Source organism: Mirounga angustirostris, unplaced genomic scaffold, assembly GCF_029215605.1.
Source record: "Mirounga angustirostris isolate CCGP_5_RB_7025 unplaced genomic scaffold, mMirAng1.0.hap1 SCAF_5, whole genome shotgun sequence".
NCBI lineage: Eukaryota > Metazoa > Chordata > Mammalia > Carnivora > Phocidae > Mirounga > Mirounga angustirostris.
In genome coordinates this window covers 15,447,181-15,735,538 of record NW_026991713.1, presented here as the reverse complement: position 1 = coordinate 15,735,538, position 288,358 = coordinate 15,447,181, and the positions used below count along the sequence as shown (strand labels likewise).

At 43.1% G+C, this 288,358-nt stretch overlaps 2 protein-coding genes across 7 annotated transcripts; both read left to right on the top strand.

Moving 5' to 3' along the window:
- Window positions 1-48,350: 48,350 nt before the first annotated feature.
- Window positions 48,351-141,167, top strand: RFX4 (regulatory factor X4; the record flags this gene model as incomplete). Its single annotated transcript, XM_064590237.1, has 16 exons — window positions 48,351-48,358; window positions 49,815-49,938; window positions 66,297-66,358; window positions 70,477-70,690; window positions 72,285-72,362; window positions 78,668-78,831; window positions 97,883-97,983; window positions 99,967-100,025; window positions 101,807-101,951; window positions 106,267-106,361; window positions 106,790-106,907; window positions 117,860-117,979; window positions 118,319-118,480; window positions 130,592-130,754; window positions 132,461-132,599; window positions 140,781-141,167. Coding segments are annotated over 16 exons (2,025 nt in total), but the record flags the coding sequence as incomplete, so codon positions are not given.
- Window positions 141,168-152,700: 11,533 nt separating this feature from the next.
- RIC8B (RIC8 guanine nucleotide exchange factor B) lies at window positions 152,701-253,919 on the top strand. Of its 6 annotated transcripts, XR_006790559.3 has the most exons (13): window positions 152,701-153,222; window positions 162,340-162,387; window positions 188,393-189,001; window positions 199,427-199,521; window positions 211,346-211,574; window positions 212,526-212,621; window positions 217,893-218,037; window positions 228,480-228,624; window positions 236,070-236,189; window positions 239,354-239,437; window positions 243,650-243,788; window positions 244,444-244,620; window positions 250,468-253,919. XR_006790559.3 is itself a non-coding variant. In XM_064590672.1 (11 exons), exons 1-10 carry the CDS (start codon window positions 153,139-153,141, stop codon window positions 239,391-239,393), a joined length of 1,611 nt encoding a protein of 536 aa, XP_064446742.1. In that variant the 5' UTR covers window positions 152,701-153,138; the 3' UTR covers window positions 239,394-239,437; window positions 250,468-253,919. The 6 variants fall into 6 exon arrangements, 3 of the variants coding, with proteins under 3 accessions (XP_064446742.1, XP_045728625.1, XP_045728627.1); XR_006790560.3 differs by lacking the exon at window positions 239,354-239,437 and having other exon boundaries at window positions 152,702-153,222; XM_064590672.1 differs by lacking the exons at window positions 243,650-243,788; window positions 244,444-244,620.
- Window positions 253,920-288,358: the final 34,439 nt, after the last annotated feature.

Below are 288,358 nucleotides of genomic sequence, written 5' to 3'. Positions count from 1 at the left end.
GCGGTTCTTGGGAGCTCACTGTCAAGGGTGGCAGTGGGTGTCTGGCTGCCATGGAACCTCAATGTCACTTTGGCAACAGGTTGCTGACTGAGGACGCCCACGGGCGCTCCTTCCTTCAGGGGTGCCTCGGTGCACTCTGTGCCTTTCGTCTCAAATCATTTCCCGAGCTTCTAAACTCAACCTGGCACCACCACTGGGGAGGTACCCCCGCCTGCCAGTTACTTTGGCAAATCTGACATCTTACACACATGATCAGGGCTTCGTATCTATTTACTTACAGGCATGATTTTCCTTATAATAGGTTCAGCATAAAAAGCTTGGTGTTAAAATAAAACAGCACCTTCCATCTGCATAGCGTGTTACAGTTTGCAATCACAGATACAATCATTAACGGGGGGAGTTTGCAATCATCGACCCAATCATTAACAGCTCTGGGTCTGGAATCCCAAAGGCTTGGTGAGAACTGGCTTGGCCGTAAGCTGGATGTATGAACTCAGCAAGTGAGGTAAGCTCTCTGAGCCTCAGTTTGCTTGCCAGTAAAGTAGGGCCATGCATAGTACCCACCTCACTGGGTATTGTGAGGATTAAATGAAGTAAAGTGTTGAAAAGGGTCAGTACAGGGCCTTGGCATGTCATAAAAGCTCAGTAAACAAAAGGTGCTTTGAGCTCCATGTGCTTCTCCTTGCGTTCCCTTAGTAGCTTCCAAGACTTGCCTTCTCTCCTCCCCCACCCTGTAAGGATCCCATAGGAGAAGAAAGCAAACTTTTATACAACACTTCCACTGTGTTCAGTCTTTTCAATACATGACCTCATAAACCTGCGAGCTAGGCAGGTCTTTCCCAGTTTATTCTTCTGTTTTTAATTTAAGATTTTATTTGTTTATTTGAGAGAGAGAGAGCACGCGCGTGAGCACAAGCAGGGGGTGGAGCAGAGGCAGAGGGAGAAGCAGACTCCCCGCTGAGCAGGGAGCCCAATCCCAGGACCCCAAGATCATGACCTGAGTTAAAGGCAGACGCTTAACCAACTGAGCCACCCATGTGCTCCTTTCCCAGTTTATTCTTAGTGAAACTGCCACTCAGTGGCTTCAGTCACATACATTGGCTCATATAGCAAGAGGTATCCACCCTGAGGTTAGTTAGGGCACCAAAGCTGATCATGCTTTCTTTAAACCAGGCCATCTCTACACAGGGTCATAAGGAAGGGGGATGGTGGTTTCCCTCCCACATAGAGCTGACTGTCGTAACTGTGCCTCATGGTGGACTTACCCACGTGCGCTAAAGTGCACACATATTTCTGTCCTTATTTTACATGTTTACTTGACGCTTCCTCCTTTGTTTCTCAAGATTTCCCCCTGTGTCATCACTATTTGGGCTTAGCCCAGGGCAAAGCATTTACTAGGGTGTCTTGCACAAGTCAGTGCTCAATAAATATTTACTTAAGATGTAAGTCAATCTGGGGCACCTGGGTGGCTCAGTTGGTTAAGCGTCTGCCTTCGGCTCAGGTCATGATCTTGGGGTGCTGGGATCAAGCCCTCTGTCAGGCTCCCTGCTCAGTTGGGAGTCTGCTTCTCCCTCTCCCTCTGAAGCTTTCAGTTTTCTTCGTTGTGAAAGCATCTACACTGTACTTTCCAGGGTTAAGAGAATATAATGAGATCATGCACGTTAAGCAGCCCCCCACCCCCCGTGCTCTCTCTCACTCTCTCTCTCAAATAAATAAAATCTTTTTTAAAAAAAGGATATGTCAATCCATCCTTCATATTATGAAGAACGCTGCATCTCTTTGCTTGCTTTCTAGGAAACGTGGCTCACGGCTCCATGCAGGTAAGTACTTGATTAACTATGGCTGAGCTGGCCCTCTTCGGAGCCACTTCTAGGTGCCATGCATGGTTGCTGGTGCTATTCATTCCTTTTCCTCCACCCTCTCCTCATTGATCTGCAATTCTATGCCAAGCTCCATCCTAATTTTAGGGAACTAAAATTATGCAGGTGGGGTGAATAAGGTACAGTCAGCTCTTTTTTTTTTGGGTACAGTCAGCTCTTAAGGAGCTTATATTCTTTGTCCTAATCCTCTTGGTAACTTCATGGGGTAGCTTTTTGTTTATATATAGGAAGGAAATTGAGGCTCATGAGATTAACTAATTTGCCTAGGGTTGCAGAGCTTAGTCCCTTGTAAGGGGAGCAGTAAAATTAGTGTCCTCCCGGCTTCCAAGGTTCTTTGCTCACCAAAAGATCTAAGAATCAAACCGAAAGAATGCTAACAGAAGGGACTAGTGCAGCATGCCTTGGGGGTGGGCAAGGTGTGAAAATTATAATAGCTAAGACTTTCACAGTGCTTATCATGTGAACACTCTATGTGTTGTTCACTTGAATCTCATAGAAACTCCATGAGGTGCTGTTATGACCACCCCCCTTTTGCAGATTAAAAACAAAAAACAGGTTCAAGGAGGTTGAGTCCCTCACCCCAGGCCACACAGCAAGGGAATCAGACTTCAACCTGGCAGTTGAGCTCCACGGGCTGTGTGCTTAACACCTACAGTGTCGTTAAAACACACAAAGTGCCTCTGACATAGACAGGTCCTTGGGAATCATGGTGGTTCCGTGGTTCTAGAACAGGCGCTATGCTAAGAGCTTTCCACACCTCATATCATTAAGATGAGGTGGGCAGATAATCATGCTCCACATTTTACACAAGGGGACACTGAGGTTTGGAGACTTTGCCTAAAGTTCAAAGGCCAGAATTCAGGGCACTCATTTCTGGCTAGTTCCTAAGCCCATGTGCTTGCTTTTCCTCCTCCTAGGTGACTCTCAGGAAATAATTCTAAAGAGAGAAAAAATATGCACCAACTTGTTCATGAAGACATTATAAAAATAGGTATATTAGCTCAAGGGAACACTGGGCATCTTTGAATGATAACTACGAGGGCTAGCAAAACAGGAAAAAATCTGCACAATGGAATGTTAAGGGGAAAATGAGTAGAAACTGTATGTTCGTCCACTGGAGATATAGTTCATATATGTGCACATGTGGACATTAGACGGGGAAGCACCCAGAAAAAGGACAAGTATTCACATGTGAAAGGGGTGGGATTGTGGATGAATAGGTTTCTCCTTTCAACATTTTAAAATGTAGTTGTTGTTTTTTTTTAAAGATTTTTGAGGATCAATTAACACAGGAAAGAAAAAAGCATTTTGCTGAAGAGAAGGATGTCTTGGGGATTTATCTCCAAAGTTCGGACTAGTTTGAAGTCCGTTTGGGTCCTGCTGTCGGGAGTGGCTGGCTCCCGAGGTTCTGGGGGGAGGCCCCATCCCCCCATAGAGGGAGTGAGAAGAAATGCGGAGGCGGCAAAGCAAACACACAAACTAGAAAAGGCAGTGATGTCTAGAAGCAAATAACGTCAGATGCTGTGCACAGCGAGGAGCCTTGGCCCCAGTAAAATTTTTTCAGATTTGTATATGTTTTAATAATGTTGTAATCATAGAAATAGAAACGAAGGAAACGTCTGCCAGCGTTAGGTAGTGGTAGGTGTGCTCCCCCGCAAAGGTCGAGGGAAAGTGAAGTTTTTACAGCCTGTTGATGCAGGTGGGCACGTTAACTCCGGTGTTGCCAGGGACATTTTCAGAGCAGAGATCTGCTTTTACGTGGAATGTGTCTTCAACAGGAGATGGCACCGAACACCTTAGCTTTAATTTCTTCTAGTCTCCGGGGACTGTTGGTGAGTCTGTGATCTCTGAGCTGACGCCACTGGGGCACCTCCGGGGTTTCCTCGTTAATTCTTGCCTGTTGCCAATAATGACGCCTTCATTCATCTCGGTGACCGCTTTAGAGTTTTCTGTGCTGAGTTTTCCTGAAGTGAGAAGGGGCAGTAACATTACTGAGCACCTGTTGTGTGCTTGGTATTATGTTAGACACAGCTTAGTACTCGCAATGAGACCTGAAGGCCTATGTGACTTCGGGTATTCTAGTGTAAGGTAACGGTTAGGTGTAACTGCTGACTTGTTTTGAGTCGAATTGTCGTTCTTTAAAGATATTCTTTCACCTGTGGATTCTTCTAAGTTCTATTTTTGTTGCTTGCTTGTGAACAGTGACTTTGTGTTTTTTTGTTTACTGTTGTATCTTCAGAGCCCAGAACAGCGTCTGGTAGTAGTTGTCCAATAAGTAATATTTGAATGAAAAATTGAAGAAAAAAATAAGTTAATAGATTAGATTCAGGGTCAAATCCAGGCCCCCTGCTTACCAGCTGTGTGATTTGGGGCAAATCATCCTGAAGATGACGCTGCTGGCATTGGGAGGCCACGTTCCAGGAGATGACATCAGTGTCACCTTGGACTCAACTGCATTCTGCCGTGATTGAGACCCCGGCTGGTGAGGAAGACACTCAAGGCCATTGGCCACATGGACCGGCTAAGGGAGTGAGTGTCGTTAGCCAAAAAGAAGGCAGAGCTCTTAGCTTTTTTCATCCAGGTCTTTCTCCCTGGCCCTGCTTCCCCCATCCATAAAAGGAGATGATAATTCCTATGTATGAAGTAATTACAAGAAGAGGATGTGAGCAGTTCAGCAGAGTGGTTCAAAATGGAGGCTCACACAGTGGTAGTTATTGTAACTACAACAGACAGAGAAACTGAGGCTCAGAAAGGTAGTATGTGGTCAAGTTCACAAACCAGTGAGACAGCGAGGCTCAGCAGTCAGGCCTTCTCATCCTTGTCTCTGTATTGGATCCCCCAGCCGACAGGTGGGGCTTCCTCACTGCGGTCAAGAGTTGGGGGGCTTGGCCCCGACACTTGCTAGTTTCCAGGTCTGCAGGAGAGGCTCCCCAGGGTCCAAATGGGGAGCCAGCATGGCCAGCAGGTGAACTTGGGGAGTCCAGAGAGGCCCCTAGAAACACAGAGTGAGTAGTTTGGGCGGATGGGAGAGCACCAAGGCTGAGGAGGGTTAAGGAAGAGTGGTGCTGCCTAGTGGCAGAAGTAAGACGGCCTCGTGTTTGGTTAGCACGTCAGTCTCCTCAGAGACTCTCGTCCGTCATCGGCCTTAGAGGAGTCTCACCGTGGCCTTCCGAAGCAGGAATTCTTATTTAATTGAAGTGGAAACTGAGGCACACCTACAGTGGGATTTTGGGGGAGGGTTATTTTTTAAAGGAATATATTAGAATTGGGGAAGACATGAAAACACGGCTCAGTTTTTAAAAAATATTTTATTTATTTATTTATTTATTTATTTATTTATTTATTTATTTATTTATTTATTTATTTATAAGACAGAGAGAGCATGAGCAGGGGGAGGGGCAGAGGGGGAAAGAATCCCAAGCAGACTCTGCATGAGCGCAGAGCCCGAAGCGGATCTCGATCTCAGGACCCCAAGATTGTGACCTGAGCCGAAACCAAGAGTTGGACACTCAATCGAGACACCCAGGCGCCCCCATGGCTCAGATTTTTAAGGAAAAGAAAAGTGAAAAGGTGAACTGGCGAGGGTGTTTTTTAGCAAGCACTGCAAGGAGAGTGAGTGGGGTTATTGATTGGGAGTCTCATCACCATAAAGGGTTAAATTGAAGGAGGAAGTAAGTCCTGTCTCCATCTTTGCAGGGAGATAGGCCCAGGCCACAGGGTGTTGAGCAGATAGTAAGTGGGCTGAGGTTTCAGTGCCCATGGCATCTGAGCACCCTGGCCCCTGTGCGCAATGAGCACCCATTAGCTACAGGGACAAAGACGACCCAGTGGGCACATCCTGAGGCCGGGGGTTGGGATAACTGTGCACCAAGCCATTCACACTCCTCGTTGTCCTGGCCACACATCCGTGTGGCGCGTACCTTCCCCATCTGCGCTGCCGTGACTGAACGACATAACCCCCGTAAATGACCAGGAGCCCAGCACTGATGCTCTGAGAGGGAGCTACGGTGCTGATGTTGGTGAAGATGTGGGAGGCCACATTCCAGGATATGTCATTACTGTCACCTCAGACCCACGTCCTCACGCTGTGATTGAGATCCCAGCAGGTGAGGAAGAGATGTAGGGACATGGGGACCCCGGTGTCCTGGACCAGCTAGAGTAGTGAATACGGCTGGGTGGAAAGAGGGCAGAGTTCTTATCTTTTCTCATCTCGCTGCCTCTGTTCTCAGCCACTCAGACTTCATTAGACTCTCTCAGTGGCCTCCTGTCCAGGGGGACCGTTAAGTCCCGGTTTGCCCGGGACAGTCCTAGCTTACACATGTGGTCCTGGCAAAATTATTAATAATGTGGCTTTTCAGTCTCCAGAGTTTGTGATAATCCTGTGGTCTCCTGCTTCTCTTTCTCTCCCCTCTGTGATTGTGTTGTTTAGCAGCACCAGATGGAGCTGCCCACAGAACAGTTTTTGGTTTTGTTTTTTAAAGATTTATTTGTTTATTTTAAGAGAGAGTACGCACACATGTGCAGTGGGGAGGGGCAGAGGGAAAGGGAGAGGATCTCCAGCAGATGCCCTGCTGAGCCGAACCCAACCCAACTTGGGCCTCGATCTCACAGTCTTGAGGTCATGACCTTGAGATCATGATCTGAGTTGAAACCAAGAGTCAGACGCTCAACCAACCGAGCCACCCAGGCGCCCCTAGAATGGTTTTGCTTATGTGGCACTCTACTCAGCAACTTTTAGAGGTTCCCCATCACCTGTTGAACAAAATCCAGGCTCTTTAACTTGGTCCTAAGTACAGAGGCAGGGTTTTTTTTTTAATTTTTAATTTTTTTAATTTTTTATTTTTTACAGAGGCAGGGTTTTTATGTGCACATGCGCCATAGCATCTTACAGAGTGCTAGTCAAACAGAACGGCCTCACCAGATACAGGCTGAATTAGTCCCCGAAAGCATGTGGGCCTTTGCACTCAGGCTGCTCGTCAGTGTCTTGAATGCATCATTCTTCGGCCAGCTTCAGGGCCTTTGCACATGATGTTCCTTCCGCCAGGAACACTCCTCCCACCTGTTTGCCTGGGGTGGCAACATAATGCCTTCAGAGTCTCCAGCTGTCAGGTTAATGCCGCCTCCTCCGAGAAGCTTCCCTGACTCACACATTAGATCAGACTCCATTTTATTCTCTTCTGCGGCTCTCTCGGGAATCCCATCTCAATTAACAGCTGACTCTCGCGCTAAACTCTAACCTCCGCTGAGGACAGAAACGTTGGTTTGCTGCTGTGCCCCTACCGTGTAGAGCAGAGCCTGGCCCATGGAGCCCCACAGGTACCTCACCAGCCCTCGGTGGGGTGAATGAACGTACGGCCCCTAGTAGGCTCCGCTTTCTGAGCCACTGCAGTTCACATCACCTGCTTCAGGCCCTTCAGCAGCTTCTTAGCACATTTGGCATAAGTGTGGGGTTCTTACTAGGGCCAGCGAGTGCCTACATGCGTTCGGCCCTTCCTACCTCTGACTTTGTTTCCTGTTGCTCTCACCCGTCCTCCCTCTCCCTGCCACACTGGTTTTTAAACCCACTCCCTCCTCAGGTCTGTGCCCTTGGTCCACCATCCCCTCTTCCAGCAGGCCCTCCGTGTCCCGCTACCTCAAACAGCACCCCGTCTGTCTTTATCCCATTCCATGGCCTCCTTTTCTTCCTAACACTCCTTACACTCTCAAGTCATCTTGCATGTTTGTGTCTGTCCATCTCCACCACAGATTACACGCTCCCTGAGGGCAGGGACTTTGTCTGCAGTGTCCATCACGAGAACCTCAGTGCCTGGCAAACAGTTGGCGCTAAAGCAACGTTTGGTGAGCGAGGGACAGAATACAAGCCGGGGCAGGGTGGGGTGGCCCCCTGGAGGCAACGCGGGGACCCCTTCCTGGAACCCAGCGGCCCCTGGGGCAGGGCCTGTGGTGTTGCCATGGCAACCCACTGACCTATTGCCCCCCCCCCAAGAGGCCACAGCTGCCCGCTTCCTGGGCCCAGACTTTCCATGTGTTCCCGAGTGTCACCACGGTGGGGAGCCCAGGGCAGAGGGAAACCGGGGCCGAGAGAGAGAGAATGATGAAGAGGAGATCACGCCCTGGGGCTGGGGGAGACAGGAGCAGGCCTTGTTGGCATGGTTCCGCTGGTAATGGCCGCGCCCGGGGGAGGGGAGACGGGGGCGGGGGGCACCGTGGCACCTCCAGGACCGGGGGTCTGGTCCTCCCTTGGTAGCTGGGAGTGTGACGTGTCGACTTTTTGATGTAGCATTTCTAAAGCTGTGAGTTCCCAAAATAGGCCCCAGCACAGGGCCCTGAAAGACTGTTGATAGAGAGAGTATGAATAACGCCTTCTATCAAAACCCGGTGGCACTTCGTAAGTCAGGCAGCATTTTCTTGAGGTGTTGCATAAGTCAGGAACTCCCTGTTCTCATCCAGTTCCTCAGAAACAAAGCTCGTCGTATCACTCCCCCACTGCTTAAAAATGACGGCTGGCTCGCGGGGGCCTGTAGGCTTCTCGGCCTGGTGGGTGAGGCCTTGGCAATCCGCTCCTCCCAGACTCTCCCACCTGTCCCCCGCCACTCCTCCGGTCCCCGGTCAGCGGGCTCGTCCCCTTTCCCGGAACCCACTTTGTGCTTTTGTCCGTGACCTGGCCCTCCTGCCCTCTTCCGTCTGGCAGGTGCCGAATCCTTTAAGGACCGGGTGAAATGCCAGCTCCTACGTGAAGGCCGACACGGAAGCTCCCTCCTCTGTGCTTGCGCGGCTCGCTATTAGAGTAACAGACCAGTCCCGGTTCCCTGCCGGCTTCTTGAGGCTGTGTGCCCCAGTGAGGGCACACCAGGCTTAGAGGCAGCCAGACCTGACCCGGCTCGGCCACCAGCCAGAGGGCTGCCTTTACCCAGCGTCTCTGAGGCTCCAGGGCCTCCTCCCGAACCAGAATCATTCAAGTCTCTGTTTCAGAGTTGCTGTGAGGAGTGGAGGGGAGGCATGTGGAGCAGGGTGACTGGTGTGGGGGGAGAAAGCTCAGTAAATGCTGGACATGGCCTTTACTGTCTGTCCTCACCACTCGGCTGTGAGCTTCTGCTGGACAGAGACCACGCTTTCCTCATCGTTCCACGGCCCACAAAGCCAAGCCTGCTAAGTGCTTCACCTGCATTATTTCAGTTAATCTTTGGAGAACCTGGAAGGTAGGGCTTTTGGAAGGGTCAGGAATCATCCCAACATTACATATCTATTAAGTGGCAGGGCTGGGATTTGAAATCCAGGTGTTCTAACTCCGAACCCCACATTCTTCCTGGCCTGCCTCTGTCTGCTCTTTCATCTTGTACTGTCTCCCCCTTGGTCACTCCATCAGCCACAGGACCTTCTTGCCATCCCTTCACCCATGATCACCAGCCACCCATGATCCCACCTCAGGGCCTTCGCCTCTGCGGTCCCCTCTCTGTGGACCTTTGCAGGCCTTACGCCCTCACTGCACTCAGTCTGCTCAGATGCTGCTGCTTCTCAGAGGCCTTCCTGGGGGAGGCTCCCTCGTCCCTCGTCCTGTTCTCTCACCCTACTTTACTTCCTCACAACCCACCCCCAGCAGCCAGGAGCCTGACACTGAGCCAGGTGCCTGGGGACGAAGCATGGCAAAGGTGGACAAGGTTATTAGAACTTAACATTTTTAAGGTGGGAGAAATAAATAATAAAACAGGAATAAATAAACAAGATATTCTCAGGTCCTGAGACCCTGGTCCACCAGAGATATCTTGCTGTAATATATTGGCCCCCTGTTGAATTGTATGCATCGTCTCTTCTGTTGCAACTTTACACTGAAGGCACTTGATAATGATGTGCAAAATGAATGAATGGATGGGTCGCTAGCCTAAGATAGAATCACCGGTCTGTGCCCAGTATGATGTGGTAAGCAGAATAAGCATAGGCTTTGGAGATGGAAGGTCTGGGTTTGAATTCTGGCTTTAATCCCTCTGACTGTGTGAGCTTGGCTCGGTCTAGACCCCAGTTTCCTTACGTTTAAAGTGGGATGAATTTCAATCTCATGAGGTGCACTGGGAACCTCAGATTAGGTTCTTGTGTCAGTGTGCCCCGTGAGCTTCGAAGATTATCTGGCTTTGGACCACCATCTTGGTCGGGTCCTCCCGCCAGACGGATACACGTTCCTGAAGCTGCTCTGAGCCTTGGATGTGCCATGTCCCTGATGCAGTTACTTCCTGGTTGTTCTTCGCTGCAGCAAAGGGAAAAACCAGGCCTTCTAGAAAACCCAATCTAAAGTGGGGAGGCATGAAGATCTGCCTCTGAGGAGTGCAGGTTAAACTCCTTGGAAAGTGAAAATCCACAAGGCAGGATTGGTGTCCTCCTTCCTGCTCGTGATCCCAGATGAGTCAGGGGAAGTGATGCTTTGCAGCCCAGAAGCAGAACTCACACCTGTTGGGCACTTAGAGCAAGCGGGGTCCTTACTAAAAGATCAGATGATTTATTTTTACCGAACAAGAATGAGGCAGTGGGGAGCGGGGAGGCAGCCAAGCGTGAGTTGAGCTCTCCTCCTCCCATGTCCCAGGTCAGGGTGTGGGTACGGCAGCACTGACCGCAGCCTGCCTTGTGTTAGAACTTTTGCTGCAAGCCTCGGTTTTCATGTCTATTAGTAGAGAGATTAAAACGTACCCCATACTATTATTCTGAAATCTCTGTAATGTAAGCCTCATTTGTGAAAATATCTTGGGTAGTACCTGGGACACAGTAGGAACTTAATGTTTTTCAAAAAAAGTAGTGCGTTCAACAACGTATATTTATTGTGCCACATATACGGGGACAAGCACAGTGCTAGCTACTGGGTACAAGGTGGACAGAAAGGACAGGCTTCCTGCACTCATGAGTATGGGTAGTAGCATCTGCATGGCTTTCTAGATGACAACTGCAGGGCAAAAGCCAGTCTTCTTTGTGTCTACATCACTCACAGCTTTTATTACAGCTTCTTCAATCCAGAAGTTACAACGGAGACCCTGGCTGAATTTTGCTTTCTTTATCTAGAAAATCACCTTTGATGTGTTGTATGATTTCATGCCTTGTGTGGTAAAAAAGAAAAGATCAGGAAATTCTATAGACATGCGGATCTACTTCTATGTTGTGCATTCTTTGATGTCATGTGTGTCAATAATGTAACATTTCTTGGGACCTTACTATAGGAACAGCTTCATACCAGGTGCTAGTGAGAGTGAAAAGAAATAGAATAACGCGGGGGTGACTGGGTGGCTCAGTCGTTCAGCATCTGCCTTCGGCTCAGGTCATGATCCCAGGGTCCTGGGATGGAGCCCCGCGTCGGGCTCCCTGCTCCGCGGGAAGCCTGCTTCTCCCTCTCCCACTCCCCCTGCTTGTGTTCCCTCTCTCGCTGTGTCTCTCTGTGTCAAATAAATAAATAAAATCTAAAAACAAAATAGAGAGATAGAGGACTTCATTCTTAAGATATTTAGGATCTAAACAGAAGGGCTTTGTTATGTATAACAAAGCCTGGCAAATAAATATATGAATGAATTTAGCAAAAATTGTAATATGTACATAGAGTTTCAGCAGCAGTTTGAACGCCAGGCAGACTGATCAGCGTTGCAGTGTTGGCACCGTGTGCTGGAGAGCGTATGGGACACAGGAGGAGGAGAGCTCAGCCCACCTTGGAGAGAGCATTTTGGTTATGATCTAAGTCTGAATGGCAGTCCTGCCTCTTACTAGCTGGGTGACTTTGGACAAGTCACCTCATCTTACTGAGCCTTAATTTTCTTGATAGCACCGTCCTCAAGCTTGTTATGAGGATTAAGTATGCTGGTGTATGTAATGTATTTGCGTAATGCTTGGCCCATAAAGACCCAATGGACGGCGACCTTTGTTATTATTATTAAATCACATAATCTACAAGTAAATAAGTTAGATGAACACAGCGCTTTATCAAAAGTTCAGTATACCTGTCATTCTGGTTGAGTAATTCTTGATCTTTGCAAGACCAAAATTCATTGTTAATAGTTTTCAAGTATATAAATTTTCCTGCAGGTGACCTAAATAGAGGCCTTGCAATCATATGGAGCAACCTGACTTAGGGGGCATGAGTTGCAGATGCTGCTGTTGAGATCCCCACTGGGGAAGAGGATGAAGGTCAAAGAGTACCTGTGGATCCAAGGCCCATGGCCTGTTTAGATGTCTCAGTGACATCTATGCAGTCTGGAATGTGAGACCTTTGAATGCTCTAAGAACTCCAAATGTCCAGAACAGCAGATGGTTCTGCCATATTTGGCACAGCTCGGACCATGGTCTGGACCCTGCAGGGTGCATCCTGGGTGCCACAGGTGCAAGTGGATATTGGTGAACTGGAAGACAGTCCGATGCAGGTGAACTGGATGGCAAAGAAGTGGGAACAACTCCCTCCAAGCAAGAGCTGAAATAATTGGGGGTACTTTAACCAGAAAAATGGCGCCATGCTGGCTGTCTTCTGATCTCTGCCATGCGCATGAGAGAGCACCCTGACTCTGTGTTGCCCCAGGGAGAAGAATAGCCGAGTGGATACAGGCATAGCTATGGGGTCAGAGACCCGAGTGGGTGCTGTGGGTGGAGGGAAGTGTTCCTTGGTGAGATTCCTTCTTTCTTTCCTGGCACTTCCATTCCCCTCTCTCTTCTCATCATCCCGCACTCCTCTCTCTCCAGTGTTGGGCAACATGGGGCGAGAGGCACAGCCATCTAGAGAGTTCTTCCTTGGCTTGAGCTCTTGTGGGCTGGTGGTGCACTCTCTTGGCCTTGGGTGTTCAGAGCCATCTCCCCTCTGGAATGTTAGCACGAGTTCTTCGGAGGGCCCCACCAATCCCTGGGGAGTCTCACCTGCAGGAACTGGCCCTTTTGAGGACTCCAGTGTTAACAGGCCTGATCTTGGCGCAGGCGAATGGGTGAGGGGGAGACTGTTTCTCTTAGTTCCCTGTGTCTGCTGAAAAGGGTGTGTGTGTGTGTGTGTGCATGTGTGTGTGCACGTGCGTGTGCATGTCCACACGCATGTGAGAGTAGGTAGATGTGAATAGCTAACTAGGAAGACCAGGGCTGGCCCAGAACAATAGCAGGTGCTCTCGCTGGTGTGCTCTGGTGGAGGAAGAGGCTGCAGATTTCAGGAGCCGCTGTCCAAGACCAGCCACGCCTGTTGCCGAGAAAAATGGGCCAGAACTCGAGGGGATTAGAAGATCCGAGTGGAGATATTCTGGAGAGTCCTGAGAAGAATTCTGGAGATTTGTACCCCGATGCATCTTTAGAAGCGATGTGATGACAGGCACCCACCTTGTGCCATCACCCCTTTGACAACCTCGCAAGCCCTTTGTTTCTATGTTGTGCACTTGGTGTCTTTGGATAGGGGTAGCGTTTTAATGTTTTGAATTTCTCTGCCCCTCAGTGTTTCCTCAGAAATACCATCTTTCCATTTCCTCTTAACAAGCTGTCTCCAGCTCCTCCCCTTGGCTATTCCCCCCCTACTTATTTACAATTTAGGGAGCAGCTTTTAAAAGAGCAGTTTGGGGTGCCTGGGTGGCTCAGTTGGTTAAGCGACTGCCTTCGGCTCAGGTCATGATCCTGGAGTCCCTGGATCGAGTCCCGCATCGGGCTCCCTGCTCGGCAGGGAGTCTGCTTCTCCCTCTGACCCTCCCCCCTCTCATGTGCTCTCTCTCTCATTCTCTCTGTCAAATAAATAAATAAAATCTTTAAAGATAAATAAATAAAAATAATAATAAAAGAGCAGTTTATTGGGACATAAAATATAAAACAAAAACCCAACATTTCTCCCTGCTGTTCGCGTTGGCTTCTTCCCGGTCCCCCTGCTCCCCGCCCCCACCCCACCCACCCCATGGCTCACTTGCCAGTGTGCCTCCTTTCTAGACTATGTCACCTAAGGTGTTAACCAATGATCTTGTCTCTTTGAATTATGAGGAGTCACATGACTTAATCTCAGTTTCAGTTGCTTTCTAGGAAGAAAAATGGAGATTGAAACCTTTCCTTCTGGGAGTTGTCAGGATTCAGTGAGATAACATATGCAAAGGGCCTGGCAGATTAGAATAGGGGCTCAGTTAATGCCAGCTCCTATATTATAAAGACCACAACGGGGGACAGCACCGTGCGGAAGCACAAAGCCATAGCTCTGCTCTAACACCACGTAGGCATTCCTAAAAATCACTATATTCTGCAAAACAGCACGTTAAAAACCAGTTTGCTAGAAAAATAAATGACGGGCATAACACTCAAAAGCTCTTTCAGGGACACATAAAAAAAACAGGAATCTAAGAAAAATGATAGCACGGTTTTGCACATGTTAATTCAATGTTTAAGAGGTGCAGAAAGATAATTAAGTCTGGCACTTCACCTTGGAAAAGGCCTGAAGTTTGCTTTTGGAAGCAGATGTCAGAAAGGCTGCCACTTGTGAGTTATGGTGGGTGGTAGAACGGGGGCTAGCCGGGCACGTGTGGCTCATAACGCGCGTGGTGAACCCAAGTAGCTGGTAGATGCCTGGGGTGTGAGCATGTGTGAATTTTGCATGGGGTTTGGTTCGGCTACACGTGGTTTTCTGCATTCGCCTGATGTTTCTTAGGGAAGAAATTGAGTGCAAGCAAACACAAAGTTTGCCCTCTGCTCAGATCATTCCCTAATGTATTACTTGCATGGGAATATGCTTATTTTCAAAACAAGCATTATAGGAGGACTGACTGTAGTTAGTGGATGTTGTTGAATGAATGAAGGAAGGAGTGGTAGCTGTTCTACCCAATGGATAATAAACATCATGCTACACTGTGGAAAGTACTTTTGTAGACTTTGGAACTAGATTAAGAAAACAGAGTCTTTTGGATTTTAAAAGTACTACATAGCTATTGTATAGCTTTTAAGATCTCCTCCCACAGTGGCTTCGGACCTGTGCTTGGAAGTGCCCCTTTGGGGGTCACTGGGCAAAGGGAAGGGAGCTACCAAGTTCCCTGCCCTCCTCCTCTAATTCATCCAGAACCCTCAGGGTTATATCTGCTTTCCTTTTTGTTTTTGTTTGGATAAAGGGTTCTGCTGCTAATTTAGCAATCCATAAACCACCACCAGTGGTTTAGTTGACCAAACTTTGTTTTACAAATGACCTCTCAGGAATGTCTCTTCGATGCAAAGAAAGATAATCCTCAGTTGGTACTATTGGGCTGTGAATACTCCAGAAGTAGTAGAATCTGACCAAGAAATACTCAAGGGGGCTTCAATCACCGTTTTGTCTCCTCAGCAATGGTGCCCATTGGGCTTCGTGGAAAGCCCAGTTCCAGCGGGGCAGGTCTCAGATGAAAACCAATTGGCAGTTGAGTCGAATGTGTTTATGATGTTCATGTCTCTTCACAAACACCAACAGCAATTCTGCAATTCTGTGATTTTCTTTCTTCTTTCTCTCTTTCTTTCTGTTTTGTTTTTTTGTTTTTTTTTTAGAGAGCTGGATTGAAAGATGTCTCAATGAAAGTGAGAACAAACGTTATTCCAGCCACACATCTCTGGGGAATGTTTCTAATGATGAAAGTAAGTGCTTGAAATTCATTCTTCCACCATGTCCTAGACACGGCCAGTGTCCTTGTGGGAGGGATGGCGCTTCTCGAATGCTAGGCTGGGGCAAGTCACCTGGAGCAAGAGACTCTGAAGCCATTTATGGAATATGCTAGGCCCTCCCTGGAATATTCTGCAATGGGGAGTGCAGTGGAGTCATGTAAACACGAAAACGGAGCCACCGTAAACACCTGCTGTTTACACGTTCATATTGTCTGAGTCCCCAAAGACCCCATTTACAGTGATGCTCCAGTTGGGCAAATGTGGACCCTGAATGTCTGTGAATGGGAAAGGCCATTCTCTGTGTCCCCGTAGATGCGGGATTAAATTAGTGTGTCATGGGATTGTTGTTTAAGAGTGAGGAATGTCCTCGCTCTTTGAAAGTAAAGATTTCTCCCAGATCTTGGACTAGAGAATTGGGAGTTAATGGGAAGATATAAACTGCTGTGTTTACACCTTTCCCTGGGTTATGTCAGTCCGAAGACTGATGGGGACTGTGTTTGCCCCCTAAGCACTGAAAAAGGGGGCAGCTCCTTGTAAATGTAATTTCCAGCAGGGACAGAGTGTCTTTCTCCCTTGGCTGGTAAAGTGCATCCCCTTGGTGCAGTTTTCTCAGAGCATGGCCCAGGGACCACCTGCTCCATAATCCCCCACAGTGTTTGCTGGACATGCCAAACAGCTTTCTTCCAGAGTTCCTTCTGGCATTGTCGTTCTGTCATCACGATTTTGCATCATTTTATAAATTTATAAAATTGAGGTAAATTAAACATAAAGTTCCTAAATCTTATGTGAATGGTCTGATGAATACCTTTTGTTCTCTCATTTTGTATCTACCTGTGTAACCACCACCCAGAAAAGAGATAGAACATTTCTAGCACCCTGGGAAGTTCCTTCATGTCTCATCCCTGTTAATAACTACTGTCCTGGATTTTATCACTATCGTTTGGTTTTGCCTGTTTCTGAAACATTATATAAATGGACTTATAGAGTCTGTATTCTTTTGTATATAGCTCGTTTCACTCAATGTACTGCCTGTGAGATGCGTCCACGCTGTTGTACGGAGCAGTACTTTTTCATTGCTGTATAGTATTGCGTTCTGGGTGTATGTCACTGTTTACACGTCCATTTAAATGTTAATAGTATTTAAATTGTCTCAAGTTTTTAATTATTTCTTAAGTATCTCTGAGCATTCTTTGTCTTACTGTGTTAAAGTATATATAACAAAAAATTGACCATTTTAATCGTTTTAAGTATACAATTTGGTGGCATTAAGTACGTTCACCTTGTTGTACAACCATCACCACCATCCGTCTCCAAAACTTTTTTCATTTTCCCAAACTAAAACTCTAACAGTAACTCTCCATTCCCACCTCCCCCCCATCTCCCGGTCCCTGGCAACTACTATTCTACTTTCTGCCTCTATGAATTTGACCATATAAATCACATACTGTTTGTTTTTACATAACTGGCTTACTTCACTTAGCGTAGTATCTTTAGAGTTCATCCATGTTGTGGCATGTATCAGGAATTTCCTTCCTTTTAAAGGCTGGATGACATCCCATTTTATGTGTATGCCCCATTTGGTTTATCCGTTCATCCTTTAATAGACGTTTGGGTTGTTTCCACCTTTTGGCTCTTGTGAATAATGCTGCTATGAATATAGGTGTACAAATATCTGTTCCAGGTTCCTGCTTTCAGTTCTTTTGAGTACATACCCAGGAGTGGAGTTGCTGGGACATATGGTAATTCTATTTTTAATATTTCGAGGAATCACCATACCGTTTTCCATAGCAAGCTGCACCATTTTACATTCCCACCAGCAAAGCCCAAGGGTCCCAGCAGCTCCATGTTCTTGCCAATAATGGTTATGTTCTATGTGTTTTTTTTAAATAATAACCATCCCAATGCGTGTAAACTGGCACCTCATGGTTTTCATCTACAGATGAAATTCCTTAGTGATTATCGGTGTTGAGCATCTTTTCATGTACTTATCCATCATTCATATATCTTCTTTGTAGAAATGTCTGTTTAAGTCTTTTTACCCATTTTTAAATTGAGCTGTTTATTTTTTGTTATTGAATTGTTGGAGTTCTTTATATATTTTGCATATAAACTCCTTATCAGATATATGATTTGCAGATATTTTCTTCCATTCCATGGGTTGCCTTTTACTCTACTGGTTGTATCCATTGATACACAGAAGTTCTTAATTTTGATGTAGCCCAGTGTATGTTTTTCTTTTGTTGCCTTCGCTTTTGGTGTCATATCCAAGAAATCATTGCCAAATCCAACACCAGGAAGCTTTTCCTCTATGAGAGTTTTATAGTTTTATCTCCCATGTTTAGGTCTTTGATCTATTTTGAGTTAATTTTTATATACAGCATAAGGTAAGGGTCCAAATTCATTTTTTTGCATGTGGATATCCAGTTTTCCCAGCACCATTTGTTGAAAAGACTGTTCTTTCTTCATTGAATGGTCTCAACACCCTTGTTAAAAATTGTTTAACCATATATGTGAGGCTCTATTCCTGGTCTCTCTATTCTATTCTGTTGGTCTGTATATCTGTCCTATGCCAGCACCACACTATTTTGATTACTGTAGTTTTGTCTTAAGGTGTGTGTGTGTGTGTGTGTGTGTGCGTTTGTGTGTGATCTTCTTGTCTAACTGCTCTGACTAAGCCTTCCAGGACTATGTTAAATAGAAGTGGCAGAAGTGAGCATCCTTGTCTTGTTCCTGATCTTAGAGGAAAACCTTTCAGTCTTTCACCATTGAGTATGATATTAACTGTGAGTTGTTTGTATGGGCTTTTAGTGTGTTGAGATAGTTTCCTTCTATTTCTATTTTGTTGAGTGTTTTTATCGTGAAAGGGTGTTAAATTTTGCCAAATGCTTTTTTGGTACCCATTGAAATGATCATGTGGCCATTCTGTTAGCATAGTGTACTACACTGATTGATTTTCCTATGTTGAACCATCCTTGCATCGGGGAATAAAAAACTGCACCTGGTCATGGTGTACAGTCCTTTAACACGCTGTTGAATTCTGTTTGCTAGATTTTGTTGAGGACTTTTGCATTAATATTCATGAGGGCTATTGTTCTGGAGCTTTCTTTTCTTGTAGTGTCTTTGTCTGGACTTGGTATCAGGGAAATGCTGGCTTCATAGAATGAGTTGGGAAGTGTTCCCTCCTCTTCTGGTTTTTGGAAGAGTTTGAGGAAGATTGGTGAACATTCTTGTAGATACCGCTTTTGTGATCTCCCTACTCACATCCTTTGCCTGTTGGTTTCTTTTTAAGTTGTGTTGTCTTTTCCTTAATGACTTGTAAGGATTGTTTTTATATTCTCAGGAGGAGGTATTTGTCAGATAAAAGTATTGCAAACATCTCTGTTTGTAGTCTGCCTTTCATTGTCTTAGTGGTATTTTTTGGTGAACAGAAGTTCTTAATTCGAATAACGTCCAGTTTATCAGTGTTTTTCTTTTGTAGTTAGTGCTTTTTGTTTTGTATTAAGAAATCTTTGCCTACCTCTGGGTCATTAAGATATTTTTCATATTATTATCTAAAAGTTTTATTATTTTACCTTTTACTTTTATATCAGAAGTCTATCTGGAATTTTTGTATATGGTGTGAGGGAGGAGTCATAGTTCTTATTTTTAATTTTTGACTGATAGAGCACCTCTTGTTAGAAAGAATCCTTTACCCACTAGCTGTAAATCAGGAGATTGTATACATGTGGATCTATGTCTTGACCTTTATTCTGAACCATTGGTCTGTTTGTCTGTTTTGGGGTCATAAGATTCTTTAAGGTTGTTTTGGTTAATTTAAATTCTTAACATTTCCATACAGATTTTAGAATCAGCTTGTCAAAGGTCACAAAAAATCCTGCAGGGATTTTGACTGAGATGACACTGATTCTACAATCAGTTTGGGAAGAATTGACATCTTACCAACATCAGATTTCCTGTCTATGTATGTGGCCTCAGACCTCCATGTATTAAATGGCCTTTAATTTCTCTCAGCAGCATTTCATAGATTTTAGTGTAGAGGTTTTGTGCATCCTTCATTAGATTTATTCCTAGGTAATTGATGTTTTTCAGTGCTATTGTAAGTAGTAGTATTTAAAATTTTTTTCTAATTGTTAGTTGCTAGCGTATGAAAATGCAGTTGATTTCTTAGGTAATGACCGTGTCCAGCTGCTTTGCTAAATTTGTTTATTAATTATGAGTTTGCTTTTAAAATTTTTTCTATGGACATAATCATATCACCTGGGAATAATGATAGTTTTCCATCTTCTTTTATAGTCTTTATATTATTATTTTTCTGTGCTTTAGAGACCTTAGTGCAATGTTGAGTTGAAGTGGTGATAGTAGATATGCTGTCCTGTGCCTGACCTAAGGAGGAAAAGCATTTTCTGTTCCACCATTGAATGTCAGGCTTACTGTAGATTTTGTTTGCAGGTATTCCTGATCAAGTCCCTGGTTTGCTGAGAGATTTTTCTTGAACGTGTGTTGACCTTTATTAAATGCTTTTCTGCATCTGTTGAGATGATTTTATGTTTCTCTCCTTTATTCTATTAATATGGTGAATTACATGTATTAAATTTTGAAAGTTACGCCAATCTTGCATTCCTGGCATAAATGGCAGTTGGTCAGAAGTATTATCTTTTTTCCTATTTCTGGGTTAGATTACTTGTTTTGTTAAGAATTTTAGTACCTATTATTTATAAGATTTTATTGGCTTCTGATTTGTCTTTCTTACAATGCCCTTCTCAGTTTCGGGTGTCATTCAGGCCTCCTAAAAAAAGGTGGGAATTTCTTCTTTTTTGTTTCTTCTGAAGAGTTTGTGTAAGATTGGGATTACTTATTTCTTAAATGTTAGGGAGAATTCAACACCGAAGTCCTCTGGGTTTGGAGTTTTCTTTGAGGATTATTTTATTTCTTGATGTGTTACTTTTAGCAAATTGTTTTTTTTTTTTTTTAAGATTTTATTTATTTGACAGAGACACAGCGAGAGAGGGAACACAGCAGGGAGTGTGGGAGAGGGAGAAGCAGGCTCCTTGCTGAGCAGAGAGCCCGATGCAGGGCTCGATCCCAGGGGTCATGACCTGAGCCAAAGGCAGACGCTTAACGACTGAGCCACCCAGGTGCCCCACTTTTAGCAAATTGTTACTTTTAAGGAATTAATTCCATCTAAATTTTCAAATTTCTTTATATGACACTGCTTAAACTTTCCTTTTGTTACTTTTTCTCATGTATTTAGTACCTAGAGCAATGTCTCCCTATCATTTCTGATACTGACAATCTATGTTTTTCTGTTTTCCCCAGTCAGTTCTGCCAGTTACCAATTTTATTAGTCTTTTCAAAGATGCAACGTTTAGCCTTATTGTTTTTCTCAACTGACATCTTTTCTCTATTTCATTTATTTCTGCTCCTCTTCTGTATATTGCTTCCTTTCTTCTACTTTGAGTTTAACTTTTTGTCTTTTTCTAGCTTTTGAGACAGACTTTTAGATCATTGAATCTAACCCTTTCCAAGACAGGCATTTAAAGTTACAGATTTTCCTCTAAGTGCTGCCTAAATGTATCCCATAATTTTTCTGATATCATACTTTCATTATCATTCAGTTAAACTCACATTCCAATTTCTATTGTGATTTCTCCTTTTTCTCCTGGTTTACTTAGAAATCTATTGCTTCATTTTCCAAATATTTGTTTATTTCCTAGTTATTTTTCTGTTATTGGTTTCTATCATAATTCCACCTTGGTCAGAGAACATATTCTGTATGATTTCAATATTTGAAATTGTCTAGACTTGCTTTTTGTCCTGACAGATGGTCTCTTTTGGCAAATGCCCATGTACACTTGTGAAGACTCCGTATTCAGCAGATATTGGATGAAGTCAATTAGATCAAGTAGTTAATGGTATATTTTTTCATCTTCCTATTTCTAACCTTTCTGAATTGAATATTAAGGTTTTTAATACGTGTTTTTAAACCAGTCTGATCATCTGTATCTTAAATTGTAATATTTAGATCCTTTAAATGTAATGCACTTAAATTAAATTACATTGTTGGGCTTAAATCAACCAACTTACTATTTAATTTTGATTTGTCCCATCTGTCTTTATTCCTTTATTACTTCTTTTTTGCTTTTTTGGGAGGGATGATGCAGTTTAAGATTTTTTCTTTGATGTTTTCTTTGGCTGACTTCCCAGACATACTCTTTTCAAGTGGTCCTCTCATGTCCACCTCACGTTACCCCTTCTTTCCTTTCCAGCCCAGTCATGAACATGCTCACACTTTAACCCCATTTACCTCTGTCCCACCCTTTGTACTATTGCCTTAATGTATTTTACTTCTACATTTTTAAGCCCCATAAGACATTGTTATTACTGTTTTAAACAGTCAATATTTCTTTCTGTTTATTCACATATTTACCCTTTCCAGGGCTCTTGATTCATGCCAGCAGGTCTGTGCTTCCACCTGGGATCATTTCTACTTCAAGCCAAATAAACTCCTTTGATAGTTTGGGTAGTGCAGTGTCATGTAGCGGAAAACATGAAAAACATCTTTATCACCTGTATTTTTGAAGGACATTTTTGCTGGATATAGAATTCTAGGTTAGAGAGGTTTTTTCCTCCTTTCAATACTTTAAAGTTGTCATTTCATTGCCTTCTGGCTTCCAAAGTTAGTCTTCAGACTTATTTTTACCCCTGTGAATGCAATGTGTCGTTTTGTCTCTGGCTGCCTTAAAGAATCTGTTCTTTGTCTTTAGTTTTCAGTGCTTTGACTATAAGGTACATAGATACGGTTTTCTTATATTTTTTCTTCTTGGGGTTCACTGAACTTCTTGAATCTTTGGGTTGTTGTTCATCAAATTGGTAAAATTCTTGACCATTGGCTCTTCAAACATTTTTTCTGCCCCATTCTGTCTTACCTGCTTGGGGCACTCTAGTTATGGGACTACTAGACCTTTGATTGTACCTCCTATGTTTCTTTTTCTTTTTTTTTTTTAAAGATTTTATTTATTCATTTGAGACAGAGAGAGAGAGAGCATGAGCAGGGAGAGAGGCAGAGGGAGAGGGAGAAGCAGGCTCCCCGCTGAGCAGGGAGGCCGATGCGGGGCTTGATCCCAGGATGCTGGGATCATGACCCGAGCCAAAGGCAGATGCTTAACCATCTGAGCCACCCAGGTGCCCCATGTACCTCCTATGTTTCTTAAGCTCTGCTCTGATTTGTCCATTTTTCTCTCTTTATACCTCAGTTTGGTGTTTTCTATTGACTCCCTGAACTTTCAGTTCTCAAATCTCATTTTCTGTTTGGTCCAGCCTGGTATTAAGCCTATCCAAATGATCTTAACTTCAGATGCTATATTCTTTCTTCTATGGTAGATGTCTGTTTGATTTTTCTTTTTTTCCCCCAAATCTCAGTTGATATTCCCCTTTTTTCATCTGTTTTGTCCATCATTTCCCCTATTTTGACCATCTTTTCCTCTGTCTCCTTAAGCATATTAACCATAGTTATTTTAAAGTCCCTGTCTGGTAACTGTGATATTTGAGTCATCTCTGGATTAACTGCTATGATCTGGTTTTTTCTTTGGACTTCAGGGTTTGGGTCCTGTTTTTCAGGATGCCTTCTAGTTTTGATTTGATGTGGACATTATGGACACAAAGTTAGAGAGGCTTTGGGTGAATTATGTTAACTTCCTCTAAAGGGTGTTAAATTTTGTTCTAGCAGATAGATAGAGAACCAGCAGGTCTCCTTGATTCTGTCAAGCCTTGGTTAAGTCTGATCTGTTTTAGTCTTGTCTATGCTACTAGGACGGGGTCTCTACTCCAAGCTCAGAGTTTTCTGGGTCCACAGCTAAAAGCTCTAGGTGTTTACCAAGTTCCTTCTACCTGATCCAGCTTGAACTCCAACCTCTGACTTCCCCCACTAATCAGTGATCAGTTGATCAGTTCTTCAGCCACTAAGCTGATGTGTTCTCCTTGGGTTTTGGTTTCTCACTCTCTGCACGAGTGAGTGGGCTAAAGATTCAAGGGGAATTCCAATGCAGGTATGTTCCCCTCTCTGTGGCTCTTCTCTCTGGAACATTGCTCCTTAGAGTTGAGTCACTTTGTCATCCCCAACTCTGACTTCAGCCCAACAGACCACACTCTTTGCTTGGGTTCTGTTTCCTAGTGTGGCAGTTGAGAAGCATCCGCAGGGAAAATCCAGGGTGAATGTGGAGGGCACATCCTGTGCTTCCTTTCTCTCAAGGCCTGTGACTCCTCTATTCCTGTCTGCATTGATTGCTCTCCAATGTCTTCCAATAGCTGTTCTAGCTTTTACAGTTGTTTCGGTGAATGAGTTAAGCCAGTGCAAGCGATCTCACTATGGAGAGACTAGGAGTCTGGTTATCATCAATTTTAGACAGGGAAATTTAGACTTGAATTGGTGAAGTGACTCTCTAAGATTGCACAGTGAGTCCATGCCAGGGCTAGGTGTAGAATGGGGCCACCTGACTCCTGTCTGGATCAAAGAACAAAGAAGTTGCTGCCCACATGTTGTTTTTATTTTCAAAACACAAAGATTACATTAAAAAATATATCCCCTGGCTGTGAATCATGTGTATATATTTTTGGAAAATCTAGGAAAAAATATATGAGGAAGAAAAGTAATTGCCTCTCATTTCACCATCCAGAGGCAGCCACTTCTGATGTCCTTCTAGCCTTTCCTCCTCAGCATATATTGTTAAGCAAACTTTTATATACATATATGTTTATAGTTACAGGTATATATGGTTGTCGTCTACTGAGCTACAAGTGCTCTAAGTCCATGACCTCATTCAAATCTCAATGGCCTTAGGAGGTATCTTATAATGAGCTTCATCTTACACATTTGAACACTGAAGCTCAAAGGGGTTAAGTAATTCGCCCAATGTTACATAGCTGGTAAGTGGTAGAGCTAGGATTTGAACTTGGGTCTGTCCGTCTGCCTTTGAACATTAGTCATTTTGTCTTTGTACCGTTTGGTCTCTCAGACAGCAATGCTTCAAAGACTTGCTGTTGAGGATTTCATAGCTTGTTCACAGGAATACGAGACCAGAGCTAAGAGTGCTCATCACCCCTTTTCAGTGGCTGAAGGGTAGACCAGCTCTTCTCTGTGTCTTGTCGCATCTTCTATTCAACTGGAAGCTCCACGAGGGCAGGAATGTTGTGGGGTTCACTGTTGGAATCCCAGGGCCTGGTACATAGAAGTTTTAAAAAATAGAAAAAACCCCCTCAGATTTAGTATTTTAAGAATGCTTTGGATTATGAGAAACCTGACAGTGGTTTAAACAATGTAGATATTTAGTATCTTATTTAACTAAAAGATGGGAGGTAGGGGATTCCAGGGTTTATTTATTTAACAGCTCAACATCATCCAGGACCCAGACTCTGTGTGTCTTTCTACTAAGTCCTCCCAGATTGTTGGCTTTTGTCCTCATGTTAGAACCTCATGGTCACAAAATAGCTGTTTTGCAAGTGCCAGTTGGCTTTCCTCTTATGTGTCGTCCTCTTATCAGAAAACAACAAAATCTTTCCGAGGAACCCCCAGTAGATTTTCCTTAACATTGTGTTGAGAATGCTATCATCTGTAGCTGAAAGGGAGGATAGGTGACCAAAAATTTGTCAGAAGAATAGAAAAAAATAGAATTATTCTTAATGGTTGTACCACCCCAGGCTAAATCCAGCCCGCCTCCTGTTTTATACAGCCCAGGGCCTATGATGTTTTCATTTTTGTTTTGTTTTAAATTTTTGAAGAGTAGAGAAAAAAATGAAGAAGAATATGTGACAGACATCATCTATGGCCCCCCCAAACTTAAAATGTTTACTATCTGGCTCTTTACAGAAAAAGTTTGCCAACCCCTGTCTTAGACAAATCAGGATTTTCTTCTGGGGTTGTCCCATCACTGCTCCGAATAAACCTGGGGTTTTATTAGCAAGCAGGAAAAAAATGCAAGATTGGCTACTGAGTGGCTGGCAAAAGGGTTGGCCACAGTGTTTCTCTCTGAACAAGGCCAGGAAGGTAGAAATGCTTTCCCTGGGTGGTGAGAGAGGTTAACGTTCCACCAGCTGAGAAAGATTTTTTCCACTGGCCTGAGTAATGGCCGGACATTAGCACCGGAAGTCCTGGTGAAAATGAAATGGAGTGGGAGAATAATCCATTTATTAGCCTAGAATCAAAAACCTGAGTCTCCGGGAAGGGAAGTTATTTGCTCAAAATCATACCCTTGGGTAGTGCTAGAGTCAGAACTGCTACCCACATCTTGATTCCTATGCAGTGCTCTTTCTATTATGCCCTTTTTAGCAGCTCAGAAGACGGGCATTTAATTGATACAACAAGAGCTTCAGTGAGCACGAGGAAATGGGACATGAGACATTTTGATAGAATGCAGTTGGGAAGAAAACCCTGGATCCGCGAGGTCAAGCTAAGGCTTGCCTGATGAGTGAGAGTCTGAACAGGAGTGGATGGGTTATTTATCATAATTCAGGGTGTCACAAATGCCCATTTCCAACCCGAACAAATTGCATTTTCTTTCGAGCAGATGTTAGTAGGTTTTTATGTTTCTGATGGCATATTCACCAACAAAGAGGAAGACTTTGAATGTAAAGCATTTTCAGGTCAGGACTGGTTGGAGCATCATGTCCAGTGAGGAGAGCCCAGGAGTGTGAATTGAGCAGAATTGTATGGGTAGAACAGAAGTTCCTGTAGAAGATTCTCTGAGCACTTACTACGTACAGGACTACGTATAAAAACCAAAGTTATACCAGGAAGGAAAAGGCAGAGAGCCGATATTAAAATAGAAAATAAATGAAATATTATTCAGTATTCACTAATATATTGAGTATTATAATAATATATTTATTCAATACTAAATATACTCAGGATCAGGCAGTATGCTAGGCATAATCACAACCACGATTTCCTTTAATCCTCTGGGAGGGAGGTGTTCTCACAGACAGAGGAGGAAGCAGATTCCGAGGTTGTGGGACTCATTCAGTGTCATAGCAAGTAAGTGGCAGCGTTAAGACCCAAACTTAGTAGCGTCTGATTTTACAGCTTTCTCTCTTCCTACCACGTAAACAGCCTCTTCTGTGGTTCTGTGCTCTCAAGGAATTTTTAATCTAGAAGCGAAGCTCAGGCCCACTGTTGAATAATAATACAAGGCTGTATGTGATCAATTCCATTTGAATGAGGCGAGGTGTTCTACCTTGCCTCCCCAGGACTGGTCTGGGCTCCAGCACAACCTCATTGGAAGCTTGTTAGAGATGCTTGTTAGATTCTCAGGCCTACTCCAGACCCACTTGCACATTCTCTGCATCTTTATACAACCCCCAGGTGACTGGAATGCATGCTGAAGTCGGGCGAGGTCACAGCCTGGAAGGTGACTAGGGAAGCATCTTGGAGGAGGTGGCATTTGTGTTGGGCCTCAGAGGATCCATGTGGTTCCTTCAAGTGGTAACGGTCAAGGGCTGGGAGGCAGAAAGCCACGAGGAAGGTTTTGAGCTTTGAGAATTTTCCAGAATGGCTTGAGCAGAGAGATTGAAAGATCGTGGGAAACCAGGCTAGGGAAGTGAGTTTGGGCCATATTATTGAGGGACATAAATTCCAAATAAGGGGTTTGGAATGTGATAGCTAAGATGCCTTTGAAAGGAGGTGGGTGGAGGAGAGACAAATCAAAGTGGCATTTTCAGAAGGTTAATGTGGAGATTCCGTGCAGGTGGATTAGAGCCAGGAGGACACTTTGGGGGCTCCCACCTAGTTTGAGGGGATGAGGCTATAGTGCAGGGTTGCATTAGTAGGATGGAGAGGATTGGAGAGACAAGGGCAATAGGATGGGTCCACAGGGCAGGAAGCCAGTGGGATTCCCTTGGGACTCCTGTTGCCCTCCTTGGGAAAGAGAACAAGTTCAGTGTGACCCAGATGTGCCCAAATCCCCCCCACCCTTCAGGTCACTATTCCCTTAATGTCTAAGTCAGTGACTCCAGCTTCCATCCTATATCCTACATGGGAGTCCAGAGTCTGCCCTTTATCTCTAAGGATTACCAGACTGCGTGTGTTGGGGTGGTGGGAGTGTGGGAAGGGGATTCTGTTTCTCCAGAGATAGTCCACACCGTGTCCTGTTCCCTCCCCTCTTTGTCAGTTCTTCCCGGCGGCCATTCTCTCTCACCTGCCTCACTAGGCATGCAGACCTTCTCCCGTCACCCTCCCTGACCCCTCACCAACTCATCACTGCAGTCACCGATGGTCTGCTGGTGACGGAGGATTTTTACAGCCAAGGAAGAGGAAAGTTGGCATTCAGTGGCTTGCTAGCCTACAACCGGGGTCACAGCGGGTCACAGCTTCATGTGACTCATCATTATCCTATTAAAATCTCCTCACATTTCAGGGCTGTATCGTATCTCCCTCACCCCATTCCGCTCACTTAGCATGTCAGTTTATTATCCAATTTGAGATCTTCTAACTTCCTAAGATGGGTTCCAGAGAAGAGGAAATGTAGCGAAACTTTTTCGTATTCCCACCAAGTCGTGGACAAAAGCCCCCTGCCAATAGCAGAAAGGCATTCTGACAACTTCTAGAGCAAGGGCACAGACTCAGAGTGGGAGGTCCTGGCGGTGGAGGGGGGGGCAGAGCATCCAAAGGAAGTCCTCCCATGATGGCTTTTAACCATTTGATTGCCCTCATGGGGTGTCTTCTGCAGTTTCACTCCTAGCTGGGAAGCCAAGTGCAAGACTGCTGGCTGTCTGGCTGAGGAGGCCGTGGTTTAAGACAACCCCCCAGAATCCTCCCCTTCCTCAGCCATCCATTCTGCCATCACAGGCTGCCCTTCCTGTCCCCCCAAGTGTCTCTAAGTCCTCTCCTCTTGTGGAGAAGGAGCCAGTCCATCATCTTGCTTGGGCCCCTCTGCCCTTCCACTTGGTCCCTCCAAGGGCCGTAACCACCTGAGGGCAGGGGAGCATGCCTAATTGTGTCACTTACTAGAATAGGGCCTGGTACATAGTAGGTGCACAATGTTGGTTAGGTAAATGGATATTAGGAAAGCAAAATACTGTAGAGTCATGCCAGGTTATGAGTCTTTGTAATTTGCTTGCAGTTTATGGCATTCCAGGACCACTTAACCATAGGAATAGATTCTTCCTTCAGATGCTCCCTCCCCAGTAGAGGAGTTTTTAATGTGTCCACACTTAGAGTATTTCATATGTTCAAAAATCAAAATGCCTTAAAGGTACTCATTGAGAAGTCTTGGTCCCACCACCCCTGTCTTCCCACCTCAGCTCCCTAGTGGTGCATGCTTTTATTTGTTTATTGTGTATTCTTCCAGTATTTCTGGTGCTCTTTTGGTGTATTCTGCCAGCATTTTATTTCTTTATGCAAATAAAAATTCAAACATATATTCTTTTTTGTGACTTTTTAAAAAAGATTTTATTTTTAAGTAATCTCTACACCCATCGTGGGGCTCGAACCCACAACCCGAGACCAAGAGTCGCATGCTCCAGTAACTGAGCCAGCCAGGCACTCCTTTTTTTTGCCACTTTCTAACACAAACAAAGGCAGCAGCCTATATGCATTTTGCTGTGACATGCTTTTTTTCACTTAATAATAATCCCCGGAGTGTTCCATATCAGTAAGAGCAGAGAGCATCTTCATTCTTTTCTGGTTTTTAATCTTTTTTCCACAGTCATGTAGCATTCTGCTGTGAGGATGTATCATAATTTAGTTCACCAGATGAGCGCTGGGCTGTTCCTGAACTTTGACCATGACAGACAAGTTGCAACGAATAACCTTGCGTTTGGTCATTTCCCACGTGTCCACGTGTAGCCGTAGGATCTGTTCCCAGACGTGGGACTGCTCTTTATCTGAAGGATAAAGAGCATATGGGATTTCAGGAGATTCTGCCAGATGACCTCCTCATGGGGGGAGGCACCATTTCACAACACCCACCCCCACGAGGAGGGAGGTCACCCGCTCCCCACAGCCTCACAGCAGAGTTGTGTGGTCGAGGTTTGGATTGTTGCCAATCAGACTGAGAAATGGTATTTTAGTGCAGTTTTCATTTTCACTAATTGAGATTAATCATATCTTCACATTTCAAGAACATTTGTATTTTTTCCATCAACTGTGTGTCAGGTGCTTTGCCTATTTTTTTTTTTTCTCTTGGTTCTTAGTCTTTTTCCCTCTGGTTTTAGTGGTGCTCTCTCTGCAGTGGGGAAATGAAATCATTGTCTGTGGTATGACTGCACTTTTCCCAGGCACGTTTTTATCTTTCTACTTAAGGTGTAGGTACCCCCCCCCCCCCCCCGCAACATAGAAACTTTGGATTTCTTATGTAGGAAAATTTATCAATATTTTCTGTTATGGCTTTCGGGTTTTATATCAAAATTAGAAAGACCTTTTCTTACTCCAGGGTTCTGAAGGAATTCACCCAGCGTAGGTAAGAGGAGGCAGGTGTGGGGCCCCCTCTGAGCAATGCTGCCAACATCACAGTTTTGTTTGGGACTTAGCCCTGTTCCCACGGGGAGAAGGGTTTCCTGCCAGGGGCTGGTGCCCACTGCCAAAGGCCTGGTCCAGGCACCACGATCATCAGCTGGTGTCATTTGCAGTGGCTGGGAAGGGGTTGGATAAGGGGAAATGAAATGTTTGGCAGGCCCATGTTCCCAACAGGTGAGGTCTGGCCAGGTGCAGCCAGGTTAGTATAATGAAAGGAAATAGAATTAGAACTTTGAAGTGAAATTCGAGACTCGCATAAACTTGAACCTTTCCTGGGATTTGAAAAGAAGTAATTAATTTAGAAACTTTCTCCTTCAATATTAAACTCTGCCACACTGGCTCCAGGCAGGAAACATTCTAGAATGGGTTCCCAAATATTGTGAATTCAATCAGCAGATATTAGGCAGATAATATTTTCCCTAAAATATTTAGTGCAGTACTAGAGGTCGGAAGAGAGGGTGAGGCTCATAATATTTGGGTTTGGGAAGTTTCTACGTCAGCTAGACTGGGTCCTCTCCTGGCTCCACCAGTAGCTGTGTGACCTCAGACAAATTGCTTCCCACTTCTCTGAGCCTCAGTTTTCTTCTCCTATAAAAGGGGATAATATTAATAATCAGGCCTAAAATTGATTAAGCACAAAGTGTCCATCAAGCACTGTGATGTTTTCTGTGTGGTAAGCCATTCACTGTCTTGGGCAGCTGTGAAAAATGCAGCGAAGTAAAGAGGGCCTGGCACGTTGTGAGTCCTCAGTAAAGGTTCTCTGGTGGTATTATTATTTGTATGCTTATGAAATCAATGGGCTGGCTGAATTTAATCATGATATTATCTTAGCCATTCATTCCTTCATTCCGCAAATACTTCTTGAGCCCCGACCCTGTGTGGGTGCTGGAGACACAGTGGTGAGGCAGTGCGTGCCCTAAAGAGCTAGCAAACGAGCAAGGCAGACACACTGGTGGGCGAGCAGTGACCACCCCCGTGAGGACTTTGCTAGGGACCAGGCAGGGTGCTGTAGGAGCATTGAGGAGGAGCAAATAGCCCTGTCCCAGAGGTGCAGCCCCATGGATGGGATAGGGATCCAGGTGGCTGGCCCCTCCAGAAGAATGACAACTCTAGGGGCGCCTGGGCGGCTCAGTCATTAAGCGTCTGCCTTCGGCTCAGGTCATGGTCCCAGGGTCCTGGGATGGAGCCCCGTGCTGGGCTCCCTGCTCAGCGGGGAGTCTGCTTCTCCTTCTCCCTCTGCCCCTCCCCCTGGCTCCTACTCACTCTCTCTCTCAAATAAATAAAATCTTAAAAAAACAAACAGGGGCACCTGGGTGGCTGAGTCGTTAAGCGTCTGCCTTCAGCTCAGGTCATGATCCCAGAGTCCTGGGATCGAGCCCCACATCGGGCTCCCTGCTCCGCAGGAAATCTGCTTCTCCCTCTCCCACTCCCTCTGCTTGTGTTCCCTCTCTTGCTGTGTCTCTCTCTGTCAAATAAATAAATATTAAAAAAAAACAGAGTGACAACTCTTATAGTAATAAGGAATACTTAGGGTAGCATGTATCTTGTGCCAGGAGTGGCTAATTAATCCTTACAATCCGTGCTGGGTGCTATTATTACCCCTGTTTCTCAGACAAGAAACTAAGGCACCAAAAGGTTGTTGGAGGTCACACAACTAGCTAGCGAGTGGTGGAGCCAGTGCTGGAGCCTGGAAATTTGGCCTCAGAGTTTCATTTGGGAGGTGGATCCAGAGAGGGGAACAGAGGTGCTCACCCTTGGGAAGTGGACTGAGACTCCCTGGAGCGTGTTTGGAGACATGACTGCCAAGTGGGGAGCAGGACAGAGCCGCAGTGAGCGGCATCTCTCCCGGAGGCTTTTAAAAAGACGGCTGCTCTCTGGCTTTGGTAGGATGAGCAGGGTGGCTGTTGCGGATGGGTGGCCCCACCTGCGCCATGAGCGCCTCCGGGAATCTTGCTGGCCTGATATTATGGCGTGAATCTCATTTGGCTTGGGGAATTTTTGCCTATTAAAAAGCATTAGGCAGAACCAGTTCCTAAAGTTTCTATCAACTATGGTTATTTCCTTCTACCTAAAATGTTCTCTCCTGTCCTTGTCAGCTCCCTAGGCCCAACTCAGTCCCACATTGGTGCTGCTGTAACATCCTGGACTTGCCCTTACGTTTTATTTGCTGATAATTTGAGCTTAAGAGAGCAGAGACCCTGTCTGTCTGTTCTTGCCCTTTCGCCCCTGGCACAGGGCTGGAACCTAGCAGACAATCAATATTTGATGCATGAATGAGCAACCAGCACTTTTGGTGAATTGGGATTGACAGCCACCAAATAGGAGGGGCCTGACTGTGACATACACCCTCTCCTGGGAGGCAGAGGCTGGCTGTTCAGACCCTGAGCACAAAGTCACTAGTGGTCCAGCAAGGGGCCTGCAGAGGTGGAAGGCACCTGTTTGATGATTGATAAACCAGTTCTTGGTTAGTACCCTCAGTAGCCACCATATGCTGAGCATGGGGTGAGATCCAACCTTCACTCACTGGCTGCTAGAACACCTGCAAGGGACTCAGACTCACCAAAGCTCCGTGTCCTTATTTATAAAGTTGGACATAAGACTTCTTCATAGCACGCTCGGGAGGAGACCAATGAGATGACATACAAAAAGGGATGCACATCCCTGGCTTAAATACTTGGCCAATAAATGCTATTAGGGTTGTTATGGTATTCTTTTTTTCATGTGTCTAGTTTTTAACATACTATATTTAATTTTCAAGCCATCCTTGTGATCTAAGTTACGATTCTCATGTTTTAGGGAAAGGACCCTCAGGCTTGGATGAGTTAAGGTACTGCTCAGGGTTCCACCCAGAGTTAGGGGCAAGGCTGGGATTCAAACCTAGGTCTGCCTTGCCCCCAAAGCCAGTTCTCTTTCCATTCACTGGTGTCAGAAATAGGCCATGATGAAGGTTAATTGGGGGAAAGCAGCTGACACAACAGAGACAGGTCTGACCTGCATGGGAGGCACTGGAAGGTCTCCCCCAACAAGGGGCTTTTCTGGCTGTGGCCAAATAGACCCCTAGCGTGCTGCCTTGGGCCCCGGGGTTTCGTCCTCCCAGCCTTTTCTCATGCTGCCTCCTCCTGGGACACCCCTCCCTCTGAGTCCTCTCAAACTCTGACCTGTCCTTGTAACGGTGAAAGACACAGGCCACAAGCCAGGGTACTCTATGTGACCCTCACTTGTTTTAAGTTAGGGATGTGCGTGTCCTCGGGTGTGAACAAGAACATTGAGAACAGACTGGAGGTAAATAAGATTAAAACAGTAGTTCTCTGTGTTGGGGCTTAGATTTCCATTTTCTATTTTCCAGAGTTAAAAAATGAACATGGATGACTTTTGCGAACAGAAAACAAAGTTATTTTAAAAACCCGGACTGTGTCTTCAAGGTGCAGCTCAAATGCTGTGTCTTGGGAGGTTTGGGAGCTCTTAGCCTCTGTTAAGTTCATGTCCTCATTGCCCCATCAGCCTTTCAAGGTAGGCATGATGATCATCCTCAGTTTAAGAAACTGTCTGGAAGCTTAAAGAGAGTCATTAGAACGTCAGAAAAGTCCCTTTCAAGCTCCCTTCCCGCACCCCACAGGGACCCGAGCTGTGGCCATCTCACTCCTGGGAGGGTGGCATGATCTGATGGGTCCCCATGTCTTGGGCTGTCCCTCACCTTCTCTACCTTCCTTCCCCTGACTTGGTTCCACCTTCCTTGCTCTCTGGCACACTCCGAGACTTAGCGCTCACTTACCACTGCTTCCAGGAAGCCTTCTTTGACAGCCTCGGCTTTCTCAGGCAGGCTTGCCCTTGCCTACCTGTCACAGCATTTATCACTTCTGACTGAACTTGGCCTTTCTCGCCATTGTTTGTCTTTCTCTTTCTTCAACCAGACTGAAGGACAGGAATCTAATTTCTTTATCCCCAGTGTCTAGCTGGAATAAATTAGGTATTCAGCGAATATTTGTTGAATTAATTAATATGGTCATTTCAATGGCCCTGTAAAGTGACCGTTTACAAATGAAGAAAAATGAGGGGTTTGCTCAGTCACGGCCAGTAAGTTTTGACACTGATTCTGCATCATAGATCTTTTGATATCTGGTCCAGCTTGGCTGAAAAGCTAAAATTTAAAGAAGCAGGGAGGAAAAATTCTGCCAGTTCTAAGGGGAATGGAAACATTAATCATGGTCCAGCATAAGCTAAGTGGTATATTTAGGTTGTTTGTATGCTTTTCCTTGTTTAAGAAAAAACTCAGTCGATCACATTTTTTAACATAGCATTTTCTTTTCAATTATTTGCTTAGTATAATTTCTAGGAGTTGGGATGTGAAGTCAAGTGACTAGACATTTTAGATGGCTCAAAATATTATTGCCAAATTCCTTACCAAAAACTTTGTACCAGTTAACACTACCTTCAGAGAAGTATGTGGCTGTCAATTTTACCATTTACGTACCAGCATTGGGGATTATCATTACTTAAATTTTCGTTACTTTCAGAGATGTAAAGTTGTGCCTCATTATTTTCTTTTTATTTCTTTGTGAACAACTGAGGTTGAGTATTGTTTTCTCTATCTGTCTATATTCTTGTGAGACTCATGTGTTCATGGTCCTTATTGTGCTATTTATTTTCTGAAGATAGTTGAAGGCATTTGTGGAAGGCAGACACAAATATTTAATCAAGTGCCAAGTGGAAGCACTGTTAGGAGGGAACACAGAGATGACTAAGATACCATTCCTCCTTCTTAAGTAGGGTACTGAAATTGAAGAGGTGGATGTGGCTAAACGGTCCAACTGAGAGACCAGTGATGGGTTGTAGAAGAACAGTTAGAAGAATGCCTGACTTGGAGAATATCAGGGAGCGCTTCAAAGAGGTAGTGTCATTTATTCTAGGCTGGAAAGGCTGAGAAACATTTAGAAGGAACTCTAGGCTGACAAAGCAGTGTGAGCAGGTGTCAAGCCCATGATGTCCTGGGACACTTTGTCCCTGAGAACATTTCGTGTGTTTGTATCAGTTAGGAAGGCTTTGGTGGCAGGGAAGAGAATATCCAATGAAAAGAGGTTTTATTAACTAAGAACATTTTTATTATCTCACAAAAGAGGGAGGCAGCTGTTTTGGGGGTTGGCTAATCAGGCACAACATGACACACAGAACCCCCAGTCCCTTCCCCTTTCCTCTCTGCTACCTCAGTGTGGATTTCATCCTTAGGCTGCTCTCTTCCTAGTTGAAAGCTCACTGCCTCCCTATCATGTCTGCTCAGCCGTGTTAAAAAACAGGCCAGGCCAGACTCTGTCACCTGTTTGTTGCTTTTGCATAAAACAGAAGATACTTGTTTTCTCACAGTTTTGGAGGCCAGAAGTTCAAAATCAAGGCCTCCAATTCCTTTTTATTAGGGAAAAATATCTTCCCCAGAAGCTTCCAGAAAGTTTTTCTAAGTCTGAGAGGCCGGCACCATGTCACTTGCCACACTTACCTTATCAGTGGCTTGATGGGTAGATTTAAATTAATCAACATTCAGCTCTCTAGGATTCGAGGGGAATCACCCTCCTTGAACACATGGTCCTCTATAAATTGTGGTTCTGTGAATAAGCAAGAAGCTGAGTATGTATAGTTGTTGAATAAGCAACAGCAGTATCTGCCACAGTGTTTATGAAGAGACATTTTATCAGAATTATACCTATCTTGATAAATTTTCATCAAGAAAATATTTTCTGAACTCAACGTTATAGGGTAATTTATTTAAAAATTTGTTTTCGCTAAGCATACTTCACTTTCTTCCACTTTCATTTTTGTCTCACTGAAATCTTCAGATCATTTTCCATATAAAATTTACGCCACATATTTATTTCACTGACCATTTTACACGTTCTTAATAAATTTTGTTGATTATAGTTGTAGGTTTTCACATCATTAATTTTCTTTTGAGACTATAATCCATACCGGTCTTCTTGGGTCAAATCTTGTGGCCCAAGAAATCTTATGTTGACTATTTCTATCAACAGGCTTTATTAGGAATTGGATAAAGCTAATTATATGTATTTCTCAGCTAATCCACAATGAAACTGGGAGCAGTTCTTAGATGCAAAGATGGATCTGTTGTTCAGGTTGCTGTGTTGCGGAAGTCCGCAAACCAGAACCTCACAATCCAAATCTGGCCTGATGCCTGTTTTCGTAGGGCTGTAAGCTAAGAATGGTTTTTACAAATGATTATTTGTAATCTCTTCAATGGTAGAGAATATGAACTTTGAACCCCAGTTAAGAAAAATGTTGCCTCCTCCCTCAAAACAATGTCATCATTCTTATTAGACCTATATTACGAAAACTGTACTCAATTACTACTATTATATTTTGAATTTTACCAATAAAACTTTGTGGAAATATATTTACTCGTTATATAAATATGACATGATATTTTTGATTTTGCCTCTTGGTCCCCCAGCCTTAGAATATTTAGTATCTGGCCCTTCACAGAAAAAGTTTGCTAGCCCTTGCACTGTGATTTTGCTTATCCTGATTCTCCTGGACACTTACACTCCCCCTCCCTTACCCCACACTCTTCCGCGGGGTTAGCAGGAGCAAATGGTGTGTTCTTAGAGTCCGAATCATAGAGGCAGGTGTCCAGCTGCAGCTGGAAAAATAGTAAATTGGGTGAACACAGTCATATTGCTCAGTGATGAAGAGAGAGCTCTTCAACTCTAACGAATTACATCAAAGAAAAATGCAAAGTGCTCTAAGAGTTTTCTGTACAAGTCAGTTTCCCCTTTTGCCTTATTCACGAAGATATCTAACATGTTGGAAGAGCCCAACTGTTACTGCTTTCAGAGCATCAGTATTTGAGGTTTCCTCAAATGCTTGGGAGCACTGGGATGCTTGGGAGAATTGAGAGGCCCTTTACTTTTCCTACTGAAGGTCACTCCTTTTTCTTTCTTTAACAGATGAGGAAAAAGAAAACAATAGAGCATCCAAGCCCCACTCCACCCCTGCTACCCTGCAATGGTAAGTTCATTTTCAGCAAGTCCTCTCTTGATGGGGCGCTCACGCAACTGTTGCTTCCTACGCACAGAGCAGGGTGTCACTGGGAAGTTTGACATTGTCATGAGAACTTGACATCCAATAGCCCACATGCAATCAATTTAATTTGCAGCTCTGTGTAAAATACTCAACTTAGAGTCACACTGGAGATTTGTTTTTCATATTTATTGTATTTGGGGGTAGATTTTGTTTCCCATCATCAAGACACTGGCAAGGACTGCATCCCACATGGGTGTTATTTACTGAGTTAATGGAATGCATTGTTACGATTAATAACGTTGCAGCAAATTATAGAAACATAGGTCTGTTCGCCCCTACCAATGAGTCTTTAATGAATTCATACCCAATTGCAACTATACTACAATTATTTTAATATTAATAACATGAACAAGCATTATCTACTTCAGTGGCTTTCCTTTTTTTAATATTTGGAATTCCTGGACTTGGTGAAATACTTAATGGATGTTGTTTAAGTGGTTGCTCTCATGTTTGAGGTTTACAGGTAAATTCTCCTCTAAGAGCTTCACTTAGAAATTGTGTTGTGGCTTTGAACACCAGAGCTGTCCACGCCTGAGATTCATCCCTCAAACATTGTGTCAGTTAGGGCTATTATCCCCCTAGCAGCCCAGCCCAGCAAACTTGAGGGGATTAAGGAAGGAAGGGGAGGGAAAAAGGAGTGGGGAAGGAAAGGAACGAAGAGCTATTACATGCCAGACTCCATGCTAGGCACTTCCTATATGTGCCTCATGCCTGGTCTCATTCTCACGATTCTCTGAAGTTGGTATTGTTATGCCCATTTCACAGATGAGGAAAGTAAAGCTTAGACAGTTAAGTCATTTGCCTGAATATACACAGAACCATGAAGTGGCACAGGCAGGAAATTGGCTGGGTCTCTTTAACTGCAAAGCCCCTGCTTTGGAGGAAAGGAAGAGAAAGAAGACTTGGGAAGAATGGAGAGGAGAGAATAAATGAGAAGAGGAAGCAGATGGGCTTTAATGAGCAAATCGCATTAGATTCTCCTGACTAATCCATGCACAGCTGGGAGGAAAACAGCATCGGGGGAAAAGCGTTCAGGAGCGTAACTCAATCTTCTCTAACAAGAGAAGATTGCCTCGCTTGGCTGCAAGGAGAGCAAGGGTTGTTTGCAGGAGCTTGATTTCCAGACTTTGGCTTGTTTCCCTCCTTTTGTCCCTGTATTCTTTTTTTTCTCATTGCATTTGCTGCTTTTTTGCTTTCTTTAAAATTCTACTCTATTTCCCTGGTCAAACCTCTGCCTGCACCCTTCCCCCAAAATTGTGGCCACACAAATTCCCATATTGCCAAGACATCTAACGAGGCATCTATAAAAAGGACTTTGGGCACAGGAGTTTCTAGAAATGTAAGGAATCAGCAGACATTCTGACTTTAATAACCTGAACACGTTGCACATTTCAGAATAAAAAATGTGAAAGAGAGTGAAGAAAATTACCTTGTTCATGCCTGTTTCCCTATGATTCGCGACATCTGCCTGGCAACAGTGAGCCGGTAGACAGTGCAGCCTCTTAAGTCAGACTGCCAGGAATGAACGCCCAGCTGTGCCACTTCCCAGCTGTGGAAACTTGGATGAGGTCCTTAACCTCTCTGTGCCTCAGTCTACTCACCTGTAAAATGGGGGGAGGGGAGAGAAAGAATCCCAAGCAAACTCCATGCTGAATGAGGAGCCCACCGTAGGGCTCGATCCCACAACCCCAAGATCACGACCTGAGCTGAAACCAAAAGCTGGGTGCCCAACCAAGCCACCCAGACACCCCAACATTTCTCTTTATTTTATTTTTGATTTATTTTTATTTTTTTAAAGATTTTATTTATTTATTTGACAGAGAGAGACACAGCGAGAGAGGAAACACAAGCAGGGGGAGTGGGAGAGGGAGAAGCAGGCTTTCCGCTGAGCCGGCAGCCCGATGTGGGGCTCGATCCCAGGACCCTGGAATCATGACCTGAGCCGAAGGCAGACGCTTAACAGCTGAGCCACCCAGGCGCCCCTTTGATTTATTTTTTATTATGTTCAGTTAGCCAACATATAATGGATCATTAGTTTTTGATGTCATGTTCAACAATTCATTAGTTGCGTATAACACCCAGTGCTCATCACAACACGTGCCTTCCTTAATACCCATCAACAGACATTTCTCTTAAATAAAAACAGAGTCATGCTTCAAACCGTGGTGGAAGACACGTGACCGCCTATATAAAGTTGCACATGAGCAAAATTTTTAGAATGTAGTTTCAGCACAAATGCTTTGTCTCTCAAAAGGAACTGGATGCGCCCTCCATTTCTCAAGGGAAAATGACATCATTCAGACTGTGTACCCTTTCTGCTCGGGCCACCAGCGAGTTCAGAGCTAAATCTCATGTTCATGTATTTTTCCATCTCTTTCCCTTGTCTGACTTTCTTCTCTTTCTTTCATTAGCGTTTTAGAAAAAGGCAAGACACAAATTCAATAAACAGTTATTTTGTTTCTATTTTATTTACACAAGTGATATGTTTCCTCGTTCAAAAACTAAAACATCGTTGACAAGGCTAACGTCCATTCTTCGTTGCAGTTCCTGCCTCCTCCTCTAGAGAAGCAGTGCTTGTGTGTTTAGTCTCTTGTCTATGCATTTACGTGTATGTGCACCAACACAAGTTTCCAGTTGTGATTTTTAGAATTTCGTATTTCCTCCCTTCCAAAAGGAATGCAGACATTGCACTAAAGATACTGTCCTACAACCTGTCACATTGTATTGATCCACAGCTTGCTCTTTCCTCACTGGAATGTCCTGAAGCCATACCCACGTTAGTCTGTGAAGAACAACCTCATTGTAACTAACCGCTGCGCACGATTCCATGTAAGACAGCGGCAGATAGATTTTGCCACTTGCCTCTTGATGGACATTTAGGTTGTGTCCAAATCTCATCTTCGCCCAAACAGCGCTGCAGAGAACTTCTTCATACCCACCCCCTTGCACACTTGTGGGAATATTCTCCATGTTGGTGTCAAGAAGTAGAAGTGTTGGGTACTCAGAAAATGTTAATGGGAGGGCGCCTGGGTGGCTCAGTTGGTTAAGCGACTGCCTTCGGCTCAGGTCATGATCCTGGAGTCCCGGGATTGAGTCCCACATCGGGCTCCCTGCTAGGCGGGGAGTCTGCTTCTCCCTCTGACCCTCCCCCCTCTCGTGCTCTCTGTCTCTCATTCTCTCTCTCAAATAAATAAAATCTTTAAAAAAAAATGTTAATGGGACTAAAATTTGCCTGCTCAAATGGCTTGCCATTTTGTATCTTCACCCACAGTACAAAATTCTTTAAAAAAATAAATAAGGGACACCTGGCTGGTTCAGTTGGTTAAGGGTCTGACTCTTGATTTTGGCTTTGATCATGATCTCAGGGTTGTGAGATTGAGGCCTGCATCAGGCTCCGTGCTGGGCTTGGAGCCTGCTTGGGATTATATCTCTCTCCCTCTCCCTCTGTCCCTCTCCCCATTCCACTCTTTTCTCTCTCTCTCAAAAAAAAAAAAAAAAAAAATAGCTCCACACCATTGCATCTCATTCTCTGAGGCTTGTGCATCCTTCATGCCATCCCCTCTCTGCAATGGCAGTGTGCAGCCCCTCTGGACCACAAGGGGGGCAGGCCCAGGAAAGGACACTGGTCTCCCTGCCAAGGCCGCCTGAGTGTGCTGAGCTCTGTTGGGACGTTTGGCTTGTTTGGGGAATTGGGTTAGGAGCTACTTGCTTCTCCACCTTCTCCCTCCTTGCCATGAGCCCCCTTGCCATCGCCCTCGAGACCATCCCCGTTCTAAGAACAAATAATACAGTGGCCAAGCAGCCTAAAATAATTGGGGCCACGTGATCTGGAGGCAGCTCCCAGCAGAAAACAGGCAAATATTGTCAAATGCCTTCTGCCAAACACTTTCCAGCATCCTCGGTCATGAGGGTTAGTAAAACCCAAGCCGCTGGGGATGGTGAGCGCTGCTGGAATCCCGGCCACACAATAACCTCTCTTTTAAGCAGAGGATTTGGAAATGGAAAGCAGCCTGTTTCACCATCCTGGCCCGCTCGCTGCCAGCACATGTCCCCACCCTCTCACACACCTCCCGTGTCCCCTTTGTCCCTTCCGGCTCCTTGTGTGCCAGTCAGGGCTCAAGGCGTCCTCCCTTTCTGCAACTTACAGAGGGAGGGAGGCCCTTCCCCAGAGAACGAGGATAGAAGACCAAACTGTCCCCTTGTTGGGGGGCATTTTTTTCTTTCTTTCAAAAAAATTAAAATGAGGTCTTGGGTGATGGGTGGCCTTTCAATAGTTCAAATTAATATGAAACAAAATAATTTTTGTGTTTCCCTTTAAAATGCTCCTGGAGGCCAGAGGTAGAAAGTTGGGCTTGGTTCTGTTCAAAAAGCGTGTTGAAGTTTTAGACCAGGTCACAGCTCCTAGACCAGAGTCATCGAGTGTGACCTATACCTGACGTTTTGTACCCATTTCTGACTTGATCCTTTATTCAACAGCGACATAATATTATTTGCTTGCATAATAGGAGTTAGGCCACCTGGTTCCAGAAAGGGAGGCGGAACAGTTTTAGGTCTGAAAACAGCCAGAGATGTCAGATAATGCCAGGAGGTGTGGCGGCGGCCTCCGCTGCAGATGGAGAGACTGAAGTCAGGGCAACATGAAGCGCGGGTCTCAGAGAGTGAGATGCTGTGGTGTGGAGCTAGGAGCCTTTTTTTTTTTTTTTCAAGTATTTTGTGCTGTGTTTAAGATATGATATGGTAAAGCCATCTGAGTGGGCGATTTTGTAGTCCCACTAACGTTTTCCCGTGTACCCCCACCACTTTCACTTCTTGACCCCAACATGGCAAACACTCCCCCGGGCATGCGAGGGGGCACATGAAGATGTTCTTTGTGGACCTGTTCGTAATGGTGAAGTAGAGATGCGTAGAGACAGGGAAGAGATGGAAAGAGAATATCGAGGGGGGATGGCTTATGGCGGAGAATGGTGCCCAAATCACCTCAGCTGACCGTGGTGGCCACCAGAGCTCTGGGCTGCCTGCCCCCGGGCCCGGCCCTGAAGGAAGCATTAGCAACAGTGCAGATCTGTGACACCGTGCTGTTAGATGGTGCCACATTTTTGTCCAAAAAAAGGAGGGGGGACTTAAACCAAAAAATGAGCATAAGGATTCTAGAACCTGGCTAATCCCAGGCTTTTCTGGAATACCAACCCAGTAGCTTGTAGGCCAGACACAGGTTATGGATTAGATGACTCCAGGTTCGGGTCCAATTCCATCATTACAACACAGTGTTAAGTCCCTGAGTCAGTCCATTGCTCAGCGTCAGCCAGACCTACCGGTCAGGCGGGCTCGCACCAGGCGACATCGCCAGCCAAGCTCTCTTGCTCCTCGTGAAGATCCTGTAGAGTCAGCGGGACTGTCACCCCTGTTTAAAGAGGAGGAACCCAGGGCAGGCAACTGCACACAACAGAGGGTCACAGTTTCACTCTACCTGAGCAGGGGAATGCCTGACCCCTAAGAAGGCCCCCGAAGGGGAGGCAGATTCAGCTGAGGTCCTGGGGGAATTACCAGATCCACCTGAACACGGGTGTCTGGTTCATGTGTCTATCCAGCAGCAAATCGTGGACTTACGCTATTGAATAAAATGGATTGGTTTTGTTTGTTTGTTTGTTTGGGCTTTTTATAGCATCAGCCTCAGACCTGGCCAGAGCCAGAGCCCACCATTTCATATGTATTTATTGTCTGGTGGTGTTCTCTCTTTGGTTCCCATCTTCTTCAGATCAAGTGTCAGCTTCCTAAAGGTAACGGCAGGGATTGCATGTTGGTGTTCAGTGCTGTCTTCTACAGTGCCTGGCACATAGTAGGTGCTCAGTAAATGTGTGCTGGCTCACTGCCCCCATGAGTGTCAGTCCATAGCACCTAGTGAGGGCTTTAGAAGCCTCGTACCTGAGTTCACACTCCAAGCCAAGCTTTTCCCAGCACAGTGACTTTGGGCATGTCACTTCACCTCCCTGGCCCTCCCTTTCCTCCTCCATGTCATGGAGTTAATGTTACCCATCTTGTGTAAGTAGCGATAGCAAATATAAATATCCCTGACACAGTGTAAGCACTGGAAAATATAAATCAAATATGTTCATATGAATCAGGGTTTTTCTTTAATCACCCAGATCTTAAGATTAAAAAAAAAAAAAAAAAAGCTTTTCTGACCTTAGCAAAAGTCTGATCTGCACAAAAGCCTGCTTTCCTTCCTTCCCACCACCTCGCCTTTTCTTCCTTCTGAAGTGTTGGCTGACTGTGTTCAGGGCTAGGAACTATGCTAACATAAACAGGGAATCAGTTTGGTTCCTGCCTTCAAAGGACTCTCAATCTATGATGTAAAACCTTCCTGGAATATTCCACCATAACCTAGAATAATACTAACAGGTATGCTTATCCAGGCCCCCCTCTGCCAGCCGGTGGGCTGCAGGTTGTACGGGGATTCTTGTTTAGTCCCTCTGCAGCCTTGGGAGATGGGTACTGGTCTGTGTCATTTTACTGAGGAAGGAGGCAAGAATCTGAGAGTTCAAGCAGCACCGCTGAGACAGAAGCATTTGCAAGGGGGCGGAGGCAGGACTTAAACCCAGCGAGCGCTGTCTCTGAGCCCAGTGCTGTTTCTCAGGGAAGGCTGTTGGAGCCTCAAAAGGATGGAAAGAGCGGTGGCAATCCGCAGCAAGTGGTGCGAGCTTTAGGGGCAGAGGCTGGGCACCAGGAGGTGCCCATCGCAGTACTCTGCATGTTGTCGAGTGAATGAATACATGAATCTGGCAAGTTGGAAGAACCAATGAAGAGGCCATCCTCAGAGGGGCTGGGTGGGAATTCAACATAGTGTCAGGGGAGAGAAATTCGAGCTGAGCCTTGGAGGGGAGGCACAGCAGAGGGGGGTCCCCTGGCAGGGTAGGAGCACCATGGAACAAGGCAGAGGCATGTGGCAAGATCAGTGGCCGCGTTGGCTGGAGAGAAGTGTATGTGTAAGAGGAGTGGGTCAAGAGAAGCCTGGAGAAGTAGTCAGGGGTCAGATGTGGGGGCCTTAGCTGCCGAGGGAGGGAATTGAGGCTTTTCCACGGACACAGAGGGGAGCTACGGATGGCTTTAGATTACCGTGTGGCCTCTGATCGCTTAGCGAGTTTGTTTTCACAGGTTCTTCAGTCTCGGATGGCTCTGACAACCTCAGTAATAAGTTAATATGTTCAGCCAAGTTTTTAAAAATGCTGCTGTCTAATCTTCTGGCAAAATAGAAGAGAAAGTTTCTGTTATAGACATGTCTGCAAGGACCTGGGGAGTGGAGACTCTGAACCGAAAGCTCATGTGTACATAGAAGAGAACAGGTTGAAAAGGAGAACAGCAGGGACAATTATGCTGGGTGCTGAAACATTTACTCTTCATTGTAAGGTGCTGATACAAAGCTTCCGCCCATGCCCCGGGATGCCACGGGCCGAAACCTTGTGAGGAGGTCTTTTTCAGACTGTATACCGCAGATAATGACTCCTGTTGGCTCCAGACTGAGTTCATTATCTTCGCATAATAGGATGGGCTCAATTCAAATATGATCAAGTTATTAAATAGAAGATCAGAAAATGGAAGAAGTGGGGAATTTTTTTGGTGATCATTAAAAATATCCAGGTATAATGGAGTATTGTTCACCATGTCAGGCTAATGATGTCCTCTACAAGTAAGGAGAAAAAGGGGAAATTTCATCAGATATGAAGAGAAATAATTAACTGCCTTTCTTTCTGCCATGCCTTGGTCAGCGAAGCGGACATTCCAATTAGCAACTTCAGTATACATGCGGACCCTCTGGATTTTGTAAGGGGGTTTGGGGAAAGGTATCATGATGCTCTTTCTGTGGAAACTCATCAAGCATCAAAGTTGCCCTGAATGCCAGTTACATCTATTCATTCGTAGAGCTTATTAAAATGCTTCATAGTCATAAGCCACCCAGATACCTTGAGGCGAAGCAGCTCTGGTAAGAGGAACAAAACATGGGTAGAAACGTACTTACTTAGAAGGCTCTGGCCTTTGGCAGGTAACTGCTTAATTAACTCAGGCTGTGTGAGCTGCGACTTATACCCATGCAGATTCGAATAGTTTGTTGCTGCTATGGGTTCATTTAATGGGATGTATTTTAACCTTGGTCTTCTATTTTAATGCTGATCCCTTGGCCATACTTAGTGAGCAAACAAGCCACAGGAACATCAAGTAGAAACTGAGGCACAGAGGGCTTAAGTAAAGTAGCTAATGGGAAAGGGAGCCAGGAATTTACCTGGGAGCCCTACTCTTTAATACCACATTATTCCCGCCCCCCCATAATTAACTCCTTTGCCCTTCTTAGTCATGAGGAATGGGGCCTCCAGCCATGCGCTCAGCCCAGTCAGGCACCTCAGAGCTTGCCTGGGTTGCTCCCATCCATCTCACATCTGGCAACATGAGAACCACACCCTAAATGTTGTCTCTGTCCCCATGGCCACTCCTTCAATTCATGCCCCATCGCTTCTTGCCTGGACTCTTGCAGGAGCTCCTAACTGGTCTCATTTGTTCATTCATTCATTCAACAGATACTACTTAGTCAGCCACCATGTGCCAGGCCTCACTAATCAGCCTTGGCCTCCTACCATTGAGGTGCCACAACAACCTTTCCAAAGAATGAATCTGATCAGGCCACAACCATGCTTAAGAAAACATAACTGGCCCCCTGTCATTTTAAAGGATCACATGGCTTTCATAAGATGAACTCTGAATGGCTTGAAATGCATGCATTTTGAATGTACCCGTGGATTTTTCTGGCTAAAATTAACTTTAGGAAATTGTTAGCAAGGATAAGCAAAAAGAGATATTTTTGCCCTCCCCACAGCTTGTCCTGCACAAAGTTGCAGCTGCCCAAGTTGTGTGTGTGTGTGTGTGTGTGTGTGTGTGTGTGTGTGTTGGACTGGAAAATGTTCCACCATAGTCCAGAGAGTTGAAATCAAAGCTTGGAAAGGAAATTGCTTAATAAGACTCTCAGCAGTCTGAGATGAAACCTATGAAACTTGCGTGTTTTTTGTTTTGATTGTTATATTCTTTTACAGTCAACCCATTGCTGCCTAATAGAACATATTAAGCTTTAAACTAGTATTAGTGCCTGTTGTTATTGATGACACAGTGATGACTTCTGCAGCATCCCAGAAACACTCTGCTCTTCCTGCCTCTGAGTCTTTATTTTTTCAGTTCTCTGAGTTCTGCTCCATCACCCCCTGAAAATAACACTTTTGTAGTAACTCTTGAACTCCAAGGGTTGCCAAACTCCTATGCCAGGCCGTATTCTCTTGTGGGCACTGAAAGTTTCTCCATACCCCCTCCCCCATTGTTTCTTATTTTTAGAGGCTCCTCTGCAAGCCCCTTCTCTGCTCACACCATTGTCTGCATCCTCCAAAGCACATGCTGTGTGTCTCTCATCCTCACAGTTCTCCTCACCTGGAACCCCCTCCATCCACCAGAGCAAGGATACTGCAGTGGTTTAGAGTAAGACTGTGCCAGTTACTGGCTGCATGACCACGGGCACATGAGTTCCACTCTCTGAGCCTCAGTTTTGTCATCTAAAACATAGGTGTAGGGCACCTGGGTGGCTCAGTTGGTTAAGCGACTACCTTCGGCTCAGGTCATGATCCTGGAGTCCCGGGATCGAGTCCCACATCGGGCTCCCTGCTCGGCGGGGGGTCTGCTTCTCCCTCTGACCCTCTTCCCTCTCATGCTCTCTGTCTCTCATTCTCTCTGTCTCAAATAAATAAATAAAATCTTTAAAACATAGGTGTAGGGCGCCTGGGTGGCTCAGTTGGTTAAGTGACTGCCTTCGGCTCAGGTCATGATCCTGGAGTTCCGGGATCGAGTCCCACATCGGGCTCCCTGCTCGGCGGGGAGTCTGCTTCTCCCTCTAACCCTACCCCCTCTTACGCGCTCTCTCTCACTCTAATAAATAAATTAAAAAAAAAAAAACATAGGTGTAGTACCTACTGTATATGGTTATTGTGAGGATGGAAAGAGATACCAGATACCCAGTGCCTGGTACCCGGGAAGAGAGCAACAGATGCTAGTCATTGTTATTGTCACAAAGTTCAAATCCCAATTCATCCACAAACCTTAATCGTCTCCTCTCATCTACACAGGAATCTCCCCACCGTCGACTGCACCTGTCGTACTTAAGTATTCCTATTTCTGTGCGTTATTTGCCCCCATTAGGCTGCAAAGTGAACTAGGGCATAGGCGTGCCTTACATCAACACAAGAGCCTACAGGAGCCAGACAAGGAACAGAAAATAGATTAGGTGTCAGAAAAGGAGGGAGGAGTGGGGACTCTGGCCAACTCAAGGGCACACCTACCTCTGGCCAATTATTGTCATACGGGAATATGGGCTCAGCGTTGCCAGATCTCAGCCTTTTCAAAAGAAGCTCGATTCTTATGTGAAGTGTCCTGAATTTTAAAAGTTGAGCCAACACTGTTTTCAGGTCAAACAAAGCATGTCTGTGAGACCCCCCCTGTTTGTGAAAGCTGTCGTATTCAGATGGCCCACACAAGTTTGTGCATAAGCTGGTTATTTGGACCTCTGAACTCACTTTTATAGAGGAACAATGCTGTGAATGGCATGCAGGGGTCCAGGCTAAGCTAGAAGGCTGATTCCCATTCATAGCAGACCTGAAGCTTAGGACAGTCCTAAGAAATCTAATCTCTGTGTGAAAGCATTTTCCCACAGGGAACCACATGTAGAGTTCTGATGTACGATGTTAGGGACACATGTACTAGAATGTAAGCTCTTTCAGGACAGGGCCTTTGTTTTGTTCACTGCTATTTCCTTAATGTCTAAAACACTGCCTGGAACTCAATAAATATTTGTTGAATTAAAGATTACCTGTTTCTTTATCCATCTGCCCACCAGTAATCTGCTCCCTGTATGCAAACAAGGACTGTCATGCTCACCATGGCATCCCCAGCACTTGGCAGGTGGTAGGAGATTACTAAGTATTTGTGGAATGAATACAGGACTACAGTGATCTATCCATCAAACACTTACGGCGCACCTGGTGTGTGCCGAGGACTACGCTGGGCTTCCAGGATGCAGGAGTGAATCAGACACCATACCAGCCTCCAGGAATTAGGTCACGCAGAAAGGATTGCAAAAACTGTTTCCTGGAACTCTTCTAAAAATGGTCAGGAGTTACTCAGCTGTCCCCTTCCCAGAAGAGGGGGGAGTGGGTGAGATGGTGAGACCATTCAGCACCAGGCGTCTTCATTCATCTGAGCATGCCTGGGGTTGAATTCATCGGTAGGGTCTGGATATGAAATGATTGAATTGATTTTCTTTCAACCGCATGTAAGAATGAGCCAAAAAAACGCTGCCCTTTCAAGTGGGCACCTCAGGAGGCCGCGTCCTCGGTCCACCTCACAGTTACGACAGCCCTGGACCATTTCTTTGGCAAGTGCCCCCAGAGAAGCTAGAAGCCATTTGAGGATATTTATTTCACTGCTTTAGAATCATGCCTTATTTTTGCTCCCTCCTCCCCCCCCAAAAATGTTTGGGGTGAAAGGGTTATTCTAGCCACTTTATCCCTCAGACTTGGTTCCAAGTGACCTTGGGTTGTTTCCTAAAATCCAATTTGTGATCAAAAGAGAAATATTTTCTGTTGGTGAGTTAATTGAGCAGCGTGTGCCCCAGGCTCTAAAAGCGGCAGGCCCAAAGTGAAGTCCCCAAATTGTTATGTGCCCCAGAAGTTGTACTGGAAGAAGTGCTCGATCTTCCAACGTGTCTGTGACAAAGGGGGCAGGATTCTTTCTGATGCCTACCCTCTGGTGTTTGGGTTAATGGGGGGCGGAAGGGAATGATAAACTGTATCTAGTTTACTTTTATATGCCCATGATCTAGCACAGATTCTGGACATATAGGCCCCCAAAGAGGTTTTATGGAGAGGAAAAGTGGAGGATAATGAGGTCCAACATTGAAGTGTTTATCACATGTCTCACCGTGCTGGCTTAGGTCACACGTTACATCTGATTGTCATGTGATTGAAGGCGATCACAGCCAGCACCTCCAAAAGGAAACTGACATCTAAGGTTAAATAACTTGCTCGAGGTCATCAAGCCAGCAAGTGACAGTGCTGGGGTCTGAATCCCATGGGAAGCCCCCACCCTGAGTCCCTAACCAATATTCATTGAGAAGGTGATGGGCTTGGAAGCATAATGATCCCAAAGAGACCAAAGGGTTCAGCCCCTGCTGTGGTCACAAAACCTCCCTTCAGTCAGTGGGTTCCTGGCTGTCCAGCTGTCTGCCTTCTCCTTGGGCAGTTGTTTTCCCAGGCCACCCCACTGCACTGCTCTCATTAGCAAAGAGGCTCCAACACTGTGACCCCTATTAAAAATGGCTGTATGAGCGAGTGTGCAGTTCGAAGCTTGGCTGAATGGGGGTGCCTACAAGCTCCTGTGTCATTTTTTGGAGTTTGGGGGAACCTGATCCACCCAGAATGTGGTCAGACCAATGACAGCCCAGAAGAGAGGGACTGGGAATTTGAGCCGAAAGTGACCCAGGGTCATACCCACAAGGGCCACGAGTCTGATCCTGCTAACCTACTAACTCCATGCCTGACCTCAGGCAGGTTGCTTTGTCCTCCTGGGCCTTGGTTTCCCCATCTGGAGGAAGAGTTCTCTCCAAGTCCTCCCCTGGAGGAGGACTAGAAGGCACATACCCTTCTTGCTTGAGGTTTGCTCACTGAGCATTTATTCCGCAGGCTGGAGGAGAACTATGAAATTGCGGAGGGGGTCTGCATCCCGCGCAGCGCCCTCTACATGCATTACCTGGACTTCTGCGAGAAGAACGACACCCAGCCTGTCAACGCAGCCAGCTTTGGAAAGGTGAGTCCGGCCACCCCTGGCTTATTGCTTCTCCTCCCCTCTTCTAAGTCATTTATGCACAGTTCCTAATATTTTTAACATTTTCATTGCTTTTTTTCTTAAGTTACTAAAATAAATAGTTTAGTAACTTTGCTATACTACTTTGCTGTAAGAAGTTCAAACACTTATTAACAAGATAATAGCAAGCCGAATACCAAAACGAAGTAATACCAAAGTATTAGAAATTCCAAACGATTTGGACAGGTCATAAAGTAAAAAGTGAACACCTAACTTGAATTTCCTCGATACTTAATTTGCAGAAAGTGGCTTCTTTCCTCTGAGAGGCCAGTATTAAACTCCCAGTCGTGTTACGTGTGTGTCAGTGAGCCTGCTTGGCTTTGTAACATGAAAGCCTTGGAGAAACTGGAAAATGGCCTTACATCATTAGCGTGGAGGTCTGCAGGTCCTCTGTAGGGAGCGGTACTATTTGTAATATTACTGCAGGCCTGGCTGCTGTCTGTCCATCTCATAATAAAAATATATTCCACACTTCGGGCTATGTCCACAAAATCTTGTTACCGCTGATCATTCAGGTGTAACAGACTGAGGAACGCTCTTGGAGTGCTCTTCTAAGACTAATCTTTTGTCTCTTCGATAGATAAAAATATAGGTTTTCGGGTGCCTGGGTGGCTCAGTTGGTTAAGCGTCCGACTCCTGATTTCAGCTCAGGTCATGATCTCAGGGTGGTGAGATTGAGCCCCGTGTCGGGCTCCGTGCTCAGCACAGAGTCTGCTTAAGATTCTCTCTCTTGGGCGCCTGGGTGGCTCAGTGGGTTAAGCGTCTGCCTTCGGCTCAGGTCATGATCCCAGGGTCCTGGGATCGAGTTCCACTTCAGGCTCCCGGCTCAGCGGGGAGCCTGCTTCTCCCTCTGCCCCTCCCCCTGCTTGTGCTTTCTCTCTCTCTCAAATAAATAAGTAAAATCTTTAATTAAAAAAAGATTCTCTCTCTCCTTCTCCCTATGCCCTTCCACCCTCTAAATAAATAAATCTTAAAATTATATATATACATATATATAGGTTTTTATACCTCTAAAATACCCAATTTAATTTGAGTCAGTACATCCAAACTCTTCCTTCTTTTATTAGCTTCTTTTTCCCATGTATAAGTTCACTGCATCTGCTCACAAAAAAGTGTGTTTTGCACCAGATTCCTTACCAGTTTTCTGAGTGCAGGCATAACAAGGAGTAAAGTGGCAGAAAGAGGTCAGTGTATACGTTTCACGAATTCCCTTTTCAGAACTTTTAACTCTGAGTAAGCAAGTTCCAATACTTCGGCTTCGTGTTTAGAGAAAAATGTCACTGGTGGCAGCTTCCTCCCACCCCCCACCCCACCTCCCCAGCTTGCAAGTGGGCTGAGGTGAAATGGGCATCAGCCGGGAGGCTCTCCCCCGCCCCCCCCCCCATGGCCTGGCTGGGATACTGTCCTTGATAAAGTGAGTGGAAGGCAGCAACTGTTTTGCTGCAAGTAAGATCTGAAAAAGAGCCTCTTTTTTTTTTTAAAGATTTTATTTATTTATTTGAGAGAGAGAATGAGAGACAGAGAGCACGAGAGGGAAGAGGGTCAGAGGGAGAAGCAGACCCCCCGCTGAGCAGGGAGCCCGATGCAGGACTCGATCCCGGGACTCCAGGATCATGACCCGAGCCGAAGGCAGTCGCTTAACCGACTGAGCCACCCAGGCGCCCTGGAAGAGATCCTCTTTCCAGCAGTGTGGCCAAGCTCCATCAGCACAGGCTTCCAGTAATACCATATTGACTTTGGGTCCCAGAATTAATTTAGACATCGCAGAGAATGCTGAAGATTCAAGCCAGACTGGTCTTGTGCCTGATTTGCTGTTGGCCAGGGTAACGAAAGCTTGGAGTCACTGAACTTTTCTGAGCTCCCATTTCCTTACCTCTACATGGGAGTAATCCCCTCCCCGTATTACTCTAGGGATAAAATGAGACAGTGTTTATGAGAGCATTTTTAAAATTGTGAAGGGTTCTACCAATAGAAGAAGGCACCATTATCTAAAACTGGCCTCACTCCATCCTGCCTCCTCTGTTTCCTACTGTGCTTTTTTTTTTTTTTTTATTCATTTGAGAGAGAGAGAGAGAGCATGAGCAGGGAGAGAGGCAGAGGGAGAGGGAGAAGCAGGCTTCCCGCCGAGCCAGGAGCCCAATGCGGGGCTTGATCCCAGGACCCTGGGATCATGACCTGAGCCGAAGGCAGACGCTTAACCATCTGAGCCACCCAGGCGCCCCCTTACCGTGCTTTTCTTTGTAGCACTTATCACTGTCCCAGCTGTTACCTATATGGTATAGCTAATATATTACATGTTATATGGATAGTTATCCATATGTCATTGCCTATTATTCTACCACTATATATTACAGATAATATATATTATATGTAACTATCTTATACATATGACATAACTAAAATATATACATATATATATATGTATGTCTACGTTAGTTGCTTGTGTTTTATTTGCCGCCTCCTCTAGAATGGAAGCTCCACGAGGACTTTTTTGTTCACTATGCATCCTCAGCTCCCAGAATAGCCCCTGGCACATAATAGATCTTCAGATATTTATTGAAGATTGAATGACTTATGTTATGGCTATTTGCCAAGGACGCTGGAATCATTTGACACATGTGAATTTGTTTGACCTGTATGATGCCCATATGAAACAGGCATTATATCCATTTACCATTAGCCTGTTTGCTAAGCAGGGATGAACTTGTTCATTTATCAGTGGAAACTGATTGTATTTTCTCATACTTTGAAGGGCCAGCTTCAGAGTCCTCTGTTTAGCCTTCCTGCTCTGTCCTCTGATAACATCACAGGGAAGCCTCACAGCATCCAACCATCATTTTGGTCTTGGTTGGATAATTAAAACTCATCCTCAGCTATGAAAAAAGTCCCATTCAGTCCAGTTTAAAACCTCCATCTGTAGGCACCTGGGTGGCTCAGTTGGTTAAGCATCTGCCTTCAGCTCAGGTCATGATCCTGGGGTCCTGGGATTGAGCTCCGCATCAGGCTCCCTGCCTAGCTGGGAGTCTGCGTCTCCCTCTGCTTGCTGTTCTCCCTGCTTGGGCGTGCTCTCTTTCTCTCTGTCAAATGGATAAATAAAATCTTTTAAAAAGACAAAAAACAAAAACAAAACAAAAAACCAAACTCCATCTGATGCAGAAGTCAGAGCCTCTCCCTTCCTGAGGCTCAGGATTTGCTCTGTGGAAGAGGGGCATGGTGGGCTCTCCCTCTGTCCTCTGACTTCTCCAGGGCTGAGGCAGAGGGACATTGGAGGAAGGTGGGAAGAGGAAAGTCAACGGGAGTCATTTTGACTAGCTGGTGCTCTGTGAGGGCTCCTCCAGCTAGTGACCTCTGCTGGGCTCGCCATCCATCTCCTGGGGGAGGAGTCCAGTCATGGGTTTGGGGGAGCCCCATGGATGTCCATCCACACTGGCTAAAGGGATGGGCTCTGCAGCTGACCTTCCCTTCCGCCACCCACCCCCAGGTTGCTCTTGTTTCTCCACTAAGGATTCACCCCGTGGCTCTGTTTTTGTGTTGGAGGGTTTTGACCAGCTCACCGCATACTTCGTATTACACTCTGACTCTCAGAGACACACAGATGAGCCTCCACAAATGGAACTTGTGTATGGAACAGGCTGAACTCAGCGGTGTAAATACAGAAAGTGACTTTGCTTTCTACGATGTTATGGCCAAACCTCCTTCCCTGACCCCTGATGGTTTCATGGCAGGTTTAATAGCTTTTGGGTTATTGATTATAAGAACAAGCCTCTTTTCAATAATTTAGAGTCTTTTAGACATTAAAGTCCAGTCCAGTACTCCAATCAAAATCTGCAGCCTGAAATCCACTTGAAAACGCCTCCCTGACCCCCTCAGCCTTGACTGCATGTGGCCTGGGGACCTGCAGTGGGGAAGGGGAGAGCCTGGTCTCTCCTTCCTCTCTTCCCTGAAATTTTCCGCCTGCTGCTGGTGTCTGCAGGCTTGTCAGCTTGAGAAAAAAATACTTCCATAATGGTAACCCTAGTTTTCCAGCAAAAGCAGTAAAATAAATTTTACAGTGGAACTGTAAATTGAAACAAACACAAGATTGTAGGGATCAATTGGCCTAACACGTGACATCAGACCCAGCTAAATTGCCCAAGCTTATTAATAGATGATTCTTGGGGCACCCGGGTGGCTCTGTTGGTTAAGCATCCTACTCTTGGTTTTGGCTTAGGTCATGATCTCGTGGGTCATGAGATGGAGTCCCACGTCAGGCTCCAAGCTCAGTGGGGAGTCTGCTTGAGATTCTCTCCCTCTGCCCCTTCCCCCACTTGCTCACACTCTCTCTCTAAAATAAATAAGTAAATCTTAAAAAAATAGGTAACTCTTTTTAACAGATGTTAGAAGTATTTAGCCATGTCTAATTATGAATGCAGCATTCACAGACTTTCTATAAAATTAATAAAAATTGCAAACACAATTTAGAAAAAATTCTAAGACCTGGCATTGTTGTAAGCATTTTACATATATCAGCCTCCTCCAAACTACTCTATGAGGTAGGAACTGTTATTACCCCCATTATAGAGATAGGTAAACTGAGCCCCAGAGAGGTAAGATAATTTGCCCAAGGCCACACAGCCAGTAAGTGGACGTGAACCTGGGAAGTCTGGCTCCAAGAGTCCATGCACTTAAACTTATCTCATTTACCCAGAGCATTTATTTTGGGGGTAGGGTGTGTATGTGTGTAGGCGGGAGGTGGGTCTGTGTGGAGAATAAAACAGTGGGCCTTCCGGCTTTGGTGTAGTCATTAGCAGCCACCTGGCAACCTCTTAGATGATGGAATTTGGGAGTGAATTCCTGGCCTCTCTGTCTGTCAGGGGCAAGTGTGCTGGTCATCACAGGTGAGAAAGAACCCCTCAAATCTTGCCCCACCCAGGGTTCTGGGCACTGGGAACCCCACCGCCAGTATTCCCTATGCTGCTTCCCCCTCAACACTTTGGTTCCCCCAGTTATTAGATATTCATTGACCTCATCCTGTTGTGGCCCCAGCCCTGTGCGGGCAGGTGGAACTGGAGTGAAGAAGACAGTCTGTCCTCGAGGGGAGTGGGCTGCAGAAGGGACAGGAAACCACAGAACACGATGGCGGATGTGCCCCTGGGCTGGAATGCCCATGAGTAGAGCGGCACAGAGGGGAGACTGCTGCCTCCTCGGGGTGGGGGATGGGCGGCAGCCTGAGAGCGAGGTCACTCTGGGAGGAGCCCCAGACACCCAGGGTCATCCTCTCCCCACCTCAGCCCTTTGAGATCCACAGAAGCTGAAGAGGGTGTTTTAATGTCACCAAATACTTCTTTCTCCTGGGGCTCCACTGGTCTTTTGGAAACTCTTAGCAAAAACTCTACCTGCACAAAGATGGAGCATCTTGGTGCTTAGCAGCAAGCTAAGCTTTTTCAGAAACAAAAGAGGGCCTCAGATCTCTGAGCCAGAGCACATCTGTGACATACAAATGGATTGCTTTCCAAGCGTCTGTGACATGCGTTGCTGAGAGGTTGAAAGGCAAAAACACGTCTTCTTCAACAAAACTTTGTTGAGGTTCCACCGTGGGCTATAGGCCAGGAGTTTCCAATAATGCCAGGTGTGGAGTCCTGAACTTGAGGATCTATCACCTTTACTCTCTGCACCTCAGTCCCTCCATCTGTCACATGGGGAAGTTAGTCTACAAACATACGACAATCTCTCCCATATAAGCTGGAAACACTTTGCAGCTAGAAACCGTAATGGCAGCATCTCGTGTACTCCTCACACGGCCCTGGGAGCTAGATGCTGGTTTTGTTCCTTTTGAAAGACGACATGGCTGACTCCAGGCCGCTGGAACCTTCTCCGTGAAGTAAATCCTGGGTGGAAATCAGAAAGTGGATCAGTTAGGAATTGTGTTGGGACTGTGGGTTAAAAAAAAACAGTGACATAAATGAATGGTTTTATTTTTCTTCACGTAGAATAAGTATAAAAGGTGCTAACCTGGTGCTGGCATTAATAGCTCTAGAAGAGCATCAGGGACCTGGGGACCTTCTCTTTCTGTGCTCTGCATCACATGTAGCAGATGGCTTCCAACTTTGCATCACCTCATGGTCCCAAGTGGCTGCTGGACCACAGAGGCTATATTCCAGGCAACAAGTGGGAAGAAGGGGGTAAGAAGAGAAAGGTCAAAACTGCAGCCATATCAGCTGTCTTCAGGAGCTTTCCCAGAGCCCGGCCCAGTGATCTCCCCTACATCTCGCCTGCCGCCCTTGGTTATCAGGGAAGCAGGAAAATGTAGACCATTGCCTCCTGGAATAAAAAATTAGAGTTTGGTTAATAAGGGAAAAGGGGTAAGCAATGAGCCGTTTTATCCACATAAGGGCACTTTAAAAATCCATTGTATTCTTTAAAAAAAAAATTGAGATATAATCGACATATATTAGTTTGTGTAAAACATAACGATTTGATATATGTGTATATTGTGAAATGATCACCAAATAAGCTTCATTAAAATCTATCACTACCCATAGCTAACGATTTTTTTTATTGTGATGAGAACTTTTTTTGGTGATAAGAACTTTTAAGCCCACTCTCTTAGCAGCTTTCAAAACGTACAGCAAGTATGAACTGTAGTCACCGTGCTGAACGTGGCGTCGCCAGGATTTACTCATCTCCCAGCTGGAAGGTGGGGCCTTTTGACCCCTTTGCCCCATATGGCCCCTGTGTATCCTTCTATGCGTCACAACTATGAAATGGAAGCCAGGATCCTGAAAACATGTACGGACTACTCAAATGAAGAGCCCAGGGGAAGCAACAGAGGTGGCACAACGTGATCACTTACGGCTGCGGGACGGTAACGGGATTTATCGGTCAGCATTGTCGAACGTGTCAGCAAGAGGCAGATTCGTGGACGGGCACTAGACAGCTATGACACAGTGTAATTTGATTCGTGGAGAGGCCAGTTAGCCTCAAAACTGCATGTCCCCTGGAGACTTGTTGATGTCTCAGAATCCTCAGTTCCCTTCCTTGAGTCTGTAACAATGCAGCTAGAACAGAGCAGGATAATTCATTAATCCATATCGGTTACTAAGACCTCAAATTAAAGGAGTTTAATCTACTCAAGGGACTTAGAGATTGGTTGGTGAGACCCAAACCCCTTCCTTTTCTAGCTGAGGAGATGAAGAGAGGGACTGAGTGGTTTTCCCAAGGTCATACGTGCCGTGGCAGGGCTGGGGCTGCGGGATGGGGGGCACTGGGTGCCCGCTGCCGGGTGGGGACACCAGGAAGCAGTAGAGAGGCTGGAGAAGGGGAAGCTGGGGTGCCAGATGTATAAATTGAGTTTATTTATAGCCTGCCTTTTCCCCACGAGGACTTGAGGTAATTGGCAGTTTGGGCTGTTGGGTGGCTCTTCCTTGAGTATTTGGCTCCTTCTTCACGGCTGGCCATGCTTGAGCAATGCTGAAAAACGTCCAGCGTGTTCTGGGGACCCGTGCTTCGGGCAGCTGCATATACCTGGAACGAAGACGGAACCAAAGTTTGCTCTGGCTTTGCGAGCCTGCCCTCTTTCCTCGAGAGTCCTGACAGGCTGCCCTGGCCCGGGGTCATGCGCACACCCATGTGGGGCCACCGACAAAGATGAAGGTGCTCTTGAGGCATTCGGATCCTTCAGGAACAGTCTCTCTCCAGTTTTCAAAGGAAACCATTCGGTACATCGATAGCGTTTCCTATTCAGCTTTAAATTCTCGGGTATGTTTTTCTTCACCTTTAGTACCTGCTGTGGAGTGTCCTTGTCAGGAGGTCTGATTTCAGCCCAGATCCCATAGTTTGTTATTTCAGGTGTCTCGCATGTCGTGCCGCGTGAGAGCTCAGAAGTCAGATTGTGTGGGCTCGGGTCCCAACTCTGCCATTTACCCGCTGCGTGAGTTCAGACGATTTCTGAATTGCTCTGAGCCTCCGTTTCCCCATCCACAAAATGGGACAGTGACGGCAACCATGTGGAGAGTTGTTGACATGATGACTGTCAACGGGGCTTCCTCGGCTCAGTGCCCGGTAAATATAAACACTCAATGCACGTGAGCTGGAATTATGATTTCGGTTTACCATGGCAACATCTTATGACTTTAATATATGTTTTTAATATATCACCACTAGCATCGATGTTTCGACTCTTCCTTCTGAACAGTTTTGAGAACAATTGTTCTAAAAATCTCCTGCCTCGCACACATGCTGTCTTTGCCACCCTCACCCGCTCTTGTTATCGCCCTCAGAGTTTTTCCAGTTTTGACTTAACCTGGAGCTTACATAACTCACCTCATTCTAACTAAATTGGTGTGTGATGACTGGCTTTTCTCATACTCACACGCGTGACACATCACCCAGGCAGCCTCAGGACGACACCGGGCTCACCTCTGGAACTTGGGACTTCTTGGAATTGTCATCCGTGGTACTTCGCAAGGGGCAGCAGAGTAGCTGTTACCCTCCTGGCCTTGGGGGTTTCCACAGAATCCTGCATCAATCCATACACATGATTTGAAATTCCATTTCTGTTTCAGTGCACTAGTTGGGAATTTCTTGCGAATGTTTGAAATTGCTCTTGGGGAACTTGCTATGGACCTGCAGTATCCTACCCTCATTGACCCCCCCTCCCCTCCCCAGTGCCTGGCACCCAGTAGGTGTTACAAAAAACTGTTGAATGGCCAGAGTTGCATAACATAGTGTAACCACTCTGGCAAACACCCATTTTAAAATGAAAGTATTGAGGTGGGCTTTTTAAAAATCCTTATTGATAGCACCAGACTTAATTATTTTCCTTCTCTGTTAAAGGGATGACATCTCTTGTCAACAAAGAAAGTGAGTCCGCATCTCACTTTCAGACTTCAAGTTGTGACGGTATTAATCCCTTTAGCCAGTCTGGTTCCCTAATCATTTCTTTCTTATGTTCACAAAACTGTGTGTGTGTTTTAAGAGAAGGCACAAGACTTTTGCAATACATGGTTACAAAACAGCAACTTGTCATTGTACTGGATTTCTCATTTCTTGCTGTTTGAGGCGTCCCTCTTCTTTTCCCACACCCAAGTAACCTCTGAACTAAGACCCACAGCTCTTATTTTTTAACTGTTTTAAGCATACTTGACTCCTTATATACACATGAGTTTGTCTCCTTCAAAGTGTGGGAGGATGTGCACTTATCCCATTACCTTGGAACTTTTTTGGATCAGTTCTTGTTGGTGGCAAATCTTTGCCTACTGAGGGTGGATTGAATTTTTGGAAACAACCAAAGCCTTTTTTCAGAGCCGTCCCTGATGACTAAGTTTGGAGATCAAGCTGGATCAAGATCATACGGTTTGAGGTCAAAATCAAACAAAGCCTGTCTGTAAGAATAATGAGATGGAGTGGCTTTCTGGAGTAGCTCTAAAGGTGTCCCTTGAGGCGGCATCTAGAGGGGATGTCAGGGGTCTCACACTCAGTTGGTGGGCCCCTTGCTGGCTCCCAGGGGTGCCTTCCAAAGTGAAGAACAGGAGAGACAGTGGAACTGGGATCCCGTTTCGCCCACTGGCTGGAGTCTGTGAATCTGAGCAGCCTTGAATGGACGTAGATCCCAGGACCTCATCTGTGAAACAGGGATCTTCATGCTTTCCTCCAGTGTCACTTTTAGGATAAAATCAATATTGTGTGTAAAATACCTCATCTAGTGCCTGGTCCTTGCTGATGCTCAGTGGGTGGTGGCTCCTCTTTCTTTTCCCCTGTCTTAAAGGAGGGCGGTGGTTTGAATATGCCCTTTCAGAAACATGTGCCTAAAACTCACGTTTCTTAAAAAACTACACCCTCAAAATGAGGTTAGGGTAGCCGACGTGCGGAGTTTCCTTCAACTGGAGCAGTCTGTTTTTGGCCGGGGAGAAGTGTGGACAGGAGAGATGGATAACCTGGCCACCACCACTGAGAAGAGTCCCGGCAGCTCCCGGGAGGGGAGTTCTGCTGAGCTGCCCCGCTTCCCAGCTCGAGCCCCACGGCGCCCCCAGCCCAGCCTGGCTGCCTAGGCTGAAAGGGAGAAGGGTGGGATTCCCGAGTAATTAAAGGGAATTTGGAAGGCTGGGATGTTGCGGAATGTTAGATCAGTAGCTAGAACAGCATGTGGTGTTCTTTAGGCAGGCTTCATTGAATCCATACAAAAAGAGAAAGAGGGGCTGCCTGCCGTCTGCTCATTTATCAAACAGCGAAACTCAGCTTTCACAGCTCCACAAAAGTGTTTGACTGTTTGCTGAGTCTTGCTCCAGAAATTAAAAGCTGAACAGCCTTAGTGGGGCTGAACCGACTCTGCATTTTGAGACTCAAACCAAACTGTGCTGGGCTTTCAGATTCTGGGACCAGCTGATTATTTGGTGGAAAGAGAGGAGAATAATTTGTAATTTGCAGCCCATAAGAAACACTTAAAAAAAAAAAGCAACAGCAAACCCACTTCCCACAGGTTTTTGTTGCAGCTGGAAGGAGGAGGTGCAATCTGTAACAGCCCTTTCTTTGCTGGGAGCGGGAGAAGTCTTGGTCAGAAAGGGATGCAGTAACAGCAGTGTCTCCACCCATCCCCCACCCCGCCAACTCAGCCACTGGCCCTTGCTCGTAGTTCTCTGCTTGAAATTACCTTTCTCTCTCTTGGAGGAGGAGGAGAGGACTCGGCCTTCCAGTATTTCTAGATAAAAAGTATTTTCACAAAGAGAACTAAATATTCCAACAGCACAAATATATTGTTGGGAGACCAGGATTTACCATGGAAGCCTGAAAAAAAAACGAGTCGAATGAGGATCCTCCAAAAACCCATCAAATGGGTAACTCTGTCAGTGAAGAGAATGGGCTAGAAGAGGTTGAGGATCGCGGAGACAGACGGGGGTGTTACCACAATGTGGCCCCCTCTGCTCCAGCGCCCAGCCCGTCAGCGGGTCACTGTCCCCCTGTGCCACCAGGAGAGCCCACTGAGGTAGAGCCTTGCTGTAAGCCTGTGAGGTTAGCTGAGCAAGCGTTTTATCCCCATTTTACAGACAAGAAACCTGATGCTCAAATGGAAGCTCTCTTTTGACTCCTCAGTTTAGCACATTTTTTCCAAAGTGATAATCGCCTTCTACACTTCACAGAAAGCAACTTTATGGTATCTTTTACGAACCTTGAAATGTTTCTCCCCTTTAATCAAGCAGCTCCACACTTGAGAAACTATTATGAGCGGAGAACTCCTAAAACGCTAGCAATAAAAATAAAAATCATTATGCAAAAGGTACCACTTATAGCATGATTTATGTCCACACAACACTGGAAACAACTTCCGTGGTCAGCCAAAGAGATACTTCACTTTACTCTCTCATTTACTGAATCAACGAATTAATGTGCTGAGCTGTAATGTCTCCTCCCTGGACTACACAGTGGCCTTTTGATGGCCTCCCTGCTTCCACCCTAGGCCCCGATGGTCCCTTCTCCACCCAGCAGCCAGAGCCATCCTTTGGAAAGCTAAGTCAGACTTGTTCCCCACTCCCCTGCTTAGAGCCCTCTGAAGTCTCCCCATCTCATTCAGGGTAAAAGCAGAAGTCCTCACAAAGGCCTACAAGGCCCCACGTGAACTGTTCTCCATCACCCCCTCCTGGCCTCCTGACCTCATCTTCTGCTCTCCTGAGTACTGGCTATGCTCCGGCCACATTGGCCTCCTCGCTCTTCCTGACGCACATCACACAAGCTCCTACCCCAGGGTCTTTGCACTGCCTGTTCTCTGGGCTTGCACCCTCCCTCCCCTAGATATCCATGAGGTTCATTCCCTCACTTTCTTCAGGTCACCACTCAAATGCCACATTAGCACTTAGCCCCTCTCACCCTAAAGAAGAACCCCCCACCCCTACGTCCCCTGTTTCCCCCTCCCCGCCACTCCTTTTGTTCCTCTCTGTAGCATTTACCTGATAGAAGATATATTGACTCTGTAATGTATTCATTTTTGGTCTTCTCCCACTAGATGTAAGCTTCCTAAACAAAGGCTGTTTCTGTTCAGCTCTGTGTGGTGTCCCTCAGCCTGGTCGAGGGTCTGGCATACAGGAGGATCTCAGTAAATATTTGTTGTTGAGTGAATCCTAACTATGTACCGTCAGGCAGCCAACTGTAGCTGTTGAGGCTGCAGCTCGTCAAACATGGGGGAGAGCAGTGGGAGACAAGGCTGCAGGGCCAGTTCCTGTGAGTCCCATAGGCCTATGCAGGACTTGGTGGAGCTGAGAGGAGTATTGGCTGGATAAGAGGATTCTATGGACTGTGTAACTACAGTCCCTTAAACCAAACAAGTGGCTCAGGGAAGGTTTTGGAAGGACATAAGGTATAAGCTAATATTTCAAAGGTGAGTAGACATGAAGCAGACAGAGGGCATGGGGAGAAGAGGGTTCCAGAAAATGAGAAGAGCCTGCAGGGAAAGCTGTAGTAGGAGAGAGCACAGTGTATACATGAAACTTGAAACAAGTTCCATATGGCCGTGGGGACCAGGAGAGGAGGAGGGGAGAGGTGAGCTGGAATGAAGGCAGGGCCAGTCCAGCAGGACCTGGTGGGTCTGGACTTCATCTAGAGGCTTCATGGAGAAGTGGTCGTGGTGCCATGACTGGATGAGGGGCAGTGAGGGGACCATGGTCACAATCTGGGCATAAGACCATGGCTTTGGGACTGGTAGTAATGGATGTGGTAGAGTCTCGGTATGTTCAAGATGGAAGGAGGATGGTCACAGACTGGAAGTGGCAGGTGCAGTCATGGTTTGGAGAAGGAAGAGTGCTTACTTGGCTGAGGAATCAGGAAAGGTGCACGGAGGAGCCGCGTGCATGCTGGGTGTCTGGGGATTGCTGCAGGGGGAAGGTGCAGAAGCACGGAGCCCAGAGAACTGGCCAGCACCAAGTAGTCTGATCTGGATGGAGCATGGGGCTCACGCAAGGACCTTCTGAGAGCAAAGAGTGAAACAGAGTGGGGAGTTGCACAGTGCATCCGAGCTCCAGAAGAAGGAGCCTCCGCTGAGTCAGCTGGCTGTGGAGAATTGTCAGAGGCCTCTGAGTAGACAGGTAGTGATCTGGATTGTTCCCTCGGTTAATCTAGCGGGGGACTCCAAATCATCCAAACAGAATGACTTTTGCTTACTGAGTAATTTTATTAAGCAGAAGAAGTTTAATTGTCAGATTTCCACTTTACTGGATGCAGGTAGATTTAATCTAAGAGGAGACACCTGCGGATATCATCTGCCTGAGGATGTCACAGTCCTGTCAGCTGTTTCTCACTTTCCCTGGGGGATTCGGGGCCTAGCTCTCAGCTGCTGTTCATAGCAGAGGCCACCAGAACATTGCCAAGAGCGTCAAAGTGAGACAAACTGGAGTCTTCATTGAAGAGTAGACGGGAACAAGAAATGCCTTCATTCCTCACCTAATGTGTAAATGCAGGAATATGACATAAAAGAAAAAAGGTTGCTGTTAAAAGAGGGGATGAGGGAGGCTTTAGGACACTTTCATTTATTCAGAGGTAATAGTATTGTCTTGATAATGATGAGTCACACTGGGTGCCTTTGAATCCCGGGTCTGCATCTTGTGAGCTGTGTGGCTTTGTGCGGGGATCCTAGCCTCTCTAAGCCTCAGTTCGCTCATCTGTACAGAGGGAATAGCAATGGAGCCTGGGCTGTTGTAATGCTTAACTGAGATAATGCATGTAAAGTGGTTGGCACAGTGCCTGAACCAGGACCTGAGCCCAAAGAATGTGTATTAAGGTACAGGGCCACAGACTCTGGTCTAGAGATGTTCCAGAAAGCCCCCAGGAAACAAGGACAGATTTCTGGAGCTGTTTGCCCAGGCCCAGAGCTCAGGGAACATGGCGGGGGGTGGGGGGTGGGGAAGGGTGTTGAGTAACGGGATTTGAGGCTGGGGTGTTGGGCTTGAGCAGATCACAGAGGGCCTCAAGGACCAGCCTGAGCAGGCTGGATTTTTATCCAGTGTAGGCTGTGAGCAGGCATCTGGCATTTTCAACGAGGAAATGAAATGATCATATTTGGATTTTAGAAAGGTGGTGCTTGGCTGGGCAGGCAGTTAGGAGGCTGTGTCTGTGGTCTGGATGAGGGGTTGTGGCGGGCGAGGGCAGTGGCTGGGGGGACAGGGAGAAGTGGCCAGGCTCAGTGGGCATCTTCGTCAGAATCAATAGGACATGGGGTTGTGCGGTGTCGGGAAGGGTGGAGTTAGGGTGAAAGAAACCAGGGCTGTATCAATACAGATGTGATGCCCTCCAGGATTTCAGAGGATGACCTCATTGCTTCCTGCAGCATCATCACTATCAGAGAACATTTTTTTTTAATATTTTATTTATTTAATTGAGAGAGAGAATGAGATAGAGAGAGAGAGCATGAGACAGGGGAGGGTCAGAGGGAGAAGCAGACTCCCTGCCGAGCAGGGAGCCCGATGCGGGACTCGATCCCGGGACTCCAGGATCACGACCTGAGCCGAAGGCAGTCGCTTAACCGACTGAGCCACCCAGGCGCCCTCTTATTAGATTTTCTAACCATCCTTGTAAGCAATGCATGTTTGTTTGTTTTCTTAACCCATTTTCAGATGAGAAAAACCTGCCGGAGACAGCTTCCGAATGTACAGAAATGGCCCATCTTCATGGCACCCATTCCAGATTCTCAATTTCTCTCTGATTTGTCCACTTCCTTCCATCCCACTGATGCCGACTTAGTTGAGGCCACCATCACCTACCCCTCGGATCTGGGGAGGAGTGTATAAACCCCCGAGTCCCCAGATGTCAGAAGATGAACCTAAGCACAGAGAAATTCAAAAGCACATCCAAGTTAAAATAACTGACAGGGTCTCAGTAAATGTCTGTTGTGACTGAGCAAATCCATCAATGAGAGTGTCAGTGTGGATGGAAGAGGATGTGGATGGATCAGAAGAGACTCCTCCACATCTCTGAGAAGGCACGCGGTGTTCATGCCCCGCCAGTGGGAAATCAGCAGTTGGGTCTCCTCTCATGAAGGGCAGCCTGCAGGCGGGCTCTCTCTGCCCATGCCTGCCTGCTTGGTGATGTACTAGAGGAGGAGGGAGGCTGGAAGAGTTTGGTGAGATGAGAAAAGTCCCTCGAAGTAAAAGGGAATGAGTTGTCAGGACAATCAGTGGTAATAACGGGTAATGTTTATTGGGCCCTTACTAAGTGCAAGGCTTTGTTGCAAATTATCTGCTTATGTTTACTACTAGATTTTACAAGAATTCTCTAAGGTAGGGGTTATTATTCCCATTTTACAAATGAGGAAACTGAGTCATTTGAATGTTAACTCGCCTAACTAAGGGTCCCCAGCTGACAAGTGGCTAAGTTTGGATCCCTCTAATCCAGGTAGCCTAGCTCCAAAGCCCTTCCACGGAACCCCCACATCATTCTGCCTCTCCACAAACATCATCTCTGTAAACACCAAGGATGAGGCCTGCTGGCTGTGTCTTCACCTTGGCAGATGGCTTTCCTTCCAAGTTTCTTGCAAATCTGCATGAATATCCTAGGCAACACTGCAGATGAGCCGAGCATATCCCCGGCCACGGGTTGGGCTTCATCCTCCACTCAGCAACATGATGGAGCTCCTCGCAGGTGCCAAGCCTGGTGCTGGGTCCCTGCTCTCGGGGAGCTTACATTCAAGTAGGGGAGGCAGAAAATAGGCACACAGGGAGCAAGTGCACAGGATAATTTCAGAGTGTGGAGTGAGAAGAAGACTGGTCAGAGAAGGGCTCTGGGCAGATGCCTGAACATTGTAAGCAAAGGAGCCAATCCTGTGGGGATGTGGATGAGGCTGCATTCCGGGGCGGAAGGAACTACCTTACAAAGGCCCCCGGTGGGAGTGAGCCTGGGGTGCTTCAGGAATAGGGAAAAGAATTTTAAAAAGCCAGCGTGGCTGCAGTCTGGTGAGTAAGGGTGAGTCACAGGAGAGGAAGACCAGGAGGTAAGAGCAGGGACCGGTGACATTCCAGGCGCAATGGAATCCATTGGAAGGCTTTAAGTGGCAGGGCTGACACATTCTGCATCAGCCTGTGCTCCCCCCACATTGTGAGCAGGAGGGCGAAGCACGGGGCAGCCAAGTGAGACCCCTCAAAGTCCAGCGCCCCACTGTCACCCCCGTGCTCACCTCCCCCAGCTCCCAACACTGGTATCTTCTCCAGGGTCCCGACTGACTCCCAGTAAGTCATTGCAATCAAGGACGTGTGTTTTCCATTTTCTTTGGATTGCTCTTTGTAAAATGCAGTGACTGCGCTCCCAAATTTTCCCGATGGGTAACTGACTCTTGTGTTGACTTACAGATCATAAGGCAGCAGTTTCCTCAGTTAACCACCAGAAGACTCGGAACCCGAGGACAGTCAAAGTAAGCACCGGCGGCCGTCCCATCCGCAGAGCACGCATCTCTGAGTCAGGGGGGCACCCCCAGTCTTCTATCCTGAGCTCCGTTCACAGGCCTGGCGGGAGGTCTGGACCTGGCACGGAGGAGCTTTAGACCTTGGGGGCCCCTCTCCCGGGACCCCTGAAACAGACGCTGTGGGAAGGCCCAGGGCCATCGGACCCAGTCAGCTGCTTTAAGGAATCTGACTTTATGCCACCCTGCCTTTAGGTGTTCTTGTCAAATGGTCTTGGGCATCACTTAAAAGAGCACTGGGTGGCTTCCTGGGCCATCTCTAGGTTCCTTGGATTGCTTTGCTGAGCACATTTTCTACTCTGATAGTATCCAGTCGACCAGAGAAGCAGCCTGCACCAATCCCTGCAAGGGAGATGGGGTGGAGAGGTCCAGCCAGGCGCTGGTACACAGGGCGTGCTGCCAACCAACCCGCCCGTGTTTGCTTTCACACTTTCTGTGTGTCTCATGTACAGTGCAAGGTACGGATCACCTGCCCTCATGGAGCGTGTACTCTGGTGGGGAAGACAGATCCAAACGAGATACTCAGATTGTGACAAAGAGGCTTGTCATAGAGAATAACAAAAGGAGAGTGGCCTAGTTTAGAAAGGGTAGCCCGGGAAAGGCCTTTCTGGAAGAGTCCTGAAAAGTGAGAAGGATGAGTGGACCCCTTCTTCTACGTGGGAGTTGGTGGGAATGGAATCTCTTCACTGTACAGGCTTCACTAAAATCTGGATTTATAAGATTTGCCTCAAAGCATGTTTCAGAAATCATTGGACGGTAGCAGGTGTTCCATGGAAAAGCTCTTTTGGCCACGTACGTTTGGGAAGCACGGAGTTCAGTAGGTTTCTTTATGCAGGACTTCTCAGAACCTTTATTATGTTGATATACACGGTGACTCCACTAGAGGGTGCCTTATTATGTAGCATTTCTAAATATTTTGACCATGTTGAGTAGCAGACCAGCACATACGGACTTGCAAAATACTGACACTTTACAAAACAAAACCAAAAACGACCATACAGGACTCGTAAGACTTGAAACAAAGGGTTTTACTTCAAAAACAGCATGTCCCACAATATCCCCTCACTCCCCCTGCTCCTGCCATCCCTGGGCAGCATTCCCATCCTCCCAGGGTGGATTTCACTTTGGAGCTAAGTTAGGAAAAAAAAAAAAAGTAGATGATCAAACTGGGAAAACCCCTTTTTGGTAAATCTCTGACAATAACAAGACTCATTGTGTTTGTGTGTGTGTGGCTTGGAAGCTCTGGGGGCAATTTCCAATGAGCTTACAGAAAATTTTGAGCAGGGGACATTTTGGAATACATTTCTAAGAATTTTCCAAGGTGACTGCTCTGAAGAACAAATCTCATCTCATCTATAAAGAAAAAAGCCAGTATTTGTTTAAAATTGAGGCTTCAGCCTTGGTAAGAGTATAGATACAAAGCCACACCCCTCCTTACTTATTTGCTGGTAAGCCCAGTGGTTGGCCCACGATGGGCAATTCAGTCCACAGATTCAAGAGAGTGGTTGGAAGAGTATTGAATGAATGGAAATGAATGGGTCTTTAAAGAGTCGCTGGCTCCAATACATTGTTGCTTATCTCTAAGATAGAAGAGTAGAAATAAGACTGCAAAAATAGATACTACATAATAGAGACAGGGAGGAAAGATAATAAAGATAGAACAGAACCATTTCCCCATCCTTTATAAACTTGGAGAAAGTTTCCTTCTGCCTACATGTGAGAGCCTGTTTTTGTTTTTTTTCTTCTTCTTTAACCCAGAAGTTGGCAAATTGGACAGTATCTTCTTTAAAAAATCGGTGGTGTCAATTTGACAGTATTCCCCTCCATAAGTACCAACCCCTTCCCCCAAGGTTGGTCACACCTCCAACCAGTTGAAAGGTAACAAGAAGCTCTAGTCTCCAACCTGCCACTCTGGCTTAGAGAGAAAAATCCCTCAACAAATTTACCTTGACAGAATACATGGGGGTGGGGGGTGGGGGGGGTGACTGTGGATTGTGTTGACGTGTCCTACAGAACTGAAACAGAAAAACCGAGAAGTGATCAGAGCAATAGCTTCGCTGCAATTGCTGATTTCAGCAACACACACTCTGGAAAATCAAGAAGTGGTCTGATCTGAATATGTTATCACTCCCTTGATCTCAAGAGATTATAAAGGGGAACTTTGTTAAGGTTCGAGAGGCGTGTCTTAACTGCCTGGCTGGCCACCTGGAGGGCACTCCTGGAGCTCACGGAATTGGCCCCTCCCCCACCCCGAGGGCCCCTCCCCGATGGGCAGGCAGTTATGACAGTTGGGAAGTAGAAGGTGCAGAAGACAGAGAGCAGCTCAACACAAAGAAGAACTTTCTGATCACTCTCCCGACCCAAAATGAACTGGGCTGCCTTCGGAGGGCCTGAGTTCTTCATCCCAGGAGGCATTCAGATAGAGACGGGATGCCCACTAAGCAGAAATATGACAGAATGGTATCAGAGGAGTAAGGGGGGCAGGGAGAGGGGAGGTTATGTGTGCTCATCTCCCTGTGAAGCCTCTCCCATAACTCAGAATGCTTTCTCGCTGGTATTCTTTTATGACTACCACCAGCCATATCTCCATGAGCAGCAAGGAGTAATTAATATCTTGTACAGCATTTCTGAAAGCAAGGTCCATGAGTTACTTCCAATAGCATTGCTATGTGACTATAGAAACCTACTCTAGACCTACTAAATCAGAATCTTTGGGGGGTGGAGCCCAGGAGTCTGTATTTTAATGTTTTGTAGGTGATTCTTAGTAGTAGTGAAAGTTTGAGAATCACTGGCTCAGTGGTTAAAGCACTTTAGAGGTTCAAATCCTGCCTCTACTCAGTGGGTGATCTTTGGGTGGGTTACTTAAATTCCCTGGGCCTTAGTTGCCTAGTCTGTAAAATGGGGCTAATAGTTAATTCCAGCCTTACTGGGGTTTTGTGAGATTAACTAAGATAATGTGTGTAGAGTACTTAGCACTACGTTAGCTGCTGTGATGAGCATCAATTTACAACAGTAAATAATGGCAGTCTCTCAACGATTGGGGATCATAGAGTGGGGAATATGATGCAGGTGCTCAACCAAGCAGGCTAGTCAGTCTCAAACTGACGTGGATCAGAATGACCTGTGGTGCTTGTCCCAGGGCTGATTCTTGGCCCCCCGCCCCGTTCTGAATCAGTTGGTCTGGGAAGGGTCTAGGCATCTGTATTTTTATTACGCTCCGTAAGTGACTCCGGGTTTGCAGTCACATCCTGCAGTGTTTTCTGCTGGGCAGCATAGTGCCTTTGTGGTCAGACAGACGGGTGTTCAAGAACCTCTTCTAAAAAGCTGGATGACCTAGAGCAGATTTCTTAAGCTTTCTTCCCTCTTGCTCCTCTGTAGAAAGACTGTACTAATCCCCATTTCCTAGTAGTAGTTTTCAAATTCATGTAGGCAAAGCAGTTTGCAAAGTGCCTAGTGTGTAGCAAGTGCTCAGTAGTTTCTGTAGCTAAAATCTAACAAAATGCAGCCTCTATCCCTCCTCCGTCTTCATGGACAACGTTGCTATTACTAAGCCCATTTGAGTTAATCAAGTTTCGGTCTTTTACACATCCAGTGCCAACAGAGACCCTGAATATATCTTTTTAAAGATACAGTTAAGACTACCATTTATTGACTAAGAAAGACCTAAGCCAAAGTACCGTTAATGGTTGCAAATACCCCCTTCTTCTTGGGTCTCCACAGAAAAGGACCCTTGAGTTCTGTACCTCTGAGATCACATTGGCTCAATACAAGAGATTAAATGCAAATGGAAATCTTTCTCATCCCCCCTTTCTGCTTTGTAAAGTATTTGACTTAACATTTTCTGTAGGAGGCAATTTTGGTTATTTTTACCTGCCTGATTGATGGCTGGCAACTTGCAACTTTGGTTTAATTCTAGATTTCTGAGATGTCAAGTCTCCCAGGAGAGTTAACTCTTCTAGCCCAGGGAGGATGGGCCCAGCCATCCTTGGCCTTGGGCACCAACCCCCTGTGCCAGAAACCCCACCTGATAATGGTGCATGTGGGTCTCTCTCTCTCTCTCTCTGGCCCAGGTACCATTACTACGGCATTGCGGTGAAGGAAAGCTCCCAGTATTATGATGTGATGTATTCCAAGAAAGGAGCCGCCTGGGTGAGCGAGACGGGCAAGAAAGAAGTGAGCAAACAGACGGTGGCATATTCACCCCGGTCCAAACTTGGAACGTTGCTGCCAGAGTTTCCAAATGTCAAAGATCTAAATCTGCCAGCCAGTCTGCCTGAGGAGAAGGTGACCACATCTGAGGTGTTGCTGGGAGTGGGTGGCTTCCCTTTCTCTCTCTCTGACACAACACACACAACCTCTCTCCCTCTCTTTTTCTCTCTCAGTACGAAATGGTGAGTTTAAAAATATAAAGATAGAGGGGTGTGTGGGTGGATCAGTGGATTAAGCATCCGACTCTTGGTTTCAGCTCAGGTCATGATCTCAGGGTCGTGGGATCGAGCCCCGCATCAGGCTCTGAGCTGGGTGTGGAGTCTGCTTAGGATTCTCTCCCTCCCTCTCCCTCTACCCCCCCCCCCACATGCTCACTCTCTCTAAAAACAAAAACAAAACTAAAAAAAATATAAAGATAGGAATCTGAATAAAATATGGACTTTAGTTAATGATAATGTACCTGTATTTATTCATTAGTTGTGAGAAATGTACCATCCTAATGTAAAATGTTAACAATAGAGCTAATGGATGTGAGGCATATGGGAGGTCCCCATACTATTTTCGGAACTTTCCTGCAAATTCAATACTCTCCTAAAATAAAAAGTTTATCTACCTATCTAACCTCCCTACCTATCCATCTATGATACTACACTGTCTCATTTCACGAAGGAAGAACCCCTTTGCTCTAGATTGGTTTTTTAGAGGATACAGTTTATTTCCCCATGTGCTGCAGAGGATGTTGTGAAATCATAGTCCCATAGACAAGACTTTATAGGTACCGTGAATCAGATAGGTTAGGTCATAGGGTATTTGGAGAAAATGACTGGAAATACATCTCTCACATACCTGTCGTGAAGCAGCCCAGTGCACCAGTAGATGTAGAGCTTCTGCTGTCACTGTAACTGAGACGTGAGTCCTGCTCCCAGGAATCTCAGGCCAAGGGGGAAGATGGATGCTCATGCATAAGCAAACTAAGTTTACATAAAATGAATGCATGTCTACATGCAAAAAGGATATCTGTAAATGCTTGATTTAAATTTAAGAACTAGCAAAAAAAAATTTTCCCCTCAAATTTGCTTTTTTTTTTTTTAATCAGTAAGTTTCCTATATTATAGCTTTAAAAGTCTTGGATAAATGGAGCTGGAGATGAAATTCTTTTGCAGAGCAGATTCCAGGAAATTTCTGAATGTCTTTTTGTCATTTTTGGCAAACACCTCTTCTTAAAAGTACTCACTGGGTTTTAACTTTTCAGTATCTTAGCTGATGAGGAGAATTTAATTAATATACCCTACTGAACTCTACTATGGGCCAGGCGCCGTGCAAAGTGCTGAATACACGAGCATGAATAATATGCCATTTAAATTTTCCCAGGGCCCATCGTCTCACGGGTGGAGAATGGGGGAGAGAGAAACCCATGTTTTCCACTGGATCACAGGGCAGGTGCTCCGATGGAGAAACATGCCCAGATGCCATGGGAGCACAGAGGAGGGAGCTCAGGTCAGAGAGCACCACGAATGAAAGTTAGACTTACTTGGGTCTTATAGGATGAGTAGGTGTTAAGCAAATTTCATCCCCTCAACAGGGAATAAATGACTTGAAAATTGAAATTCCAAGGGAGGGCAGCAGTAATGTGTATTAATTATGCTTTTATTGTTGACACTCCCCACAGGTCTCTACCTTTATTATGATGTACAGAACACACTGTCAGAGAATACTGGACACTGTAATAAGAGCCAACTTTGATGAGGTAGGTCAGTAAGCGTTGAGCTGTGGAATACTCTGTATTAAAATATTGTAGTAGGAGGAGCTCCTATTTCGCAAGCTCCTACCGGGTGCCAGACCTTTGGAAACCCCTGATGTGCATTAGCTCACATGATCTTTCCAGCGATCCCAGAGAGCAAGCACTGTCCTTACCCCTATTTTACATATCTTCTGTGTGGACAGTAGTGGCCTGGCCTGCTCCTTGACCTAACTCATGCCCTGCCTCCTGCCCCGCTGGCTTGCGAGGGAGGTGGTTTCATGGGGTTATCGTTATAGCCAGTATTATAGGTTCAGAGAAACTGAAGGAAAGCTTTCCTATATTTTGGATTTAATCTTTTCCTGAGGCTCCATTTTCTTTTTATTTTAAAATAGTACAGTTAAAGGATGGAGAGGAGAAATAAGAGAGGATGAAGTACCAGTTACATAACCGGAGAGACAATAAAATCTTGCCTAAAATGCCATCCAAAAGAGCCTTCCAGAGGGATGGCAAGAAGCCACACATTTCACCCGATAAACCTGAGGCCTTTCTGTTTCCAGAAAATGCCATCAGGCCAAAAAAAAAAAAAAATCTAAACCCCTCCTCTCCCACCCCCTGGCATAGGTTGTGGACATTGAATTTGAGGACGATGCAGGCTCCAATGGGGCTATAAAAACCAGGAGCTATTGGTGGACAGGATCCCGGAGATTCCCTAATGTGTGTTTTGGGGGGGTGCACTGTGGGAGAGGGGAGGGTACAAAATGGCGTAAAGCACAAAATGCTCTCTCCCCCACAGTCTTGTGCCTTTCTGCTGCCATGTCTCACAACGGTGAACATTCACTGTGTGCTCCACTTAACTTGTGTGAGCTCACTGACTGTTCCCTCATAACCTGGGTGCTGGTGGTTGCCTGCAAGCTGGCACTTGGCTCACAGACCACAGCTCCAGAGGAGATAGCAGGGTGCTGGTAGAGAAGGACTCTTGATCCTGCTCTTGGCTTTTATTCACGAAATTGTTTAAACCTCCCAATTCCTTGAGCAGCCATTGAAGTGGTTTTTTTTTTAAAAGAAAGAAAAATCACTGCTTTCTCTCATGTTGTGGTTTGGCTATGTCTTACATCCCAAAGATCACTGAGATGAGAGCAGATGAAGGTTCATCCTCAGTTCAGACAACACCAGCTTCTGTAACAAATAACCCTAAATTTTAATACATTAGAAGTTTATTTCTCACTGGTGTCATGACCTGGTGTGGACGCTCACAGGGGGAAGGCTGGTTCCTGGGGGTAGTTGAGGGACCCAGGCTCCTTCCATCATGTGGCCACACCCTGTCCTAGAGCCTTGGCATCCTCTTTGTTCAGCTGACCAATGGGGAAAAGGATTACAGGGAAGACATACCCACTTCTTAACCTTGTCAGCCCAGAAATAAAGCACATCATTTTTGCCCGTGTTCCATTGACAAAACTGGTGTCATGGCCCCACTTTGACGGAAGGGGATCCAGTCCCTCCCTGGGCAGCACTTCACTACCACGGAAGAGGAGCTCGGAGCTGTAGGGGCCAGCTGTCTCTCTCCACTACAAGTACTAACCACAGAACTAGTGACCATCCCATGTACTTCATTCACCTCAAAACTCACTCTCATCATCTCGTTGCACTTAATTCCACGCGTTAATCCCAACACTTACTGGGCACCTAATGGCCATGCACCTGTTATAAGTCTCAAGAATGGGGCAAGAAGAAAGACCCAGTCTGGGGGGTGGGGGAATAGGAATGCACACCAGAAATTCAGATGCAGAGTATATAGTGAGGACTGCAGAAACCTTCAGGAGGCTGAGTGCTCCTGTGGGGAAAGTGCCAGACTCGGAGCCCAGGCTCTGCCATGAAGGCCTTTATTGTTTATCCTAGAAATGAAGATAAAAATATTATCCCTGCCTTTCTAATGCATAGGGTTCCTGAAGGGAGAATATGAGACAATGCCTAGCAAAAACCCTTTGTAAACTCTAAAAGGTCATACAAATGCTTGCTCTTATCAGGTATGTCAACCAGAGAGTTAAAAGACTTGCTCAAGGTCACACATTCGGTTAGGGCCAAAGTCATGACTGCCTCTTTTGTCACCTGACACCTCCAGTCCAATATTCTCTCCACTCCCTTAGCAGGGATATTTGGTGGCTGTTTTTTAAATGGGTAATCAAGATGTAGTTCATTCTACTCAGCCACAAAAGAATGAAAGGGGATATTTTCCCTTTGATGGGCATGGCTTTCTCCCACAGCTGAGAAAAGTCATGGGTAAGTGAATGATGGGTGCATCTGGTACACCTTGACATTGCAGTTTGCTTCAGGTCTTCAAGATCTTTAAGGGTTGAGGTCATAACTAATGCTGGGATCACATTCTTAAATTATCTTGTTGGCTGGCTCACTATTTGTCTCTTACCAACACAGTGTAAGCCCTTGAGGGCAGGGACCTTGTCTGTCTTGTTTGCTCCTGTATCCATGTCAGCCATACTCTTGGGCTCTCAGTAAATATTTGTTGGGGAGATGAGTGCATGGATGGATGGGTGAAGGGTTATAAAAATGTCACGGCCTTGTAGCACAGTGAGGCAAGTACAGAGAGCCCCAGTCTGCACAGAGGGGACTCCCTGCAAAGCCTTCTCCAGACTGCATTGCATAAAGAGCTGTCAAGTCCAGAGAGTCTTGTGTTTGAGTCCAAATCCACCACTTACCAGTCTGTGACCTTGAGCAAGGTACATAACCCCTCTGAGCCTCAATTTCTTTGGCCATAAAATGCAGATGATCATTTTATCTACATAAGAATTCATGGAAGTGTCTGATTTTGAAATCAGAGCATAAGAACAGTAAGTATTTTGGTGGCTAATGTTTTGTTGACATCCTTTCAACACAGTAGCAACTAAGTATCCCTGACTGGAAGTTATCAGATGTGTTTCCACAAGGTGCTAGTATATTTGGGATGAAGTAAATACGGATATGGAAAAGAAATAGAAAACCTACATAGGTATTCTTAAGGAAATTGTCTCCTGATGCTTCACTGAGCCAAGAAGGAAAGGGCTGGTGGGAGTTCAGGGGACTGAAGCAGATAATCCAGAAAACTTTAAATAATGCTTTTCCATCCTTTGCCTCTGATGATTTCACCACTTACACTTACAAGGAATAAGGAAACCTCCTCCCTTCTGGCTGAAATCAGTTTCTGTTTGTTAGATGCCTACATGCTGCCAGGCATTTTGCCTCAGTGATCTTATTGGGTCCTAGTACTGGGTAGACATGATCTCTATTTTATAAAAGCTGATAGCTTTCATATTTAGATATTTAGGCCTAAGCTCCAGACTCAGTTGAATTGACATCCAACTTAACGTGGCCAAATCAGAGCTCTGACTTTCCACCTGAATTTGTTTTCTCCATCTCACATTGCCATCACCACTCACCCAGTTGCTCAAGCCACGAATCTTGATGCTTCTTTTTCCCTCACCCTGCATATCCAGCCCCTTGGGAGGTCCCACCAGCTCCACCTCCTGCGTAACACTGTGTCTATTCATTTCACACTCAACTTCTAAGTCTCGGCTCTTGACCTTTCCACTCTTCTCCCTCCTTTTCCTTCTCACTCCAAGGAAAAAGTACCTTAGGATGTTAAATGGCCTGAAATGTGGAGGGTAGAAAGTGAGGTCAAAACTGACCAACACCCCCCTCTCCAAAGGCTGCTTAGGAAACTGAGGACTGATCAGTGCTCCCTGTGCAAGTTGAGCAGGCTTAAAACAGACAGATGCCTGCTAAAGACTGATTTTCCACAGATTTGTTTTAACCTACACAGCCGCTGATCTTTTCCAGAATTTCTGCTAGAAATTGACTGCTCACATAAAAAAAAAAAAAAAAAAAAAAAGGAGTAGGGCTGCATGCAAGGAGAGCTAAGAAAGACAGATGAATTCAGAAGCTACCAAATCGTAGGAATCAACTGGGCAGAGGTTCTTAGGTGGTGTTGGAAGGGCAGGAAGGGAGGTCCAGGGCCCGGCCTGAGGCTGATGCCTGGGACAAGCTGGGATCAGGGAACAATGGAGGGTCCTCTAGAAAGAAAACACCTTATCCAAGAGCCCCGGCCATCTCCAGGCCCAGGCCAAACCCAGCAGTCAGCCACCAGGTGTCCCAATGACAGAACAAGAGCCTTGACAGGTGAGCAGAACCACAATGGGGATCCTGGCTGGGCGACACTCAGAAGCTTAGGCAAGGTGTCACAAAGCTTAGGGGAGTCTGCAGATTTCTTGGGGCTGGTAGTGACAGTGTCTCCGTGATGTAAATCACCACCACCACCACTAACCTTTATTAAGCATCTACTGTGTGCCAAGCACTAAAATAGGTACTTTTTAGGAATCTTTACCAAAACCTATGCAGTAAGTGCTACTTTTACTGCCATTTCACAGGTGAGGAAGCTTACCTATCTCTAAGCTTAGAGATATTACACCCCTGGTTGGCAGTGGGGCCAGGGTTGGAAGTCTGGAAGACAGTCTTCACGCATCTGCATTTTCTGTTTTAATTTTCGATCTGGCTGAATGCTCTGCGATATTTTCATTATTGTGGAATAAATGGAACTGTGACCTAAGTGTCACAGTTTATAAACCTGAACTTCATTCACCACTTTGATCATGTTTTTGTTCAATTACCATGTGCCCCCTAGGAAGTCAGGGGACATGATTTCTCCCCATGCCTTATCTCCTAAGCCTCCCACTCAGTGCAGGCCATGGATGTCAGGGAAGTCTGTCCACAGGAGGCTGAGCTCAGGTCACCAGACTTGAGTCAGAGGTAGCCTGGTCAGAGGAAAGCAAGACCCTACTCCTAGAAGGGGCCTGAGGGACACTGCAAGTCGCCAGGGCAGGGGTAGAAAACTGGGAAGTGGGCAGCCATCCAAGGAGAGCTATGGGTGTCAGGAATGGGGTAGAAGGCCTGTTACCATGAGAAGAACAAACTAGTCATGAGACTGATCGGCCGAATGACTGAGACAGACATGGGCTCCATCTCATCCATTCCCTGACATGCTGTCTGGATTTGGACATGTAAGTTAATATCTCTACAGAATGGGAGCAAGGATTCTCAGCTGTAGTAATATTACAAGTATTCCATGAGAGAACCTATGTGAAGTACCTGGCATGTCATAGTCCCTCGATAAATAAAGCTAATGCCCACAGTAATAATACTACCTCCAAAGTATTAGACAAGGGGTACTAACATATCTTTTGCATTGGATCAGGGTTGATTTAGGGAACCAGGAATATGGGTGATGCTACATGTGAGGGTTCAAGAGTACCCATCTGTGGGGAAAAGAAGGACACATAGTCCAGGAACCAAGTCGAGCCTATGAGAATTCACAAAAATTCAGTCATTCGTTCCCTATCTTCAAGATGAGCCACTCCTCAGTGTTAGCTAAACTCTAGGTCTTTTTTTTTTTAATTCTAGTTATTTTTAATAGTATTATATACATCAGTTAACCATCTTTGCTGTTCCCCTTCACTTCCCTTATCTTGTCCTGCACCCCAGGCCCCCACCTGCTCTCTCCCTGACCTCTAGCTCACGCACTAGAAGCTGGAGGTATACAGGCCACCGAAGAGTTGTCTGCCTTAGATACGGGCTCTGCCGCGTGCTCCTCAGCCCCACAGCCAGGCCCCTGCTGTCGTATTGATAATGCACTCTCGAGTGCCGCCTATTTCTGTTCTGTGCTACCGGTTGGGGTGGGAATGCCCACGTGGCTTACCGCCCGCATACCACTATCTGGCATCCCGTAGTGGCAACAACCAGGGCTCTTTGGGGAATGGAGGAATTTGGATAGGAAGAGGTCCTTGCATTTTCTTCCGGGTTTGGTACACACATTTGAATCGGGAGACTTGTCTGAGACCTGTAATTTCCTCCCTTCGAGATACATGCCTTTTACCAGCACCTCATACATTGCTCCCTTCTTTTTGAGAACACCCAAGGGCCCCCAAAAGGCCCAAAGAATAGTGAGCGCTAGCACTCTGAGTTTGTTAAGAGCAATATCCCACCTTCCCTTCCTTAAACTTCTCCCGGACCATGGTGAGCATGAAGGGGTCACCGGGTTAATGTGCTAGTCCTCTCTCGCAGGGCACAGTCAACCCCAGGCTGCCAGACCAGGTGGTTCTGCAGCGGAAGGGTGTAGCGCACAGATGGGCAGGGGGAAGGTGGGGGCGGGGCCTCCTCTCCCACCGCAGGGGGAACGGACGACCCCACTGCAGGCTGGTGAAGTCCCCAGGCTTTGTTGGGAGGGCCCCGGGTAACCTCACGCTTCTCCTTTCTGTGGGTCAATACAGGTTCAAAGTTTCCTTCTGCACTTTTGGCAAGGAATGCCCCCCCACATGCTGCCTGTGCTGGGCTCCTCCACGGTGGTGAACATCGTCGGCGTGTGTGACTCCATCCTCTACAAAGCTATCTCGGGGGTGCTGATGCCCACCGTGCTGCAGGCGTTACCTGACAGGTGGGCATGCTTCTTCTCGTGACTCGTCCTTAGCACGGATCGTTCTTGCCTCTCTCTCACTGAACATAATCAGCTGCTGTCAGGGGTTCTCCCTTGTAAAGACCGTAGACATTGGGCTTTTAAAAATTCAATTTGATTTACAGTTTTCAATATAAATAAAAATTTGAACATTTCGAACCATTTGTATGGTTCAAAATTCAAAAGGTGTAATGCGGTATATAAAAGTCTCCCCCCACCAACTCCTGTTCCCCAGACACCCCAGACCTCTCCATAGAGCATCAGATAGAGTCATTTTCTTGGTACAGGGTGAGGGTGAGGGGGCACAACCAGATCTGCTGGGCACATATAACCAATGCATATATCATACTCTTGTTCTCTTTCTCACTGAAATGGTGATATACTCTATTATACTGTTCTGCACCTTGTTTTAAAAAAACAATCTTGGAGCTTATGCTGGGGCTTCTGTGCCCCTCCAGATCACTCCCTGCCGTGCCCCATGCTGCCCCTTGTCCTGGGGCTGGAGCCCTCACAAGGCTCCTTTTCCTGTGGCATCCAGCTGGGGTCAGCCAATGGGGAGATCAGAAGGAGAGAGGGAGAAGAGGGAGATTGGGAGATGGACTCTGTCTCCATCCCTGGGAGGTCACCTTAGGCTGGCTGTGGCCATCCACAGGCCTCTGGGGCCTTCCAGCATACCACCAGATCCAAATTCTTCCAGAGTACCTTGTGCTTAGGTTGGAAGCTCGTCCTTCGGACATGGGGTGGATGAGAGCCTCCTGCCTCTACCCCCCCCCATAGCAGTGGTCCCCCTCATGGGCTCCTACATGCCTGTCGACACCTTCATAACTTGTCCCTTGTAAATAAACTCTCCTATTTTGAGTGGCCTCTGTTTCCTGTTGGGACTGGTAGAGAACATTCCACATCAGTCTGTAAAGAGATTTTATTCCTTTTTATACCTGCATACTGTTTCCACTGGACTGAACGTAAACAGTTGTCTTCATGTTTCCAGTCTTGTTTTACTACAAATAATGCTGTGATGGATGATGTACATTCTTTTGGGGGGGGGGGGTGCATTAGCTTCCCAGGGCTGCAGCAACAACGTAGCACAAACTGGGTGGCCCAAAACAACAGAAATGAATTCTCTCATAGTTTGGGAGGCCAGGAGTCTGAAACAAGGTGTTGGCAGCCTTGGTTCCTTCCAGAGATGTCCTCTGTGCCTCTCTCCTAGCCTCTAGTGGTGGCTGGAAGTCCTTGGTGTTCCTTGGCTTATAGATGCATCTCTCCAGTCTCTGCTTCGTCTTCATATTGACTCCCACTCTGTGTGTCTCTCTGTGTCTTATAAGGACACTTGTCATCGGATTTAAGGTCCATCCAGTTAATCTAAGATCTTATCTCAAGATCCTTAATTCAGGGGCTTCTGTGTGGCTCAGTCGTTAAGCTTCTGCCTTCGGCTCAGGTCATGATCCCAGGGTCCTGGGATCGAGCCCCGCATCGGGCTCCCTGCTCAGCGGGGAGCCTGCTTCTCCTTCTCACACTCCCCCTGCTTGTGTTCCCTCTCTCACTGTGTCTCTCTCTGTCAAATAAATAAATAAATAAATCTTAAAAAAAAAAATCCTTAATTCAATCACAACTGCAAATAAGGTCACCTTCACAGGTGCCAGGTGTACATACTGGGGGGGGGGCAGGGGGACACCACTTATCCCACTACATGAACTGTATGTGCAGAATAAGTTCCTACAGGGCTGAATTTTTGGTTCAAAGGGTATGTGACTTAAACTTTTCTCAGTGAAGTTTTGATGTGCATTTCTTTTATTATGAAATTGAGTATCTGTATCTTTAAGAGCAACTTCTGTTTTCTTTCCTGTGACCTCTCAGTTCTTATCCTTTGATTATTTTTCTTTTTGGTGGTTGATGTTTTTCTCATTGATTTATAGGAGCTCTTTATTATTTTTAAAGATTTTATTTATTTATTTGAGAGAGGGAGAGATAGAGAGAGAGAGCATGAGCAGGGAGGAGAGGGAGAAGCAGGCTCCCTGATGAGCAGGGAGCCCGATGCGGGGCTCGATCCCAGGACCCTGGGACTTAGGACCTGAGCCGAAGGCAGATGCTTAACTGACTGAACCACCCAGGTGCCCCCAGGAGCTCTTTATTTATTGGGTATAATAACCATTTATCTGTGTTAAGAGTTGCAAATAGTTTCTCATTTTGCTGTCATTCTTTTGTCTTTGCCACACAGAAATATATTTATGTAGTTGAAGTTATTAGTCCTTGCTTTTATGGCTTCTGGATTCAGTATCATAGTTTTAAACGTCCTCCCCATTCCAATGATTAAGTAATTTTCCCATGGTTTATCACACTAACTTTATGGCTTAATTTTGTACTTTTGAATCTTTGTTCAATCTGGAACTCATCCTGGTGTAAGATGTGAAGTGTGGCTTTGTTTTCTCCTCAGCAGCTATCCTGTTCTCCCAGCACCATATGCTAATTATTCCATCCTTTCTTCACAGAGTTGAGATGCCACTTTTTTTGTATAGTAAATTTTATATGTATTTGGAGCTGTTTCTGGACTTCCTATCCTATGCCATTAATATTTCTATACATTCATGTTCCAGGGTCATTCTGTTTTGTTTTGTGCTTTTAAACATATTTAGTAGGACTAGCTCCTCATACTTACTTTCCTTTTTTAATAATTTCCCTATTATTATCACTTATTTTTCCATATGAACTACCTTATCATCAGTTTGTCTATTTCTATGTATATATACATATATAACATTTGCACATGTATTCTTATTGGGATTACATTACATTTAGAGATCAATTTAGGGAAAATTATATATATATGATATTGAGAATTCCTAACAAAGAACATGGTTTGCCTTGACATTTATTCTGATCTTTAATTTTGTGAGTGCAGGAATTGTAAATGGTTTTTTTTCCATATAAATCTTACACATTTAAAAAAAGTTATTCTATATATTTATCTATTTGTTGCTATTGTGAATGCAGTCTTTTCCTCCATAATTCTTGACAGATGATGGTTTGTGTATATGAAACCTACTGATATCCATGTGTTCTATTTGGAGCTGGCTATGCCAAGCTTATCTTGTTGTTGTATTTCTTTTTTCAGATTCTCTTAGATTTTCAATGTGTAGAATATTACGATCTACAAATGCAGATAATTTTACTGTTGTTTTCTAATTTTTACACCTCTCATTTATTTCTCTTATCTGATTACATTGCCTCAAGAACATGTTGAACTTCTTGACTTCGATGAAAATGCATCTAGTGCTCTATGACATTGTCCTGGCTTTTGGATTCAGACCGATATATTTTATCATGTTAAGGAATGTCTGTCTTTTCTTAATCATTAAATGTTTTATGAAGGATGGTTGTTGAATATTATCCAATGGTTTTCATCATCTATGGAAATTATTTTATTATCCATCTCCTAATACGGAACCATTCTCACATTCCTAGAATAAACCCACTTGCTCATAGTATATTTTTTTAATGTGCTACAGGATTTTATTTCCTAATGTTTTATTTAGAGTTTCTGCATCAAAGTCATAAAGTGAGATTGGTCTCCAATTTTCTTTTTGTGTTTAATCTTCATTAGTTGTTGGTATCAATGTTATTCTTGCTTCATAAAAGAAATCTGAAGCTTCTCCCCACCCCCATTTCCCCTAAGTTCTGATACACTTTAAATAGCATTGAAATTATTTGCTCTTGAAGACTATATGGAATTAATTCCCCTTTGAAGGCATCTGGGTGTGGTGTTTTGTGGGAGTAAATCTTTGAAATTTTTCTTTTTTTTTTTTTCTATAGTAATTGGTTCGTTTAGATTTTCTGTCTTCTCTGAGGTAAGTTTTGATAAGTTATATCTTCCTAGAAAATATCCACTTCTAGATCTTTAAATTTATTTGCTTAGGGTTGAGCAAAGTGGGTTTGTAGACTCATTGAGTTTCCTCTGTGTCTGATTATTTCTGCTTTAATACATTTTAGTTGGTGTAGTTGTGCTTTCTGCTACTTGTTTGTGATAATTTACCTGTTTTATTTTCTCAAGAAACATTCTCTTAGATATATTTATTGGTGCTATTACTCTTTCTTTTTTTTAATAAATTAAATTCTTTTATTTAACTCATTTATTTTACTTTCCTAAGTTTACTCTGTTCTTCATTTATTCAACAAATACTTTATTGAGCGTTCACTCTATAGTTTGTTGTTTTATGAGTGACCAAAAACAATTGACAAAAATTATTTCGTTCTTGTTTAATAATATAAATATTTCAGGCTTGGGTTTTTCTTTGAGCACTATTTGAGCTGCATCCTGTAGGTTTTGATATGTAATATTTTAACCTTGTTATTTTCTAGATATTTTGCAACTTTAGTCTGGAGTTCCTCTTTGTCCTAAAAATTTTAAAAGAGTACTTAAAAACTTCCAATTGTTAGGAACTATTATCTTCTGGTTATGTTATTCATTTTAGCTTTTTATTGCCTTGTGATTAGTGACTGTTTTCTGAACTATTTCTTCTTTTGAGATTTTACTTAGATTTTATTTATTGTCTAATATATGGTCAATTTTGTGACCCTTGGAAAGAAGAAGCACTCTTGTCTTTGAAGTACAGACTTTGGCAGATCTGTATTTGGGTCAATATTATTGTTATTTCATTCCTTTTTTTTTTAAGATTTTATTTATTTATTTGAGAGAGAACAAGCAGGAGGTAATGGCAGAGGGAGAGGGACAAGCAGTGATCTCTGATCACTAGTGAGTTGAACATCATTCCAAGTTTTCGGAATATTGAAGTCCCCTGTTCAGTAAAATACCTGTTAGAATTCCTTACCCATTTTTTTTCCCTACTGGTATGCTTGCCTTTTATTATCTCTGTGTGTGTGTAATTTCTTTTTTTTTTTAAGATTTTATTCATTTATTTGAGAGAGAGAGAAAGAGAGCACAAGCAGAGGGAGAAGGACAAGCAGACTCCCTGCTGAGCAGGGAGCCCGACACAGGACTAGAGCCCAGGTCCCTGAGATCATGACCTGAGCCGAAGGCAGACACTTAACCGGCTGAGTCACCCAGGCATCCCAGTTGTTATTTAGTTCCTCTGTTGTCTTAGTACTGTCCACTTAGACTGTTATGGACCAAGACAGATAAATAGGTTTAAGACTTATTACTAATATGTGCTAACCTATTTCATCTTGAATTTCCCTTAGTTTTTGTTTTTGAATGTTGATGCTATGTTATATGATGCTTGATATTTCTAGCTACTTTCATCTTCAGTGTAATACTTTCATTATGAATCGCAACATCTTCATTGTAAATTGTACTCTTAGCATTATTTCTTTTAGTACACTTAGCATTATAAAGTCTAATTCAAGCGTTTTTTTTGGCCCAGAATTTGGGTTGTCTGATATTAAGATCATGACCTCTGTGTTCTTTTTGTTTTCATCTGTTTGAATACATTTGCCCATCTTTTTATTTTTAACCTTTATAACTCACTTATATGTAGAACCATTTTAGAATTTGTTTTATAGTTCAATCTGATTTTTTCTCTTACTAGATAATAGACCAATTACATTTATTGACAGAACAGATACTTTTGTTCTTAGTTCTATCATTTCATTTTATATTATGTATATGCTTATAGATTTTTATTTAATTTTATTTTTAAAATTCAGGCTTATTGAAGTATACTTTGTATATATTAACATTCACCATTTTTAGTATATACAGTTGACCCTTGAACAACACAGGGATTAGGGTGCCGATCCCCTGTGCAGTTGAAAATTTGTGTATAACTTTCAACACCCCCAAAACTTAAGTACTAATAGACTACTGTTGACCAGAAGCCTTACCAATAACATAAACAGACAGTTAACACCTATTTTGGATGTTACGTGTATTATATACTATATTCTTACAACAGAGTAAGCCAGAGAAAGGAAAATGCTGTTAAGAAAATCATAAGAAAGAAAAAATAAATTTACAGTACAGTATTTATTGAAAAACAATTCCTGTATAAGTGTGCTCACAGAGTTCATATCCATGTTGTTCAAGTGTCAACTGTATAATTGAAATATAGTTTCATCACTTTAAAAATTTTCTCATGCCCCTCTTCCTCCCACTGCCAGCCCCTTATCATTCGAGGTTTGCATGGCATATCCTTTTCCACCCTGTTACTCTGTGTCTTCTTATTTATTTATTTATTTATTTTTTAAAGATTTTATTTATTTATTTGACAGAGAGAGACACAGTGAGAGAGGGAACACAAGCAGGGGGAGTGGGAGAGGGAGAAGCAGGCCTCCCGCGGAGCAGGGAGCCCAGTGCGGGGCTCGATCCCAGGACCCTGGGACCACGACCTGAGCCGAAGGCAGACGCTTAACGACTGAGCCACCCAGGCGCCCCTCTGTGTCTTCATATTTAAAGTAGATCTTATGTAACCCATATAGTGAGTTTTTACTTTTTTATCCAATCTGACAATTTCCATTTTTAGTTGCCATGTCTAGGCCTTTGCATTTAATGATATTAATGATACGGTTCATTAAAAATTTCCATCTAACCAGTTGTTTTCTTTTTTTTAAAGATTGTTTATTTTTAGAGAGCGTGACAGAGCATGAGCGCATGGCGGGAGGGGCAGAGGGAGAGAATTTTCAAGCAGACTCCCCACTGAGCCCAGAGCCCCGCGTGGGGCTCAATCACATGACCCTGAGATCATGACCTGAGCTGAAACCAAGAGTCGGGCGCTCAACAGACCAAGCCTCGCAGGCGCCCCCCCACTAGTTGTTTTCTATTAGTTCCTTCAGTTTTTATCCATTTTTCATCTCTTTGTGTCTAGTTTTAGATTAAATTTTTTTATTCTATTTTATCTCCATAACCAGACTGTTATTTATATCTCTTTAAAAAAATTCTTTAGTGGTTGCCTCTGGGTTTAAGATCTTTCTTACTTACAGCCCACCTTCAGATAATATCATGCTGCTTCTCACGTAGTACAGGGACCTCACAACAGTCTACCCCCATTTCATCCTCTCATTTTTTATGCGGTTGCTGTCACACATTTTGGTTTCGTATATGCTCTAAACTCACATACGTTGTTACTGTTTTTGCTTTAGATAATTATCCTTTAGAGCAATTAAAGATATGGAAAACAATCTTTAAATTTACCTTCAGTCTAATGATTTCTGATCCTCATTTCTTTATATAGATCCCAGTTTCTGTGATATATTATCATATCCCCCTGCCTGAAGAACTTTTCTAACATTGCAGGTCGGGTGCTAATGAATTATTTCAGCTTTGGTTGGTCCAAAAAAGTCTATTTCTCTTTCATTTCTGAAAGATACTTTCAGTGGGTATGGTGTTCTGGATTCACAAGTTTTGTGTTTTGTTTTCAGCACTTTAAAGATTTTAATCTGTTTTTTCTGGCTTGCGTGTTCGTACATCTTGCCTATTCGGTATACAATGTGCCTTTTTCTCCCCCTCCGGCTGCCTTCAAGATTTTCTCTATCTTTAGCTTTTAGCTGTTTAAATATGATGTGTCTCGTTGTTTTGTTTTGTCTTTTTTTTAATCCTGCTTGAGATTTTTTGAATGTCTTGGATCTGTGCTTTGATGTGTTTCATTATATTTGGAAAACTCCCTGCCATTATCTTCTGCTCTGTTTTCTCTCTCTCTTCTCCTTCTGTTATTTCAGTTACATGCATGTCATACCATTTGAAACAGTTCCACAACCGCCTCGGAGGCTCTGTTTAACTTTTTTCACTCATTTTGTGGTTTGGTTTAGGTCATTTTTATTGGCCTATCTGTAGGCGTACTGATTTTTTTCTACTATATGTCAACTTTACTAATGAAGCTGTTGATGGCATTCTTCATCTCTGTTGCCATGTTTTGTTTTTATTTTCATTTCTAACATTTCATTTTTATTATTTCTGTTTGCTGAAATTCCTCATCTGTTCATGCTTATTGTTTATCTTTTCCATGGGAGCCTTTGACATATTAATCATGGTTATTTTAAATTCCCTGTTTGATAGCCAGGTTCTCTTGATTGCTTTATCTCTTGAAAGTGGATCCTTTCTCTTTTTAAAACTTTTATTTTTGGAGTATAGTTGACCTACAATGTTATATTAGTTTCAGGCATATAGCATAGTGATTGGACAATTCTATACATTATCAGTGCTCACTGAAATAAGGGTAGTTACCATCGGTCACTATCCAACATTATTATAATATTGACTATATTCCCTATGCTGTACCTTTCATCCCTGTGACTTACTTGTTTTAAAACTGGAAGTTTGTACATCATAATTCCCTTCACCTATTTTGCCCATTCTCCCTATCCCCCTCCCCTCTGGCAACCACCAGTTTGTTCTCTGTGTTTATGAGTCTGTTTCTGGTTTTATGTTTGGTTGGTTGGTTTTTAGAATCCACGTATAGGTGAAATCATATGGTATTTGTCTTTTTTTTTTAATTTTTTATTGTTATGTTAATCATCATACATTACATCATTAGTTTTTGATGTAGTGTTCCATGATTCATTGTTTGTGCATAACACCCAGTGCTCCATGCAGAACGTGCCCTTTAATACCCATCACCAGGCTAACCCATCCTCCCACCCCCCTCCCCTCTAGAACCCTCAGTTTGTTTTTCAGAGCCCATCGTCTCTCATGGTTCGTCTCCCCCTCCAATTTCCCCCCCTTCATTCTTCCCCTCCTGCTATCCTCTTCTTCTTTTTCTTAACATATATTGCATTATTTGTTTCAGAGGTACAGATCTGTGATTCAACAGTCTTGCACAATTCACAGCACTCACCATAACACATACCCTCCCCAATGTCTATCACCCAGCCACCCCATCCCTCCCACCCCACCCCCCACTCCAGCAACCCTCAGTTTGTTTCCTGAGATTAAGAATTCCTCATATCAGTGAGGTCCATATGGTATTTGTCTTTTCTGTCTGACTTATTTCACTTAACATAATACTTTCTAGGTTCATGCATTTTGTTGCAAATGGCAACATCTCATTCTTTTTATGGTGAAGTAATATTCCGTTGTGTATATATACCACATCTTCTTTATCTAGTTATTGGTGGACACTGGGCTGCTTCCATATCTTGGCTGTTGTAAATATGCTGCAGTGGATATAGGAATGCATATATCTTTTCAAATAAGTGTTTTCATTTTGAGTAAACAACCAGAGTGGAATTACTGAATTGTATGGTATTTCTATTTGTAATTTTCCAAGGAACTTCCATACTGTTTTCCACAGTGATTGAATTAATTCACCTTTTCACCAACAGAGCAGGAAGGTTCCTTTTGCTCCATATCTTCACCAACACTTCTTATTTTTTGCTTTTTTGATACTAGCCATTGTGACTGGTGTGAGGTACTTTCTCATTGTGGTTTTGATTTGCGCTTCCCTGGTGATTAGTGATGTTGAGCATCTTTTCCTGTGTCTGTTTGCCATCTGTAGGTCTTCTTTGAAAAATGTCTATTCAGGTCCTCTGCTTATTTTTAATTGGATTGCCTGTTTTTTGGTGTTGAGTTGTATATGTTCTTCATATATTTTGGATATTAACCCCTTATTGGATACATCATTTGCAGATATCTCCTCCCATTCAGTAGATTGCCTTTTTGTTTTGTTGATTGTTTCCTTTGCTGTGCAAAAGCTTTTTATTTTGATGTAGTCCCTATAGTTTATTTTTGCTTTTGTTTCCCTTGCCTGAGGAGACATATCCATAAATGTGTTACTAAGGTCAACGTCCAAGAGATTACTACCTAGGTTTTCTCTTAGGAGTTTTATGGTTTCAGGTCTCATATTTAAGTCTTTAATCTGTTTTGAGGGGTTTTTTGTGTGTTTTTGTCTTGTTTTCCCAACACCATTTGTTTCAAAGGCTGTCTTTTGCCCATTGTATATTCTTGCCTCCTTTGCCATAGATAAATTGACCATATGAGCATGGGTTTATTTCAGACTGTCTATCCTGTGCCAGTGATCTATATGTCTATTTTGTCCCAGTACTTTACTGTTTTGATTACTTTAGCTTTGTAGTATATCTTAACATCTGGGATTGTGGTACCTTCCGCTTTGTTCTTTCTCAAGATTGCTTTGGCTATTTGGGATTTTTTGTGTTTCCATATCAATTTTAGAATTATTTGTTCTAGTTCTCTGAGAAATACTGTTGGTATTTTGATAGAGATTGCATTGAATCTATAGATTGCTTTGGGTAGTATGGACATTTTAACAATATTAGTTCTTCTAATCCATAAGCATGTATTTCTTTATATTTGTTCATGTTGTATTCTGTTTCTTTCATCAGTGTCTTACAGTTTTTAGAGTATAGGCTTTTCACCTCCTTGGTTAAAGTTTATTCCTAGGTATTTTATTCTTTTTGGTGCATGTGTAAATGGGATTGTTTTCTTAATTTCTTCTTCTGCTACTTCATTATTAGTGTATAGAAATGCAGTAGATTTCTGTATATTAATTTTGTGTCCTGTAACTTTATTGAACTCATTTATTAGTTCTAATAGTTTTACAGTGGACCCTGGGGTTTTCTATATATATCTGTCATCTGCAGTTTTACTTCTACTTTACCAGTTTGGATGCCTTTTAATTCTTTCTCTTGTCTGATTGCTATGGTTAGGACTTCTGGTACTCTGTTGACTAAAAGTTGGTGAGAGTGAACATCCTTGTCTTGTTCCTGTTTCATTTATTTCCACTCTGATCTTTATTCCTTCCTTCTACTAACTTGGGGCTTTGTTCTTTTTCTAATTCCTTTATGTATAATATTAGATTATTTGAAATATTTTTTGTTTCTTGAGGTAGCCCTGTATCACTATAGACTTCCCTCTTAGAACTGCTTTTGCTGTGTCCCAAAGATTTTGGACCATTGGGTTTTCAATTTCATTTGTCTCTATGTATTTTTTTAAATTTTTTATTTAAATTCAGTTTTGTTAACATATAGTGTATTATTAGTTTCAGGGGTAGAATTTAGTGATTCATCAGTTGTATATAACACCCAGTACTCATTCCATCAAGTGCCCTCCTTAATGCCCATCATTTCCTCTTTGATTTCTTCATTGACCCATTGGTTGTTTAGTAGCATTTTGTTTAAGTAGCATTGTGTTTGTGTTTTTTCTAGTTTTTTTTTTTTGTAATTGATTTCTAGTTTCATACCCTTATGATCAGAAAAGATGCTTAATAATATTTAAATATTAAATTTATTGAGACTTGTTTTGTGACCTAACATGTGATCTATCCTGCAGAATGTTCCATATGAACTTGAAAAGAATGTTTCTGGATGGAATGTTTTGAATATATCTGTTAAGTCCATCTGGTCTAATGTATCATTCAAAGCCACTGTTTCCTTACTGATTTTCTGCCTGGATAATCCACCCATTGATGTAAATGGGCTGTTAAGTTCCCCTACTATTAATGTGTTACTGTCAACTTCTCCTTTTACGTCTGTTAATATTTGCTTTACGTATTTAGGTGCTCCTGTGTTGGATGCTTGGATATTTATAATTGTTTTATCCTCTTACTGGATGGATTCCTTTATCATTATGTAATGCCCTTCTTTGTCTCTTGTTACAGTCTTTGTTTTAAAGTCCTTTTTTGTCTTATATAAGTATTGCTACCCATCATTTTTTTCTTTTTTCACTCTCATTTTGCATACCTTCACTTTCAGTCTGTATGTGTCTTAGGTCTGAAATAAGTTTCTTGTAGGCAGCATATAGATGGGTCTTGTTTTTTTATCCATTTAGTCATAGTGGTTCTTTTTCTTAATTTTCTGTGTATCCTATAATTTTTTATTGACTTCAAAACAGTGGTTAGAACAGTAGAGACTGCTTAAAAAAAAAAAAAAAAAAAAGAACAGTAGAGACTGAAGTAGATAGTCTTTATGCCTGGAAATAGACATGCCTCTTTTCTTCTAGGCTCTTAATGTGAGGAATTGAGTTGAGTTGAGTCCGTTGATTCAGGCATTGATTGGGTGTGGGTTTTGCTGTTGCTATGGGTACCCTCAGTGGACTACCAGATCCAAATTCTTCTGGGGTACCTGTGCTTATGTTGGAAGTTTGTTTGTTGAGGGAGTTATTTTCAATGTTGCTGCTACACCCTTAGGCCTTCCCCGTAAGTATACACACTTGTTAGCCGCTTTGGGGCTGAGGTGGGGGGGTGGGGGTTCCCTGCTGTCCTGGCTTAGTCCTAGCAAGCCCTGTGTTTTTGGCTCTCAGAGTTGGGCAATCTCAGTGATCCTGTCCCACCCCAGAGAGAAACTTCTAATAGTCTGAGCCCGTGATGGGTTTCTACCAAGGTTAGGGAGTTTTTTGTTTTTATTTCCCCCACCCGCAATTGGTCCCTTTCTTTGCCTACAGTCAACAGTGTTTCTGTCCTCCCACTAGCCACTTGAGGCTTTTGTTGCATAGGGAAGAGAGGGCTGGCTAGGGCTTCATGCTATTCCCACAGCAGTGGTTGCTCCCCTCCTGCAAACAGGCACCTCAGAGATACGCTTCCTCCATTCTCTGTTCTTGGGGACTCTTCATTAGAACCTGGTGAGGTCTGTGGAGAAGATCTTGTGAATAGACGTAAACTTCCTTTGCATCCGTCGTCGCTCCCAGAGTTCTATACTCTCATGTAAGTTCACACATTGCCTTTAGCAATTTGTTTTACAAATTGAGCTGAATTCTTTTTACTTAGATGTCCCACTTTCCTCCCTCAGATATAGATGAACCTGTTCCCAAGTCCTCCTCTCTTTGGAGGTACCTGTCTTTCTATGTATTCCAAGCTAGGCAATTGTGACCTCAGCTGTCTGATGGGTTAAAGAACAGTTAGGATTTTGCAGATTATCTGGCTTTCTCTTGTTATGGTGGGAGTGTTACTCTTTCTAATTTTCCACATTCTAGGTGGAACAGAAACACACCTAGAAAGGCAACAAAGATTACATCCTGGTGGGATTATGGTCAAATTTTAGTCTCATTTTTTTCTATATTTTTCTAGTGTTCTAATTAAGACGGGATTTTTTTATAACCCTGTGCAAATGCGTATATATCTGATTTTAAATTTTAAATAAATACACACACACACACACATATATATATATATGGACCCCTTTAGGCTTTGAGTTATTCTTTCTTGCACATTGTTCAGGGGAACTAGATAGTGGCCAAATGTGTACCTTTGTTTTGTAGTGACCTCCTGGGGGTCAGCGGAAGTATACACACCTTTATATGAGAGCTTCACCTACCTCTAGTATTGCTTACTAGGTGTTACACACAGGCAAGGCATCTGTAGTTTGTTATGAAGCAGTTTGTGGGGTGCTAGTGAAATGCTGACCCCTGCCTCCTCCTCTATAATTGGCTTGTTTTTATAGACATAAAAATTGAAGCTTAAGAGCTGAAATAACTTTAGTCCACCTTTACCCGCAAATAAATGAAACAGTCACGACTCCACTGTTGATTCTTCATTAAACAGTGTTTATTGATTACCACAACATACGGGGCACTATGCTGAGTCCTGGAGCAATGCATTAAAGAAGATACACGTGCTCCCTGCTCTCACTAAGATCACTGTCTGCCCGAGGAGACCATTTTTAAAAATTATATTGTTAACTAATTGCCAAAGTGATCCTTGACTTAGAAATCCAGCACCTTTCTCATGAAATCAGGGAGAAAAAGTTATTCAAAAGACCAGACCTCATCAGACAGCTGACTTTTCACAATTTTATGTGCTTATTCCTCCCTGAAGCCTGTTTGAGTGCCTTCTGTGTGCCCGGCCCTGTGCTTGGCCAGGGTAGAAAGGAGATCGGACTCTGGAGGTTTGCACTAGCTGACTAGCTCAGACCCGCCTTTTACCTTCTAACACAGTAAAGCGTATTGAAATTCAGGTGAACAAGTGATAACATAGAGATCACCATGAACCATTTGCTGTTTATTTATAAGAAAGGTAGCTCATTCTCAAACTTGGGCTTTTCACCTCTCGTGACCTCCCAGGTGATCTTGGTGTAGTGGTTGTTAGTAATGACTGGTTTATCAGAAGTAAGGAAGTGTGTGTGTGCACGCACGTGCACATATGTGTATAGGGGTGGTGGATGGGCAGGGAAGATGAGATATCAGAGAAGCAAAGAGAAGACCAAGATACCAGAGCTTTGGAGGCAAACACATGTGGGCCTCCATCTTGCTTGTCCACTTATTTGTTATCTCCTCGGACAAATCAAGTAACTTCTCTGAGCCTTGGTTTCTCACCTCTCTGCTGGGACTAACAACAGTACCTACTTCATAGGGTAGACGTGAGGATTAAATAAGAAAACACATGTGAAGTGTTTAGCACTTGGCACACTGCACTCATTAAAAGGTAGCTGGTATCAGTGCTGTTGCTGTTGTTCCAGCATCACGGCTGGAAGTCAGTCAGAGTTCCAAGTGTGGAATTAAGATGCAGGAGAAGGGCTGAAGCTGGAGCTATAGACAAGGGAGCCACCTGCGTAAAAGGGATGAGAAGGTGAGGCACTGGAGCTACAGGACAGACCCTGGGAGTGCCAGCCTGGGGAGTGAGATGGAAGGAGACAAAGTAAGTTAGCAGAGAAGGGTGTCAGGCCGCAGGGTGCATACCGTCGAAGGAGAGTAGCGAGGAAGGGGGTGGTGGTCAGCATCATCTGATGCTGCAGGAAGGTGGAGCAGGCCAGGAGGCCACTCCAAGCTAGGTGATCAGGAGGCCAGCTCCTCTCTTGCTCTGTTCAGATTACTCCTAAAAATCTGGCAGTCCCAGTTCCAAGTCCCAAAATAGAATCCTTTTCAGGATGAGTCGCTTCCCGCTTTTCTTCACTGTAATAAAATCAAACGATTGCACAAAGGAGAAGACCCATCACTGGTCCTGCTGCTTACTTCCTGCTCCCGTATGAAGGCCAGCTCCTCTACGCCAGCTGCAAGTAATGGCCCCCGGGAAAGGTGTCATGGGTGTGGAATGGCAGCCCACCCTCCTTGATGGTACAACAGCCATCATATGATCACTCCAGACACCTCTCTAAATTTTGACCTCTGTCAAGAGTGGCCAAATATTCTGAGAAATCTTCTCACTTAGAAGTTGGATCCATGTGCTAATTGCCGAGAATGTACTTTGGCTTTATTACGTGTGCAGTACTTTTGGTTCACTCAGTATTCAACATTTATTAAGCACCTCTTGGATATCAAGCACTCTGCTAGGCACAGGGGTACATATACCACTTTCTTTCACGAAGACATCCTTGACAACATTCTTTATTCATACACCCGCATCCACTCACCAGGACCTCCTGGTTGGCTCTGCCTTCCAAATATTTTAATCTGACCACATTGCATTATTTCCACTGTTACCACCCTCAACCAGGATGCTTTCTTGCCTAGATTATTGGGATGACCTCCAAACAGATCTCCCTGTTTTGTCCTTGCCCTTCTATACTCGACTCTCATCCCAGGAACCAGACTGATCTTTTTAAAACATTTGGCAGTCTCAAGAGTGTTGAGATAGTTGGTAGAACTGGGAGTGTGGGGATACTGGCAGTTTCAGATCCTGTGGTCAGCACTTGAACCCAACCTCTGAAGTTGTTAAGGAAGGGAGGGAACCGGCTACAGTCTGGGGCAGGAGCTTTCCAGGCTGACGGAACAGCAGATGCAAAGGCCCTGGTGAGGTTGTCAAGGACCTGAAGAAACAGAAAGGAAGCTGGTGCTGTGGGAATTGAGTAAGCTGGCAGGGGGTAAGGGTGGAGGTGGGGAGAGGGAGTGGGAGGAGCTGAAGTCAGAAAGATAAAGAGGGGTTCAGTGTGGTGTCTGGCACTATGCTAGGTGCTGAACACACAGTGATAAGCAAAATAGACATAGTCCCTGCCTCCGCATTGGAGCATATAGTCTAGTGGGAAAGATGGACATGAATCAGATAATCACACAAGTCAGTGTATAGTTACCAACTGTCACAACTTGGCCCTTCAAGAGGAACAATCAGGGGCTCTGACCTAAAGTAGGGGGTTTCAGAGAAGGTTTTCCTGTGGACGTGACACCTGCTCTGAGATCAGATCGACGAGGAGGAGTCCAGTAGGTGAAGAAGGGTGGGATGCTCTTGGACAGAAGGATGCCAAGGTCAAAGGCCCTGAGGTGGGAAAGAACTAGGTGGAGGCAAGAGGGGCTGAAACATGGATGAAGAGAGAGAATGCGAGGTGAGGCTGGAGAGGAAGCAAGGCTAGAGTGTGAGCCTTGGGGATCACAGTCAGGATTTTGGTCTTTATCCAAGAAGAATGGGAAAGCTTTGGGGGGTTTTAATCAGAAGGTGAACTAGATCAGAATTGCAAGGGTTTTAGAGAAATCGCTCTCACAATGTGGAAGACAGGGTAGAGGTAGGGAAGTAGCAGAGCAGGTAGGCTCTTGTACCCACTGTTGTAGAAGCTGTCATACTGGCCCAGGTGAGAGATGATGATAGCTGGAAGTAGGGAGAAGAGGGAAAGACTGGATGAGGTTGAGAGACAATTTGGAGATAAAATCTGCAGTACCCGCTCATGGGAAGAGAGACTATTCAAGTGTCAAAACCAGATACAGTAAAAGAGGAACAACCAACCATTATAAGTCTCATGGTGTGATACAGTGGGCAGTACAGGGGCCACCTACGAAGTCTCTTGCCTTAAAAAAAAATGTAACTTAATTCGATCTACTCTTTAGACCTGTCAGTTTATGAGAAGCACGCAGGATAGATGAACAGGTTAAATGGCACTATGAGGAAGACATCAACCAAATCGGTGTGGGACATTCCAGGGAACAAATAACATGAGGTGGCCAACAAACCAATGGCATGAAAGAGAATTTTTAAAAAGTCTTAAGAAATAGAACAAGGCAACGTTTTGTGCAGTGTGTAGACCTTGTTTGGATCCTGATTCAAAGAAACCAAAAGATTGCTCTGAGAGAAATAGAGAAATCTGAGGACAGACTAGGCTTTAGATAATACATTTTTTAAAGATTTTATTTATTTATTTGAGAGAGCGAGAGAGAGGGAGAGCACAGAGGGAGAAGCAGACTCCCCACTGAGCAGGGAGCCTAATGTGGGACTGGATCCCAGGACCCTGAGATCATGACCTGAGCCAAAGGCAGATGCTTAACTGGCTGAGCCACCCAGGTGCCCCTGGGCTTTAGATAATATTAAGGAATTGCTGTTCATTCTGTTAGGTATACTAATGGCATGGAGGTTTTAAATTGTGTGTGTGTGTGTATACACATACATACATATTTAAGTGCATGCTAGAAGATGGACACAAAGTTTCTGAAATGATACATCATGAATTTGCTTATCGCATTCCTGAAAAGACAGAGTGGCATGTGATAAACTGAAGTGGGAAAATGTTGCTAGTTATTGGAGCTGGGTCAGAGATACTTGGAGGTTTATTATACCATTCTATCTTGGGGTATATTTGAAATTTTTTCATATAAAAAAGTTGAAAACAAAAACTTTAGGGAAAGTAGAGTTCACGGTGAAATAGGGAACATAAGAAAAGGACGTCTGACAGAGAAGCGATGAGTTCAGTTTGGACATGCTGAGGTTGATGTGTCTTTAGAATGCTAAATGGAGGGGCCCTGTAGGTGGTTGGTCTAGAGTTCTGGAGACCTTTGCTCTGGACCTTAAAATTAAAAGCAAGTGTAGATAGTGACTGAAGCTGTGGTCACAGAGAAGCTATCCAGGGAAGGACAAAGTGTGACAAGCAAGGGTCCAGGACTAGATGTGGAGGAGATGGAGGAAGTAAAGGCCAGGTGGAGGGGCTGAGCTTTGTGACTGAGAAGGAGTAGCCACAAGACAGGGGCCACAACCACCAGGGAAAGTGAAATGTTTCCAAAAGGAGGAGGGGCCAATAGAGCCAAATGCTGCCAAAATATCAAGCCAGATGGGAACCAAAATGAGTCCATTGGGTTCACATCTGGATGCAGCTTACTGCCTAGTGGGAGCTGTTTGGGCTGAGGGACTGGAGTGAGCAGGAGGTGAAGGAAAGGAAAGAGTGTGGACAACTCTCTGAAGAAGGACGTCTGTGAAGTGGAAGACAGAGGGTGGTACCCTGAAGAGAGAGCGTGAGGAAATAAGAGGGTTTATTTTTAAGGTGAGACATGCTTGGTGAGAGGAAGAGGTGGGATATCCGGGAGAAGGGGCGGTCAGTGAAGTGGGGTTCCTGAGGGGGCAGGAGGGGATGACATGGGGTTGGCCCTTGATTCTGTCAGGGTGGCCGAGGAGGAGAGTTGTGCTATAGTGGAATGCTGGAAAGTTCTCCCTTTGCGGCTGTGTTCCTTGAAAAGTGGGGATGGTGCCCGCGGCTGGTGGAGGGTCTTAGAGAAGGTTGGCAAAGTGAGGAGTGAAGGACGAGAAACCTGATGGGACCGCCTGGTGGAGAGGGGAGGCCAGTGATCAGGGTCTGACAGGAGAGTCCGTAGGACACTGCCGAGGGCCGGGTAGGCTGTGTTGCTGGGGGACGAGGACAGTGTGACGCTCCCCAGGGGCTGAGGTCCCTGTGGAGTCAAGCCGAAGGAGGACCCAGCCCATGGTGTTCACAGGGAGAGCCTGAAAGTGATGCCCAAGGTCCTCCTGATTCCCATTTCATGCTGCAACCTGCCATCCCCTCACCCTTCACCCCCTGCCCCCAAACAGCCCTCGGCTCTCCAAAAACGGGGTATGGTTTCAGGGTCAGGGCTGTGTGTCGGTGCTTCCCAGATCCTGCCAAGCGGCCGGCGGCGGCGGGGACAGCCGGAGCCAGGCTGGGTGGGCGGGCGCTGGGGCAAGAGTGGCAGCAGAGGGGTGCTGTCGGGCCCACCGCCCTCCGTCTGCACCCCTCAACGCAGGCTCATACAGAAGCAGGACACGTGGCGTTTTGCTCAGAGTCGGGGCGCCACGTCCCCCAGTGACCAGCGTAGGCACCAGAGCACATTCCCTTCGGGCCCTGCTCAGCCTCCCAGTCCACCCAGCCCCTGAGGTCGCTGCACTGAGTGATACTGGGGCGGCCAAAACACGATTCCAGGACAACCCAACCCCGTCGGGCAACACACGAGGCACTTAAAATGGATCGTTTCTCCTTCCAGCTTAACTCAGGTGATCCGAAAGTTTGCCAAGCAGCTGGATGAGTGGCTAAAAGTGGCTCTCCATGACCTTCCAGAAAACTTGCGAAACATTAAGTTTGAATGTAAGTACAGAGGTGGGGAGCCGAGGGGAAGGGAGGACAACATTTTAGTGCCGAACAACTTTACATAGGTTGTTCATACAATAATAATAATGACTTTCATTTACTGTTTGCAAAGCACCAGGTATTAAGCCTAGCGCTTTTCATGCACGAACTTCCTCAGTCCTCCCAAAAGGTGTGTTATGGGTGGCGCACTTCTCCTTTCATGGAAAATGACAGGGGCTTAGAGGGGGTTAGTCAGTAACAGAGGCAGGATTTGCTCCCGGGTCTGTCTGTTGACACCAGAGTGTCTGCTCATCACCACTATCTCACCCCACTTCATCCTCACGCCGCCTCTGTGATGTAGGGTGCAGTATCCCTGTAAGAAGGGGCCAGAAGTCAAACTCAAATCTGTCCGACCCCGAAACTCTGGGATTTCCCTGAAGCCCTGCCCCCCAAAAAGGTGGTAACAGGAGACAGAAAACGGCTTCAGGGCTTCCCATATTCAATTCTCTGCCTAACGAGAAAGCCAAATTAATATTTCTCCTACGGGGATTAGGACTGTGATTTTTTTTTTTTTTTTTTTTTTTTTCTTTTCTGCTGAGCATCACCAGCCACTCTCCCCCATTAGTTTTGCCTGAGAAAACTGGTCCTATTTCTCTGTCTCGGTGTTTCTGGACTTGTGGGAAGATGCATGTGCTATTATACCAAGATGAAATGATTTTAAGCCAAAGTTTTAAGATATAGGTTTCTTAAAGCAGCATTTGAATCCAGCTTGCCATTCTTGCCCGGGAGAAAGTGGCGGCAGGGAAAATGAAGGGGATCAAATTACCCTCTCTGGGCAGGCACAGGGAGCCCTTTCAGACGCGCTCCAAGGCTGAGGCCGCCTGCAGCGCCCAGCACCTACTGATAAAGCCCGCTTTATTTCACGGCTCTCAGTTCTTTTCTTTTCATGAGCACTAAATTCCACATCACAAAGTTAAAGAAAAAGTAATTAAGGAGAAGGATTAACGATTGATCGGTCTGGAAAATTAGAAGTTCATCTGTGCCCCCACCCCCCATTTCTCCACCCCATGCCCTATTTTTCAAACCAAGCTGGCTCTGAGTACAAATTAGAATAATCCCAGGGAAATTTCTGCTTCTTGACCAGTTCAGAAATTAATGAGAAGAATGCCCTGCACCCGTTTTAATTATGCTGACAAAACAAACCTGTTGAAAGTTGGCAGCAAGGAGGTCTGTTGGACCTTCCACCTGTTGGGGCCTGCGGGAACCCCTCTCCCAGGGAACCTCGGGGGCACTTGGAGAATGGGCGAGGAGGGGAAACACCACTCCAGACAACTCTGCAATCGTGGAGACCTGGGGCTGGCACATGGCTTGTCTGCTTGGTCTTGAAATCTTCAGATTTAAGATCATCCCACTTCGAACCATCAGCCTGTTAAATGACTGTGGTAAACAGGATCAGCAAAACACACCAACAGGTCATGGAGATCATTTGATAAAAATGGCAGATTATGAATGCAAAGCCGCATTCAAAGTGCAGCCCAGGGTTCCGTCCTAAAAGCAGCCCCTCACACCACACACCGCTGAGGCTCAATCAAGTTTCCCTATTAGATATACTACTTTTAAAGGGCCTTCTTCAAAGCTTCCACTTGATTCCAGCAATTATTTATGGGGAGAAGTGATTGAGCTTGCAATTAGCGAAATGAAAGACAAGTAAATAATTGCTTTTATTCACGGTTGATTGACACCACAATTTCTCACACCTGCCAGTATGGCATGCGGGTGACTTTGAAATATGTACCCCAAATATCGCCATTTTAGGAAATAGCTGTCCACACGGGAGAACAAAGAATCAAATGCAGGGTTTTGCCAGCGGGTGCATAAAATGGGGTTGGACAGTGAAACGCATTTAGGCAAATAAGCTACTTTTTGAAATCTGCCCCTGGAAAATCCAAGGTAGGACCATACAGCATGCAAATACTTCAGACTAACTCTTCCTTCTTGCAGTGTCGAGAAGGTTTTCCCAAATTCTGAGACGGCAGACATCACTGAATCATCTTTGCCAGGTATGTATCCTGTGTTATGTTTTCTAACTCCTTTGAAGTCATTGCCCATGAGGGGCAAATGCACAGAACAGCTCCCCAGAGATCCATCGGGGGTGTGGCTGTTTGATAGTTTAATACAGTATAATAGGTGTTTGATATACTCTTACTGGTACCTTTAATTTCTACTGATAAAGAATAACATTAAGCAATCACAAAATATTTCCGACTAGCATACAAAATAATTTCTGACGTCAGTCGCCCCTTAACCTTTCAGATATGTTCTGGCGTGCAAGTTTGCATTTCCCTTGAGTAGATCGGGCTTTCTCGGCCACTGCTGACATGTGGGGCTGGATCATTCTTTGCTCTCGGGAGTTGTTTGGTGCAGTGCAAAGATTTAGTAGCATCCCTGGCCTCCACCCGCATGCCAGCAACCAGATGCCTAGCAGCACCCCACCCCCAGGTACCACCTTGATTTTGACCATCAAGAATGTCTCCAGACATGACCAAATGTAGCTCGGGGGCCCAGTGTCACACAACACCCCCCCCTTGTGAGTCACAGAAATAAATGATTCAAATATAAAGAGGATGATTTGTTTGTTGTGTATGTATCATCCAGAAGAGTTCAAAGGCACACAGTATGTTAAATATTTACCCCCTTTTGTTTATTTTCTCCAGATTTTTGTTCTTTTTAGCACAAAAGTGACATATGCTTACTATAAAAAAATTCAGCAATAACAAAAATTTGTACAGTGAAAGGTGGACTATCTCCTTATAACTCCTTGGTGATAATTCGATGGCATAAAGCTTTGTATTTCTCTTAAGTTTGTACCTTAAGGAAGGGAATCTAAGTCTATTAAGGCAGCCAGTTAACATTCATTAGAATATTAATGATCTTAAAGCGGAAGGGGCAAACCGGTGGCTGCCAGTCAGATCTGGCCCTCAAGTGGGTGGGCTTATTTTTGTTTGATTTGCATGTGTTCAAAAATTGTTTTTACTTCGTAGTTTACAGTTGAACCTGGGAGATGTCAGCTAAACAGCCCCAGAACCACATTTCCCAGGGCAGGAATCAAGTGGATGGGCTGAGCTCCTTTCCAGCAGGCACTGTCCTCCTTGTCAGCCCCACTTCCTCTTACGCTTCGCTGGCTTCCCTCACTCCCATCTGCCACCTGCCTGCCTTCTTTGTGTGGCGTTTGCCACCTCTCCCTCATACTGTGGGTTCTGGGTCGGTGCTGGTTATTCAAGGTCAAGGTTGGAGGAAGGGGTTTTTAGAGTGACCTGAAGGAAACCTCCAGGCCAGGCACCTGAAAATACAGAACTACACCCCCACACATCTCACCGTTCCTGCCCTGCCTCTGGCATAAATGGCAAAGTGGGTGATTTGGGAGATTTGGAAACCAGAGGTACACCCTTCATGTTGTTTCTCAGACGCTAAAGACACATGGGTTTTTAAGCACAGAGCTCCCATCCCGCAAGCTTATATCGGAAGGCTGACAGGTCTCTGGGCTTCATCCCATTGTTCCCCAGCGGTCAAGACCAAAGGGGCTGGGAACAGCAGGGTTTGGTCTAGCCTCGGCCACCCTGGAGTAATTTTTTATAGAGCTGAGAAAAGAGAGCCACAAGAGAAAAGACTGTATGGGTCTTCTGAGTTATGGACTCATCTGCTGATTTCCTGAAATGGAGTTTTCCTGAATTTCAAAGTAGTTTGCAAAATACCCTATGCAGATTCATTAAAAAGAAAATAATGTGCAGGGGTTTTAACCTAACAGCCCTCAAGCTAATGAGTTGATGGGCTTGGATTACAGGCATCTCGGACGGTGATCCACAGTGCAGACATCACATTCCAAATGCTGGAAGACTGGAGGAACGTGGACCTCAATAGCATCACCAAGCAAACCCTCTACACCATGGAAGACTCCCGAGATGAGCACCGGAAACTCATCATCCAGTGTAAGATGTTCCACCAAGCATTCTGTCCTTTCTGTTTTTGTTTTTAAAAGAAAGAAAGAAAGAAAAAGTATCTTGGTAAATATTTAAGTGGCATTCTCACCCTGTCCTTCCCCCTAGGATCCCTTCCTTCTTATTGTTCCTGTTAAATGGGTTAGCCCGGCTGGCAGGGCTGATTGATTTAAAAGGACATGTGTCAACACTCCTGGGGGAAAGGGAGCCTGGTGCATTTGGGCAGCACACAATGTCATGCAAAAGGCCCCAGATGTGACTCTCAATGCCAGGCATAGTCCCATAGGTAGCATAAAAAAATGAGAACAAAAGCGTGTTGCCCGTCTGAGTGTACGTCAGCCTGGAGTCAGCTGGAGTCAGGGGGGGTCACATGAATCAGCCCACCTATCGGCAGGTGAACCTTTCCATCGCATTAAATGTTTGAGAGGGGAATGGATGGTGGTGTACTTCTGTGAGCATGTGTTCATGTCCCTGTGGACAAAGACTGAAGGAATACTGGGCCAGCTGTTGTCTGGATGAGGTCAGGTTGTGTGTTCTTAGCAGTAGAGGACGTGAGGGGGTCAGAGAACACCACCATCGTCAGCACACCTCTGCTGTTCCTCACGAGCCCACCGCAGCCTGCTGCCCCCAGCCTCCCACACCCAGCGGCCCTGGATGGGAGTCTCCTGGCCACTTCCTCACTTTGCCCAGCCTTCCTTTCTCATTCCTGGGGGGGTGGGGGAGGGGAGGGGCGCAGGAGTGCGGAAATGGGGAGCTGCACAGCGGCCGTCCCCCTGAGAAGTTGGGCCAGTTCTCCTGAGAGCCCCAGGCCCCTCAGATTTCCAGTATATGCCTTCTGTATGTCCTCTTGAGGGAACTTTCTTCAGCCAGGCTTAGCATGTGGTGTTTAAAAACAAGTAAGTTCCAAAAGATGTTCCTATTAGAGACCTCCTTCCCACTGAGCGCTTTTCAAAAGCCACTGGAGCAGCTGAAACCTGAACCCTGGGGACCTTCCCTGGGGCTTCTTTCCCAGAACTCCTTCCGTGCTCATTCCTTCCTCCACAGCAGCCGTCAGCCTCCTTTCCCCTGGTAAGAACTTAGAGGTGGTCACTAAAATAAGAATTGAGCTCACAGACGGCCTTGTCTGCGCAGGGTTTTGTGTCAGACTTAACCACAGGCACGATCTTGTTAATTCTCTACACCAACCCCACAAGGAAGATACCCGCCGCCCCCATTTTACAGAGAACAAGGCTCAGCCTCAGAGAGCTGGTGACCCTTACCCCTGGCAGCAGAGCGGGGCCCCCCGACCTACACCCAACCTTGACTTCACCAACATGCACTAGGGCTACTCACTTGGAGGAACAAAATGAGATGACAAAAATGATGCGATATGGGCACGTTCTGGAGGCTGCGGGGTCTTTCCAGATTCTTGCAATCATGCTCCTGTTCTGTTTGTCCTTGCTGCCTGCTACAAGGCCAATAGAGAGCATGGGTGTTAGCCCCCTTCCAGCACTAGCTGTACCTCTGATCACTGTGTCCCCAGGACCTCACCCCAGGCCAAGCATGGATGAGGCGCCACTAATGTTTGGTTGGGCCAGACAGATGAATGGGAACCCAAAATGACACGACTCCCAGCAGCATGAGACCCAGCTCTCTTCCCCTCTTAGCACCTTGTGTGGAGGAGGAAAATGTCACCCACACTCATAGGGGAAAATGCAGTCCCCATCACTTGCTTTAGGGACCAGGCTCCTTGGAGGTCACTGGAGCACCTTGGAGGTCACCGCAGCCTCTCCAAGAAGGGAGCCTTTTGGGGTTTCCTCTTCAAGTTCTCTTAGGCCCGGGACAGAATGGTGCCCTTTAAAGCTGTGACTGTGCTCTTCTTCTAGAGGAAGGGAGTAATGAGGTTCAGTTCAACCCAGCTGGTACTTAACTGAATGCCTGTCCTGGGCCAGGCAGTGTGTTAGAAGCTGGGCAAAAAGCAGTGAATAATATGAACACTGCCCTTCCCATGTAGAGCTTAGAGCTAAGGGCAGATCAGAAATTGAACAAGTAATTCACAAATGGTTGCATGTTCCAAAGAGGACACCTCTGTATGATACAGTGCCTGGGAGAGGGGAGAGGATTAAGCAAGGGCACCAGCCCTCAAGGCAGGTAGCCTGGCATACGAGTATCATCCCTGCAGACCCCCCCCCTCCACCGACAGCTGGGAAGTAAGTTCTTAAACACAACTATGTGCTGCACCCTCCTTATCACCAGTTGACAAGCCTGCACCTTCCTGCTTTAGGGGGTTTCCATCACCTCTGTGAAATAGGTCCTGCCTGGGAATGCCCCACTTACCCTAAATTAAAAAATGCATGTCCGGGGGCGCCTGGGTGGCTCAGTCGTTAAGCGTCTGCCTTCGGCTCAGGTCATGATCCCAGAGTCCTGGGATCGAGTCCCACATCGGGCTCCCGGCTCGGCGGGAAGCCTGCTTCTCCCTCTCCCACTCCCCCTGCTTGTGTTCCCTCTCTCGCCATCTCTCTCTGTCAAATAAATAATCTTAAAAAAAAAAAAAATGCATGTCCAGTCATCAGCGTGCTAATGAGCACAACTCGACTGTGGTTAAGAGCAGGCGCTTGCGATGCCCAACAAACCCTGGTTCTCGTGTCCCGTGACCCTGGCTTCCGAGTCTCTGACATGGGGAGGACGCGGTGGGAAGGAATGGGGCCCGGGACAGCGGGTCCAGTGCGGCGCTTGGGAGGCAAGCGTCGGCTCAGGCTGGCTTTGAAACCCGCCTCTGCTATTCAGCAGCGGCGAGACCTTCGGAAAGTCTCTGTCTCTGAGCGCCTCCGCCCCCTCGTTTGTAAAACGGGGAGTACAGTACCTGCCTCCTTGGGTTCTTCATCTGTTCACTCACCCAGCGTTGGAGAACCCGCTGTCCCGTTCTCGGGGTTGCTGTAGGGTTAGACTGGAGTGTCCGCGCAAAGCAGTGAGGAAGGTGCCTGGCGCGGCAAGAACCCAGTAGGTGTTAACCAGAAGCACCCTCTTGGCCACTTCCGTTGCCACCTTCACGGACCGAAGCGCAACAGCGCCGACACCCCCCGGACACGCCGACCGTGCCATCAAGAGGAAGGCGCCCCAGACAGAGGTCGGAGACGTGGGCTCCAGTCCCTGCTCGGGCACTCACTCACCCTCTGACTTTGAGGGGGGCCTTAATCTCACTGAGACACAGCTGCCCCTCTGTAAAAGGACACCGATGTCAACTCACGGACGTTCAAAGCCCCTTCTCATTCTAACCTGTTCTGAGCTCCGGGTGGTGGCTGGCGTCTTGTCGCAGTCATCAGCTCGGGACCCCGGAGCCCCTCGGCTAGGCCCATGGAATGGGAGGCCAAAAACTGCTCGGACAAATGAAAACTGTAAAAAAAAAAAAAGATGTGAATCTGAAAGTGTGGTTTGGTTTACGGAGCTCCACATGCAAAAATCACAAAGACGGTCATGAAAAGAGATGTTTCACCCCAGCAAGGTTTCTTTTTTCTGTGGTGCTTCGCGAATTCCATAGCCCATCCGGACTCGGTTATCTGACGTGCAGCTGAAGACAGGCTATAAAGTGGTACGATTATTCCCCTTTTCCTAATGTGGAAACTAAGGGCACAGAGATTGTTTCCTTCATGCTACGAACATTTATTAAGCATCGACTGCGTACTGAGCCCTGAGAGGCTGGTTGGGCGACTTGCCCACCACAGTTGTGGTTTAGAAGCTTTGAACTATCAAACGTGCCTGCCATGGGGCAGAGAGCAAGGGAGCGGCACTGCCTGGGTCTGGGTCGGCGCATGCAAGCAAGCACATCCTGGATAGCGGCCGCCTATGGGGAAGGCCCCGGCTAAGAAAGACCCCCGGCAGAGAACTGGCCCGGGAGACTCGCCCCGCAGCTGTAACACAGCATTAGCAGCGAAGGGGGCATATGAGATAATAAAGCGTTAGGGAAGCTCGGAGGACAAGTGATCAGTTCTGCCGGCGAGGGGCCTGCAGAGGGGAAAAAGGATTTCACGAGAGGGATCATGTCGGCTGGGCCACGAGGAACCAGAGAGTGCGAGCAGAGGGGACTGCCTGAGAAAGTAGGGCTTGTTGAGGGCATATGGCGAGTTAACATGGGAGCCAGGCTCTCAGGTGCTCAGGGGCTGGGAAGACAAGCCTGGAAAGGTAAGTCGGGGCATATTTTCTAAAGCCTGAATGCTGTGTTAAGACTGGAGTTCTGTTTTATTCAGTTTCATTCCTTTGTTCTTTTAAGATGTATCTCTGTGTAGACACAGCTGCAGTGATATGTGGGGGGCTCTCCTTTGTTTGACAGTGTACCAGGAGTTTGACCACCTCCTGGAGGACCAGTCTCCCATCGAGTCCTACATCGAGTGGCTAGACACCATGGTGGACCGGTGTGTTGTGAAGGTTGGTAAGCCGGAGCGGAAGGAGCAGCCCCGGTACTGCAACCCGCCACTCACCTTTGTGGCACTTGGGAGATACAGAGCCCCACCCTGAGCTATCTGAATGTTCCTCAGCAGCCATGGAGCCCTGGGGTTCTGAGGAGAGGCTTGGGCCCCCTCCGGAGGTGGGGGTTGCAGGAGGCAGGACCATGAGTCTCCTTCCCCTGACTCAGCCAGGTCAGCATCTCTTTTATCTGCTGTGTGCATTGGGTCTTGACATAAGATTTCATTCTTTAAAGCATATTTTTTTGCTGGAAGAAACAGCAAGTCAAAAACCATTGTTCTATAGCATTGAACTTGGAGACCCATTAAACCTTCCTAGTGTTTTTCAGGGAGACCGTAATAAATGAAAGATTACGTTGACCACTGTTAAATCTGTTCACTTTCTTGTAGGTGGCTGCCAAGAGACAAGGGTCCCTGAAGAAAGTGGCCCAGCAGTTCCTCTTGATGTGGTCCTGTTTTGGCACAAGGGTGATCCGGGACATGACCTTGCATAGTGCCCCCAGCTTCGGTAAGGCCGCCCCAGCCCTCCCTATATCCAAACACTTCCTCTCTGGACTTCGTGCTTGAACTCCACCTCTCTAGACTCAGCCTTGATCTCACTTGCTGTCCCTGAGCCCACAAGGACATCACCCTGAAACTTACCTGTTCTGGAAGGAGTCGACATTGTCAGGACTTTCAGGGAGAAAGATGGCATTGTGTGCTAATGTATGCAAATCTGAAAATGGAGGTTCTCACTCAGCTAGTATTATTGGAGTTTAGAGAGGACTAAAAGCAGTGGGTGCGCTTCGCTTTGGCCAGGTGTCCCCAGTGAATGCTGCTTCCAGGGACTATTTTGCAGAATTCCATAGTGTGGAATTCCCGTGACTGGGAACTCGAAAAGCCTCTGAGTTGGAATATTTGCAGATGGCTCGACTGATGCTCCAGTAGTGGGTAGAGTGTCTAAAGGTTTCTTTAACACTGTGCCCCAGTTGGATCCCTAGAACTTTTATGTTCATTTTCCCCTTGGTTTTATTGACCCCTTGGGTGCTCCTCACCTCCCTCCCCAGGTGCACACCTCCTCCTTCCAGAGTAACGCAACTTGGAGTCTCTGCCCAGGGGCGCTTACGCTCATCCACAGGCAGGAACCGAACCACCGACTTAGGGTGAATGCTGTGCTACATTGTGGGACACGGTTTATTCCTTTTCACTGGAAAGAATGGAGTACGCATCGAGTCCAGGTCATCATTAGCAAAGTGAGGAGAAACCCTAAGGCATCATCCAGACATCTGAAAGCTCCAAACACTTTGGCCTCAAATTTTGAGGCATTTCAGCAAAGGGCTGTTGGTAGCTTTTCTAGGTACTTGCTTCAGTTCACTATTTTACTTTGCAAGGAGAGATGTGGTTTCATTTCTCATTACCTCCAATTAAGCCAATCGGCTCTGGGTTTCACTCCGGGTTTAATTTGACACTTTTCCATCCAGCTTTTTTATGGTCTTGTCACCATTTTCCGGTTGTGCTCTACAACGAAGCGAGTATGTGGTAAACAAAGGCGGCACTATTTTTTCTAAACAGCTCTGTCCATGAAAGACTGTGTTTCCCCACTTGGAGAAGTGTTTTGTTGTGGATTTCTTTAATCTCGGCATTGGGACGCTCTCTGCCCTGGCCTGCACCGTGGCTACAGATGAAAGTTCTCTTTGAGCTGCGCATGGACATTCTCCGGTGGCTCCTACCTGGGCAGTGCCATCAGGCATGACGTTTTGACGGCTTCCGGCTCGGCACAGTTAGTGTTAGCACAAGTCACCTCTGGTTCTGGGAAAACCATTCACGCATAGCTGCCTTCAGTCCAGTGAATGGCCGAAACATTTTTGCCATCCGTTCATTGCTTCAAAATCAAAGAATCCACAATATCGCACCCACGTATGCGGACCCACATCCACAAAGCAGGCATCTTTTTTCGCTCTATCCCTTATTCTTCAGTGTGCTGATTCTTAAAGTGATTATGTAGATTATTGAGGCCTCTTCGTTAGACAGGGAAAGTAATTCACTTGGCAGTATTCTTTGGAATTCACTTGTTTTTACTAAGTTAACAATATGATAAAGGAGGTCAGGACAGTAGGACAGTTAGGGTTCTATGAAGGGGTTGCATTTATTACCAAGAAAAGTTTTCCTTGAAATGTATTCCTTTCTTTTTTGAACCACGCACTGTTTTAGGATATACCGGAAACTCAGGCAAATGGCAGAAATGGTCACAAGTCTCTTAGAATAAGGCAAGGAGATGTTCACCCAATTTCCCGTTGACAGGATTTCCCAACCCGAAGCGGGCTGAAATGATACCTGTTTCCAAGTCCATTTAGCACGCTGTCTGCCGTGGTCCTGCTCATCCGACTTTCTTGTTGAGTTCTGCAGCTTGGGGTGACAGGCAAGTTGAAAGAATCCACGGCAGACAAAAGCCCAGCTCCCCCTTTCTGCCTGTATATGTCAAAGACACAGTTGGTGGTTGTGTTTGGGTCATGTGTGCCCTGTATAAAAACAGCTAATTAGGAAAAAGAGCCCTCTGTTCGCCAGCCCCCTCCCCCAACGGCAGGGGCCAGCTCTATCTGTCTTGTAATTTGCACGATCCTTGCCGCTGGGAATGGTGCAGGCTGGCCGCCATGTGAGGGTGGGGACTGTCACAGCGATCCCGGGGGGTCTCTGCCACCTCTGCCCAGAACGGCCTCTTTCAAAGGTCGTTGACTCCTTTCTTCTCCTTAATTCCTTTTCACTCTTTTCTTCCTAATTCCTTCTCCCGGAAAGAGCCTATGCGGTGAACTGAAGTAGCCAGACGTTCTTTCTTTGCCGCGGGCAGCAGTTTCTGGTAAAATCAGTCAGCAAAGGTAGGCTGGCAGGCGATGAACTTTGAGTCCTAATGGGGCTGAGGAAAATAGAGTCTCTACTTTTGAAACGCACACACACACACCATGTATTTTCTGCCGACTGCTGTGCTTTCCGTTCAGAGGACACCTGGATCCCAAGTCAGTGCCAGTGCCTTTACCCTTTTACTCTGGGTTTTCACCACCTGCCCCCGATTTCACTCGTAGGAACATCTGGAGACAACCGTAGTTCCTGGAAGTACTTTGGCATCAAATGGTTGGGAAACCACCCCGGGTTTGCCCACCAAGGGGGGAGGACTGCTTATGGCCCAAGCTTTCACCGGCTCATGCACTTGTTTTTCTGGCTTAGTGTTGTAGCTCACCCGCTCAGGGAGAGCCGAGGAGGCCACACGGGGGCAGCCCCGTCAGGGACCCGCTCCCACACCAGGTGGCAGTGACCCAGCCTTCCAGACTGCTTCTGCAGGAGTAGGTGACCAAGCCTGGCTCTCTTACCCAGAACCTGCCACACACTGCACATGTCAGCCAGGCCCCCGCCAAGCACTAGGAGGCAGGAATTGCTTTTCCTGTATTCAGGAGGAGGCAGACCCGAGAGGAGACGGGGCTTGCCCTTGGATGCGCCACAGACTGTGCTGAGCCCCCTAGAATTTTTTCCATGCTACAGCCCCTGTTCTTGCTGCGAAGCCACCACCTCATCTAGCTTTCTTCAGTTGAATACTACTCATAAAGACAGGGTAACATTTATGGAGGGCCTAGTATGCACAAGGCACAATATTGGGCACATCCTCATTTAATTTTTGCAACAACCTGTGAGGTCTGAGGCAGAACATGAAGCAAGGCAGGACAATGCTGCTCATTATAACAAATACTTAGAAGGCACGTACTACCATTCAATCCTCACATTAACTCTTCGAGGCAGATAACAATAGGTGGAAAAGGAGCCTGGAGAATTTTCTTGCTCAAGATCAGTATGGCAAGGGACAGAGCTCTGTTTCAAAATCAGATCGGCCTGACCACAAGACCCATGCTTCTTCAGTTTCCACAACTCAGACAACTTCCCGGGCTCAGATGCAGAGCACCAAAAGGCGAGACAAATTTTTTTAATCCTCACTGATGGATTTTTAAAAATCTATATTGATAGATTTAAAAAAGTTTTGGAAGCTATGAGAGAGCAGATCATCATGAGTAATAAGGGACGCCAGAAATTATATCTTTCAAGTGCTGAGAATAAAGAACCGTCAACCATTATTCAAGAGTGAGGGCAAAGTAAAGACCTGTTCGGTTCTACGAAGAATTAAAGAGAATGTGGCCCCATAGAACATCACTTAAAAAGCACTTAAAGACTACATTTCAGCAAGAAGAAAAATAAGGGTCTGGGATACAAGAAACAACCATGTTCTAGTTATTGTTGCTGTGTAACAAATTATCCCAAGGCTTAGTGGCATAAAACCGTGCTTCCTAGAAGTACTTTCATTATGCATGTGGATTCTGTGGGTCAGGAATTTGAACATGACACAGCAGGGATGGCTTGTCTCTGATCTATGATGTCTGGAACCTCAGACGGAAATACTCAAGGACAGTGGTGCATCGACAGCTGGAGGCTGGAATCATCTGGAGGCTTCTTCCCTCCTGTGTCTGTGCTTGGGTTTGGATGACTTGAAGACAGGACTGCTGTGATAGGATGCCTTCTGTGGGCACTCCATGTGGCATGGCAGCCTCTGAACAGCTAAACTTCTCACATGGTGGCTCACTGTTCCAGGGGGGAAGTCACATTGCCTTTTATGACCCAATCCCAGAAGTTAAAGTGTCACCTCCCCCCTACTCTGTTGGTCAAAGCAGTCACAAGCCTACCAAGTTTGAAGGGGGAGCATAGACACCCAATTCTCCAAGGAAGGAATGTCAAACAACTTGGGGGCCCTGTTTTAAGATGAGAGAAATTCTTAAATTTGTAAATAAATTTAATTACTGATTATAATTTAAAAAATAATTTTTGCATGTTTAAAAAAGGTAAAGCAAGTTCTAGGCTATAATAACATGAGGTGGTGGGAAGAGAATCTTCAAGGACTGGTTAAAGCATGCTAAGGTTTTTGTCTCAGAATGTTAAATAATTTTAGACTTCATTGAAAAAAATATAGTTTGGATCTAATATATAGGATATATGTTAATAAATGAAGAGATCATCACTAAATCATTATAATCTACCAAGGAAAATGGAAAATTTGAAAAGAGATGGCAAGATAAAAGAAGCATAGAAAAAGGATGGTAAACAAAAAACATAAAATAGGACGCTAGAAATAAGATCAAGTAACAATCGCAGTAGATGTAAAAGTCTCTTCCTTCCAAAAACACCAAGCATAAATGTTTTTACAGGCAACTTTTACTAAACTTTTAAGAAACATAAAATCCTTAGTTAATGAAAATCATGAAAATTGATGTTTCAGGCAATAAAAACGAAAGGTAAGTTATATGACTCATGTAGCTAATATAATCTCAATTTCAAAATCTTGGAAGAATGGTAGAGGAAAAGAAAATTCTGACCCAACCACACATAAATATAGATGAAACCTTCTAAATAAAAATACTAGCAGAACAAATCCAGCAGCAAAATTTTTTAAATCATGATTAATAAGGTTTACGGCAAGAATTCAAGTATGATTCAAAGTCAGAAAAATTACTAATTGACACACTATTAACAGATTAAATGAGAAAAATCATATGATCATCTCTATAGACATAGAGGGAAAAAAGGATTTGATGTAATTCAGCTCCCAGGTATGATTTTAAAAAAACTCTTAGCAGACTAGGAATAGAGGGGAATTTACTTAATATGTTTAAAGGGCAACCAAAACTGCAGCAAATATCATACTAACTGGTGAAACTTTAGGAAGTTTTCCCATTCAAATCATGAAGATAAGAAGGCCTTTTAACACTGTTTCTAATAAATATTGACTGGAAGTCCTAGCCAATGCAATAAGAAAAGGAAATCTAAGGATTGAAAAGGAAAACACAAAACTGCCTTTTGTTATAGATGTCATGATGGCTGACAAAAGACAATCTACAAACCAATAGAACAAATAAGAATTCAACCAGATTCTTCAATTCAGTTTTTTAAACACATCATTAGTATTCTTAGCACTAACCAGAATCTAATTAGAAAATATTATTGAGTTGTGTATATATTAAGTATATACTAACATATATTAGGTATATATCATAGTATATATAAATACACACACGCATATACCATTCAAGAGAGCAAAAGAAACTAAAAAATACTATAAAATTCTAATAAAAATTGTTTGAAGATCTTCAAGGAGAAGATCTCCTGTTCATGTTTGGAAAGAGTCAACATCAAGGAGAGCTTTCTATCAATTAATACACAGATTCAATAGAATTCTAGTCTAATTCTTAATTTTTTCCCTTTGATTTTGACAATCTGCTGTTAAAATTCATGTGGAAAAGCAAAAGGCCGAGAATTTATAGTAAAGACATTTTGAAGGTGAAGAAGAACAAGATGAAGGGTCTGGCTTACCTAATATTCATATTTGTTATGGAATAAGACAATGTGGGTTTGTAACATGGTTAGATGGGTAGAGCAATGAAACAGAACAGGGGTGCCCAAGAGAGATGGATACGAAACTTGTCTTCCCCTAATCAGATCCTTGTCCCTTGTCTATTAAACAAGAGGATTGTATATATGACACAGATAGCATTAAAAATCAGTGGATTAGACAAATTTCTTCTAGACAAGCATTTTAGGGTACAAAAAAGAAAATTAGACCCCTGTCTACAACTTCTGAAAGGAAACATCTAAATGGGGGGAAAAAAAGACCTTAAACCTTTTAGAAGAAAATAGAAATGATATCTTTATGATCTTGAAGTAGTAAATTATTTATTTAAAAAGGCACAAAAAAGACCAATCATAAAGAAAATATTGCAAAAATAACTACATTTGGATTTCAAACTTGTGTTTATTAAGCACACCTTAAACAAAGTTAAAAGATAAAAGCCACAGAAAAGAACATATTTTGCAGTGCATATAACAAACTGAATATATAATAAAGCCTTCTAAATAAATTGTTTAAATACCCCAATAGAAATTCATATACCCCAATATTATTCAAATACCCCAACAGAAAAATGAGCAAAGTATATGAATAGGTGATTCACAGAAGGGGAAATTCAAATGGAAAGATGTGCATCTTTCCAGTAATTAGGGTAATGCAAATTATAAAGACAATAAGATAACATTTCACACCCTTCAGACTGGCAAATATTATATTTCACAGACTATCAGTAGGAATGTAAAGAATTTTGGTGAGCACAATTGGACACTCTCTCATAAGACTAAAGATGCAGGCAGTCTTGGACCCAGCAAACACAAGAAAACAGGTACAGAAAGTATTCATTAGTGTCAGTTTCCAATAGTGGAAAGTTATAAACAACCTAAATTCCATCACCAGGAGAACAGATAAATAAATTGTGGTATATTCAGACAGTGGCCATCCGACTGGAGCTGCATAACATGCGTCCATGTGGATAGATTGTCAAAAGCAAGTTGTAGACTGCTCTGTGAAGTATGATGCCATTTACACCAAGTGTGAAAACAGAAAACAACACCATACGTTATCTGTGGATACATAATTATATGTAGTAAGAGTAGAACAAATAAAAATACCAAATTCAAGTCAGTGATTACCTTAGGGGATGAACACCAGGAGGCAGAGAAATACAATTAAGGAAGAGAACACAGAGGCTTTGTCTTTATCTTCAATTAAAAAACAAATCTGATGCAAACATAGTAAAATATTAAGTTGCTATAAGGCCAGGAGTTGAGTATACTGCCGTTCATTTTAAAATTCTGTGTACTTTTCTATATATTTGAAATTGTTCATAAGAAAAGAGAAATGCTTTGATTCTATGAAATGTGATCAAACTATGTTAACACGTAGCGACAGCAACAAAAATCTTTGTCTGTGTCCTAATACCTTTATCCATAACAGGCTCAGATGCCGATTCTGTGACTTTAGGCAAGTTGTTTAAACCCTCTGAGCCTTCATTTCCCCATGTATTAGTTGAAGATAATAATAATGCCAGTCTCACAGTGTTGCCAGAAAGAGAGGTTAGCACAGTGCAGATGGTACCTGTACAGGGCTTGCGCACTTGATTGGTTGATCTAACAAATAGTCATTGAGCCTCTACTCTGTGCCTGGCACTGTTGTAGACACTGGGTATGGAGAACAGTGGGGGGAAAAAACAGATACACATCTGCATTTATGGTGCTTATAGTCTAGTGTAGGGAGGCATGTGATACAGACAAGTTATAAAGTATAGGGAACGGTGATAAGTACTAGGGAGAGAAATAAAGCAGGGGATGTTAGCTGTAAATGCCTCTCTCCCGTCAGTGTCTCTGTCTTTGATGTTGCTCTCTTCCTCCCTCCATCCTGCCCCCCTCTCTCCCTCTCTCAGTCTTTCCGTATCCCCTTTTTCACTTTGCCCTCTTCTCCTTGCATTGTTCTCATGGCCATGGCCCTCTCCCCGCCCCAGCACTGAACTGTTTGTTGCCCAATTATCTTAGTGATTGACTTTTGCTACAGAGGACCTTGTAGCTTTTGTGGACTCAGGGACTGAGCTTTGAGTGATTTTGTACTGAAAGCACTTGGCACAGTAGTAGGCAGGTAGCAGTAGCTCTACAAACTCTTCAAAAGGTGATGGAAAATTATAGACCAGTTGGGTAACTGATCAGAGCCATTACGGAGGAGAGCTTGAAGCCCCGAATCAACACTTGCCCCAGAGTACTGGCCTCCAAGCCCAGATCTGATGTTTCTAACTGTGCAGTCTTGGGCAAATTTCTTCACCTCGTCAGATCTTTGTTTCCTTGTTTATAAAAGAGAAGGGTGTATAGATGATTTCCAAGGCATCTGCCTGTGACAAAACTACTAAACCCATTTTCATTATCTAGAGTTTTCCATTCTAATTTATTGTTCCTCAGTGTATTTCTTTCTATCCTTACTGACCTAGAGCAACATTGCAGCAAATATTTTTTTCATTTTGAAGACCCTTTCAAGTAATTGATGCTTTCTTTTGACCTCTTTGGTTGTATGAGCAAAACAATCATATTATGATATAATATCCTATGGGATCTTAAAACATCAGGAGCAAAAGGGACTTTACAGATAACAAGTAGTTACCATTCATTAAACAACTAGTGTGTCCTTTTCCTCATTATGGTTAGTACTTCTGTAAACCAAAACAAGGGGTTGTACTGTCTTTCCTTTTAGAGAGCTGTGTTGCATAATGATTGAAGAACAACTCCAGAATCCGAGAGTCTTGGGTTCAAGTCCCAGTTCTGCCAGTTATTAGTTGTGTGACATTGGGCACTTTACCTCTCTAAGTCTCAGTGTCCTCCTTTGCAAAAGAAGAGTATCACTCATCTCCTATAGTTGTGATGAGGATTAAGTGTGATAGTAATTCTGCACATTTACATGGGTCTATACAGGTAATGAATCTGCCACAGAGCAAGGGCTCCAGAAATGGCTGGTTTTGTTTTTAACATTTAGTAAGAGTAACTCATCCAGGGTCTAAGTTACTAAGTGGCAAAGCTGGATCTCAACCTGGGCAGATTGATCCAGTGCCCATGCAATTACCCACAATGCTGTACCTCCTCAGTGGTTCACGGGACCCATTTTGGGGAAGTGGATGGAAAGTTGAGCTTTGGAGACTGCATCTCACAGTGATTTAGCACAACCTGACCCCTTCTGAATTTCAAATGGACACAACACTCTGGGGATGAAGGAAGAGTGTGGACAAAGTATAGGACGGGGCCCTGGCCTCGAGCTTTGTGGATACCAGGACCAGAGGTTGTGGCAGGCTCTGAAGAGAGGGGGATAGGAGTTGGTGTGTGTGACCTGCTGGGCATCCACTGGCCTCAGAGTTAAGCTGAGCATTTTCTTCTATAGCCTTCTATAGAAGGTTGTGTATGTGTGTCTGTGTGTATGTGCAGAAGCCAGGTATAATTAAAAAGAAAATTGATAAATTCCACCAAGAAGGTGGAATTAAAAAGAAGAGTGATGAATTCCACCAAGGAGGAGCCATCCTGTTACCCCCAGCTGGCCCCCATCACCTTATTTCTTACAAGTATCGTGCACTAACCAGTTATACAACTGGAGCTATAGCCCCAGCACCCTATTCCTGAGACTTGAAGAGGCATAGCTCCCAATTCAAAGGGCCCTTCTGGGACCTCGTCTTTGATTTTCCCATCTGTGCTGTGAGCAGACTGAACCGGATGATCTGTAGGGGACTGGGAACCGATTTGGGAGCCAGACCAAATTGAGGCAAATCCCTACATACTGCTAATGGAGGGACTCCTTTCCTGCTCCATAAGGGAGGACAGTACCACCTATCCCAGTCTGTGGTGAGGAGCAGACATGTGTTAAGGGCTTAGTAGAGTTTGGGCACGTGGTAAGCATGACGATGATGATGATGACTATGACTAGGACAGTGATAAAGGTCATGGTGGTGATGATGGAATCACAGTATAAGTAATACCAGAGAGTCTTCCAGGTCCTCTAAAAAAGCAAACTAGAGGGAAATGGGAAAAGGAGGTCAGCTGTACATAGGTGGGTGAGAAGTTTTGGACATTTCATGGGAAGCAGAATAGCTACATGGAGATGTCCCCTTGGGAGCTGGAAGCATGGGACTGGAGACGAAGGTTTGGCCCCTCTGGCTCTGGCATTCCTGAGGCTTGATTACAGCAGACATTAATCGAGTCCCTTCCACATGTGGATCATCCGACTGGCCATGGTGGCAGCACGACATGCAAGAAAAGATGGTTTTGAAATAATGTGTTATAATAGGAATATAAGTACCTACCTTATGGGGTGGTTGTAGAGATTAAATGAGAGAATATAAGACTTTAAACACAGAGGCTGGCACTTTGGAAAAATCTTTGGAGAGGATTGTTTACATCCCTTTTTATGAAACAATCTACTCTTAAGAATTTGAGAATACCATATATTTTCAATCTAATACCTTTTCTAAGAACCATGTGTTAAACAGAGGTCTCAGAAACATTTAAGGAAATAATTCAGTTGTTGCAGATTTTAATTTTTAGTTCTGCTCCCAGGATTGTCAGGTACATCGGTATAGGGAACTAGAAGGCAGAATCCCTGCCATGGACATCCTTAAAGTCCAATCGGGGAAATAAAACATAACTTGTGGAGGAGATAAAAATGAAAGACACCATGTCAGTACATGGTGAACAAAGTGAGTCATGCTCAGATGAGGATGAGGCCAGTGGGTATATGAGGGCTCAGCTGGCTCAATGGCATTTGGATAGATGGCTCAATGGGTGCCATTTTTGATGAGCCAGATTGAGCAAGGAAAAGACTCACTTGCTACAAAGTGTTAGTGACACCTTATGTCAAGCATTAGGCTAGGCTGAGGATACAGCAAAGAGGAGCAACTTTTGACCATGCAGAGATGATAATGGAGTGGGGGAATGAGAGACTTGAACAGAGCAGTGGAGCCCAAGGTAACATGGACGATTGAGCAGGTGGAGGGGCGTACATGAGCTGCCATGACTTACCTTTCTGTTTGGATCTTCTCTTACCAGGGTCTTTTCACTTAATTCACTTGATGTTTGATGACTACGTGCTCTACCTGTTAGAATCCCTACACTGTCAGGAGCGGGCCAATGAGCTCATGCGAGCCATGAAGGGAGAAGGAAGCACTGGTAAGCTGGCATTTCACTGGGGATTGCTCTACTTGGCGATTTGATTTGTACCCTTACTTCCATGCTCTGTGTTTCTTTAGCTCTGTCTTCCAAAGAATTCAGTTGTAGTGGGCAGGCCAGGTGGTGTGAAACCAGTGATGTCTTTTTCTTCTTTAGAGTGGGCACACATGTGTATGGAATTGCCTTGCACGCCATGATGGTGGTGCAAAATCATCAAAGGGCTTGAAGCAGAAGGGTGACATGACACAGATGAGAAAGAATATTTCCATTTTTAAAGTCCTTTAAAGACAACTTACCTTGACCTTTGGCTCTGAGGACCCACCCTTTCTCTACCCATAGCAGAAGTCCGAGAAGAGATTGTCTTGACAGAGGCCACCCCGCCAACCCCTTCCCCGGTGCCATCGTTTTCACCAGCAAAATCTGCCACGTCCATGGAAGTGCCACCTCCGTCCTCCCCCGTCAGCCACCCATCCCCTGAGTACACGGGCCTCAGCACCACAGGTAACGAAAGGTCCCCCCGGAGGCTTTGAGTGCGGAGTTGGTATTTAAAGCAAGAGCTTTCTGGAAAAACGTTCTTCCCCTCAACCCCCCAAAACAATGCCAAGTATTTGCCTGGATTTATAGATGCCTTGCAGTTACTCATTTATTCGTATGTACATATTCTTCATGCTTTTGTTTTCAAGTTGGCAGACTGAGTACATGATAATCACCATCCCCCCAACTAAGCCACTGAAATGATGAGAATGATATAAGACATAAATTAATACACAGCCATTCTTTCTTGAAAACGAGAAAGGGAGCTCTCTGTGAACCAGAAGTTGAGAGGCATCTCTGGAAAGTAGGGCAGCCAGGAAGCCATATGCTAAGACATGGCAACCATGTCGAGGCGGGGGCGGTAAGCAAGGTACAGACTGATGCTCTGGGGTTCCCAGGGAAGCGGAGACTCCCTCTGGTGGGAGGCACCGAGGAAGACCTCACAAAGGAGTGGATCTTCATTTTAACGGAGGACGGTGGAGCAGAAGGGCCTTCTAGACAGAGGGCGGTGTGAACAGATGGACAGGGGTGGGGACGTGTGGGGCCTTCTCAGGGCACAGGAAACTTTGTCTGAAATGTAGGAGGTCTGTGGAGGGATCTTGTGAGGCTGGAGTCACTTCCTGAAGGATCTTGAATGCCAAGACACGGTTTAGAAATGGAGAAGAAGAGGTGATACAAGGATGATAATAACTAGTTGCTAAGGTCCGCTGTCACCCGGGTAACCCTGCAAGGTTGTGGAGGAGAAGTGGAGGGTAAGAAAGCTTAAATCCCTTGTTCCGGGCACCACAGTCACTCATCCATTCAACAAATGTCCTTAAGACATTGCTCATGAGACTCATGGAAGTGAGATTGTGTAGGTGGGATATTCAACAAGTGTTAGCTAATATATGATAACACACCGTGTGTGCGTGCGTGCATGTGCATGCTTCTAGAGCAGCTCATGTGGTTGCTGTGGGGATCAGATGAGGTAAGAGAGGCCAAAGTGCTTTGTGAACAGCGAGGTACGATCCAGACAGAAGGGCTTACTGTGATTAATGCCAAGAAGGTGAGGGCTATGGCCAATGCTAGAGGGGCCAGAGGAAGCAGCAGTCCCCTCCCTTCCCACCTGAACTCTGGCAGGCAGGAGGGAAGGTTGCAGGAGAGAGGGGACATGTGAAGGCGGCCTTAGAAGCCACCAAGGAACTGACAGGAGAGGAATGAAAGGCAGACATGACCTTCTGCTAGATGGGCCCTGGGTGGGGCTGAGCCAGCAGAATGACCAGTCCTTGTGGAGTGGAGGGCTCCTAAGACTGTGATAATCCACTCATCCTCTTTCCTTCCAAACCTGCTTAACTATTCTCCCAGTCACCCAACCCCAAATCTGGGAGTCAGCTTCAAATCTTTCCCCTCAGCTCCTGTATTATTAGGATAGGCTAAGCTACTGTAACAGATCTAAAATGTATGGAGAAGCCAATTTCGGGCTTGTAGACAGTCCTGGCAGGGGGTCTAGGTCAGAGAGGGGGCTCTCTTTAATGCAACTATTTGGAAACACTTGGTCTTTCAAGATTAGGTTGCACCATACCCCAGGGCAGTGGTTCTCAAAGTGCAGTTCGTGGACCAGCAGTCTCAGCATCTCCTGGGAACGTGTTAGAGATGCTCGTTACCAGGTCCCATCACAGACCTTCTGAATCAGAAACTCTAGGGGCGAGGCCCAGAGGTTTGCTTAACACGCCTCCAGGTGCTTCTGATACACGCTAGCTCGAGGCCCACTGCCTTTGGGCTTCGTCAAGTCTGCAACAGCGGACAGAAATAGAAGGTGGGTGTGGGGAGGAAAGCCCACTCTCTCAAAGGCCCTGGCCTGAAGGTGGTGCCGGGTCCCTTCCACTTAAATTCCCCGAAGCGAGGACTCAGTCACACGGCCTCATATAACTGCAGAGAGCAGGTGGGAAATGAAGGGTAATTTGACGGACCCATTTCTTCCCATCCCACCACTGCCGTGTGTTCGGGCCTTCCCCACCTCTCCTGAACCCCCAGCAGCCTCTCAAGCTGGTGACCTGCCTCCACTCTTGTCTGTCCACTTTCTCGAGGCCCACCGGGCTGGTTTCCCTGAAGCTGTGCCTCCTCAAAGTGCGGGGGCCGAGTCCACCACCTTGCACTCAAGCCTGTGAGCAGGCTCCTTCTCCAAATCGCTGCTCGCACTGCTCCCCCTCTGGGGCTCTCCTCCTTCCCCCTCTGCCTGAAGAAGTCCTACTCACGTTCTTCGTTTCCCTCACCCTCTGGGTTCGAATTTTCCTCCAGACCCTCACAGCATGCTTGGGCTTACTTATATCCTAGTTCTACTTAGAATAGAATTGTTTTCAGAATAGACTAGGGACTAAATTGCATGTTTTTGAAGACCAAATAAATAGGGTGAGATTGCCCTATTTATGATGTTTTACCCCTTCATTCACTTACATGTCCACCCATTTATCTATCCATTTATCCAATAAATATTTCCCCAGTGGCTTCTATATACTAAACACTTGAGGTCCTTGCCTCCTGGGAATTTATTATTTCGAGGTTCGGGTTCTGATAAGCAAGCTGGCAGTCACAAATAATGTGAGGAGTGCTAAGTTGGGCTGATTTGGGGAGAAAGGAATAGAGGAGCACAAAATGAGGCTGTGTATCTGGAGGGTCTGGGAAGGCTGAATAATGCAAGAGAAGGTAGTCTTGGCAGAGGGACTAAGTATTAGTATAAAGACCTGGAGGCAAGAGAGAGCATGTCATTTTCAGAGAAGATCCAGTATATATCCTAGGAATCTTCGATTAAATCCTTCCTTCGTTGCCTTTCTCTTGAGAACTAGTGCTACTCAGAGAGGGAATGAGCAGGTGCTTAAGAGCCTATAATGTGTCTGACCTCTCTGCCCTTGGCCAGGGGCAGAAACTTGCCCACCAATGAACTCAGCGGTCCTTTGTCAGGGACCACTAAGGAGACCGGATTCTTCAGAGTATTGAGAAGTAGGGTGGTCAGTAATTGGCATTAGATGGAGCTTTGATTTCACGTTGGGTACACAGCTGGAAAGTGCCCTCCTCTTCTGTGGAAATTTACATTTTGGCATCACATATCTGTTTACATGGATGCACCTGGAATAGTGTTTTGTTTCCACTTTGAGGAGGAAGAACACGACCCGCCCCCCCCCCCCCCCCCCCGCCACCACCCATCCCTCCCATTTTTCCTCCGTCGTGGGCTCTTGTCATTCCTGCTTAGGAGGCTTGGGAAGGAAAGCCGAACGGGAAGAACCACCTTAGTCACTGTGAATGAAACGGGAAGAGAACTTGAGCCCTGTTCACAGCTCTTCAGCCGCTCAGGGGTCCTCCCCAGGCCGGAGCATGGGGCAGGGATCCCCAGTCTTCCGCCTTAGTCGGGAAGGAACCAGGAGGGTAAGAAGGGCTCTCAGCCTCACCCCCATCCCCCTGGGAGATGCACGTGAGCCAGTTAGTGATAACATCCTCACTGCGAAAATAAACAGGGAAACTATGCAAATCAAACAGTTGTGCATTGTGGAGCAGAAGCAGTTTGGGTGAGAACTTTCCTGCAGCGTAGCAGCTTGTCCAGCAAGGAGACTGTAAGGAAAGAAGGGGACAGGAGGGCTGTGAAGGCAGGATGTCTAGAATCTCTTCATAATTCTCACCCGGCTAGTGAGTCTGCCTGGTTTTCCTCACAGCACTGTGGAGGCCTCAAGGTGTGGCAGGTGTGATAGTCAAACCCACAGGAATATCATAAATGTGTTCAGAGATTTCTGTGCAATGTGTTCAAGAGTCATAAAAGTAGCTTCTTAGAAATACAAATGTGAAACAGGTTCTCTTCAGATGATCGTAACCTTTGAAGATTTTGGCACATTCCTGCTTTGTTCTCAGACATCTCCAGGGGGCATTAAAAATGTCATCCTAGATAAAACTATGTGTAATATTTTTCTCAAGTACCACTTTTGAAATACTCCATTGCTAAATTGGACTGGATCTTGGCATGCATGTGGGTCATGGTCTTGGAGGAGACATAATTTCCTAACAACATGTATGGTTTTATAGATATTGCATTATAAAGCACATGTATCCCTGATATTTCCTAATATCCCAGGATATTAGGAAATATACTATGGTAGGTTTCTTAAATTGGGGGATTTATGCAAATATTTCGTTGACCAATGTTGTGAATTGGAAAATAATTATTGTGTATCTTATAAAATGCATTTGCCATTTTTCTTTTTTTAAAAAGTTAACTCAACATATGGTCTTCATGCCCAGTTAATTTTTATTTCCATCTTAAAATTACTGGCAGATTTATATACCATGACTTTCCAAAAAGTATCTGAAGTGGTTAACAATTAAAAAAAAAAAAAAAAAAGCAAAAGCAAATTTTTAAAAAGGACCCAAACCAGAAAGCAAGAAGTGGGGAAAATTAAACAAAACCAAACCACCACTGCTAAAAACAGTTTATTAATACGTTAAATGAAATTTTATGTGACCTAGTTATTTTGCTGGGTCTCAGCATGCTCTGAATATCATCCCTCAGGTGATAATAGGTATTATTAAGTTCGAGTTAGAGTCAGGGCCCATCAGGTGTCTGCAACTTTTCCACATATCAATGTCTCACTTTTGACAGACACTTCCCCATTTTTCAACTGTGAAAAAGAGAACAGTATTATGTCTGCTTGGTGAGCACAAAGAGAAAATTAATTCATTGCACATAATCTTTTGGCATCCTTTGGTACAAGCTCTAGTGAATACAAAGTCCTTTATTATAGATAATGAGTTATGACTTACTAGGAAAACAGCCACTCTGCTTATCTATGGCTCTGTCTCGTTCTATGCCCATACCTACATGTATTTCTAAATATGTTTTCTTAGGACTGTTTTCATTAATTGTTTTTAAAGGCATGGAGGGGGGTGTGGAAGAAAGTGAAAGGAAAGGAGTATTGGGCACCTAAAATGGAACCTGATACTGGCTGATTTTGTTTGGGCATGTTCAAGTCTATGGGGAGGCCATGATAAGTTACTGGGTAAAGGATTCCGTTTCAACAGATTTCCACGAGGTAAAATCTAGCCCCACTTATCCATTCTCTTCCCTAACTTTGTGACCTTGCCATCTCAATCTTGGCCCAGCAAAGGTCAGAAACCTTCATTTTCGTTAAGAAAAACTGGCTTTTCTCCTCCTCAGGAGCATGGCAGGTGGTGCCAAACTGGCCCACTTAACATGACATTGGGCTGCAATTCTTCAATGTCATTTAACGCAAACTGTATACCTCCCGCTCTTTCCCTGTGAGGCCTCAGAAGGGCTCGGAGACCTGGTTTATGATGTCATTTGAAGTAGTCCCTCCTTTAGCAATGACAATAAAAGTTAACTATTAAACTCATGTTTTCACCTTCCCACCATGGGTTCCCTGCACCACAAAACCGGCAAATTAAATCACTGAGATGCTAGGATGCCTAAAGAAATAAAGGCAAATTCCTTATAAATGGCCCTGACTGTAGAACATCTGGCCTGCCCAGCTGCATCTTCTCTCCATCAGTTGAGGATGTAACAAAGATAACTGGCTCCTACTCTTTCCAAATAACAAAAGCTCAGTTATTCTGAGGGCAGCTAAAAGGAGTGGGCCATGGTGGACACGGCAGCCCTGCCCCAGAGCCTACGATGACTCACTGACACATCCTCGGAGTTGTCCCTGCCAGTGAATGCCCCCTCCTCCAGCCCTGCTGCTTCCTTTTCTCTAAAGGAATGGAATTAGGAAATATAAGCTGGGACTGAAAACAGATTGTTGAATCTCTTCTTGACTTCACATTGTCAGGTCTTGGCTTGGTGTTGGGGGCCTCTGGATTTGCTCGTCCATTCTGTTGACTTCTTTTGTGTCTAATCTGTGCTGTGTCCTGGGGCCACAGGGTGATAAGAACAGGCAGAGTCACCGCCTGCATGCTCCTAGTGGGTAAGAGAGTCAATACAGAAGTAAACTACCAGGTCCATAAGCCATTTCAAATGGTCATAATGAGAATAAGAGTGTGCTAGGAAATGGTCAGAGGAGGCCTCTCTGAGGAGGTAGCATTTATCCAAGACCCGGAATGTCAGAAAGGGTCAGCCACATAAAGTCTGGGGAGAGGAAAAGGTCATTCTAGGTCGTGGGGAACAGCACGGGCAAAGGCCTGAGGCAGAGAAGAGCCTGGCATAGTGAGGACTGACTAATGTGGATACATAAGTGGAAAGTGGCAGCAGGGGAAGCTGCAGAGGTAGGCAGGGCCAGATTCTGAACCAGCAGCTCTCTCTGGAAACGGATCCATTTGCTGCTCCCAGCCAGTTTGGTCAATCAGATTTTGGCCTGGGAGCTACTGATAAAGTCACCCAAACAGATGAGGTTTTCAACTTCAGCAAGTATTCTCCTTAAAGCACTATTCCCTGGAGGATAGATGGCCAATGGGATAAATGTATACATATGAAATCTTCTTTTCCTGTCTCAGTCTTGAAGTTTACACGAAATGTTTGCTTAATAGCAAATACTGTAAGGGGACACCATTCAAATAGAATTTTCTGTGATGATAGCAACTTTTTTTTTTTTTAATCTGAGCTGTCCAAAGCAGTAGACCCTAAGCACACAGGGCTACTGAGCACTTGAAAGGTGGCTAGTGCAATTAAGGAACTGAATTTTCTAACTGTATTTTGTTTTAGTTAAATTTAAAGGGCCATCTGCGGCTAGTGGCTACTGTCTAGACAGCCCCCAAATCTAGACATACTTAAAGGAGCTTATTTCTCAGGAAGGTACTAACAAAAGGCTTAGGTTAGATCAAAACCTGAGCAACATCTGTGATGGTTCATAGAATCCTAGCGGGGGAAAAGGTTCAAACAGTTTAGTTCAAGATCTGAAGGAAGGGTGTGGCCAGGTAGCCTGGAAAGTAGCCTGAATTTTCGCAAGTCTGTACTAGAACCCTACACCTTCGGATCTTTAATGGCCCTCAACACTCCACGTGAACAACAGGAGGCAGTGGCTTAGAGAGCCTTGCTACTCAAAGTGGGGTCCATGGACCAAGAGCATTACCATCATTTAGAAGCTTGTTTTAAATGCAGAATTGCTGGCTCAACTCCCAACCTATTGACTCAGAATCTGCATTTTTAACAAGATCTCCAGGGATTCAGACGCACATTCAAGTGTGAGAAGCCGCTGTTGTTGTAGAAAGGCTTTGGAGTTGGGCAGGATCCGGGTTCAAATCTGAACAAGTCTTGGGCCACAATTTTCTCACTTGAAAAAAGGAGGTAATACCACCTTCCTCAAAAGGTTATTGACAAGGGGCACCTGAGTGGCTGAGTGGTTAAGCGTCTGTCTTCAGCTCACGTCGTGATCCCAGGGTCCTGGGATCGAGCCCCGCATCGGGCTCCCTGCTCAGCCGGGAGTCTGCTTCTCCCTCTCTCACTCCCCCTGCTTGTGTTCCCTCTCTAGCTCTCTCTCTGTCAAATAAATAAATAAAATTAAAAAAAAAAAAGGTTATTGCCAAGATTCAGTGAATTAGTGTATAAAAAGAAAGTAGCTTGAAGTCTGGTTTATGTTGGATGATTAATCATTCATTCCTTCATTTATTCAACAAGTTCTTTTTTTTTTTTTTAAGATTTTATTTATTTGACAGAGACACAGCGAGAGAGGGAACACAAGCAGGGGGAGTGGGAGAGGGAGAAGCAGGCTTTCCACGGAGCAGGGAGCCTGATGCGGGGCTCGATCCCATGGACCTGAGCCAAAGGCAGACACTTAACAACTGAGCCACCCAGGCACCCCTCAACAAGTTATTTCTGACCGCCTGTTATATTCCAAGCCCCCTCCAGGAAAAATGACAATAACAAAAACTCAGGGAAGAAAAACATTCAGTTGGGGATGGGAAGAAAGAAAATCTTCCTCTCCTGCAGTTTTAGTTTTAATACTACAACATGGACAACACTTATCTTTGTAGGATTTTTAGATCTTTGGGGATCTTTATAGAATTCTCAAAGCTCAGGGGGTTTTCTCCATGATCCTCAGACTTTTAAGTAAGGGTGGGCATACAGGGAGGGAAGAATAAGAGAAAGATGTGGGAATTAAGCACATAGGGAAGGTTTGTTATTGTTATGCCAGTAAGTAAAAAGCATCAGAGCGGTCTTAAAAATTAAGCACAAACTGTTAATTGCACACATTTTCTTTTATTAGTTTCCTTAAAAAAGAAGCAGCAATTCTCACTGGAGGTCCCACTGATAGGAAAGGGAATGTAAGGGGTGTTCTTTTCTGGTCCCCAGGCAGAAAGGGTTTCTCACCCAAGCCAGTAGGTGTTAATCTGCTTAAGCCTGCCTGAGTGGGTCTCTTAGATTGCTGGCACATGGCCATTTAGGGGTTTTGTTTCCCAGACCACAGGAGCCCATTTTTCAAAGAGTTCCACTAGCTTTTTGTTTGATAACGTCTATTTCTAGCAGCATTTACGCCTTCAACAACAATTTCAATGAAACAAAAATTTACTGAACACCTACTATTTGGCAGACACTCTGTTGGGGATACAGAGATGAATAAGGAACGGTTGCTGTGCTCCAGGAGCTCATACAAAAGTAACTTCCACTGCATTCTCTCAGGTGATGGCTATTATCACTATGTCGTCCTACTACTCCCGGGGGAAAAAAAAGAGAAAATCTTTTGGCTTCCTTGGCTGCCTCCTTTACATACCCACTGACCTCGCAGTGCTCGGCCGAGGTCCCAGGGGCTTGAAGGGTTAATTACTTGCTTGCTGTGGCTGGTTCATTGTTCTCCCATACTTCCCACCCCGCTCCAATTCTGTCTCCAATTGTAAAATTTGTTTAATACATTTTAATGTTTTTCTTTTCACGGAGGTAGTGCACATTCATTATAGAAAAATACAGATAAGCAAAATGAAGAAATATTTTAAAGCCTTCCTCAGTCCCACCGCTTAGAGATAACCTGTTTAAAAAAAAAAAAAAAGGATACTTTTAAAAATTATAACAGCAATATAATTTCATATGAAGTGCAAAATATAGAGGGGGCAATCATGCATAATCCAGTCATCTGGGGCATGATCATTTTGGAATTTCGTCTTTCCAGTCTTCTTGCAGTTACTATAAATGATGCCTAACTGCCTGCTAAAGTCATTATCTCCTTGTATATGATGTACATGTGCAAACCAGGAAGGGGTACTTTTAGCCATACTGGTGAATAAGAACACCTATGATTTTATGGAAAAACACATTTAGAAGTTTGCCATCATTAGCTAAATTTCTGTTGCTGTTCAAATTTCATCCCTGGTGACAGAATCTGACTGTCTTCCCTGGCATCTGAAATGGGACACAGAGAAATCTCTACTTTAAGAAAGTCCGATACAAGAATACCTGAATTCATAGTGAAGAGCATGTGAATATCATCAAGAGCCTCCCACGTGCCAAGCTTATGTCAATTAATGCTCACAACAGTTCTGCAAGATAGATATTATCATGCCTGTTTTATAGATGATGAAAGAAAGTATAAGGGGCTTGCCCAAGATCTTCCAGCCAGTACACAGCAGGACTAGGACCCAGAGTGGAGAGGCAGTCTGGTAGAGAGAATGGAAGACCTATGGCAGACTGGGGTTCGGAACCCCACTGGTCCCACCCACAGGGACCTCGGTCAAGTTAACATTCTGAGTTTCCCTGAACTGGACTTGATTGTGCCGCCACCAGCTTGAAGGGCAGACCTAAGGAACGGTCCTGAGAATCAAGCCTGGAGTCCATTTTAAGGGTGTTGTGGGGGACACTTGAGCAGTTCCCAGTTGCCTTTTATGGGGGCATCTGAAAGAAATTCTGTTTGATCTTAATTCCAAGGACAGTTGACTCCTGACCAGTTTGTTTACTATCTTATGGCTACTGACTTGTCAGGTTTCCCAGTGGCATTGTTTCCTGGAAAATTTCTGAGCCCAAGTTAAGGCCCACCTCTAAGAAGAGTTAGAGTAAGCATGGTTAGCCTCATTCCTGGTTGCACGTTTTGCTCCAGTTTTAATTTCTTTGTTCACTCCCACATTCACATTATTTTATTGAATCTTCTGTATTCCTGTCCACTCCCTAACATTCTTTCAGATTTAACCTTTGTTTCCTCATCTGTGAAGTGGGGATAATGTTTATTTTAAGGGTATCTGTAAAGCACTTAGCACAGTGCCTGGCCTATATTAGATGCTCAAAAAATGGTTTCTCCTTCATTCTCTTGGAATGAAACTGTCCCTTCATTGAAAAAGGGCGTTATTTGCATTCCAAAAGATTCTCCAGTTTACAGTAGAGTTCAATACAGAGTTCTTTGAATAATAAACAAATGTGTTCAGAGTAGGATTCCATTTTCACATGCCTTCCAGAGTATCCCGCACAGAACCTGTCGTGTAATTGGCACAGTGCTGGTCCACCAGTTCAGTCTTTCACCTGCTCCACGTCAGTGCAGCTACTCACGGGCTATTTGCGAAGTCTTTGGGATGGAATGGACTGCATTTTTTAATGAAAACCATTCTTTCAGCTTCCCCCAGGAATGTTAAGATAGAAAAGATCTGCTGCAGAAAACACAGAACTAAAGCACCAAGTTTTACTTCCCCTTAAAAATGGCCTCTCATAACCAGTTCTTCTTCCCCTGTGCCTGCAAGGGGGTGTTAGATCCTAGTCCCTCCACTTCCTAAAATGGGTTTAATAATTTCCACTAGATCAACATTCTAAAAAATTTTTAAAGATTTTATTTATTTATTTGACAGAGAGAGAGAGACAACGAGAGAGGGAACACAAGCAGGGGGAGTGGGAGAGGGAGAAGCAGGCTTCCCGCTGAGCAGGGAGCCCAATGTGGGGCTCGATCCCAGGACCCTGGGACCATGACCTGAGCTGAAGACAGACGGTTAACGACTGAGCCACCCAGGCGCCCAACGTTCTAAAATTTATCAGAAATCGATGCATGTATAACTTAGTGATTTCTTAAATTACCATTTTTATAGTCTAACCATCTCATAAAATTCTTAAGCATCTTGAGGGGTTTAAATATGGTCTGTTTCCCTTCCCAATCCCTAGCAATTTCAAGGTATCCAATTAAAAAGTAAATTAATGGAATTAGTAATATGCATGGAATAGGTCACCGTTAAGGTCGCTGTCTAATAATCTTCAAAAAGACCTGGGCAGGTAGAGCCCAACAATCTACTTAGGGCTGCTTTAAGCAGTTTGTTGGCTCTCTGACACCTGTTCAGTTGAATGCTGGGAAGTTACTTGGCCGTGCCTCTCCAAGCTTTTTTTTTTCTTTTTTTTAAAGATTTTATTTATTTATTTGACAGAGAGAGAGAGACACAGCGAGAGAGGGAACGCAAGCAGGGGGAGTGGGAGAGGGAGAAGCAGGCTTCCCGTGGAGCAGGGAGACCAATGAGGGGCTCAATCACAGGACCCTGGGACCATGACCTGAGCCGAAGGCAGACGCTTAATGACTGAGCCACCCAGGTGCCCCACTTCCAAGCTTTCTTTTGTCCTCTCTCCTTCCCTCCCTCTTTCCTTTCCCTTTCTTCCTTTTAAAATTTTTTATTGAAAAATTTGGGGCCACCAGGCTCTGTACCAAGCACCAGGGATCCAGTAGTGGGTAAAATAGACAAGGCCCCTACCTCATGGAGCTTCTAGTCTAGGGGGGGATAAGCATTAAGTAAATCACATTCATGAATGGGTGTAAGATGACAAATTGTCGGAGGCACCACGCAGGACTGTAGTGTAGTAGGGGAGCTGACTCAGTCTGGGGTTAGGAGACCACTTCTCTCTTTTGAGATATGAGGAATGAGTGGGTACTAAGGGAAGAATACGGTTTCAGGCAGCAGAAAGAGCACGTGCAAAGGCCCTGTGGTGCTGGGAATTGTGGTTCTCTGGGGAACAATGAAAGAAAGCTACTGTGGCTGGATCAGAGAGAACAAAGGCAGGGAGTAGGGGATGTTTATCATGAGGTCAGCCAGGACAGAGACACCTGCTTTGTAAAGATTTTGACTGCCAGCTTAAAGAGCATGGGAAGCCACTAAGGTGTTCTAAGAATGGGACATGCTTCCATGTGTGAGTGACTTATGCATCTTAATTTGTCTCTGCAGGAGCAATGCAGTCATACACGTGGTCTCTGACCTATACGGTGACAACGGCGGCGGGTTCCCCAGCTGAAAACTCCCAACAGCTGCCCTGTATGAGGAGTACTCATGTGCCTCCTTCCTCCGTCACACACAGGATACCGGTTTATCCGCACAGAGAGGAGCACGGGTAGGTGACTTGCCTGGGATGCCGCTTATACTTTTAAATTTGGGCTCACTTAGCAGCTGTTTTCTCCAAGGGTAGGAAGAGTGCTGTCCTTTGCAGAACTTTTGTAGCGTGCTCAGTGCTGCCCTGTGTATGATGGTCTCTTGTAGTCCCCACAGGGCCCTGGAGGTGGGCATTAGCAGGCCCATTTCCCAGATGAGGAAACTGAGACAACAGCTCAAGTTCAGTCCTGCGGGGTCACACATCTGGTAGACGCAGGGCCCAGACTGATCATCTGGCTGACCCCAAAGCCTGTGTTCCTCCCTGTCTTCTGCTTTAGAACCTCAGCGGAAGACCCCCTTCCAGCAATTTCCCCAGGTGGTAGAACCTCGTGGTGGGCCCCGGGCTTCTGTGACTGGATTAGAGGAAGTCTTCCCCACCTGAGGGCTGAAGGTCTCTGGACAGCAACAGTTGTTAACGGGGCTCAGGGAACCCATGTGGGTTCCAATGGTGCATTGTGCCTAAAGAAATAAATCATTGGTATTGCCCATTTTCCCCCAAATCTCTGTAGTGTTGTTGCTGTGATGAATTAACTACAAATCCATTAAGAAGTGTTACCTGAATCAGAGTAGCTTCTTGCCATCATGCAAGATGTCTTCATCAAAAGACACTAATCTTATGTCTAACATGCAGTCATCCGAAAAGCACTTACGACGTCAAAAAGGGTCCTTATTCTCAAGAAGGCGAGACTGTGCCACGGGGGTCCTGGGAGGCGGTTCCAGCAGAGCAGCTGTGGGGGACCCGGGAGGAGGCGCCCGCAGGTGTCTTCCACACAGTGGCCCGGCATAAGGCAGCAAGGGGCCAATCCCGAGGCTGGGCGCTGGCCTGGCTGCTGGCTTGTACTCAAGTTCCGTCCCCAGGGTCAGGTGCCCCTGGCCAGTGGGAGGGCAGCCTTTATTTTCTCTGGGGACCTCTTAGAGTATCTTTCCACACCTTTAGAACAGACTTTGAAAATTGTTTCAGGAAAACTTTTGATTCTGGAGCAATGGCAGAATAGACACCCACGTGGTCTTACGTCCGTGTTTTTGCTGAGAAGATGTTATTAAGAAGAACAGTGATAAGAATATCCTGTATTTCATAGGACTTTCTATTTTATAGAGTGTCTTCACATATCTGACCCTCAGAATAATCAGGGCCAGCGTTTTTACAGATGTGAGAAACAAGACTGCGAGTCGCGCAAGGGTCCCACAGCTAGAAAGGGGTGGAGCCAGGCTAAGCACCCGGATCTGACACCTGGTTGAGTGGCCCATGGTGTTTCCCCGCCAGAGAGAGCTCGCAACTACATACAACATCCTGCCCCATCATGGGCAAGCAAAGGCCTGAACAATACAAAACATAAATCCCAAAGTAATTTCTTCTTTCTTTCCTATTTGACTTCAGGCTATAATATGGGGCTTTTCAACAGAACGGGAGTAGAAGTTTCTGTCACTAATTATGTTTTGCTCGGGGCTGGCTTTCATTCCCTGAGCGCTCTCTGAGTGGTAAGAGAGGTGTGCCGAGGAGAGAAGGAAAATAGCCTGGGAGTTTAAACTCACCACAACAGGGTGGATATGGTAAGAACCAAAAAGAAGGAGAAAAATGGAAAAAAGATGAGGTTGATTTTAGAGGTGTTAAGTGATCCGCTGTCCCTGCCCTGACTCACAATATTCACTGTGCTTCCGGCGTCTTAGATACACGGGAAGCTACAACTACGGGAGCTACGGCGGCCAGCATCCTCCCCCGGTGCAGAGCCAGTACCCGGCCCTCCCCCACGACACAGCCATCTCGGGCCCGCTGCACTACTCCCCATACCACCGGAGCTCCGCACAGGTGAGTTGGTGGTCCTGCTTGCCAGCCCAGGCCTCAGGATGCCTGGGGGCAGGTCTAGTCAATTTAACACAGTTAATCGGTACCTTCTGTGTACCACGTGTGTCTGTCACCAAGGAAAGGAGGATCCTTTCCTCAGGGTCACTTCCACCCTTCGGTGGCTGCCCACCAAAGTGGGTGCTCGGCCAGTGTTCACGCTCCACTCCCTCTCACGCACGTGGGTGCACGCCAGTTGTCTTTGGTTGCAAACTCTCTAATCCCTGGACCCAGTCAGCCGCCATGTGTCCTGCCCTTTCTCGGGCAGCCGCCCCCACACGGGATCTCTGGTCGGCCATCTTCCCGGTGCCGGTCCTCATCGAGTCCGGTCAGGACTGTTACCTGCATCACTCGAACTGGTCTCTGGGTCTCACATCTGTTCCTTTCCAGTCCGATCCACACACACAACCTCACCAGAAGAATCCTCCTGAAATGGACCCTCTACCAGATCGTTCTCAAGCCACACACTTCCTTTGGCTCTTCACTTGTCTAAAAACCAAATCAACCCTCGGTGGCCTATGGCGAATGGAACTTGTGGTCGTACCTATAATGCAAGCGTTGGGCCCTCTGCTTGTCTCACACGCTTCCTGTTGCTCTGGTCTCAAAGGCAGCTAGGCACTGGTTCTGTTTCATTCTGCATCCTTGGTGTCTACACCCCCCACTGTCCTTGCCTCAGCTCAGGGCTAAGCTAGACGGTGACAGAATCCTCCCATAGGTCTCTGTGTCACGGAACTTGCCCCTCACTGGTCTGTCCTCTACCCTGCAGCTGGAGGAGTCTTTTGGAAAAAACCCAACGGGCCATTAACACTCTCCCTCTTTTCATGTCATTGCATTCAGAGTCAAGTTCAGTTCCTTGGCATGTCTCTTACCACTTGTTACCACGGGGCTTCTGCCTGCCTCTGTGGCCGACCAGCCACCCCACTCCATTTGCTCCAGCTAGGCCAACCCCTGTGCGGTTCGCAGATACTGCTCTCCCAGCCTGGGGCCTTCTTTCCCCAGCCTTCTGCATGTTGTTCAGGACCTGCGCCTCACTGTCTATGCGGTACTTCCTGCCCCCAGCTCTTCCTTCCTCCGGGACCTTATGAGGTCCCGCTGCTCTAGACTCACATAACGCCTCAGTCAGTGACCCTCCTCACACGCCGTTATCATCACTGACTTCTTGGACTCCTACAGGAGACCCCAGAGCTCCCTGAAGGCCAAAAATCAAGTCTAGTATCCCTGGGTCACGGGCCAGGGCACCGTGCTGAGCACTGCACACGTCTTCACGGTAATCCTTGCAGAAAAGAAGGGAGAGTAACCTGCCTGAGGATTTGAACCCAGGCAGTGTGACCCCCGGGTGTCCACGCTCCTACGCATGGCCCTCTGCCACCTCTCCTAAGTCGGCATTCGCTAAGAGTTTCTGGAACCAGTGAGACAGGAAGTGAGGCAACACAAGCAATAGGAGTGCGGACGACCCTCACTCCATCCTGCTGGTGGGGCTGGGAGCCAGGGAGGCAGCATGGGAGCTCCGCCTGGGGGGGGGGTGGTACTCAGGATAAACTGGAAAGGGGCGCAGTACAGGCAGGGAGCTCTGCTGCAGAGCGCATGCGGGAGTCTAGGATAGAGATGGCAGGACCGATCGAGGGCGGAGGCCGGGATTGCATCAGCTGCCGGCCCACAGACAGGCCTCGGAGGAGAGGTACCGAGGAGAGTGTATCCACAATACCCGGGTGCTCGGGGGCAAACAGGCCTCTGTTTTGATTTCCATCTGCAGTACCAAGGGGAGCCCTGGTGTAATCCCCAAACAGGCCAACAAGCTGACTCCACTAAACCATCACCTGGGGCATTCATTATAGGTCTCCCGCTGCGTCACGCAGAGAAGCCAGCTCCTGGGCTACTGCTTCCCTCTGGAGCAGACTCTGTGCCCCTCATGGCGATCCGCAGAATGCCTCAGAGCTGCGGCCGGAGCTGGCTCACACTGAACCGTAGCCTAAGCAGCTCCTGCATGCACTTACTCATTCATTCATTCAGGCCTCAGATGACTGCGGACTGTGGCGTGCTTGCTGTGTGTGTGGCAAGCAGGCTGCAGCCCCGATCATACAGTGAAGGGGACGGAATTGCGCCTGCCCTCGGAGAGCTCAGGCTCCAGGAGGAGACGGGCACCCAAGCAGCAGCGGCCAGATCAAGCTAAAGCCCCAACCACAGCACCCGGCAAACGTGTTCCCTCTTTCTTTCCTCCCTCGTCCCTCCTCATGAAATTTCTGGGGTGATATTTTTAAAGCCATGGCCGTAAAAAGAAACCAGGGTCTCCTGAAGGCCCATGTGGTCCCTAGTGATCAAAGATAGGTCTGCAGCCTCCGCTCTGGAAGCCACAAAAGTCCCCAAGTGGAGCACTATCATTTAATAGCAGCTCTTAATCGAAGGGCCAAGGACTAATTGAAAGCCCACGGAGGAGCCCTTTGAACCCAGTCGAGGCATGAGAGGTGACAGGACGGGGCAGCCTCTTCAGCACCATGCCCTGTGGCCCTTTCACAAGGTCTTTTGACAACCTCTGACCCCCACCACACACTCACACTCTGTGCTTGAAGGGTTATGCCTTAGCCTCCATTTGTAAAGTGGGGTGAGAAGTTAATTATATCACCTCTCTAGCCCAGTTGTAGGGGGTGGGGGGCGTCAGTGCAACACAAAGAATCCTTTGTTTTGTTTTTCATTAACATTTATGCATCAAGCTCTGTTTTCGGCATTTGCAAATACACAGACTCACTTAATTCTCATAGCAACGTGGGGAAGAAGGCATTTTTCTCCGGTTTTTAAAGATGAGGAGACAGCCTCATAAGGTAATTTGCCCCAGCTTATGCATCCAGTAAGTAGCAAGGCAGACTCAAATGCAAATTCTCCAGCTCTGAACCCCAAGCCCAGGGCCATGAACACTACACCCAATGTGTTTTTGGAGGGTAGATGCAAATTCAAGAAGTTACTGCAACTATTCTCAGTCAGTTTCAGGTGACCAAAGAGAAGAATCACATACCCTAGACTCCCTCTTTCTTTCCTCGCGTGGTACTTTGGTTTAACATGGAGCATAGATGGGAAAATCCACCGCAGGGCTGATTAGTTTTAGCTTTCCAGAGCAGAGGTCAAGCTGTTCCAGTCCTGAGTACTGAATATCACACTGCATTAGATCAGACTCACTGGGGGAAAAGATCAGTCTGAATTGAAGAAAAACCACAATTCTAGAACACGGTTAAGGAATGTAATTGGTCATTAGCACAAGAGTGACTGAAACGAACTTCTACAAGAAATGCCTGTCTTCAAGACTGCTACGGTGCCTCCGTGAGGTTCGGCGATCGCCTGCATCCCAGCAAGTAAACGCTCAAAATCATACGGATTCATTTGGTTTTTGAACTAGAGAATGTGTGCCCTTATCTATATTAGTTATTTGTATGACACGTGCTTTCCTCTTGGGTAGTAACAAAGGTAAACCTCCAGTCCTGCTTGAATTCTCATAATCCTGAATTAGGGAGTCCAGATGAAGGAGGTTTCACACTGTAAGGTTTGAATTATTTCAGAAAAACACCCTTCTTGCAATGATGCTACACTTGTTCACGTCCAACTGAGTGAACAAGGGATGGTCTCCGCTGCCTCTTCCCAGGTGCCCCATTCTCATGCCTGACCAAATAGGGAAAACAAACCAGACCAAATTTGTGTGGCTACAAAATATTTCTGAGCCTCATTCAACACACATTTGTGGAACTTCTACCCTGTTAGCAGCCGTGAATGTGCACCAGGCCCTGGAGCTCAAAAGCCATTTGATCAACTAGAAGCTGTAGGGCTAGACATTCATCTAGAGTAGACTAGAAAGCTATTCGTTATTCATCATCTGTATGGCCAAGGCCCAGCCTTGCCAGCCAATCACACAACTCTCACAGAATCGCTAGTGGCCAGGCCCTGCCTGGGGCCAATCTGCTTAGGGTGTTCCACTTTGGGAGAGCATCCTGAGCCAAAAGGGAGGAAAATCAATTAACCATAGTGGTATAAGATCGGTGACTATAGAGCCAGGCTTCCTGGGTTCAAATCCCAGCTCTGCCTCTAATCAGCTCTGTGCCTCAATTTCCTTATCTGAAAAATGGGGAGAATTATAGTACAAATTTCTTAGGGTTGTGAGGGTTAAGTGAGGTAATACAGGTTGGAACAGGGCCTGGCCATGGTTAACATGGTTAACACTATGTATATTTTTATCTTTTGTAACACCATAGTTACTACATTTTGCATAATTAAAGAGCATATATTTCTCTCGCTATACCAGCTCTATGGAGACAGGGACCAGATCTTTTCTTCTTGACCATTATATCCTCAGGACCCGGAATAGATGTGGCTTTTAGTGGGTACTCAGTTAAATCCTTGTCAGTGAAATGGACGAATGGCTCCTCACTCTGGTACTAAGTTGCTCTGTGACCTTAGGCAGATCGTTTCCCCTCTCTCGACCTCAATTCTCTCATCTGTGAAATGGGAGGTAGGACCAGATGGTCAGTCACTAAGGCTCTTCCTATCATTAACAGACCATGATCCTCTGATGCGAAGAAGAATATTAGTAATAGCTAACACATTTTGAAAACTTACTATGTGGGAGTTCTGAGTGTTTCATGTGTATTAATCCAGACCCTAAAAGCTCAGCGGATGTGGCTTGGTCCGGCAAAGATTTTGGGGGAGCTACATCCTCTTCCAGAAGAGGCCCCCTAGGCCCACTGGCAGAACTTTGGTGCGGTGTAAGAGCCGCCTTTCATAGGAAAACAGTTTGTGCTCCTGACTGGGCCACCTTTCACCCCTTGCTCAAGGAGCAGCCCATTTGCTGAGGGTCAGGGATAAAGGGCTCATTCTTCCCTCTTCATGTGCAGGAGAGTCAGCCTTGGGGTGGGGAGTTGTTTCTCAAAATAGAAACAGAACTTCCTAATATGATTCCAAAGAGGCCCCGAATCAATCACAGCCGAGATGGGCATCTGACAGACACTTTGACTACTTATGCACGCGCACACGCACGCATATGTGCCCACAAGCACCCCTCACACACCTCTCTCAAAGGGCGGGGACTGGTAGCTAATCTCCAGTTCAACATCAGTAGCCACAGCATGTGATTTAACCCAGCAAATGGTAACTTCCTGTTGTGGGCCCTCAACAAAAAGCGCCTTTATTCTGGGCAGAGCTCTCTGGACCCCAGGGTTTGTGCCCAGCATGCTTCAGGACCCCGCATGAAGCCGGATGTAAAGTGTGAAAGGTGAGGCGGGTGCCACGGGCCGGCCTCAGCCGCTCCCACCAGACTAAATAGAAGCTTCATTGGTGGCGTTAATCACCAGGCTGAGGCAGCAGGCACTTCAGCCTCTCATCTTTCAATGGTCTCTTCACCACGGGGAAAACGAGTCACTGACTCATTTGCAATTAGCTGACCTAACGGGACAGATTTTTCCATGCTGAATTCTGTGGTAACAGGATTTTATTGTCCCATTAGAGATATTTTGAGCCAGTCTCATTTCCAGGCAATTACGCTTTTGAGTCTGTGACACAACCCCTGGGCACAGCTGCATCTAGGGTCCTTGATTAGGCACAAAAGCCACACTCTCTGGGGTTCTGTGGGAAAGAGGCACTGCGACATTTTACCTACACGGGCCAAGCCAAGGGAGGTTCCGTCAGAACCAGCAAGAGGAGGCCTGGTCAGAGCTATAAGACCCCGTGGTGTGTAGGGGAGGAGGAGCCTTAAAGCAAGAGGGACGGAGACGTTAAAGTGTAATGGGGCGGGTTCCAAAACAGGCATGTCTTCCTCTCTCATGTGATGCAGTCTGGCAGCTTAGGCCTGGTTTGTGCCCCAGTGATGTGGGGAAAAGTGCCACCCCAGCACTGGGTGTCTCTGCCAGCCCTGGTAGCCTGCAGCGTGACTGTGGGCAGGATGCTTCACCTCATGGGTCCTCGTGTTCTCATGTGCGTGATCCATGGGGCTGGGTTATATGACCCCTAAGCTTCTTTCTAGTGGCAACACCCCGGTGTTCAGTCGCCGGATAGTTGCGGAGGTGCCAGGCATGTCCCCAGATGTTGGGAATGTGGTAGTGAACGTGGCAAAGCCCTGCCAGGAGTTTATGAATAGAAGCCAATGGAAAGAGACAGCTAACAAGCAGGATGGTAAGCGCCTGACCTGAGAGGCAGAGGGTGGAGCATTTAGCTTCTTGAGATAGGATGTCCAGAAAGGTCTCTGAGGAGGGGACATATGAGCTGAGATCTGAAAGCGGATAAAAAGGCAGGCGTGCAAAGAGCTTGGGGGTGGGGGTGGGAAACTAGTGTTCTAGGCAGAGGGAACAGGTAGGGCCAAATTCCCTGAGAGGGGAACCAGCGTGGCATGCCACAGGATGGGAGAGGAGGCCTCTGGGCCAGGGAGAGCACCATGAGGCTAGCTGACATGCACGCAGGGAGCTTACTTGAGAGAATATCAGGAGGGGGAAGCAATCTTTTGGAAAAAATTAAAGACTGCTTTGTAATAATATTTCTTAACATTACTGTTTGACACCTGGGATCTTGTTTTCTTGGGCAGGGCCAATGCTACTATGATCTCAGGCCTGAGGGTCCCCCATGGCGGCCATACACACAGCATCCTGTAGACTCCCTTACTGGGTACATGGATGTACTCAAGCGTTTCTGATCTGATCTGGGGATATGAAACCCTTGCTTTGCGGTCCACAGTCACCTTGGTAACAGCCCTGGGTGCCTTGTCCCCTGAGTTCCCAGACACCACCTGCACACTTCTCGCTCTTTCCGACCTGTTCTTGGGCTGGGAAGTGGCTGCAGTTTCTAGGTAAGGCCTGCTGGGCATGTAAGAGAAACCCATCCTACCCGAAGTTGGAGACCTCTCTCTTGACCTCTGAGTAACCGTTTCTCTCTGCGTGCTTTGGGCCCAGCAGCCTGCCCCGCTTCCCTCGGCCTTCCACTCAAAGCAGCAGAACGGTTCCCTTTGGCCCCTCGACCACGGGGAGCAGCCACTGCTGCCAGAATCCCTTCTCGCGGCTGTCTAGGCTTCAGCCTGTCTGTCTCCCTCACAGGAGGCAGCCTCCCACCCAATCCCTCGGGGCTCCACTCTCCAACTGTCAGCGAAGACAGATGGGGAGCAGAAGAATTCATACGTGCTCTCTCTGCCCTCCTCGCCGCCCTTGCCATCCTTGTTAACTGGCTCCCATGTCCGTGCTGGGTGGCCCTGACCTAGCCCAGTGAGGAAGTCTGTGTGTGGACGGGCCTGCAAACTAGGAGCTCTCACCTTCCTCCCCTCTGACTGCACTAACAGGGGCTTATTTGCATAGCTGTCTTGGAAACAGAAAAGAATGCTGGAGAAGCAGCACTGCAGAGGCACTTCTTTTATTCCCGATTCTTTCTAGAACGGCTTTCCCCTCTTCTGTCCTCCACAAAAGCACCCTTCCCGTCCCCTCTCCATTGGCTTATCTCGACTCCTTCCTCCACATTCACACCAACCCCGACAATTCACCGTTTCCTCCTTGTGCATCTTTCAGGACTTCAGTGAATGTGAACCAAAAAGAGAGATGTTCTCTAAGTGATAGGCACTAATAATAACCTTTGAAGCTGTTGGCTTGCTTCCTCTTCAAAAGCCTGCTTTTAGGCTGCAGTTCATAATTGAATTCAACTGTAAAATGCTATTTTTAGTAATGTCACTGTGTTTTACTTGGTAGTATTGTTCTCTTGGGTTGATGGAATGGGACATATCCCATCTCCGTAACTAATGGTAAAATTCACCACCATACATCCATACGTCCTAATCTGTTTGGACATGCTCTTACTTGTACACACACACACACACACACACTCACTCTCCTGTATTCCCAGTGGGGCTGTTCCTTCTTTTGGATTTGACTTCCCCAGATATTCCAGAGTTTGAGCACAAAATCAGTATTCCTACTTGAATGTACACCAGTCCAACTCTGGATATGAAATCCTTTGCATTTCTCCTGTTGGTTACTTCCTAGACCAAGGTTCAATCTTTCGGAAGTTCACTGATTTCCTTCCTCTCGACTTTCATTAATAGCATCTTAAGAAATTAACTTAAACTGTGAGCGTGACCAATATTGTGTATATGCAACTTGCAAGCTAAGTTTAACCTTGTGGAATTTCTTTCCCCTCGACAAGTACCCTTTCAATAGCCCTACTTCCCGGATGGAACCCTGTTTGATGAGCAGTACTCCCCGACTGCATCCCACCCCCGTCACCCCCCGATGGCCAGAGGTGCCCACAGCCAACACGTGCTACACAAGCCCGTCTGTGCACTCCACGAGGTACGGAAACTCTAGTGACATGTACACACCCCTGACCACGCGCAGGAATTCTGAGTACGAGCACATGCAACACTTTCCTGGCTTTGCTTACATCAACGGAGAGGCCTCCACAGGATGGGCTAAATGACTGCTATCGCAGGAATCCATATTTAATATTAATAATAATTATTAATAATAAACCCAACGACCCACCCCCAGAAGACTGTATCTCTATACATCATAACTCATGGACTATTCCTAGGTGTCCATCTTCCTAATGAGCGTGAGTCTGGGATTCAGAGTGGGATGAATCAACTTTAGTTCAGAAACAGGACTCACTAAAAGTCCGTGAGACGGGGTTCCTGTAGCCAAGCCAGACTTGACTGTTTCTATCGAGCACTATTCCGGGCAGGCCAATCTGTGCCTTTTCCCTCTGTTCCATGACTTTGCTCTGTGTTGCCAAACACTCCCCGTAAGCTACTTATCTTCCTGTTGACAAAAGCTCATTAGTCTTGATGGATACTAGAGACAGAGTCTGGTTTGTGTTCTTGGATGGGCACATAATTTACCAAGAGCATTCACCTTGCCGTCTGTCTGTCATCTTCCTGTACGACGAACAGCCCTCAGTTTTGTTCTACGCATCCCTTGTTCCTGGTGGTGCCATCACTGCTTCCTGGAGCACCAGGGTGAAATGCTGGTGTCTGGAAAACTCCAGAGTCCCTGTTACTGCACCCATGTCTTTCACAGTACCTGCATTGTCTTGGAACGTAAGCACTGTGTAGAGGGAAGGAAGAGACCTGTTCTGTATGCCTTAAGTTGATTGAGGTTTGTAGGGGACCGGTTCTTCTACATACAAGTATTTGTCCTAAGTTTGCACAATGGCTAGTGTCAGCAAAAGGCAGGAGAGGGGTTTTCAAAATTCTGTGAGAATGTGGATTTATGGTATTGAGTATCACACTCAGCTCTGCTGTATTAACTTTGTGAAACCAGATGGACCAAACGTTAACTTACCAAGCACCAAGTGTGAAAATGACTTTCATGGTTCCTTCGTAAGACCATAATAATTTCCGACACTTTGATAGAAAAAAAAAATTCAAAGCTGTGCCTTTGAGCCTCTACTATACTGTGTATGTGTGGAAATAAAAACTGTATTGTACTTTTGGAAAATTTTTTCGTAGGCATTTTTCTGTGAGATTTGTAGCAGTTTGTGAGGTTTGTTAGAGATTAACATAGGTTTTCTTTCTGTATTATAAAATGCACCAGGCAATTATGGTGGACCTATTACCCTATGGGTAAGAAATAAATGGAAATATGACATCGGATGTTTTAGCAGTTGTTCTGTAAATAAAATCTTTGATCACACCACTCAGTGTGATAATCATGTCTACAGCTAAAATGGAAATAGTTTTATCTGTACAGTTGTGCAAGATATGAATGGTTTCACACTCAAATAAAAAGTATTGAAATGACCTCTTTCTCCATTTTCATTTTGCATTTGACAATCTGTGTGTGTGTGTGCGAGAGAGAGAGAGAGAGAGATACGGAGAGATAAATGGCATTGTGAATACTTAGGGTATAAGTAGACAAAACAAAATTAGGTGGTCTTATCTGGTTGTACTTACCCACTTCCTCCATCATCTTGTCATCAAACAGTCATTACAATTTGGATACGCCACACATCTGGTCCTTGAATGATTTAGTATCGAGAGCCTAATTGAGTTTTGTAGGGGACCAATTCTACTTACAAGGATATGTCTTAGGTTCGCACGATGGCTAGCGTCAGCAAAGGGCAGGCCTTAGGGGGAATATTATTCTTCAACACCAGCATCAATAAGAGGTCCCCTGGTACTTAGTTCATTATGCTTTAATGATCACTGGGTGTAAAGATATTTTCAAGTGCAGGGCTTTAAATACTAATAAACTTCTGGGATAGAACAGTAACATTACTGAATACTTAATAAGTATCAACAAATTTTTCTCCAGCACTGCATTTTGACTCTAGAGCTGAGGAGTGAGGATATAGCGGCAAAAATGACTATTTTGTCCAAACGTTAAAGAGTAGGATCTATGAGAAATTCAGAGCCACAGATTTCCAGAAATGGCAGCAGTGACTATTTTAACTAAAAGGCAAGAGAATTTGACAACTCAATTTGCATGTTGAAAGATTTATTTTTAAAGCCAAGCTCTTACTTGCCATTACATAACGTATTTATACCTAAAAATGATTTTAGGATTAAAATGATATATTTTACATAGCATCCCCTTAAAAATATTTCACTATGTTGTTCAACAACAAGAAAGTAGATGTTGGATTTCACTCCCTGAAGGTAAATTAGTTTGATCTCTCAGCCACGATGTATTAGTTGGCCCTGTCTGAGGAAAGCGGGGTAGGGGGAAGAAAAAGAAAATGTCAGATTTAGTGACCGTATAACGGGAACCTGAGAAGAACCAGACCTGTGGCTCTCTTACAATTCAAAGCTAGTGCTCCATAAAGGAAAGGACATAGCCAGTCTGACGTTGGACTTAGCAAGCACGACAACCTGAAGCAATTGCCGGGCAGCGGCTGCACTTAACGAACGACACTCATGTGCATGTAACAGCCGCAAGGCCGTTAAAGGGACAGAAATCGTCACAACCGACAAGGGCCCGATCCCGGAGAACAGAGCGCGCACCCCAACGACTTTGCAGGCCCGAGAACGCGGGCCTCCCCCGCACGGCAGAGCCCAGGGCTGGGGGTGAGCGCTGCAGGAGGACGGCAGCTTTCCACGGAGGGCAAGGGGGCCCTGCGCGCGCTCTCCGGAGCGCAAGGTGCCCACTCTTGGGAGCTGAGTGTGCTGCCCGTGTTCCCCGTTGTTCTAGACCTTCCATTTCAGAACTGAGAAGGACGTGATGAGGAAAAGACAGCAGCTGCTGGGAACCTGTGACTCAAAATGCCCCTTGTCTCCCCTCGGGTGGTTTCTCGCCAGTCACCGGAATGAGAACGGGCAAGGGTGGCAGCTGGGAGTAGGGCCAGTCACTTGTCAGAGGAAGAACAGAGGAGTCTTGGCAATAAAGGGACACTCCCCTCCTCAGGACTCTCTCTGGAAAGGACCCCGCCAGCTTGAAACTGGCTGAAGTCATGAACGGCAGCCAGGACGGCTCACCCACGCTGCAGGCCTGTGGCGTCCTCCGCAGCCATCCTGCTGTGTCCCTTTGTCAGGCCTCTCGTACACCCCAGGTCTGGGAAGAAAGGGAATCTGTGGCCCCTCTGAGGCTGCAGCCCAGTCAGAGACCAATCAGAAATGCGCGCCATTGGGTAAGCCCAACCCAAATGGACAAGAACTGAAAGGGAGGCTTGGCTTCACCACCACGTGACCTTGGAGGAGTTCCCCTCCTCACTCGGGACCTCGAGCGGGCACGTTCTAGGACTCTGCCATCTCAGATTATGGCCTGTGGGCTGATGGCGCAGGGCCGGCAGATCTGGGTGAGGAGGGCAGACAGCTGAGGGGAAACAAAGAACGGACTGGCAGCTGGGCCGGGATTCAGAGAGGGAGCAAGAGAGAGGCCGACGGCTCCACCAGCTGGTGCTCAGAAACGGCCTGCGGTTCGTGCCCATGAGCTGGGCCCGTTAACCTGCCCCCCGCCACCGAGCGAGGCGTACCCCCTTCCTCAGAGCCAGCCCCACGCTCTTCCACGACTGTTTCCAGCTCCGTCCTTCTCACTAGCTTTAAAGTGACATCAGTCAAAAGGTCTGAAGCGTATCTGCCGATGGAAAGAGCAAAAACAAACAGGCTGTTTGTCCCAACGTCTTGTACCTCTTAAAGGCAGAATGGCAAGATTTAAAAAAGAAAAAACAGTAAATGCTGGGGAGGGGATGATATAAAAATTCCCTTTATTGCAGGGAAAAGACTGTGTATGTGTGTGGGGGGGGGGAGGGGGGTTGATCTTGGTCTTCTGAAGCACAGAGCTCAGACTTAGTCAAGAGCCCGAAGTGTGCAAATCGTCGTCACTGGAAGCTTCAGAGGAAAAGCTGGACATCCTCCTTGGCTTCAGAGTGAGGTAGCACTGAGATTAAATCTTGGTCCTGCCAAAGATGTTATGGAAGGGACATGCCTGCTCTAAGTAGGATTGGACTTCGGTGCTTCTCAACTCTGGCTGCCCAGTAGAGTTACCCTGTCAATGTTGTAAAAATACTGATGTATAGGTCCCGCCACAGTAAATAACTGGCCAGGAATGTGGACCGCCCCCCCTCCAGCCCCCAACAACAGCATCAGTAGCTTTCGAGTTCCCCAGGTGATTCTAATATGCAGCCAAGGTTGAGAAACAACCCCCTTCCACCTCGAAGCTCTAAGATCCAGGGACTGCTATTCCCTGAGTTATGCGCCCCAAGTTTCCTTTGGTCAGGGTTCCAGTCTGTCCAGAGTGGAGAAGAGTGCCACTCCCCATAATCTACGCTGCCCGGTTTCTCTCCCCCCCCCCCCGCCCCGCCCCCGCCCCGCAGTGGACAAAGCGCCCCCTGAGGGCACTATCCTGTTTGCCCCTCAGCCCAGCCCACCTCCCTACCACTGTGCCGCCTGCCCTCCTAACCTGGACTTTCTCTGCTTCAGTTCCTTGGCAGCCTCCCAAGCTGAACCAGCTTGGACACGGCCCCTGTGGTTTCCTCTTCTTCCAAGGAGGTCAGAACCTTTTGTGCTTCGTCAGCCTCCTCCCTGAAGCTCTTCCCCCATCCCTCCCCCTGCACCTCGCCACCGCCCCCAGCCTTCTCACCCCCATATTTTGCTGCTGCTGGTGTAGGTGAGACGGAAGACGTGGGCCCCAAGAGTTGAGCAAGGAGCTGTTGCTAGGAAGGGAGTGTGGGTGAAGAGAGGTGGTGGGCGGGAGAAACAGGGCTCCCCAGTCATAGTCCTCCCTTCGCCATCATAAATGCCTCAAGAGCTAAAACCAGTTGTTTGAGAACGACGATGAGAAATAATGAGGTCTGACCGCGACAGCAGGGGTGAGAGAATCAGCCTCAGGAACAGCTGCAGGGCTGCCACTTGGTATTTAGAAGAGCCTCCTGAGAGGAGGGAAGAGCTGCAGAGAGAAGTTGAGAAGAGTGGATTCTCCGGGAACTGCCAAACTGTGCTCCCACCAGGGCCGGTCTCCCAAGTGTCCTGGCCCGCGCCTCTCAGACCCCATCAATGGCGAGGACTGAAAGGTAGTCAGGCAGAGTGACCGTCTAAATGAGGAGCCCGCCACACGCTCACCTCCCCTCGCTCTCAGCCTCCATTGATGGAGGTTCTAGGACTCTGCCATCTCAGGTCTGGGAGTTGGGTCTGCCTCCATTGATGGAGGTTCCTATTTCTTGGGGTCTGCTCTGTGCCAGGCACATCATCAGATGCCCCGTCTCCATTCCTCACAACCTCCTTGCAATGTCAGTGGCGTGATCATTTCTGTGTACACGTGAGGAGACGGAGACACGGAGCCATGCCCAAAGTCACCCGGTTAGGTGGCAGGGCTGGGATTTGAAGACAGAACTGCCCCCCTCCAGAGCTGGTGCTCTTCCTACAACAGAACTCTGCCTTCTTCCTCCTTCCTCCTTTTGTCTCCACTCCACCCCACCCCCAGGCCTCTCTCCTAAGCGCCTTTGGCTGGTGCAGTTCTTAAATCAACCTTGACCATGGTAATAGAACCTACGGGGGTTGAAAAAGAGTTTCAGAAGTTCTGGGAAATCCTTGTGTGAGCTAAATGAAGGCAGTATCTAAGCTGGGCACCAGATCTTTCCCCCAGGCGGCACTGCTCTCATTCTGTTAGCAGCACGCGGGCCTTCCCTCTGTCATTTCCCAGGGTATGGACGAACCACACGTTATCAAGGACAAAGATTTGGTCATTCTATATAGAAACAGGAACAAAAGAAAATCAGTAATAATGTTAAAAAAAAAAAAAAAAACCAGGTCACAGGAGGATTTTTATTAGCAGGTTGAAAAAAGACTCTGCAGGGGAGGTGCAATGAGCCAAGTATTCACTAGAATGAAGTCATTTGAAGGGGGGAGGTGGGGGGGGGGAGCTGGCTACCTCTTGCTGTTCAGGTCACTACCCTTTGACAGCAGTGGCCTCTGACCTCAACAACCCTACAATTCTGTTTTGACTGACCCTGAAACCCATGAAATTCAGATGGAGGCACTGCCCCAAAGTTGAGATAAAGCTGACTAATATGGGAAAAGCTCCCGGTATGTGCCCCCAGCTGAAAGGAGCTCAGCTCTTCGGTGGTAGATGCAATTTATTCTGTCCTCCTCCTTTCAGGGAAATGCTAATCCTTCATAGGCGACTGGAGGGGAAGACTAAAATGTGTTGATGATGAATGACAATAATCCTTTGTCCACTCCTGCCTCCTCCTAGGGTTGAACCTTAAGAGTTTAATCAAATGTTGGTAAGTAAATTAATGCTTTACTGCATAAAGAGTTAAAAAGCGAGTAGGGGGAAGAAGGGCTGTGAGAATATATTTCTTCTGATGTGTGAATCTCAAACACTTAATTGCAACGACACTGATATGGGGCGTGTGTGTGTGTGTGTGTGTTGTTTTAGTCTCCTCATTTACGCATACACATATATGACAGTGTCCCCAAACTGTCCTGTCCTATGTTAAAGCATGTCAGCATTAAAGACGTTAACTTCAAGGCTGAAAGACCAAAGCAGTGTGCAGGAATTACTTTTCTGTTGTTACACATCAGCAACGACAAAACTCGTGGGTTTGTGCATCAATAGGAATAACATGACCTTTATCCCCGAATCTTCACATCATTGTGAGGGAGGCTGCATTTTGCATTCCAGTTCGGCTAACATTTTAGGGGCTACTCCGCCCCAGGGCTGCTGTGCTGGCCACTTTGACGGCCACTTCTTGTAACCCTCCAAAGTAAGTTTCATAATGCTCATTACAGTTGAGAAAATCAATGTTCAAAGAGGGTGAGTGACTTATCCTCGAACACCCAGGGACAGAGTTAAAATTCAAACTAGTCTTTCGGCTTTCAAGTTTTCCTGTTAGATACAAAAAAATTGGTTGTCAGAAGGGGTTTTAAAGAATTTGACACATGATTGGCTTCTGAGACACACACAGAGAATTGGGACTCAAACCCAGGTTTTCCAATCCCCGGTCCCGGGGCCTTTTGCCACATTACAGCATTGCCACCCAAAGCGCTGGGTTTTCCCAAGAGGTGTTTGGATGGGATTCCAAGCCAGCGAGATGCAAATAGGTCTGACCCACATTCCAGTTCTTGAATAAATAAAAACTCCTAAAGGGCAGAGCCCATTTTGTGTGCTTAATTTGAGAGTCCCACTGTGGACAGTCAATATTAAACAACGATAGGTACATCTGCCAAGGACTAGCAGCATGGGTTCAATTTTAGCAATTAAAAAATACTGGGAATATGCCTGAGGAACCAAATAAAGGTGCTGAAAGGCTGGATCAAGTAATCATAGATTTTTAGGAGTTTAAAAAAAAAAAACTTCGAAGTCATCCAGTCCAACTCTAATTTTATAAATGAGACCCTGAGAAATTAAAATAATGTGTACAAGGATCTGACACCAGCAGGCAACAGACCCTCTCCTGTCTCCCAGTGCTATTTAACTTTACGTCATAAGGCATGGTAAGAGAATGTTTTCAGGAACGTAACATGCCATAAACCGAAGTTGGACTGGTTCGCTATGGAGTCATCATTGATTATGAAATGTCTCTCAGATTTAACTTTTACTTATCCCACTGACCAACGGAGCTCTAAGAAATCTCTACTGCTGGCTTTCAAGTTTAACCAGGTTGGTATTTCTCAAGTGTCTCGTTAATTTTGGTTTCCTGAACTCCTCTCATGTCATTCGCCTACCCCCAAATCTGCTGGCCTCCAAGCTCTCTCCACTGTTCTCTCCTTATAATTCACCTTCTCCGAGAAGGCTTCTCTGCTTCCTTGTCTTCCCATCAATGTTTATCTTGCTTTGATTTGCACAGTACTTATGTTCAATTCTTTCCTCCCTACCAGAAAAGATTCATTTGTTGCCTGGCTTTTTCTTAGATCCCCAAAGGACAAGATAAATGGTTTCTACTCACTTTTATTTTTTTATGGTGCCTAGGACAATGCTGTGCTCTAATAAGCACCAAATATTTGTTAAAGGAACAAACCATGTTAACTTCGCTACAAAAGGGAGATTATTGGTAGAAAATGAAATAAAAATCACTTTCATCTGCTAGGTTATTCTGAATTCTCAAAGACCAGCAAGTCACATGCACATGAGTTTGACAGTCTATCAAAAAACTAGTTCAGTGATTGATACAGTATCAAAATATTGGTCCTTTGGTTCTCAACCCTGGCTGCTCACTCAAGTCAACTCAGAAGCATTTATAGCTACCAAGACTTCACCACAGATCAACTGAATCAGAATCTGTGCAGGTAGCCCAAGCAATGATTTGCATGCACCACATTGGTATTTGATCATGTGTTTATATAACCTCACCCTTATTAATAGACTTTTCTAAAGAATGAGCATGATCAAATACGGTTTTGTTGTTCTTAGAATCACAGAATTTTAGAACTGAGAACTAAGATACTATCTGGACCAACCCCTTTATTTTACAGCTGAAGATTCTGTGACTTAAAGATTGAAAGAGTAGCCTGACAGTGTCAAGGTGATTGTTGAGGGACAGGTCATGCCCTGAATTCATGGAATTCTCTGAACTCCGGTTCAGGAGCTGTAGCGAGTAAACCAAACTGTTCAGTTTTTAAATTTCTGCTTTCTTCTATAGAAAACGTATAAAAATTTGTGAGTGTGTGTGTGTGTGTGTGTGTGTGTGTGTGTAAGATTTGGATTTTAAAAGCTGTTAGCACCAGGTACTCCTTAAAGACCAATCTGGCACATTCCATCTAGCCCATTGTCACAGCAGAGGAAATGCCACAGTGGGATATATCAAAGTCCAAAAGAAATGACTAGTATTTATTTGCAGGTTTTTCATTGGCCCCGATCCATAACATTTTATGCTATCAGAGCCCAGTGCACTTCTAGCCCTCAACTATACCACTTATTAGCAGACTTATTGCTTGTGAGCAAGCTAATCAACACCCTGAACTTCCCTTTTCTCTATAAAAAGGAAGATAGTGCCTGTCCTATTGACCTTGCATTTTTCAGTTATTAGAAGGATTAAATCAGATGATCTATGTGGAGATATCTGAGAATAGTAAAGCACAGTGTGTACATATGTGTAGAATTCTTATATTACTATCCTTCAGAGCGATGACTTGTGAATAATTATGTGTTGCTTTGATTACCTGGGCTCTAAATCCTAATTCCTCAGTACCATGCCACCCAAGAATCAACAGGAACTGGAGTTAGTGCTGGACTAGAAGTTCTAGTCACTGAAAGTATCACATAACTAAATATTCAGGGAGGTAAAGTGATGTAGTGACCAGGATTTAGCTAGTCTAGGCTCTAGTCCCAGAGTCTGCTTTTAACTATTGACTTTGGACAAGTCACTTAATTTTTCTGGGACCAGAGTCTCGTCAGTGGTCAAAGGATGACTTGAATTAGAGTCAAAGATCCTTTTGATTTATAAAATCAGAATATTAGTGCTTAATTAAAATTACTAAAGTGCAATTTCCCAAGTAGTTAATTGATGTGGTTTCACATTTTTTAAATTTCTTTTTAGAAGTACAGGGTTAGAGCCTCAAAACATAAGCCTATTTCTGGTAAACAGACATTACAAACACCTGTGTAAGACCCTCTTTAAAAGAAAACATCTTGGGGCACCTGGGTGGCTCAGGTCATGATCTCGGGGTCCTGGGATCAAGCTCCACATCGGGCTGCCTGCTCAGCAGGGAGTGTGTTTCTCCCTCTCCCTCTGCCCCTCTCCAGAGCTCATGCTCTCTCTCTCTTGCTCTCAAATAAATAAAGTCTTTTAAAAATTCTGTAAAAGAAACATCTCAACTCAGATACTTTATGCTGGTTAGTGTCCTGTCCTGGGGCCCTTGCTCCAAAAATAAATATATGGTTACCCAAAAGGCACAGAATACACTACTGGACACTGAGTAGGCACCCAAATACCATTACCTTACAGCTCTCAGTTTGAGCCCTAGCTCTTGTTACTTAGCTCATCGGAGCCTGTTTTCTTATCTATAAATGGGAACAATACCTTCCTCAATGATCCATTAAGATAGTGTGTATTAAAATGTTTTTTGTAAACTGTTAAAAAACAATTGCAAGATATTACTATTACCTAAGGAATGTAGCTTATTATACCGTGACCTCTCTAAGAAGTGGACTTTTTCAAGAGAGAGATTAGAATCTTTGTGAATTCGTTTATTATGGACACAGCACCTACTCCAGTGCCTGCCTCAACAAATATGCTCAATAAATGTCTGCCGCATGAAAAGTATAATCCACAGAAAGACCAAAGGCTCCATGAGCTTAGATTCTATATTTCTTTTTATCTCCAAAATCCCAGAGCTAGCACAGCATCTGACACATAGAGGAAATACAATTTTGTAATTATTAGATGAATACATTTTTGTCCCCTCTAGTTCCTCTTCAGCACAGCTCAGGAGGTAGACATGGGCAGAAGAGGCATCAAAGATGATTTTTGGTAAAGGCTGCTTGGAATAGAACTGAAAATTACTTGGGAAACTCACCCACTCTCTAACATATAGCTTGGGAGAGCAGAAAGAGCATAGACTCTGAGTTCAGGTTCAGTTTCCAAATTGTCCAATCTTGGTAAGTTAATCTATTAACCTCTCCAAGACTGTTTCCTCATCTTACAATGAGAACAGTACCTCCCTCATAGGATTAGGCACTAGAATGGAAGCTCCATAAGAGCAGGGACTTTATTTGGGGCCCACGGTATCTACCCTGAACAGTACTGAACTTTACTGAACAGTGCCAGGTACAACCACAGGTTCTCAAATACCTGTTGACTTGGTGAGAAACTGACGACACAGGTGCAGTATGTAACAGAAAAATTGCACATAGTAAACACTTGGCAAACGTGAGCCTCTTTCTCCCTCACTTCCCGCATCACCACTATCATCACTAGGACCTCATTATTATTACACGACTGGCGGGTGTAGAGCAGCTGCCTTTGGGGAAAAGACCCGGATTTAAATCTCTTAATTCCCCATTTACCAGCTGTGCGTCTTAGGGCAAATTACTTAACCTATCCGGGTTCCTTTGCTTCCACAAAAATCTCCGTGTCGTGAGAATCAGAAGCTGCACGGCGACCACCTAACACTGAGTCTGGAACCCCCGCGGCACGTGAGACGTGGCAGCGACTATCACTAAGGCAAAAAAAAAAAAAAAAAAAAAAAAAAATCATTTTATCCAGATAACTGCCTGCAATTTCCCACATTACTGCTGCTGAATACATAACATGACCGCAAACAAGGGGAGGAAGGAAAGAATTTCAAAGAGACCGAAACCGCTAAACGAGAAAAAGAGGGAATTAAACCGGTGCTTGGCAGTTTCCACCAAGGGGTGCCAGTTTCCGCGACCGTCAACCTGCCCGACCAGCCAAGGCTAGAGCAGGACAGCCAGCTCCGATATGAACAAAAAGGAGGCAGAGCCGACGCTTGCACCCTCCCCTAACGGTCTCTTGGCCGCTGGCCTCGAGCGGCCCCGGGACTCCCGTTTCCGGCCCTGACCGGACCACAGCTCCCAGCATGCCTTTGGCGGGAAGTCTTTCCCGCTGGATGACTACTAATCCCGGCATGCCATTCGGCACTCCAGTAAATTAGATGGAAGAGTGGAATGCCCCCAACGAACGCAGGGAATTGTAGTCCATTTAGCTGCTGGCTCTTAGAGGGGCGGGGAAGAGCCGGGTCGCTCTCGTCAGCTGAGGAGAATGATTCATAGAGGAGGGTCAGGAGAGAAGAACAGTTCTCTCTGCGAGAGCCCACTTAAAAGGCTGTACTCTTCTCCGAGGGGGGGAGAGGCAGGAGAGTAAGCGAGGCCTCGGGCCTGGCCCCGTCTCGGGCCGCTCGTCAGGGCTCTATCGAGTCCTGGGCCTTGACGGGGGCGGCCGCGAGGCGCCGGTTGCTGGGGGACCGTGACGTCGCGGGGTGAAAGTTGAGGGGCGGTGACGTCGGCCCTGCCCGGGCGGAGGCTGGCGGGTTGGAGGCAGGAGGGAGGGAGGGAAGGAGGGAAGGAAGGAAGCTGGGAACGAGCGAGCGAGCGGGGGCGCGAGGCGTTTACCTGGAGGCAGCGGCTTGGGCGCGCAGAGCGGCCGCGGCTCCCCCGCACCTGCGGCCATGGATGAGGAGCGCGCCCTCTACATCGTCCGGGCCGGCGAGGCGGGGGCTATCGAGCGGGTCCTGAGGGATTACAGCGATAAGGTAAAGAGCCCTGGCCCCGGGCGTGCGGTGGAGCACCCCCGGGCCGCCCTCGGGGCTTGCACATCGCATCCCTCCCAACCCCCTTCATTCCGGGGATGCGCGTTGCTCTTCCCCGAAAACGTTTCCGGCTTGGGCATGCGTGTTTGTGCCCCCAGCCTTTCCCGTCCGTGCATCCTGCATCCCCCTGCCCCCACCCTGGCGCCCACTCCTCCGATTCCGGCCCAGCAGCCTGTCCTACGGTCCTCTTCCCAAGCGTGCAAGTCACACCCCCGGAATCCGTAGATGTGCGTCTGTGCCCCGTGCCCCACTCTGGGATGCAGAAATGCACGCGAGGCTCCCTCACCTGTGTAGCATGAAAAATCCGTGTTTCCGTGCTTAAACACGGCCCTCGATACGCATAAAACCTATCAGCCACGATGGCAGTTCTTTGTATACCTATAGCACTGTACACTTTCCAAGGCTTGATGTCTCCTATATGATCTAATTTGATTCTCAGAGTGTTTATAGGGTAGATGGTGTCATCCTTCCCATTTTATAGATGAGAAAACTGAGGCGCTAAGAACTGAAATCATGCCAAGGTCGTGGACGTACTATGTTGTTAAGTGGGCGGGGGAAGAGAGATTCTGACTCCGAATAATACCTGTTATTTGTATCGCATTAACAGCTTTCCCATCCATTCTCTCATTTAATCTCAACGGCAGTCCTGTGAGGTTTTATCTTCGTTTTGTAATTGAGATTCTATATCGGTTAAGTAACTTGCCCAAGGTCATACTTGTGAGCTGGGATTCCAACCTAGGTCTTCAAACCATTCATTGTTCTTTCCACTTTACAACTCTGCAGTATAAAGGTATCTTGTTATAAATCCCAGCCACTTCTCTGAATGTTTCTCCAAGAACCGTTAGCTCATTACTTTTCCTTCCAGGAATTTTACATGCTCACTTCAAAAGGTAGCATACCACACCTTTATTCTTCCATTTAGAAGACTACTTTATAGAAATAACTGACTACTCACCCCTGTGAAAACACTCAACACCAAGTCTCACCCTAGATATAGCATTTTTCTTCCTTTCACTAGCTTCCACTCATAGTTTCCCTTTCTGTGTTTGCTATGTCCCCACCACTGCACTTTATTATACTTTGTATGATTGAACTGCCAGTGTGCCATTTCTGCCCTGGGTGGAGGAGATCCAGAAATAAAACACCTTCACTTCCATTTAATCTTCCCAGCAACCCTGTGAGGAAAGTGGTGGTATTCCCCATTTCACAAACGACATTTAGGATAATGTTGCCTCAAGCCCACACAGTCATTGAGAGATGGGGCTGAGATTTGAATCTAGGTTGTCTGACAGCTCTTTCTACAGTACCATGCTGCTTTCTTCTTGGAGAATGTATGGATGGATTAAATTCTGTTTGTATCTTAGCTCCTTCACTCTCTAATATGCTTTACTGTTGCATATCTGCCTAATTTAGGAGAAATTCATTTAAGGCATAGGTGTACATATTGTAGAGATTATATTCATTTAACGTGATTTATAACTCCTTTCCAAAAAGAATTTGAGGCAGCTACCAACTGATTTTCAAAAGAAAGAGTGTTGAATCAACTAGTATTTCTTTTGCAATTACTATATGCCAGATATCCAGCAATAAATAGGAACTTTCTTCTCTAGGGAAGGGAGGAGGAAAAACCTCCAACTGCATCTTACCAGTTTCTTCAATATTTCTCCTTCCCTTCATGGCTAAACTGATTAGAACTCCAGATTGGATTCCTTGAATTTATCTCTTCCTCTCCTTGATCTCCCTCCAGGTTGGTTTCCACTTAACCACTCCTAGCCAAGTGCTGTCAGAGCTTAGGTTCTGGACATCTCCAGCTCCCCTTTCACATTGAGAATGTTTGTAAAGTTGTAATGCCCAGTGTATATTATTTAAGGTGGTATTCCTGAAGTGCTTTTTGGGCCATGCCTGATAATGCTCTGACTTAACTCAAACCCGGTCAGTCAGCTCCTTCAGAAAAGAGCTCTCATGTTTAACGCTGATTATAGTAGGGCTAGCGTACAAAGAAAATAGCTGAGGTTCATGTTGGCAGTGGGGCTATACCCCTCAAGGCAAGAGAGACCTAGGAGGCAGATCAATAGGAAGGGGAAGTATGATTGTGGTGGTCTGGCAATAAAAATGGGGATGTGGAATTAAATTGCCCCGCTCTATGGGATATGGAGTTTGAAACCCTGAAAAAGTAGCTGAATACCATGTGCTTCATTTTCCTCATCTGGAAAAATCAATTTGAGAAATGTTCAGAATAAGGGGTGATTATGGGGCATCGAGGAGTCTAACCAAGAATGGAAATGAATGATGTACAGAGAAAGCGACTCGTTTGTTATTTGGGGGAGGAGGTTCTCTATGCTACTTTGTTTCTCTAATAAAGCTAGAACTTGGGACAGTTCTAGAAACACATCACACATTTGAGTAGGGTATGTAAATATCCTGGACCATGTAAGAGGACTTTTTCCTTTTGCTTTCCACTTTGGGGTGGAGTTCTGACTCTTTGAGTTCATTCCATAGATTTCTGCAGAGGAGCATGTTTAATGGGCTGTTCCCTCCAGAGACTGGAAAGAAGGTAGAATTTAGAGTCAGATAAATCTTGGTTCAAATCTGCCTTTTATTGGCTTCATGGCTATGGATGTTATTTTAAGCCTGAGTCTTGGCTTCCTTATCTGTAAAATAGGGATAACATTACCTAAGTTATCGTGCGTCTTAAATTAACTGAAGTTTAATGCTGTACACTGAGCACAGTGTACCTAGGAGGCTTTTACTCAGTGAGTTATAGTTCTAATGATCAAGGTACTCAAGAGATCCTGTGGCCATAGCGCAGGCTCTGGAGCCAGACCGCCTGGACTCTGATCTTCAACTTACCATCCATGTGTCCTAGGACAAATTATATAACTTTGTTGTGCCTCAGTTTCCTCACCTGTCCAACAGGGACAATAATAGTACCTACGTCATAGGTTTGTTGTCAGGATTAAATGAGTTATATGTCTACAGCCCTTGTAACAGTGCCTGGCAATGAAGAGCCTGTAACTGTTAGTTTTGAACAAAAAAGGCAGGAGTTAAACCTGTAGCACTGAGTTGAAGTAGCCTGATAAAAAAAATTAGGGAGTATACTCCATCCTTTCTCTTTTTCCTTGACCCTTACATTTTCTAATGGGTAGCAAAATATGTTGTACTATGTTTAGAGCACAGTTACCTATCTGGCTCCAGGTAACAACATCTAATTTCTACTGTATTACTGAGACTAATTTTCAAGCCTTCTTCCTTCATTCACTGACCCTTGTTATTCTGGGGAGAGGGAAGAGCCATCTATCCCAGAAAAAATGAAACTTGTCTGTTTCTCAAGGACATAATGCAAGTTGACCCAGCATAGGAAAGTATTAAAAAACAGGAAAAATGGTTGTTCTTCTTCATTTGTCTCAATTCACCTGTTAACCTTTACTGAGTGCTTGCTATGTACTACGTATTATCTATCCCAAGCATTTTCACATGTCATCACATATAATTCTCTTACATTAAAACTTATGAGGGAGATATAAGTATTCTCTTTTGGCGGGGAATAGGAAATTGAGGTTCAGAAAGACAAAGTGACTATCTATGGGCTCAAGGGCACATAGCTAGAAGTGGCAGACCTAGTCTTTAGATTCCATATCCAGGCTCTTTTTGCAAGGTCATGTTGCCTTTACCCTGTCTATTCTGTGTTTTTGAGCACAGAAGAGAAAAAGGTTTTCAGGACCGGGGCGCCGGGTGGCTCAGTTGGTTAAGCGACTGCCTTCGGCTCAGGTCATGATCCTGGAGTCCCAGGATCGAGTCCCGCATCGGGCTCCCTGCTTGGCAGGGAGTCTGCTTCTCCCTCTGACCCTCCTCCCTCTCATGCTCTCTGTCTCTCATTCTCTCTCTCTCAAATAAATAAATAAAATCTTAAAAAAAAAAAAAAAAAAAGGTTTTCAGGACCAATACACTACTTCCTTTGGTTACTGTTCGGTCCTAATCACCTCCACTCCAGTTATAGAATGAGCTATTAATTATGGGACATACGGATTGTTCTAATATAGGCTGTCCAGCCTCCTTCTCCTCCTCCTTCAAGGCCTGTTCTGATAACAGATTTAGTAGAGGGGTGCCTGGGTGGCTCAGTTGGTTAAGCTTCTGCCTTCAGCTCAGGTCATGATCCTAGGGTCCTGGGATCAAGCCCCACATTGGGTTCCCTATTCAGCAGGGAGCCTGCTTCCCCTTCTTCCTCTGCCCCTTCCCCTGCTTCTGCTCTCTCTCTCTCTCTCATTCACTCTCTTTCTCAAAGTCTTTTTTTAAAAAAAGATGGTAAACAAAACACAAAAAGAGATGTTTAAATATAAATAAACCCAACTGTGCTATTTATCACAATAAATGTAAATAGAATGTATTAGTTTTCCAGGTCTGCTGTTACAAATTACCACAAACTTGGTAGCCTGAAACAACTGAAATTTACTCTTTCAGTGTTCTGGAGGCCAGAAATCCAAAATCAAGGTGTCAGCAGGGTCCTGCTCCCTCTGAAGGGTCTAGGGGAGAATATTTCCTTTTCAGCTTCTACCTTTGGCTTGTGGCTACATAACTCTACCCCTACCTCCTTCTCGTGGTCTGCATTGGGCTCCTTGCTCAGTGGGGAGTCTGCTTCTCCCTCTGCCCCTTCCCTTCCCCCCACCCCCGGCCCCAGCTCATGCTCGCGTGCGCGCGCGCTCGCTCTCTCTCTCTGTCAAAATAAATAAATAAAATCTTAAAAAATATATATATAGTAGAGAGATTGGTTGCCATCATTATGATTATCAGAACAAACAGTGATCAAGGGCCCCGAGATGTGCAGTAGTATCTTAGCTCCTTGAATCAGACGATATTTAGACTAGAAGGAATCTCAAAGGCAATTAGATCTGTCCCCTTCAGTTAATAGGTGAAGAAACTGAGGCCTAGAGTCATCAATTATGATGATAGAGAGATGGCTTAGTGGCCATAGAGACTACCTGGGCTTATGATTACCCCATAGCAATCTCCAACAGGATTCCATTTTGGAAGTAGGGCAAATTTATGACCAAATTAAAGATAAAAGTTATCTAAAATACAGGCAAGTAGGTAGGTCTCCCAAGAGTAGTCCTCATAAGAGAGGAAAATGATACTGATCGCTGTGAGGTCTTCATTTATGTGCTAGAAGGACCTGATTGATAGGGACCTAATATTGAGACAGTTCTAGAAATACAGGCTACACATTTGAAAAGAGTATGTAAATACGCTGGACCAGGTCAGAGGACTTTTTGCTTTCCACTTGGGAGGTGGAGTTCTGACTCTTTGAGCTCATTCCACAGATTTTTGCAGAGGAGCATGTTTAGTGAGCTGTTCCTTTGTTATACCTTGTTCTTGTTTCCAGACTGGATTATATAATCTCTGGCATTTAGTTCTAGGAATAATCTCTATTCATGAAACACAGCAGAACACACACACATACACACACCACCCCAGTAGGCTAATTCCCTTGTATGAGTACTGTTTGAGTGTATTTTCTACAATGTGAAATAACTCCTAGTTCTCTAATAGGTCAGTATTTGGCTAGATGCCACATCATAGGCCATGCTATAAAAGCAGTAGTGGCCACTTACTGAACACCTGCTATGTGCAAGGTGCCATACATAAAAGATAAGGAAACTCTGACAGGTAGTAAAGTTGAATAACTTGACCAAGGTCACACTTCTAATAAACAGCAGGACTGTACTCAAACCCAGTGCTGTCTGACTCCTAAGCCTGAGCTTTTTAGAGCCTACTCATAGGATACAAAACCTATGTGGTGGAGTCCTCTTAAGTCTGGTGTGTCACTGAGCTGTTCCTAGTTTACTTGGTCTCTAAACTGAACAATGGTTTTACTCTTTAGTTTATATTTGACTTGTTGCTCCTGTTCATCTGGAAATTAAGCATATAAAGAAGGTGAGGTGGTTGACTGTTGGCTAGCAGTGCTATAAAGGTATTTACAGCCAGAAATGCTGGCTCCCCTTCCCTTCCCTTTCAGCCTTAGAAAGGGTATAGAATAAGAGCTAGAAGTACTGAATAGATTAGGTACAATCTAAGTTGTGTAAAAGAAACCAGCCTTAGAGAAGCCAACATCTTTGGATCTAAACAGTCTTAGAGGGCTGAGCTTCTGAATAGATTGGCACATTCAAAATTCAATTTGTATTGCCTCACATGCCAGTATATTTTCTAATTAAATTAAGCACTTGTGTTAGGGCTTTTGAAAGCTATTCTTTCTTTTTTAATGTTGTGGTTTTATGACCAGATCAGCCTTGCATTTAAAAGCAACAGAAAATTTAGTCCTTGGTACTACTCTAAATTATCACCTTAAAAGATAAATTCTATGTAGAAACTGTTTAAAAGGTATTTTTATAACTTAATGAGGGTCTTTCCAAAAGGGGATTTCTTTCTCTGTTCCTTTACCACAAATGCCAGAAAAAGTTTAGGAGAACCATTATATTGGCAACTAGGTTCATTTATTCCAGATAATTTATGGATTTAATATTTCACATATAATGGCAACAAAATCAGCTTTCTTGGTCTCTGCAATTTATTTTCATTTGTATTGGACTTTTATTAAGTCCAGTTCACAACCTTAGCCTGATGTCTGCTGCTTCTCTATCTAAAGTTAGTTTTTATTAAACCTCACTATGAATTCCTGCATTATAGACTTCAGATTTACAACTTGTTCTTCCTTTCTCTTTTCTTTCTTTCCTTGTTCATTTATTCATTTATCTTTTATTTTTTAAATTTCCTTTTTAATTATAAGAATAATATACCAACGATGAATTTTGTCAGACCTCACCAGAAATCCTACCACCGCTGTACAGTTGCTTTTATTTTTGCATTTTAACACTCAAGCCTTTGTTCAAATGCATCCATATACTTATGCAGGTGCTGTATAAGAGACATCTAGCGTGGTGTTTTACTATTTTTCCATCTGATGCCATTATAAGTAATTTTCCATGTTGTTACAGAGATTTTTAGCCATCTTTTGGTTTAATTGCAATATAATATTTTATCAGGTGGATGCACAGCAGTTTATTTCATCCGTCTCCTGTTGTTGGATTTTCAGATCGTGTCTTTCTTTCTTCCATAATATTAGATCACACTGCAGTGAATATGCTTACATATATAATTTTTCTCTCCTTCTGAATGATTTCATTAGGATAAATTCCTAGGAGTATAGAAGTTCTGGGTCAAAGGATGTGAATATTTTTATGTTTTCTAGTATATGTTGCCAAATTACTTTCACTTTTAGAGTTTATGTCAGTTTATACTGCTGTCAGCAATATCACACCTGGATTATTGATGCCCATTTCTTAGAAGGCTTTATGTCTTCAGTCTTGCCCTCCTTTGATCTGGCCTGTAAGCAGCTGCCCAAAATATTCTTCCAGAATGCTCTACCGTTCACACCTCCCTCAGAGTCTTCCTTTAGTTGCCTGTCACCTATCTGGCAGTTCAGGTATAAATTTTTAAATTCAGGCCCTTCTTACCACCTGACATCATCCATTTTAATTGTTTTACAAACCGTATGTGAGGCAGCCTCTCTTGAGTTTCCTCAAACAGCCCTTCTCTCTTACCTCTAAGTCTTCCCCCGACCATTTCTTAAATTAAGAACTGCTTCTCTGTCAACATTTCTCCATCTCATTTAATTTCAAAAATTGCTTCTTCTACAAAGCTGACAACACAGAACCACCTGTAATGACGATATCTTTAGTGCTTTGGCAACTCCTGATGAGTTGCCAGTAAATGTCAGTGTGGCCAATGAGAAAAATACAAAAGAAGGGCAGAGATGTTCAGTGATTTTTTTAAAGGAAAACTTAGGATTCATAAGAGCACTTGGTTCTCCTGAATAAAACCTGAGAAAGAGAATGAGAAGATTTGTGTTCTGTTTTTGGGTACTATCACTGTTTCTGTGACAGTGGGCAAGGTAACTTACTCTGTCCTCTGTTTTAGCTACAGAGTGGAAAATACAGTGTTGCCAATCATTTGGAGAGTCATGACACTCTGTTCTCTTCTAATTATTTTTTTGTCAATATCATGGCATTATCATCATTATAATCCTTATATTTACTGAGTGTTTACTCAGCGCCAGGCACTGAGATGGTAGGTTATATGCCTTAGCTATTTTAACCCTCACAGCAGCTCTGTGAACTAGGTACCACCTCTTTTCACAAGAGAAATCCAGTGATAGAGATTTTGTTACTTGCTCAACTAGTTAGTGGTGGAGCCATAATTTAAACCTTAATTTTTAAAGAATTACTTTTCTGAAATACGAATCTATCAAATTTCTTTCCTGTCTACAATTCTGATTATTTCTAACTGCATGTGAAAAAGAAAGCAACATTGGGTCTTAGCGATACTGGAAGACCCTTCCAAATTTCTGTCCAATTTATTTTTCCATTCTCCTCTTTCTCCACTCCCTCATCCCCTCACATGTGTCCTATATTTCACTCTGACAGACCTGTTTATTTCACAATTATATCATACCATTTCACACATCTGAGCCTTTGTTTCTGTCCTTAGAATGCTTTCCATTTGCCTCCTGGCAAACTCCTACTCATCCTCCAATATCCAGCTCAAATGCTCTATACTTTGTGCAAAGCATTCCAGATTTCCTCAGGCAGAGTTAGTGGCTTGGTACTCCGTTCTTTTGTCTGTTTTTCTGCTGTAGTCTTTCTTTTTTTTTTAAGATTTTATTTATTTATTTAACAGAGAGAGAGTGAGAGAGGGAACACAAGCAGGGGGAGTGGAAGAGGGAGAAGCAGGCTCCGCACAGAGCAGGGAGCCTGATGCGGGCCTCGATCCCAGCACCCTGGGATCATGACCTGAGCTGAAGGCAGACGCTTAATGACTGAGAGCCACCCAGGTTCCCCACTGCTTTAGTCTTTCACACTGCTATATATTTACTTACATACCTATCTTCCTTTAATATGAGCGTTGAAACAACGTAGGAAGGCAACACTTTTACAGATATATTTTTAAACATAACCAAAATTAAAAATCTGTGTATTTAAAATGACATTGTTTCCCTTTTTTCCCCCTCAGCATAGGGCTACTTTCAAATTTGAATCAACAGATGAAGATAAAAGAAAGGTAAGCCTTGGTGTTACTCTTTGTGTGTGTATTTGTATGTTTCTGTGTGTGTGTGTGTTTCATTCATGGACTCTTTAAACAGTGAACTTGTTTTCATCTGATGATTTTTAGGTTTTGGTTTCCTTTCAGTTTGTTTTTAGGAACTCTGAGAAGAAGACAAGTACCAGGGTTAGTATGGATTACACCCAACCTTCTCCTGGTCCATTCTCACAGGACCATTATACTTGCATAAATCAGGGAAATGGGAAGGGTTCAGAGGGGACTGTCCCCATATCTTCTCAACTCCAGAGATTGACCTTATTTGGTGGCAGAACTGTAGGCTGCCCAAAATGCATTGCTAGTATTGTGAAGCTTGGCTTTGGATTAAGTTTTGGGAAAGCAGCTGTTCATGCTGCTGCCCCTCAACCACACATTGTTCCCTGTACTAGCAGTTATTTATATTGTCAGCAATTACCTTGGTCACGGACTACAGAGGCATAGAGAAAAATGGAGTCAAGAGCCTCACCAGTAGAGGAGTTATTGTAAGAAAGGGTACATCAGAGGGGTGCCTGGGAGGCTCAGTCAGGTAAGCGTCTGACTCCTGCTTTTGGCTCAGGTCATGATCTCAGGGTCATGAGATCAAGCCCTGCATCGATGTCCGGGCTGGGCGTAGAGCCTGCTTAAGAATCTCTCTCCCCCTCTCCTTCTCTCGAAAAACAATAAAAAATAAATTAAAATAAATTAAAAAAAAAAGAAAGGGTGCATCAGAGATAAGACCACGTAATGTTATGTTTGCCTGTTGGGGTTGCCTGTGGTTGCTTTACTTAGCTGATTAGAACATGATGCTAAAGAAGGAGCTCACCAGTTCACCCTGAGCATTTTGCTGGGCCCCATACATCTATCCCTGGCCATACAAATATCAAGACCAAGTGAGAGAATATGACTGAACCAGTGTAAACCTATCACTGCTGCTGAAAAAATAGCTTAAATCCAGTGCTTTGCTGGGAATGGTTTGATAATACGTTGAAATCATCCCTTTATTTACCTCCACCCCTATGTAATATCTACATTTTGTTCATTTTACCTCTTAAGGCTCCTTCAGTCCATTTTCTCCTTAATCCCTGTCCTAATTCAAGCCTTCCCCTGAGTTACTATACCAGTTTCCTGACTGTTCTTTCTTTTTCCAGTTATGTGCCCTTTCAGTCCATTGTCCATAATTTTAAAACAACAATATGATCATGTCACTCCCAACTTCAAAACCCATGAGTGATTTTCTTTGCCTCTAGAATAACGTCAAGCATCTTAACATGATAAAATACATGTCCAGTGATCTGATCTCTGTCCACTTTTGCAGCCTATTGCACACTACTTTATTGTATTTTATACTTTAGCAATATGAAATATTACCAGGTACATCCACATCCCTTCTGTCTCTTTCTTCCTAACTTTGCTTATGTTGTTTTCTACCTAGAATGCCCTCTCCTTGTATACCACTTCCTCTTTTCACCTGGTTAATTCCTACTCAGCTCTAGGAGCACCTCCTTCAAGAAGACTCCTCTGGCATTCTGTCAGGATGAAGTACCCCTCTTCAGTATTCCCATAAAATTCTATGTAAATCTCTAACATTATGCTTGTACATTATCTCTTAGTTATATATTGATGTCTCTCGTTGATAGACCCTGCAAACTCCAATGATAGATACTATTATTTATCTTTATATCCTCGACATCTAGAATGAACAGCACATAATAGGTATTCAAAAAATATTTATTGAATGAGTGACATGGGGTATAAACCGTGAAGGGTAAAGAGTTAAGTCTGATTTTCTTTTGGATTTGAACAATGTAAACAAGACTAGAGTACTTTGTAGAATGGATTCTCAACTAGGGATATGCTGTTTGGAGAGCCTTTTCAAGATAGGCCTGCTCAGGCCTGATCCCTTATCTACTGAGTCAGAATTTGGGGGTGGAATCCAGGCATATGTGTTTTTATAAATGGTCTTCAGGAAGTAAGTACTTACACATTTGGTGGGAGTGCAAAATGGCACAACCCCGATGGAACAGAAACTGGCACTATCTACCAAAATTACAGATGCATTTTGCCCTTTGACCAAGCAAGGTCACTTTTAGAAATCTATTCTGTGGATAGGTTCAACCCAAGTAAACATAGTATTCATTGAAGATTGTACATAATAGCAAAAGATTAGAAACAAACGATGTCCAGCAATTAGGGAGTATTTGAAGAAACTAGGGTACATCTACATAATGGAATACTATGATGTAAAGAGAGAGAGAAGGGGAGGGGGAGAAGGAGAGAGACAGGTATGTGCTAAGGGGACAGAGAGTTAAGTGAAAAAAAGAAGGAGCAAGGTGTTAAAAAGAATTTTTGACAGACTCATGGTAGGTATTCAGGCTAGGGAGGCAGCTGCTATTTTTATTTTATTTGAGAGAATCTATACTATATCTGTTGATTCATGGTGCCTTGGGACTCTGATACTAGAATCTGATAGTGCTTTTACTGGTCAAAATAAGTACATTAAGACAGAGATTCCCCCCACTCCATGTAAGTTTCAGTTGAGGCAGAATAATTCTCCACTCAGATGTTAATAAAGCATGTGTATTTTCTGTAGGATAGTAGCAAAACATAACATATCAAAGTATTGTTTTTTACTGCTTGCTAGATCTTTGGAGACAGTAGTTCCTGTACCAGTGTTATTTTCAGTGATAGTAGGTAGATTCCTGCTTTCTGGGAGGTCTGATATAAACATATGCAATTAGGGACCTAGCTAGCTGTCTTATTAATGGAAAAACATAGGCAAACAAAATCATTTTAGTCTCCAGGGGTTAAAATCATTAGTGACTCTTTCCCACCTAAAGCCCTAAAACTATTGGAATACTCTGAAGGATCTACATCCTATCAGCTTTTTAGGTTCTCTGTGTAGAGACATAGAATAGTAGGCATGTCTCCACATTAAACCCAGTCTGAAAATAAGAGGAACTCAAGTTACTGTCCAATTTGTTTTGCTGCCCTAGTTCTCTTTTTCTCTTTCCTAAACATGTCTCTGGAGCCTTCTTCCCACAGCTCCTTGGTAACAGCACCACCCCTTTCAACAAACTACAGGTGCTATCTTTCTGAAAAACACAATACCTTTCTCCTAAAAACTTTTATGACAATGTATAAGTAAATGTAAGGGAACAGACAGAGCCTTTCAAAAAATAAAACTTGATTATACTGAGCTTTTTAGGAATTGGTTATAAATTAATGATCTTTAGACTTAATTCCCAACACTTAGGTAGTGTTTTACATTTTTACAAAGATTTGCGTTGCAACAGTAATGCAGTAATGCTCTAAGTATGGTGAGAGTGTTGCCAGCCCTATTTTATGGATAAGAAAACTGAGGCTCACGTTAATGACAACTTGCTAACACTCACATGACTAGTAAGTGGCGGATCCTCAAATAGAGGATGGATTTTCTGACTGTTAAGTGCAGCTGCCACTCATTACCACTTGAGGTGTATTTCAGAGGTTTTGAAATTATGACTCACTAGCTTGTTTTATTTCTTATTTCATTCCTTGAGACACCGTTTAGGCAACTAGACTGAACTGGAAAATAGCAAAGGAAATTACCAACAAGGAGGGCTTAAGTTTTTCTAGAGAAGTAAAGTCAGATACAACTGTTATATTTTGCATATAGTGCAAATAGTTCCAGGTGCATGTGGATCATTCCAGTTGCCTTACATCCTCTACCTCTAGGCTGTGATTGTTTACCTGCACATAAACAAATACATCATGCAAATAGGTAGGATGGGGGGGAAGTATGATGAATAATCTGAAAATTTACATCTTGAGGAAATGAAATTTCTTATATTGGCTTCTAAAACACAAATGATCTCAAGACCAATAAAGAGTACTAATTGCAATAAATGTTGAAAATACATGTCATAAAATGAGTAAAAGAATTACAGCTCTTTCACCTGTAAGATAAGAATACAGCCATATCAAATGTGGAAAACCTCAGTTGTTGTCTGAGATAAATCTTTGTGTACATAGCAATTTTCCTCAAAAGAGTGAAGTTAAAAATAGCCAAATTTTGAGTATTTATCTCATTACCTTTAAACTCACATAGATAAGCCCATTTTTTATAAAGGCAGAAGGTAATTGCTGAGTTGAGAACTCTTGAAGAACAAGAACTCTGGCTTAGTTTTCTTTATATATTTCAGCCCCCCATGTGGCAGAAAATAGGCATCTGTAGTAAACACCTATTAAATAAATGGAGGGAACTTTATTTATTCCAACTCTCAGAATGGAGATTGAGTGAAGGCCAGAATTCCTATGACTTGTACATATTGTTTGACTTTGAATTTGATATTCTCTTAATTATACAGCAGAATCTCAATGTAATATTTATTGGAAAAAATGGATACAAAAGTATTCATACAGTATGATCACAATCATGTAAAAGTAATAACTATACAAAGAAAAATGACTGTAAAGAAATTTACTAAGTGGTGGCTGTCTGAATATTATTACTGTAGATGATATTTTTCTTTCCCTTTTCTATATTTAAATAGAAAATTACAGTAGATTATGATTTAAGAATATGGTAATTATATAACATTATATATCTATTCTTCTATAGTAGTATGATTAGAGGCATAAGCAAAGACCAATACTTTTTTAAAGTCATTTATTTTCCCTAAAATTGAGCCTTCTTGATTATCTTATATATGCCTTTGGAGGGGAACATAAAAAAATGTTACTGGTTTGGAAATAATATTACTTGTGGAGCCAGTTTATGGTGTGAAATAAATTTATATGAGCATGAAAGTTCATTCTACCATTTGAAAGTTTCTTTTTACTTTTTCCCCTCAGACTTGAATGTACTTGGCATATTAGTAGAGATCTCTGTAGTCCAAAAATATTTTTTCAGTAATTCCTGTGTGCCAAGTCCTGTGTTAGACCTTGGTTGCTAAGTTGGCTATTTGCCTGTGGTGTGTGGTTTGGCACTTTCTTAGCTACAGATGCATACTAAAGATTGCCATTGTAGACTCTAGAAAATGAATGGGTAAATTTCCATATTAGATTCCTCTAAGGAAAATGTGCCAAGACCGAACCATTGATTCTACACTGTGAATCCATGCTTAGGAATAACTCAAGTCATGATGCTTGCTTTGAAAGCCCTTTACACTTATTTTAGTTATTTGAAATTGTTAAACTCCAGTTTTTGCTAAAACAGAATGAGCTTTATATGTCTTGGAAATTTGACTCAAATTTTATTTGATGTCTCACCTTAGAGAATACTTTGACACATGATGCAAGTACAGCTCTTACTTAGAAGACAATAACTTTAAAGATAATCATTTTCAACATCTTGATTTCTTTAAAACACACATGCGTGCACGCGCACACACACACAAGCATCCTAAACCTTTTTACTTTTTAAAGTTCCTGTCCAGCTGGGATCTGGCATAAAACTTGACTTAGAAGGGCTGAATTGTATCATAGGCCAAGGTGAATGCCTCATAGTAGTTCAAAATAATTTAAATTTCATTTCAGGCTCCGTTTTTTATTTTGGATGTTTGCAAAGGCAATGAAAGACTAAGTGTAGGGAGAAAGAATAAAACAGCTGTTTTGACTTAGCAGGCCATAGGTGTGGTCTTTGGATTACTTTTTAGGATTTCTTTCTCAGAATAATAAGAATAGTATCTCTAATTTGTACTTTAGAGTTTCAGATTCATTTTCTCATACAAAACAAAACAAAAAAACAATTCATCAAGAAGTTCCACTTCCAGTCATGACAGTATGAGGAATTCTATAGACCTGTTCCCCACTGAAACTGGTGAAAATTATTTTTAAAAAAACAATCATTTAAAGTCTCTGGAAATGGTCCTAAGAGCATAGTCAATGAAGAAATACTTGTTCAAGAAAATCTACTAAAACTCAGTAAGAAAAGTGAAAGTCTATGGTATTTGAACTGAGACCTGCTCCCTCCCCCCTATTAGCTGAGTGAGATGGAAACTGTTCTCCAAACTGATGCATTCAAGAACATAGAGCTCTCTCTTTCCTCAGTTCTCAGGTGGAAGGCTATCTTCCCAGTAGGGATGTAAGATCAGCATTTCTTATCCTGCCCCAGCTACCTGTTGCTGAGACTAAATTCTAGGTGAGTGCAGTTGAGAGGTGGGGTCCCCCTCCTTGCACCCAACCCCCCCCCCCCCCACGGGACAGAGGCTCTACTGTGAATATGGCACCACGGAAAATAGAGGCGCCCCAATTGCCCTTGCCCTGACCTGTGGGATGCAGATTCTACGCTGGGAGAGGCAAGCTGAGGACAGCTGGGGCTGCTATTCCTCTGTCCCCTCATCAAGCTCTCAAGAGGTATCACCCAGAGAGAAGCATGACATTGTCTTTGCCCCCAGCATCAGAACCAGAGCTCAGAAACTGTGCCCAGAGGAATAAGCAGACCTTATAAAAGAGATCTCTGAATCTCTCTCAGAAGGAACCAACATCATTTGCAACAGAGTGTGAAGTGCATGCCTGAGGGTGCAGGTTGTGGTGAAAGGAACTGGAGGGAGATTGATAGTCATTGGAGATGCAGGCTAACCAGAAGACTGGCTAGTTTGCTAGAGAGAAAAGGGGAAAGAGGCAGCTGGGAGGAATCCTCCTGTGGTTCGAACAAATCCTAAATACTGACCTCAGGGACTATCCCTTCAAAGGAGCCCTAATAGATTGGTTCAGTTTGTGGAGCAATTTATGTCCAGGACATTGTTGAAGACAATAAATCAATCAGCTGGTAGTTAGTGGAACTTAACAGCTGGGTGTGGTCAGGGAAAGAGAGGGTCAAAGAGGAGCCAGCCAAAGCCACTCATTTTAGGATGACTGTGGCATAACTGAGGGTGAGCCCCCTGAGGAGCAACATCTGTAGAGAGGGAGAGGGAGAATATACTTAACTAAAATAACTCATCCAGTCACTGAGTAAATAACAATAGCAAGTCTTGGAGGGTAGATGCAGTATCTAGTGTTACTACTACTATATATTATATAAAATGTCCAGTTTCTAAAAAAAAATATGAGACGTGAAGAAACCAGAAAGATGGCCTATACACTAGGGGAAAAGCAGGTGACAGAAACTGTGAGAATGACCAGATGTTGGGTTTAACAGACAAAGACTTCAAGGTAGCCATTATACTTATATTCAGAGAACTAAAGGAAGCCATGATTTAAAAAGTAATGCAAGGGTTGATGACAATGTCACATCAAATGAAGAATATCAGTACAAAGAGAGAAATTGTTAGAAGGAAAAAGAACCAAATGGAAATTTTGGAGTTGAAAGATATAATAAAGTACAGTAACTGAAATAAAAATTCACTAAAGGGGCTCAACATTAGGTTGAAACTGGCAGAAGGAATAAACAAACTTGACGATAGATCAATAGAGAGTATACAAGGTAAATAACAGAGAAAAAAGAATAAAGAAAAGTAAAGAAAGACTCAGAAATATGGGACAGCATTCATACCAACAGATATAGATAATGGGAGTACCAGAAGGAGAGGAGAGAGAGAATGAAGGAAAAATATTGAAAGAAGTGATGGCTAAAAATTTCCCAAATTTATTGGAAAACCATCTACACATCCAGGAAGCTTAATAATTCTGAGTAGGATAAAGTCAGAGACCCACAAACAAATACATCATTAGTAAAAATGCTAAAAGCCAAAGACAAGGAGAAACTCTTGAAAGCAGCAAGAGAAAAATAATTCATCATTTACAAGGGAAGCTCTACAAAACATACAGCTGACTTCTCAAAAATGTAGGCCAGTGGCAGTGGGATAACATTCATTTAGCTCAGAAAAAACCTCAACCAAAATTCTATTACCAGCAGAGCTATCTTTTAACAGTGCAAGGAAGATAAAGACATTTCCAGATAAATAAAAAACTGAAAGAATTTGTTCCAGACCCACCTTACAAGAATACTAAAAGTTCTTTAGACTGAAAACAAGTGACCCCAAACTGCAGTTTGAATTTACATGAAGAAAGAAAAAGCACTGGTAAAGGTAATTATGTAATTGTAAAAGACAATATAAATGCATACATTTCTCCTTTCTTAACTGATTTTAAAAGCATTTATATAAAAGAGTATGTATATAATGTATTGTTGAGCCAGTAACATATAGAAATGTAATATATTTGCCAAATAGCACAAAGGTGGATAAGAGCAAAGCTGTATTAGACTAAGGAAGTGACTCCAGATAGTAATTCAGATCGTCAAGAACAAATCAAGAGAATCCAAAAAGATAAATAAGAAGGCTAATATAACAAAATGTGTAAGTACATGCTTGTTTTCCTTTCTCCTCAGTGTCTTTAAAAGACAAAATTTATATATAAAGTAATAGTTATCATGATATATTGTTGGGTTTGTAACATTCATAGATATATATAACAATAATGCCACAAAAAGAGGGGAAGGGAATAGCACGTAGAAATAATGTTTCTATATCTTACTGGAATTAATATAAATCTGGAGCAGATTTTGAAAAGATACATATGCTAAGTAAGCCCTTGAGCAAGAACCAAGAAAACTTAGACTCTGGAAATAACTCAATTTTTAGGAAAACCACAAAATGTTGCTGAAAGAAATTAAATAAAATCTAATAAATGAGAAGACATTTCATGGAAGACTGACTTTTGTTAAAATGGCAGTACTTCCCATATTGATCTACAGATTTAATGAATTACCTTTTAGAATTCCAAGTTGCTTCTTTGTAGAAATTGACAAGACAGTTCTAAGAGTCATATGGAATTGAAAGGGATTCAGAATAGCCAGAACAATCTTGAACAAACTTGGCTCACAATTCCTGATTTCAAAATGTACTACCAAGCAATAGTATGCAAGAGAGTGTGGTACTGGCATGAGGATAGATTAAATATAAATATATGTATATACATATAGATCAATGAAAGACTATCAAGAGTCCAGAAATAAACCCATGTGTCTCTAGTCAACTAATTTTTGACAAGGATGCCAAGACCATTCAATTGGGGAAAGAACAGTCATTTAACAAATGGTGCTGTGACAGCTAGATAGTCCCATTTAAAGAATGAAGCTAAACCTTTACCTCATAACATTTACAAAAGTTAACTCAATGGATTAGACCCAAATGTAAGAGCTAAAACCATAAAACTCTTAGAAGAAAACAGAGATAAATCTTCATGACCCAGAATTTGGCAGTGGATTCTTAGATATGACCCCAAAAGCACAAGCAACAAAAGCAAAAAATAGATAAATTGGACTTCATCAAAGTTAATTTGTGCCTCTAGGGACACTGTTAGGAAAATGAAAAGACAACCCACAGGATGGGAGACAGTATTTTCAAATCATACATCTGGTAAGAGACTTGTATCTAGACTACATAAAGAACTCAATAAAAAGACAACCCAAGTAGAAAATGGGCAAAGGATCCAAATAGACATTTTCCCAAAGATATACAATTGGCCAGTAAACACATGATCAAAATGATAACTTGACGTCATTAATCACCAGGGAAATGCAAATCAAAGCCACAGTGAGATTCCAGTTCACATTCGCTGGTATGGCTAGAATAAAAAAATCAGATAATAACAAGTGTTGTAAAGGACGTGGAGAAATAAAAAACCTCATACCTTACTGGTGAGAATATAAAATTGTGCAGCCATTTTAGAAAACAGTCTGGCAGTTTCTCAAAAGGTTAAACTCAGCAATTGTACTCATAGGTATCTACACAAAAGAAACGAAGAGATATGTCCACACAAAAACTTGTATGTGAATGTTTACAGCAACATTATTCATAATAGCCAAAAGGTAGAAACAACCCAAATGTCTATCAATTTGTGAATGGATAAACAAAACATGTTAACCATGCAATGAAGCATTATTCAGCCAAAAATAATAAAGTAATCGATAAGTGCTACAACATGGATAAACTTTGAAAACATTATGCTAAGTGAAAGAAGCCAGACAGAGGTTACATAACGCATGATTCCTTTTATATGAAATGTCTAAAGATCTGTAGACAGATCTGTAGTAACAAAGTTGATTAGTTGTTGCATAGGGGCTAGAGAGAGAGGGGAATGGGGAGTTAACTTCTGACTATTGGATTTCTTTTTTGGTAAGGAAAATGTTCTAAAATGAGACAGTGATGATGATGGTTGTACATGCATGAGTATACTGAAAACCAGTGCGTTGTACATTTTTTTTTTTTAAGATTTTATTTATTTATTTATTTGAGAGAGAGAGAAACAGCATGAGGGGAGAGGGTCAGAGGGAGAAGCAGGCTCCTCGATGAGCCGGGAGCCCGATGTGGGACTCGATCCCAGGACTCAGGCACCATGACCTGAGCCAAAGGCAGTTGCTTAACCAACTGAGCCACCCAGGTGCCCCAGTGAATTGTACACTTTTAACAGGGTGAACTTTATGATATGTGAATTATATCTCGATAAAGCTTGTTATTAAATACTAGTAGGTAACATACACTACCTGTCCATCATCATTCTAAGCAGTGTATGAATATTAACATGTTTAATCCTCACAACCAGGCTATAAAGTAGGTACTGTTATTTTGCTTTGCAGATGAGGAAACTAAGGCACACAGGAAGTTACTTGCCTAAACTCGTGATGTGCGAGGCCATGATCCTAGCCCAGGCAGTCTGTCTCCACAGCCCATGTGCTACACCATACTGCCACTCATTAATAATTGAATTGACCTGTTGTATAGCTTAGGAATTGATTCTATTCATTTTCTGATTTTAGGCTTCTAAAATTTGAAACTTGATGCAGAGCATAAACAAAGCTTTGACACTGAGCTAATTATCAGCATTGACAGGAAACAGAAGATCGTGCTTTGCAGCATGACTGGATAGGATAGTACGTAGTGTCAGCTCTCCCCTTAAGCCGTGCGGTACTTGATCATAAGGAATTAGGTGTACTGCAGATTTTTTTTTTTTTTTTGCCAAAAGTGTACAGTTTCTTTTTCTTAGCAGTTAGCTCTTTTCTCCCTTACAAAGTTTGATTTTGTACTAAGGAAAGGGGAGAACATGTATGTCTATCTTTGACTAATTAAAAATTCCTAGGGACCTGAAAGAGTTACTGACTGAACAGACATCTCCAGTGTTCTCAACTTCCCCATTTATAGATGGAAAATTGAGAAGTTGATTTGCCCAAGGTCACAATTAATGAATGGAAGAGCTAAGACTCAACCCAGGTCCTCTGTCTCCTTTTCTGCCTTCAGTGCTCCTCCTCAGGGAACTCACAGTGTCGTAAGGGACCCAGAATATCTTCCAGTACTGTGATTCCTTCTAAGGTATCTTGCACCAAGGGTCATCACACTCTGAATACTTTCAGTAACAGGAAGCTCACAGCAGCCCCTCTGCTGTCAGATAGCTTTGTTAGCTTTTACTTAATATGAACTTTAAATCTGCTTTGGTTGATCCCCCTACTTTACCCATATCCCTCTCTGCCTCTGCCTTTGTCCACTGTTCGGTTTGTCTCCCCAGCTCCTTTCTGCCACAGCATCTCTATCATTTTTTTCCCACTTATTGCCTAACACTCATATTTATCAGGAAGCTTTCTCTGGCTGAATTCTGTATAGTTTATTCCTTCAGTCTTTTAATACACAGCTTAAATTGCTATATGTTGAAATATGTTTATATTCCTTATTCATTCATTTTACACATGTTCAGTCTTCCTAATATATAAACAACTTGAGTCATGCGCTTTTTAGCTCCCCAACCCAAAATAGACTTCTTGTCACTTAGAATTTATTTCTCTTGAATAATTTGCATGTACTTGAATTTTAAGTTGGGAACATTTTGAGTTGTGTGCCTATATGGGGGCTCAGTACACAAGTGCTCAGTAATGGACACTATAGCTTCCAAGTGAACACCATAGAATCTATAAAATTAATACATAATTGCAATGTTATGTTTATAACATCAGCATTTTCCTTTTTCAAGTGGCTTTGCCATTAAAAGACAAATACAGATAAAAATTTCCTAGCCATATTGTGCCTGTGTGGAGTATGCCTGTTAATGTTTGTCCATCTGGCCGTCTTTATAATGTGAGGTGCATTAGCCTCTACTCTACCTCAAGCTGAAGATTTTTAAATATATAGCCTCATTTAATATTTATAAGCCCTAGATGTTATTCCTGTTTTTAGAGATGAAGAAATGAGGCACAAGTGATTTCAAGAAATTTGCCCAAGATCACGTAGCCTCAAGGGCAAAGCTAGTGCTTGAAACCAGGTGCTTTCTTCACTTCAATTGTACTGTTTCCCAAGAAGAATCATATAAGGTGAAAAACATCGTAGAGAATGTTCTCTTAGATGCTATCTATATTAACTAATGACAGTAACTCTGTGATACAGATACATTTCTTACGCATGAGGATATTTAGCTTTAGATAAAATTGCTCCAGATCCAGGTTCAGAAGATAGTAGTACTAGGGACTAGAGAGAAAGTAAATACTCTGTTCTGTGCTTTTTCTGCTACATCACTAGTGTCTTCGTTTGCGTTTTTTTTTTTTTCAAGATTTTATTTATTTATTTATTTATTTATTTGTCAGAGAGAGCAAATACAGGCAGCGGGAGAGGAAGAGGGAGAAGCAGGCTCCCCACCGAGCAGAGAGCCCGATGTGGGACTCAGTCCCCGGACCCTGGGATCATGACCTGAGCCGAAGGCAGACACTTAACGACTGAGCCACCCAGGCATCCCTTCATGTGTCTCTAAGGATCTCTAAATCTCACAACTGTCTCATTGGGACATCTTAACTTCCCTCTTGTCCCTCTTCTCAGCTATCTTAGTCTGCTCTGGCTGCCATTAACACAATGCCATAGACTGGATGGCTTGCTTAAACAACAGAAATTTATTTCTCACAGTTTTGGAAGCTATGGGAAGTCCATGATCAGGGTGCCAGCAATAGGTTTCACCCTGAGGCCTTTTCTCTTCCCTTGTAGGTGGCTGCCATCTCACTGTGTGCTCACGTGACCTCTTTGTGCAGAGAGGGGCGGGGGGAGACTGTGAGTGAGCTAGCTCTCTAGTGTTTCTTCTTATAAAGACACTAATTCCATTGGACCAGGGCCCCTCCCTAATGACCTCACCTCACCCTAATTAGCTCCCCAAAGCCCCATCTCTAAATACCAACATATTGGGGGTTAAGGCTTCAACATAGAATTTAATGGGGACACAAACATTCAGTCCGTAACATCAGCTTACCACCAGAGTGCCCCCTGACCATCTTCTGTACATACCTGGGCCATTACAGCTGAGAACCAGGGATTCAGAGATAGAGTAATTAGTACGAAGTGAATAGTTCAGTGTTGTGGGGTAGATGGCATTGGACACAAAACAAAGAAATCCTAAAGAGACTATATAGGAAAAGACTGATAAACTGAAAAAGGCAAAAAGGCAAAGGAGCTATAGAGATCCATGGGACCATGATGTCTGTTAGCCACTAAGCTATGAGATATATGTTGTGACAGTGTCCATCTTCCAGCCCTGTTAGTACACTGCATAATCAGACTACAGCTTATGCTAGGAATTTGCTGAAGATTAAATGAGATAACGACCCTTATTTGGTAAATTATAATAAGCAACAAATGATGACACTTTTGTATTTGCCAGTATATTAAAATACTAAAATATGTTTTACATAGGTAGTGAAGAAAAGGGCTTTCTGAAAAATAAAAAGACTCTTAAGTAGTAAGTGAAGCAGAGTTGGCTGGTACTGTATTTGAAGAGAAATAAAAAGTTTGACATGCCCATTTCTGTCCTCAGTCAAGAAAGGATGCGCAGCTGATTGATTTTGTGTTTCCATTTACACCTAAGTGGTGTTTCCTATCCCTTAATGAACTCTTGATGATGCAACATGTCTTTCTCAGGATTGCTAATTAGCAAAAAAAACTTGAGCCAAACTTATGTAATTGTTGTTCCTCTGCGCTCTTTTCAGGTCTTTTTTGGCAGGATTAACATGGTATAGAACATAGCCAGAAGCATTGTCTCACTGAAAAGTGTACATGTGCAGTAAGGGAACTAGAGGTGAAATTTAGGAAGTGAGATAAAACCTTACTCACAAGGACGTATCCATTACATAAAAAGTGAGAATTACCATCACCTCCCATACTACAAGCAGGAAAAGAAGCATGCAAGAGTGCACAGATAAAATATTAAGCTAAATATCAAATGGACCCAGCTGCATGAGTATTCATTTAGAAAATTTCGTCTTTAGCTTTTTATAAAGAAATTCCAAATTTGACCTTCAGAATCCTTTCTCCCACTTTTATTAAAAGCACAGTTTAGAATTCTGGCAGTGAGTCAGTGATTGTTTAATATTTTTATAAAATACAAATTTTTAATAGGTCTGTCTTGTAGAACTGACAACACTGTTGCAACTGTTAATTATAGTAAGCTTATTTTAGAATTTAATACCTCTCTCTCCCTCTCTTTCTGTCTTGTGTGCACACACATACACTCACACACTCACGTGTGCTGTACACAGAGGGCAAAAGTTTAGAACTATCAGATTTAGGTGGCTGACCTTCAACTCCAGTTATGAACTAAAATTAGATTGCTGTGGAATATATATCCAGTGACATCCATCAGAGGAGACAGTAGGCACAACCTTGAGAGGCCAGGAAGGTATCATCCAATGGATCCTGCGTTAGCTACAATATTCCTTTCATATCTTATTTTTTAATCTTAAAAATTCATGTGACTTTTTGTACTGTGAGTTTTAATGTATTTGTTTATTTTCATGTAGAAATTCTTCCCCACCCTGCCCCCACTAAATCTTTTAGTAAACCAGTGGTTAAAGAGGATGTACTAGGATTGTCCTGTGACTTTAAGTATCCTTGGCACTGTGCCACATCTCCCAGATGAATGTGCATAGTCTATTTTAAGAGTGGGGTCCTATCCCATCACTACAGGAGCAGTGGTTGGAGCGAGAGCGTAAATCAAGCATGTGGTTAATGTTGTGGACATAATGGACAAAAAGTGGGTGGGCGGGAGTCCATTCTTACTAAAGAGAAAGTAGTAGACTCTAAGAACAGGTATTCACTACCATGAAAATAGATGAACAGAAACATTAATAATAAAAAAGTGATAATAGAACAATGTTTAAGGACTTAATTTGTTTATTGAAGGAGGAAAAAATCAGTCCTCAATAATTCCTTTCACAGGCCTAGTTTAACCCAGAATTGCTTTGAATGTTGGAACACCCACTTTTGCTTTATTTTCTTATACCAGTAGAATGAGTAGAGAGTAGGACTGAGAGGTAAGAATCTGAGTCCCATTTCCCATTGTAGCTTTCTGTGCTACATTAAGCAAACAATGTAGCCTCCCTCAGAGTTTTCATATCTGTAAAATAAAAGAAATATTCCCTAGTCCTGAGTATATTATGAGGTATTATTTTTTAAAAGGATTCTGTGGTCAAACGAATAAAGGAAGTAGCAGTTTTTTAAAAATTAAACAGGTTTCTTTTCCATAGTACACCTGAGAATCTTTAATACTTTCGTGAGCTTTATAAGTTTCTCAGACTTATTCTCCCTGATATCCACTTTTTTATAGAACGTTTTGCACTGCTCATGTTTGCTAATATTAAATAGTCACTATAGCCCCTTCTAACTCTTAATATTCTGATTCTCTCAATTACACTCATTTTGTTTGGCTCTTCAACTGTTTTCTGGCCTGTAGTTATTGTAGGGTTACTGCCAAGTTGAACTCAGTGCCTGTGCTGTGTGTGTCCCCTGCCCCTCTTTCCAGCTTGAACTGGAAAGTTACTACATCTTCCTGTTTCTTATAAATAAAACAGACATTAGTCCATGTCTTTAGCAATGTTCACTTTCTCTGTTCACTGTTTCATTTTGATTTAGTTATTCGACCATTGGCCCATTTTTATTCTAAATTCATCTACAAATCTTTACCTATATTTCCCAACTAATAGTAAAGATTTTTTTAAATCCTTTCGGTAAGTACTGATGTTAGAGAGAAAATTACATGTCAAATATACATATAGGGGCGCCTGGGTGGCTCAGTTGATTAGGCGACTGCCTTCGGCTCAGGTCATGATCCTGGAGTCCCGGGATCGAGTCCTGCATCGGGCTTCCTGCTCAGCAGGGAGTCTGCTTGTCCCTCTGACCCTCCTCCCTCTCATGCTCTCTGTCTCTCATTCTCTCTCTCAAATAAATAAATAAAATCTTTAAAAAAAAAAATCCATATATAGGCTTATTATTTCAATCAGAAAAACAAGCCTTCTTCAAGATACTGCTGTTGGCTGAGATCTTTAATTATAGGTCTTGTTCTTGGAAGTGTACAATTTTAGCTCTTACTGTGTACCATTATCTCATTTACCACAACAACACTGTAGTGTATATTATCCCCGTTTTACACAAATGAAAATGAAGCTCAGAAAAACCAAGTAACTTGCCCAGATCTCACAGGTAAAAACAATGACAAAGTGAAGACTGACTCTGGAAGTCATAAGTCATACTTTTTTTTTTTAAGAGGGAGAGTGCTCCCATGAGCCGCTGCCGGGATGGGAGGGGTGTGGTGCAGAGGGAGAGAGAATCTTAAGCAGGCTCCACACCCAGGATGGAGCCCAGCGTTGGGCTGGATCTCACGACCCTGAGGTCTTGACATCATGACCCTGAGGTCTTGACCTGAGCCGAAATCAAGAGTCAGACACTTAACCGACTGAGCCACCCAGGTGCCCCTAGAAGTCATATTCTTTATTACAGCTTGTAGCCTCTTAATAAATTATAGTAATACTATATATGGCATATGCATTATAGTTATAATGTTAAATAACGTTTATTGAGTATTTATTTTATTCTAGGGCAGTATATGCACACCTGTCTCATTTAATTCCCCCAACAACCCTATGAAGTAGGTACTGTCATACCTGTTTTACAGATAAGGAAATTTTAAAAGTTGACTAATTTATTCTAAATCATACACATAAATAAGTGGTACCTAGGAATTAAGGCCAGAGCTTTAATGACCTATCTGGACATAATACTCTATATTTAACACAGAGTGCTTTGAAGATGTAGCACTTAGTATATATGCGTGTGTATATATTCAGCATATTTGACAGCATCTTTGTACCTGTGGAACAAAAGAAATAATATCAGACAAATCCTGCCCCTCCAAAGCTGATGAAAGAGGTAAGAAATTTCCAGAAATACAATTTAGGGTCAGGTGTGTGTTAAGTGCTATAAAACTGGTAGAGGTAGAAGAGGTTACTTCCTAAAGATTACAAAGATGACATTTACCTTGAAGATACAAGGCAAAGTATTGGGAAGGTCAGGGTTTAAGAAGACATTCTAAGTACAGGAAATAACATGAGAAAAGGCACATACATTCACATAGGTAGTAGAGAGTAGGTTTCTTAGCCCAGATCAAGGATATTGTGACAATAAGTAGTTGAGTATGAGTTTTGGAAAGGTGGACTTATGGGGGACTTATGATTTGACCCCCTTCTAGCTAACGAGTTTAGGTGTATTTTATTTGAGGTGTCCACTGTGGGACAATTACGGAGAAATGTCTACCAAGAAATACCATTTTCTTTTTGCTGCCAGCTTTAGGAAATGGGTCCCCTATCTCCTGAATTGACTGATACCTCCATCAACCAAGTTGTCCAGGTTAGAAATCTGAGAGGCTCCTTGTTTCTTTCTTCACCCTTGACATCCAGTCATTTCGCCATTCAGTCAGTTCTACTTCCTTAAAATCTCTTTGATTTCATTTTTTTTTAAGCTCTACGCGCAGTGTGCAGCTTGAACTCAGGACCCGAAGACCAAGAGTCACATGCTGTACAAACTGAGCCAGCCAGGCACCCCTTAAAAATCTCTTAGCTTTCTATTTCTCTGCCTTAGTTCACACTACCATCATTTTTCATCTTATTAACCATTTCTGGTTCTGTTCCCTTTCTTGTGCATTCTCCATATTACCATCAGAATGATAATTCCAAAGCACAAATCTAATGTCATCCCCTTGCTTAATATCTTACAATAAGTTCCCCCATTTCCCTCTGGATTAATTCCAACTCTTCATTCTCTTCATCATACAGACATGAAGTATATCTTCTCTTTAAAAAAAAAAGAAAGAAAGAAAGAAAGAAGGGCAACTGGGTGGCTCAGTCGGTTAAGTGGCTACCTTTGGCTCAGGTCATGATCCCAGGGTCCTGGGATCGAGCCCCACGTCGGGCTCCCTGCTCAGCGGAGAGCCTGCTTCTCCCTCTCCCTTGCCTGCTGCTTTGCCCACTTGTGCTCTCTCTCTGTCAAATAAATAAATAAAATCTTTAAAGAAAGAAAGAAAAAAATGACCTCTCTTGAGGTTATAGTCCCTCTTATTACCATCCTATTTATCTGTTTCCTTATAGTCATATGTATTGAAAGGTATGTACTTCTCTCTGTACTTTCTCATCTCCCAAATACTAGGCAGAAACTGCTTTTATCAAGGTCATTGGTGATCTAGCATTGCCACATTCTTATGCTACTTGATCTTGCATCAGCATTGGAAGCAGTTGACTACTCCCTCTATAAAATACTTCCCTGTCTTGTCTTCCAGAACACCACACTCCTAAATTTCCTCTTGCTTCTAGCTGCAACTCCTAATCTCTTTCATCAGCTTCTCTTCCTTCCAGCCTCTAAGTGTTGGCATTTTTCAGGACTCTTAGTCCCTCTATTTTCTATATATTTTATTCTAGGCAATCTATTCCTGTAGCTCCAAACACCTTTACTCATAGAGAAGACATAGCCCTGGTGGCTGCTTAAGGCACAACTAGGCCAACTTGGTCTAACTCTTGGTATTAGATATAGAGGGTAGTTGCTTAGTCATTGAGGTGAAATATAACTTTTGTTACTTATGGAATGATGGTACAAGAGGTTCTGTATGAGGTATTGATGAGACATATTTCAGATGTGTGTTTTAGTTAAGTTTAAAGCTAAGCTGTTGCAACAAAGGGACCCCAAGATAGAAGTGATTTAAGGAATACTGGTGTTTTATTACCTTTTCAAGTAATAGTTCTGGGGTGATCGATCAGTTCTGGTTAGGTAGGTGGTGAGTGTGCTCCATAAATTTATTCAGTTGCCCTATTTCCTTCTAAGTTGTCAAGTTATGCTTCACCATCTGAGCATGTCCTAGTGTGAACTGGGCTACCACTTCCAGGTTCTGGGCTACAGAATGGGACAAGAAAATGGAGAAGGTATGCCCACTGTCTTAGAGACCCAAACCCGAAAATGGCATGCAACATATCCACATACATTCCATTGGCAAGAGCTCAGTCATGTGGCCATGAAGAGCAGCTGAGGAATGTGGTATAGCTAGGCAGTCATGGGCCTTGCCACAGTTCTCTTACTATATAAGAAGGGAAGAGTGGATTTTGGTGGACAACCATCAGCTGTCAACACAATGCCCAGCAATTAAACTAAATCTTAGATAAGCATATTTGAGACATATTATTCCCTCATTACTCTGGGATCTGAGTTAGTTTTACTGTTTTGGTTATAGAGTTGAAGAAAACTTATACAGTATAAAATGCATTCTCTGGAATAGTGCTTCTTAAATTACTTGTGGTGAAGGGCCAAGATTTTGTTTGTTTGTTTGTCTGTTTGTTAATTTTCCCCCTGATTTGTGGTAGACTAGTGCTTTCATAAAATACAATAAAAATGAAACATTGAAAGAAATAATCACATCCTTTGACGGTCACAGCAAAGTTGGATTACTATATGTATTTCTAAATGCAAACTCAGTTTTTTATACCTATTTCAGTTTGTGTACCTATCTCAGCACAGTCTAGTAACAAACCATTTGTGAACTGGCACCAATCTGTAGACACTTTTGAGTGGCATTTACCTTTTGGGTTGCCAGAGTATAGTAAATTATGATGCCTATATTTTAAGCAAAGACTTTTTTATGTATAAAACTTGACTTTTAGTTTTTTAATATTTTTAGAAATCACCTTTTAAAACTGTATGTAAATCATGATAGATCATTTGAAAGCTCATATATGCTTTGTAGCATGTTCTGCTTATCTCATGGCTAAAGCCAAAGCTGATCTTAGTTTTACAGATTCATAGTGAAAAGCTTACCACTTTGTAGCTGGAAGAAGGTTGCCTTAGAGAGTCTTCCAGTTTTAGGATATTTGCTGCCTAAGCAAACACTGCCTTAGAAAGTCTTAATGCATGGTATAGATGAAGAAAGAGGCCTAATAAAGTGTCATGCTCAAGATACAGTTAATAAATGAGAGAAAGCTAATGGTACAATCATTGACTTAGAGTGGAGATCACACTGGAGTCAGATGATCTAGATTAAGGCCTGGCTTTCTGCTTCTTAGTTAAGTGTCCTTAGGCAATAATTTAGTAAGTGTTTAGTGAGCATTTCTTAGATAGAAGGATATATATGAGAAGTTTTTTTGTAAACTGTACACCACATAAGCAAACAATATCACTGTAATTATTAAAATTATGAAACCGCCCCTTCTGATGCTAGTAAGTCTACTCCTTTTTCTGAATTCTGCTGTATATAATTTTAGAGACTTATGAGAACAGAAGTCATTTAATAATGCATCAATTTTAAATTTTTTTTTTAAGATTTCATTTTTTTGAGAGAGAGCACAGAGGGAGAAGGAGAAGCAGACTCCCCAACTGAGCAGGGAGCCTGACATGGGGTTCAGTCCCAGGACCCTGGGATCGTAGCCAAAGGTAGATGCTTAATGGACTGAGCCACCCAGGCACCCTAAAATTATTTTTATAAGTATTCTAGCATTGTGGCAAAATGCTGATAATTAAATTAAAAATTAAAAAGTCAAAACAGAATGACATACATATGATGATTGTAACTGTGTTAAAGCAATATGTATACGTTACTGATGATCAGTAGATTGACTAAAAATAAATCCTTCTGTCTACTGCATATAAAATATACTAGCTAGTGTAATTATGAGTGTTTTTCTCCTTTCTTTAATATTTGGTGCATTTTACATTTTAAAGAACATATATATAGGGGCACCTGGGTGGCTCAGTAAGTTGAGCATCTGACTCTTGGTTTCAGCTCAGGTCATGACCTCAGGGTCATGGGATCAAGCCCTGAGTGGGCTCTGCACTCAGCAGGGAGTCTGCTTGAGATTCTCTCCCTCTGCCTCTCCCTCCTCATGCACGTGGGTGTACATGTGCACTCTCTCTCTAAAATAAATCTTTAAAAAAATAACACACACATATATATGTACGTATATGTGTGTGTATATATATGTGTGTGTGTGTGTGTTAGTACATATATATATAAGTAATTGAAACTCTTCAGAAAAAAAGAACTTTATATGAAGACCAATGTAAGTTCTGCTGCTCATATAGAAAGACTTTTTTACCCAATGGGGAAAACCATCTTACTAGTCCAATCACAAAATAGCCTTTACTACTACTCTTTCCTTCTTAGAAAGAAGTGTCAAGACAACATTAATAGATCTCTACTAATTCTTTAGATTTGAAGAACTTAATCTAGTCCATTTATATTTTAGGTGCTAACTTCTGTGCTAGTTGCTCTACTGAGGGCTAAAAGGATTATGAAGAAGTAAAACATCATAATCACCATTTATAGAGTACTTACTACATCCCAGAGTCTATTTCACAATAGCCTTATGCGATATAGGTGATATTATTCCCAGTTTACAAATGGGAAAGTGAGGCTCAAAGAAGTTAAATAGCATGTCTGAATTACACAGTAACAAAACCTGGTGTTAAACCTAGCTCTTTCTGATTCAAAAGCCACTACAGTATATATTTTCTTGTGTCTTAAAAAAAAAAAAGAACTTTCTGTCATTAGAGAGCTTTTAGTAGTAACAGGAAGAATGTGCTGAGCACCAAATGATTGCTACAGATTGGGGTTTGGGTATTCCTCGGAGAGGAAGAATGTTAGGGGCTGAAGTGGTTATAAAAAATTTATATCAAAAGTGAATTTTAAGGTTAGCTTTGGAGAATGGTTAAAGCGTGAATAGTCGAAGAGGAAGAGGAACTGATGCAAGTAGAGGGGAGGCAGTAAGAAAGCAAAAGAGCTCAGTGTGAGATAATTTGGAAAGGAATATAGCTACAGAGGAGGGTTTGATAGGGGCATAGTATAAAAGAGAAACCTGAAAAAGCAGGTTGGAAGATCTTAGATGCTAAACTGTGGACTTTGAGATGTTACCTTATAATAATATGTAAAACCTGTACTGAACACTTGCCACATGCCAGGCACTATTCTAAGGGCTATACATGTGGACGTCATTTAACTCTTAGAGTAAATGAGGCCCAGGGAGGCCAAGTTTGCCACAGTCTCACTGTCAGAAGATGGTAGAAGAGCCAAGGTTTGAATACAAAAAATTTAAATCCAGAACCTATGCCCTTAATCACAACACTGCTCTGGTTCTAGAGTCCATGGTAAGTTGAACAAACTTCAAGCCCAGGACCACTGACCTTAAACAAGTAGTATACTTCACCGCTGGAGTAGTTTTTAATATTTAAGATAAGAAAAGTAAGGTGACCAGACAGTGACACCCCATTCCTATCCCTGCCACCCTTATACATCTTCAGGACAGTCAAGAAGTTAAGGTATTTGTGCTAATGGCTTTCAACTCTGCCTACTTTTCTATGCTTATCTGGTCCATTGCTCTCAGTTAACCCCTACCCTCTAACATCCAAGTTATGTCAGTCCATTGTTAACCATAGTTCAGTGGTTCTCAGAGTGTTGCTCCTGAATCATCAGCAGCAATTAGGAACTTGTGAAATGTCCCAATCCTAGAGCCTCACTCGAGACCTACTGAATCAGAAATTCTGGGGGTAAAGTGCAACAATGTGTTTTAACAATCCCTTTAGTGGATTATGATGCATGATGAAGTTTGAGAACCACTGCTATTGTAGACTCATGGGTTTCAGTTCAGGAGCAAACTAACCTTTTTTGGCAGTAGTAGTATTAACATTGGGGAACCATTTGGGATCTTACTCTTGAATTTATGCTGTTGGATTTGCAGTCTAACTTTATAGAAATAGCCATGGCTTGCTAAGCTAGTGAGCATTTTAAAAGGGCTTTTTCTCAGACTCTTTGATTCTTAGTAATTATACTTTGTAAGCATACCTAGACTTTGCTTTATGACTTTAGTTCATTACAGAGAACCAGACCACTAAGTGAAAGTGATTAAATCAGAAAATATTTCCATTAATTTTGATGGAAAAAATTGGGTTCCATGATAACTTTAGGTACCAAAATAATTTTCAGATTAAAATATATATCAGTTGGGGATGCCTGGGTGGCTCAGTTGGTTAGCGTCTGCCTTCGGCTCAGGTCATGATCCCAGGGTCCGGGGATCGAGCCCCACGTCAGGCTCCCTGCTAGGCAGGGAGCCTGCCTCTCCCTCTCCTCCCCACTCACGCTCTCTGTCACTATTTCTGTCTCTCTGTCTCTCTCAAATAAATAAATAAAATCTTTAAAAATATATATATGTCAGTTGAACAATGAAAACAAGTTTGTATAAATATTTTGGTGAAAGTAAATAAAAACAGTCTGTACCTAACATATAATGTAATGACACTTTATTGTACCTGCAAAAAGAGGAAGAGAAGACAGTAGAAAGGGGAGCAGTGGGCTCATTTCGGCTGCATACTGCAGGCAAGGAGGAGCTGTGGAAAGTGTTTGAAGAGAGGCGAGCATGTTTTAGGAAGAGTAAAATCAATTGAAAAAAAATAGTTACAGCACAGAAAAATACTCTTAGAGCAAAAATAAAGGTGAAATACAAGAGTACCTTTGAAACACAGAAGTAGAGCACACACTCAGCAGATGGAGAAAGTGTAAAGAATGCTCCTTCAGTGTTCTTGACTGGTGTACATATGCAAAACAAAATTTTTCTGATTCATCCACATGTACATGATTTATTAATTTGCTCTTTATACTATTCTCTGACTTAAAATGATTATATTGAGTGAGGCAATGAGTGTGTCTATTAAGTATCACTTTTGTATTTTAGGTATGTCTTTGATTTTTTTTTTTTTTTGAGTTGTAATTGAAAAAAAAAGGGAGGAAAGAGTCATTATCCAAAAAGTGGTGTAATTTCAAATATATGTTAAAATTATAGCAAAAAGCTACCTAACGATCATTATGTGAGGCAGATCTATAAAAAGAAATGGCATGTTTAAGAACAATTATGATTGAAAACTGTGCTTTAAACTAGAACCCTTGTCTTTGGTTGGAAATATAGATGAGGTAGATTGTACGGGCTCTCTAATCTCTTCCATGTAGCCTTTGTATGTCCGAGAGTTTCAATCCGTTTGATTGATAGCCTTGCCTATTCCTATTTGTATTCATGCTTTGCTCTTTTTCTTTCTCAAGTCTGAAGGTGGAGCAAGAAAGGACCCATATTGTCTGTATTTTGTATTTTATTATTTATTATATTTTATTGTTGCTGTTCTCTTTGGTTTAAAAAGGAAGGAGGTAAAGGTGTCTTTTTAATTCCATATGTAGCACTCCAAATTCACATATATGATATTTTATAATACCTTACTTATTACATGTTTCTTAACTTAAACAGCAATGTAGATGATTTCTCTCCTGAGTGAAGTTATGTGGGAGCAAAGGTTATCTGACTCCACCCCCAGGAATATGCTACATGGGAAGTAGTACATAGAATATGGTTTTGTTTTTGTTTTTCTTGGATGTCATAGATCAGACATTGGAGAAAGATTTCCCTGTTTTTTTATATTTCTATAATGGGCACATTATACTTACCCCACCCCCCAAACTTGTGTTCATTTTTTTAAAAAATGCTTTAACGATGATAATAAGACATTGAATGAAAGTTCCTTCTAGTTATCAGAGATGGCAGGGATAGAGTTGACATTGTTATAAAATTTTTTTTATAGGTAATTTCCTTCCCCCCTTCATCTAGAGAACATAGTATAGCTGACCCTTAAACAATGTGGAAGTTAGGGGGGTGCTAGTCCCCGGCACAGTCAAAGAATCTGCGTGCAGTTTTTGACTCCCCAAAAACTTAACTACTCATAGCCTGCTGTTGACCAGAAGCCTTACCAATAACATAGTCAGTTAACACGTATTTTATATGTTCTATATTATTGTAGTCTATATTATTGTATTTTACAATAAAGTAAGCTAGAGAAAAGTGTTACTAAAAACATCACAAGAAAGGCAAAATACATTTACAGTACTATACTGTATTTATCGAAAAAAATCCATGTGTAAGTGAACCCGTGCAGTTCAAACCCCTGTTGTTCAAGGGTCAACTGTACATTTAGAGTTGGCACTTCATAGCTGTACAACTAGGATGTATTGAGAAGGTACATACAGCCTGGGATTCTTACCAAGATCATAAATGCTTGACCCACAGATAGCTTCTTTTAAGAGTTAAGGTCTGATGATAGGTAAACACAAACTTTGTAAAATCTGATGTTAGTCCTAGTTGTTGCTGTTATTTTTATAAAATGTAACAGGTACAGAAATGGCCAGCAATAGAATAGTTTATACCAGCTTGCTTCACATATAAAGTAGGAGCTTGAGAGATCTAGACCTGCAGTTTATGGACAAGAAAGCTGGACATTGAATATTGAAAGAATGATCAGTGGTTCTTAAATTTAGCAATGATAGGAGTAATTATATTTCAAAAAATGCAAGACAGATGTGTACACTTTGGATCCATCAGCTGTGATTCAGACTAATTTCCTTTATCCTGATATTATATGTAGTCTGATATTAAAAATCTCTTGAGAACAAAGCTATGTAAGACCTGACTGATTCACTCTGGCCCAGTACAGCCTCTCTGTTCTTTAGTTTCCATATCTGTAAGTGGAAGAAGTGCAGCAAATATAAGGTCTCTTTCAGTTCTAATATTCTGTGGCTTAAAAAAAAAAAAAAAAAAATCTTTTCTAGCCAGAATCTGACTGCTGTTACATACATTGGTAGAGAAGTATTCTGTTTTAAATCATTTAAGCCAAGTAATGATTTTTGCATACTCGTTCTTGTTTTTCAGAAACTCTGTGAAGGCATATTTAAAGTCCTTGTAAAGGACATCCCAACAACATGTCAAGTGTCCTGCCTGGAAGTTCTCCGCATTCTCTCCAGAGACAAAAAGGTTTTAGTTCCTGTAACAACCAAGGAAAATATGCAGATACTGCTGCGATTAGCCAAGCTAAATGAGTCGGATGATTCTTTGGAGAAGGTGTCAGAGTTCCCAGTTATTGTGGAGTCATTAAAATGTCTGTGTAACATAGTGTTCAACAGTCAGATGGCACAGCAGCTCAGCCTGGAACTTAACCTTGCTGCAAAGCTCTGTAACCTCCTGAGAAAGTGCAAGGACCGAAAGTTTATCAATGACATTAAGTGCTTTGACTTGCGCTTGCTCTTCCTCCTGTCACTTTTGCACACTGACATCAGGTCACAATTGCGCTATGAGCTCCAGGGACTACCGCTGCTAACCCAGATCTTGGAAAGTGCCTTTAGCATCAAGTGGACCGATGAATATGAATCGGCCATAGACCATAATGGACCTCCTCTCTCACCTCAGGAGACAGACTGTGCCATTGAGGCCCTCAAAGCTCTCTTCAATGTGACGGTAGACAGTTGGAAGGTGCATAAAGAGGTAAGGTTGAGAAGGATATTCTTATCTACCTATAATTTAATTGGTCTGGGGCCTCCCTAGAGCTGCCTGCAAGGGAGGAATGCTTGCTTTCCATTTGTGTAACACCAGAAAAATAGGATGAAGTTGGACTGTTTCATTATTTTTGTTTTTTATAGATTTTTAAATTTTTAATTCCAATTAGTTAGCTATGGATTATTATTTTGTAAGGTGCCAAATATAGTTCCTTTTCCCAGTTATACTATCACCTGCCTTTTTTTTTTTCAAGTGCTTCTTTCAGGAACAAGGTTTAAATGATAAGATTTGAAGGGAAATAAAACAATATTGTTCATAAAGTTATAGGCATTTACAATGACTGCCATCTTAAAGAAAAGATAAGATAAATCAGGCCAGTTAAAATTGATCGATCAGAATTGATGTCTGCTCAGAAGAGCAAAAGATGCTATGTGTATCCCCTATCATCTCTAGAGTGTTATAGTATTAGATAACTGTCAGAAATGTAGGACTACAACTGGATATCCATGCTTGTATACAGTCCTAGAAAATAAATACAATTATACCACAGTGTGGGAAAGGTTTTTTTCTGGACTACGATCTTTTCCTGTGGCTTAGACCTTACAGCAGCCCAAAGTGAGGCAGATTTGATAGTTTATATCTAAGTACCCACAAGAACAATATGCTAAACAAGAAACTTAGTTTAAGGAAGGCAACAGTTGTAAGCAAAGTGGACATAAACTTTTTCCTCGTTTCTAGAATCTTAACATTTCACATTTGTGCTTTTTCTTTAACCTTAAATGATGAGTGAAATTGAGCCCCTGCCTTTAAAAAAAAAAGAAAAGAAAGAAAGAAAGAAAGAAAGAAACGAAGTATTTTGGTGCCAGGGTAAATTATCTTTTCTGACAGCTGACTTGAGGACTTAGGCTAACATTTTGCTGTGTCCAGTTGAAGCCGTGCTCACCATGAATACAGATCTGTTTTTGCCAGCAGCCTACTTTGAGAGGATTATCTCAGTGCCGTGCTATAGTGGGAGTATGCAGGCATCTGAGTTTTAAAGTGCAAATAGGTCTATATTTTGAAACCAAATATTTGAAGATCAGTCCTAACAGCTGTTTTAGATGACTGTAGTATGGTCAGTTTTTCCTGAGACTTGGCAGGAGAAGATGTGGAAAGCCCACATGCTCCATTTATGCCTTGAAACCAAATATTTGGAAGTATTTAAAATATTATGTCTCTATGCTTATTTGGTACCTTCTATGGTTATTTTTCTTACACTGTTTGTTTTGGTGTTTTTAAGTTCTCCATTTAGTTGCAAGAGCAAGAGCTCTTCTGAGACTGTTGGTTTGCCATTGTTGGAGCCCCCGTTATTTAAATTGTGCCCAAAATAGTAGTTCACACTGTTCACATTCCTGACCAAAAAGGTTTATTATAATTCAATGGCTGCACATCAGTATATGTATAGAATGACATGTAATATATATCAGTAAATTGAGATTAGCCTTCATTAGTGTAATAGTGGGGCTGGAAGAAGCCTTAGAAGATGCTGAAGCAGCAGTTACTCATCCCGGATTACAGAAAGTTTATTCTCCAAAAGATACATGAGAAAGGATCAGAAGTCCCGAAGCAGGCATCTCTGCAGACCTAGGGCTTCTTGTAAGTTGTGGATCAATAGATAAAGCCATTATAAAATGTGCCCAATTATTGTGACTCTGGGCTATTACTGAAGTTATCAGAAATTTAAACAGTATTGAAAACAGGATCTTGCCAACCCATTTAGGCAAGAGTGTGGGAAAGGTTTTGTTGTTTTTTTGTTGTTGTTGTTTTGGGTTTTTTTTTTAAACCATTGAGTCTCCGTGAGTCTCCAAATTCAAATTTTAGCAAACATTTGGTCGTTCAGTCAGTCAATAAATATTTATAGCCAATTGCTAGGTATTATGCCGGCATTGTGTAATATGTTGGCAAATAATAGGCATAGTCTCTGCCTTCAGTTTTGTTGGTGAGACAGGTAATAAATAAGTAAACAAATATATAATTCAAATTGTGTTAAGTGCTAGGAGAGAAACAGTGCAATGATTGAGAATACTTAGCATAGTCAGGGAAGGTGTCTCCAAGATAGGATGACTGAGAATGATGGAACTGTTTGACAGCTGGGGAGATGAACATTTCTCAGAAATTGAACAGCATGTGAAAAGGCCCAGGAATCAGAGCATAGGGAGGTACCCACAACTTAGCATAAGGAAAATCTGTAATAAGGATGCAGAGAAACTTGCCAGTAAGAGCCCATTTACTTGGATTTTAATAACGCCTCGATTGTCAGATGAATGGCATCTCTCTCCAATTAAGCAAGCACCTGAAGAATTGTTAATACTTTAAAATACCAACTGAAATAAAGGGATATTGAAAACTTATTGTACAGAAGAATCCAACTTTAAAATTTAACTTTAAAAATAACTATATTATTTTCCTTATAATGAAAATATATGCTCATCATAGATCTAAGGGAAAAAAGCATACAAGCAATAAAAAAGTGCAAATCACCTATAAACCCACCACTCAAAGATAAGCTCTGTTTGCATTTGATGTATATCTTTCTAACCATTCTTCATTGTATAATATATGAATATAAACGTATGTATAATTTCTTTTTTCAAAAATGCAGTCATTTTATAATCTTGATCTTTTTTCCCACAGTCAGTGTTCTTGAAGAGTAGTGGTATCCAAAATGTTCCTTGAAGCCATAAAGTTCCTAGGAGTAGGATGAGTTCCAGGTTCCCCATCCTCACTTTCGAAAGAGCATCTTTGTTGCAGTTGCTGTTGTTTTTTTTCTCTTTATATTAGGTCGTAAGTAGCTATCATTTGGGGATAAAAAGAGTTCTGCAACCAAAAAATAATTTAACAGACAATTTATTCTCCTCTTTGTCAAAGGTTGATAAATCCTTATGAAAAAATACTCTTCATAAGTCATTTTATACTTAATAAGTATTTTTATACTTGAATATTCCCTCGTAAGGATCTGTCAACCTTTAACAAATTTCTTATGTGTAGGCGTTTAGATTGTTTGCAGTTGTTTGCTGTTTGACCTGGTAATACAGTGAATTTTCTTACTGTAAAATTTTGTAGATAAATTCCTGAAATTGTTGGGCCAAAGGGTTTTTTAAAACTGTAAAGGTTTTTGATAGGTATTGCCAAATTGCCCTTCAGAAGAAGAGCGCTAGTTTATACCTTTCTAGACCCTGGGCATTTCACCTTTAAAGATATTTATCTATTACACAGCTCAACTGTTATAGAAAATACACATGTTTGGTTTTGGTTTTAACTGTTTTAGTAGGTATTTTTATCATTGTTCATTTACAGTTCATCAAAAAGAAAATTAATGACTAGGTTTTTCTTGAGGCTTAGCAGATTAGTGCCGTTTGTCCATTTTAGGTTCATGCCTCAGTGTTAAATTCCTGCCTGCCTGCTGATACCATCAGCAGATTAATTTGGAGATTCCTTTCCATTCAGTAGGAAATGTAGCTGGCTTTATTTCCACATGGTGTCCTTCTGTCTCCCTCACTTCCTCTTCCCTCCCTGTCTCATTCTCTCCCTTTCCTATAAAGGTAGTTTAATGTTTAAGACAAAGTCTCCTTTAGCAGGACCTAAAGTCAGTTCTAGAAAAATTAACTGAAATGGTCTTGTCTTCCTCCTGCTTTAACACCTTGCTAAATCTCTTTGTTGATGGAGGAAAGCATGTTATTGTAGAGATCCCTTACTTAGCACACGTTCCCTTCTGCAGTGCTTCCCAGGTTATCAGTGCAATGTAACGAGAAGACACAAGGACCAACAGACATGGTAGAGCCAGACAACCAAGTGCAAACAGAGAAGTAAATACAAGTATCTGAGTAGTCAAAAGGTGCATTTAAGTCAGATAAAACAGTGAATGTCCATAGGAGTTAATTGGGAATGTCACATTGTAACAGAAGAGGTTAGTGCCATGATTATTTTAGAGACTTTAAAGGAAATGTGGGAAAAGGACATGATATTAATTAAATAAAAATAAACTTCAAGTTGTGCCATATTTTTTTGCTGAATCGTCTTTTCAGTAAACATTGAGTGCCCAGTATGTGCCAAGTTCTACATTAAGCATACAAGATACAAGATGATGAAAGCATCACTGCCCTCAAAGAACTAACAGTCTGATAGGAAAATCAGACATATGAACACAGATGGATATACAACTGTTTGTTACATTGCTGTTCTTCTCTGTATTTTCTACATGTTTAAAAATAAGAAAGTCACCTCAGTAATGCATAGATGCTTCAAATATCATATGTTCTAGATCTTTGGGGTATGTCTGATCTTACTGGCATAGTCTTTCTGCTAAGCAACATAACCCAGGACGGAGTAAACATTCAATAAATATTTGTTTAATGAAAAATAAAGTGTGATATACAGAAATATATAGGAGAAAAAGCCCAAGGTTAGCAGGGAAGAAGGAAAAGTTTATGATACCTTTTAAAATGTCAAAGCTATTGGGGCACCTGGGTGGCTAAGTTAGTTAAGCATCTGCCTTTGGCTTAGGTCATAATCTCAGGGTCCTGGGATTGAGCCCCTCATCAGGCTCCCCACTCAGCATGGAGTCTGCTTCTCCCTCTCCCTCTGCTCCTACCCCTACTCATATTTTTTCTCTCTCAAATAAATAAAACCTTTTAAAAATGTCAAAGCTATTAAAAAGTTCTCTAGAAGCCTAAAACATTCAGTAGCATTGTTTACAGCAGCAGATTTCTAGTCTTTTTAGAGTTACAGCGCTTTATTTTATAACATTCATATCTTCCCTTATAAATTAATTTTTAAAAAAAGCATTTATTACTCTGTGCCCAGCATGATGTTTGATGAAAAAGATGCATAGGTAAAATACATTATCTTTGCCTGTAAGGAGACAGGGAGATTTTTGAACATAGACAATTTGGTAGGACAAATAACCATGGTAGGGGTAAGCAAAATGAATAGGGTGAAACAGGGTCAAATGCTACCTGAGATATAGCTGTATTTCTAGGTAAGTGTGCGTATACTTTGTGTGTGTGTGTGTGTGTGTGTGTGTGTGTCTCTGTGTCTGAGTATCTTTCACTTTTTATAGAATTGAAATCAAATTTTCATAGGACAAGTTTCCTAAACCTTCTTGAAGAAATTAGAACTACCCTGGGATAACAAGACCAGATTAGGACTCATTGGTGTGCAGTATTCTCCCTTCAGACTTTCTCAGGCATTGATTAGATCAGCTGACACTTTGAAAAGATGTGAGGAAGTTGATACCTTTACTAAACAAAAGTGAAATCTTCCACAGTTTGCACAGGAGAAAAAAAGCAGCAGGACAGTAGTAGAATTTGTAATTAAGAAGTAAGGACTATATAAAGAGATCCCAAAGAATTTCCTGAGTTTTTATCTCCCTTTTAATTGAGTGTTATCTTATTTTGATTTCCACCTATCACAGCAAGCCTGTTTGCCTTCTCTCTCTTCCTCCTCGTTTCATCCCTGGTGACTTTTTTTCTTCTCAACCTGTGGAGATAATGATTTCAGAGGAGAGAATATTGATATCTTAAAGATATGACTCAAGAGGAGAGAATATAGATATCTTAAAGATATCAAAACTAAGATGAAGCAAGTAATAATAATTATAGTTACATAAACTGTATTTGTATAATATTTTATAAAGAACAATTGTATTTAATCTTTCCAGCATCCTTGTGACACAGAAGCATTAACCCCTTTTGAGAAATGAGGACATGAAAGATCAGAGAGTTTAAATTACTCATGGAAAGTCAGACAGCAGAATAGCCAATACTAGAAAATAGTATCCACTCTAACCTTTGTTAAAGAAGACTTCTTAAATGGTAGCACTCGTTCAAAAATTTTGACTGAGACAGACTAATGGAATAGAATAAAGAGTCTAGAAATAAACCTACACATATATAGTCAACTGATTCATGACACAGGTAATGTTGAAGTGCAATGGGGAAAAAGTGGACTTTTTAATCAATTGTATGGCTGTATGGAAGAAAAATGAATTTGAATCCCTACCTTATGCCATACACAAAAAATTAATTTGAGATCAATAAGGACCTAAATATGAAAGGTAAAATAATAAAGCTTTTAGAAGGAAACAGATTATCTTCATGACCTTATCTATCAAACATTTCTTAAGTAGGCAAAGATTTCTAAAACAGGACAAAATAAAAATCAAATCTTAAAGAAAAAGTTGATAAATCAGTCTTCATTAAAATGAACTCATCAAGAGAAGAAAGTGAAAAAGCAGGCCACCAAATTGGAGAAGATATTTGCAACACATCTACAAATAAAGGACTCTATCCAGAATATATTAAAAAGTCCTACAAATCCGTACAAATAAAGTCAGTCAACCCAATAAAAAATCAGCAAAAGGCTTGAACAGGCACTTCACAAAAGAGGTATCCAAATGACCAGTAGTCATATAAAACTTCATTAGTCATCAGGAAAATGCATAATAAAACCATGAGACCACTGCACATCCACAAGAATGACTAAATTTTAAAACTGACAATACCAAATGTTGACACAACTGTAGAGCAACTAGTGAGAGTGTAAATTGGTATAAACACTTTGAAACACTATTTGGCAGTATATTCTAAAGCTTGACACAGCAGATAAGATGTAAGAAAGTGTATTCACAGCAGTACTCTTCAATATAGCCCCAAACTGGAAACAATCCAAGTGTCCATCAAGAGTAGGATAGATAAGTTAAATTGTAATATATTCACTGTATTCAGCAGTGCTTTCTTAACCTAACTGTGGTGAAGGACCAGATTTTTTTGCCCTAGCTATCAGAATAAAACTCTTGTATAATACAATATTACACACAACCTCAAACTGGAAAAGTCTCTAAATGCTCACGCACACTTTTTGCACAGGTGGAGCTGTAGATCAGTGGCAGATGGTATGGACCAGCCCTGGTCCACAGACTGCACCTTGAATAGCACTGCTCTCAAGTGATGAAAAAGAACATCTCAAGTAATGAAAATGTATAGACTAGCTACACATAACAACCTGGATGAATCTCACAACCAGACACAGAAGAGCCTATATTTTATGATTTCATTCAAGCAAAGTTCAATGACAACAAAAATCACTAACCTGTGATGTTCGAAACTAGAATTACCCTTGAGGAGCAGGGGATTGTCATTCGAAGAGGCCATGAGGGGAATTCTGGAGTTCTTGATCTTGACATTGGATCATTTTTGTGCTGGTTATATGAATGTGCTCATTTGTGAAAATTTATCTAGCTGCCCACTGATGACAGGGTCTCTTTTTTATTTTACTTATAATTTACATTAAAAATTATTGAACACCAGGGCACCTGGGTGGCTGTCAGTTGAGCGTCGGACTCTTGGTTTCGGTCTGGTCATGACTCAGGACTGTGGGACTGAGCCCCACATGGGCTCCACATGGGTGTGGAACCTACTTGGGATTCTCTTTCTCCCTCTCCCTCTACCTCTCTCTCTCCCTCCTCTCTTTCTCTCCCTCTCTAAATTAAACAAATAAATAATTATTGAACACCTATTAAACACATGCACTCTAAACTTCTGAAGGTACTAGATTAGAGGAGAAAGCAATGGAAATGCAAGTATACACACAAATGTGGCATTACAAATTATGATTTTATGAAAGGAATCATAACAAGATATAGTGATAGAAAATAATGAAGGAAGAAACCTACTTAGATTAGGTGGACAAGGAAGGGGCTTCTCTGATGAAATATTTTAGCTGAGGCCTGGGAAAGGAAAAGGAATTGGTGATGCCAAGAGTGGAGGAAACAATCCACAGATTTCAACAGTTGTTTTGGGTAGAGGAATAAAGATAATTTAATGGGTTTATGGTAAAAGAGGGCATTGCAGACATAGGTATGACTTGGGAATTGGTGTTATAAAATTTGGGACAGGAAGAAATGGGAGGAAAAAAAGTAGGATTTTGGCTTACAGTTGCAAGTAAAAAGACCAGAATGGATAGTTTTGCAAGAAGCTTGTCAACATCAGCACGAGAAAAGAATAATTGTGGTATCTAGAATAAAGGAAAATCTAGTTTTTGTTTTTGTTTTGAGAGAGAGCGTGCATGAGCAAGTGTGTGCGGTGGGAAGGGGCAGAGAGAGGGGGAGAGAGAGAATCCCAAACAGACTCCTCTCTCAGCACAGAACCCGATGCAGGGCTCGGTCTCACGACCCTGAGATCATGACTTGAGCCAAAATCAAGAGTCATACACTAAACTGACTGACCCACCCAGGCACCTCAGGAAAATCTAGTTTAAAAGGAAGTGCATTCCCACTTAATTTTCAGACCCAAGCAAAATCTGATCTTATTAAGAGTTAAGAAATGGAAGGAGTACCTGGGTGGCACAGGCAGTTGGGCGTTGGACTCTTGGTTTTGACTAGGGTTGTGATCTTGGGGTCATGGGATTGGGCCCTACTTCGGGTTCTGGCTGGGTGCGGAGTCTGGGTTTCTCTCTCCCTCTCCTTCTGCCCCTCCCCATTGCTCATACTTGCTCACTCTCTTTCTAAAATAAATGGATAAATCTTTAAAAAAATAAATAGAAGGAGTTAAATGGAAGAATTTCACATGCGTTTCAGTGTGCTTCATGTAGTTTGGGGTAAGTAAAAGTGTATTTACATATTAGAGAATTTTGTTTCAGGCATTTGAAAATGGATGGCGAACGGGACAGTGTCCATATCAACCCTACCAGTCTTCGTGTCTCTGGCATTCCACTGATTCTCTTCCCCTTTTCTCTCTCCCTTCCCCAACACACGATTATTTCATTATCACTCATTTCAGCTCTATCTTCTGTTTCCTTTCTCCCTCATCATTCCCCCTCACCTTCAAATGTTCCATTGCAAGTGCTGAGCACTTCCTTATATATCATCCTCTTTAATTCTTTTATAACCCTAACAGTCACGTGTGTGGAGATGCATGTGGGGAAACTTCGGCTCAGAGAAGCTGTATGACTTGTCTAGGGTTACAACTTAGACTCCAGACTCCAAGTGCAGAGCTTTTTCCATTATGCCATACTGAGGCCTTCATCTCTTCCAAATAAACATATAATAGTTTTATGCTTAAAATACTGTCCTCTGCATTATGAGTAATGAAATTGTGCTCTATTGTTTGTTAGATTTTATAAGACACATCGTCTCACATCTTATATATGAATATAAGAACATATATCAATATATGTATAATATGTGAGTATATTTCACTGTACACAGACTTGAGATAAATACATACTAAAGTTTTTTAATTTTTTTTTTTTAAGGATTTTATTTATTTATTTGACAAAGGGAGACCCAGCGAGAGCAGGAACACAAGCAGGGGGAGTGGGAGAGGGAGAAGCAGGGAGCCCGATGCGGCGCTCGATCCCAGGACCCTGGGATCATGACCTGAGCCAAAGGCAGACGCTTAACCGACTGAGCCACCCAGGCGCCCCAAGTTTTTTAATTTTTTATAAAGTTTTTTTAATTTTTAAATAGTTTTTGAAGTAATTGGTGACTTCCTGAAGTGTAGCATGCGCAGGATCTCTATTATAATTATCACTCATATTATCTGTCTTCTTAATTACTAAAAATCTGGAAGAAGAGAGAGATGACCTTGATGCAGGTGATTAAAGAAATTATAGTGCCCCAAGAGCTCACTAAAAAAGAGGAGGTAAACTAAGTGATTATTCATAACTTAGCTTATTTCCTACTGCTTGCCTTTTTCCCTCTGACTCTGTGTGTCTTTAATACCAGTGAGTGAGTAAACATTGGAGAAAATAGGAGATTAAACTCAGATCACTTGTTTTTCATCACTTGCCAATAATTCTGGGGGAATTAGCAAGATTTGGGGGAGCTAGGAGATTAAGAAGACTCATTAAAATGAAGTTGATTATATATTTTAATTTATTGCTTTTGAAAATTAAGAAATGAGGCATTAAGGATGTATAACCCACTCCTAAAATATCTGATAGCATTACATCTATTTGAACTTTTATAGCAATTAGTAGACTGGAACAGTATACTATCAAAAGAATCTAGGCTTTCTGGAAATGGCAAAGCATTAGGTGAATTGAATCTTAAGGTAAAACAGAGTGGGAAATGCATGGATGTTGATCATGCATCTCTTTGCCTGACATGCCCTGAGGGAGTGGCTAGATCAGCACCTTCTGGTTTCAGCCATTTCTGGAGGTGTTTGTAGCTCTTCATATGAGACAGTAACCATTCACTTAGTATTGAGAACTTTTTCTAAATATCCTGACTTCTATCACGTATGGTATAAGAATGACTGTTTAGGGGGGACAGGTGGGCCATAAGATGACTCCCAGGATGTAGTGATACACCAAACTCCTTCATTAAGGCATTCAACCCCCAATTTTTCCTCTTGTCTTTTTTATTTGCTGTAGAGTGATTCTCATCAGTTCCGTGTCATGGCAGCTGTCCTTCGCCATTGTTTACTAATCGTAGGTCCAACTGAAGACAAAACAGAAGAGCTGCACAGGTAGGTAACCTCTGTGTTGGTAGCTTAACAAAGGACATCGTCGATTCCTGTTGTTTTTATGCACCTAATTTTAGTTGTTATAAGTACAATAAAGTGAAACTATTACAGTGAATCAGGTAACTGGTGAGAAATCATTACTGATGAGAAATTTTCATTCTATCCCCTTTGACTTTGTTAAATTGAGTCCCAACAAAAGAAGGGAATTTGGCATTTGTTGCATTCAACAATAAAACCCAGACTAACAATAATAATAGCACAATTCAGCAGTTACTGAGTACTATGTGTGACATGATTCTAAATGCTTTATAAAGATTAACTTACTTTAATCAGCACACTCACCTTATGAGGTGTAGGTACTGCTATTTTTCCCTTTTGATAGGTGATGAAAGTGGGGCATAGAAAAATGAAGCGGGGCGCCTGGATGGCTCAGTTGGTTAAGCGACTGCCTTCGGCTCAGGTCATGATCCTGGAGTCCCTGGATCGAGTCCCGCATCGGGCTCCCTGCTCGGCAGGGAGTCTGCTTCGTCCTCTGACCCTATCCCCTCTCATGTGTTCTCTCTCTCTCATTCTCTCTCTCTCAAATAAATAAATAAAATCTTTAAAAAAAAAAAAAAGAAAAATGAAGCAATTTCTTTGAGATCACACAGCCTAGTAAGTGACAGGGCTTGGATTTGAACCCTGCTTTTCATTACTACGCTCAAACTAATAGTCTCACTGATTTCACTGTAGGAGTATTTACCAAAAAGTATACTGTAAGCAATATGTATTAATTAAATTTTTAAAACTTACTATAAAAATTGGTTCACAGTCTCAAGTATTAATATTTAAAAAATAGTTCAAGTGTTGTGCCTTGCCTTTTGGAACTCTTGATGGACTACTGCTAAAATGTGTCATTCTGTGAGAACTGAGTTCATGCATTTTTCTAGTTCTCTATCTATATTCTAGATCAGGCTTGCAATTACAACACTTCTGACTTTAACATAAAACTGCTTATGGTGCTTTACTCTTTTAAAATACAAGTGGTATTTTCTTTTAAAGATTTTATTTATTTATTTGAGAGAGACAGCGAGCATGAGCAGGTGGAGGGGCAGTGGGAGAGGGAGAAGCAGGCTCCCCACTGAGCAGGGAGCCTAACTCACTGGGCTCAATCCCAGGGTCCTGGGATCATGACCCATGAGCCAATAGGGGATGCTTAACTGAGTGAGCCACCCAGGCACCCCAAATACAAATGGCATTTTAAACAATTCAAATAATTCAAATCTGCAAACAATTAACTTTGGCATTAACTCTGCTTTACAAATAAAATTAGATTCTTCTTAATAGTAGAAAGCACCTTTTGAGCATTTACAATATTCTGGTTTTCAAAATATGGCTTAAATAAAACTTCATAGAAACACAACCAGAGTGTAAAAATGAAATATAACCTTAATTGTTATTTTTCAATCAAATCCTTATTATTTTAGTTATGATCAGCAATTTATTATTTGATATTACACAGTTTGTTGATAGGTTATCTTTATGTACTCTGCCCTGCAAACATTAAAAAGATTATTTTCCTCACAATTAAAAAGTGTGATTTTTTTCTTCATCTATAGATCAAAATTTCCTTTAATTTTCTTGAGACTGTGCCTTTAAAAAATAATCAGATTAAGTGCAATAAATCATAGCCTCTAAAAAGACTTAAACATTTTGACTCACTATAATTTTTTTTACAAATACAGATGCTAAAGCTTTTTAAAAAAATGGATTTATAATAAGCCCAGCAGTAAATTGATGGCTTTTTTTTTAGAAATCAGATACCATAAGTTAAATCGCATTCATACAAGAATGTGAGGAGAAAGTGTTTTGGGAATTGTTAACACTAGTTACAAAAAAACATTGCTAAGGATTTCTCTGATAAATTTAATATTTTAACAAAGCACCCAGTATTTATCAAAAAAGAATAAGAAGAGAGGTTTTAAAACACAGATTTTTTAAAAAGTAATCAGATTTCTTTGTTTTCCTTCTGATAATATTTGCTTTAAAATATTCTTAAATAAATTTTAAAGATATTTTTCTTTAAATTTGCTTTTATCTTAAAAATTGCTCTGATAAAATATCTATTAGCTACACTGTAAATAAGAAGGGATATCCCTAGAGCCACAAACAGGATATAGAAGTATATCTCAAAGGCTTTCCTAGGAGATTGAGGTTGCTGCTGACTTGACAGTTTATCTGGAATGGCCCTGCATGTCCCTTTAATCAGAATTAAAGTGATTAGTACTGTTTGAGTAGTGACTCTAGGCTAAGCCATTTAAATACAGAGAAAACTGCATTAACCTCAAAGGGCTATATTAGGAAACTTACTAGGATTGTAATACCCACTAAATTCTGCATATTTATAGTGGCCCTGAAAATCATGTGTGTTTAAGGCAAAGTTAAAAAAAATCAGAATGTTTTCAAAGTAACATTTTGTTCCATTTTTTTAAAAGTTATTTTCTGAGTTTGTTTTTTTCTTTTTGACACTTTAAGGAAAAATGTAATGAAATAGGCAAACCTGGATAGTATATGATTATGCCTTGTCATTAAACTCAAAGAGTTGTAGCAGTGAGTAAATGAGAAATCAACAAAGCACTCTGTCCCTGGCACTGAGGAAGCACTCGCCAAGTGCGTGAGCTGCTGTCGCCTCTGCCATCACGCTGCTGCCACCGCCACTTCTGTTACTATTATTACAATAAGCACACTGGCTTTTAGATCCAATACGGAGTTCCAGATCTCTTTTTAAAAGTTGTGTTTGATTTTGATATTTTGTTAGGAACTTATTTCTAAGTATATCCTGTGATCATGTAGAGAAATCTGTTTTCCATTCATCTAAGTTTTTCTCAAGCCACATATGTTCTATGATACGTGCATGGCAGGAGTCGACTAGGCTCCTGCGAGTGAGTAGAAACATGGCTTGGCAGCAGCTTTTTCTGATGTGCTGTCTCTGTACAACAGTGTCCTTTTTTTCCCCACCCCCAGAGCAATCAAGAGGACACGACATAGAGATAAAATGAGTTAGCTCGCATAGACGGCTGACCTTAACCTTTATTTCCTCTAATCCGCATCTTAGATAGTTTTTAAAATCTACTTATTTCATTTCCTTTTGTCTATAATTAAAGTAACAAGTAAATTGTTGGTTTGAGCCATCTTTTTTGATACATTAAAGGACGTCCTAATTCTGTTCATCTCTGCTGTCTTCCTGAAAGTATTTTCAGCCCTCTTGTCCATAATCAGTAAGTTTATGCATAAACAGCCAAAAACAGTTACATGTAGATGTGGTTGTGGTTTTGTTTTATTTTAGAGAGAAGGGGGGAAATGGAAATGGAAATGGCCTAAACGCTAGAGAGGTAAGGAGAGGAGAGGGAAGGACCAGATCTGATTTAATTTATTTTAGCCTCTCAATCTTTCTTTCACTTAGCATATTGGCATCTACAAAATGCTTTCTTTTTTTTTTCTGCACTCAAAGAACCCATGTGTCTTTAAAAAGTACTTACCTCCCTGCCTTTTTTGTTGTTTCTTTGCTTAAACTAATTTATTTTATCTCGTATACTGAAGGAGACAATTTAGTACCTAATGATACCTCATTACAATCCTAGGCAATGTCTTTTTTTCCAACTTTATTGAGATACAGTGGACGTATAACGCTGTTTCAGTTTAAGGTATACAATGGCATTGATTTGATAGATTTACATATTGCAGAATGATTACCACCACAGCATTAGCTAGGCACAATGTCTTACACATGGCCAACTTTTAATTAATGTTTGAAAATTGAGGGGAGAGGAGATTGGGGGTAGGTAAAACAGGTGAAGGGGATTAAGAGGTACAAACTTGCAGTTATAAAATAAATAAGTCACAGGGATGAAAAGTACAGCATAGGGAATAAAGTCAATAATATTGTAATAATGTTGTTTAGTGACAGGTGGTAACTACACTTAAGGTGGTGAACATTGAGTTTGAGTAATGTATAGAATTGTCGAATCACTATGTTGTACACCTGAAATTAATAAAACATTGTATGTGAACTACAATAAAAAAAATTTTTTTTGTAGAAGTTTGAAAATTGGATGATTTCATTTTGGCTTCTACTTATTAACTGAGCACTTACTCTATGTTAGGCACTATGTGGAGCTCAAAAACAACAAAGATGAAAACAGTATAATCTGTGTTCTCCAGGGCTCACCAGCTAGGGGGTAAAACAGACATGTAGGTAAATAAGTGCAGTTATGTTGATGAGGGTTGTGTAGGACACAGACAAGCTTATATAGGTATATAGAAAACAAGAGAGTTTACTTTGGAGAGATCGGAGAAGGGGGGTCTTATTTTATTTTTTTGTTATCATTAAAGCTCCTAGCTCTTTTTTTTTTTTTAACTTTATTATGTTATGTTAGTCACCATACAATACATCATTAGTTTTTGATGTGGTGATCCACGATCCATTGTTTTCGTATAACACCCAGTGCTCCATATAGTACGTGCCCTACTTAATACTCATCACCGGGCTAACCAATCCCCCCTCCCCCCTCCCCTCTAAAACCCTGTTTGTTTCTCAGAGTCCATAGTCTCTCATGGTTCATCTCTCCCTCCAATTCCCCCCCCCACCTCATTTTTCCCTTCCTTCTCCTAGTGTCCTCCATGCTATTCCTTATGTTCCACAAATAAGTGAAACCATATGATAATTGACTTTCTCTGCTTGACTTATTTCACTTAGCATAATCTCCTCCAGTCCCATCCATGTTGATGTAGAAGTTGGGTATTCATCCTTTCTGATGGCTGAGTAAATATTCCATTGTATATATGGACCACATCTTCTTTATCCACTCATCTGTTGAAGGGCATCTTGGCTCTTTCCACAGTTTGGCTATTGCGGACATTGCTGCTATGAACATTGGGGTGCACATGGCCCTTCTTTTCACTACATCTGTGTTTGGGGTAAATACCAGGAGTGCAATTGCTGGGTCATAGGGTAGCTCGATTTTTAAATTTTTGAGGAACCTCCACACTGTTTTCCAAAGCGGCTGTACCAACTTGCATTCCCACCAGCAGTGTAAGAGGGTTCCCCTTTCTCCACAACCTGTCCAACATTTGTTGTTTCTTTCCCTGTCCATTTTTGCCATTCTAACTGATGCAAGGTGATATCTTAATGTGGTTTTGATTTGAATTTCCCTGATGGCTAATGATGATGAACATTTTTCCATTTGTATGTCTTTTTTAGAGAAGTGTCTTTTCATATCTTCTGCCCACTTTTTGACTTGATTATTTGATTTTTGGGTGTTGAGTTTCAGAAGTTCTTTATAGATCTTGGATACCAGCCCTTTATCTGTAGTCTCATTTGCAAAGATCTTCTCCCATTCTGTGCGTTGCCTTTTTGTTTTGTTGACTGTTTCCTTTGCTGTGCAGAAGCTTTTTATCTTGATGAAGTCCCAAAAGTTCATTTTTGCTTTTGTTTCACTAGCTTTTGGAGATGTATCTTGAAAGAAGTTGCTGTGGCTGATGTCAAAGAGGTTACTGCCTATGTTCTCCTTTAGGATTTTGATGGATTCCTGTCTCACATTGAAGTCTTTCATCCACTTTGAGTTTATCTTTGTGAATGGTGTTAGAGAATGGTCGAGTTTCATTCTTCTGCATGTGGCTGTCCAGTTTTCCCAGCACCATTTATTGAAGAGACTGTCTTTTTTCCATTGCATGTTTTTTCCTGCTTTGTCAAAGATTGTTTGACCATAGAGTTGAGGGTCCATATCTGGGTTCTCTGTTCTGTTCCATTGGTCTATGTCTGTTTTTGTGCCAGTACCATGCTGTCTTGGTGATCACAGCTTTGTAATATAGCTTGAAATCTGGCAACGTGATGCCCCCAGCTTTGTTTTTCTTTTTCAACATTTCCTTGGCGATTCGGGGTCTTTTCTGATTCCATACAAATTTTAGGATTGTTTGTTCCAGCACTTTGAAAAATGTCATTGGAATTTTGATTGGGATGGCATTGAAGGTATAGATTGCTCTGGGTAGCATAGACATTTTAACAATGTTTATTCTTCCGATCCATGAGCATGGAATATTTTTCCATCTTTTTGTGTCTTCTTCAATTTCTTTCATGAGTGTTTTGTAGTTCCTAGAGTATAGATCCTTTACCTCTTTGGTTAGGTTTATTCCGAGGTATCTCATGGTTTTTGGTGCTATTGTAAATGGAATCGTTTCTCTAATTTCTCTTTCTACAGTTGCGTTGTTAGTGTATAAGAAAGCAACTGATTTCTGTGCATTGACTTTGTATCCTGCCACATAACTGAATTGCTGTATGAGTTCTAGTAATTTGGGGGTGGAGTCTTTTGGGTTTTCCACATAAAGTATCATGTCGTCTGCGAAAAGAGAGAGTTTGACTTCTTCTTTGCCAATTTGAATACTTTTATTTCTTTTTGTTGTCTGATTGCTGTTGCTAGGACTTCTAGTACTATGTTGAACAATAGTGGCGAGAGTGGGCATCCTTGATGTGTTCCTGATCTTAAGGGAAAGGCTCTCAGCTTTTCCCCATTGAGGATGATATTCGCTGTGGGTTTTTCATAGATGGATTTTATGAACTTGAGGAATGTTCCCTCTATCCCTATACTCTGAAGAGTTTTAATCAGGAAAGGATGTTGTATTTTGTCAAATAAAGCTCCTAGCTCTTTAACCTGATTCTTACTGTGAATAACAGTTATCTAGGTGAAGAGATAATTTTTGAACTATCACTGAGCACCATGCTAGGTGCTTGAAGGGCTCCACAGTGCATACTCTGGAGGAACATAAAGTCTAAATGAGGAGACAAGACATAAATATTATGAAAAGTTAAAAAATAATTCAAGGCCATAATCGAAGAGCTATCACAAGATAGTTTTTGAGTAGTTTCCCAGTGAATTAATTGTCCAAATAATAATTGCTAATAGAATTTAAAGGACTAGCTCACTATGGTGTAACATGAGGAGGAAAGTCTTCCTTACTCATACTATACTTGTTCTCCATCCTCATCCAGACCTCTGGTCTCCTGGTGATTGCTGTTCTCCTACCTATGAGCCCCCTATGGGTTTGCTTTCTTCCCTCCCTATTCTCAAGCATTGGTTCATCATTTCAACCTAATCTGTACGCCCTCGTTGTCATGTCCTGCCAGTCTTGAAGCACCCAACCCCAGAACCGGCAGGCCACCTTCTTTCTCCACTTCTGAACTCAGGCGGCTCAGTCCTGTGGGACAGTTTTACCTAACCCAACAGTTTGGTCCATCCTTTCCCCTGCATGCAGAGTTGTTTCTCAAAAAGCAGATCTCTGCTTAGAATCCTCTATGGCTCCCCTCTGTCTTTATGTTTAAGAGCAAGCTTGTATTGTCGTTTTGCATTTATTAATAATCTGCAGCCTTATTGGGGAAATCTATGTTTCCCTGGCTTCTGCACCTTTTTTGCCAGAATAACTCTGGTTTAAGGTCATCAGTAACCCATCTGGCTATAACCTACATCTTATCATGGCAGTCCCCTTTATAATACCCCTACCCCACTCCACACAGACATACATGTACTTTTCTGCTCTCATTGCCTACTAAGGCCCCTCCTTTAGAGGCCTTGTCCTTTGCTTTACACTGTATACTTAGCACCTAGCACAAGGCATAGTAAATATTTGTTGTGAAATGAAGTGAGGTTTAGGCTAGTCTTAAAGAATGAGAACATGCTAGGCAGGAGAACACATGGCCAAATACAGAAAAGAGTTTGTGTCTATGGCACGTTTGGAGAACAATGACCAGGTTGCTGTGGGTTAAAAAGCTATGCTTTGCTGAGAGCAGCATTCAGGGGTCTTTCCATCCATATCTTATCCAAAGTTTTCTAGACACTTCTCACCTGCAGCTGCTCCAGTCTTCTCTTGACTATCTGGTTCTTCTACTGTTCTCTCTTGAATTTGATCTACTTGGGCTTTGGATCCACTGCTCCACCAGAATGGGTATTATTGAGGTCACTAGTGACTTCCATGTTGCTAATAAACCCAGTGGACATTTCTCACTTGTCATCTTACTTGATCTGTCCACATCATTTGACAACGTGATCACTCCATTTTTGCATATATACTTTCTTCCAAGATACCACCATACTATCTTGGTTTTCCTCCCACCTCACTAGTTGTAATTTCTTCCTCAATTCCTCAGCCTCTAAACAACAGAGTGCCCCAGGTTCAGCCCTCTTAGTTTTTCAGTCCATACTCATTCCCTCACTGATCTAATCCAACCTTTTATCTTCAGACACCATCCACATGCTAATAACTCCTCAGTTTCTATCTCTAATCCAGATCTCCCTCCCTGAACTTCAGACTCTTGCAGCTAACTTCCTATTAACATCTTCCCTTGGAAGTCTAATAGATATCCCCAACTTAACATATCCAAAATTAAACTCTTAATCTTCCCCTAAAAAGCTGCTTCTCTGGCAGTGTTTCGCATTTCAGTTTATGGCAACTCCAGCTTTCCACTTGCTAAGAAAGGCTAGAACTTGGATTCTCACGCTTCACAACTAGCCTGTCAAGAAATGTCTTTCAAAATATATCCAGATGTAACCACTTCACTGTTATCATCATGTTCAATCACCTGAATTATTATAGTGACATCCTGATTCTTCTCATCTTTGATGTCCTACCCTCTGTTCTCAATGCAGTAGTCAGAGTGACCCTTTTAAGGTAAATAAGAGTATATCACCAGGCAAGACCCTACAGTGGCTCCCACTTCACTGAGAATAAAATTAAATTATAACAGCCTCCAATACCAATCTGGCCTCCTATACCTATCTGATCTCCTATCCTACTCCTTTTCCTGTATATGGTGGTTCAGCAACACCAACTTCTTTACAGTTCTTCAGTTATGCCACTTTTTCTACCTTGGAGCCTTTGCTCTTGCTTTTGTTTCTGAAATGTTCTTTTCCCACGTAGTCCACATGGCTCATTCCCTCACTTCATTTCAGTCTTTGTTTAAATGGCACCATTTTAGTGAGGACTACCCTATTCAAAATTATAACCCACCTGTTCTATCTTACCTTCCTGGGTTTCTCCACCAGGCCACTTATCACCTTCTATCATGCTATTCAGTCATCTTACTTGTTTTGTTTACTTTTCATTGACTGTCCTCTCCATGCTGGAAAATAAGCTCCATAAAGGCAGGGATTTGTCTCTTTTCTTCATAAAACAATGCCTGACATAAGTAATAAATAATTACTGAATTGAGCTAAAATTAGGAATTTACATCTTTTGGAGAAAGTCTTTTGGAGATCTTAAGGTTCATTTAAATAAATTCTCTAGCCATAAAGAAAAGATATGTGAGCCCCAAATATAAAAAAGATATATTTGAACCGGGAAGATTTATTAATGGCTGTAGGTCTACATGTACCATTATCATGCTCCTCATTGTCATTTGGTATTAGATTATGTTTAGTCCAGGACTGATACAGGACTGGATTTTAGATTGCCTCCCCTCTCCCACAACTAACAAGGCTTTAATCAGGGCATTAAGGAGTTCTAAATAGGCATTGCTTTTGAATCTGCATATCAGGAGGGGGCTGGGAGCAGGAGTGGGAGGATGTCATGTCCCAGTGATTAATGATCTCTAGGAAGCTGAAAAGGGGAGAGTAATATACACAGTATTTCTACCCCCTGGAGTAGGAATGCAAACACCATTGTGCGGATCTGTGCATAGTCACTGACTTCCTGGTAGCTGGAGAATTTCATACACTCTTCTACCACAAATAAAACTGTCAGAGAAGTGACAGAGCTCAAAAAGCGGGCCTTCCTTACTTAAAAAGAATAGCTCAAACACAGTGAGCCAGAAAATTAATTTTGTAGTTGTTTGGAAACCCAGTTGTTTAATAAGAAACGAGAAAATGGGAACTTTCCTTGAAAAGCCTAAAACCTCCAAATATTTGTTGAATCAAACTCTACATTTGGTTTCTTAAATTTACTGGATTCCTGGAAACTGCTTATTTTAAATGAATTTAAAGGGAAACATTCCTTTGTAATGAAATACATTGTCTTAAACTTTTCAGTGTGGTCTCTATGGTAGATTTAGAGAATCATACTATCAGAGGACTCCAGTGCCTATTGCCCCGTGTGTTGAAAAAAAAAATCCTAACATTTCAAAATGGTTTATACAGTTTTAGAAAGTAATTCTATGGTAGAGTTCTTTTGTTTGTTTTCATCCCCAGTGAATCTGTGATATTTAACAACAGTTTCCAAATGCTTAAGTCAGAAGCGAAACATTTTTAAGTCTAGATAAAGAACTACAGATGTCTGCAAAAATTTTTAAAAGAAAGTTTGTGGGAAAAGCATTGTATTTCAACCAATTGTGATTTTTTACAAATAACCAAAATTAGGGCCATTGTTTAACAGTAGCAGGTAGTAATCACAGCAGCAGCAAGATTTTTCGTGGGGACCACCAAATAACTTGTATTTTACCAGGAATCATTCATTCATAGGATTTGTTATTTTTGTTCGTGGCTCAGATTTTTTTGATACCCTTTATGTTACTACCCATTGTTCTGCATTGTCTAATTTTTAAACTTTGATCTCTTATGAATATTTTTTTCCATAATATAAAAAGAAAGGAAGGAAATACTCATTCTTGGAGAAATGAGAGCTATACTTCAGATTGAAAGAAAAAAAATGAATGTGTATTTTATTTCTGTTTTGTTGCTGTTTACTTTTATTTTTGAGGTTGTCACTATAATCTAAATTAAAAGGAACTACTATGGTCTAAATTAAGACACAATCAGATAGATTAAGCCCTGAGTTTGGTTTCCAAGTGGTTAGACTTTTTGATTGCATTTGCAAGAGTTTATTTTTAGTCAGGATGTGGTTATTTTTAGATCTGCTTCTCTGTCACTAGGAAATGTAATGCCTGTCTTTCCATTGTTGTTTATCAGGAAGTTCTGAGGCACAGGCTTAGAAGATCCAGTTAGCAGAGAACACCACCTCCTTTTAGATGAAAGAATGTGAAATAATGCCTGAAGGAAAATCTGTTAATTGAGAACATGTCTAATTTTTAAATTATTAGTGTCACTTTAATCTCTTACACACTGAGCAACAGAACAAGATTTTTAGGGAATACCAAAAACACAAGGTTTGGGTTCCCCCTACTGGTGTGCATCCCAGGTGCATGTGTTCATTAATAAGGTAGCAGAAAGGCCTAGGGGATAAAGATTTGAAATGGCTATGTTGGCCTCTTTTAAAGAGACCTGATGATGAGAAAAGGAGGAAAAGCACCATTAACCATTTTCTGCTAATGTCTTTTTAAAAATGGGATGATCTAAAAATTGTATTTTTTATACGTAGAAAGAACAAAACTTAATCCTGTAATATTTGGGTTTTAATGTTGTTGCCTCTGTGATAAGCTGCTTATATACAGCTTCTCAGATGCTTTATGTTGTAATCTAAGGAATAATAAAACACCAGTAGCTCCACAAAAGGATTTAAAACCCCAAGGAAAAAATATAAGGCTAGCATTGTGTCATAATAAAATTAAAGGGCTGGTGTTAAAGCACACTAATTCCTATTTTAGCATTTCAGAAAGTGACATGGCATCATGTGATTGTGTGTGTCCATTTAACATCTGTTCTTTCTAATTTGTCATATGTGTATTTAAAACAGTTCTCTTTATTTTCTGTCTCTTAGTCAGTAAATGCCAAGTAATATTAAAGGCTTGTTTTGAAAAAGAAAAATTTTAATTGACTCCTAGAAGTCATTTCTGAACTTCTTATTATGTTTGCATTTTAAAGGACTATTGAATGAAATCAAAATATTGTATTTTTAAATTGCTTTTCAGCAATGCAGTCAACCTTTTAAGCAATGTTCCGGTCTCTTGTTTGGATGTTCTCATTTGTCCATTAACCCATGAAGAAACGGCCCAAGAGGCAACGACACTAGATGAACTACCCAGTGATAAAACAGCTGAGAAAGAAACTGTTTTGAAAAACAATACCATGGTATACAATGGTATGAATATGGAAGCCATTCATGTTTTACTCAGTTTTATGGAGAAGAGAATAGACAAGGTAAGGCTGATAAAATGGAGGCCTTGGGAAAATGTTTCTAAAGAATGTAAATGTGCCATATATGCAGACATCACAGGACATGATTTTTAAATTGAAACTTTTTTTAATAGCTGACATTTTGTGTGATTGTACCCTGGAAATCATTTTATTACAGTATATGATTAATTGCAAAAAACCAAGTGAATTTATTTGTTTAAAGCCAAAAATTTTGTTGATGCAAGACCAAAAGTGTGACTAGGGCCTGAAAGCAAAGGAAAAATTACTTTTCCATGTAAGTATTTTGTAAGACATAGAAGTAAAAATTATCCCCCCCAAAAAACTTGATGATAAATACTTTACATAATGCCTAAAAGCTATCTTTAAAAAAAAAAATCATCAACTTTTCATTTGTTGTGAGCTGCTTATTTTCTCTTGTCTGTCACTTGCTTTGTCAGGTTAACTATATTAAAAGGCAGCAAGGTAGTGTGGGTGGGTCATCAAAACCTTTGCCTCATTTAAGCCCATTGGCTGAGCCAGTGAGGACCTCACAAAATGTAGGAAAATCCAAGGAGGATAAAAACGGACATTAATAAACATGAAGATAACTGATGGAATGGAAACATTGTTAGAAAAATAATTTCTTAAATAGTTCATAAAGCTTTGGTAACATAAAATGTTTCTCCCTCAAAAAAGGAGTATTAATATGCTCAGTTATACAGAGGAAGGTAATACTGTTAGAAACTAATACAGTGGGCACCTGGGTGGCTCAGATGGTTAAGCGTCTGCCTTCGGCTCAGGTCATGATCCCAGGGTCCTGGGATCGAGTCCCACGTCTGGCTCCCTGCTCCTTGGGAGCCTGCTTCTCCCTCTGCCTCTCTCTCTTTCTCTGTCTCTCATGAATAAATAAATAAAATCTTTAAAAAAAAAAAAAAGAAAAAGAAACTAATACAGTATGTCTGATTTTCTTTATAGGGAAGCAGCTATAGAGAAGGTCTCACTCCAGTTCTCAGCTTATTAACAGAATGTTCCCGAGCCCATCGAAACATCAGAAAATTTCTCAAAGATCAGGTAACTGCTTAATGCAAATTACTCCTCTTAGTTAATCTTCTTATATATGGTTTTTAAAAATAGAATTAATGAGTTGCATTCTTTCATAATGGTTTTCTTTCATATAATCAGAAACTCAGAAAAGTTAGTTTTAATCTTTGAAATCTTCCTAATCCAGAAAAAAGTATTTTTTCTGAGTCATTCATTCACTTATTCAACAAATAGTTGAGATCTACTTTGTGTTGTCTTCTAAGCACTGAAAGACAGATGAAGTCTTTGCCTTGTGGAGTTTACCTTACAGTGGGGGAACAAAAAGGAAATGAATACATTTATGTTATAATGTCATGTAATGATATGTTCTAAAGAAAGACAGCAGGAGAAGGGGAGTCTTAGGGGAATGGGGAGGGCCTCTCTGAGAAAGTGACATTTGAGCAGAAATTTGGATAAGTAAGAAAAGGATCTCAGAAAATCTGGAAGAGGAATGTAAAGAGAAAAAAGTCAAAGTCCCTGAGATGAGAGGATGCTTTGGCATGCTTATGGAAAAGCAAGGAGGCTAGACCAAGTTGGCAAGGAGTAAAAAAAGTAAGCAAGAACCAGATGGCCTAAGGTTGTATAGGACTTGTGATTCTCTTCTAAGTGAGATGGGAAAGCACTGGACCATTTTGAGAAGGGGAGTTAAATGAAGGGGATGTCATTTATATTTTAAAATACTCTGCTACTGTATGTAGGATAGACTAGGAGAATGTGAGTAGATGCAAGGAGGCCAGTTGAAAAGAGAACTGATGGTGAAGGTTTGGAGTAGGATGGGTAGCAGAGTTCATGGTAAGAATTCTTTCCACCGCTGGTCTTCTGTCCATCTGCCCATTATCATATATCCTTTGTCTCCCCTTCTATCATAATGGGTGAATTGTCCCCACTTTCTTCTGAGGCCAGCCTCTGCACTTGTGCCCTGGATTCCTTTCCTTCTCACCTTCTCAGGAACTTTGCTCCTGCATTTATTTCCTCTCTTCTTACATTAATCTTTTTTTTTTTTTTTTTTTTAATGTACTGGGTCATTTCTATCTTCACCCAAACACATCTTCCATCTTAAAAACAAAACAAAACAAAAAACCTTCCCTCAATTTCACTTCTCAAGCTGCCTCCCTATCACTCTGCTCTTCTTAGTGCAGTGTTCCCCAGAAGAGTTTTCCATACTCACCCTCTCTATTCTTTTTACTCATCTTTTTCTCCTGAATCCACCAAAATTAGGCTTTCATGCTTTCCACCCCACTGCAAAGGTGCTCCTCAAAAGTCACCAACCCAGTATTGCCAAATCCGATAGTTCTCAAATCTTTTTTTTTCTAAATGCATTCCCCCAATGCATTTTGATGTAACTGAGTATTCTGTCCTTCTTGAAATACTTTCTTCACTTGGTTTCTAGGACACAATAGGGAACCTCTTTGCAATGTCTGAGCGCCCCGAGACAATATTGTCTTTGTCTCCACTCCCACTCCCCTGGTGATCTCATTCAGCAGTCATGGTTTTGAAAATCATCTATATGCTGATGACTCCCAAATTTATATCTCTAGCCCTGACCTGTCCCCTCAGCTCCAGACTGACATAACAAGCTGCCTACTCATCTCCTCCCCTTGGATGTATAGTAGAGGTCTTAAGTTTAACATATCCCAAACCAAGCTCTTGATTTCCCATCCCTTCACCCTGTTTCTTTCCTTCTTTCCACATTTCCCCATACATGGTACCACCATTCACCCCACTGCTCTTTTTTTGCCATGTAGAATTTCCCTTGTTAAATGAACCAGCTTCATTTTCTCCCTTTATGTTTATGGTCAAGATTCAGTAAGCACCTTATTACATGTGAAGCACATTAGTAGATACTGATGCTAAGGAGAGATTAGAAAGTAGAGACTCTTTCTTTGAGGAATTTACAGTCCATTGGAAGAAGAGAGTAGTACCATGAAAGCATGAATAATCATTTAAATCAAATAAAATAGTTAATGAATTAAGGTCATTTCCAATTTGATTATTTTAAGACATTCTACTGTGACTAGGAGTACTTGGTAAAGAATAATAAATGAAAAATATTTTAAGTTTTCTATATTTTAGCTTTTTTTCATAGGAGATCCAGGTTCAATTGAACTGTTTAGATTTTGCTATCTCTGACCAAGATAGTAAAAAAAAACCTGTTTGTTAAACAACTTTATATGAAGGCCTTGGGCCACATATTATGTGGACACAAAGATTATTAGACCCACTTTTTGTCCTCAAAGAAGCACTACGGTATAAAGAGATTAAACATGACAGGTAAAGATGACTAAGATACAAGACACACAAAAAAATCAACTTTCCTTCTGAGAAAGATGCAGTCTAAACTATGATGATTAAGAAAGGCAGAATGTAAAGTAACAGATGATTAATTTTGGTAATAGTATAAATGGAATGATGGCTAATTAATTATTATGCCCTGTAGTTAATACCTGATTAAATCCAACTCATACATACCCAAAGGAAATTGATCTTAAGTATTTAGGCGGGTAGAAAAAGAACAGATGGTAGAAATTACTGACCCAGGTTGGGTTAGTCTGGAAAGGCTTACAAAAGAGACGAGATTCTGTGGATTTGAAAGAGGAAATGAACAAGATTTGTCAAAGAAAAGAAAGAAGATTGTTGGAGGGTAATATTTGGGAGGAAATAGAATGAGTCCATACAAATGCAGTTTGTCTGGAAGTGATATATAAGAATAAAAGCAACAAACTTCTATTTTAAAAAACTTGTTTTTAAGAAACCCAAAACATAGCTAACAAAATTTTGGAGTGATAACTTTTGTTAATAGATTCTTTACTCTGGAACAATAGGCACATGCTACATGAAATCACTTGTTAGATATCTCATTCGTCAATACATTCAGTATACAGAGACCATATAAAACTCAGTATGGTTGGCTGAATCAGATAATAAGGATTTACATTGCATAGCAATGACCTTGTGCTTATAGAGCATAGAAATCCTGGTGCTCTACCCTATCAGAAATACTGAAATATGGCTTCTGTGTAAATACTTTGGGTAGATGATTCAATTTTCTGAGATTTAGTTGCCATTTGTGTTCACAGCACCTCCAATACCTCCTGATACATGGTAGGCACTCAGTATAGAAAGAGAGAGAGGAAAGAAGTCAATTGAATGGACTAAATAAAATGATATACACATGAAGGGCCTGGCACAGTAAATTGACTTCGTTTTTATCCTCATTTCCTCTCATAGTGCCTAGCTTATAGAAGGCACTTTTAAAAAGATATTTGAGGAGTGCCTGGCTGGCTCAGTCAGTAAAGCATACAACTCTTGATCTCGGGGTTGTCAATTCAAGCCCCACATTGTGTGTAGAGATTACTTAAAATAAAAAAAGATATTTGAATTAATCCATTCTTCCTTCAGTCAACAAATATTTATTAAACACCTGTAATATGCCATGCACTGAGAGCAGTAAGAAATCCCTGCCCCCATGGCACTGACTCTTGTAGAAGAAGGCTAACAGTAAAGAAATATATACTGTTATCAGGTGGTGAGGAGTGCTGTGAGAAAGATTAAAATGGTTGGAGGAGGGTGGTGCACAAAAAAAGAGAGGTCATATAGGGTGGTCAGGAAATGTCTTCCTATAAGTGACATTTGAACACAGACCTGAAGTAAGGAATGAGCCATGCAAGTTTCTAGAGAAAGAGTTTCTGGGCAGAGGGAGCAGCAAACGCAAAGACCGTGAGACAGGAAAGTGAGGGGTGTGCGTAAGGGGTTCCAGGTAGGTCTGTGCGGCTGTAGCGGTGTAGGCCAGGAGTACAGTAGAAATGAAGTTAGAAAAATAGCAGGAAGCTGGATTATGTGAAAACTAATGGAGTTGTAAGGACATTGTTTTTCACTGTAAGATGAGAAGCCCTAAGAACTGGAGGACTTTGAGAACAGGAATGACATGATCTGACTTTCAGAGGATCCCTAGCTGCTTTGTAGAGAAGAAATCATTAGAAGGACCAGGATGAAAGCAGAGAACACTGAGAGGTTGTGGTAATAATCAGTTCAGGTGAGACATATTGGTAACTTGGATTTAATAATATTAGAGCGGGTAGTGAGAAGTGGCTGAATTATGGATATATTTCAGAGGTAGAAACAATATAATTTGCTTGTGGTTAGTTATGGAGTGTGAAAGAGAAAAGGCTATTTTATTTCCAAGGTGTTTGTACTAAACAGTTGGAAAAATAGACTTACCATTTAGTGAGATGGAAAACTAAGAAGGAACAGCTTTGGTGGGAGCATCAAGAGTTCTGTTTAGGACATGCTAAATTTGAGAGGCCTATAAAAGTCTGGAAGTCAGTAAAGAATCAAGATAGAAATATAATTTAGGGAGTTCTCAGTATATAGAGACCATATAATGCCATAAAACTGGATAAGATCACCAGTAGATTAAGTGAAAATAGTGAAGAATGTTGCCCAAGAGCTCAACCCTTGAATATTCCAATACTTAGAAAGAGGAGAAAGAGAATTGTCAGAAGATGCTGAGATGAAGCAACCAGTTGAAATAGGAGGAGATCCTGAAGAGGGAGCGGTCTGGGTGGATGAATAGGTGAGTGAGTGAGCAAAAAAACAGACAAACCAAGAAGTGTCCTAAGCCCTCTGTGGATCAATCAATCAAGTAGGGACGATAGTGATGTTACTACCTCCTTTGCAAGGTTACTGTGGAGATTGATTATAGAGAATGTATGTATATCCTCTATTATAGCAACTAGCACCTAGAAAGTATTCAGTAATTAATAGATTATATTAAAATAAAAAAATAATAAATTTTTTTATTATAAAATAAAACAAGAAAACCTAAGTACAGATTTTTTTAGTAAATACTGAAAATGCTGCAGGAATTACAAGAAGGGGAAAATCAATAGGAGTATAAGTATTAAGGAAGGCCCTGTGGAAGGAGAAACTTGACCCTGACTTTAAAATGGATTTTGATAGAGGCAGGCAAAGGCATTCCAGATGCTTTGGTGATTAAAAACTCAAACAAATTAGAGTATTTCATGGTGGTACAGTGAAGAGGTGTTTCTCTTCAAATGAAATTTCATTACACGCATGAAATCATTTGAGGGTTTTGTTTTGTTTTGTTTTATCTGGAAGCACACCTATTTAGTTTTTAAAAGCTTTTTCCACTCTTACAAAACTGAGCTCCTAGACATTATAAGACTGACCAGTTGCATGGTACCATCCTCACTTACTCTAGTACCCCATGACTGATGATGGTTTTTGCATTTCTGCCATTAGGTTTTACCACCATTGAGGGATGTGACAAATCGACCTGAAGTTGGCTCAACTGTGAGAAATAAGCTGGTGCGCCTCATGACACATGTTGACCTTGGAGTCAAGCAAATTGCTGCTGAATTCCTTTTTGTCCTTTGCAAAGAGAGAGGTAGGTTAAACTCTCTTTGCTCTCTTTTTTATTTTTCAGAGGGAATTTGAAAGATCTTTCTGTTAATAGTGGCCGTATCATTCCACTCTTTTCAGAGCTTTCTCCTATCTTCTGTTAGAGGGCCTGAGGAGATATTAAAAATTAATAATTTAAAAACATTTTCTATATGCTTCTGAATTCATTGAGATGTGCAAACACACTCACATTAAACTTTGCCTTCTGTATCCTTAACCCACACTTCTTAATCTTGATGAGTCAGGACCTGGAGTCATTATGAAAAATCCACTTAAGTAATTCAGGTGCTACTTTTTTTTTTTAAGATTTTATTTTTCTAAGTAATCTCACTCAGTGTGGGGCTCAAACTCATAACCCTGAGATGAAGAGTCACATACTGTACCAACTGAGCCAGCCGGGTCCCCCAAGGTGCTACTATTTTGATAACCAGACACAGGCCTGTGTTAGTTCCCCTTTTTAATTCCTCTTGGAATTAAAGCTATAGGAGTCTTGGTTTCTTCACGAAGTTATTTTATCAATAAATAATTATTCAATGTGAGCTACATAACATACTATGGAAGTGAAAAAAGGAAGATGGAAAGTACAAAAAATGCCTAAGATAAACCCCTTACCCTTGAGATAAGGATAAGATAGAGGTAGAGAGAAATTTTAAAATAATTATACTACAATGTAATAAACACCATTCTGTAAGTATATATAAAGTGATTGTCTTCTGAGATAACATCTAACAATTTCAAATATTTCTTAAAATTATATGGGCAAAGCTCTGCAAAAGCAAGTTCTTCAAACAAGGAACTTCAAGATATCCGGATATTTTTACCTATTTCTTTTTTTAGCTCCTAGTTTTATAAATGTACTGGTATAAAAATCCCATCTAAGCAGATTTTGTATTCCACTTTTTTAAAGTACCTCAGTTTTGTGAGACATAATTTGGAGGTAGAAAATTCACTTCCTCAAAATCTTAAGTTAGTTTAATTCTTTTTTTTACCCAGCTTTATTGAGACATAATTGACAAGTAAAGTTGTATATATTTGAAGAAGTGATTAACACAGGTTAATTAAGACATCTACCACCTCACATAGTTACTTTTTGTTTTTGTGTGTGTGTGGTAAGAATGCTTAAGACGTACTCTTACAAATTTCAAGTGTACAATACTATCATCTGTAGTCACCATGCTGTACATTTGATCTTCAGAACTTATTATAACTGAAGGCTTACAGCATTTGATCAGCATCTCCTCATTTCCCCTATCCCCAACCACCATTCTACTCTCTGCTTCTAGGAGCTTAATTTTTTTTTTATTTAAGATTCCACATATAAGTGAGATCATACAGTATTTGTCTTTCTCTGGCTTATTCACTTAGCATAATGTTCTCTAAGTTCATCCTTGTTATCAAATAGGATTTCATTCTCTGTCATGGCTGAAATAAATAAATACACAAACACACACACACACATACATCTCCTTTATCCATTCATCTGTCAGTGGTTACTTTGCTTTTTTCCATATCTTGGCTATTGTGAATAAGCTGCAGTGAACATGGGAGTGTAGATATCTCTTGGGGATAATGGTTTCGTTTGCTTCAGATATATACCCAGAAGTGTGATTGCTGGATCATATGGTAGTTGTTTCTAATTTTTTGAGTAGCCGCCATACTATTTTCCATAGTAGCTGCACCAATTTGCATTCCTACCAGTGGTATGTAATGGTTCCCTTTTTGCCACTTCCTTGCCAACACTTACCATCTCTTATCTTTTTGATAAAAACCATCCTAACAGGTGTGAGGTGATCTCTCATTGTAGTTGTTTTTTTTTTTAAGATTTTATTTATTTGACAGAGAGAGACACAGCGAGAGAGGGAACTCTAGCAGGGGGAGTGGGAGAGGGAGATACAGGCTTCCCATGAGCCTGATGCGGGGCTCGATCCCAGGACCCTGAGATCATGACCCAAGCCAAAGGCAGACGCTTAACGACTGAGCCACCCAGGTGCCCCTGTCATTGTAGTTTTGATTTGCATTTTCCTAATGATTAGTGATGTTGAGCACCTTTTCACAAAAATACCTTTTGGCCATTTGTATGTTTTTTTGGAAAAATGTCTTTACAGGCTTTTTGTCCATTTTTTTTTTAATTTTTTTTTTTTTAAGATTTTATTTATTTGCGAGAGAGACAATGAGAGAGAGACAGCACGAGAGGGGAGAGGGTCAGAGGGAGAAGCAGATTCCCTGCTGAGCAGGGAGCCCGATGCGGGACTCGATCCCGGGACTCCAGGATCATGACCTGAGCTGAAGGCAGTTGCTTAACCAACTGAGCCACCCAGGCGCCCTTGTCCATTTTTTAATAGAATTATTTGGGGTCTTTGCTGTTGAGTTGTATCCATTGAATTCTTAAACTTTATTTCTATTTCCACTTCAGTTCCTCTTATTAAGATGGTATATTAACAACATAATTTGATCAATATAATAATGATGATAATGAACAAAACTATTATGTATGTGGGTATCATGTTCCAAACATTCTATGCCATAATCTCCTTTAATTCTCATAAGGACCCTCCAGTGTCATAAATGAGTTAACCTGGCACTTTCAGTAATTTATTCAAGGTCACACAGTGCTTGAGGACTAAAGCCCAAATTTGAGTCCTCTTTCCATTCTGCCGCATTTCCTCTTATAGTAATTTTCTTCAACTGTTCTCACATCTGCTCTTTTAAACAATTCAATTCTTTCATAATTTTGAAAAAAGGTTGATGTAGTATCTTGGAATTAATGCAAAATATGGTATATGCATTTATAAATGAATTATAGTACCTTGCACATGGCAATCTGTAAATACTGGCTGAATTGAATCAGTTTTTCCAAGATCAGAAATGAGCTGGGGTTTTTTTTAATTTTATTTTATTATGTTATGTTAGTCACCATACATTACATCATTAGTTTTTTATATAGTGTTCCATGATTCATTGTTTGCATATAACACCCAGTGCTCCATTCAATACGTGCCCTCCTTAATATCCATCACGCAGCTAACCCATCCCCCTACCCTCCTCCCCTCTAAATCCCTCAGTTTGTTTCTCAGAGTCCATAGTCTCTCATGGTTCATCTCCCCCTCCAATTTCCCCACCTTCATTTTTCCCTTCCTGCTATCTTTTTTTTTTTTTTTTAACATATAATGTATTATTTGTTTCAGAGGTACAGGTCTGTGATTCATCAGTCTTACATAATTCACAGCGCTCACCATAGCACGTACCTTCCCCAATGTCTATCACCCAGCCACCCATCCCTCCCACCCCCCAATACTCCAGCAACCCTCAGTTTGTTTTCTGAGATTAAGAATTCCTCATATCAGTGAGATCATATGGTATTTGTCTTTCTCTGATTGACTTATTTTGCTTAGCATAATACCCTCTAGTTCCATTTACGTCTTTGCAAATGGCAAGCTTTCATTTTTTTGATGGCTGCATGCTATTCCATGGTGTATATACACTACATCTTCTTTATCCATTCATCCGTTGATGGACATCTTGGCTCTTTCCATACTTTGGCTATTGTTGACACTGCTGCTATAAACATTGGGGTGCATGTACCCCTTCGGATCCCTACATTTGTATCTTTGGGGTAAATACCCAGTAGTGCAATTGCTGGGTCATAGGGTAGCTCTATTTTCAACTTTTTGAGGAACCTCCATACTGTTTTCCAGAGTGGCTGTACCGGCTTGCATTCCCACCAACAGTGTAGGAAGGTTCCCCTTTCTCCGCATCCCCGCCAACATCTGTCGTTTCCTGACTTGTTAATTTTAGCCATTCTGACTGGTGTGAGGTGGGATCTCATTGAGGTTTTGATTTGGATTTCCCTGATGCCGAGCAATGTTGAGCACTTTTTCATGTGTCTGTTGGCCATTTGGATGTCTTCTTTGGAAAAATGTCTCTTCATGTCTTCTGCCCGAAATAAGCTGTTTTTTAAAGTGTAATTATGTATGTATACATAAATCTGAATCACACATCTGTTTCTATCAGTCAAAAGAGGTTTATCAAAATATACACTAACATATTATCCATTGTTACCTCTGAGTAGTAGGATGACTGGTTTTTTTTAGTTCTGTGTATTTTATAATTTTTCTACAATGAGCATGCATTTCTTGTTTACTTTTAAATTTTTTTTAAAGAGGAAAACTAAAGTTTATTTCTTCTATAATTACATATCTAAATCTAACTTACATATCTAAATATAATCACCTTACATTTAATGTGTTAGTGTGATAGCAAATATGGTATATGCATTTATAAATGAATTTGCTCATTGTTTTTCATTTGAAAGGATTAGCTTTGTTCCCTCTTAGTCTGTTTGAAGTTTTATAGTCCTTTGAGCCCAAAGCCAACCCATATTAGCAAAAGTGTATCATTTTCATTTTATCTTTAACAATTCTATATATACTCATCCACTTTTCCTTCCAACTTGATTTTAAGTTTAGTAGATATATTCTGAAATAAAAATTTACCCATTCAACAAAAAACTTTTGAGTTAGAGCCAGAGAATACAGAGGTATAAAGATAAACAAGGTCTCTGCTCTCCTATTACTTACTTTCTTATCAAGGGTTACAAACTTACATGCCTACAAGTGCCAGGCTGGTAATAAAAATGGACTGGACATAAAATGATAAATGAAAACTGACACTTAACTCATTGCTGGAAGGCGGTGGGTTGGGATTAGGGGATGATGCGGGATTGGAGAGAGGACATTGCTACTACTTAGCTCCAACTGATGGTTGCCATGAAGGAACATACGGCCGATATTACCAAATCTTGCAGATTTTTCAAGAGAAGCCAGGACTCTGAATTTTTACATAAAATCTCCCAGTTTTTAAATGCTGTCAACTAATTCTAATTTAAAACTATCTGGCCAAAAAAAAAAAAGTTTGTAGTCTACATTCAACTTGTAAATCATCAGATTTTGGAGTTAGGGTTAGGTTTGGAGTCAAACTATATTAAAATGAGATAAATTTCCAATAATTCATCAGTGTTGAACTTTCTTCTTAAGGACATTCAAAGCTAAGTTTGAAGGTGAAGGTACCATGATCAAGGCTCAAAAGTCACACCACTAAGTGGATGCAGCAAGCAGCAATCAAATTGGGTTAGGAACACAGAGACTAAATTAAGAATGAAAATTGATAGGGTATGAGATACAAAGGGCAAAATTTCATGGCAGACTTGGCACAGAAAAAGTTACCTAAGTGCCTTAAATACCCATCTGTGCCAGGCTAAAACTGTATCCTCAATGGACAGTGGCCCACAGGTTACCTTGTGTTGGTGCCTACCAACTTCTGTTGAGCCAAATCTAAACTTGTATTACCTGTTCTGCAAATTGTATACTTTCTCCAGGGGCCTAAAAGAGAGGCCTTACACCGTCTAATAAAAGAAGATAACTTATAATACAACCCTCCCCCTGTTAACACATTCATTCATTCCTAGCATATGCTAGGCACTGTGGTTGAGGCTGAATCACACAGAGAAATAAGGCTGGAACACCCTCAGCGCACAGCCCCACAACTGCGAGCTTGCTTTCGTCTCCTTTATTTCAGTCTCCAAGGAAGAAGTGTCTGTTTAGCTTGAAGCTAAAGTCTCCTTTCCTGCTGATCTTTTCTCTTCATCTTCTTGGAAAGTACTTACTCTCTATTCTTTTGGTTTTTAACTGTCCCTATGTGTTTTCCTCAACCTATATACATCTCCATGTCACTGTCCTTCATATCTTAGCATCTTGAAAGATTAATCTGGTTTTCCTCTTAGTATCCTTACTACCCACTCAGGCTTCAGCTTGCTCCAAGTTAGGCTTTCCACTGCCATTCCCTACCTCCCAGATCCCACTGGAAGTGCTCTCCATAAGCTCACAAGGTAACTGATGTTCAAAAGCAATGGATATTTTTTGGCCTTTATCTTACTATTGACCACTCTCTGTCTCTGTGCTACCATACACTCCTAGATTTCTTCTGACCTTTCTTTTCAGTCTTACTTGACAACTGTCTTTGCCCACACTTAATTGCCAGTGTTCCCTAGAGTTCTCATCTGGCCCCTGTTCTCACTTTACATTGCTTCCTGAGTGATCTCATCCTCTCCCTTGGCTTCTGCTTCAGCCTGTTTGCTGGAGATTCCAAAATCTGTGTATCTCTTAATAAACTCTTAAAATAATCATAGCCCTCTGTTTCTGGTCAGGTTTTCTTCAGTCTGTCTTTCACCTGGCTAACAGAGGGAGTCTTCTAAAATACAGTCTTGTCATTACCACCTTGTAAAGCTTTCAGTGACTCCCTGACACCTGGTAAAATCCAAATTTTATTAGATACCTTCATGGCCTGCCTCTATTCTAAATTCAGTTTACTATTATATACTTTCTGCTTAGTCATGCTAATTTTTTTTATTCTTGCCAGATTATACTGTACCATTTCTTGGCATTATCTCCACAACTTGGCAGTTACTGTTCCCTTTGCATGGAATATCTTTGTTAGCATGGTGAGCTTTATTTATCTTTGAAGATCAGCTTAAGTATCTTCTCTGTGAAGACTTGTCTGATCATGGAGGCAGAGTTAATCATTCTGTCTTCCTTGTACCATTTTTACTTACGTCTGTTTTTAGTGCTTTTGACATTTGCTATGTTCTCACCCTCAGTTAATGTCTAGAATGCAAGTTCAACAAATTGAGTTTCATTAGGTCAGAGATCATGTCTTCTTCATCTTTGGATACCTAGTTTTAACAAAGTACCTTACAAATGGTTATAAAAAAGTAAACATTTCTGCTGTCTGAATGCAGTGTAGTGAATATATGGTCTTGTGGATCTCTCCATATAAAGGAATGATCAGTACACTGTAAGAGAGGAATGTGCCAGGTGTTGTGATAGCCTGAAGGAGGGAATGATTGGGTAGTGGTGGACACAGTCAGAGAAAGTCTTCACAGAAAAATGGGAAACAGCCCTGGTATTTATAAGAAAGAGACTAGTTCAAGATGTGAAGAATCCACGATGTGCAGGAATAATAGGAGGTAAGCTTGGAAAAGGCAGCAGAGACCAGAAAATGAAGCATCCTTAGCCTTCATGGCAGATCTTAAAGGTTTTATCCAGGAATGTGATAACACCATATTTTTGCTTTACAAAGATCTATGAGGCAGTTGTATGAAACAAGGAATAGAAGAAGCATGTGAGGCTGGAAATAGGGAGAGTACTAGTTAGAGGAGGCTGCTAGTGTAAAATTTCTAAAAGTTGCACTATTTGGAAGGAAAAGGATTAAAGCCTTCTCTACATAACAGAAAAAGGGGAATGGTCTCTGGGTAGAATCTGGCTCTGCCATTCTTCCTCCTTGGTAAACAGCAGAACCCCTTATTGTTTTCATGATAGAGAGTGATAAAACCCACATTTGTGTAAGCAGTGATATTTTTACCAGCAGTGCACATCTAACTGCAGTGTGCTTCTATGGTTGTTTCCCTCTGTTCATGGTGCCCTCCAGCATCTTGATAAAATAATGGTGCAATATTTTTTCTAACTTTCTGACTGAATGCTGATTTGTATCATTTCTATAGCAGTTTTACCTAACTGCATGGTTGATTACTGGGACAGAAAAATCAATATTTTTGTATTCTTTTTGTTTTTAAGGGCCACCCAGAAAACCTTTCCTTGCCTTAGCAACTCACTTTAACATCCAGATTCAGTCCATTTTCCTTTTACTACCTTCCCAATACTGACAGGATATTGTACAGTGTATTTGAAAATAGCTTAAAAAGTAGCTCAAAACACTCTGCCAAATAATGTCAATCAGAACTTCACAAAGAAAATGTTTCTCACTGTGAAGATTTCGTAGTCCATTTGTCTCCCTACCCCAACCCCCATTTTTTAAGTATTTTATCCTATTAACAGAAGTTCATTTGATTTTAGAACTATTGGCTATAGCCTTACCTGTTTTGAAGGCAAGATGTGTCTTAAATAGCCTTTGTAACCCAAACTGTCAGAGTTGACACATTTGTTCCCATAAATGGACTTACTGCATTATTTTCATAAAAGTGCCAGGTGTTTTTTTACTATTAACTAGCTTCCAGGAGGATTGTCTCCTTAAGAAAGTATATTATTTAATGTTCTGTTTACTTCTTTTTAACCTATTTTGGCCTTTTATAAACTCTGCATTCTTAAACTATTTTAATGTTAAGCCATTGTACGTGGTTCTTTATATTTTATCTTTTTTATTGTTATTTTTTAAGTATATGCATGTCTCAACTTACGCTTTTACAATTTTAGTGATTTTTTTTCCCTGGAACTACTAAACCTCTTTGTTAAAAAAAAATAAGCCTTATCAAAAGTGCTTACAATGGGAGTATCAGTGCCATGTGGGTTCAGAGTTAGGATCCTTCGCCTCACTGACTTTGTGTCTGACCAAGTCATTACAGTCCTGTCTGACCTCCATGAGTATTAAGAATATCTGTATGTACTGGATATTCACTTCCCTAATTATCCATTAAGAATTCATTAATTTATCTAAACCATTCCAGTCTTGCAGAGGCACTGAGAGCAAGAGGGAGCATATTCAGATTTATTCCAAGGGCTTTCAAATTATACCACCATGATCCCTCATTAAATTCTAATATGATTCTATCTAGCATCTACTGAGATTTATTACCAAAGAGACAACAATTACCAATAGGTTTTTTTTTTTTTTTTAAAGATTTTATTTATTTGAGAGAGAGAGAGAGCACATGAGAGGGGGGAGGGTCGGGAGGGTCAGAGGGAGAAGCAGACTCCCTGCCGAGCAGGGAGCCCGATGCGGGACTCGATCCAGGGACTCCAGGATCATGACCTGAGCCGAAGGCAGTCGTTTAAGCAACTGAGCCACCCAGGCGCCCCTACCAATAGGTTTTAAGGTAGAAGATGGTTGAAAGAGAATAAACTTTAACCTACTTATATTATTAATCCATGTTTCCTTTTGCACAGATGTCACCAGTCTGCTATATCCTTTGAAAGTAGGATTTCCTTTTATTTGTCCCTAAAGTACCTATTTTCAGTGTCAAGGAAGGTACCCTCTAATTCAAGTACTTGAAAATTTAATGAACAATTCTCTCCTGGACTATTCATCCTATCCATGCCTTTGATGATTTCATACTCTGATCATCTATATCGCCTTTCCTTACCCCCCCTATTTCCCTATCTGCTGCCCCTTTCAGACCCTAAAGTCATTTTAATTGCCCTTCTCTGAATCTTCTCCAGCTTTATTTTGTCTTTTTTGAGTTAAGTGGTCTGAATTACAGTAGTATTTCACATGTAGGTTTTACTGAAGCTTTATACGTGAATAAAATAGTGTTAGGTTTGTTTCCTATAGTTGTCTTTAAGATTACATTTTATTGAAAGCCTTAAAATTTTTATCTTTAGATTGAATATTTTAGTGTTTACCTTGAAACTGTACCTGAAGAAAAGAAAGTGCTCTTAAATAAAGCTAACAATTGTTTAGTATCTTCCTTAAAGGTTCTTATAAATCACACACACAAAGAATTCCTACAGTTCAGGGTTCCCCTGCAAAAGTTTTATGTGTCCACTTATCTTAGAGTTATCACCTTGCACTGATGACAAGGTAATGCTGACCTGCACCAAATGGTTCATTGGGCTGTTGCTGTTGTTTACTAAGAGAAGCCTAACACACTCAGTTTACCTAATATCATCAGGGGAAAAAGAAAGAGTATTTACTCTGTGCCAGATAGTTTTCTAAGTGCTTTGCATGTATTAACCTGTGAAGTAGATTATTATTTCAATTCTCCAGACTAGAAAAAGTGGGGTACAGCGCTATAAGATAACTTCTCCAAGTCAACCAGCCTAGTAAGTGGTAGGGCCATTAATAAAATCTAGCCAGTCTAACTCCTGGACCTACCTTCTCAGTGGGTATCATGTGCTTATGTACTGTTGCTTACTTTTTTACAAAAGTAACTTAGCTATCCTTTTTGCAAACATCCTTAAGTTTTGTGATCTCTGGTACTCTTTCCCTGTCATTCCTATAAAGGGTACAAGAAAGATTTTAGATAATGACAGTGTTGGTAAAATTCCAGTCTGGGTTTCATTAATTCTAGTTTCTAGTCATCCTTTCTCTAAAACTGAATGAAAAGCTTTGTGACCAGAAACCTAAAATATCACCCTTACCAATGACCCTGTGGTCACAGAGGCTCCATTCCTGCCACAAAGTATATTCCAAACAGTTCTGCTTGAATTTCTGACACCTGAAAAAAGGCTTTTGGTCCTCAGAGCATGTAGGAGAATTTGTAGGTAGTTCAGTATAACCTCTACCACACTTTGAAAACCTCTCAATTTTAAGGTTTACTGCTGTGGTATATATCTCCAAACTTCCCTGTACTGGTGAATAGTTGGTTATGACAGTGAGCACCCAAGGATTCCTGTCTAAAAACCTCTTCTGTTTTTGCAGTGGATAGCCTGCTGAAATACACTGGCTATGGGAATGCTGCAGGACTGTTGGCGGCCAGGGGCCTCTTGGCTGGAGGAAGAGGAGATAATTGGTACTCAGAGGACGAGGACACAGACACTGAAGAATACAAAAATGCAAAACCAAAGTATAGTATCAAGTTTCTTTTCACCTAACTATGTCTGTGCCTTTGATTTGGTTATTTGCCTTTCACTTCTTTCGTCTCTCATTTTTCAAGTGTTTCTTTTCTTTTGTGGATTTGGAAGCTTTCCATTTAATAGTGTTTTTAGAGGCAATTTCATAGCTAGTGGCTTAAAGAGTGACTTCAAGTGATTGAGGAAGGATAATATTGTGAGAAATATTCTGCTGCATGCTCATTATCCTCTCCTAAGTATTTGGAAAAATGGTATTTTTAGATGTATACCATCATATACTTAAAAAGTATTATTGCCCACTTTTTGCTTTCTTTTCCATAAGGTTGAGATTTTATAAGGTATAATCGAGATCAAGTATTTAAGTTGGTTATTTGATGCTTCAGTCTTTCTCAGAAATCTAAACATAGGTTCCATAAATTCGATTTTCCCTCTTCCATAAAAGCCATATGAGTCAATAAAATGGTACATTACTAGCAAAAGGAAAGAAGTGTAGCTCCACAGTAAATTTTAATGAAAATTATTACTTGGGTAATAATCTTTTAACAGATGTATTATTGCACTGAGTAGGCTAACCGGAGACTCTATCAAGTCTTCCCTGAATCAGTGCTTAGAAATCAAAGACTAATTCTTCTCTTATCCCAAAACAGACCACCTCTACTTTCTTCTTTTTCCTCCCCATCCTTTTTTTCCCCTTCTTAACCCCCCAGGTCAATTTCTTAGTTCCACTTATTAGAAGTTATTTGAGCTCAATTTTCTGGTTTCCGTTACTGAATGTTCAAAGGGTATGCCCTTACCTTTTGGCATTATCGATGATGTTGACATGATAGGTTTTCTACTGGCAGTTTCTAGAATGTAATGAGGAACATGTGGTAGTTGATAAAGGATAGAAAATCATCTGCAAAATTAGGCTTTTTTAAATAAAATTTTGTATCCTCCTTTTTTCTCTTATTAACATGGTTAAAATAGGCTTTTTTTTTTTAAAAAAGGATAGATTGTGCCCTGTTAACATGAAAGTACTAGGTTATCAGAAGGTAAAAGCAAAGATCATTCCCTAATTAGACAAGACTTATATGGCCTGTATTCCTTGGCAAATCAGGCCTGGGTAGGTAGCATCACTTTTAGTATCTCCAGTTCAGCCTCAGCAGGATCCTGTAGAGTGTGTCCTAGAAAAAAAAGACTTTTGGGGAAAAAAGCTAGCAGTGACTCTAAGCAGTACATTCTTAAGACTGCCACCATTTAGATGTTATAAATTGAGCATCTCTATCATGTAATTGAAGCTTAGATAGAGGAATCATACTTTAACCTTTCCCTAATTATAGAAGTCATCATTCTAAATTAGTCTTGCTAGCTCTTGATTTTTCTATTCCATAAACTATATTTTCATATCAGTTTAATATTTTATCTCTCTCCATTTGAGAAATTAAAGTATACCACTTGAGGTATACTTTCATATTTTTAAATGAAAGTAGAAATTATATTAGGCATATATTGTGTCCCAAGTTATGTGGACAAGTCAACTAAGATTTAAAAAAAAGCTCTTAAATACTTACAGATAGTTGATGTCATTATATCTCAGTGTGTATTGTTGATTTCGTTTGGTAGATGATTTCTACCAGTGGTAATGATCACATATCTTACAAGCACCAGAATGCTACTATAACAAGAAATTGCTTGGAGAAAATACAAGAACGCTGGGGTCTCTCCTAGTAGAATGGGAAACAGAAATGTGTTAGATTATGAAAGTGAGGTTAGATTTCAGGAGAGCACCTTTTGTTTAAATCAAGGACCATGATGTTTGGTATTGTTATTGTCTTGGCTAGGAAGATTCTATACTTAGACCTTATTACATCCCTAGTTGGAATCTTCTTCAGCCTTTGGACCTGGCCTATACTGTTCATAGGAATGGAGTGTTAGTGTGGTCAGAATAGTCACCATTGTGAAACCTTGTTGTGTTTCTTAAACATTGTTCATGACAAGTATAAATATGTGTTTCTCACATAGCATTACATCTTTCCCCTTCAGATAGATTTGCATCTGTTTTTTTCTTACATCTTCCCTCTTTCAGGTGAAACACTGTAGTGGGATGTTTGTTAATTTAAAATACTTATTCATGGGGTGCCTGGCTGGCTCAGTTGGTGGAGCATTTGACTCTTGATCTCAGGGTTGCGAGTTGAGGCCCCACGTTAGATGTGGAGCCTACTTAAAAAAAAAAAAATGCTTATTCAAATGGTCCTTGTGGAAGTGGTGGTAAACAAAGTACTTTGTAAGCAAGAGAACCCTTTGTGCTTTGGGGAGTTATCTGTAGCTCTCAAAGAACTTTTTCCCTAAAAATTATGAAAACTTTTTACCAGTCTAGTCCAGCTTATAAACTCAGCCTCTGAAAGGATTGCTTTCTCCCCTACCCTCTGATTACTCTTCACCAATCAAGTGTTCTCAAGATCACGGTATGCTTTTCGTATGATGCATTTATTCACAACAGTTGCTAGTATTGGCAGAAGCAGAGAAATTGCCCTTTATCCAGTTGGCCCTAGTCCCGTTGTCAAAAATGTAAGTGGATTCTGATTGATGCACCAAGGTAACCTATAATCCTTTAGTGGAATCTGAAACCAACAATTGTGTGGAGCTTACGTTCAGGCTATGGGAGACTTAATTTCACAACCATCTTTTTTGTGTCAAAGTAAGTGTATTTAATGGACTGGAAATGGCTTTCTGCAATTAGCAGAAATACACTCATAGAATCAAGTTACATGCCACACAGGTTTTTGGTGTAAGTCTAGCCATGTTAAGTTTTCAGATAAACTTTGGTCCTGTATCAGAAAGAGAAATGTCTAAATTCTAACTTTTATACCAGTTTTGTTGTGCCTCTGAGCATGGAGGCCCCTTGCCTATACAGGTGGTATAGTGTAACTAATATGGTTTTGTACATCATTCCAAACATCAATTGAAAGATGTGTGCCTAATGACATTTGGCTCCTTTTAGACCAGTGGCTTTCAGGCTGGGTATATAAGAGCCTAGGGGTTCAAAGAGGTATCTTTAAAGCTCTGCTAAACGGAGGGCAGAAGGAGGGGATGGCCAAGGTGGGCAGAACTCTAGGATACCTCCTTATACTCTTAATACCCTACACTAGTTCATAATCACATACAGAAGCTTAGAATCATTGTACTAAGCAACTCAGAGGTGTTTCCTTCTTGGCTATATTTCTCTCAGGAGTAGCTGTGGCAACAGCTGTATAATTTCTCCAGCATGAGACAAGAGACTTTCTTTGTCAAGATTTTGTTTTGTTGCTTTAACTCCCATTGTAATTGTCACCATTATTGAAGCTATGCCAAAAAAATCTGTATTTTTATATTTCTTGAATTAAATGAACAAGGATATAGTATATTTCCACTCTGTTCTTTTTATTGTTTTGTTAGGGGGCAAGTATTCTGGGGAGTTTTTCCTGGAAAGACATTTCTAGCCTTATTTGCATAGAACCTCTCCTTTCCCACCCCCCCACCCCATCCTGGCTCTGGGCTCACAAATACCTTTTCCTGAAAACCCTCACCCTTTCCTAGAGGTTGCAAATTGTCTCACAGTTAGGTTCTGTACTTGATGTTGCATTCTTTGGTTATTTAGTTTTGTGTTTTTATTTTGTTTTACATAGTACTTCCTAATTACTTGCCAACATTCAGAATTCAGATATTTCAGATGGAAATTTGGATTTCTAACTTCTTTTGAATAAGTTCTAATAACATTAAGCCTGCATTTTCACATGGCAGGCAACTGGCTGATGGAGTTGAGTGGCGGTGGTCCCCATTATACCAGGCATAAGCTCCTCTGGTTTAACAGTGGATCCTTTTCATTCATCTTACCTGCTTAGCCTCTGTATAGATTTGCCCTTATAGCCAACTCTTCTTTAACCAGAATGCTTTGAGTAAAATTTAATCCCCACGTTTTAGAGATTGAAGTTAACTTTAATATAGCTCAGGGAAATCTTAATAGCTTTTTTGTTAAGTGACCTGGTACTGTTGATGTTGGGCAAATATAGCAACAATTTGAAAAGCAAAAGTCTTGAAATATATTTCAGCTTTTACATATATATTCATATGCCCATACCTTTTTATGTCTTAATCCCTTCATCACCAGGCCCATAACTGTGGTCAGTTCATGTAATGACCTTATATAATACAAAATGCTCGATGATACACTAACAAATGAGTTTAAATAATTCTTGTCACCTAACTGAAAGACATATATAATCATAGAATTGGAGTGCTGGAAAGATGGGGTAGGGGAACAGATAGGGTGAGACAAAATCATACCATAAAATTACCCAGTATAGTATCCGCCACAATTAGTGTACCTAAAGCATCTTAAGACTCAGAGTCTTAAAAACTTACCCAAAGTAAGTTTTGACTCACTTAAACTTAACCCCAGAATTTCAGAGTCTTAAACTAACCCCAGAATTTCAGTGTTAAGATCCTGAAACCTAGAAAGTTAAGTCTTAGACTATACTATTTGAGGTTCTATAAAGGTGGCAAGTGATTGGTCAACTGAAAATAATCTACTTTATGAAACCTCACATCATTGTTACAGTGACTTATTTGTTTCCTCTTCCTCTCTGGGTAGGGAAACCACAGGAGTCTGGTTTGAAGTGGGGAGCAGGAGGGGAGACAATTTCCAAGTCTGCCTCCTGACCCCAAGCACATTGGCATTTTTCCTATGAGTGGCACAGTTCAGTGCCCCAGCTTGTGTTTTCTGTGATATTGTGTACATTCTTCTGCATACTGGGGGCGGGGGGTATTGCATGAGTAAAGGATGGTAAATTCTTACTCTGTAAGAATGAATTTCTGCCTACTGCTTTTATGCTCAGTGAGCAAAGGATTTTGTGACTTTAGTAGCTAATTTCGGAGCAAGTCATTAAATCATTTCGGCAGCAGAGGACTTGAGGTCAGCTTGTGGAAAATGGACATCATTTCTATTAAGCCCTTTAAAGAACCAAAGAAAGAATCAAATGTGCCCTGATTCAGAAATTCATGTCCTGACTTTACATTGTGGATACCACAGAGCTTACCAGTGTATCCTCCTGACACATTTTTCCCCCCAAGGCAAATGATGGCTTGTGCTAATGTCATTATATTCTAAAACAGTCTGTGGATCTGATTTCTTAAATCACCCCTCCACTAAACTTGAGAAGAGGCGCCTTCTCTCAAGAGACAAATCGAACATGTTTTACATAGTTAATACATCTACCTTCCCTTGTACTTTATTCTAGGCCTGATTTCCTTTGTCTGCTTGGGAAGTAGTATGTTCCTATAATAAGTACCTTTACTAATTCATTTATAAGACTCGTTTTTCGAATTTAGCAGGTGGCAGAAAGTAAACCAGTGAAATGTTCTGTTGTGATAAGCCTAAAAGCAAATAATAGATGGGTGGTGGAATTACATTTTCAGTGTGGCATCTGGATACATCTTTAAAATGCTGTAGTTCTCTGAAGCCTTGTCTAGGTTCCATTTGTTCTTGACTTTGGGAACTATGATGACCCCATTTCAGTGTATTTGTTAATGACCACTAACTAGAGGCCTTTTTCTCTTCTATTATGAGCACCTAAAAAACAAAACAAAACAAAAACAAAAAGAGGGAATAGTAGCACACAATGAGTGTCTGAAGTTGGCACTCCAGCCCTGTGTGGTTCTTAACCTCACTGTGTATCAAAATCACCAGGAAAATAAAATACATAGATTTAGTTGGTCTCAGGTGAGGCCTAAGCCTTTTCTTTAAAGTTTACCAAGTGATTCTAATGTGCAGCCTAAGCTAAGAATGACTGACAAGCCTGTGAGTTTTCAGACTATTTCCCAGAGTTCCTAAAAGTACCTCAGGGGCAAACTTAAGAGGAAGCAAGTAAGTACAAACATAAGGGGCTTTAGGCCTCCACTTTGCTTGACCACCCCATCCCCTCTTCTGCTTGAGCAGTTCCACTTTGTCTATTTTATATATGGGCTTTCTGTGTAGATTTCATTTGTTTAAAAAAAGGCAGGGAGAGGTGGATGGGTCGATCCACTGCTTTGAAGAAAAAAAAAGTTTTTTAATCATGGCTGTAGACGTAGGTCTTAAGCAAGACTGTTAAAACAGATGTTTTAGATCTGGCTTTTGAGGATGCTGAGCACTGAGTCCTACCACAAAAATGTGAATATCATGTACCCCCTGAGGAATGTAGAAAAAGAAAAGGAAATCTTTTAATAATAGATAATAGTACCTAGTAACCTAGCCCTTTTACTACTCAAATGAGAAATCCCTGGTCAGTAAAGAAAGTTAATCTGCCCAAGTCAAAGTCTAAAGCGGGGCTTGCAAGCTAGCCTCCAGAGGACCTATTTGATCACAAGGTCTTTGTTTTGGCCCACAGGATTCTACCTCCTGCCACTTTAGACTGGTACTGTCCTCAAGTTTACTCCAGTCCCCAACACTCCACACTATTTATGGTTGACCAGTTCACTCATTCGCTTATCCTGCAGGCCTGGCCACTGAAAGCATTTGTGTTTGTAGACCCTAGAAAGCAATTTATTAGCAATTTGCTGTTTGTTTTTAATGATCAAATGAAATATCCCTGCAAACTGTCCATACTTGGCTGAAACAAAATGCCGTAACCTCTTGTCTACTTTTCCAGAAAGATGTTTAAGTTATAGATATTTAGCAGCCATTGAAGAATTTTCTTTCATCTCCTTTAAAAAAAAAAAGTGTGGCTTTCATCTAAGAGGATAGCTTGTTTGGTATTAGAACTTCGTACAAAGTTTATGGGACATACACATTTTAAGTACTTTATTATTTCCAGAAAGTCAGATGGTATACCTGTCTCTTGGTAGGCTAGATTTCATTCTTTTTTTTTTTTTAATCTAGGTCAGATCAAATCTAATTAAAATTGTTCTTCTGCTTTATCTTTTATTATTTGAACACTCACTGCCTTCTGTGGTCTCACTAATGGACTAATTTCCTGAGATGATAAATCGGCATGCTTTCATTTTCAGATTTCAGCCTCTCTGCCATCATTTTTCCAGTTTTTTTGACACATGTGTTTTATGCTGTATCACAAAATGGATTTCTCCTACTCTGAAATCATTTGTCCCCTTAAATTAATAAACTATGCATCCAAGGATATTTATCCTAACGGCACCAATCAAATTTCATATTTTTAAAAAGCAGCCATGCCTTTAAAAAAACAAAGTTGGCAAGTCAGCTATTGGTTTTTTTTTTAAAGTAAAACTACCACCCATTTCCCAAAGCAAATTAGTAGAAGAAGCAAATTTTTTAAAATTCCTATAGTAATTCTATACTACAAAATTGCTATTATTGCCAATTTTTGGCTATTATACTCTTTCTTATTACAACTTACAACTTGGACCAGAAAGTATAGAAAGAGCATAATTTTAAAACATACAGCATAACTTTTTTTTCTTTTTGTAGCATTAATCTTATCACTGGTCATTTAGAGGAACCAATGCCAAATCCCATAGATGAAATGACAGAAGAACAAAAAGAATATGAAGCCATGAAACTTGTCAACATGCTTGATAAACTTTCCAGGTATTGTATTCCCATCCATTTTCTGCTTGGTTTCTAAAAATGTTCTATTTCTTTGTCTCTCTTACTGAGAGTTATCATGGAACAGCAACTCTGGAAATCCATGTTAATTGGAACAGGGTGGCCCGGGCAGCAGTAGGTCAGATCTCTCTTGGCTACCATGGTTTTTCTACATGTGCCGCTTCTGGATGTGCATTCTTAAACATTTAAACTCTCAAAGCTAGGACAGTAACTACTAGATCACTGTGATATTTAACCAACTAACCTCCCTGTCTTCAAAAAGATGCTATGAGTTAGGTTCAATGATTTTGCTGCTGCTTGTATTTTTTGTTTTAGTCTGTTTTGGTTTTTGTTCCAAATCATTATGCTTTTTTTTTCCCCCCCTCATTTTTGATGTGCAAGTTGGCAATTCTGTCTTTTTGGGTTGCTGCTGATACCAAGAATTCTAAAATGTCATGCACCCAACAGGAAAAAGTGAAAAGGAATAGCTCAAATTAAGGGTTTTCTGAAAGCAAGTGCTTATATTAATTAGGGGTTCTAAAGCCAATCTCCCCTTCCCTTCTTGCTTCACACCGCCTTCCCTTCCGGAAATAGCCAGTCTTGAAAATACTTAAGTCAAATATATACTAATCAGCAACTAGTCATCTTGGAGGGGTTACTAGAAAATATTAATTCCTTTCACACTTGCCTGAATCGCTCTATTTTCTAGTCATACATTGAGTCCCTGTCTCCTTTAAGCCATCTTGAGTGAGTGCTTCTGTGTGTTGGGGCAGCTGCCACTTAAAGGTGTATTTCTTCTGAGCATCTCCTTTTTCACAGCAACTATGTAAAGGCTAGTATCCCTCAGTCAGAAGAATCCAGGGAAAGCCAGAAAGCCAACCATTATAGGGAAGGGTGGTACAAAGAAACAAATAGAGGTTAAGGCACAGCAGGAGGCTGACTGACATGGGGAGTATGACAAGTACAGGGAGACACGGCAGAGTCTGAGCTTTTTTCAAATGATGCTGGGAATGTGGTAGTAGTTATATAGAAATAAACAGCTTCATCATCTAGATCACATCCACAAAGCTAGTATGACTAGAATTTAGTGACTTCCAGCTAGTCCTTTTGAATTTCCATCCTTTCCCAAAGAGGTTAGAATCTACAGCTAACTATGCTCACAATCTTCAAATGACCTTTGTTTGCAAATGACATTCTCCATACCTTCATAGAGAACTGACATGTTCCTTTACCGAAGGAATTACAGTCAAAGAGAAGATACTGTTGGCAAACGTACAGGAAGCAGAATTACAAGCTCTGAATGAATATATAAACGTAAGATTTGTGCTTGGCTACTTCTGAAAGGATCTGACGTAGCTAATGAAACAGTGGTGCAAGTATAAAAGTTAGGATGAGAACCAACAGAGTCCATCTAGTAGAAGCTGGAGAGGGAAGTGTTAATAAGGACCTATGTGGAGCATATCAGTGTATTAGGACAGTAAACAAGTTTCATAAATTTCACTCCAATAATAGGAGTCCTTAAAAGAGAACACAGATGCTGTTCAACTGCCTATATCCCTGAATGAGTAAACTCCAAACTAGGAAAGTGGGAGATGGGGGAAAGACTGCCTAAAATAATACAGTATAACCCAGGTACTTGACTTACTGAAAGAGATAAGATCATTTCATAAGGCATCCCTATACAAGGGACAGAAAACGGTGCTAGGGCCTTCTTTTAATCCCAGGGGAATCCACATATTCTAGAAGCTGCCAACAAATAAATACACAAATGTCAAGTTTGAAATATCCAAGCTTCCACTTGATTTAAACTATGCCTCAAAGAAAATGTGTACTCATCCAGAAACACCCAGAAGATGCCCAACTCAATCTGAAGGTGATACTGATTTTTGCACGAATAAAACAGAGCAAATATGTCTTGTGTTGGCTTTGATGGTACCGATTTTGCCATTAAAATTGAAGCTAAAGGCAACTTTAAAAATAGTCCTAAATCACAGATTTTTTGCATGACGTGTGGTGGGTTTTTTACATTGTCTGCCTTTGTGTGTGTGCTTTCTAACATTTGCTCTCACTAATAATCAATGACAAAACTGTATGGAGATCAGCAGTGGGCATTCCAAAGCAGGAATGCAAAGAATGAAGCCATTCTTTATGCGTCTTATATGTTTGTCTTAAGTTTCTTCTCTCTCTTCACTGTTGATTTTTGGTTTTTGGTTTTTTTGAGGTAGAGGAGATGGCATAGAGCTAAAGTAGACTAAGTTCAGTACAATTCAGGGAACATTTATTAAGCAGCTACTCTGTGCAAGGCACTGTGCTAGGAAGATGAGGGAGATTCAGAGAATGTGACAGGCTCTGCCTTTGGAAAACTCACATTCTAGTGAAGGAAATGGCTATAATCTGTTCTAAAATACAAGGTAGATGGAAATAATGACAAAATAAGGTCTATGTTAAACTGTAAACACCCAGGAAAAGGAGCAGTTCATTCTGTCTGGATGAATCAGGGACGATTTCACAGGGAAGATAGCATTTGTGCTGATTCTTGAAGTTTAAAAGGTATTTAATAGATAAGTGGAGAAATGACCGTTCATTCCAAGTAGAGGGAAATCTACTCCTGTCAGTAAGATAAACCTTTGGTATTCATATACTGCATCTTTCTTACAAAAAGCTCAGGTTGTTTTATCATTATTTGATTAATATAATCTGTTATCAGATTTCTAATTGGGGGAATCCCAAAGAATTGCCCCAAACATTTCCAAACGTGATAATCCATTTCAACAGTTTACAAAACACTTCCACATACATTCTCTTTCTAGCTTCATACCAAAGTGAGACTAGGAACTTCATTTTCCAGAACTCAAGACCTTTGCTCTGTCCACTGTGCTACTGTGTCTGTCTGTTAGAGTCAGTGTTTGCCAGAACACTTCCTAATCATTCTCTTCAGCATTGTGGTACTGGTTAGTTCCCTCAGCTGTCACTCTGAGGATGTTCTTCATCCCACCAAGTCTTTATTGTGCTAAGAGTGTACTGTAGCTTTGTCTGATTAACTTTTCTTCTCAAAAATGAAATCCTTTTCTCCTGGGCCTGAATTGAAAGGCATGTGAGTAAAGGCTAGATTGGAGGTGACGTGGCCAATGAATGGACACTAGACACTTCCTTTTTTCCATCCATAGGAGAGCAGATGTGAAGGACCTGCACCAGGATGGTGGTTAGCAACAGTGGCCCGTGCCAAAGCACTTACCAAAGTGATGACTAAGGTTGGTCATGCCAAGTACTGTTACTGAGCCTGGTGTAGGGTACAGATGTCATCTACTACCAGAACTATAAAACCACCAATGCAAAAATTAAAGTTACATTTCCACTTTGCCTCCATGCTGGGCATAGCGACTGCTGCAAGGAGCTCACTACCTTGGCAGCTTTATCGTAGCTCTATTTCCAAGGACACCGGAGAGATTCATGCTCAAACATTTTCTTCCCATTGAATACCAACTGACTTAGTAGTATTCCTAGTGAGTGTGTGTGTGTGTGTGTGTGTGTGTATAAGGATTGTATTTGTGACAGATGTAGGTAAGGGGATTGGCAGTGGACCTGGAGGTCATAAGAGTTTGAAAATAATCTGAACCCTATAAATCCCATCATGTCTAGCTAGTACAGTGCCTTGTACCCTGTGGTTCCTCTAGTGTGTGATGATGAAATAATGAGCACAGCTGATCCCCACATCTATAGGCCAGTTTTTTGCTCTATAAAATAGCCTACATGGTTTAAGACTTTATACCTTTGTCAGTTCCATTTCTTGGCCAGATATGATAAAATTCAAGGCTGGAAAGGAATTCCATAAAGATACTTTGGCCCATGACTGACTCATTTAAATATTGGGGCACATAATTTCTTTAAAGTGATCATTGTAATATATATCATAAGCATTAAGGCCTGAGGCACGAGATTAAAAATGTTCAATGAAGCTTTCTATGTGAGAGCAGAGGTGAAAGAGGGGATGAAATTTGCCTCCCTTTCCACCTCCTCTTTCCTTCTTTGAATTGGAAAAAAAATAAGCCCCCTCAACTTAAGTGGGAGATTAGAATGGGGACTGTGTGGTTAAGCAACTCCAGTGGGTCTCATACAATTGCGTTCGCCTTAGCTACAGCATATAGCTCATGTATAATAACGCAGCCTCCTCCAGAAGAAGGGAGAAAGGATTGATTGGCTTAAGCTTAAACTAACCAAAGGAAATAATATTTCAAGTTTCAGTTTTGTTTTGACTTTTCTAATCCCCTTTAGTTCCTTAATTGGAACCAGGCACTGATTAATCTTCTACTGCCATCCCTCCCCACCCCCCCACCCCACCCCAGTCACATTTAACAAGGTACATTGCCGTTTTGCTTATACATTCCATCAGAATCTAAAATTTACATTTAATTGTTTTCCCATTTCTTCCTTATCTATTATATTTATATATATATTTGCCAGCCATTGTGCAGTATTTGGGACATGGCTTTCTTAATAGATGCAGGTTCCAAATATGGGAATAGTTCCCTTTAACCCAGAGATTATTTTTAGACTTACTAAAGCTGGGATGGGCTGACTGAGAATATGTAATTTTTTTCCCTATGAATAAGTTACTCTGCTTACAAAAATATCAGCAACTGTGATCACACCCACCTTTATGATAAGTTAGTCAAGGACATGTTTTTCAGGTATGTTTCAGAAGCATCCAATTTGTAAAGCATTGTGAGATCTATTGTAGGTACAAAAGTGTAAAGATCTTAATTGTTTATATCAGAAAATCTTTTAGATCTGTGCTGTCCAATACAGTAACCACAAGCCATATAGGACTACTGAGCACTTGAAATGCGGTTAGTCTGAATTGGGATGTCCTATAAGGGTTAAATACTCAGGCTTTCAAAAACTCAGTATAAAAAGAAAAATATAAAATATCTCAATTGTTTAATATGGATTTTATGTTGAAATAATATTTTTAATATACTGGGTTAGCAAAATATATGAAAATCAATTTTACCTATCTTTTTCAATCTGGCTACTAGAACAGTTAATATTACGTCTGTGGCTTGCATTTGTAGCTTACATTATATTTACGTGTGGCAGCACTATTCTGCATTGTTAAAGTACACTGTAAGGTTGCCTGGAAGTTCAATTAAGGGAACTTGGATCCGGTTAAATTAATATACCCTTAAAGTAGCAAGGGAGGATTAATTTGAGAAACTTGATATTGTGTATCTTTAGGTTATAGAGGGCCCTTCCACTGGCTAGACACCTCTAAGTAGGATGTCATATGACCTTTGTATTGCCTGTTGGTAGTCACTGTTCTTTAACCTCAGTAGTAGGAATGACTACTTTGAGCTCTTAGTTTAAGCACTAGCTGAAATGGCTTCTATCTGTTAGAGAAACATCAAGTAAGAATAATGTCCCCTGTCTGTTTACAGGTGCTCTTAGTTACCTTCCTTCAACTTTTAAGTCTTTCTAATTGGGGAAAGCATGTAAGAACTTCTATTTCTCCTGCTTTATTCAACAGTGTCAGTTGGCATGCTGATCTCTTATTAATATTTATTTTGCTAATTTAGACAACAGGATAGAAAAATTCTGTAGAAAAATTACCAAGAAATAAGAATACTTTCACTTTAGTTTTAGGATAAAACTAAATTTGATTCTTTAGCACTGTCCCTAACCTCTTTCTACATATTTTTTTAACCATGCTGTTTAATGTGAGGTAGGTAACAAATTTTTAGAAGCTTTGCATGTGATCTTCTAACAGAAACAAGGATAAAAGACTAATATTTATATAGTGCTTTCAAGTTTAAAAAGCGCTTCCATATACATATGATCTCTAATGATCGGTGAAGCAGCCCTCTGAATTAGATAGGGCAAGGAGTGTTTCACTGAAGAATAAATGGGACCAATCATTAAGTGACTGACCCAAGATCAGGCATATCTTGGTTAATGACATAGTCAAGACTCAGTTCTCAGTCTTAAGACTCCAGATCTTACGTTATTTTGAAAAAATGACCAACAGCTCTCAAAAATGTGTCAGTCTGATTTTAAAAAAGATGTTCTAAATTTTAAGAAAATGCAAAGCATGAAGACAGACGGTAAGCGTATTTACCGGAGAAGAGAATTAAGATTTGGAAGACATGCATTCCTGCTTTTTCATTCCATAGTTGAGGTCCTCTCAAAGATCAGGTGAGGTGCTAAAATAAATAGTTTATATCAAACACACACACACACACACACACACCTTTATATGAAGGAAACCAGTAAAATTGCTATGACTCTGTGTTAATATGAGTTATTTTAATTATTTTAAAAAGAATGATTACAGGTATTCTAACAAATTCTTATATTTAATGCAATCACATTAAGAAAATCTAACTTTAAAAAGGCTTCCCAGTGGCACTATTTAGGCAACTGCCAATTACCTTTATAAAGTAGAAAGTAGTCCAAAGTAGTGGACAATATGCCATATCCATTTGTCATGGAAATATTTTTATGCTACATATTAACCTTCCTAATTGTACCGAGTCCCAAAGCACAATGGTGAGGTCTGAGGGAAGATCTCAGAATTGTTTTGAAAGAGGCAGCCTGAAGACCTCAAATTTGCTATAGAAAAGCCACCATACCCCTCCAAATGTACTGGGTTAGTGGCTTAGTGAAAGATCAGTGTACCCAGTCAGCACTAGGAAGCCATTAGATGGGAAATCATGAAAGATGAAGGATCAGGGTCCAAGCCCAAAGGACATTCTTGCCCAGCATGTAACTGAACATGTTAAGCAATGGCCAAAGTTATAATATTTTTCTATGAGAAAAAGGGGTTATAAACACTTGTAAGCATATCAACAAGCTATTAGGTAGTCCACTGTACTTCGGTGGATTATGGACTGTTCCAGTGATGCTGAAATCTTGAAATAAGATGCCCTCTCAGACTTGGAATTAGAGCAGATTACAGAGCTGCTTTCTCCGGGCTAGCACAGGCTCCATTCTAGCAGGCATTTTTGGAAAAGCTCTGTGTTCATTAAAAATGTTTTATTTATTTACCAGTTTCTCATCCTATCTTTCACATGTATGAAATGGCTAATTTAAAATGTGAGGGTTCTTTTTTTCCAAGCCAACCTTACATTAAGAGCAGGAATCCCTGTGCCACAGAAATGGTTCCCAATTATCCCGTCTTGGGTTTTGTTATACATTGTACAGAAGTCAACAAAACAAGTATGTAACAGAACCTGCCTAAATAGCAGCCGCCCTCATTAGAAACAGAGAATTAATCAGGGGGCGATTGAAGGAAGCAATGCCTCACAGGTTTCCCCCTTTCTTCTTTTCTAATCATAGAACAAAATATATTACATAAAAGGATCGGAACTATTATGCAGTACTCAATTAGAGGGAGGTGAATAGGTCTCTAACATGCTGTTTTATCAAAAGAGCAGACTGGTGTTTGCATGACTGTTGTTTCATTACAGACCCTGTCATTAATTCCATGTGTCAATACTGCCCTGTAGTACACAGAGCAGACAAGAAAGAAGAGCCCTTGAAAACAAGGGAATGATTTTTGAGTCGTTATCAAGCTAAGTGGCAAGCGGGAAGCTGAAACTCGTATAGGTAAATTCGAAGGGACTCTTGGGAGATCTGCAAGTGGGAAACAAGAATGCATTTTACCAACTGCTTAATTATGTCCTGTTTTTCAACAAGTACACTTGAATTGAATGCTTTGTTTGTATTGCACAAAAACATGTGCTGTGGGCAAGAGTATTCTCTTGCTTCCAGGTCAAGTAAGGTGTTTTATACACATATACATCTGGCCTATTCTATAATGTGCGATTGGGTATGTTAGTACTGAGCCCCAATATTGCACTGTCATTTCTGGGGGAAAGACTTACTTACATAGGAACCAGAAGCCCTAAGAAATGGAACCTTCTCTAAGGTTCTGAGAAATTATGTAAGCCCAGGCATCCCAGAGGACCACCCTTACAGGGAAATGGTGGCTCAGGAAAATGTTAAAATATATCTGGGGGAAGAAAAAAAAAATTTTAAATATGGTATAAATCCCATAATCTTCCCCCCCCCCCCCCCCCCCCGCCAAATCTTAAAGTATTTTTTGGTTTCCATTAGCAGTCCCAAGGGTTAGGCTGGGGCAAAATAGGGTTTCCTTTCTTGGACGTGCTTTATCTATGTCCTCGTGCCTGGCCAAGCCCTTATAGATTATGGTTCCTTATCGTTTAGTAAGATCAAATTTCTAAATGATGTTTCGTTCCAGTTGAACATTCTTGGAGGCTTATCTCTTCCCTGGCCAGATGCCTGATCAGATGAGAAGCCCGCCATGATACTGTCACAGTGCCTAGAATGGGCTCTTTATCCAGTAGACATCACTGTACTTTTTGATGATAACGAGGGCAGTCTTAACTTGTGTTAAGGCCTGTGTATAGCATTAAAGGTAAGTATGAAGGAGTTGTTGCTATGTGAATATCTTAATCCTGATGCACATTTCAATATACAGTATCTCCGTTTAACCATGATGTACATATTATCTGACACCTAGCCATCCTTTTTAGATGTGACCTTCATATATTTAGGGCCAGTAACTCTTCATGAAATGGCCGGCTTAGTGAGGGCCATGACTGAATTTAGATCCTTCCTTGTAACACTTGCCATTGCTTTGATTTACTTTTGTAATCATTCTAATCATCTGCCAGTAGTTTTGCAGAAAGGATTTCCGGTCTTGGTGTCGGTCAGTTACAGGTAGGATGCTATGTTTGACTCTTAGTTTTAGAATATATATCTTGATTAGAAACAAAGGCTTAGCAGTATTGAGTTTTAGTGTCTTAAAAATCTAGCAGCTTTTTAAATAGAACAAAATTACTTAGTAGCCTAATATTTAGACTCTTAGAATAGAATCTTGGGGATCATCTTGTCCAACCCCTTCATTTTATAGATGGGTAGACTCAAGCCCTGAGAAGGAAATGACTTGCCCAAGGACACCCAGCAAGTTAGAGGAAGATCTGAGACTAGAATCTAGACCTCCCGATGCCCCAGAATGTAAGAAACTGAGTCTACACCAGTTAGTGGTTGGGAATTCCAGGCTGTGTGGTACAAAGGGGGCCTGACTTCTGCTGCACTGTCAGAATGTCTAATGACATTGACTCATCAGGGAAATAATAATTAAAATACTATAAGGATTCTTGACAAATGGTTCTCTACCATTCTCCATTTATGCCATGACCAATGTATTATAGCTTCTTAATAAGCATTTACTGAGCACTTACTGTATGTCCCCAGCCTATACTAGATACTGCAGATCACAGTTAGATAAGACATGGACTCTGCCCTCAAGTTGCTCACAGTCTAGCAGAGAACAAGAAATCCTTGGAAAGCATTATGCAGAATTTCCTGTAGAAGGCTAATATCTTTCCTAACTTTGTAGATCTTGATGATGAAAATGAATTTTCTACCCAAAGATCTAGCTTTTCTCTTGATCATGGTTTATTTATTAGGAGTCCCATAAAACACTATACATTCCCTTTCTGTGAAAGTACAAGATAACATCAAGTGCAACTCAGTTTAGTCCATAAACACTTACACAGGATCTGCTGTTGGCAAGGCGTTGTGCTAGACACATAGGGTATGAAAATTGAATACTTATAGCATAGAACATTTTCTTTTTCATGTCAGGGCAATACTGTTTCATAGCTTTCAAACTTTGTAATGAGAGTTATTTTTAATAAATATTTAGATGAAATAGAAGACAAAAATATCTCTGTAACTATAATCCAGACTTGTCAGCCTAGGATTTCAAAGTCTCCATTCAGATCCTCTTTTGTACCCCAGGTCTGTTTTGAGCTTTCTTTTTCCTTTACCTCAGCCAAACCAGCCTGCTTGCCAATCTCTGCACACAACTAACTCTTGCTTCTGCGCCTTTGCTTGACTAATTCTTCTGCTCCTAGGATGCCTTTCTCCCCATGAATCCATGTCCATCCCTGCCATTATAGTCTGGCCCTGAGTCTGTCTCCTGCAAGGAGCCTGTGATCAGCATCCCCACCTCCTCCTGTGTCCCTTCCACATGTACCTAACCCAGATGATGGTGGAATAACATTTCTGTGGTATTCGTTAATGCTTCCCATTCTCCGTCCACATCTTGCTGATCTAGATATCTAGATATAACATCTTATTAAATGAAACAGTGTAGTATAACCAGGTCATTCATCAGAGCTTTTAGGAGTGAGTCTCTATATCAAAGATTTCATTTGGGTATTTGTGGGCTGTTAGTTGCATGATAAAAAGGAAGATTAGAAACGTTGAGATGGGAATGTGACAAGTAAGGCTGGAGTCTAGCAGAAAGAACAGTCACATAGCTGTGGGAGATCCTCTCTCGTTCCACTCCCAAACAGGACAAGAAATTCCTTTAAACATGTTTTAATTACAATAAGAGTATATTGATGAACTGTCAAGCTAGGGAAAGCAGGGCTCTGCCTGTTAATCATCTCAAGCTTGTTGATCTGCTGTTCTGTAATTCTTTTAATATTGTTTAATGTGTGTGTGTTTTATCTTCTGAACTGACTAAAAGCTTCTTGAGGACAGGGACCATGTCTTTTGCTTCTGCATATTCATCCCCCCCACTTACTCCCAGAGTGCCCTACGCAGCTTGGGAAAGCCTCCCATAAGCACATAAAGACAGGAAATGCAACTTGCTGTTCCACCTACATTCCAGCCAGTACACTACAGTTTATATGTATAGTGACCTTTTGCCTTAATGACAGCTCAGTGAGGTGGGTATTTCTATCCCAGTTCTACAGATAAGGAATTGAAGTTCAGAGAGTTCCAGGTCTTACTGTTAGTGACTGGTGGACCCAGGATTAGAACCTAGGTCTGTCCGACTCCAAAACCTGTGTGTGCCTTTCACTGTACCACAATAATAATAACTAGTATTTAGGACTCGTTTGCAGTTCATAGAACTCTATGACCTACATCATTGTTGTTATTGCCACCACCACTGGTTCTGTTATGGTTACTCCTCACATCATCACTAGGAATTAGGTAGAACTAGTATTAGCATTATCCCCATTTCACAGACAGGGAAACTGAGACTCAGACTTGCCCAAGATCACACAACTGGTAAGTGAATAGCCAAGGCTCCAAACAGACTTCCTAACTCCAGATATTTTTGTTTTTGTACACTGTATCACATTGCTATCTTAATTCATTTGCACAAATGCATAATTATATGGCCAGTTAGCACGACACCTCTCCTACAGAGGTGTCCTTAAGTCCAGGTATCCTGTGGAGCCCTCAGAGGGTGATACAAAGGACCCAAAAAATAAATGCTTGAGAAGAATAGTTCACAGGTGAGAATTAAAATATGGGCCCCTTTATCCCATAGACAAGTTCCTATAATTTGGCCATGGGACTTCTGTAATGTTCTTAATTATTTCCATCATGAAATTGGAGTAGGGATGAAACCAATGGACTTGATTTGAAAATATTCCTCCTAGATTTGGAGAAGGTGATAGCTACTTTGTACAGCTGGTAGCTAGCCCAGCATCATCCTGTTGTCACAGAGGTGGAGTCATGTTGGTAGTGGGGCAGGGCGGGGGCCTATCCCCCCAGCGTCTCATCACCATCTCCGTAGAAGTCCTCTGGTCCCATCCAGGGTTCTGCTTCTATCTACCCCGACCCTTCGCTGCCTAGCCCATCTTACTGTGCCCTCTTCCACAGGCCCCTTTAGACCTGTCAACTTTCTTATCCCTCAGTGTTTTATTCCTAGCAGGTTAGCCCCTTGTCCTTTTACGTCATTAGTAAGCAGTGTCCAGTATCAAAAAATCCTTTAGCACAAGCAGTTGGAACGAGGCAACTGTGTTGTAAAAATGTAGATATGGGGTATATATCAGTGCTAGAGGGAAGTTTTCATGGAAACAGGTTGTTTCTGGCTTTCACCTAAACATTTACCTGGTTGTCATGCAAGGGCCTCAAGCTCTTCATGTCCTGAGAGATGTCAGCATCTCCCCACCAAAATCTACTTCATCTGCTGTGTTCTTGCTCCAGTGAATTGTATCACCATCCTCTTGGTCATCTAAGCCGGAGGCCACAGGGACATTCTGCCCCTCCCCCAGTCTCTCCTTCAGCAGCCCTCTCCCCTTCCAGCGGGTCACAGCCCGAGTCCAGTAGCCTATCTCCTGTCACACACACTGTACCATGACATCCTAATGACTGGTCTCTCTGCCACCAGGTTCTCCCTGGTCTGGTGCACCTTCCCCATTGCTGCCAGAGACACTGCCTTATAAAATAGATGTGACATCCCTTACAGAGCAAAACCCAGACTTACCCGCTAGACCCCAAATTACCCTTGAGCCTTACCTCCTGCCACTCCTTCATTGAACCTCACTCCTCTGCAAACACTGGGCCCTTTCACAGCTTCCTGGGAGCAGAGAGAAAGGAATGGACACAGTCCAAAAAGGGATACAAAACACACAAGTAGATGGGACCATACAGAGCCCATTGGTCTCCTTTGCCTCAGATGCTCTGTGCCTTCTTTGCTCGGCCCCGGATACCTTATTTGTGATGCCACCCTCCCTCCCCCATGCAGTTCGGTCTGTGCTTCATCTCTGGAGCTGCCAGTTCTTTGTTCGTGATTCTGGGACAGCATTTACCCCATTATGTTTGGAGTTATTTTTCATATATGTTTCACCTGCTCCTCAAGGACCGTTGTGCCCACTCTTCCTTTCCCTGCCTAGTGTATGGCCTAGCTTCTGGCATGGAGGAGCTGAACAGACACTGAACAGCTGAATGCAATGTGCTCCTGCAGTGCAGTTAGAGCAGTTAATCCAGAGGTGGTACACCACCAAGAGCGCTAGCCTGGGATGCAGGAAACCTGTGTCCCAGGTCCAGCTTGCCACTAGGTGTGTGACCTTGGGTAAGTCACTCAGTCTCATTTAGTAAACAAGGGGGTTGGACTAAATGATCTCTGAGGCCCCTTCAAGTTCTATGATTCTGACCCCATTTCTTGGACCAGGAACCACATCTCCTCCTTTATAACTCAGGAGCCTCAACATAGCCAGGCAGCCATCCCATTACTCAAATAGTCCTCTGGTGCTAGCCGAAGCTGCTCGATTCGGCTCCTGCTGGCTGAGCCAGGGACCACTGAGCTGTTCTAACCCCTCCCCAGGGGTTTCACTGCGCCTCTCACACCTCACACTGCTGTGCGGCCGGCCCTCCCCAGAAGGGAGCCCTTCTTTGTGCTGGCCTCTGGGACAACAGCAAGGAGGCAGAGGGAAAGCAGTTTTAGTGTCCCCTCCACTCCAGATCCCGCCAGCATTACAGCTGCTGCCGTGGGGCTTCCTGGTTATAGACATGTTCTCAGTGGGTGGTGCCCATTTCCTTGAGAAATAAATTTTAAGCAGCTCATGTACCTCTTTGAGGCTACTCTTAAAGTACACTGCTGACATTTTGGGGGTGGGAAGAGGACTAGAGTTAGCAACTCAACAGGTACATTTGCCATAATCTCCATGTAATAAATAAGAGCCTATGAAAAGATTAAATAAATCTTTCCTAATGCTTTTTGATTGACTTAATCAATAATTAATCATCTTTAGATGAGGCTGTAACTTGTGGAGTAGATATAATTGGATTAGCTGAAAAGAGGCAGTTGGGGAGCTTTGAAGAGATTAAAATGGCTGTCAATCCCATAATTAAACTGCCACAAACAAAAGCAATGGTGTTTAAAAAAGGGGAAAAAAAGAAGGAAAGAGAGAGAGAAGGAAATAAAAGGGAGGGAGAAAGTTGGGGAAGTCCAGTTGACTTGGACTGAATCGAGAAGCACTTATGTATCGCTAGAGGTTGGAGAGGCAAAATCAAATCTGACATTTATTCCACTGAACGAAATCCATAAGTATCAAATCAGCCACTTGATTATATGCCTGGCCCACTGGGACCCGTGAAATTTTGGCAGCTTCAACTTCACTAAAACAACGAATCCACAAAAGGAAAAAAAGTTAATTATTAAAAACAGAAGAGACCTGCTCCTTGTCCTGAGCCCATTTAGACCTTGACTTTTCATACTTTTAATTGGCTTAGTAGGTTTGGCCTGTGTGAATGAAGTCTTTTATCTCCCTCTTTTTCTTTCCATGCCCCTTTCATCTTTCCTGTTACAAACACACAGAGAGCTTGAGGAAAAATACTTTGGTTTTTAAAGACTTTTCTTTTTAAAAGGATGTGGATTTGGGCGGGGGGAGGGGTGTGTGTGTGATGCTGGTGAATACTTTTTTTTTCTCTCTTTTATCTCTTTTTCCAGGGAGGAGTTGCTTAAACCAATGGGACTAAAACCTGATGGGACAATAACGCCTTTGGAGGAAGCACTCAACCAGTACTCTGTCATCGAAGAGACCAGCTCTGACACAGACTAAAAGCGTCACCTGCCCAACTCTCAATATTGCTTTTATCAGCATCTTTTCTCTGTAGCTCCAGGGGAGTCTTTTCTCTAAAACATTTATGCCCTTGCTTTGGCTAGAAACACATTAACTGGTTTACTCGTTGAGAATCCAGCATATTTAAGAGGTGATCCTGTGTTTTCGCAATACCGAGGCGTTCGTACAGAGCTGCAGTTAGATGGAGTGGCAGGGGCTAACCACAGAAGAAGAGGAATTCCATTTCATTGGGATGGAACTGAAGGACTTCATCCTATAAAGCAGCCCCGGTTGAATCTGGCCGTTCTGTTTGCCAAGGTTCTTAGATGTAGTCGTGGCCTTCCTCTCTCGCCTGTGAAAGCTGCCCCCTTCTGAATCTCTCCAGCAGACGGAGCCACGTGAGAAGCAGAACGAGCCGCTAAATAAGGGCTGAGGCAAGTGACTTGTTAGATCAGGACTGACTACATGGAAGCCAAGCAGCTGCTCCATAAACCTAGTCCCACTCTTCAATTTTGTACAAATATGTGGAAATGCACAAACACGCACACACACAGCCCCAGACTTGCAAACTGATTACATTCTAAAAGTTTGTAGGTCCCTTATCGAGAACTTCAGAATACATTTCTCCCTCTAAAGGGTTATAAATGATGGTTTAGTTCTGAGGCAGCTACAGATGCCTATTTATTCTCTTACGTACCTTAACACTAGTACCATAGAACTGAACCCCCATCTGTATCATTGCATGGGAGCATGCATTCTGAGGTCTAACTCGGGGTGCCAGGAACACACGTCCTCCAACCCAGCAGAGAGGATGGGGACTCCCGGAGTGCTGGGAGTTCTCTCATGGCCTCTGCTGGGGGTGGAGGGGGTCAGCAGCCCCCATTTGTACATATAGGTCATTCATAGGTCACAGGTTGTACATTGGGACTGTGTGTGCGCTTGTGTGTGTGTTTGACCTTTCTACCATATGTGATCAGTTTAATGGTAACTTTATTTATTTAAAAAAAAAAAGAAACACAGTTACTGTTAAACTGATTAAGGCTGTTTATTTTTACTTTTAGAATTGGTCATATGAAGAAGTAGAATATGGATCCTGCAATAGACAGTGGGCCTAGTTAATCAGTGGCTAAAGCTGAAAGGGGTTGGTTTCCTTGTATATATGTCTGCATGGATGTATGTACATGTACGTACATGCATACATATATACACATAGATAATGTGCTTAACCACTGCCTTTTAAAACTTTAAATTAAATAAAACATTGGGGTTGATTCAATTTAGCCATCTGTGTGTGTTTCTTTACAGATACATGGGGCAAACAATATTTCAGAGTTTATGCTTTTTTTTAAAGTGTTTTCACATCTGTTATCTCACTTACCATAATACCCCTTCTAAGGATAGGTAAAGTACGTGGAGTATTGGTGGAAAATGTCATTTATCCAGAGATCCCTTCTCTGACAAAACAACAGTTCAAGGATGCAGTTTTTAAAGGCCTTTGAGCTGCCAAAGAAGTCACTAGAGTTTCTTGCAATTTACTCATAGGAGAGATCCTCAAGAATCTCTCCTTTTACCTCTTTACTAAAATTTGCATACATTTTAACAGATTTTTTAATGGGCTTGAAAGCCAGATAACTCAAAACAAAAACAAAGAACAAAATGGCAGAGGAAGTGGCTGCTCAATAGAAGGCAGGTCTACCGAAAACCACTGAAGGCCCCGCTAAAATCCGGATAGGAGGGCAGGGAGGAGGAGGAAATCTACACCAGGCCTCACAAGTCTGGGCCAGTCTGTTTCCCAAAGGACACTGGTGGACCCAGAAAGATCTGTACCAACAGCATGGCCCATAGACAAATTCTCAGAGAGAGGACCCGGACTTGATTTCACAAAACTGAGTAAGTCCTGAATACTCCAGAATAAAAGGCTAGGAAGAATACAATATACTTCAGGATTTTCATCCAGATAGTTGGAGAAGTGGTGGGTGACCCATGTTTTAACAGTAAATGAAATGAAACTCGGCAATTCATAAATTTAGATTGTGTGAAAAAAGTTTAGAAAAAGTATTTTTGTTACTTCATCCTACAAATGCATTTTTAAAGTATTTTTATAATTTCTACAAGCAAATAGCTTTGGCATGAGTGTCGGCTTACCTACGTGAAGACAGGTTTACCGAAATAGCATCTTGCCAGCTGTGCACAGTGTTTGAACAGTCCTGCTTAAGTCGCTGTGCTCTACTGCTTTCAAGGAGTGTGTTTCACTCTGCGGTTCCCTGCACTGGGCACTAAGTACTAGGCTTTGTTTTTGAAGAGAGCATTTGCAGGGGGAGAGGAAGGACCTCATTTTGCCCCTGGAAAGAAAACTAACGTCTGCTCAGTCCTTAGTATGTGCTGGGCTTTTCATGTCTCTTATCGCAAGTAACCTCATCGCATCTCCTGTTAGAGACCGTCCCTGCAGGCCTCAGTTTCCCAGTGTCACTGCAAACAGGAGTCCAAGTCTGGCTGGCCTGACTCCCAACACCTCCCTCCCTCCCCTCACCACCCTGACTACCTGGGGCCTCCTAGGATTCTGGAGTGCTGCAGGCGGGCATTCTCAGGCCATTTTAAGCAATAACCATTTCAGCAGAACCAGTTTAAGGCACCTTATAAGCAGGGGGGTGACCTGGAGCGGATCTGTGAGTGGAAGACTTGCGCAGGACCGGATTTCAAACAAGGACCTGGAATCCTTGAGGTCAGAGACCAGGGCTGCAGGCTTGCCCTAGACAGATGCCTGCCGCGACGGCCCACGGCAGGGAGGAGCATACGGATGGGCCGCGTGTCCGCAGCCCTCCTGCCCTCCAACGCAGGGCATGCAAGTACCACCACAAGGCACTTGAGTACAGCTGACAGACGTTCGGGGCCCCCTTCCCACACCCGTGGTCCTGGGAGGTGGGCAGACGGGTTCTCTGCCCTCCTTTATAAATGGGGACACCTCCTGCGGCAGTGCAGGTACTGAGTAGCTCCTCAACACCGCATCAGTCTCACTGCCTCCCGATACTAGGTGTCTGGTGTCATGGTGTCACCGGTACAGACCTGTCCCCCACCCCCGCCATCATGAAAGTAATCTATGAATATATGCTCATTATGAAAAGTTTGGAAAATGCAGAAAGCTAAAGTCACCCAAATCCCACCACCAAGATAATCACTGTTAATGTTTTAGTGTATTTCTGTCCTGTATTTTTTCTATGCATATAGAATTTATTTTATTACAAGACTGGGATCATACTGTATTTACAGATTTGTATCCTGCTTTCTTCTTTAATATATTGTGAGCATTTTCCCATGTCAATAAATATTCTTCAAAAGGTAATGGCTATATGATAATTCCATTATGTGGATTGTAGACAGTGCTAGTTGCCTACCCAGGATCATTCCTCCATCCACTATTCGTGGCCCTCGCCAGCAAGAAAGCTGCCTGGGACCTTCCTGGGAGGCAGCATGAGCTTTGTCGGCACCGAAGAGCAACAGGACGCAGGAATGGCTCTAAAAGGGCAGATTTGCTCTGCCGTACGGCACCCATCTTTGGAAGCCTCAGCAGCACAAATCATGATGCGCTTAGATTAAGTGCCCAGAGAATTCTATAGTTTTTGTCAAGAAGAGGAATTTGGCAGTGGCAAGGTATCTAGAGGACTTTTAGAAGTCTGTAAGTGAAGGGAAAAAGGTCAATGTTTCCTGCTCTAGAGTCCAGTTATGCACATGCATTTCTTGGCAACACTCTTCACAGCGATCCCAGAGGAAGGAGGGCACACAAGGATCGGGAGACACGGGTTCTTTCAAGAGAAGGGAACACCTGGCAGAACTACTGGCTATGTGGTGAGCACGATGTGGAATAAGAACAAATGAATGGTGTTCTAGGAACCTATCACATGGGTGAGGGAGGGAGAGATTTTTATCAGCCATCCTGAGAAGGCTGGAGAAAATGAGGTTTCCACGGAAGACAAGCAGCACTATGCTGAGCTCTGCCCCAGGCCTTCAAGAAGCAGCAGAGCAGCCTTTCTGAAAGGGGAGGGGGTGGAGAGAGGCCTACACCCCAGTGTCCTCAATCAAGCTTTGCATATAGTCAGCCAGCTCTCATGTGCATTTAGAATGGTGCTCTTATGTAGCATCCTCAGGGGAGAAAAGAGTCACTTGGTCATTTTGAGCTTTGTGGTTCACATGAACTGTGGTTGAGAAAGGCTGTCCTAAAGATTCTCATCCAAGGCTTCTGGAGTCAGATTTATGTTTTCTTTTAATGCAATGCAGTGAAGATCCTGGGCCAAAGACTCCCAACTGTATCCCCGCTCTCACAGACTATCTTTTCTGCATTGACCATAATGTCAGCTGTGCATATTTATGGAGCAATCACCGCGCCAGGTTACTGTGTTAAGCACTTTCCGTACACTAATTTCATCTTCATGACAGTCTTAGGAAGAACTATTATAACAATCTCCATTATTCAGATGAGAAAACGAAGGCATAAAGAGATCAAGTACTGCGTACAAGCACACAGCCACTAAGTAGCAAAAGTTGAACCCGAGCCTGTCTGATGTCCATGGAAATACTAAGCTATGTGTTGCTTTTGCAGTCAGATGAAATGAAGTCTTATTGGGGAGAAAAAAATGTCAAAAGAGACTGAAATGGGAAAAAACAATTGGGAAAATAATTTTAACAGGTTTTTCTTGTTCCACTTCCATGGCTTTATAATAAAATAACATTGAATCTTATTCAGGAGCTAGTCTCCAACAGACCTGTACTCATAAGCATACCAATCCACATCAGTTTGTTCAGTAAACATTTATCAGGCATCTGCTATGTACTGGGCACTGTCTGCGGTGCTCGGAGATAGAAACGTGACTAACCGTTCCTTTCCCCACAGTGCCCACGTGGCGAGAAGTCCCTCACCAAAGCCTGCACCAAAGTGCTTACAGGATGCCGGGAAAAGGTATGGCTATCACGGACCAGGAGGCTTGTGGGGGTCATAGGTGACATCTGAGCTGAGCATGAACTTGTCATGTGTAGGAGAAAGACTGTTCTAGCCAGAAGAACTGGTTCAAACAAAAGCTCATAAGCAAAAGGCACAAGACATGTTTGCAGAACACGAGCAGTTAAGTGGGACGGAAACAAAGGTATCCCAGCTGTCCTGCTGGGACACGGGAGCAGCAGTGTTTCCGGCAAGGACACAATGAGAAACACCTGCAGTACAGAGTGCGGACTGGAGAACAGACCTGAAGAGGGGCCAGACAGCCCGACTGTCGCCATCAGTGCCTGTGAGGGTGAGCGGGGCCTGGACTGCAGCGGCGGCAGCAGGTGTAGAAGAGTGCGATGGGGTCAAGAGGTACTTAGGAGCTGGAGCAGATCCAGTGGGGTCTTGGAGAAAGGCAGGAAAGCACTCATTTCAAATCAGATGAGAAGGACTTTGGGGAGAAGGTAATCTAAAGCAGTGGCTGCCAACCTGTGAAGGAAGCATCTTTGGGTCTGGGAATAGGCAGCTGGAGCGACGAGTTATTTCAAGGAATCTACAAATCCCTATGGTCCCCAAGCATCATTTATACACCGAAAAAACGTCTTAGACTTGCAGGCACTCCCATTTTACAAATATTGTATATATACATTTTGATGTGCTAAATAAAATTCATTCATAAGCATTACTGAATTCATTGTATCCTTTTGCCCATCTATCTGTGTTGGCTGGATTTTCTCAGTCAAAATACTGCTAATAAAACAGCTATCGTGTGGAACGGAGACCCGCAAAATTCTCGTAACTGAAAAGACTTAGAACCCTTAGCAACAAGTAACAGAAACTCAAACTAGCTTAGTAGTGGAAGAACATTAGGGTATTTTTCCGTTAAAGGAAGGAGCCATGAACAACCAAGCTGTGGAGAGAATGGAGATGAAGTGAGGTCTCAGTTACAACCAACATCCGAGTCTTGTTATAGTGCAGGAGGAGATAAAGGAATTTATAAAATCCTTTTTTCACAGTAAGTGACTTTTAAGCCTATTATTTTGTCTTCAAAGTGAATAAAACCTCAACATGAATTTCCTTCTTTCCTGCTCTAACAATTCTAGTTCCCTCCTTCTCTACCCTCTACCTTAAGATAGATAAGCTCACTGGGAATAAAGTCAAACTCTGGAAAGAAAAAAACATATTGAAAAATTTTAAAAACCACTGCCTCATTTTACTCAAAACAAAGACCCTTGAAAATAAAAACTTGACTGTTTAATGTCTGATTTCTAGGTGGTTAAAAGAGTTACTCCTGTGGTGTTATAATGAACCCATTCTCATACCAAAAGCACAGTAAGCAATGGAAATTAATGAAGTAAATGTCATACTAAAAGTTTATGGGAGCCATAGAAGGTTACCAACCATTCAACAGTCAAAAAAAGAATCCATATAAGCCAAAGAACATAGTCAGAAAGTACATTTCTAAGCATGTATGTGCAGTAAGTTCAAAATTACTCTAATTGCAGACACTTCTGGTTAAACAAAGCACTTTGAACACCTGCATTTACCTCGACTGCCTTTGGAAACCCATGAAAATGGAAGTAAAAGGATGTTTTTCAGGAAGGCTTAAGCCCAATAGGACAGTGAGAAGGAAGTCAAGAAGAGGACAAGTGGAAAAGAGCCATTCACAAAATTTTAGAAACTGGAAATTAGATGAACCAGGGATAACTGACGTAGAAAGAAGATACCAGATATCAAAAAATTAAAGCCTGCAAGAGTAAGGGAATCCAAAAGCAAGAGGATACATGCTAGAACCAGCTTACAGAAGCTCACCAGAGCAGACTGTCAAATTTTTAGGAAACTTACAAGCTAGTTAAAAAGAACCATCATTAAAAATTATGTAAACCTCTGGGGCGCCTGGGTGGCTCAGTTGTTAAGCGTCTGCCTTCAGCTCAGATCACGATCCCAGGGTCCTGGGATCAAGCCACGCATCAGGCTCCCTGCTCCAGCTTCTCCCTCTCCCACTCCCCCTGCTTGGGTTCCCTCTCTGTCAAATAAAATCTTTAATAATAAAAAAAAAAATTACATAAACCTCAAATTATATTTAATAAAACAAAGTTAACAGCTGTTCAAAAGTCTTCACCTCCCTCTTATGTTACTAGGTCTTATTATCTACACTCGAAGTCATTCACATCTATTGTGTCTAGAAGGTGGAACACTGGTGTCCGATTGTGCATTTCTTCCCAAGTCCGTGTTCAGTGATGTCATGACGATAGCTTAAGTTCAGTTATGGTGGGAGGACTTACACCATGGCAAGGAGCCAACACTGCACGCTAGGGCTTTCCTCCCCCGCGGGCCAATGAAACAGTTACGAGCACATACTTGTGATAAACCCTGCAGAACCCCAGAGGGTACAGGAATCAGAGATGCAGGGTACTTCTGAGAATAAGGGTGTGGGTAGGGCTTAAGACTGGCAATCAGTCGGGCTCCTCTCCCCCACCCACCCCTACATAACACAACCAGGGGATTGCTATTCTAGCTCCCAGGATAGGTTAATTCAAAGGGCTCAGAAGACAGGGGTACTTTGCTGTAAACAGGAGGATCAGATAAAAGACCTCCCAGTCAACTCCAAGGACACTGGCAGCTAGGACTCCCGCGGCTGAAGAAATGGACCCAAAAGAAGGATCCAGAGAGACTGAAGGTTAGGGATCTTCAGTGAAGGGCCAGGTCCTGGCCCTTCCACGCTCAGTGAAGCCACCACTTCTTCCTTCCTTCCTGCATCAAACCTGCATTAAATACATACTAATGTGTGCCAAGCACTGCTTCAGGTGCAGCAGACACAGAGTGAACAAAATAAAGAACCCTGACTGCATGGACCGGGCCTCACACAAATACAGCATCATGGTAAACCTGACCCAGCATACCCTACGTGCTGCCATGTCAGGGGACCCTACGGCCCACGGAAAGGAAAGCCGACGAAGGCCCAGGTAGAAGTTTCACACAGGGCGTCAGGGAAGACCTCTGTGGTAGAGGGTTATGTGAGCAGAAACCTGAAAGAGGTGAATAAGCCAAGGGAGCCCCCAGGGGATCGTCCCTCCAGGCAGCGGGAACAGCAATTGCGAAGCCGCAAAGCAACAACAAAGCCTATGTGCCTGGGGAACTGATGGGAGCCCAGCGGGCCAGGAGAGAGACAGGGGAGAGTCGGAGAGACCGCGAGGCCAGAGCTCGGAGCCTTCCAGGATGCACAGAAACTCGCGCGGAGCCTGGAGCTGGGCGGTCACGGCCTCGCTCTGCAATATGAAGGGACAGCAAGGGTCAATAGAGATTGGAGGAAACCCTTACATGAAAAACAGACCAAAACAAGCAGAAAAGTGGGGAGCCAAAGAATACTCCTACAAAACTATGATTATCCTTACAGACTTCAGCTCCATTATCAGAATAGAGATTAAGCAATAACCAAAAATAAATAGATCCAGAACAGAAGACAATAAGGTAGAATCAACTGATGAGCAAGTAAGCGTGGTAGCCAGACGCTCTGTTTTTCAGTAGACTCGGATTACTCAAAAACCGAGGACATACAGGGACTGGACCCAGGGTATAAACACTACAGATCTGGCGGGAACTAGAGCTGGGGGCAAGCCAGCGGCAGAGGGTCGGGACACCGAAGCTTCTCGCACGTCCTGCGTCCGCGGCCACGTGGTTTTCCCGGGCTCTTCAAGAGGTGGGTTTTTTAAGTTCTCACCAGCCTTCACTGCACTTAGGGGAACTCAGGAAGGGAGGCGGTTCCTAAGCTTGTGCCAAAATGCCGGTGAGCAGGAAACCCCAGTCCTCCCCGCTGCGTGTCCCCTGCACCCACCGCACTGGCCCACGCGCATGGTCCCGACGCCGGCGCGAGCGGCCGCCTCCCCAGCGCCAGCAAGGCTCCGCAAGCGGCGGCGGGCCAACCCACCCCGGCCCCCGGCCCCCGGCCCCCGGCCGCCCGCAGGCTGCCCCGCCCCCACTGCGTCGCAGCTCTGAGTTGTCACCCCAGCGACCTCCCGACCCCGCCGAGCCGCGTGGACGGGAGGGTCCGACGACGCCCGTTCCTGGGGTGCCGGGAAGTTCCTAGAGCAGCTCACAGAACTGAGAGAACCGTTTTATTTACTCGGTCACCCACCTGCTAGAAGAAGGCACGCGTCACCAGCAGTCAGGTGGAGGCGACGCGGGTCAAGGTGCGGAGCTCCCATGCGCTCCGAGGGAGCTCGCCACTTCCCCCCAGTCTCCATGTGTTTACCCACCCGGAAGCTCTCCGGACCTGTCCTTGTGGGTTTTATGGAGGCTTCATGACACAGGCACGATTGATTAAATCAGTGGCCATTGGTGATTGATTCCACCTGAGTCCCCTCCCTGGCGCTCAGGAAGGTGGGTCTGAAAGTTCCAACCCTCTAATCACCTGGTGGATTCCCCGCAGCCGGCCCCCGCCTGTAGGTGCTGGCCCATCGGTCCCCTCATTAACATAACAAGAGACACCCCTAGCTCTCTTCGGAAATTCCAAGGGTTTTAGGAGCTGTGAGTCAGGAACCAGGAGAAAGACCAAATATTTATTATAAATTATAATATCACAGCTTGCTATCATCATCCTCATCATCAAGCAAAGTGACAACAGCAGGAACCGGATTGTGAGAAGCTCGGTGAAGGTCAAAATCGGGACAGCCTTACAAGTTCTTTAGTAGTAACTCTCTCCCCCGGAAATTCTCCCACACTTAAACCACAGAGGTCCTCAGCTGTATTATAGTCCAGTCCAGCCTGCCCTTTTGTTACCCCCGCAACGATGTCGGAATCCCAATACACTGCACACCGCCACTTTCTCCAGTATGAAATGCAAGATAGGAAGACCCCTGGAAAGAAGGTAGAAGTAAACATTACATGCATTATCTCACTTGATACACCAGCAGGTCAGGATTCACACACCTTTTAACTGATGAGAAAACCGAGACTCAGAAAGGTAAAGTAGCGCGTCGGATGTTACAAAGCTGCGATTGGCAGAGCAGGGACTTCGTGTCTTTGTGTATGACCACCAAATAGAGTTTTACATACATAACTACACCACAACTGGTTTATAGTTGCTCCCTAAACCTGCTGAATAATGGCTCTCTTCCCTGTGTCTGGGGGGCAAGAAGGAAGGAAAGAAGAGAGGGAAGGGAAGCCATCATTTACCTATCTCCATTTGTCACCTCTAAATGCTCAGGAATAATTAGACTAAGTGTAGTAAATACTCACTCTAGGACATCAAGGGCTTTGTATGATCACCTGAGCGAACCCAATGAGAGTTTGCCCACCCCCCTATGCCGCAAGCCAGTAAGAACGGATACCTAGCTTTTGCAGTGAAGAAAGCTAGGCTGTTTATTGGTTTGGCACCGCCCAGGAGAACCGGGAGCTAATGCTCCAAAGTACCCACTCCCCAGTGGCTTGCAGGTGAAGGCTTTTAAGGGCAAAATTCGGGGCGGGGGTCCCTGAGGTGTTCACCATTGACTAGAGGCCAGGTGCTCTGGTGCCATCTGGTATGGTCCCCCAGAGGTCTATTCCAACTCAAGAGACTTGGAATCTGAAAAATATCTTTACTTGCAAGCTAGTGGGGTTGCATTCCTACAGGGTCCTCAGTCGGTCGAGCGTGCCTGGGGGCCGAGATATGACCTCGGGTGCTCATTCTTTCATCTGAGCTGACAAAGATGGACCTGGCTTCATTCTCACTGCTGTCCCCAAGACAACCTTAAGGCATAGCCACTGGGATGACTCCTAACTGACAGACAGGAAATGGGGGTCCAAAGTTTAGGTTCCTTAGCTAGCTGGCAGTCGAACCGGGCTCAAGGGCACAGAGGCAGACCCTAAGCCATGCCCTCCAGGGGAGCCGCCTCTTCTTTACGCATCGCATCTAGGGAGGCTACGCACCCCTCGATACCATCTCTAGTTTCGAGCCTGAATGTCTTGGGAAACTGTCCAGCCCTCGTGTAGCCCAGGGACCCTCCCGGGGCCACCTCCAGGTTCGGGGTCAGTTCCGGCAACCGCTCCCCGGGGCCGCGGAAACCGCCCGAGTCACGGCTGAGCGCTCCCCCCTCACCCCCCGCCGCCCCCGGGGACCCGACGCAGGCCTCCGCATGCGGGTCTCCTCCTCGGCCGGCACCGCCCCAACCCCGTCCCCGCGGGGCCGCGCCTCTAAGATGGCTGAGGGGGGGCGCGGCCGGCGGAGGAGCCCCCATTCCGCGCAGCCCCGCGGGGCCTCCGCGAGCACCGCGCGGGCTGGGAAAGCCACCGGCGCCGAAAGACCGGACCACTAGCCCCCTGATCTCACAACTTCCCGAAACAGGAGCAAAAAGTGCCAAGGCGCTCCTGGCCCGCAGGCGCCACTCCTGGCCGGGCAAACATCTCCCCGCTCCCCACTCACTGTGGGGAGAGCAGGGAGGGGCGGGGCGGGGGGCGGGACGTGGGGTTGGAGACACACGCCCCCGCCCCGTTTTTCTGGTGTCAAGTCACATAACTTAAAAGGGAGAACAAAGAACCTGCCGATCTGTGTGATTGCTTTCAGGCTTTGAACTTCTCCAGCCTTTGGGGCTGATTATGGCCAAGTGACCCATATTTAAAAAGCATTTAGAATAAAATGGTGCACTTTCTTTGTGCCGCCGGCTTCCCTGATGAAAAGCAAAAATGTCTGAAAATTGTCCCTTTTCGTCGGCGGTAATGGCCGCGCTGTACGGCAGCTCGTCCCGGGCGCGGGCACAGAAAGGGCGGGGTAATCACGGGCACAGCTGCGGACACTTCAGGGCCGGCCTGGGGGGGAGGGGGGGAGGCAGGGAACGGACCGACCGTGCGTCAACAGTCGTCGCCGGGCAAGGGAGAGCGCTTGGAGACCTCTGCAACGTGAGGTCCAAGATAAATGATGTTCCTGTTTGCAAAGGAAACAAAATGGAGGTGAAATTCAATAAAGGCTGGCTGGAAAGAGAAGGGCTCCGAAGGCCTTTCTCTGCGGCTACGCAGCTCCCAGCGAGGAGCGAAAGTGGCCCGAGGCGAGGGAGGAGGCTGCGCGGCCAACAAAGGCCCCAGGCGGCCACCGGCCACCGCGGGCGCGAGGCCCGGCGCCGCCGAGCTCGGTTGGCGGGAGCCCCGCCGGCGGAGGGGGGCTGGTGGAGAGAGATGCCGCAGGAGCTTGACCCGGTCCTACTCCAGGACCCACTGAGGCCTTGCATTTAGGGAAGAGGCAGAAAAGCATGAGATGACCCCTCGGAGGAGAGGCTGAGTCACGTTAGGGTAAAGAAAACATTGCACTGGGGGGGTCAGGAGGCCGGGTGGCGTCCCCGCTCAGGCCCCGGTGCCTTCAGTGCGGAGCAGGCCTGCGGGCAGCGGCCAGGCCTCTGCGGCCCCTGACTGCTTAGGACAACTTTCCGTTCTAGGTTCTCATTGCAACCCACACCCCGCGGATTCCCAGCCCCCAATTTACAGACAAAAAACCCCAAGGTCACAGAGGTGAAGCACGCAGAGGGTCACACTCGAACTGCTAGAGGGGGTTAGGATTCACCTCCAGCCAGGAGCCTCAGCCTCTGAAGCACCTGAAACTGGGAAGGCGCCCAAATGCCATCAACAGTAGATGCTCCTTCTCTTGGTTCCTGGGAGCCTGGGCAGGCAGTTTGCCTCAGTGGCTGGAGACACATTTCCCTCCAGGGAAGCCTCCTGGAAGTAGCTGAGTTTTCTGGGCACGGAGCTCTGCACAGATGTTGGTGGGCACTAACTTTAAAACAAGTCGTATCAATTAGGATTCAAGGTACAGAAACTTCTCACTCTGGCTTAAGTAACTGGTTAAAAATAAATTAACCAATGATTTTACTAGCAAAACGAGTTTATCTGAGAATAGCAGAGGAATTGCACTCGGGACAAGCAAGCTATGGTGAACCACAGGCTATTCTGAAGAGACAGAGAGAAGGTCAGCTTTTATTAGGTTGTTGGAGGAAACTTGGTTGGGGGGTGTGGGCGTTGAATAAAAGTTCGTGGGAAAAGAGTTGGAGGTTGTGGTGATTTCTCGCTGGCTGCCCGTGGTGGGTAATGTGTTGTTGCTGGGCAGGGAGGGATCGTCCTTCTTTTTCTTAAAAGCAGAAGATGAGGGGCGCCTGGGTGACTCAGTGAGTTAAGCATCTGACTTCAGATCAGGTCATGATCTCAGGGTCCTGGGACTGAGCCCCTGAATTGGGCTCCCTGTCAGCAGGGAGTCGGCTTGTCCCTCTGCCCCTCCCCCTGCCTGTGCTCTCTTTCTCTTTCTCTCTCAAATAAATAAATAAAATCTTAAAAAAAAAAAAAGGCAGAAGATGAAATCCCTATGTGAAAAATGTCCTCCCTTGTCAAAATAATTCTTATCTTCCTTCTTCCAGCTGGTGACACAGGCTATGGGGGAGTACCTGCCTGAGAGCGCCCCCTTCAGGGGTCCGACTCCATTTTAAATGAGGTTTCCTTTATTTTCACAAAGAGCATGTATTATCGCACCCAAACTGAAGTACAAAGTGTGTGATTCAGCAGCCCCATGATGTTAAGAACATTGCTTCACCTCAAAGTTAGTAGCCAGATGGCAGAAGCCCCAGACACGACAGTATGTAAGATCATCTAGCCCCATGCCTCCCTCTTAAGGGTAAGGAGACTTCCCAAATCCTCCCAATAAACTTCCTGAAGGTTCTTTGGATGGAATCAGATCACCTGCCCATCCCTGAACTGACATTATTAAGGGGAGAGGAATTACCCTTAGTTAAATAAAGCCTAGACATGTAACCAGGGCTAAGAGCAGCTTCCCCTGAAGCCCAGAATTAGGAGGGGAGACAGGAGAAAAAAAATAGGATTCTCCTGGAAAGAAGGGCATGAAATGAATTCTGGGTAGGCAACCAGGAGTGACCACTAAACAAATGCATCCACCAAAGAGGTCTAAGAAATCCATGGGCCTCGACTCTACAGCCACCAGAATGGCTAAAATGAAAAAAGATGAAAAGTGCCAAAAGACCAAGTAAGTTGGCAAAGGAGAGAAGCAACCAGATCTCTCATAAGCCACTGATGCGAGGTTAAGTGGTATATCCGCTCCAGCATTTACTAGAGCTGAATATACGTGTGCTGTATTACCCGCCAATTCTACTAGGAATGTACCCATATGTTCATTGTAAGACATGCGCTAGAATGTTCATGTATTCCTAAGCACCTGAACCTGGGAAGGCGCCCAAATGCCCATCAGCAGTAGATCAGGTAGGTAATTGTGGTGTATTCACACAGCAATGAGAACAGACAATCCATACCACATGCAACAATGTGTGAATCTCACACACATAATACAGAACAAAAGAAGCCAGGGAGTGTAGCATCTCACAAAAACTGGAAGTCCAGGGGGCTTGATTCAGCAGTTCTATTATGACAAAAGAGAATGTCCTATGTTATAGTCCATGTATATAAAGTGCAAAACCAGACAACTAATCTACCCGTGGAGACATGTATCAGTCCGGGTAGAAATTACCCTTGCAAGGCTAGTGCCTGGAAAGGAGCATGCAAAGGGCGGGAGGAGCAGTTGTACATTTATGCGCATGCCTGTGTGTGCGTGCTTGCGTGTGTGCGTGCTAGCGTGTGTGCGTGCGTGCCTATGTGTGCGTGCATGCCTGTGTGTGCCTGCTTGTGTGTGTGCATGCGTGCCTGTGTGTGTGTGCGTGCCTGTGTGTACGTTGTGTCCTCCTGGCTTAAAGGCACAGACTCTAGAGTCATACAAGCTTGGAACGGAATCCTTGATGCATCAGTTACTTGCAGTGTGACTTTGGGCAAGTAACTTCACCTCTTGAACCTTTTTTCATCTAGTATGTGGGATAATTATACTTCTCGTGCCGTAGAGGCTTGTGAGCCTGAAATGAGACAATGCACATAAAATGTACAGCATGGGAGCGTCTGGGTGGCTCAGTTGGTTGGGCATCTGACCCTTGATCTCAGCTCAGGTCTTTTTTTTTTTTTTTTTTTTTTTAAGACTTTATTTGTGAGAGAGACAATGAGAGACAGAGAGCATGAGAAGGAGGAGGGTCAGAGGGAGAAGCAGACTCCCTGCCGAGCAGGGAGCCCGATGCGGGACTCGATCCCGGGACTCCAGGATCATGACCTGAGCCGAAGGCAGTCGCTTAACCAACTGAGCCACCCAGGCGCCCTCAGCTCAGGTCTTGATCTCAGGGTCGTGAGTTCAAGCCCTGTGGTGGGGCCCAGCATGGAGCCTGCTTTAAAAAATAAAATAAAATGCACAGCACAATACCAGGCACATAGTAAGTCATCAATAGATAATACCTATTAGTGTTATTATCGTCATTGATAACAGCAAAGTCAGGGCCTTCTCAGGCACAGTATTGACTCTGAAGGGCCTCAGCAGCACGGTCAACAGCTGGAGGGCCATTGGTGGCCGGAGACTTCACCGCAATGAACTGGAGCAAGCAGGACGAAAATGGCAGGTTCCACAAAGTAACCCAGACCAGTGCTTCTCAAACATCCCCGGACATACAAATGCCCTAGGAACCTGGCTAAAATGCAGACTGTGATTCAGTGGGACTGGGTGAGCTGATGTTCTGCATTTCTAACAAAGTTCCAGATGAAGCCGATGATGCTGGTCCGCAGACCACACCTTGAGTAGCAAGGCTCTAGGTCTTGGAGAATGCAGGAGTTGGAGGAATTTGAGAGACATTTGGGGTGTGTGTGCGCGTGGGAGCTGGTTTTCCCACATGCGGTAGGGACAGATCTAGAGATAGAATGTGGTGCAGCTTCTATAATAAATCCTGTCTCACATGACCTGCACAGAGATTCTGCTCCCTCATCCAACCCTAACTGCCATACCTGCCATGAGAAAGTGTTTTCTTTGGGTTTTGTTTTCTTTTTAAATTGAATATATGAGACAGGCAAATTTATAAGGAAAAAAAGGCAATCAGAAACTCCAGGAAATGAAAAGCTATTCACAAAGGGAAATGTAATCACAGGCAAGAACTTGACTCTGATGAAGAATAGTTATTGATACCAAATTTTTAGAATCAACACATAGACAAAGTAAAGATATAAGTATCATTACCCAACAGAATTTAGATGTATCAATCTTGACAATATGAGGATAAAAGTTTGAAAAGTGGAAATGAGGCGAAAAGAGCTGAAGGGAAGGCAGGAGCACTTAAAAACTCATTTTAGGAAGTGATGAGTCAAAAAGTACTGCTCAAACTTTATTATGATTTACAGAGTTTACTAGAAAGAGGACAGACCTTTGCCTTGTTCCCTATTTATCCCCAGTCTCTGGAACAGTGTTTAGCACAGAGAAAGGGTTCAACAAATACTTGTCAAATGAAAGGAGAGCAGAGGGTTGAAGCCTAAAGGTACCTTGGAGACCACCTCAGTCCACTCTCCTTATTTTACAGATGATGAAACCGAGGTGCAGAGAGCTACAGGAAGTTGCCCAAATCCCACCGCTATTTTGTGGACAAGCCAGGGATTAAATTTAGATTCTCTAACTCCCAAGTGCTGTGCCCTCTCCCCCAGGCTGCCATCCTCAGCATGAGTCTTCTTCTGGAAGAATCACACTGTGGTTTGGCAGAAGTCCCTTCCAGTCTCAAGAGTGCATCCAAGAGCTGACACTCAGGGTACCCTTGTGGCCGGCTGAATGGCACCAAGGGGCAAACCCAGGGATGGGAACATCGGTGGCCTGACTAGGTGCTGCTGACCCACCCACCAAAGATAATCACAGCTAAGAGTTTAGTGTGCCTTCCTCGTTTTTTTTAAACATATTTTACAGTTGTGATCATATTACATAGAATTTTATCTACTTTTTTCACTTATTATTAATAACATGGCCCTCTTCTCTGTGATATCGTATTCTGAAACACTTGGTTTTTTAGTCACTTGCATAGTATTGCTTTACACGACTGTACTGCCCTTAAGCATCCCCACCCCCTCCCATTGCTTATTATTTAAGTTTTTATTATTTGGGCCTTATTGTAATGGCATCAGTGAATGGCTCTGTAAGAAAATCTTTGCATCTCTTATTACTTGCTTAGTGTAGACTCCTAGAGGTGGAGTTACTAGAAACAAGGAATAAGCATTCTTAGGGCTTTGGTTACATCCAGCCAAACTGCTTTCCAGTAAGTAACCCTATATTTTCCAAGGGACCGCTTAGTGCATCACATTTCTACATGACTAGTTACATTTGAGGCTCTGACAATGTGTCTCATCAAAGAATATCAGTCCTTTGACTCCACAGCTCTTTTATCACTCTGTGTGTATACATGGTATCATTCAGGTCATTCATTCACTTAATTGACATTGAATAAAAACTATCTCGTGGGGAGCCTGGGTGGCTCAGTTGGTTAAGCGACTGCCTTCGGCTCAGGTCATGATCCTGGAGTCCCGGGATCGAGTCCCGCATCGGGCTCCCTGCTCAGCAGGGAGTCTGCTTCTCCCTCTGACCCTCCTCCCTCTCATGCTCTCTGTCTCTCATTCTCTCTCTCAAATAAATAAATAAAATCTTAAAAAAAAAAAAAACTATCTCGTATCTGTACTATGCACTAGATAGTCTATGTACATACAGTCTGTGTACTAGTGCTTAATAGGTAGATATATTTATATACAAATTCTTTAATCCAACTAACAACTTTGGGAAATAGTATTGTTATTTTCCTCATTTTACAGCTGAGGAAACGAAATACTTAGAGTGAGTAGATTACCTCAGATCATACTTAGGTAATATCATGTAAGTGACAGAACAGGATTTCAGACCCAGGTCCATTAGACTCAAAGTGCATTGACTTTCCACCATTAGCCAATAGTTTCGGAGCGCAGGTGCGGGCTTCCAGGCCAGGCCCGCAGCACTGACTGCTCAGAGGGTCCTCAAGGCCCTTTATCAATCTCTGTCCCCATCTCCCAATATCCGTTTAGCCTGATTGCTCATTATTCCCAGTGTGGGTCCCACTCCAGCCACCTCCTGAACCATTTATTGAGCAAATGCATTTTGAGCACTTATCACATGCCAGGTCCCGGTAAACAAGAGACACGGCGCTGTCTCCATGGAGCTTACAGTCTAGTCGATGGGAGGAGACAGACAATACGCAAGTGAACAATGGTATCATCACAAATTGGAAAAGTGCTCGGAAGAGAAGACTTGGGCAAAGGGATAGGAGGCGGACATAGAAAGGCTGGTATGGGACGGCCAGTCACATGCAGAAGTAAGACTGAAGCTGTGAGTCTCAGTGTCTCCCCTCTTGGCCCAAGCCTTACTTTCTTTAAGAAAACTAAGGAGCTACAAGATCCCTTTCAATTTCAGAGGTTTTAAATTCTGAGACATCTCTGCCTAATCCCTTAGGGCTACCCCAGCTTTGCAGTTTTTCAGTATTTTTGTTCCAGCTCTATATTTTAATTTTGGTCCCTGGCCCCGTGGTCTGTAAACATTTTTGATTGCATACGCCACCAGTAACAAGCTGAGCTGCACATATACGTTTTCTCATTTATATATCAATGTATGCACTTAGACAACAGTATTAATGCAACTCTAACCTGTGCTATTCAATATAGTAGTCACTAACCACATGTGGCTTAAAGTAACTTAAGTTACTTTAAATTTTAAAAAACTTAAAAATTCAGTTCCTTGGTTGTCCAGGCTACATCTCAAGTGCTGATATAAAACATTTCCATCATCACAAAAAGTTCTATTGGACAGTGCTGTTCTAAACTTCAGACCAAAATAGAAGTGTTTAAAGGGTAAGATAAAAAATTAAAATAGAAATTCCAATATTTTCCTCCCACACCTCCTGAGATCATCTAGCACATCCCTGGGAGGCATGCAAACCACCCTCTTCTTTAGAGATCACTGCTCTAGATGTCTGACGTGTAGAGTGGATTAAAAAGCAAAAGCAAAAAACAAAATAAAAAAACTGCCTTCACCACTATGCCTTCTATCCAAGTAAGTGTTCCAATCCTAATATTTCTCTGTTCCCGTCCTCATCTCCTGTACACCCAGCCACCCTTACCATTCCCTGAGTGCCTGATGTGCTCCTTCATACCTGCCCGAGCCACCCTGGAATGAGGACTAAGCCCCACTTCTCTGCTGGGTGAACTCGGTTTCAAAATCCATCTCGGGGCGCCTGGGTGGCTCAGTTGGTTAAGCGTCTGCCTTCTGCTCAGCTCATGATCCCAGGGTCCTGGGATCAAGTCCCACATCGGGCTCCTTGCTTGGCAGGGAGCCTGCTTCTCCCTCTGCCTGCTGCTTCCCCTGCTATGCTTTCTCTCTCTCTCTGACAAATAAATAAATTAAAAAACAAAACAAAACAAAACAAAAAAATAAAATCCATCTCAAAGTCACCTCCTCTGCGAAGCTTTCTTTCTTTTTTTTTTTTTAAGATTTTATTTATTTATTTGAGAGAGAATGAGATAGAGAGAGCATGAGAGGGAAGAGGGTCAGAGGGAGAAGCAGACTCCCTGCTGAGCAGGGAGCCCGATGCGGGACTCGATCCCGGGACTCCAGGATCATGACCTGAGCTGAAGGCAGTCGCTTAACCAACTGAGCCACCCAGGCGCCCCTCTGCGAAGCTTTCCAAGAACTCTCAGGAAAAAAAAAAAATCAGTGATTTTTCTCCTTCCATTGTGCTTCCTTATTCACTTGATGTTTGTTTATACAGTGGTTACAATGAGCCAGACATGAATGAATACATGTCAGGAGGTTCGAACAGGGCAGAGCACACTGAAAGAACGGCCTGAGCATCAGCTGCAATGAGGATGATGAGGAGGGGGATGATGAGGATGATGGTAAAGATGCAGCCGCTGCTGGAGGTCAGACACGAAACCACAGTCCATGACTCAGGACGCCTAGAGTCTCTGAGAAAGACCCACAAGAAATTATGAGATGGTACACGTACTTTGTACTAAAGCACGGGGCGCTGTGGGGTCCCCTGGACAGCACTCCAATCCAGTCCAATCCAGCTCCTGGGAGAGGTTAAAAAATACCTCCAAGAAAGACGTCTGAGTCTGTTCAGGCTTCTATAACAAAATACCGCAGACTGGATCGCTTATGAACAACAGAAATGTGTTTCTCACCCTTGTGGCGGCTGAAAGTCCAAAATCAGAGTGGCAGCATGGGCAGGTGAGGGCCCTCTTCCAGGCTGCAGACTTCTTGTATCCTCAGCTGGTGGAAGGGGCAAAGGAGCTCTGGTGGCCTCCTTTAAAAGGGTGCTAATCTCATTGCTGAGAGTTCTACCCTCACGACCTAATCATCTTCCAAAGGCCCACCTCCTAAGACCATCACATCCGGCATTAGGATTTCAACATCTGAAGTTGGGGCGGGGGGGAGACACAGTCAGACCATAGCATAGGGGGCACAGAATGGAGCTATATAAATAAATATAGGGCGCCTGGGTGGCTCAGATGGTTAAGCGTCTGCCTTCGGCTCAGGTCATGATCTCAGGGTCCTGGGATCGAGTCCCACATCGGGCTCCCTGCTCCTTGGGAGCCTGTTTCTCCCTCTGCCTTTCTCTCTCGCTCTGTCTCTCATGAATAATAAATAAATAAATAAATAAATAAATAAATAAATAAATAAATAAATAAAAATACATATTCCAAGAAGCTGCCAACGCTCCCAACTTTTCTGGACTACTCTTTGTGAGTCCCTGAGAGCAGTTTACACAAGGCTTTAAAGTCAAGCCTCCCTTCTGACCCAAGAGGCCATGGCCTGGCTTGCCCACCCAGCTTATCAGTGGCAAAGCCAGAATTCGGGTCTAGTTCTAAAAAGCTTTCTGAAGGAAGTCTCCCCGGGGCCCCAGGAGATTCACGAAGTCCCCTGTTTTTTCCTTTCACAATTCTCCTCCCAACTTGTAATTACATGATTATATGCTTGTGAGTATGTGTTTACTGTCTGTCTCCCAGGCTTTCAGCGTTTTTGCTCACCACTGTATTCTCAGGGCTCCGCTCTCAGGAAAGTTTCAGCAAAGCTTTACAGTTCAGTTTTCTGGGGCCGGCAAGTGAGCCCCGCCCACCGACCACAAGGCCCCGCCCATCTACACATGGCCCCGCCCACTCCCTGCTAGGCTCCGCCCTCCACCTTGCCTTAGTGGAAGCGCAGGTGCGGGCACCCCGGGCCCACAACATGGCCCAGCCACCCGAGCCAGTCTGCCCGGGTCCCACCCGCCTTCGCCTTTGCCGTCCAGGCCCCACACTGGCCCCCCTCTGCCACCTGCCGGCCATGGAGGGCCCAGGCCTGGCGCCTGCGGTCTGGGAAGAACTGGAGGTCCAGCATGGCCGGCCTGGGATCCTGGTCACCCCTGCAAACCTCTGACCCCAGGCGTCGTCCCCGGGCTCATCCCCTTTCAGGGCAGAGAGAGAACCCACTCCTGGTCAAAATGAGGCCACAGCCACCATCGAGACAGCTCCCAAGCAAAAAAGGCCCGTCGAGGGGAGGTGGGGGCAGGAAGGCAGCCTGCTGTGTGGGGACCGCCCTTAGGAGTTACCTACAGAGCTTACAGCTTTCTTAACTACTACGTATTGCGGCTTCCACAAATCCGCCCAGTGTGGTGGGCCCAGGCCTACCGAGGAGCGCCTGGCCCGGCTGAGGAGTGGGCGGGCCCTGATGGCTGGGGGGCGGGGCTAGTGAGGTGCGGCTGCGGGCAGGTGTCTTCTCCCAGTGCTCCGCCCAGAGATTCGATGAGGGTAAGACACTGCGGCTGGCCAACAGTCCCCCTTTAGCTGGCCCATCTCCCACTATATGGACACAGTTTTCAAACATGTACATTCTAGGGGCGCCTGAGTGGCTCAGTCTGTTAAGCGACTGCCTTCGGCTCAGGTTTGGTCCTGGAGTCCCGGGATCGAGCCCCGCATCGGGCTCCCTGCTCCACAGGAAGCCTGCTTCTCCCTCTCCCACTCCCCCTGCTTGTGTTCCCTCTTTCGCTGTGTCTCTCTCTGTCAAATAAATAAATAAAATCTTAAAAAAAAAAAAAAAGATACCAGAGATAGGGAACCCTTGAAACATTACCATGTTTGTGGAGAGAAACTCCCAATAGGGACCAATGAACAAGGTGCTCTAAAAGAAATATAGGGCGCCTGGGTGGCTCAGTCGGTTAAGCGACTGCCTTCGGCTCAGGTCATGGTCCTGGAGTCCCGGGATCGAGTCCCGCATTGGGCTCCCTGCTCGGTGGGGAGTCTGCTTCTCCCTCTGACCCTCCCCCATCTCATGCTCTCTCTCTCATTCTCTCTCTCAAATAAATAAAGAAAACCTTAAAAAAAAAAAAAAGTACATTCTAACCGTTGTAGTGGCTCTTTTCCTGACTTCAGGGTAAAATCCGTATCTTAAACCCAAGATTATAAACACAATCAGTGTTGTTTCAAATCAATTTATGATTATCTTGTAGTATTTTCTAAAAATATTGAAACATTAAGAAAGTTAATTTTTTAACAAAAAAGCAATCCCTATACATGCGACAAAATTACATAGAACTAAACACACACAAATGTATGCCAAACTGGTGAACTCTATAAATTCAATGGGTCATATCAATATCAGTTTCCTGAGTGTGATATTGTATTATAGTTATATAAGATGTTTTCTTTTTTTATTTCTTATAACTACATGTGAATCTACAATTGCCTCAAAATAAAGCTTTTTTTTTTTTAAAGCAACCGATTGGATATATAACAGGAAATAGTTTGTAATGTTATTTAAGTATATTTTTATGTATATTTTATCTATATTTTATGTATATATTTTATGTACACCTTATGAAAGGTGTTTGAGGACAAGAATTAGGTCTGATTGATTTTTGTAATGGTAATAGTAGATAGTAATTAGGCCAGGACTTTGTACATAGTACAAATGAATGTCCATGAGTCCCCAGGCCACACTAGAGCATCTGACTTAATAAATACAGTGTTAGGTTCTAGGGAAGCAAGGGTCCTTGCCTTCAGGGATCTGGCAAGAGGATACAGAGGAGTAAAACCCACAAATACAGTACCATGTGATCAGTGCAGTGAGGGAGGGAAAAATGGGTTCAGTGAGATCATTCAGAGAGGGCTTCTTGGAGGAGGTGGAGATGTAGCTAATAACAGAGAGGTGGGCTTACCTTGAACTCAGTGAAGATTAAGCTTCTGGGAAAAGCAAAGGGTCACATGATTAAGTATTTTTTTTTTAAGATTTTATTTATTTATTTGAGACAGAATGAGAGACAGAGAGCATGAGAGGGAGGAGGGCCAGAGGGAGAAGCAGACTCCCTGCCGAGCAGGGAGCCCGATGTGGGACTCGATCCAGGGACTCCAGGATCATGACCTGAGCCAAAGGCAGTCGCTTAACCAACTGAGCCACCCAGGCGCCCTGATTAAGTATTTTTAATAAAATTTAAAAATGAAGATATTTTAATGGCCATTTATTAAAATCACTGTTTCTTTTCACTCCATCTTTTATCATACTTCCCTTCTATCAGGTGGCATTGTCTTGGCTGAGGGCATTCTGGGGTCTTGGTAAGAAGGGGTTAAGCTGGGAATACCCTGTTCTTTTTTTTTTTTTTTTTTTTTAAGATTTTATTTATTTATTTGAGAGAGAGTGAGAGAGAGAAAGAGCACAAGAGGGGGGAGCGGGAGAGGGAGAAGCAGGCCTCCCGCGGAGTAGGGAGACCGATGTGGGACTCGATCCCAGGACCCTGGGATCATGACCTGAGCCGAAGGCAGACGCTTAACGACTGAGCCACCCAGGCGCCCGGGAATACCCTGTTCTAACCACAATTTGGAAAGATGCTTTGAGAACTTAAAAAAAAGAGAGAGAGAAATTTCCAGACTCCTGATGTGGATGCATCTTTAAATTTATTTATGATATATTTCCTCTAGAGGAAATTCATATAAAATATGGCATATGAAACAAAAAGACATAAAGATGAGCAAATGAAATTGAAGGAAATTATTCTGACACTGAGAAGAATGACAAAATCAATTTCAGATAAACTCTGAAATACCCTTGTTTACTGAGAAGAAGAGACACATTTCAAGTAGAAATAAAAACTAGGCTTTTGGATTACAGATCTAATTAATGAAGAGTGAATCACAGAAATATATTGGGAATAGATTTGAATTTCTTGGTTTGTCAAGAAATACAACTATAAAGAGAATATGATACACACTACCACGAGAACATTAAAGACATGTTGGCGTCATCATTTCAATAAGTAATTGATATACTCATTGGCATCATCAACTCAATGAATATTTAATAGCAGTCACTGTGCAAGAAAACTTTAAATGCCCTGAAATCTTATAGTTCCTTCATGACAGGAAATTGGTATTTCTTCAAATTTGACAACAATTCTAAAAAACTTGTAAGACGTTGCTGGTATTTAAGATTTGTTGTGGGGTTGGAATAAATTTTTCCAAACTATCCATATAAAAAACAAATTTTGATCAACCACACTACAAGAGAGGCTGGATTCTCTGTTCTTTCTACAGAAAATATAACAAAATCATTGTCAGTATGAAGAAGTGATAAAGAATATACAGCTAGGGCGCCTGGGTGGCTCAGTTGGTTAAGCGACTGCCTTCGGCTCAGGTCATGATCCTGGAGTCCCGGGATCGAGTCCCGCATCGGGCTCCCTGCTCGGCGGGGAGTCTGCTTCTCCCTCTGACCCTCCCCCCTCTCGTGCTCTCTCTCTCTATCTCATTCTCTCTTTCAAATAAATAAAATCTTAAAAAAAAAAAAAAGAATATACAGCTAATGTAGGACAATAATTATAACAGAGGATATCAAGTAACTAATAAAAAACATTGTGTATTTTTCTGAATCTTGTGATGTTTGCAGTACTGGACAACTGTTAAAATTTTGTATTTGTTGTGACTCTTTTCATCCTTCCGACCAAACATTTACTTTCATGCCTAACTTTGTATTCATGATTTTGCATCCTTTTCTTAGAGCGAGCAACAAGAACTGTCTAAGCATGAGGTCTCACAAACTGGGGTCTTCTCTATCTATGTAGCTGAAGGACATGCCTTGACCCCTGCCGACCCCTCTACCCACCACTCACTCGCCCCCAGCCACATGGACAAACCCAGAGTCCTCTGAGCACCAGCGCGGCACATAGGTCTCCTCAAGACATCTTCACACAAACCCTTTGAGATGGGGACTATCTGTATTCCTATCCTGAGGGACTAATGACAGAGCAGGGATCTGAACCCAAGTAATCAGGTTCCAACATCCACGGTCCTAACATGACACTTGACTGCCTCTCAGCACTGGTCCTACCTACACCATATGTCAAGAGCTTGCGACCAACAGTGCTAGAGACAGACATTACTACTGACTCCTCATAAACACGTGAGGAGAAAGGCACTACTACTGTTCCTAATTTATAGAAGAGGAAACGGAATCTTGTTCCTAACAGCATAGCCCTTGGGCAGAGGACCTGGGGAAGCCTCAGTGAATTACTTCCTCTCCCCGGGACATTCTAGGTCTGTCTTGCCTGCAAACCTTTGCAGATGCCTTTTCCCTTACCTGAGCCAGAACACTCCCTCCCACCCCCACTGTGTTCATTCCTGCTGTCTCATAAAGCTCAGTTCAAGCATCAGCTCCTCTACGAAAGCATCCTTGTCACTCTCCTCTCACTCCCCAAGGTGTCGTTTTCCCCCACAGCATCTTGTGCTCATCTCCATCTGAGCTTCCCTGGGCAGGCTGTGTCATGAGAGCAGTTTCACTGATCCATCTCTGCCACATGACCACAAGCTTCACAAGAGACATGGACCGCGTGTTGAGATAAGCCTCCACGTTTTAAGGCACTGAGCTTGTAGGGGATGTTTGTTTCTGCAGCATATCCTCATTTGGCCCAACTGATACACCCCTAGAACTTCCTGAGTGGAAGTGGGGGGAGAGACTCAATTTTTCTCTGACGGAAAAGATAGGAGCCACGCAGATGGCTTCCAGCCATGTTTCCAGGCCACTGGAAAAAGCTGATCTGAGAACATGAGACCAACAAAGAGAGGCAGGGATGGAGAAAGTGCGTTGATAAGCAGAAGTCCGTGGTTCTGCGTGGCTCTGAGGTCCAACTGGACCTGTTTCCCACAGTTACTGTGAGCCTCTACAATCCTGGGCTGCCTCTCAGAGACTGCTACAGAACACGGTCAAACTACCATGTACCGAGTTCCAGAAGAGCATTTTAGAAGCAGAGAGAATAAAACTGGGACAAATCTCAAAGACCCAGCCCTGGGATAGAGAAGTGATCTGGCCATAGCCACTGAAGAAAAATCATCGAAAGGACCCAAGTGAGATGCAACCAACGTCCTAGGCCTCAAGGGGCCCACACCACAGCTCTGGCTCCACCTGGCAAGCTCACACTGAGACACTAGCTCATAAAAACTCCACTTCTGGGGCGCCTGGGTGGCTCAGTTGGTTAAGCGACTGCCTTCGGCTCAGGTCATGATCCTGGAGTCCTGGGATCGAGTCCCACATCGGGCTCCCTGCTCAGCGGGGAGTCTGCTTCTCCCTCTCCTGCTCCCCCCTCTTGTGCTCTTTCTCTCTCTCACTCTCTCTCTCAAATAAATAAATAAAATCTTTAAAAAAAAAAAAAAAAACTCCACTTCTGGATTTCTTGTTCAGGCTCTCCTAATTATGAGGATCCCGGGAGAGAGAGTGTGAACCAATAGGAAAGCCATGGTTGGGCTGAAGGAGTGCAGGAAAGTGCCCTGGAAAAGTAGGCTGTGTGTGTGTTGAGAAAGTAGCCCTGGAGCCCTCAATGAGCTGGAACCAAGAGGAAAAGGAGCTGTAGAAAGCCATAGGCAAATGAGCCCTGGGGCAGGGGGAGAGTTCCTGGCCGGTGCAAGCTCTGCATGGTCACCCTGGGCTTCCGGATACTTCCTTGTCTGACTCATCACAAAACTGGAATGAGCTGCAAAGGGGGTCGACTGGGAAAACTCCAGCTCAAAGGACTATCTTCTCAAACCCCAGGCTTTTTGGATGCTTCACTCTTCCTCCCAACTTGTAGCTGCAGCTGATGCTTTTCCAGGTGCCTGCCCAGCCACCCCCCCACCCATCCCCACTTGCTTGTTTCCACGCGAGCTGCTCCCACCCAGCCACACTCAGAGCCTTTCTGGTTACCCCTGTGCCCATCAGCCCTGGCCCCAGCCTGGTGGCACAGACAGAGGCAAAGTGCTGACACAGTATGGGATTATGGGACGGATAGCAAAGGTCCTGTGGCTCTAGAGGGCCAAGGGGAGTCACGCCAGAGCCCTGGACTTTTCAGGACCTTGTTTGAAGCCTGGGGTACTTTTACCCATTTGTCTGTTTAAGCCAGTGGAGTGGGTTCTAACAGTGGTTCTTAACCTTTGGTGGGTCACAGATCACTCTAGGAATCCAAAGAAGACAGTAGAACCACCCCCCAGAAAAAGGCACAGGTACACATGATTGGACAAACAGCATCAGGGGAGTTGCAGACTCCTGAAATGGATCGTGGACCCCAGGCTAAGAACCCCTAGACTAGGGGCCAGGGAATCTAAGCCAAGAAGGCTAGACAGAGGGTCCCAAGCCCATGGCTGAGAGCTGGCATGGTGGAAGAATCAGGGAGATTCAGACTTAAATTCTAGTCCTGGTAATAGCCACATACAAGAATCTGTGTGTGCTGAGTGGGGGGTGAATGGGGGGCAGTGGGGTGGAGATGGAGGCATAACCAGATACAGTCATAAAACCCAGAGTTACAGCTTAATGAATTGTCATTAAGTGCATGCCTGTGACGCTCCAAGTCAAAAGATTAGAACATTGCCAGCACTCCAGAAACCTCCCTCACACCTTTTTCCAGTTATAAACTAACCCCCTTCCACCCCTTACCAAGGGTAATCACTGACCTTGACCATAATTATCTCCATGTTTTTCTCTACAATTTTACTATCCCAGTGTGCATCCCTAAACAGTGATTTCCTTCTGCTTATTTTTGAACTTTACATAAATGGAAGCCTAGGAATTCTTTGGGGTCTGGTCTCTTTAATTTTGTGCTTATGAGATTTATCCTTGCTGTTGCATTTATCTGTGGGGTGTTCCTTTGCATTACCATGTGGTATTCCATTCCATGACTATGACAATTTCTCCCTTCCACAGTTGATGGGACATTTGGATTCTTTCCAGACAGGGGCTATTACAAATAATGCTTCTATGAACATTCTTGTACAAATCTCCTGATAGTTTGGGGCTCACTTTTGTAGGCTATACACCTGTGAGTGGACATGCTGAATCTTAGCACATGAATGTTTCCAACAGAGTACGTAATGGCAAATGGTTTTCCAAAGTGGATGTTACCAATTTATACTCTTTACAATGGTGTGTGCAAGTTCTTGTTGTTCCCATTCTCTCTCCCTCATCTGCTTTCCAGAGCTTCTGGTTTTGGTCATTGAGGTACCCAGACCTCATTTCAGATGATACAGAAAGCAGAGTCCCCCATGGCAGCTCTTGGGCCAAACCCCTGTGCTCCTGATGGTTCTTTTAGTGCCTCACTAGCATCAGACCCTTCCTGAAGACTGAGCATGAAGGAAGCTGTCTGGAGAGTTCTTGTGGAGGGAGTGGGGGCAGGGGAAGGTAGAATTGGCAGACTCAGGAAACTGGACAAGCATTTAGGACACTGGTATCCTCTCTCTGCAAGGCCATTAATTAGATCTGTTCTTGGGCATATTCATTAGGCCCTCTGTGCACCCATCTCTTCCTCTGGGGAAAAAAACCACCAACACCTGCTCAGATAAGGCCACTTCTAGGCATCACAAAATGATAGAGAAGAAGGCCATCAGAAGAAGACCATCTATCAAGTGCAGGGGAGGAAAGGGGCTAACACAGTTTCTAGTTCTGGTCCTTTCTGAGACTTGACTACATTTTTTGCCCTTGGAAACCATGAGATGCCCCCCATATCCTTCCCATACGTTGACCTTTTTTGATTAAGCCAGGAGAACAGCTTTTTGTTTCTGGCAATCACATGCAACCTGACTAGGATAGAAATAAATCCATCTGGTTCTTTTATCTCTCACTTTTCAAAAAGTCTATCTTTTTGAAGTCTATCACCAAACCAAGCCTCAGTAATATTTATGAAGTCTCAGACACCAAAAACGTCTCCATGGCGGGTCACGAGGAACACAAACAAGTTCTTCTACCCTTGTCTTCCTTTAGGATCAGGCTTTCCGTGTGCACACCACACTTTCTCCCAGCTGCTCCCTGGATTCACAGGAGGCATAGCTTAGTGGGAGAAGCTTGGGTTTGGGTGTTAGAGCAGAGTTTGAATCATGGCTCTACAGACTTGAGCAAGCAGCTTCACTTCCCCAAACCTCAGCCATAAAATGGAAATACCTCCATCTGTGATGGTTTGTTATAATGAATACCACAGACTATGCAGCTTAACAACAGAAATGTATTTTCTCACACATCTGGAGGCTAGAAGTCCAAGGGCAAGGTGTAGGCAGGGTTGGTTTCTTCCGAGGCCTCTCTCCTCAGCTTGTAGATGGCGGTCTTTTCCATGTGTCTTCACACAGTTATCCCTCTGTCTGTGTGGTCTGTGTCCTAATCTTGTCTTCTTATAAGGACACTAGTCGCAGTGGATTAAGGCCCACTCTAATGACTTCATTTTAACTTAATTACCTTTTGAAAGGCCCTGTTTCCAAATACAGACACATCCTGAGGTCTTGGGGGTTAGGACTTAAAAAATTGGGGGGCACACAATTCAGCCCGTAACACCATTGCAGGCTATTTTTTAAGGATCTTAGAAGATGAACCAGCACAGAGGAGGTATCAGGGTGAAGGCGTCAAGGCTCAGCCCAGCCTTGCTCCCCCAACCTGGGAGCCCAGCAACTGCCCGGTGGAACAGCTCAAATTGGAGGCCAGCAGGGCGAGGTTCAAGGTCTCGGAACTGCACCAGGGGTGTGTGCAGAAGGCCTGCCTGCTGTTCAGAGCTCCAGCCAGAAAGAAGCAACACCTTCCAGGAGCCTAGATCTTGGGCTTTGCTTTGAGGACTGTGAAGAATCACTGAGGAATAGTCCGAAGCACAAAGTGATGAATGACTGCCCCCACAGCTCCAGAAAACACTTTTCTCTAGCCAGATAACTTTAAGATACTTCAGACCTTTCCCGCGGCCTGGTATTACAGCCAAAATTCTATAGAAATCGGTGAGTCAATTCAAATAGGGAAACCAGGCAAAGGAGTAAACATTTAAATAATAATGGCCTGGTTCTTTTGGTGACATGCTTTATACCTGACAAACAAAAGCCTTATCACCACACATATCAAAACAGATTTCTTCTGTAAGTTAATGAGTGGTGTTTCTATACCTGGAATATTATGTATGTTTTATTTACTGTGTGTTTACATTTTAGGAAAGAATACATTTTCTTTTTTTTTCAAATGGAATATTTGCAATTTGTTGTTCCTAGGATTTTTATCCTACAACAGAATTTGTTCTTTTCTCATGGATTTATAATTTATAAATGCAGACAAGTATAAAATTGGGGGAAGAATAGGCTTTACTAATCAAATTAGATCTTGGTTTTTCTCAATGAGATTATTTTATTTTTAAACACCAAATATGGGAACTGTTTCTTAGCAAACATGTTTGGGAAGATTAATGCTGTATTGATACTAGATTGCCCTATCCTGTATATGAAATGGATATGATCTTTGTCTTATGTTCCTCTCCTTTATAGTTGTGACTGTACTTTTTTAAAAACAATACATTATTTCACGCCTTTAAAAAATGCTTAAAATAGGACCTATAGAATATTGCAAATGGTTAAAAAACAAAGTAATGTGAAAATATTACAACCTAAAAGAATTCTCAGCATCACAAGTGTTTTCCTTTGATTACGTGCCTTTGATTTAGTTTGGGACACTTTTAAAATGGTACTTTATATGCCTTCTACTGAGGGACTCAGGAAGGAATGGCAGTGAGTGGCTCAGTCATTAAGCGTCTGCTTTCAGCTCAGGTCATGATCCCAGGGTCCTGGGATCGAGCCCCGCATCAGGCTTCCTGTTCAACCAGGAGCCTGCTTCTCCCTCTCCCTCTCCCCCTGCCTGTGTTCCTGCTCTCACTATCTCTCTCTGTCAAATAAATAAGTAAAAAATCTTAAAAAAAAAAAAAAGGGTACTTTATATGTGTAATAATTTTTGAAGAGTTTGGAAATCAAATTTCTGCTTAATTTTTTTAAAAAAGTGGTAAATATTACTTTAACTTGAACCTCAAATTTTCCGAGAGAATCCTAATTACAGTATTCTCTCCTGTTGTTCACAGAAATCCCTGGATTTTCCTGGACGTTCTGATATTTTAGTATCCAATCTCCAGAACAGAGACCTCGCATCCCCGAGTCTTGCGGGGAATTTGTGGTCCTCGCCCTTGAGAGAGACCTGGGCTCCAGGAGGGGTGGACAGTGGCAGAGGCAGCTTGCTGGTCCCTAACAGAAGGACGTTATTCCTTTGAGCCTTGAGAATCCTGCTCTTCGGTGATGCCATTGTCCCCGCTGCCCCACAGAGCCGCAATTCAGGCCCTGCGCTCAGCCCTTGCCAAGCTCCCGGAGAGCTCTGGATCCTGCCCGAGTGGTCATCGGCCTCCGGTGCCAGAGTGTGAAAGAGGCCACTTTACATTTGATACAAAGCGTCAGCCGGTCTCATTCACGGTGCCTGGAACATGCTAAGCTCCGGACGTAGGGCTGGAAAGTGGCACTTGGGCACAAATGCCCTTTCCTGCCCCCCCTCCACAAGGCTTTCACAGGCCCAGAGGAACACGCAGTGGCTTGTCTTTGTCACTCCTCATCTCCCCAGATGTCAAGAGATGTTGTTCTGGGGAACAGCTTGAGAAAAGCCCTATTCTCCTCGCTCTTCCTCACCTGCCAAGAAGCCCTGGGCTGCAGGTGCCTGGTGGCACCGAGGAGCTGCCAGGAAGTGTCAGGCCATTCAGGCCAGTTGAGAAGTGGCCTCCCTTCTGCCAAGTCTCAACCCTGGCAGCTCTGTCCATGGGGCCTGTTCTCATGAGCAGCACCTGTCCGCCCAGGCCTCAAACTCCAGCGCCCGCCTGCTCTTCACACAAATGCAGGTGACCCTGTGACCGAGGGCCTCCCTCAGGGCCGTGGTGCCTCCCCTGACAAAACCCTCCTTGTTCCAATCACTGAGGCTCAAGAAGGTCTCAAGTCCCCGAAGGAAATGAGAGAGGCCAGGCGACTGACAATATTGCCCAACGTGCTCATTTTACAGATGGAGAAAGTCAGGTGGAGGCAGGAGAGGGACCTTGAAGAGTATCAGCAGGTCTGAGGGTTCTCAACCCTGGCTACAGTTAGAATTGCCTGGGGGAACTTTAAAAACTGAGATCCTGACTTAGAGGGTCTGGTGTGGGGGTGGGAGGGTAGCACCCCTCAGTGGAGCCCTAAAAATATTAAGAATCCCTGACCTGGTTCTACCCACTTGTCTTACAGACAATGCAGACAAGAAAAACAGAGGTCCTGACAGAAGGGAATTTTGAGATGGTTAATCTTGTCTAAGCCACCTGTTTTACAAATGGGGAAACAGGCCCGAAACCTTCAGGAGAACCACCCAAGGCTCCACAGCTAGTTAAGTGGTATTTTAGTATTTTGGGCAGCCTAATTTTTAATGGTCTCAGAATGCCTTCTACTGTGATCATGTCTAGTTTTATTATCATAGACTCTGCTTTAAACTCATGTTTGTTCCCTACCACTCACAAAATAAAGTCTGCCTTCCACAGCAGGGCATTCAAGTCCCCCTCACAACGTTGGCCCTGCTTACCTCTCAACAGGCACCTTCATACCCAAGCAAGAGGGGCCTCTGCCCTAGTTCCCCCACTTTCGAGGGCTCCACTCCAGCCTTTTTCTGGCTGTGTCACATATCATGGGACAGAGTCCATGGGGTCAAAGGGACAGGATCACCTGGGTACTCTGGACCTCATAGAGCCCAAGTTCATCTACAGGGCCTGTGTAGCCTCTTCTTTAGGTCTTTCTGGAAAAAAAAAAAAGTACTGCTGGGTCTGAGGGATGGCCGCACAGCAGCTGCCCTGTCCATGCGTGTCCATTCTAGTTTCTTCCTGGTACAGGCTGGAGTCCAGAGCGGGAAGAGCAGAGAGGAAGTTTTCAGGCCAGAAGCGGGCTCCTCTGTGCTCTGAGGAATCCAAGAATTCGAATTCCAAATGTTGCCTTCTAGACTGTCACAAAGGTACATTTGTCAAGATAGAAGGATAGAACATATTACACTGTTTGATTTATAAATTGTAAATATTTAGACATGGTACGTAGGCCTCCATTTGTACTCTTGCCCTAACCCCATACATGCTGGGGAGGGGGGTTGATTCCTGAGGGACTCAGGAAGGAATGGCGGTCAACCTTGCTGCCAGAAGGTACATGGCCCAGCCCTCCAGTAGACAGGAAATTTGCACTGGCAAATCCTGGAGGGACCACAGGCTGTGAAGTGATCTGGAACGTGGTGTCCTCCAGGCCCTGGTTGGTGAGCACCTCCTCCCTCTCTTCCTGCAGTGCAGTTCTTATAAAGTCCTGTCTTTAAATTCCTAGGCTGTGGCCTTTTTTCCACAATAGAATTTCCACAGAGCACGTAAATACTAGGAACAAGACTGCTAGATCAGAGGATATCTCAGATATTTAATTTGCCTAAGTAATTCCAGATTGTTCTTCGGATGGCCAAACCCACCTACCATCACCCCAGCTTGCTGTCCGTGAGGGTTCCACCGTCCCTGTGTCTCTGCCCACACTTGACATTATTCAGCTTTCTAAGTTTTGCCAGATCATTGGTAGAAAAGTTATATCTCACTGTTGCTCTTATCTGCAAATTTAAAAAAATTGCTGTCTTGGTCTGTTTGGGCCACTGTAACAGAATGCTGTAGACTGCATGGTTTATAAACACACACAAATTCCTCACAGTTTTGGAGCCTGGCAGTCTGAGGTCATGGTGCCAGCATGGTGGGGTTCTGGAGAGGGCCCAATCCTGGGTTGCCAATGGGCATTTTTTCATTGTGCCCTCACATGGTGGAGACAGCAATAAAGCTCTCTGGGGTCCATTTTATAAGGACACTAATCCCATTCATGAAGGCTTTACCCTCATGAATGAATTACTTCCCAAAGGCCTCACTTCTCCTAAAATCATCACATTGGAAGTTAGGAATTTAATGCAGGAATTTTGAAGGGACACATTTCAGTCCATAACAATTACTACTGATTGTGAATAGCTCATCATATGCCTGTTAGCTTCAGTCAGCTCCAGATAACTCCCACTGACTTACCAGCCAGACACCTTTCTCTAGGGTTCTCTGCAAAACTAGCTTGAGAGGCCAGGAACCAGTCTGCTGACATCTAGATTCCCTGAGATGCTAAATAATGGAGATGCCCATGACGCTATCGCATTTGCCATTCCTGTTTATTCTCAACTTTCAGGGACTTCATCTCCTACCTTCTTGCCTTCCTAGCTCCGTGTTCTACAGCTGCACGGGCCATGAACATGCAAAGCCATTCCCACCTCAGACACTTTGACTCCCACTTGTTCCCTCTGCCTGGACCACTGACCTTCTCAAGACTTGTTCCCTCCTTCCCATGAGTTTCTATTCAAATGTCAACTCATTGGTGACATCTCTGTCCTTTGTATCCAAAAAAGTAGCTCTTTGAATATTTTCCCCCCTTAAGTTTTTTTTTTTAATTTTTAAAAAGTTTATTTTAAGTAATCTCTACACCCAGCATGGGACTCAAACTCACAACCCTGAGATCAAGAGTCGCATGCTCTTCCAAATGGGCCAGCCAGGCAGCCCCCCTTACATTTTCTTCTTAGTACCCTCCACCATCTGGCATTCCCATTGCCTATTATGGTATATATTTACTGGTCTGTTTATTTAGTGTCTGTTTCCTGGGTGCCACAATAGCAAAGACCATGTCACTGAGATATCCCAAGTGCCTGGAAGGGGGCCTGGCACATAGTAGGTACTCAGTGATCACTTGTTGAATTGAAAAAATTCTTACTGGTTCCTTCTATACTCTACAAGTATTATGCCCTCCTGATACAATACTCAATTGCAAACGTCTGGACATTTACCAGTTTTTCTCAGGGTAGTTTTTAACCCAGACCTAATGGGTTAACGTAGGAAGAGCCATTAGAGAAGGACAAAACCCACACACAGGGGAATAAACCATGAACTGAGTGGATTTCCTGTAGAAATTCAGTTAGCTCCCCAGGGTCTCTGGTGTCTTCCCCAGACTGACCAAATCAATGTATTTCCAGATCTGGCTTTGAAAACAAAACAAAACAAAACAAAACAAAACAAAACAAAATGGAAGTTTCTCCTAGATGTGAAATTATTTCCTAGAGTTCATTTGGCACAAATTACTTCCTTTGTCTTATATTGCTTCTACTGTCCTTGGTCTGAATGTTAATTTCTTATTTACCAGAAATATATCTTTCCATAAAAAGCTACTGGTTTTTAGGCTTAAATTTTTAGTCCAATGCAACTGACAGATTAGAAAAACACTTTGTCACAGTTGCACAAACCCTTTCCAAAAAACTTAACTCTACTTGCTTTCTCTGAAAATTGGGGAGGAAAAGTGGTTAGGAAACACTGGGGCTAGAATTCAGTCCCAGCCAGGTCTTTCTTAAAAAAAGAAGGAAAAAAAAGGGGAAAAAAAGTCAGTTGGAGTTCAGTTGTATGGGGCTGCCCATTGTTTAAAAAAAAAAAAAGTTTTAACTTCAGGGTGGAAAAACTAACATTGTCACTAGGATATGAAGAAACCATGGTGAAGAACTAGCGTCGAGGAGGCCCCACAGAATGGCCGGTGGCATCTGCTCCTAGGGCCTTTATCAGCAGCCTTGTATGTTCTATTCAAGGCTCTCAGAACGATTGTTGGCATGATGTAGACAAATTGACGCAAATTAGTTTAGCACGGGCTATGCAAAGTTTAAGCTTGTTGAGCAACACACGTGGGCCACATAGCAACAGCTCCCAACCCGATGCGAAAGGTGTTGGATGCAAAGTACTAACTACCCAGACTCTCCACTTCTAGATTGGAGCAGAATTTGCAAATCACTGGTAGAGACTGGGGGAGGGCTGGGAAGGAGGCGGGGGCAGGAAGTTGGCAACAGAGGCTGGAGCCCCCACACTGACCCTGAAGGCCAGTGATGGTTGACAAGAAGGACTCCTGAAAGAGCCACTTGCACTGTCTACAACTTACTGCCTTGTAGAGTGTGGCCACAAATCCTCAGAGGCCTGGCTCCCAAAGATAAAGGAGATTCCCCACTTTGCTCTTTACTTTTGGTTCAAATATCTCAAGACAATTCCTTCTGGGCTGGTGTTGCACAGACCACATAGAGGGGTCTTCTAACTGTATTTATAGTAATTTAATTACAGCAGGGAGAGCTTCAGAAGGACGGGTTGACAAAGATCTATACTATAGGTGTCGCTGGCAGAGTTTTAATCTGTTAAATCAACAGAGAAATGGTAAAAATAAAGCCATTTCAGAGTTTGGAAGCCACTTCATGGACTCCCACCTCCCCTACCCTGCCCCCCGCCTTTTTTTAGGGGAGGTTGGGAGAGTGAAGGAGACATTTTCCTGAGTCCGCGGCTTTCCCACTTTTGTTCATATTATTTTATACTCCATGAAAACCTTACATCCATCTGAACACACACACACACAAATTTAGATATTATAAATGTACTATTGCCATGTGTGGTGCATGTATGTGTGTGCGTGTGCATTTAATTAAATCCATCTCTGGATAGTTGTTCAACAACTTGGTAATAGTGGGGTTTCTGGGGAGGACACCTAGGAGAGTAAGGGGTTGGAGAGGGAGGCAGTCTTACCCTTAACCTATTCCTATGTACTATTGCTTTCCCTGCCCCAAACATTTTTATACCAAATATTTAAAATAGTTTTTCAATGAATTCATAAGGAAATTTTTCCGCAAATACTAAATCACAGAAGTCAGCAATCTGTATTCAAATTTAATTATTTGGCGAACTACTGACCTAGCCTTGTAGGTATCTTTCTCTCTGGGGGCCTCAGCTCTCCTACCTATACAATGGGAGACAATGGACCAGCTACTCCTCAAGGCCTCTTCCTTTCTCTGAGATTTAGAAACCAGAATCTAAAAACAGCATGTGCTAACACTGCCATCTAGCAGTCCAACGGGGACCATGTGGGTCCAGCTTTCCTCTGGCATTTTGAAAAGAGGTCTGTGGGCTATTATGCAAAATACAAAGACTTCATTGGCTATGCAGACACCTTTCAGCCCCTAAGTGTTTCTGGAGCATGAGAAAGTATAAATATATAAACAAATCCTCAGACATTTAAAAAATAGTTGTCCACCAAAAAACTATTAGAATAAATGAATTCAATAAAATTGCAAGACAGAAAATCAATACAAAAAAATCTGTTGTTTCCATACACTAATCACAAACTATCAGAAAAAGAAATTAGAAAACAATCCCATTTACAACTGAATCAAAAAGAATAAAATACCTAGGAATATATTTAACCAAGGAGGTGAAAGACCTGTACACTGAGAGCTATAAGACATTGGTGAAAGAAATGGAAAAAGATGCAAATAAATGGAAAGGTATTCCATGCTCACGAATTGGAAGAATATTGTTAAAACGTCCATACTACCCAAAGCAATCTACAGATTCAGTGTAATCCTTATCAAAATTCCAATGGTATTTCTCACAGAAATAGAACAAACAATCCTAAAATTTGTATGGAACCACAAAAGACCCAAATAGCCAAAGCAGTCTGGAGAAAAAAAGAACAAAACTGGAGGCATCACACTCCTTGATTTTAAACTATATTACAAAGTTATAGTAATTAAACCAGTATGG

Excerpts from the sequence above, each read along its gene's own strand:
- RIC8B (XM_045872669.3), top strand. The coding sequence starts at position 153,139 with ATGGATGAGGAGCGCGCCCTCTACATCGTCCGGGCCGGCGAGGCGGGG. Across the intron at positions 199,522-211,345 it reads AAAACAGAAGAGCTGCACAG|CAATGCAGTCAACCTTTTAA; the intron begins GTAGGTAACCTC and ends ATTGCTTTTCAG. Across the intron at positions 228,625-236,069 it reads TACAAAAATGCAAAACCAAA|CATTAATCTTATCACTGGTC; the intron begins GTATAGTATCAA and ends TTCTTTTTGTAG.